General features: G+C 36.8%; 4 protein-coding genes, 4 long non-coding RNA genes and 2 pseudogenes across 26 annotated transcripts in view, besides 6 other annotated features; 2 read left to right on the forward strand and 8 right to left on the reverse strand.

The window, feature by feature from the left end:
• The window catches only part of KLRC1 (killer cell lectin like receptor C1), a 12,422-nt gene extending 1,500 nt beyond the window's left edge, over positions 1 to 10,922 (reverse strand). The window contains 8 exon segments of one of the 5 annotated variants that reach the window (NM_001304448.1): positions 2,805 to 2,899; positions 3,769 to 3,869; positions 5,474 to 5,625; positions 6,151 to 6,204; positions 6,721 to 6,816; positions 7,207 to 7,424; positions 9,435 to 9,506; positions 10,569 to 10,922. In NM_001304448.1, the coding sequence (NP_001291377.1) occupies positions 2,805 to 2,899; positions 3,769 to 3,869; positions 5,474 to 5,625; positions 6,151 to 6,204; positions 6,721 to 6,816; positions 7,207 to 7,393 (685 nt within the window). In that variant the 5' untranslated portion in view covers positions 7,394 to 7,424; positions 9,435 to 9,506; positions 10,569 to 10,922. 5 annotated transcript variants of the gene reach the window in all.
• Positions 10,923 to 52,214: 41,292 nt separating this feature from the next.
• LOC105369657 (uncharacterized) lies at positions 52,215 to 93,336 on the reverse strand. Of its 2 annotated transcripts, XR_931355.4 has the most exons (6): positions 93,306 to 93,336; positions 78,896 to 79,164; positions 76,879 to 77,020; positions 56,641 to 56,838; positions 56,361 to 56,465; positions 52,215 to 56,198 (listed from the first exon to the last, which is right to left on the reverse strand). It is a non-coding gene; the product is annotated as an uncharacterized LOC105369657 (long non-coding RNA). The 2 variants fall into 2 exon arrangements; XR_001749003.3 differs by having other exon boundaries at positions 56,361 to 56,838.
• Positions 62,127 to 79,372, forward strand: EIF2S3B (eukaryotic translation initiation factor 2 subunit gamma B). Of its 2 annotated transcripts, NM_001357731.1 has the most exons (2): positions 62,130 to 63,447; positions 78,840 to 79,372. In NM_001357731.1, the coding sequence occupies exons 1-2, from the start codon at positions 62,140 to 62,142 to the stop codon at positions 78,930 to 78,932; spliced, it is 1,401 nt and encodes a 466-aa protein (NP_001344660.1). In that variant the 5' UTR covers positions 62,130 to 62,139; the 3' UTR covers positions 78,933 to 79,372. The 2 variants fall into 2 exon arrangements, with proteins under 2 accessions (NP_001344663.1, NP_001344660.1); NM_001357734.3 differs by lacking the exon at positions 78,840 to 79,372 and having other exon boundaries at positions 62,127 to 64,762.
• A 52-nt stretch (positions 93,337 to 93,388) lies between the features above and the next one.
• LOC105369658 (uncharacterized) lies at positions 93,389 to 107,167 on the reverse strand. The gene is made up of 3 exons (XR_001749004.1): positions 107,017 to 107,167; positions 106,724 to 106,884; positions 93,389 to 93,427 (listed from the first exon to the last, which is right to left on the reverse strand). It is a non-coding gene; the product is annotated as an uncharacterized LOC105369658 (long non-coding RNA).
• SLC25A39P2 (SLC25A39 pseudogene 2) lies at positions 107,503 to 107,772 on the reverse strand (annotated as a pseudogene).
• On the forward strand, positions 109,616 to 131,925 carry LINC02446 (long intergenic non-protein coding RNA 2446). 2 transcript variants are annotated; one of them, NR_146456.1, is made up of 3 exons: positions 109,616 to 109,753; positions 128,475 to 128,551; positions 131,061 to 131,925. It is a non-coding gene; the product is annotated as a long intergenic non-protein coding RNA 2446 (long non-coding RNA). The 2 variants fall into 2 exon arrangements; NR_146455.1 differs by lacking the exons at positions 128,475 to 128,551; positions 131,061 to 131,925 and adding an exon at positions 113,573 to 115,031.
• On the reverse strand, positions 123,227 to 128,479 carry LOC105376675 (uncharacterized). The gene is made up of 2 exons (XR_931358.2): positions 125,871 to 128,479; positions 123,227 to 124,284 (listed from the first exon to the last, which is right to left on the reverse strand). It is a non-coding gene; the product is annotated as an uncharacterized LOC105376675 (long non-coding RNA).
• Positions 127,972 to 128,577: an enhancer, noted in NCBI's record as "OCT4-NANOG hESC enhancer chr12:10724334-10724939 (GRCh37/hg19 assembly coordinates)". NCBI's record gives its function as "activates a minimal SCP1, AML or CMV promoter by ChIP-STARR-seq in naive H9 embryonic stem cells {active_cell/tissue: H9 hESC(naive)}" and the evidence as "EXISTENCE:reporter gene assay evidence [ECO:0000049][PMID:30033119]".
• Positions 137,014 to 138,213: an enhancer, noted in NCBI's record as "BRD4-independent group 4 enhancer chr12:10733376-10734575 (GRCh37/hg19 assembly coordinates)". NCBI's record gives its function as "activates an origin of replication core promoter dependent on BRD2, P300/CBP, MED14 and CDK7 cofactors, and independent of BRD4, by STARR-seq in HCT116 cells {active_cell/tissue: HCT116}" and the evidence as "EXISTENCE:reporter gene assay evidence [ECO:0000049][PMID:35650434]".
• On the reverse strand, positions 144,715 to 156,072 carry KLRA1P (killer cell lectin like receptor A1, pseudogene; annotated as a pseudogene). Its single transcript, NR_028045.1, has 7 exons — positions 155,759 to 156,072; positions 154,280 to 154,446; positions 153,129 to 153,218; positions 151,928 to 152,164; positions 150,018 to 150,242; positions 148,517 to 148,623; positions 144,715 to 145,782 (listed from the first exon to the last, which is right to left on the reverse strand). The product of NR_028045.1 is annotated as a killer cell lectin like receptor A1, pseudogene (transcript).
• Positions 155,761 to 169,846, reverse strand: MAGOHB (mago homolog B, exon junction complex subunit). 6 transcript variants are annotated; one of them, NR_135121.2, is made up of 6 exons: positions 169,778 to 169,846; positions 166,859 to 166,917; positions 166,068 to 166,178; positions 165,335 to 165,620; positions 164,091 to 164,173; positions 160,430 to 162,611 (listed from the first exon to the last, which is right to left on the reverse strand). NR_135121.2 is itself a non-coding variant. In XM_047429058.1 (5 exons), exons 1-5 carry the CDS (start codon positions 169,767 to 169,769, stop codon positions 155,843 to 155,845), a joined length of 354 nt encoding a protein of 117 aa, XP_047285014.1. In that variant the 5' UTR covers positions 169,770 to 169,846; the 3' UTR covers positions 155,761 to 155,842. The 6 variants fall into 6 exon arrangements, 4 of the variants coding, with proteins under 4 accessions (XP_047285014.1, NP_001287668.1, NP_001306914.1 ...); NR_135120.2 differs by having other exon boundaries at positions 169,676 to 169,846; XM_047429058.1 differs by lacking the exons at positions 160,430 to 162,611; positions 165,335 to 165,620 and adding an exon at positions 155,761 to 155,849 and having other exon boundaries at positions 169,676 to 169,846.
• Positions 168,903 to 169,782: an enhancer, noted in NCBI's record as "NANOG-H3K27ac-H3K4me1 hESC enhancer chr12:10765265-10766144 (GRCh37/hg19 assembly coordinates)". NCBI's record gives its function as "activates a minimal SCP1, AML or CMV promoter by ChIP-STARR-seq in primed H9 embryonic stem cells {active_cell/tissue: H9 hESC(primed)}" and the evidence as "EXISTENCE:reporter gene assay evidence [ECO:0000049][PMID:30033119]".
• Positions 168,903 to 170,660: a biological region, named in NCBI's record as "NANOG-H3K27ac-H3K4me1 hESC enhancers GRCh37_chr12:10765265-10766144 and GRCh37_chr12:10766145-10767022".
• Positions 169,567 to 169,966: an enhancer, noted in NCBI's record as "active region_5962". NCBI's record gives its function as "activates an Ori minimal core promoter by ATAC-STARR-seq in GM12878 lymphoblastoid cells {active_cell/tissue: GM12878}" and the evidence as "EXISTENCE:reporter gene assay evidence [ECO:0000049][PMID:35858748]".
• Positions 169,783 to 170,660: an enhancer, noted in NCBI's record as "NANOG-H3K27ac-H3K4me1 hESC enhancer chr12:10766145-10767022 (GRCh37/hg19 assembly coordinates)". NCBI's record gives its function as "activates a minimal SCP1, AML or CMV promoter by ChIP-STARR-seq in naive H9 embryonic stem cells {active_cell/tissue: H9 hESC(naive)}" and the evidence as "EXISTENCE:reporter gene assay evidence [ECO:0000049][PMID:30033119]".
• On the reverse strand, positions 175,160 to 230,289 carry STYK1 (serine/threonine/tyrosine kinase 1). 6 transcript variants are annotated; one of them, XM_011520736.2, is made up of 12 exons: positions 230,203 to 230,289; positions 196,907 to 196,971; positions 193,308 to 193,433; positions 190,804 to 190,923; positions 190,227 to 190,361; positions 187,282 to 187,545; positions 185,730 to 185,911; positions 183,878 to 183,961; positions 180,888 to 181,096; positions 178,875 to 178,915; positions 178,113 to 178,209; positions 175,160 to 176,585 (listed from the first exon to the last, which is right to left on the reverse strand). In XM_011520736.2, the coding sequence occupies exons 4-12, from the start codon at positions 190,853 to 190,855 to the stop codon at positions 176,381 to 176,383; spliced, it is 1,269 nt and encodes a 422-aa protein (XP_011519038.1). In that variant the 5' UTR covers positions 190,856 to 190,923; positions 193,308 to 193,433; positions 196,907 to 196,971; positions 230,203 to 230,289; the 3' UTR covers positions 175,160 to 176,380. The 6 variants fall into 6 exon arrangements, with proteins under 6 accessions (XP_011519038.1, XP_047285055.1, NP_060893.2 ...); XM_047429099.1 differs by lacking the exon at positions 196,907 to 196,971 and having other exon boundaries at positions 185,892 to 185,911; NM_018423.3 differs by lacking the exon at positions 196,907 to 196,971.
• Between the last annotated feature and the right edge of the window lie 10,406 nt (positions 230,290 to 240,695).

Genomic DNA, 240,695 nt, shown 5'->3' on the forward strand with positions numbered 1-240,695 from the left:
GGACTATGATTTCAATGTAGTACCACTAGCCAAGCTTGGCCAGTGGATAGTTAAAAAATAGCTATTCTAATTCAACATTAATTAATACCAAATAAATAACATATAAAGCCAGTTTCTCAGCACACTAGCCACATCTTTGCATACAAAGATGAAGAATATTTCCAGCTTCATAGAAAATGTTCTAACTACAGTTTACCTACAATAGAAGTCAATAAAAAAATCTGACAACCTCAATGGTTTTAAATTCAGTAATATATATCCAAATAACATATGGGTGAAATAAATTATCAAAATGAATGGTCACAATTTTTATATGAATTATAAGGAAAATAGAATGAAAATCTCTCTTGTAAAAACTGATTGCCCTCAATGTACATATATTACAAAAGATGACCTAAAAATTAAATAACCATTGAATGCACTAAAATAAATTAAAAATAGAAAAGCTAAAACTAAATACAAGTGGTGTATAAGAAAATAATGAATAAACAGTAAAAAATCACGATAAAGAATAATGTTACAATAGAGAGAACAGCAAGGCCAAAGGTATTTTCATTGAAAATGCTTTTAAAACTTGATGAACGACTACTAAAAATATACACCTACTAACGTATCCACAAAAATAATAAATTTAACATTTTAAAAAATTGATAAGGGCCAGGCACAATGATGCCTCCCAAAGTGCTGGGATTATAGGCTTGAGCCACCACAACTGGCCTATTTCTAGATTAAACATGGCAATACCATTATGGTCTTTACAGTTATTTAGTGGCAATAAAACTGTATTTTCATTACATTTTAATGTCTATATGAAATAGAAAATTCATACATACTCATTACCAAACGCAGTGCATCAAATAGAAATCCGAGTATATCCTACATGTTTTAAAGAAATTCAGTTTAGACATAAACTTTCCTAGAAAAATAGTCTACAAACTCAGATGGCATAACTAGTGAATTATAACATTTAAAAATAAAGCAGTACGCTCAATAAATGCTTCTAGGTTATAGAAAAAGAGAAATTCTTCCCAAGATAGCCTTGATATCAAAACCTTTCAAGTATATAGCTATGAATAAAAACATGGTCAAATATCCTTGTGAACGTGGATGAAGAAACAAATCTTACCCTACATAAAATATATATGCACTAATTTTTTTTTTTTTTTTTTTTTTTTGAGACAGAGTCTCCCTCTGTCGCCAGGTTGGAGTGCAGTGGTGCACTCTCGGCTCACTGCAACCTCCGACCCCTGGTTTGAAGTGATTCTCCTGCCTCAGCCTCTCGAGTAGCTGGGACTATAGGTGCACACCACCACACCCAGCTAGTTTTTGTATTTTTAGTACAGATGGGGTTTCAGCACGTTGGCTAGGATGGTCTCAATCTCTTGACCTCCTGATCCACCGGCCTCAGTCTCCCAAAGTGCTGGGATTACAGACATCAGCCACCACACCCGGCCAGCACTGATATTTTATGAGGGAAATATACAATGATCACCATGGATTTATTTCAGAAACAAAGGCTGGTTTAACATTTGAAAAAATAAAAGTAGTTTATAAAATGTTATATAAATACAACATATATCATTCCAACTGCTACAAATTAATAAAAATGTTACAATTGATAAAATCTATTAGAAAATAGGAATATTATAAAACTGCTTCGATATGAGAAAGATAGGATGAAAACAACACCAAGCTTTGTAAATATGAATAATATGTTTAAGTATTTTTTGCCAAAATCAGAAAACGATACATATGATACACACAGAACTTTGATTGTACCTTCTATTCAACTATGGGTATAAAACCCTAGCCAGTGAAAATAAATGAAAATAAAACTACGTTATAGCATATAGATTAAAAAAATAAAAGTGTGATCATGTGCAGATAAAATTGCTCGTTATATAGAACACCCAGAAATAAATCAATAGTTGACATAATAGATTTACATATATAAAATCAGTGGAATAAGTAGATATAAAATCAAAATGCAGACATCAGTTGTATTTCTATTTATAACAACAAAAATTACTAAAGGGAATTTTAGAATCAGGATGCCATTTACAAAAGCATAAATGTAAAATACCTACATTTCTGTATGACTTCAATCCCCCAAAATACAAAATACAATAGAGAGAAATTAAAGATAACACAGTACATTGAAGGAAACACTTTATATTGATTAGAAAAGTCAATATTATAAAGAAGCTAATCTTTAAAAATTACTTTAGAGAATAAATGCAGTCACAAATAATCCCAGGAGAGGCTTTTTTTTTTTTTCTGGATAGCTTTATTGAAGTGTCGTGTACAAAGCATACATTTCATGCACTTAAAATGATTAAAAATCAATGATGTTTAGTATATTCGCAGAGTTACAACCATCACCACTACTGAAATTTAGAAAGTTTTCATCACGACACAAAGTAACGTTCTATCAGTTAGAGGTCATCTCCTATTTCAACCTCCCTCAGACATTGGCAACCACTATTCTACTTTCTGTCTCCATGGGTTTGACTGTTCTTGGTACTTCCTATAAGCTGACTCACATAACATGCAACTTTTAGAAAGGCTGAAAACCACAAATACCATGTTGAGCAAAATGAGCCCGACACAAATGCTAGGATGTCTGTACTTTAGTAATTGTGTGTATCCTGTTTCAATAATTGATTTAGAATTTTCTTATTAGAGCAAATAACATAATTCATTTTAAGATTTATGCAATCATAATATATTTCTATTTTAAGAAATATACAATTTATCTGATGCACTGCAAATGCAAACGCTTTACCTCTAAAGCTTATGCTTACAATGATATATTATTGAAGATCCACACTGGGCTGATTTAAGTCGATTTACTTGTAGCACTGCACAGTTAAGTTCAGCATTATCTGAGTCTTTTATCCTGTAATGGAGAAAAATCCATATTCTGTTACATTTTAAGCAAATGATTCATGAGACGAAAGCATTTTCCATGTACTGTAAGAAAATAATTTCATGGAAAAGGGTAATTAAATTTTTCATAATATTAGTAAGAGTCATTATTCTGAACACTCAACAGAGTAGTCCCCCTTCATCCACGAGGGATATGTTTCAAGATTCCAGTGGATGCCTGAAACGGCAGATAGTGCAGAACCTATAGAGAGATTATGTTTTCTCTACACATTCATAACTGTGATAAAATTTAATTTATAAATTAGGCACAATAAGAGATTGACAACAATAACTACTAATAACAAAATTATAGCAATATGCCAACAGCACTACTCTTGTGCTTTGAGGATATTCTTAAGAAAAAAAGTAAGTGTGGCTTTTTAATAAAAACAAGCACTGCAATTCCCTGATAGTCCAGCTCGAGCTTGTCCAACTCGCTGCCCACGGGCCGCATGTGACCCAGGACAGCTTCAAATGCGGCCCAATACATATACGTAAACTTTCTTAAAACATTCTGTGATTTTTTTTTTCTTTTTTTTGCTCGTCAGCTATCGTTAGTGTTAGTGTATTTTATGTGTGGCCCAAGACTCTTCTTCTTCCAATGTGGCCCACAGAAGCCAAAGATTGGACACCTGATAATCAAGAAGGTTACTAGCTGACCAATGAGCGGTTGAAATATATGGACTACTATGGTCTATTGTAAAATATTTATGTCAGCATTTCACTAACTTTCCACATCTTTCTTCATCTCTATGATTCCACATAGATTTATTCATATTATTCTTCTGAATTTATCCTTTATATATATATTGTTATATAGCGCCATACAAAACAACTTACTCATGTTTGAAAGCCAAACCATTCATTGTCACCCATGGATGATGACTGCTGTTACGAAACACACCAATCCATGAGGATGGTGAAATGATGGACAGAAATTTCTAAAAGAAAAGAAAGAATTTTCACTTAAATAATAATTATGAAAACATTACAAAAACAATATATTAAATTTGAAAACCACTATTTGCAGTGCCAAAAACTTTCATAAATGTTTATAATTTTGATATAAATGAACCCGTCAATGTTTATACTTAGTACTTTTATTCTTCTCATGTTAATAAAGAAGTTTTAATTCTTGCATTATAATAGTTACCCCAATTGACTGAATAAACACAGTAAGGATTTAAATAAGTCTCCTGATACTGTGCATTCATTCCTCCAGATACTGTGACTAAATCAAACTATTTTTGTGCTATATTTCTCAGAGTTGGAGATTTAGAAGAGAAATTAGAGGTTGTGATTCAGAAATAAATGACATGGAAGCTACATATTGGGTTTTCTGGGTACCACACCATTCTTTAACTAGATAAGCCCTCACTTTTTTATCTGATTTGGTTTTGGTGGAATAACAGTGATCCTGACCAGGTGGTGTAGACTCGTCTCTCTCTGCTACTCCCTACTAAAAACAACTATAAACTCTGGGATTAATGAAAGACAAAAGCAATGGAGAACTCTGAAAGGTGGAAAGAGAAAGATGAAATTGTCTGGGACCCTAGCATCAGGGATCAACCAAGTGTCCGAGCGAGCATGTTAAGTCCTCCACACGACAGAAGAAGGTGACCTAGGCCTGCTGTTTCCCTACACCCAACCTGGCAATAGGAGGAGGCCCAGCAAAGCTCACTCCTGTTCTGTATTGAAGGGGAGTCCCCTCCGCAACAACAGGCAAGGCTGGTACCACTGGCAAGGATGATCTACCAGGAGACTTGCTACCAATACAGCCAGAGGAAGTACTTCCTTCTCATACCAAGAGACACCAGAGTGGATGTGGGTGAGGAGGATCAGCAAAGGAACCCAATGACTACCAGTGCACCACCCAGGGTCCTCTTTGTCCCTGAGGGCATGAGACTCACTTCCCCATCCAGAGACACAGGATTGAATGGATTCTTAGTGTTCTTTGTACATACTACAGCAGTGAACAGTAATAAACGACAGATAACCGCAATAATATGGAGGAATTGCATAAATATCAGATAGGAGTGAAAAACACAGACATGAAATTCACAGTGTATGATTCCCTTTATATAAATTCAAAAGCAGGTAAACGTTATTTATAACATTAAAAGTCAAGACAGTGTTTTGGAGAGGAGTCAGGATAAGTGATGAGGGCATACACAGGGGTGGAACTACTAGAGCTGGAAACTTTTATTTCATGATCTGACTTGTATCACAGGAGTTCATTCACTTTGTGATCAATCTGCATGACCAGATCACATCATGCCCGATAAAATTAGATAGCAAAATGTATTGTGGATTGAAAGCATTTCTAGAAGCATGGTTTTCCATGAAAAGCAAAAACTGAAAATAATCAAAAGTACATTAGCAGTATATGAATTTTAAAACATTATTAAGTCAATCAATTAAATACTACATAAACTTGAAAACATATAAGCTAAATGTATATACCCACACATATGGATGATTTCTACAAATATATTATCGACCGAAAGAAGCTTTTCATAAAGTGTTTAAAACATTTACATCTTACCATTTCTTCTTCATTATCTATAGAAAGCAGACTGGAGTTCTTCGAAGTACAGGCCAGCAAACTCTCTTCCCAAGTTCTTCTTTCCTTACCAATGTAGTAACAACTGTTGGAATATGTAATCCACTCCTCAGGACAATGGCCACAATGACGTGCTAAATAAAGATATGAATTACTATCTAGACCAATATGAATTTTTAAAAATGAAAATTAGTTCACATATTTGCAAACATATAAACCTATACGTATGCAACATATCTATACATCTTCATGGGCTGGTAAATATATAGTGTCAAAATACCCAGTCACTTATACACACATGCGCAATAAAGGGTCAGCCTTTCATCTCCTAATTGTGTTCCCATATAAAGCAAACCAGCAAACAAAAATCCACTCTATACATGTCTTGAAAAATCAATGAACTAATCTGATTTTTAAGGAACAATAAATAACTTGTATCTTATCATATTATAGCAGTAAGAATTTGAACACAACAGATAAAAAGAAAGCATAGTGATTTTACTTATAGTTGATGACAAGTGAATGCCTTACTCTAATTTTATTTATGAACACTTATTGCCAAATTTTATAATTTTTCACCCAAAATTTTATTTTTGTACAGCCTAAGATCAAGAAAAAATAAACTGTACAATATTAAAACTTTAAAAATTATTATATACCTTTCTGAGTTCTTGTATTCAGGGAAGAATTGTTGTGCCTCTGTATTAATGTAGCTAGAAAAATTAAAGTAATCTTTGTAAAAAAATTAGCATCTAAATCAATCATAATAATTTTAAGTTTTTGTTTGAATTTTTTTGTATTATTTAGAGTTAGAATAATATGGAATAAAATTGATTTTAAGAAAAATTTGATAAAGTAATGGTGGTTTTTTGGAAAAGTATTTCATAGATCTAAAGAACCAAATTTCACCATCTCATATAGTTCTTATAATTCTTGATTTAACTACTTTCAAAAATTAATTTCTATTTCTCAGTAAGGTTTTTCAGACTCCTAGAACATATTTTTGAGTTATGAAATCCAAATATATACATACGATTGCATCAGAAGCGAATACTTTCAACAATTATTCTTTCATTTATTCTTTGACAAATTCAGAATAATCATTCCACATTTAGTCCAAATATATACATTACAATGAGAACTCTATTCCCTGAAAATATGAAATGTTTAGAGGCACATTCAATCATTAACGTGAAAATTCCCCTTGTAATCTTCGAAAATAGACTTACAGGGAATAACAACTATCGTTACCACAGAGGCCATTAAGATAAGACAGATAATTCCCAGGATCCCAACAATGAGCTTCTCTGGAGCTGATGGTAAATCTGCAGGGAGAGAAATGGGAACAGTGCGAAAGGAGAGGTGGATACAGTCGTTTAGAAGATTCACAGACAAGAGAACCTGAATGCACAGGAATCATACAGAGAAACTTGGACCCCAAACCCTCATCTCCCATTGTAATCTTTTTCTCAGAATAATATACCATTGAATTTTCAGGAAAAATAATGCTCCATGAATTATTTGACAAAGACTACAAACTTCAACAATGAGTTCAATCAGTCTTCATACTTTACATTGAAATAGCATATCTCAACTTGGAATTCTGATCTTTGCAAATAGAAGATATATGAGCACTCCCTTCTCTTTCCCCACATTCCTGTACCCCAAGCTGCACATCCTAGACTGTTATATTGAGGATCTTTTAAATGCTTTACCTTTGCAGTGATAGGTTTTGTCATTCCCTTGAAAATCCTGAGAAGCTTTTTGAAGGTTTAATTCCGCATAGGTTATTTCCTGTTCAGTTGCTAAAATGGAGTTTTTATTGCCTTTAGGTTTTCGTTGCTGCCTCTTTGGGTTTGGGGGCAGATTCAGGTCTGAGTAGATTACTCCTTGGTTATCCATCTCTGCAGTGTGTGATGTCAGGGACTGTACTCTATAATAACAGTAGTTAAGAAGTTAATAAATGGTTTATATACAGGATTCCCTAGTGCAATTAAAAGGGTGAGGTGGAGAACGAGTATTGGAGCTCATTTTGCATTAAATAATCTAAAGTTCTTTCTCTGATTTTCTTCAAGCCTAAACACGTTTCTTATGAATATTTGTTTTAAAAAAAGATTTTTAGGCCGGGCGCGGTGGCTCACGCCTGTAATCCCAGCACTTTGGGAGGCCGAGGCATGCCGATCACGAGGTCAGGAGATCGAGACCATCCTGGCTAACACGGTGAAACTCCGTCTCTACTAAAAATACAAAAAGTAGTCGGGCATGATGTCAGGCGCCTGTAGTCCTAGCTACTCGGGAGGCTGAGGCAGGAGAATCTCTTGAACATGGGCGGCAGAGGTTGCAGTGAGCGGAGATTGTGCCACTGCACTCCAGCCTGGGCGACAGAGTGAGACTCCGACTCAAAAAAAAAAGATAAATTTTCTGCATTTGACAAAATATTATTGCTGGGGCAATGAGAAGCAATAAATTACTAAGGAATAAAGAAGTTCAGGAATAAAAATATATTTCTTAAAGTCTGATGTTTTACCTGTGTTAAAAATTAAAATGTTGTATTAGAAAAACTTCTGCACTCATTTTTATGTTAATTTTGAAATCCAGTAATGGTTAAGACTATGTGGTCTGCACATGAGTAATAGTAAAGTTGACATATATATATATAAAAATTTCTTGCACTACATTACTTTTAATTAGTAATTTATACACATTAATGAAAATCAATAGAGGTAATTAAATGGTCTTTTCTTAATGGCTGAAATGTTCTAAGAAATTATTAAAAATTATTTATTAAAAATTATAAAAAATTAAATATTTGTATATGACAGAAAATGCTATGTGACACAGTTAACTTATGCATAACCTAAATAGTATTAGGAACACTACATAAATTGTTAATACTTACAGAAGTATTGGTAATTTAATTAGTAATTGGTAATTTATTTCCTGGCTAAATTATGAACCAAAAAATGATAAATAAAAGTATAGGTAATTCATGTTAAAGCACATTTCATTTAAACTTATAGAATGATTTTATGGTTGTCAAAGTGAGTAAAGGCCACTTTAGTTGTATAAGTACTTGTAAAATTTCAGATAATGTAATTAAATCATTTAGTCAATGGGCTCTGGAGTCAGTGAGATCTAGAATTAATTCTAGCTTTGACACTTATAATGTGCGACCTTTAAAAAGTTATTCTATTTTTAATAACCCAGTTTGTTAATCTAAAATGGGCATAAGAACATATAAAACGTTGCATGTAAAACATTTACCACTCAACCTGGCACTTAAAGTTCTCAATAAGCATTAGCTACTTTAATTATTATTTTAGTCACAATTGTTATGTTACTGTTTCTGATTCATGTCAGTTAAAGCATGGAAAATAAATCTTCAGATAAGTCTCCTATGTCCATGCGCTACATCTTTTTTTGCAATATTTTGATCAATTTTTAAAAAGTATTTTTATTGCTTTGTAATACCTTTAGCATTTTATGTAATCTACCTCATTCTGATTTTTATTAAAAATAAAAACTGCTTTTCTCTAATCTACGTGTCTGAGGAATTGTATTTGGCTTTCATCAATTGATTGATTTATTTTAATAATCTTTAATGGCTAAGCTAAATATAAATTATTATTCAAAGATACATGATGTACTGATTACAAAATACAAAATTAATTGTTCATTATTGTGATGTTAATAGCTTTCCCTTAAACGATATTGATCAACAAACCCACTAGATTTCCACAAACAATAATTTGAAAACTTTAAGAAATCCTTCAACATATTTCATATTTTAGGTTTTTACCCTGAGTTATTCAAATGAAGACAGCAATATTCTACTTTGATTTTATTGTATATTAATTATACCTCCTTTGTATCATATTGAGCACTTGAAATCACCCACTAAATGAGGTAGGCTAGTAGAGAGTTGGAGAGTAGCAATACATACCTTCTGTCCCCAGAAAGTCACACATCCTTTAGTGGAGAGGCCAGGTTAGTCTCATAAAAAGGCCTGCTATAGCTGTGTAATAAAAGGTGAAATTTAAAGGCATAAATCCAAGACAAGAACAAACAATGCCTGCAATCTTCGCAGACTGCCCTGTGAAGGCTCAGAGTGAGTCAAGAGTGGAAAAAGTAGATTTCTCATCAACGTGTTACTAAGGTTTGAACAGGAAATTCTACACATGGGCTATTGTGAAATCAGTTTTATCTCATCACACACCTCCAAAATATAGGATACTTGGTCTATTAAAAGTACAAGGTTGACTTTGAAAGTGTGTCATTTAGTTGGTTCATTTTTCAAGTGCCTATGAGAATTTTTTTTTTTTCTGTCTTGATCACGAACATTGTCAACCCTCACCTTGTTAAGAGTGCCTTTTAGACTAGGTTGCTAAATCTTAACATTGCATACTTCTTTTCTTTATATTATTTTATTATGTCACTTCCATTATAATAGAAAACATTCTAAAACTCATAGTAATATTATCAACTGATATCTACTGATTTTTTCCTTAATTATTCTGAAAAATTACTGCAGTAATTACTCAATTGATTGTAGCTGGCACAAAAAGCATCATTGCCAAAGTTATATTATTAACTTCTCTTAGTTCTTAAATTTTTGCACTTAATTTTTAAAAATAGATTATTTAATCTTCAGATTACCCTTGATAAAAATATCTTGGATAGGTAAAATATTAATCAATTTTGAAATATATTAGCATACCAGAAATTGAAATATTAAATAGCTATTCATTACATTCTTCATTTATTCATCCTCCGCCATAACAAATTATGTCGACTTTCATAGAAATATTTAGTTGTAAATGACAAAAACTGAAGTCAAACTATGTATGGGGAAAAAGTAATTTTAAAATCTTACTAGGAGGAAAGTCAGTAAATTGGCAGAATAGGTGGTCCCCCACACATATGCCCCCACAGCAACAATAATTTTTCAGCCATCCACAGACAAAAGTTCCTTTGAGGGAGTTTGGAATTCAAGTAGGAGTTTGTAAAATGCCAGTGGAACCCAAGACCTAGGAAGGTTGTTTTAGGGAATAGATTTGCATCCAAGTGGCAGACTTACCAACAGTGATTCCATCTCCAGACCTGAAAAGGGACCCATCCTCCTGTGCTTGCCTTCAGCCCCATTTAGGCCTTGGTCATGCTGCCAAAACCATTTGCCCAGGGGCCCAGGAGGAGACTCACACACTAGTGTCTCAGGAGGTAGGCATATCAACTGTAGTCTCAATGTAGACCCTGAAACAGCCCTCTAACTTGGCTTTAACTAGTGTCAGCCACAACTTGAGATCAGTCCTTCACCCACAGAGACTTCCTGGGAGACATATACATCTGTACCTCTGGGGCATGCTTGCTGACCTCTGTCCTACAGAAGATACTAAAATGGCCCTGAATCTCCACTCAAACTCCTCTCAACTGTGACCTGAGTTAATCACAGGAAATTGCTGTGAGACTCAATCATCTTTGTCAGCAGTACAGGCTTGCTGACTTCAGTTCCACGGTAGTTTCTGAAACAGCCTTGAATCTTGACCTTCACCCTTCTCAGCTGTGGACTGTGAGCAGTCTTGCCAGCTCAGGGATACAGAGGGAGGACATGTGCATCCATGTCCCAACTAGGAGACCATTGACCTAGGTTTCACAGCAGATCCTTTAATTGGACAGAAAAGGGGCTTCGACACTTCTCAGCTATGCTAGAGAGCAGTTTGCCCATACAGGGACCTGGAGAGAGACATCATTAGTGCCCCTGCAGGCACAGACCTTAGTTTTATTTCAGATCTTGAAACAATTCTGGATCCAGCTCCAGCCCAACTCAACTACAGTCTGAGGCAAATCTGCCTGCCCACAGACCTGCCAGAAAACACACTCAACCATGACCCCAGAGACAGACATGAAGACACTGGTTTCAGCTATAGACCCCGAGGAAACCTTGTGACTTAGCACTAACTCCTCTGTGCCACAGGTTGAGGAACCCACTCAGAGACCCATGAGCAGCCTTCCCAGCAAACTAGATAAACTCTTCCCCAACTACACACCTAATAATAGACCCACCATTTACAGACCTTGAAGTGGACCCTCATCCCCTCCCCAGCCCTATACAGTATGATTCTAGAGCCAGTTTGGCCCTCTGAGGCACTAAATAGGATACAAGCCTGCTAGAAGCCCTAGTAAAAGGATCATGAACCAAAGATCCCACTCTGGACCCGTAAGCAACCATGTGATCTGGCTGTAACCCCATTCAACCATGATACTGAAGGCAATCTCATCAGCCCAGGACACTAACAGGAGAAGCTTTTAACCTACCGAAACCAGTCTGTAAAGACTGAAAGAGAGTCTGCTCTTTCAAATGCACAGACATCAGTACAAGGATAAACAAATAACAAAGCATCAGACAAATATGACACCACCAAAGGAAACTAATAAAGCTTTAGCAACTGATCCAAATAAATGGAGATCTATAAGTTTCCTTTAAAGTAATTCAAAACAATCATCTTAAAAAATCTCAGTGAGATGCAAAAGAAAAGAGTAAACAAAAAATACAACTAAAACAAAAAATACATGAACAAAATAAAAATTTAATAAAGAAATATAAACTATTAAAAAGAACCAAACAAAAATTCTGGAGCTGAAGAACACAATGAAAGAAATAAATAAGTCAATAGAGAGTTTTAATGCCCGACTCAATCATGCAGAGGAATTAGTGAACTCAAAAAAAGAGTCTTTTAAAATTAACAAATTAGAGTAAAAAAAGAATAAAAAGTGGCAAAGAAAGCATGAGACCTTTGAGACACCACCAAGAATATGGTATAGAAAGTATAGAAACTTCAGAAGGAGAAGAGAGACATAAAAAGTCAAAAATATTTTTTCTTTAAAGACATACTGTCTGAAAACCTTCCTCACTTGGGAAGGATATGGAAATCCAGATTCATGAAGCTCAATGAATCATGAGCAAGATCAGCCCAGAAAAGACTATTATGAGGCATAATATAATCAAATTGTCAAAAGTCTAAGATAAGAGAATCTCGTGGGGGGGTTTTGTTTATTTTTTAGCTTAATGTGATCTCGTTTGTCCATTTTTGCTTTGGTTTCCTGTGATTGTGGGGTATTACTCAAAAAATCTTTGGCCAGTCAACTGTCCTTGAGAATTTTTCCAATTTTTTTTCTTTCAACTTTTATTTTTAGATACAGGGAGTACATGTGCTGGTTTGTTACATGGGTATATTATACCAGAATAGTGAGTATAATCCAAAGTAGGTAGTTTTCTGAACCATTCTTCCCTGCTCTCCTCTCCCCTCTAGTAGTCTGCAGTGTCTTTTGTTCCCATATTTACGTCTAAGGGTGCTCAGTGTTTAGCTCCCACTTATAAGTGAGAACCTTCAGTAGTTGGTTTTCTGTTCCTGCATTAATTTGCTTAGGATTATGGCCTCCAGCTCTGTCCATGTTGCTGTAGAGGACATGGTTTTATCTTTTTTATGGCTGAGTACTAGTCCATGGTGTATATATGCCACATTTTCTTTATCCAGTCCACCACTGATGAGCACATAAGTTGATTCCATATCTTTGCTGTTGTGAATAGTGCTGTGATAAAAATGTGAGTGCATGCGTCTTTTTGATATAATGATCTATTTTCATTTGGTTATATTCCCAGTAGTGCAATTGAGGGTCAAATGGTAGCTCTGTTTGAAGTATTATGAGAAATCTCCAAACTACTTTCCACAGCGGTTAGGCTAGTTTACATTCCCACCAATAGTGTATTAGCATTTTCTTTTTTCTGCAGCCTCATCAGCATCTGTTGTTTTTGGACTTTTAAATAGTGGTCATTCTGACTAGTGTAAGATGGTATCTTACTGTGGTTTTGATTTGCATTTCTCTGTTGATTAGTGATGATAAGTGTTTTTTAATATGCTTGCTGGATACTTGTATGTCTTCTTTTAAGGAGTGTCTGTTTATGTCCTGTGCCCATTTTTAAATGAGGTTATTGTTTTTCCTTGTTGTTCTGTTTAAATTCCTTATAGATTCTGGATATTAGACCTTTGTCAGATGCATAGTTTGCAAATAATTTTTCCCACTCTGTAGGTTGTCTGTATATTTCATTAATAGTTTATTTTGCTGTGCAGAAGCTTTTTAGTTTAGGTCTCATTTGTCAATTTTTGTTTTTATTGCCCTTGCTTTTAAGGACATAGCCAAAAAATTGTTTGCCAAGGCTGATGTTGAGAAAGGTATTTCCTAGGTGTTCTTCTAAAATTTTTACAGATTGAGGTATCACATTTAAAATTTTAATTATCTTGAGTTAATTCTTCTATATGGTGAAAGGTAAGGGTCCATTTTAACTCTTCTGCACATGGCTAGACAGTTACACTAGTGATACAGGAACGAGAAAGAAATTATTTAGGCAGATAGTGAGGGTAAAGGAATTCTCAGCAAGGCTTCCCTTTTAACAAAAAGCAGCCCCAAATAACTTCTTTTCTAACAAAGAGCAGCCTGAAAAATGAAGCAGCAGACATAGATAAGCAGGCTGGAGACTTGCATGTGTGCATGCTGGCAGCTGTGCCAATAGAAAAGGGGCTGACTGGAAGCCAGGCATTTTCAACCTGGAGGCTCCATCTTCCCTTTTCTTTGTCACTAATAAAGAACCAGGCAACATGGCACAGGCCAGGTAGACAACCATCTGCATAATAAAAGACTAGGGTTGAGTGGCCAGCTTCTTTAAGCGCTATGCAAATGGCATGCCTAGTCCGACCAATCTTTCGTGCCCTATGTAAATCAGACACTGCCCCCTCAAGCTCATCTATAAAACCTTCTACATTTCACTGCAGAAGCAGCAACCCATTTCTCCAGTACCCATCCCTGGGCAGAGATCTCTTCTCTTTCTTTTGCCCATTAAACTTCCTGTCTTAACCTCACTCTGGTGTGTTCACGTCCTAGTTTTCTGTGGTCATGGGACAACAAACCTCAGATATTACCCTAGACAACAAGGCGATTTCATAGCATCATTTATTGTATAAGCAGTCCATTTATATTCCTTTTTTTCTTGTCTGTCTTTTTGAAAATCAGATGGCTGTAAGTGTGCAGCTTTATTTCTGAGTTTTCTATTCTGTTCCATTAGGATAGATGTCTACTTTGTACCATACCATGCTGTTCTGATTACCGTAGTCTTATTGTAAAATTGGAAGTTGGACAGTGTAATGCCTCCAGCTTTCTTCTTTTTGCTTAAAATTGCTTTAGCTATTCAGGCTCTTTTTTGGTTCCATATGAATTTTAGAATAGTTTTTTTCTAATTCTGTGAAGAATGGCATTGGTAGTTTGATAGGAATTGCACTGAATCTGTAAATTGCCTTAAGCAGTAAGGCCATTTTAACAATATTGATCCTTCCAATACATGAGCTTGGAAAGTTTTTCCATTAATTTGTGTTATCTTTGATTTTTTTCAGTAGAATTTTGTAGTTCTCCTTGTAGAGATCTTTCACCTCCCTGGTAGGCTGTATTTATTCCTATGTATTTCATTTTCTTTGTGTGTATCATAAATGGGATTGTGTTTTATATTTTACTCTCAGCCTGGAGATTATTAGTGTATGGGAATGCTACTGCTTTTGATACATTGATTTGATATCCTGAGACCTTACTAAGATCATTTATCAGTTCTGGTAGCCTTTTGGCAGTCTTTTTCTCATCTTTTAGTTTTAGGTTTAGAATACATGTGAGGGTTTATTACATAGGTAAACTCATGTCGTGGGGGTTTATTTACAAATTATTTCATCACCCAAGTATGAAGCCCAGTACCCAATAGTTATCTTTTCTGCTCCTCTCCCTCCTCCCACCACTCTCCACTCTCAAGTAGGCCCCAGTGTCTGTTGTTTCTTTCCTTGTGTTCATATGTTCTCATCATTTAACTTGTACTTATAAGTGAGAACATGCAGTGTTTGGTTTTCTGCTCCTGTTAGTTTTCTGAGGATAATAGCCTTGATCTCCACCAACATTCCCACTAAATATATAATCTTGTTCTTTTTTATGGCTGCATATTATTCCATGATGTTTATGTACCACATTTTCTTTATCCAATCTGTCATTGATGGGCATTTAGGTTGATTCCTTGTCTTTGCTATCATAAATAGTGCTGCAGTGAACATTTGCATACATGTGTCATTAACGTAAAATCATTTATATTCCTCTGGGTATATACCCAGTAATGGGATGGCTGGGTTGAATGGTAGTTCCTCTTTTAGCTTTTTGAGGAATCACCATACTGCTTTCCACAAGGGTCGAACTAATTTGCACTCTCATAAATGGTGTATAAGTGTTCCCTTTTCTCCACAACCTTGCCAGCATCTTTTTTTTTTTTTTTTTTTTTTTTACTCTTATATAGTCATTTTTACTAGTGTAAAGTGGTATCTCATTGTGGCTTTGATTGCATTTCTGTAACGATTTGTGACATTGAGCTTTTCTTCATATGCGTATTGGCTGCATGTATGTCTTCTTTTGGAAAGCGTCTGTTCATGTTCTTTGCCCACTTTTTAATGGAGTTTGTTTTTCTCTCGTAAATTTATTTATGTTCCTTATAGATTCTGGATATCAAACCTTTGTCAGATGCATAGTTTGCAAATATTTTCTCCCATTCTGTAGGTTGACTGTTGACTCTGTTGATAGTTTCTTGTCCTGTGTAGAAACTCTTAAGTTTAATTAGATCCCACTTGTCAATTTTTGCTTTTGTTGCAATTGCTTTTAGTGTCTTTGTCGTGAAATCTTTGCTCATTCCTATGTCCAGGATGGTATTGCCTAGGTTGCCTTTCAGGGTTTTTATGGTTTTGGGTTTTAAATTTAAGTCTTTAATCCATTTTGAATTAACTTTTGTATATAGTGTAGGGAAAGGGTTCAGCTTCATTCTTCTGCATATAGCTAGACAGTTATCCCAGCACCATTTATTGAATAGGGAGTCTTTTCCCCATTTCTTGTTTTTGCCAGCTTTTTTGAAGATCAGATGATCATGAGTGTGCAGCCTTATTTCTGGGCTCTCTATTCTGTTTCATTGGTCTAGGTGCCTGTTTTTGTGCCAGTGCCATGTTGTTTTGGTTACTATAGCCCTCTATTATAGTTTGAAGTCAGGTAATGTGATGCTTCTAGCTTTGTTCCTTTTGCTTAGGATTGCCTTAGCCACTGAGACTCTTTTTGGTTCCAGATGAATTTTAAAATAGTTTTATTTATCTAGTTCTGTGAAGAATATCGTGGTAGTTTGATAGAAATAGCACTGAATTTGTAAATTGCTTTGGGCAGTATGGCCATTTTAACAATAATGATTCTTCCTATCCATGACCATGGGATGTTTTCCCATTTGTTTGTGTCTTCTCTGATTACTTTGAGCAGTGTTTTGTCATTCTCATTGTAGACATCTTTTACTTCCCTGGTTAGCTTTATTCCTAGGTATTTTATTCATTCTGTGGCAGTTGTGAACAGGACTGCCTTTCTGATTTGGCTCTCAGATTGACTGTTTTTGGTGTACAGGAATGTTAGTAATTTTTGTATGTCAATTTTGTATCCTGAAACTTTACTGAAGTTATCAGCTGAAGGAGATTTTGGGGTGAGACTATGGGGTTTTCTAGATGTAAAATTATGTTGCCTGCAAAAAGAGGGAGTTTGACTTCCTCTCTTCCTATTTGGATGTCCTTTATTTCCTTCCCTTGCCTGATTGCTCTGGCTAGGACTTCTAATACCATGTTGAATAGGAGGGGTGACAGAAGTCATTCTTGCCTTGTGCTGATTTTCAAGGGAAATGCTTTCAGCTTTTGCCCATTCAGTATGATGTTAACTGTGTATCTGTCATAGACAGCTCTCATTATTTTGAGGTATGTTCCTTCAATACCTAGTTTGTTAAGAGTTTTAAAATGAAGGGGTTTTGAATTTATCAAAAGCCTTTTCTGTATCTATTAAAATAATCATTTGGTTTTTGTCTTTAGTTCTGTTTATGTGATGAATCACATTTATTGATTTGCATATGTTGAACCAGCCTTGAATCCTGGGGATGAAGCCTGCTCAATCATGGTGAATTAGCTTTTTGATGTGCTGCTGAATTTTGTTTGCAAGTGTTTCATTGAAGATTTTTGCATTGATGTTCATCAAGGTTATTGGCCTGAAGTATTTTTTTTTTTTTTTAGACAGAGTCTTGCTCTGTCACCAGGCTGGAGTGCAGTGGCGCCATCTTGGCTCACTGCAACCTCTGCCTCCCAGGTTCAAGCAATTCCCCAGCCTCAGCCTCCCGAGTAACTGGGACTAGAGGCACGCATCAACATGCCCAGTTAATATTTTGTATTTTAATAGAGATGGGGTTTCACCATGTTGGCCAGGATCCTGACTTCGTGATCCACCTGCCTCAGCCTCCCAAAGTGCTGGGATTACAGGCATGAGCCACCACGGCTGGCCTGAAGTTTTCTTTTTTTGTTGTGTCTCTACCAGTTTTGGTATCAAGATGATGCTAGCCTCACAGAATAACTTAGGGAAGAGTCCCCCCTCTTCAATTTTTTGGAATAGCTTGTATAGGAATGGTACCAGCTCTTCTTTGTAGAACTTGTAGAATTTGGCTGTGACTCTATTGGGTCCTGGGCTTTTATTGGTTGGTAGGCTGTTTATTACAGATTCAATTTCAAAGCTTGCTCTTGGTCTCTTCCTGGTTCAGTCTTGGAAGGGTGTATCTGTCCGGGTGTTTATCCATCTCTTCTAGGTTTTCCACTTTGTGTGCATAGAGGTATTTGTGGTAGTTTTGGTGGTTGTTTTTATTTCTGGGGGGTCAATGGTAACAGTCTATTCATCATTCATAATTGTGTTTATTTGGGTCTATTATTCTAGCAAGTGGTCTATCTATTGTATTATTTTTTTCAAAAAACAACTCTTGGACACATTGGTCTTTTCAATGGCTTTTGGTGTCTTGATTTCCTTCAGTTCAACTCCAATTTTGGTCATTTCTTGTCTTCTGCTAGCTTTGGGGCTGGTTTGTTCTTGCTTCTCTAATTCTTTCAGTTGTGATGTTAGGTGGTTAATTTGAGATCTAACTTTTGATGTGTGTATTTAGTGTTATGAATTTCCTTCTTAATGCTGCCTTAGCTGTGTCCCAGAGATTCTGCTATGTTGTATCTTTTTTCTCATTATATTCAAAGAACATTTTTATTTCTGCCTTAATTTCATTATTTATCCAAAAGTCATTCAAGTGCATGTTGTTTAGTTTCCATGTAATTGCATAGTTTTGAGCGATTTTTATAGATTTGACTTCTATTTTTGATTGTGCTATTGTCTGAGAGTGTGCTTGGTATGATTTTCATTCTTTTGCATTTGCTGAGGATGGTTTTATGTTTAATTATGTGACTGACTTTAGAGTATGTGCCATGTGATGATGAGAAGAATGTATATTCTGTTGTTTTGGTGTGGAGAGTTCTGTTAAGGTCTATCAGATCCATTTCATCCATTGTTGAGTTCAGGTCCTGAATATCTTTGTTAATTTTCTGCCTCAATAATCTGTCTAATAGTGTCAGTGAAGTGTTGGAGTCTCCCACTATTATTATGTGAGAGTCTATCTCTTTTTGTAGGTCTCTAAGAACTTGCTTTATAAATCTGGATGCTCCTTTGTTGGGTGCATATATACTTAGGATAGTTAGGTCTTGTTGTCTAATTGAACCTTTATCATTATGTAATGTCCTTTGTCTTTTTTTGATCTTTGTTGGTTTAAAGTCTGTTTTCTCTGAAATTAGGATTGAAACCCCTGCTTTTTTCTGTTTTTCATTTGCTTGGTAGATTTTCCTCTATCCCTTTATTTTGAGCCTATGAGTGTCATTACATGTGAGATTGGACTTTTGAAGACAGCATGCCATTGAGTATTGCTTTTTTATCCATCTTGTCACTCCTCTGCCTTTTTAGTGGGGATATTTAGCCAATTTACATTCAAGGTTAGTATTGATATGTGTGTTAGCTGGTTATGTTTGCTTGTTTGTGTGGTTGCTTTATAGTGACACTGGTCTGAGTGTTTAAGTGTGTTTTTGTTTTAGCTGGTAGTGGTCTTTCCTTTCTATATTTAGTGCTCCTTTCAAAATTTCTTGTAAGGAAATCTGGTGACAAAAAACTCCCTCAAGATTTGTATCAGAAAAGAATCTTATTTCTCCTTCACTTAGGAAGCTTAGTTTGGTCAGATATGAAATTCTTGGCTGAAGATTTTTTTCTTTAAGAACGTTGAATACAGGCCCCCAGTCTCTTCTGGCTGTAGAGTTTCAGCTGAGAGACTGGCTGTTAGCCTGATGGGGTTTCCTTGAAGTTGACCTGCCTTTTCTCTTGAACTGACTTTAACATTCTTTCTTTCATTTCTACCCTGGAAAATCTGATGATTATATGTCTTGGGGATGATCTTTTTGTGCAGAATCTTGCAGGAGTTCCCTGTATTTCCTGAGTTTGACTGTTGGCCTCTCTAGCAAGGTTGGGGAAATTTTCATAGATGATATCCCGGAATATGTTTTCCACGTTGTATGCTTTCTCCCCCTCCCTTTCAGGGATGCTAATAATTCATAGATTTGGCCTCTTTATATGGAATCTTATACTCCTCAGAAGTTTTGTTCATTTCTTTTTATTTTTGTCTGACTGTCTTATTTCAGAGAACCAGTCTTCAACTTCTGAGATTCTTTACTCAGCTTGATTTACTCTGTTGTTAATTCTTGCGATTGCACTGCGAAATTCTTGTACTGCGTTATTCAGCTCTGTCAGAGCTGTTAAATTCTTTTTTACACTGGCTATTTCATTGTTCAGCTCCTATATCACTTTACTGTGATTCTTAGTTTCCTTGAATTGGGTTTTATTATCCTCTTGAAACTCAATGATCTTCATTCGTATCCATATTCTGAATTCCATTTCTGTCGTTTCAGCCAGCTTACCTGGTTAAGAGCTCTCGTTGGATAACTGGGGCGGTTGTCTGGAGACATTCTGGCCTTTTGAGTTACTGGAGTTCTTGCTTTGGTTCTTTCTCGTCTCTGAGTGTGGATGGTCCCACAATGAGATACCATCTCATTGAATTTTGATTTGCATTTCTCTAATGAGCAGTGATGATGAACTTTTTTTCATATGTTTGTTGGCCACATAAATGTCTTCTTTTGAGAAGTGTCTCTCCATATCCTTTCCCACTTTTTGATGGGGTTCTTTGTTTTTTTCTTAAGTTCCTTGTAGATTCTGGATATTAGACCTTTGTCAGATGGATGGATTGCAAAAATTTTCTCCCATTCTGTAGGTTGCCTGTTTACTCTGATGATAGTTTCTTTTGCTGTGCAGGAGATCTTCAGCTTAATGAGATCCCATTTGTCAATTTTGGCTTTTCCTGCAATTGTTTTTGGTGTTTTGGTCATGAAGTCTTTGCCCATGCCTATGTCCTGGATGGTATTGCTTAGGTTTTCTTCTAGGGTTTTTATGGTTTTAGGTCTTACTTTCAAGTGTCAGATCCATCTTGATTTAATTTTTGTATAAGGTGTATGGAAGGGGTCCAGATTCTACTTTCTGCATATGGCAAGCCAGTTTTCCCAGCACCATTTATTGAACAGGGAATCCTTTCCCCATTGCTTGTTTTTGTCAGGTTTGTCAAAGATCAGATGGTTGTAGATGTATGGTGTTATTTCTGAGGCTTCTGTTCTGTTCCATTGGTATATATAGCTGTTTACTTACCAGAACTATGCTATTTTCATTCCTGTAACCTTGTAGTATACTTTGAAGTCAGGTAGTGTGATGCCTCCAGCTTTGTTCTTTTTGCTTAAGATTCTCTTGGCTATACGGGCTCTTCTTTGGCTCCATGTGAAATTTAAAGTAGTTTTTTCTAATTCTGTGAAGAAAGTCAATGGTAACTTGATGGGAATACCATTGAATCTATAAATTACTTTGGGCAGTATGTCTGTCTTCACGACATTGAATCTTCCTATCTATGACCATGGAATGTTTTTCCATTTGTTTGTATCCTCTCTTAGTTCCTTCAGCAAGGGTTTGTAGTTCTTCTTGAAGAGGTCTCTCATCTCCTTTGTAAGTTGTATTCCTAGGTATTTTATTCTCTTTCTAGCAATTGTGAATGGGAGTTCACTCATGATTTGGCTCTCTGCTTGTCTATTGTTGGTGTATAGGAATGCTTGTGACTTTTGCACATTGATTTTGTATCCCGAGACTTTGCTGAGGTTGCTTATAAGCTTAAGGAGTTTTTGGGCTGAGACGATGGGGTTTTCTAAATATACAATCATGTCAATGGCAAACAGAGACAATTTGACGTCCTTTTTTCCTATTTGGATACTCTTTATTTCTTTCTCTTGCCTGATTTTCCTGCCAGAACTTCCAATACTATGTTGAATAGGAGTAGCGAGAGACGGCATCCTTGTCTTGTGCTGGTTTTCAAAGAGAATGCTTCCAGTTTTTGCCTATTCAGTATGATATTGGCTGTGGGCTTGTCATAAATAGCTCTTATTATTTTGAGATATGTTCCATCAATACCTAGTTTATTGAGAATTTTTAATATGAAGTGGTGTTGAATCTTATCAAAGGCCTTTTCTGCATCTATTGAGATAATCATGTGGTTTTTGTCACTGGTTCTGCTTATGTGATGGATTACGTGTATTGATTTGCCTACTTCTGTCAATTTGTCTATCTCATTCTCCATCCAGTTTTGTGCCCTTGCTGAAGAAGAACTGCGATCATTTGGAGGAGAAGAGGCATTCTGGTTTTTGGAATTCTCAGTGTTTTTGTGCTGTTTTTTCTTCATCTTCATGGATTTATCTACCTTTGATCTTTGAGGCTGATGACCTTCAGATGGGATTTTTGTGGAGGGGTCCTTTTTGCTGATCTTGATGCTATTGTTTTTTTTTTGGTTAGTTTTTCTTCTAACAGTCAGGCCTCTCTTCTGCAGATCTGCTGCAGTTTGCTAGAGGTCCACTCCAGACCCTCTTTGCCTGAGTATCACCAGTGGAGGCTGCAGAACAGCAAAGATTACTGCCTGCTCCTTCCTCTGGAAGCTTTGTCCCAGAGGGGCACCGAATTGATGCCAGCTGGAGCTCTCCTGTATGCAGTGTCTGTTGACCCCTGTTGGGAAGTCTCTCCCAGTCAGGAGGCATGGGGGCTCAGGGACCCACTTGAGGAGGCAGTCTGTCCCTTAGCAGAGCTGGTGTGCTGTGCTGGGAGAATCCCTCTTGTCAGGATTAGTTGGTCTCTTCAGAGCCAGCATGCAGGAGAGATTAAATCCGCTGAAGCTGCATCCACAGCCGCCCTTTCGCCCAGCTGCTCTGTCCCAGGGAGACGGGAGTTTATCTGTAAGCCCCATGGGGCTGTTACCTTTCCTTCAGAGATGCCCTGCCCATTGAGGAGGAATCTAGAGAAGCAGTCTGGCCACAGATGCTCTGCTGCACTGTGGTAAATTCTGCCCAGTCTAAATGTCCTAGCCTCCTTAGCACTATCAGGGGAAAACTACCTACTAAAGCCTCAGTAATGGCAGATGCCCCTCCCCCCACCAAGCTGGATCATCCCAGGTTGATTTCAGAATGCTCTGCTGGCAGTGAGAATATCAAGCCAGTGGTTCTTAGCTTGCTGAGCTCCATGGGAGTGGGACCCACTGAGCAATACCACTGGGCTCCCTGGCTTCAGCCCCCTTTCCAGGGAAGTGAACAGTTCTGTCTTGCTGAGGTTCCAGGTGCCACTGGGGTATGAAAAAAACTCCTGCAGCTAGCTCAGTGTCTGCCCAAACAGCCACCCAGCTTTGTTCTTAAAACTCAGGGCCCAGGTGGCGTAGGCACATGAGAGAATCTCCTGATCTGCAGATTGCAAAAACCATGGCAAAAGCATAGGAAAACATGTAGTATCTGCACCAGATAGCACAGTCCCTCATGGCTTCCTTTGACTGTGGGAGGGAGGTTCCCCCGGCTCCTTGCACTTCCCAGGTGAAGTGATGCCCCACCCTGCTTCTGCTCACCCTCCATGGGTTGTACCCAGTGCCTAACCAGTACCAATGAGATAAACTGGGTATCTCAGTTGGAAATGCAGAAATCACCTGCCTTCTGCATTGGTGTCAATAGGAATTGCAGACTGGAGCTGGCCTGAAATCCTGTATTGTCATTCTTTGTCCTTCATTTTTGTTGGTTTAAATCTTTTTTTCTGATGTGATAATATGACTCCCGTTCTTTGTTTTTTTTTTCTTTCCTGGTTGCATGGCAGTCCTTATTCTATCCCTTTATTTTAAGACTGTGGGTGTTGTTACTTGTGAGATGAGTCTCTTGAAGGCAGCAGATGGTTGGTTATTTTCTTTTTATCCAGCTTGCCACTCTGTCTTTTAAGTGGGTTGTTTAGCCTGTTTACATTCATGGTTAGTATTGATATGTGTGATTTTGAAACCGTCACCATGTGGTCAGCAGGTTGTTATGTAGATTTGATTGTGAATTTGCTTTATAGTACTTATGGGCCATAAGTTTAAGTGTGTTTTGTGGTAGCAGGTGTCAATCTTTTAGTTCCAAGTTTAGCTCTCCCTTAATAACCTCTTGTAAGGCCGATTTGTTTAAAAAAATTCCCTCAAAATTTGCTTGAGAAGGATTTTTTTCCACTTAAGAAGCTTAGTTCAGTGGAATATGAAATTCTTGGTTGGAATTTTTTCCTTCTGGGTGCTGAAAATATGCCCCCAATATCTTCTGGCTTCTAAGGTTTCTGCTGAGATGTCTGCTGGTAGCCTAATGGCATCCCCTCTGTCTGTGACTTCACCCTTCAATCTAGCTGCCTTTAAGATACTTTTCTTTTGTATTGACATTGTGAATTTGATGACTATGTGCCTTCAGTCTGGTCATTGTGTATAGTATCTCATTGGGATTCCCTATATTTATTAGATTGTGTGTCAACCTCTCTAGTGAGATTAGGGAAATTTTCTTGGACTATGTCCTCAAATATGTTTTCTAAGTTGTTTATTCTCTCTCCTCCTCTCGAAGATGCCAAGGAGTTGTAGATTTTGTCTCTTTACATAATCCCACATTTCTTGAAGGATTTGTTCAATTTTTAAAATTCTTTTTTCTGTATTTTTGTCTGACTGAGTTGATTTGATGATCTGGTCTTTGAGTTCAGAGATTATTTCCTCAGTTTGGTCCATTCTGCTGTTAGTACTTCTGATTGTATTATAAAATACTGTAGTGAAATTTTTAGCTCCAGAAGTTCAGTCCAGTTATTTCTCAAAATGACTATTTCATCTTTCAGCTCATTTATTGTCTTACTCTATTTGTTGGATTCCTTGGATTAGGTTTCAACTTTCTTGTGAATCTTGATGAGTTTTCTTGCCATCCAGATTCTGAATTCTATGTTTGTCCAGTCATTTCTGACTGGTGAAGAACTATTGCGGGGGAGCTAGTGGACTAGTTTGGAGGTAAGAGAGAACTCTGGCTGCTTGAATTGCCAGAGTTCTTGCACCAGTTTTTTCTCATCTGGGAGGACGGATGTTCTTTTAACTGTGGGGTAAGTTTAGTCACTTGGCTTCATTTCTGAAAACTTTCAATGGGACACACAGGGAAGACAGTTTGGCTGTCTCTCCACAGGGTGGCTGCGATGTATTGGAGGCATGAACAAAGAAGCAAAGCAATCAGGGTATTTGTTCCTTCTCCAGCCCAGGAACAGCAAGGGTGGGTACCACAGTAGGCAGTCATAGAGGGGCTCTCAGTTGCCTCTGGGAGAATCACAGATCCACTACCAATCAGAGTAATCATCCAGGGCTAGGGTGTCTGCACTGCAGGCCCAAGCCAGAGGGCTATGCCTGGCAAAACCAGAAGGGTCAGAGACTATCGGGGAAGATGAGCTGTCCTCTTTGTAGGATGGCCACTGGCACTTTAATTGCCTGAAATTAGTCAGACTCTTTGTATCCTCCATATCCTAGGGGGAGAAGGGACTGGAATCACTGTGGAGGCAATGGCAGAGAGCCTGATGGTTGCCTCTGGGAGTTCCACTTTAGAGCAATACAGGACGGCCATTGCCATTGAATAAAGTGATCAGGCAGGGGAAAGGCAGCTGCATTGGGCCCCAGGCCAGGAGATCCTGCCCAGTAAGATGTAGCAGGGTCGAGAAGCCATGTGGACAATGGCCTGGCCACTTTTCCATATGGCAGTGCAGCACGCTGGAGGCCAATGACAGTTCTTGGGCTATTCACTCCATCCCCAGCCTGACGGCAGCAGTGGCAGGGAGCATGACAGCAGCATTCACAGCAAGCCTGTCAGTTACATCTGGGAGCTCCATTACAGAGAAATAAAGAGCTACAACCAGCTGTAGTGCTCAGGCAGGAATGGAGTGGCTACATCATGGTAACAGGCCAATTGGCTTTGCTTGGAGAGATGCAGCAGAGGCAAGGCCTGAAGTCCATCTGCTCCTCAGCACTGTGGATGTGGCCAATAACATGAGGGTATTTAAGACTGCCTGACAACTCTTGTTGGGAGGCCTATGGGATCTGTTGCTGAGGTCCTCAACAACAGAGGACCTTGCATTCCTTGAGGAATGCAAGACCTATGGGACTACACATGGGCCTGAGAAGCCTCTCTACCCAGATAGCAGGCAGATCTTCATGTTGGTCTGAAGGCTAGGGGAGAGAAAGCAGTTAGAGGGGATCTCCCATGCCCAGGAATGAAAGTTCTGTTGCAGAAGTGTTGGTCCCCTGGGATTCTTGCTCACTCACCCTTTCTCCATGGTAGAAAGGTCCCCTTGGCTCTGTACCTATCCCAGGCCAGGAGAGAGAGAATATTGAAATCAGTAAGAAATGACATAATCGAATACAGGGGAAACTACATAATACTATCAGCAAACATTTTAACAAAAATTTTGCAAGACAAAAGACAGTGGGCTGATATATTCAAAGTGCTGAAAAAGAAAAAAATCTTCAAACCAAAATACTAAACCTGGAAAAACTGTTCTTCAGGAATGAAAGGAAAATAAAGACATTTCCAGATAAACAAAAGCTGAGGGAGTTCACCACCACTAGACTTGCCTTACAAGAAATGCTCAAGAGAATTTCCACAGTTGCAATGAAATAACGCTAATTAATAACATTAAAAACAAAAATAAAAAAACTCACTTGTAAAGGTAAATATGTAGTCAAATTCAGAATACTCTAATACTGTAATAGTCGTGTAAATCATTTATATTACTAGTATAAACTTAAAAGACAAAACTATCAAAAAGACTTATACCTACAATAATTTGTTAAAGGATACACAACATTTAAAAATGTAAATTGTGCATCAAAAACATTAAATGAGGGAAAAAGTGTAGAGTTGTGATATGCAATCAAACTGGAGTTGTTATTAGTTTAAAATAAATTGGCATAACTGCAAGATTTTCTATGTTAGCTTCATTTTAATCACAAATCAAAAACCTATAGCAGATACACAAAAGAAAAAGAGAAAGAAATCAAAACATACTGATATGGTTTGGCTCTGTGTCCCTACCCAAATCTCATCTCAAATTGTAATCCCCATAATCCCTACATGTGGAGGGCAGGACCTGGTGGGAGGTGATTGGATCATAAGGGCAGTTGCTCCCACGCTGTTCTCATGATAGTGAGTGAGTTTTCACTTGAGATCTGATGGTTTTATAAGGGGCTCCTCCCCCTTCACTTCCTTCACGTGTTCTCTCCCTTGTCACCATGTAAGACATGCCTGCTTACCCTTCTGCTGTAATTGTAAGTTTCCTGAGGCCTCCCCAGCCATGCAGAACTGTGAGTCAATGAAACCTCTTTATTTTATAAATTACCCAGTCTCAGGTAGTATTTTTATAGCAGTGTGAGAATGGATTAATATATATACCATTACAGAAAATAATAAAATCACAAAAGTATAAAAAAAGAGAAAAAGAAAGGAACAAAAGATCTCCAAAAAACCACAAACAATAAAATGGTAGTAGCAAATTTTTTTCTATCAATGATTACCTTGAATCAAGAAAGAATGAACTATTCAATCAAAAGACATAGATTGGCTGAATGGAAAAACAAGACACCCAGCTATATGGTGCCTACAAGAGACCCATTTCAGCTTAAGTACAAATGTAGACTGAAAGGGAAGGAATAAAGAAAGATAATTCATGCAAATAGAAACCAAGAGACAGCAGGAATAGCTATACTTCTATCAGACAAAATAAACTATAACTCAAAAACTGTAATATATACACTTAGCAAGAGATCACCTAAATATATAGGCCAAATATTAATAGGTCTGATGAGGAAGATAGATAGCAATACATTAATAGTAGAGGATTTCGATATGTCAATTCAATAACAGATTACTCAGACAGAAATTCAATAATACACAGGACTTGAAATGAACTTTAAACCAAATAAGTCTATCAGACATATACAGAACATTTCATCCCAAAGCAGAAGAATAAACATTCTTATGAAGCGCACATAAGTCATTCTCCAGGATAGATTACATGTCAGGCCACAAAAAAGTCTTCAAAAATTTTAAAAAGATTGAAATCATACTAAGCATTTTTTCTGACCACAAAGGTATGAGATGAAAAACCATTAACAGGGTGAGATTTTAAAAATCCCGAAATATGCAGAAAGTAAACAACATGCTCCTGAATAACCAATGGATCAGAGAAGAAATCAAGAAGGAAATAAAAAAGATCTTGAGACTGACAAATGAAAATGGAAATAGTAAAACTTATGGTATGCAGAAAAAACAGTTCTAGGAGAAAATTTATAGCAATAAACACCTACATAAAAAAGAAGAAAGATCTGAAATAAAGAATTCAATTTTACAACTCAAGGAACTAGATGAAGAACAACAAAGCATAAATTTTGTAGAAGAAAGAAAATAATAAAGAACAAATTAGAAATCAACGAAATAACCTATAAAACAATAGAAAAGTTAATGAGCTTAAGAGTTAGTTTTTTGAGAAGATAAATGAAATTGACAAACATTTAGTTAGACTAAGAATAAAGGGAGAATAATCAAGTAAATAAAATCAGACATGAAAGAGGCAGCATTATAACTTACATTGTATAAATGTACAGTGCCATAAAAGACTATTGTGAACAATTATACATCAAATAGTTGGATAACTTGGAAGAAACTGATATAGTCCTTGAAACATACAATCTATTAAGAATAAATCACTAAGAAATAGAAAATATCAACTGATCAATAATTAGTAAGGGCATTGAAAAAGTAATCAAGATTTCTCAAGGACTGCAGGGCTTGACAGCTTTATAACAAACATTTAAATAATAGCTGATACCATTGGCCTACATACCTACTTTTTTTTTTTTTTTAACTAGTACCATGTTGTTTGGGTAACTATAGCCTGGTAGTATAGTTTGAAGTAAGGTAATGTGATGCTCTAGATGTAGTTTTTATTTATTTATTTATTTATTTTTATTATACTTTAAGTTCTAGGGTACATGTGCACAACGTGCAGGTTTGTTACGTACATATACATGTGCCATGTTGGTGTGCTGCACCTGTTAACTCGTCATTAACAGGTATATAACATTAAGTATATATCGATATATCGATATAACATTAAGTATATCTCCTAATGCTATCCCTCCCCCATCCCCCCACCCCACAATAGGCCCCAATGTGTGATGTTCCTCATCCTGTTTCCAAGTATTCCCATTGTTCAATCCCCAGCTATGAGTGAGAACATGCGGTGTTTGGTTTCCTGTCCTTTCGATAGTTTGCTGAGAATAATGGTTTGCAGCTTCATCCATGTCCCTACAAAGGTCATGAACTCATCCTTTTTAATGGCTGCATAGTATTCCATGGTGTATATGTGCCACATTTTCTTAATTCAGTCTGTCATTGATGGATATTTGGGTTGGTTCCAAGTCTTTGCTATTGTGAATAGTGCCACAATAAACATACGTGTGTGTGTGTCTTTACAGCAGCATGATTTATAATCCTTTCGGTATATGCCCAGTAATGGGATGGCTGGGTCAAACGGTATTTCTAGTTCTAGATCCCTGAGGAATCACCACACTGTTTTCCACAATGATTGAACTAGTTTACACTCCCACCAACAGTGTAAAAGTGTTCCTATTTCTCCACATCCTCTCCGGCACCTGTTGTTTCCTGACTTTTTAATGATCATCATTCTAACTGGTGTGAGATGGTATCTCATTGTGGTTTTGATTTGCATTTCTCTGATGGCCAGTGATAGTGAGCATTTTTTCATCTGTCTGTTGGCTGCATAAATGTCTTCTTTTGAGAAGTGTCTGTTCATATCCTTTGCCCACTTTTTGATGGGGTTGTTTGATTTTTTCTTGTAAATTTGTTTGAGTTCTTTGTAGATTCTGGATATTAGCCCTTTGTCAGATGGGTAGATTGTAAAAAATTTCTCCCATTCTGTAGGTTGCCTGTTCACTCTGATGGTAGTTTCTTTTCCTGTGCAGAAGCTCTTTGGTTTAATTAGATCCCATTTGTCAATTTTGGCTTTTGTTGCCATTGCTTTTGGTGTTTTAGTCATGAAGTCCTTGCCCATGCCTATGGCCTGAATGGTATTGCCTAGGTTTTCTTCTAGGGTTTTTATGGTTTGAGGTCTAACATTTAAGTCTTTAATCCATCTTGAATTAATGTTTGTATAAGGTGTAAGGAAGGGATCCAGTTTCAGCTTTCTACATATGGCTAGCCACTTTTCCCAGCACCATTTATTAAATAGGGAATCCTTTCGCCATTTCTTCTTTTTGTCAGGTTTGTCAAAGATCAGATGGTTGTAGATGTGTGGTATTATTTCCGAGGGCTCTATTCTGTTCCATTGGTCTATATCTCTGTTTTGATACCAGTACCATGCTGTTTTGGTTACTGTAGCCTTGTAGTATAGTTTGAAGTCAGGTAGTGTGATGCCTCCAGCTTTGTTCTTTTGGCTTAGGATTGTCTCGGCAATGTGGACTCTTTTTTGGTTCCATATGAACTTTAAAGCAGTTTTTTTCCAATTATGTGAAGAAAGTCATTGGTAGCTTGATGGGAATGGCATTGAATCTGTAAATTACCTTGGGTAGTATGGCCATTTTCACAATATTGATTCTTCCTATCCATCAACATGGAATGTTCTTCTATTTCTTTGTGTCCTCTTTTATTTTGTTGAGCAGTGGTTTGTAGTTCTCCTTAAAGAGGTCCTTCAAATCCCTTGTAAGTAAGATTCCTAAGTATTTTATTCTCTTTGAAGCAATTGTGAATGGAGTTCACTCATGATTTGGCTCCTGTTTGTCTGTTATTGGTGAATAGGAATGTTTATGATTTTTGCACATTGATTTTGTATCCTGAGACTTTGTTGAAGTTGCTTATCAGCTTAAGGAGATTTTGGGCTGAGATGATGGGGTTTTGTAAATATACAATCATGTCATCTGCAAACAGGGACAATTTGACTTCCTCTTTTCCTAATTGATTACCCTTTATTTCCTTCTCCTGACTAATTGCCCTGGCCAGAACTTCCAACACTATGTTGCATAGGAGTGGTGAGAGAGGGCATCCTTGTCTTATGCCAGTTTTCAAAGGGAATGCTTCCAGCTTTTGCCCATTCGGTATGATATTGGCTGTGGGTTTGTCATAAATAGCTCTTATTATTTTGAGATATGCCCCATCAATACCTAGTTTATTGAGAGCTTTTAGCATGAAAGGTTGTTGAATTTTGTTGAAGGCCTTTTCTGCATCTATTGAGATAATCATGTGGTTTTTGTCTTTGGTTCTGTTTATATGATGGATTATGTTTATTGATTTCCATATGTTGAACCAGCCTTGCATCCCAGGGATGAAGCCAACTTGATCGTAGTGGATAAGCTTTTTGATGTACTGCTGGATTCAGTTTCCCAGTATTTTATTGAGGATTTTTGCATCGATGTTCATCAGCGATACTGATCTAAAATTCCTTTTATTGTGTCTGTGCCAGGCTTTGGTATCAGGATGATGTTGGCCTCATAAAATGAATTAGGGAGGATTTCCTCTTTTTCTATTGATTGGAATAGTTTCAGAAGGAATGGTACCAGCTCCTCCTTTTACCTCTGGTAGAATTTAGCTGTGAATCCGTCTGGTCCTGGACTTTTTTTGGTTGGTAGGCTATTAATTATTGCCTCAATTTCAGAACCTGTTATTGGCCTATTCAGGGATACAACTTCTTCCTGGTTTAGTCTTGGGAGGGTGTATGTGTCCAGGAATTTATCGATTTTTTCTAGATTTTTTAGTTTATTTGCGTAGAGGTGTTTACAGTGTTCTCTGATGGTAGTTTGTATTTCTGTGGGATCGGTGGTGAGATCCCCTTTATTTATTTATTCATTTATTTATTTTGCATCTATTTGATTCTTCTCTCTTTTCTTCTTTATTAGTCTTGCTAGCGATCTATCAATTTTGTTGATCTTTTCAAAAAACCAGCTCCTGGATTCATTGATTTTTTGAAGGGTTTTTTTTGGCTCTATCTCCTTCAGTTCTGCTCTGATCTTAGTTATTTCTTGCCTTCTGCTAGCTTTTGAATGTGTTTGCTCTTGTTTTTTAGTTCTTTTTTTTGAGATGGAGTCTTGCTCTGTTCCCCAGGCTGGAGTGCAGTGGCGTGATCTCGGCTCACTGCAACCTCCACCTCCTGGGTTCACGCCATTCTCCTGCCTCAGCCTCCCGAGTACCTGGGACTACAGGCACCCACCACGTCTGGCTAATTTTTTATGTTTTCAGTAGAGACAGGATTTCACTGTGTTAGCCAGGAAGGTCCTGATCTCCTGACCTCGTGATCCACCTGCCTTGGCCTCCCAAAGTGCTGGGATTACAGATGTGAGCCACCGTGCCCAGCGAATTTTCTAGTTCTTTTAGTGGTGATGTTAGGGTGTCAATTTTAGATCTTTCCTGCTTTCTCTCGTGGGCATTTAGTGCTACAAATTTCCCTCTACACACTGCTTTAAATGTCCCAGAGATTCTTGTACATTGTGTCTTTGTTCTCATTGGCTTCAAAGAACATCTTTATTTCTGCCTTCATTTCGTTATGTACTCAGTAGTCATTCAGGAGCAGGTTGTTCAGTTTCCATGTAGTTGAGCGGTTTTGAGTGAGTTTCTTAATCCTTCGTTCTAGTTTGATTGCACTGTGGTCTGAGAGACAGTTTGTTATAATTTCTGTTCTTTTACATTTGCTGAGGAGTGCTTCACTTCCAACTATGTGGTCAATTTTGGAATAAGTGTGATGTGGTGCTGAGAGGAATGTATATTCTGTTGATTTGAGGTGGAGAGTTCTGTAGATGTCTATTAGGTCCGCTTGGTGCAGAGCTGAGTTCAATTCCTGGATATCCTTGTTAACTTCCTGTCTCATTGATCTGTCTAATGTTGACAATGGGGTGTTAAAGTCTCCCTTATTATTGTGTGGGCGTCTAAGTCTCTTTGTAGGTCTCTAAGGACTTGCTTTATGAATCTGGGTGCTCCTGTATTGGGTGCATATATATTTAGGATAGTTAGCTCTTCTTCTTGAATTGATCCCTTTACCATTATGTAATGGCCTTCTTTGTCTCTTTTGATCTTTGTTGGTTTAAAGTCTGTTTTATCAGAGACTAGGATTGCAACCCCTGCATTTTTTTGTTTTCCATTTGCTTGGTAGATCTTCCTCCATCCCTTTATTTTAAGCCTATGTGTGTCTCCGCACGTGAGATGAGTCTCCTGAATACAGCACAGTGATGGGTCTTGACTCTTCATCCAATCTGCCAGTCTGTGTCTTTTAATTGGAGCATTTAGCCCATTTACATTTAAAGATAATATTGTTATGTGTGAATTTGATGCTGTCATTATGATGTTAGCTGGTTATTTTGCTCGTTAGTTGATGCAGTTTCTTCCTAGCATTGATGGTCTTTACAATTTGGCATGTTTTTGCAGTGGCTGGTACCAGTTGTTCCTTTCCATGTTTAGTGCTTCCTTCAGGAGCTCTTTTAGGGCAGGCCTGGTCGTGACAAAATGTCTCAGCATTTGTTTGTCTGTAAAGTATTTTATTTCTCCTTCACTTATGAAGCTTAGTTTGGCTGGATATGAAATTCTGGGTTGAAAATTCTTTTCTTTGAGAATGTTGAATATTGGCCCCCACTCTCTTCTGGCTTGTAGAGTTTCTGCCGAGAGATCTGCTGTTAGTCTGATGGGCTTCCCTTTGTGGGTAACCCGACCTTTCTCTCTGGCTGCCCTTAACATTTTTTCCTTCATTTCAACTTTGGTGAATCTGACAATTATATGTCTTGGGGTTGCTCTTCTCAAGGAGTATCTTTGTGGTATTCTGTGTATTTCCTGAATTTGAATGTTGGCCTGCCTCACTAGGTTGGGGAAGTTCTCCTAGATAATATCCTGAAGAGTGTTTTCCAACTTGGTTCCATTCTCCCCATCACTTTCAGGTACACCAATCAGATGTAGATTTAGTCTTTTCACATAGTCCCATATTTCTTGGAGGCTTTGTTTGTTTCTTTTTACTCTTTTTTCTCTAAACTTCTTTTCTCGCTTCATTTCATTCATTTGATCTTCAATCACTGATATCCTTTCTTCCACTTGATCAAATCGGCTACTGAAGCTTGTGCATGCATCACATAGTTCTCGTGCCATGGTTTTCAGCTCCATCAGGTCATTTAAGGACTTCTCTACACTGTTGATTCTAGTTAGCCATTCGTCTAATTTTTTTCAACGTTTTTAGCTTCTTTGTGATGGGTTCGAACATCCTCCTTTAGCTTAGAGAAGTTTGTTATTACTGATCTTCTGAAGGCTTCTTCTCTCAACTCGTCAAATTCATTCTCCATCCAGCTTTGTTCCATTGCTAGTGAGGAGCTGTGTTCCTTTGGAGGAGAAGAGGCACTCTGATTTTTAGAATTTTTGGCTTTTCTGCTCTGGTTTCTTCGCATCTTTGTGGTTTTTACCTACCTTTGGTCTTTGATGATGGTGATGTACAGATGGGGTTTTGGTGTGGATGTCCTTTTTGTTTGTTAGTTTTCCTTCTAACAGTCAGGACCCTCAGCTGCAGGTCTGTTGGAGTTTGCTGGAGGTCCACCCCAGACCCTGTTTGCCTGGGTATCACCAGCAGAGGCTGCAGAACAGCAAATATTGCAGAACGGCAGATGTTGCTGCCTGATACTTCCTCTGGAAGCTTCGTCTCAGAGGGGCACCTGGCTGTATGAGGTGTCAGTTGGCCCCTATTGGGACGTGTCTCCCAGTTAGGCTACTCGGGTTCAGGGACCCACTTGAGGAGGCAGTCTGTCCGTTCTCAGATCTCAAACTCCGTGCTGGGAGAACCACTACTCTCTTCAAAGCTGTCAGATAGGGATGTTTACATCTGCAGAAGTTTCTGCTGCCTTTTGTTCAGCTACACCCTGCCCCCAGAGGTGCAGTCTACAGAGGCAGGCAGGCCTCCTTGAGCTGTGGTGGGCTCCACCCAGTTTGAGCTTCCCAGCCACTTTGTTTACCTACTCAAGCCTCAGCAATAGTGGACGCCCCTCCCCCAGCCTCACTGCCACCTTGCAGTTTGATCTCAGACTGCTGTGTTAGCAGTGAGTGAGGCTCCATGGCATGGGACCCTCCGAGCCAGGCGCAGGATATAATCTCCTGGTGTGCCACTTGCTAAGGCCATTGGAAAGGCACAGTATTAGGGTGGGAGCGCCCCAATTTTCCAGGTACTGTCTGTCACAGCTTCCCTTTGCTAGGAAAGGGAATTCCAGACCCCTTGCGCTTCCCGTGTGAGGTGATGCCCCACCCTGCTCTGTGGGCTGCACCCATTGTCTGATAAGCCCCAGTGAGATGAACCCGGTACCTCAGTTGGAAATGCAGAAATCACCCGTCTTCTGCACTGCTCATGCTTGGAGCTACAGAATGGAGCTGTTCCTATTTGGCCATCTTGGAACCTCCTTTATTTTTATTTTTATTTTTTGCTTAGTCTTGCTTTGGCTATGTGGGCTCTGTTTTGGATTCAAGAATTTGGTGTCAATGTGGTGAAAAGGGAGCACTTTTACACTCCTAATGGGACTATAAACTTGTACAACCACTATGGAAAACAGTATGGAGATTCCTTAAAGAACTATAAGTAGAAGTGCCATTTGATCCAGCAATCCCACTACTGGGTATCTACCCAGAAGAAAAGAAGTCATTACATGAAAAAGACACTTCTACATGCATAGAACTAGCCTAAATGCCCATCAACCAAGGAGTTGATAAAGAAAATGTGGTATATATATATATTATACGCACACACACACACACACACACACACATACACACACACCCTGGAATACTACTCGCTCATAATAAGAAAAAAAATAATAGCATTCGCAGCAACTTGGATGGAGCTGGAGACCATTATTCTAAGTGAAGTAACTCAGAAATGGAAAATCACTTATGTTTTCACTTATAAGTGGGAGCTAAGCTATGAGGACACAAAGGCATATGAATGATATAATGGACTTTGCGGATTCAGGGGAAGGGTAGGAGGGGGGCAAGGAATAAAAGAATACATACTGTGTACAGTGTACACTGCTTGAGTGATGGGTGCACCAAAATCTCCGAAATCACCACTAAATAACTTATCCATATAACCAAAAACCACCTGTTCTCCCGAAACTATTGAAATATAATTAAATTTAATCTAATTTAAAAAGAAGAACTAATACTAATCCTTCACAAACTCTTCTAAAAATTCAAAGAGGAGGGAATACTTTCTAACTCATTTTATGAGTCCAGCATTACCCTGATACTAAAGCAAAACAAGCACACTACAAAAAGAAAATAACAGGAAATAACAGGACAATATCCCTAATGAACATAGATGCAAAAATCTTCAACATAATAGTACCAAATTGAATTTAACAGCATGTTAAAAGGATCATTTACCATTATTAAGTGGGATGTATTACTGGAATGCAAGTGTAGTTCAACCTATGCAAATCAATAAACATAATACACCATTTTAATGGAATAAATGACAAAAAACTATATGGTCATCTCAATAGATGCAGAAAGACATTTGACAAAATTTAACATCTTTTTAAAATAAAAACTATCAACAATTAAGTATATATAAAATACATCTTTACATAATTAAAGGGCATATATGACAAGCCCACAGCTAACATCATACTCCATTGTGAAAAATTAAAAGATATTTCTAATTTCAGGATCAAAACAAGGATATTCACTCTCACCATTTTTAGTCAACATAGTACTGAAAGTTCTAGCCATAGCAATTAGGCTAAAAAAAATTAAAGGTACCCAAATTGGAAAGAAAAAGGTTAAATTGGCTCTGCAGACAACTTGATTTTAGATACAGAAAACCATAAAGTCTTAACCAAAAAACTGTTACAAATAATCAATTAATTCAGTAAATTTACAGGATACCAAAACAACATACAAAAATTAATAATGTTTCAATGCACTAATAGTAAGCCATTTGAAAAAAAATTGAGAAAACAATCTCACTTTACAAAAGCATTAAAAAATGCTTAGGAATATAGTTGACCAAAAAAGTAAAAGATCTGTACACTGAAAACTATGTAACAATGATGAAAAAAATTGAAGAAGACAAAAATAAATAGAAAGATATCCTGTTTTCATGAACTGGAATAATCAATATTATTAAAATGTTCGTAACACCCAACACAACCTACTAATTCAATGTAATCTTCATCAGTATCCCAGTGGCATTTTTACTGAAATAGAGAAAAATAGTCTTAAAATTCATATAAAATCACAGAAGACCTCAAATAGCCGACATCTTCAGCAGAAAGGACAAAGCTGAAAATATCACTATTTTAGTTCAAATTTGCTACAAAGGTGAATAATCCAAACAGCTTGGTATTGGCACAATAGAGATATGTAGACCAACTGAACAGAATGGAGATCCTAGAAGTAAATCCACACATTTATGGTCAACTTGCTTTCAACAAGTGCCAAGAAAACACAATAGACAAAAGACAATCTTTTCAATAAATAGTGTAAAGGAAACTAGATATTCACAAGCATAAAAAAGAAATGGGACCCTTTTCTTATCCTTTATAAAAAATCAACACAAAATAAACAACTAAATGTAAGACATGAAGCTGTAAAACTACTAAAGGAAAACACAATGAAAAATCTTCTTGACATTGATCTGGGCAAAGACATTTTGACATTACCTCAAAACAAAAGCAAGAGGGTGGCTGGCAAGATGGCCAAATAGGAACAGCTCCTGTCTGCAGCTCCCAGCAAGATCAACACAGAAGGTGGGCGATTCCTGCATTTCCAACTGAGGTAGCCAGTTCATCTCATTGGGACTGGTTAGACAGTGAGTGAATCCCACAAAGAGCGAGCTGAAGCAGGGTGGGGTGATGCCTCACCTGGGAAGTGGAAGGGGTCGGAAAACTCACTCCCTTAGCCAAGGGAAGCTGTGAGGGACTGTGCCATGAGGAATGATGCACTCCAGCCCATATACTAGGCTTTTCCCATGGTCTTCACAACTTGCAGACCAGGAGATTCTCTCAGGTGCCTACACCACCAGAGCCCTGGGTTTCAAGCACAAAACTGGGTGGCCATTTGGGCGGGCACCGAGCTAGCCGCAGGAGTTTTTTTCACACCCCAGTGGTGCCTTGAACACCTGCAAGACAGAACCATTCACTCCCCTGGAAAGGCGGCTGAAGCCAGGGAGCCAAGTGGTCTAGCTCAGTGGATCCCACCCCCACGGAGCCCAGCAAGCTAAGATTCACTGGCTTGAAATTCTCACTGCCAGCACAGCAGTCTGAAGTTGACCTGTGATGCTTGAGTGGGGAGGGGCATCTGCCATTATTGAGGCTTGAGTAGGTGGTTTTCCCCTTACAGTGTAAACAAAGCCACCAGGAAGTTCGAACTGGGTGGAGCCCACCACAGCTCAGCAAAGCCCCTGTAGCCAGACTGCCTCTCTAGATTCCGCCTGTCTGGGCAGGGCATCTCTGAAAGAAAGGCAGCAGCCCCAGTCAGGGGCTTATAGATAAAACTCCCATCTCCCTGGGACAGAGCACCTGGGGGAAGGGTGGCTATGGGTGCAGCTTCAGCAGACTTAAATGTTCCTGCCTGGCAGCTCCAAAGAGAGCAGCAGATTTCCCAGCACAGCGCTCGAGCTCTGATAAGAGACAGACTGCCTCCTCAAGTGCGTCCCTGACCCCCATGCCGCCTGACTGGGAGACATCTCCCAGCAGGGGTGACAAACACTTCATACAGGAGAGCTCCTGCTGGCATCTAGCGGGTGCCCTTCTGGGGCGAAGCTTCCATAGGAAGGAACAGGTAGCAATCTTTGCTGTTCTGCAACCTCCACTGGTGATACCCAGGCAAACAGGGTCTAGAGTGGACCTTCAGCAAACTGCAGCAGACCTGCAGCAGAGGGGCCAGACTGTTAGAAGAAAAACTAACAAACAGGAATAGCATCAACATCAACAAAAAGGATGTCCACACCAAAACCCCAAAGGTCACCAAAAATCCAAAGGTCACCAACATCAACGACCAAATGTAGATAAATCCATGAAGATGAGGAAAAACTGGTGCAAAAAGGCTGAAAACTCTAAAAACCAGAATGCCTCTTCACCTCCAAAGGATCACAACTCCTCGCCAGCAAGGGAACAAAATAAGGGAGAATGAGTTTGACGAATTGACAGAATAGGCTTCAGAAGGTGGGTAATAACAAACTTCTCTGAGCTAAAGGAGCATGTTCTAACCCAATGCAAGAATGCTAAGAACCTTGAAAAAAGGTTAGAGGAATAGCTAACTAGAATAACTAGTTTAGAAAGGAACATAAATGACCTGATGGAGGTGAAAAACACCCCAAGAGAATTTCGTGAAGCATATACGAGTAGCAATAGCCAAATCGATCAAGTGGAAGAAAGGATATCAGAGATTGAAGATAAACTTAATGAACTAAATTGTGAAGACAAAATTAGAGAAAAAAGAATGAAAAGGAACAAACAAACCCTCCAAGAAATACGGGACTATGTGAAAAGACCAAACCTCCATTTCATTGGTGTACCTGAAAGTGATGGGGAGAATGGAACCAAGTTGGAAAACACTCTTCAGGATATTATCCAGGAGAACTTCCCGAATCTAGCAAGACAGGCCAACATTCAAATTCAGGACATACAGAGACTACCACAAAGATACTCCTCAAGAAGAGCAATCCCAAGACACATAATCATCAGATTCACCAAGGTTGAAATTAAGGAAAAAATGTTAAGCACAGCCAGAGAGAAAGGTCGGGTTACCCACAAAGGGAATCCCATCAGACCAACAGCAGATCTCTCTGCAGAGACCCTACAAGCCAGAAGAGAGTGGGGGCCAATACTAAACCTTCTTAAAGAAAAGAATTTTCAACCCAGAATTTCATATCCAGCCAAACTAGGTTTCATAAGTGAAGGAGAAAAATAATCCTTTACAGACAAGCAAATGCTGAGAGATTTTGTCACCACTAGGCCTGCCTCACAAGAGCTTCTGAAGGAAGCACTACGTATGGAAAGGAAAATCTAGTACCAACCATGCAAAAACACACAAAAATATAAAGACCAATGACACTATGAAGAAACTGCATCAGCTAATGTGCAAAATAATCAGGTAGCATCATAATGACAGGATTAAATTCACACATAACAATATTAACCTTAAATGTAAATGGGCTAAATGCCCCAATTAAAAGGCACAGATTGGCAAATGGATAAAGAGGCAAGACCCATTGGTGTGTTGTATTCAGGGGACCCATCTCACATGCAAAGACACACATAGGCTCAAAATAAAGGGGTGGAGGAAGATTTACCAAGCAAATGGAAAGAAAAAAAAAGGGAGGGTTTGCAATCCTAGTCTCTGGTAAAACTGACTTTAAACCAATAAAGATCAAAAGAGACAAAGGCCGTTACATAATGGTAAAGGGATCAATTCAACAAGAAGATCTAACTATCCTAAATATATATTCACCCAACACACGAGCACCCAGATTCATAAAGCAAGTTCTTAGAGACCTACAAAGAGACTTAGACTCCCACACAGTAATAGTGGGAGACTTTAACACCCCACTCTTAATATTGGACAGATCAACGACACAGAAAATTAATAAGGATATTCAGGACTTGAACTCAGCTTTGGACCAAGAAGACCAAATAGACATCTACAGAACTTTCCACCCCAAATCAACAGAATATACATTCTTCTCAGCACCACATCACACTTACTCTAAAATTGACTACATAATTGGAAGTAAAACACTCCTCAGCAAATTCAAAAGAACAGAAATAATACCAAACAGTCTCTCAGACCATAGTGCAATCAAATTAGAACTCAGGATTAAGAAACTCACTCAAAATTGCACAACTACATGGAAACTGAACAACCTTCTGAATGACTGCTGGGTAAATAACAATATTAAGGCAGAAATAAATAAGTTCTTTGAATCCAATGAGAAAAAAGACACAACATAACAAAATCTCTGGGACACAGCTAAAGCAGTGTTTAGAGGGAAATTTATGGCACTAAATACCTACAGGAGAAAGTGGGAAAGAGCTAAAATTGACACCCTAATATCACAATGAAAAGAACTAGAGAAACACAAGTACACAAATTAAAAAGCTAGCAGATGACATGAAATAACTAAGATCAGAGCAGAACCGAAGGAGATAAAGACAAAAAAAACCTTCAAAAAATAAATGAATCCAGGAGGTGGTTTTTTGAAAAGATGAACAAAAAACATAGACCACTAGCCAGACTAATAAAGAAGAAAAGAGAGAAGAGTCAAATAGACACAATAAAAAATGATAATGGGAATATCACCACTGATCCCACGGAAATATAAATTATCATCAGAGAATACTATAAACACCTCTGTGCAAATAAACTAGAAAATTTAGAAGAAATGGATAAATTCCTGGACACATACACCCTCCCAAGACTAAATCAGGAAGAAGTCAAATCCCTGAATAGACCAATAACCAGTTGTGAAATTGAGGCAGTAATTAATAGCATACCTACCAAAAAAAGCCTAGGACCAGACGGATTCACACCCAAATTCTACCAGAGGTACAAAGAGGAGATTGTAGCATTCCTTCTGAAACTATTCCAAACAATAGAAAAAGAGAAACTCCTCCCTAACTAATTTTATGAGGCCAGCATCATCCTGACACTCAAATTTGGCAAAGACAACAAAAAAAAAGAAAGTTTCAGGCCAATATCCCTGATGAACATCGATGTGAATGTCCTCAATAAAATGCTGGCAGACCAAATCCAGCAGCACATCAAAAAGTTTATCTACCACGATCAAGTCAGCTTCATCCCTGAGATGCCAGGCTAGTTCAACATATGCAAATCAATAAATGTAATCCATTACATAAACAGAACCAATGACAAAAACACATGAGTATCTCAATAGATGCAGAAAAGGCCTTCAATAAAATTCAACACACCTTAATGCTAAAAACTCACTAAACTGGGTATTGATGGAATGTATCTCAAAATAATAAGAAGTATTTATGACAAACCCACAGCCAATATCATACTAAATGGGCAAAAGCTGGAAGCATTCCCTTTGAAAACTGACACAAGACAAGGATGCCCTCTCTCACCACTCCTGTTCAACATAGTATTGGAAGTTCTGGCCAGGGAAATCAGGCAAGATAAAGAAATAAAGAGTATTCAAATAGGAAGAGAGAAAGTCAAACTGTCTCTGTTTGCAGAAGACATGATTGTATATTTAGAAAACCCCATTGTCTCAGCCCAAAATCTTAAGCTAATAAATAACTTCAGGAAAGTCTCAGCATACAAAAATCAATGTGCAAAAATCACAAGCAATCTTGTACACCAACAATAGACAGAGAGCCAAATTATGAGTAAGCTCCCATTCACAATTGCTACAAAAGAGTAAAATACCTAGGAATACAACTTACAAGGGATGCAAAGGGCCTCTTCAAGGAGAACTACAAATCACTGCTCAAGGAAACAAGAGAGGACACAAACAAATGGAAAAACATTCCATGCTCATGGACAGCAAGAATGAATATCGTGAAAATGGCCATACTGCCCAAAGTAATTTATAGATTCAATGCTATTCCCATCAAGTTACCATTGACTTTCTTCACAGAATTAGAAAAAATTACTTTAAATTTCATATGGAACCAAAAAAGAGCCTGTATAGCCAAGACAATCCTAAGCAAAAAGAACAAAGTTGGAGCCATCATGGTACCTGACTTCAAACTATACTAACAAGGCTACAGGAACCAAAACAACATGGAACTGGTACCAAAAGAGAAATATAGATCAGTGAAACAGAACAGAGGCCTCAGAGATAACGCCACACATCTACAACCATCTTATCTTTGACAAACCCGTCAAAAGCAAGCGATAGGGAAAGGATTCCCTATTTAATAAACGGTGTTGGGAAAACTGGCTAGCCATATGCAGAAAACTGAAACTGGACCCCTTCCTTACACCTTATACAAAAATTAACTCAAGATGGATTAAAGACTTAAATGTAAGACCTAAAACCCTAGAAGAAAACCTAGGCAATACCATTCAGGACATAGGCATGGGCAAATACTTCACGACTAAGACACCAAAAGCAGTGGTAACAAAAGCCAAAATTAGCAAATGGGATCTAATTAAACTAAAGACCTTCTGCACAGCAAAACAAACTATCATCAGAGTAAACAGGCAACCTACACAATGGGAGAAAATTTTTGCAATCTATCCATCTGACAAAGAGCTAATATTCAGAATCTACAAGGAACTTAAACAAATGTACAAGAAAAAAAAACAAGCAATCCCATCAAAAAGTGGGCAAAGGATATGAAGAGACACTTCTCAAAAGAAGACATTTATGTGGCCAACAAACATATGAAGAAAAGCTCATCATCACTGGTCATTAGAGAAATACAAATCAAAACCACAATGAGATACCGTCTCATGCCAGTTGGAATGGCGATCATTAAAAAGTCAGGAAACAGCAGATGCTGGAGAGGATGTGGAGAAATAGGAACGCTTTTATACTGTTGGTGGGAGTGTAAATTAGTTCAACCATTGTGGAAGAGAGTGTGGCGATTTCTCAAGGATGTAGAATCAGAAATATCATTTGACCCAGCAATCCCCTTACTGGGTATATACCCAAAGGATTATAAATCATTCTGCTATAAAGACACATGCACATGTATGTTTATGGCAGCACTGTTGACAATAGCAAAGAATTGGAACCAACCCAAATGCTCACCAATGATAGACTGGATAAAGAAAATGTGGCACATATACACCATACACCATGGAATACTATGCAGCCATAAAAAAGGATGAGCTCATGTCCTTTGTAGGGACATGGATGAAGCTGGAAACCATCATTCTCAGCAAAGTAACACAGGAACAGAAAACCAAACACTGCATGTTCTCACTCATTAAGTGGGAGTTCAACAATGAGAACACATGGACACAGGGAGGCAAACATCACACACTGAGAGCTGTCGGGGAGTGGAGGGCTAGGGGAAGGATAGCATTTGGAGAAATACCTAATGTAGATGACGGGTTGATGGGTGCAGCAAATCAGCAGGGCACATGTATACCTATGTAATAAATCTGCAAGTTCTGCACATGTATCCCCAGAACTTAAAGTGTAATAATAAAAAAAGCAAGAGACAAACAAAATTACATCAAACGTAAAAAGCTACTGCACTGAAAAAGAAAAAAAAAACAACAGAGTAAAGAGGCAATCTAAAAAATTAGGGAAAATATTTTCAAACCATATGTCTGACAAAAGGTTAATAATCAAAATATATAAGGAACTAAACAACTCAATAAAAAATATATTAAAAATGGACAAAGAACCTGAAAATGTATTTCTTAAAAGAAGATATACAAATGGCCAACAGATATATAAAAACATGCTCAACATCACTAATCATCAGGAAAATGCAAATTACAAACAGGATAACTAATCATTTGACATCTGTTAGGAAGGCTGTTATAAAAAAAACAAAAGATGTCACATGTTCATTAGGATATGAAAAAAAGGGAACCCATGCACATTCTTAGTGGAAATGTAAATTAGTACAGTAGTAATGAACAACAGTGTGGAGATTTCTCACAAAATTAAAAAATAAAGCTACCATATGATCCAACAATTCAACTACTGGTTATATTTCCAAAGGGAAGCATATTAATATATCAACAATCTATCTCCTTGTCCACGTATATTGCAGCATTATTTAAGATAGCCATGAAATGTAATCAAACTAAGCGTTTATCAGTGGATCCATAGATAAAGAAAATGTGGTATGTACAAACAAAGGAATATGACTCAGCCTTAAAAGAGAAGGAAACTGTCATTTGTGACAACATAAATGAATCTAGAGGACATCCAGCTAAGTGAAAAATGCCAGCCATATAAAGACATATATCATATGATCTAACATGGATGTATATTCCAAAAACAGTTGAACTCATAGAAATAGCGACAAGAATAGTATTAAGTCTATAGATTACTTTGGGCCATATGGCCATTTTAACATTATTGATTCTTCCTACCCATGAACATGGAATTTCTTTTTATTAGTTTGTGTCATCTATGACTTCTTTAGCAGTGTTTTCTATTTCTCTTCATAGATATTTTTCACCACCTTTGTTAGATGTATTCCTAGGTATGTTGTGTGTGTGTGTGTGGCTGTTATAAATGGGATTATGTTCTTGATTTGGCTCTCAGCTTGAATATTATCGGTATATAGAAATGCTACTGATTTTTGTATATTTACTTTGTTTCCTGAAAATTGATTAAAGCCACTTATCAGTGCAAGGGTTCTTTTGGAGCAGTCTTTAGGGATTTCTGGGTATCAAATCACATAATCTGCAAAGAGAGGTAGCTTGACTTCTTCTTTTCTTATTTGGATGTGTTTTATTTATTTCTCTTCCCTGATTGCTCTGGCTAGGAATTCCAGTCCTATGTTGAATAGGAGTGATGAGAGTGGGCATCCTTGTCTTTTTCTAGTTTTCAAGGGAAATGCTTCTAGTTATTGCCTATTCAGTATGATATTGCCTGTGGTTTGTCATAGATAGCTCTTCTCATTTTGAGATATGTTCCTTCAGTGCCTAGTTTGTTGTGAGTTTTTATCAAGAAGCCATGTTAGATTTCATCAAAAAATTTTTCTGCATCTGTTGAGATGATGATATTTTTTTTGTTTTTGATTGTTTATGTGGTAAATCACATGTATGGATTTGCATATGTTGAGTCAAACTTGCATTCCAAGAATAAAGCCCACATGATTGTGGTGAATTGTTTTTTTTGAGGTACTGCTGAATTCAGTTTGCTAGTATTTTCTTGAGGATTTCTGTATCTATGTTCATGAGGGATATTGGCCTGCAGATTTCTTTTTCTGATGTGTCTTTGTCTCGTTTGGTACCAGGGTAATATTGGCCTCATAGAATGAGTTGAAGCTTATTACTTCCTCCTCTATTTTTTCAGAATAGTGTGAGTAGGATTGGTATTAGTTCTTTAAATATTTGGTAAAATTTATCAGTGAAGCCATCAGGTCTCAGGCTATTCTTTGCTGGAAGACTTTTTATTGCAGCTTTGATTTCATTATTTGTTATTGGTCTATTCAGGTTTTGAATTTCTTTATGGTTCAATCTTGGGAGGTTATATGTGTTTATGAGTTTATCCAACTTTAAGTTTTCAAATTCATTGGCATATAGCTGCTCAGAGCAGTCTCTAATGATTCTTTAAATTTCTGCAGTGTCAGTTGTATTGTCTCCTTGTTCATCTCTGATTTTTTTATTTTGGTCTTCTTTCTTTTTTTCGTAGTCTGGCTAAAAGTTTGTCAATTTTGTTTATCTTTTTGAAAAACAAACTTTTTGATTAATCTTTTGTATTTTTTAAAATTTCAATTTCACTTATTGCAAGTCTGATTTTTATTATTTCTTTCCTTCTAATTTTGGGTTTGGTTTGCTTTCACTTTTCTACTTCAAGATCCATTGTTGGGTTGTTTATTTGAAGTTTTTCTACATTTTTCATGAAGTTGCTTATTACTCTAAACTTTCCTCTTAGCACTACTTTTGTTGTATCCCATAAGTTTTGTTATTGTATATTTCCATTTTCATTTGTTTCAAAATAATTTTGTATTCCCTTCTTAATTTCTTCATTGACTTACTGGTCATTCCGGAGCATATTGCTTAATTTTTATGTATTTGTATAGTTTCCAAAGTTCCTCTTGTTGTCAATTTCTAGTTTATTCCACTGTAGTCAGAAAACATACTTGCTATGAGTTCAATTTTTTTGAATTTTTTAAAGTCCTGTTTTGTGGTCTAACATTTGAAAGAAACAAATATAATCTATTCCTATTCTACTTTTTATATTTCATATAGAACTTCTAGAAATTAAAATGCAATACTGGATGGATGGGCGCAGTGGCTCACACCTGTAATCCCAGCACTGTGGAAGGCCAAAACGGGCAGATCACCTGAGGTCAGGAGTTCCAGATCAGCCTGACCAACATGGAGAAACCCTGTCTCTACTAAAAATACAAAATTAGCTGGGTGTGGTGGTGCATACCTGTAATCCCAGCTACTCAGGAGGCTGAGGCATGAGAATCGCTTAAAGCTGGGAGCCAGGGGTTGAGGTGAGCTGAGATTGCACCATTGCACTCCAGCCTGGGCAACAAGAGTGAAACTCAAAAAAAAAAAAAAAATACAATACTGGAAATAAAAACATCATAAACAAGATAAATACTAGATTAGATTACACAATGCAAAAGAATAAATCAGGGATAAGAACTATCCAGAATGAAAACAGAAGAAAGCTTCAAAAATATGTAAAAGGACCGAACAGTAAAGAATTAGTGGTTAGACAATACAAGAAAATACACCACATATATAATCGGTGTCACAAAAGAACATGAGAGACAATATGGAACATAAAAAATATATATGGAAAAATATTAAAAGTATTTCTCACTCAAAAAGAGTCAGAAAGGAACATTCAGCATACTATTATAAAGTTTTATACTACACAATAAGTGATATAATACTATTTAAAGATAGACTGTGTAGGGAAGTTTGGATAACTTTTAATATAGAACAACCAATAAAAACAAAAGAAAAGGTTATTGCTAATAAGCCAGTATTGAAAAAAAATGAAGTAATTTTAAAAACTCAATATAATTGAAGGTAGTAATTATGGGACAAAGCAGAAACAAAGAGAAAGATTATAGATGTAAATTCAACCATTTGAACAATTACATTAAATATAAATGGTCTGACTACAGTTAATAGACATATAATATCAGATTGGATAAAGAAACATTATTCAATGATATACTGTATTTGTAAAACCATTTACGTTTATATGAATAAATAATATACTAACAGTTAAAATATGGAAATTATGTACCATGTAAACATTAATCTAAAGAAACCAGGAGTGGTTATATTTACGCCAGACAAAATGTAATTCAGAAGAAGAAATATTACCATGAATAAAAAGCAGTATCACATAATGATAAATTAATCAAACATTCCAGAAGACATAAAAACACTAAATGTGTGTGCATCTATTAAGTGGGATTCAAAATGCTTAATGATTAAAAATAAAATGAAATTAGAAAAAATACAAAATTACATTTGGATATTTTAACTCTCTTTTCTTTTTAAAAACATTTTTTGATGTATATTTGTACATATTTGTGGGGTTCATGTGATATTTTGTGGCATGCATAGAATGTGTAATGATTAAATTAGGGTATTTACGATATCCATAACTCAAACATTTGTCATTTCTTGCGTTGGAAACATTGCAAGTTCTTTCTTCTAGCTATTTTGAAATATACAATACATTGTTTTTAACTGTAGTCACTACTGTGCTAGCTAACATTAGAAGTCGTTTATTTTATCTAACCATGTTTGTACCCAATCTCTCTTTATCCCCTCCCCTCCATATACGCTTTCCAGGCTTTGGTAACTATTATTCTCCTCTCTACTTCTATGAGATTGACTTTTCAAGCTCCCACCTTTAATTGATAAAACAAAAAGAGGGAAAATTAGTAAGGTTGCAGAATAATTTATTAACAATATCAACCAGCTTAACTTTGTTTGCATGTTTAGAGCAAACACTACCACTAACAGCAGCAGAATGAAGATTCTTCATAACTGCATACGAAACATTCACCAAGTTCGTTCATACACTGGACATAAAACCAGACTCAATAAGTCTTGGAGGATAGAAATTATGCACAGTATGTTCTCTCATACAATAAAAATAAATTAGAAATTGTTAGCAAGATGACACTAGAAAATCCACTAATATTTAGAAAATTAAAAGCATGCCTCTACATAAATCCATGAGACATAAAATTACAAAATATTTTAATAAATAAAAATTAAACACCTATCAAAATTTGGGAGATGTGTTAATAGTGAGTAGAAAGATAATTATTTCATTAAGTAAAAAATAAAGGGTCTCAAATAATTGACTTAAGCTTTACCCTAACGTACTACCAAGTGAAAAATAAGTTAACCCCAAATGAGCAAAAGGAAAGAAATAATAATACAGCAGAAAAGTATGAAATAAGAACTTAATAGATAAAATTGATTACTGTGAAAGCCAGTCTTTGAATAGATCAGTAAGTTTGAAATAACTAGAGTTAACAGAAAAAAAGAGACAAGACAAAAATTATCATTATCTGAATGAAAAGGTGTGGGGAACATTTGCAAAAATCTTACAGATATTAAATGGAGAATGAGTGACTTATGAACAAATGCCAATAAATGTATTGACTTAGATTAAAATCGATTCCTTGAAAAATACAACTAAAGATGCCTATACAGGAATTAGAAGCCCTACATTGAACTGCATCAATTAAAGTTAAATTTTTGTTAATTATTTTGCAACAAAGGAAACAGTAGGTTCAAATGATTTTACTGGTTAACTCTTCCAAATCTTTAAAGAACACAGTTCTCTTGATTTTTTGTTTGTTTGTTTGTTTGTTTGTTTTGAGGCGGAGTCTCGCTCTGTCGTCCAGGCTGGAGTGCAGTGGCGCGATCTCGGCTCACTGCAAGCTCCGCCTCCCGGGTTCACACCATTCTCCTGCCTCAGCCTCCCCAGTAGCTGGGACTACAGGCGCCCGCCACCACGCCCAGCTAATTTTTTGTATTTTTAGTAGAGACGGGGTTTCACCGTGTTAACCAGGATGGTCTCCATCTCCTGATCTCGTGATCCACCTGCCTCAGCCTCCCAAAGTGCTGGGATTACAAGCGTGAGCCACCGCGCCCGGCCTCTCTTGATGTTTTAAAACAAACTTTTCCAGAGAGCTTATTCAAAGAATAATATGAGAAAACTTCCTAAATCCACGTAATTGGACATTAAACTGTAGAAACACAAAGGACTCCAGCTAGGATGAACAATAAACATTGACACTGAGACTCATTATACCCTGTCAAAAGTCAAAGACAAAGAATCTTGAAAACAGCAAAGGAAAAGCAACTAATCATGTATAAGAAAGTTTCCATAAGATTATCGGCAGATTTATTAGCAGGAACATAGCACACCAGAATTAAGTGGGATAAGATATTCAAAGTGCTGGGAAAAAATGCTAACCAGGAATACTGTACCTACCTTTCCTCCTGGTAGTTCTGAGGAAACGAGGCAGTCCAGATGAGTGGGTTTCCTCTCAGCGAAGCACATCCCTCCACTAAGGGACTGTCAGAGTGCTTCGTTAAATGGGTCCTGTTCCCTGTGCCACGCAACTGGGTGAGACCCTCCAGCAGGGGTTGTCAGACACCCTATACAGGAGTGATCCTACTGGTGTCAGGTTGGTGTCTCTTGAGGTCAGAGATCCCACAGGAAGGAGCAGGCACTCATCTTTGCTGTTCTCCAGCCACCTTGAGTGACATCTCCAGGCGAGGGAGTGAACCAGTTGAACAGGCCTGAAGTGAACCCCCAGCAAAATGCAGCAACCCTACAGAAGAGGGAGCTGACCATTGAAAGAAAAGCAAACAAACAGAAAGCAACAACAATAGAATCAACAACAACAACAAAAATCCCCACAAAAACCCCATCCAAGGGTCAGCAGCTTCAAAGATCAAAACTGGATAAACTCGTGAAGATGAGAAAAAAATCAACAAAACAACGCTGAAAACCAAAAATGCCAGAGTGCCTCTTCTCCTCCAAATGATGGCAGTGCTTCTCTAGCAAGGGCACATAACCGGATAGAGGATGAAATGGACGAATTGACAGAAGTAGGTTTCAGAAGATGGGTAATAAAAAACTCTGCTGAGCTAAAGGAGCATGTTATAACTAAATGCAAAGAAGCCAAGAACCTTGATAAAAGGTTAGAGGAGCTGCTAACTAGAATAACCAGTTTAGAGAGGAACACGCATGACCTTACGGAACAGAAAAACACAGCACAAAAACTTCGTGAAGCATACACAAGTATCAACACCCAAATTGACCAAGCAGAAGAAAGGATATCAGAGTTTAAAGACCACCTTGCTGAAATAAGGCATGCAGACAAGATTAAAGAAATAAGAATGAAAAAAAACAAAGCCTCCAAGAAAAATGGGACTAGGTAAAAAGACTAAACCTACGATTGATTGGAGTACCAGAAGGAGACGGGGAGAATGGAAACAAGCTGGAGAACACACTTCAGGATATTATCCAGGAGAACTTCCCCAACCTAGCAGGACAGGACAGTCTTCAAATGCAGAAAATGCAGAGAACGCCACAAAGATATCCCACAAGAAGGTCCACCCCAAGACACATAATCATCAGATTCTCCAAGGTCAAAATGAAGGAAAAAAGGTTAAGGGCAGCCAGAGAGAAAGGTCAGGTCATCCACAAAGGCCGAGGATCCCTCTGCAGAAACCCTATAAGCCAGAAGAGAGTGGGGGGGTCAATATTCAACATTCTTAAAGAAAAGAATTTTCAACCCAGAATTGCCCTACAGCCTGGGTGACAGAGTGAGACCCTGTCCCCAGCACCCCCCAAAAAAAGGGAAACAGAGGAAAAAGGAAACAAAATGACTACAAGAAATACAAGAAGCGCTGAAGAAAATGGCAATAGTAAATCCTTTCATGTAATTAATTAAGTATAAGTGGATTAAATTATTCAATAAAAAGACCCAGTGTGGCTGAATGAGTAAAAAGCCAGATCTAACTGTATTCTGTCTATAACAGAAACACTTTTGATGTAAGGGCACGCACAGTCTGAAAATGAAAGGACTGAAAAAGAAATTCCATGCAAATGGGAACCAAAAGAAAAAGGGGTGGCCGTATTTACATCAGATAAAATAAATGTTAAGTTATAATGATAAAGGATCAGATAACCAGGAGGACATAACAATTATAAACATATATTAGAGCACCCAAATATATGAAGGGAATATTAAAATAACCCTTCAAAGACAAGACTGTCCACTGTCTACCGTATCCCATTCTGGATAATTCTCAACATCCAATATTCAATACTTAATTCTGGGTTGCTGACAGTAACATCTCACTGTTGAATTTTGATAGCAGAAGGAATAGAATAATAGCTTTCTTATTTTTAAACCTTCTAGAAAGGAAAAAGATTTGACAATATCAACTGCTTGAAAGATAGGTTTAGGACCTACGCTGCCATATATAAAACACATTAGTAGGCTGAGTCTGACAAAAACAGAATTAATTCTTTATGTCTCTGGGTAAACATTTGAAAATCGTATTGAATTTAGTCTGGGATCTATTCTCTTCAGAAGCTCTGCTTTTAAAGAAGACAGACTTGTTTCCTAAGTCTGTCTCAGAAAAAAAGAAATCTTCTGAGTTAGAATCTTTATTAAATACATCATTATAAATTAAATTAAATATGTATATCAACGTTCACATTATTTTCACAGATATAGCAATTTAAACCTGGCTAAGATTCCTGAAATATTTCCTGAAGGAAAATAGCAAACAGAAAATTCCCCAAAAGCTCTTTGGAATATCAGCATGCAGATTAATATAATTTGTATTATGTCTATACATTCTAAGTCCTATAATAAAATGTATTTCCATAAATAAAATTTTCCCCATTCAAATAAGCACCATCGAGTAAGTAAATATCCTAACAATGAGACTAAATCTAATTGAATTATCAACAGAGCTCAAATTGAATGGTGTTTTCTGAATGAAATTTTTCGCTTTACTGGGTTCTGACAATATAATTCAAAGCTAAGCAAAAATTTACCCTTTTTTCTAGGGGAGAATAGGATGCTTTGCAATTTTATTATGAATTTATAAAGACATACCCGTTCTTTTATTATGTTTTTACATCTTTGCAAAATTGACTGTGTCACTGACACAATCAAAGATTTAAAGTTATTACTATTCCTTTAAAATTCCAAAGGTTTTCTTCAAACTTCTCAAGTTTGTACACACCTCAGAATCAAAATGCCAATTTCTGCAATCCTGGCTCAGGATTTTCTAGAATTTTAAGCCACATATTTAAAAACACCTTACCAGCCATGGCTTTTCGAAATTTAACCTAGTATTTCTCCTTTTCTTTCTCAATGAGTGGATAGTTGATTTTGTGACTGACACACCAAAGACACTCACTTCTTTCGGGCTAGAGGAATTTCGACAAATCTACTTATCGAAAATGGAAAGCAAAGACATACAACTAAACATTAAACATGCTATTTCATACAATGTCTAGTAAATAGTATTTTTTATACATCAATTCCCCAGAAATCGCACCACTGTGCAGAGGAAATTTCAAGTCTGTAAAGCATAATTCTTTGGTTCTATAACTGAAATATTAAGATAAATTACTTTTTAAACAGATAACTTTCAAGGAGAAAAAAAGGAAAAACAAATTATTCTTTCAATTAAAAAATTTTTTAATATTATTTCCTAAACCAGTGTGGAAACATACAATTTTGTACACATGAAATTCCACAATGTGTGCATAATCAGACCTCATATGTTTAATGAAATGCTTTTTTAGGAAACATATTTCTTCAGTGTAACAAAATATTTAATATTTGTAATAGATTTGTAAAGTCATTTCCAGTCATTGACTCACAATTATAGATTTAAATTTTTTGCTAGCAAATTTATTTTACATCAACGAATTCTGTTTGTATTATTGTTCTTGTAAATGTAATCAATAGTAAGCTATGAACTTACTGTAATCAGTAGTAAGCTATGAACTTACGTGTGTTAATATCATTTCTAATAAAAAGCTGATTGAATTTTAGTGCAAGCTGTATCAACACAATTCCTAAACTTTCAGACTTCTCTTCACATAATGTATGAATGATCAAATTTTGTTTGCTGGCAAGTATGAGAACTTAATCTTCTCTTTTCCTCTTTTCTAATATATTTGTCAATATCTTTAGATCAGTCTCATTTTCTCTACCAGTGTTTTATTCACCTCACTGCCCAGAAAAGTTTCCCACTTTATCCTTTTCATACTATTTCTCTTGCCAAGAAATATATTTACAGATATTGCTTGATTTTAAAACTTTCCACTAAGCAGTTCACATAAAATTCAGGAGATTGTTCCAGCCAAATAGCCAGTAAATAGCACCCTGAACCATATCGACGTCATGGGCTGAACTACACACCTCCCCTAGAAGCCACAGAGGTTCCACCACAGCCTTGGCAGCACTGGGGTTTGCTGTATCTCTACAGGGGTGAGCAGAAACATCCATTGCACACACTCAACCACTCATACACAGTCATTTTTCTACTTACTATTGTTATTCTAAGTTTTTATATACCTTCAACTTTATTGCTCATAGTTAACTTGTAAGTGCTTTCTGAGCATAGAAGTTACACCACCTCCTTTTGAAATTCATCATAGCCCCTGGGAGCCAAGAAATATCTGTTGTTGTAGCTTTCTGGAGCATAAAAAAAATGTTGACCAGAAAATAGTATATCTTTGAATGTGCTGTCTTGTACAAAATATTCTTTTCATTTTTTTATTTGACTCAATATTAAATATCCCAGAAAACGACTTTCAAATGTGCAAACACTGGGCAGCCTAACATTTTGGATAAGGTCCATCTTACATACTCCTATCACAGTCCAGGCTTACACCTAGCTTTGTGCTGGAACTCTGACTTCTGTGACTTGCTCCCCTATGTATTGTAAGTACCTTAATGGACCATGCTTACTTAACCTTTATAACCCTGGGGCTATCACAGCAACTGGCCACATATGTTAACCCAATAAATGTGAGTTCAGTGAATAAATAAATGATATAGAATTGATGTCATTTCCCAGAGCATCTATTCATTCTGCACCACAGGTAGAAAAGCACAAAATGATATTTAAGATACAATATAGGTATTTCTTTTTTTTAACTTTTCTTACAGCCATAACTTTTAAGCAGCATGAAGAAAAATAGAAGTCTTTGTGAAAGGCATGTAATATATAAAAATTAAAATCTAATATGTTTGATTTTGTTAATTCGTTTTTTTCAACTTTTATTTTGGATTCAGAGGGCACATGACAGTGTGTGACATGGGTATATGTGTAATACTAAGGTTTGGGATAAAGATGATCCCATCACCCAAGTAGTAACCATAGTACCCAACAGGTAGTTTTGGGTACCACGCCAGCCTCTCTCCCATCCCCTAACAGTCGCTAATGTCTGTTTTTCCAGGTTTATATATTTGTGTACCAAATGTCTAACTCCCACTTATAAGTGAGAATATGCAGTGTTTGAGATTCTGTTTCTGCATTAATTCACTTAAGATTTTGGCATCCAGCTGCATACATACCGCCACAAAAAACATGATTTTATTTATCTTTATGTATGCATAGTATTCCATGGTGTACGCATACCACATTTTCTTTATTCAATCCACCATTAATGGGCACCTACATTGATTCTGTCTTTGTTGTTATGAATAGCACCATGAGGGACATAAACATACATACGTCTTTTTGGTGGAACAACTGATTTTCCTTTGGTTATATACCCTGTAATGGGATTGCTGGTCAAATGATAGATCTGCTTCAGGTTCTTTGAAAAATCTCTAAACTGCTTTCCACAGTGCCTGAATTAATTTTCATTTCTACCAATAGTGTATAAGTGTTCACTTTTCTCTGAAACCTCAAGAGCATCTTTTATTTTTTGACATTTTAATAACTGCCATTCTGACTGATGAGAGATATAGTTATGTTCTTAGCAAAAGGGTTGACTGAATTTTGTTAGCATAGTTTGTGCCTCACACTTTCCATGACTTCTTTCTTTTTCAAAATCCCTCTCTTAATTTCTGTTTCTTCTTTCAAACCAAAATGAAACCAAACTGACACCTCAAACTAATAAACCTAACCCCAAACTCTGTAGGTATTAAGGAGTAAACTCAGACAAAAATCTAAAAACTTGGAAATTTTTCCATTATGGTTTAACTAATGTTTCCAATATCAGTTTTTCTTTGGTATTTAATTGATTTAACAACTTTTTTTTTTTTTTTTTTTACAAAAGCATGCATCAGTTGTAAGCTATTCCATTTATACTTTTAAGAAGTCCTTTCAAACAATTTTAGTTGTCACATGTTTGGATTATGGTTTTATATCAAAATATTCTACTAAATAACCACTCCAACAGAATATATAGCATTATGTTCTAAAAATAGCATAAACCAGCTAGTCAAAGAAAGATTATTTTAGTTACAGATATTAACATGAATAGAATAAGATAAGGAAATAAGATAAAGTGTCTACATTCCAAATCCCTCCTCAGTCTATTTTAATGAGATGGAAATCCAGATTTCCGTAAAATTTTCTTCTCTTTTGTTACTTCTGAAATTCTGAAGAAAAATAATAATAGATATGTTTATGTAGAGATCAGGGTTTTTTAGGATATGCACAAAGATACATTTTTAAAAATCAGTCATTTTCTTTATATTAATTTTTCCTATCTTTTATAATCAATATTATAGGAAAATAAAACAAAAATAAATTAAAATTACCTTTTGCATTTCTAAAACTGGTTATGTATAGAAAATTCTCCTAAGAAGTGATTTTCTTGTGACAGAAACCACAGATCTATACACATGTCATCTCTTTCGAATAAGCTGTGATTAAATTGAGAGAATTAATTTTTTAAAGCAAAGTCAGAGAATTACAGTCATCTAAAAAAATGAAAATGCCACGATTAATTATCAAAGCAATAGGAACAGAACGCATATTAGCTGAAACTTTATTCTTTCAGGACTTAAACACTAGGAATTTAGTTCCTCAAACACTCACGGCCACAGTCTTAGTTCCTGCTTTTATTTTCCAAGTCATAGATTATTTTGACCATCTCATTTGGGACATTTTCTGTTTCATTGATCCATTTTTTTCTGAGTCTTGTCTTATAATTGTCAGATAAATAGTGCTTAAAACACTTTATAAAAGGTTATTCTAGCGTAAATTACACAACAGGTTATCCAGATTCCAGGGTTTCTGTGAAAATGTATATAAAGAAAATAAATTAGAAAGGATTTAGTGGTTACAGGACTCAGATACATCATTTCATATGACAGAAATAATTAAAATCCGGGAAGTAAAAATTTACTGAGGCAGGAAATAATTTATCATTGTACGATTCCAGAGAAAAATTAGCTTGATAAGTGAATTTGATAAAGATTTATATAAGGAAAATCGATACTGAAAGTTTCTAAAATATAGGATCTTCCTAGGAAGAAGCTTTTAGTTATAAAGTCTGTAATTTAGATGAAAAAAAGTCCCGATAACAATAGGTGAGTGAAAATGGGAAAATAAAAGAACTGTTGCATTTCTTCCTGCTTTATACAGTTTGGTTTTTAACTTGTGAATTTTTGGTATACTAGTTCAATTTTTATTTGTTTTTAGGATATTTAAATCAGTTTGAAGTGCTGCATCGTATTTTTCTGTGTTTCATGATTGTTCTTCATGGGGCATTTAAAAAATCAGTTTGAATGTTTTAATTCTCATTTTCTGTGTTCTTTCCATAGTATCTTCATATATTAATAGACTAAAAATGCTTTTTGTGGACTGGAATGATAGTTGGAGCACTGTATTGGATTCCTATGTCAAGAGTGTCCTCTTCTGTCAAAATATTGCAATGTATTCTCTTAAATGAATGATTTGGGGGAGAGAAGTTTCTTTTGTTTTGTCTTTTGAATGTCATTTTGTCTATCCTAACACCTCTCTTCAACACATACACGCACTTGCTTTTTTCCCTCATTTACTGAGCAGATTTTAAATGTGCTTTTTCCTTTCTTATGTTTTACCCTCTTCTCAGAAGTTTCGTTTTCCAAGACTAACTCTTCAAGTCCAAAACACACTTTCCTTCTGCCCACCAATCTGATCCTTTTGGAATTCCTTTTTAAATTTTCACAATTAGTGTGGTCTTGCTCTTTCTGAGGTAGTTGCCAGTTTATCTGAAACCCCTAGGGCACCATGAGAGGATAGAGATGGGATCTAGGAATAACACTGTAAGTTTTTTTTTTTTTAATTTACAATAATTTGAAGTTTTAGTATTTTCTGACCCCTAGTCATGCTAAAGACATACATTTGTCTGCTTTCATTTTTATTTTTGCATGTAATATATATATATATTTTAAGGCTATTGTAGGAGAATTTAAATTTAAGCAACTACCATTAGCTCTTTCTGTATAGTTTTATTTCAGTGGGTACCTAGGTTTCAGCAGAATTCTCTGCTGTCTACTTGTTTCTGAAATTATAAAGGGAATAACTATCCCCGCCTTGATTTTTCTTATTCTTGGCCTAGTTTTCATGAATAAACCACAAGAAAAAAGACATAATATTATCAATATTTTGTATTTCTACAGCCTAGTGAACCAGTACATTTTTATACATCTGGTAGATTTTGGTTGTAAATTCGTGTGGTTGAGAGTATGATTCCACACTAGAAAATTCTAAAGATTCTTTCAAAAGACTCCTAGATCCAGTAAATGACTTCGGTAAAGTTTTGAGATACAAAAATCAGTGGCATTTCTATGCACCAATAATGTTCAAGCTGACAAAAAAATCGAGAATGCAATCTCACTTACAATAACCACAGAAATAATAAAATAACTTGAGATTCATCTAACCAGACAGGAAAGCTCTCTTCAAGAAGAACTATAAAACATTGCCAAAAGAAACAATAGATGACACAAACAAAAGTAAAAATATTCTATGCTCAAGGATTGGAAAAATTAAATACTGTTAAAATGTCCATACTATTCAGAACAATCTACAGACTCAGTGCAATTCCTATCAAATTACCAATGTCTTTCTTCACAGAACTGAAAAAAAACTATTATAAAATTCATGTGGAACCAAAAAAGAGCCCAAATGTCAAACAAACAAACAAAAAAGCTGGAGGCTTCACATTACCTAGCTTAAAACTATAGTACATGGTTACAATAACCAAAACAGCATGGTACTGATTAAAAGAAAACCAGACATATAGACCAATGGAACAGAATAGAAAACACCAAAATAAACCCACATGGTAAACTAATTTTTATATTAATATAAGGATGCCATGAAATGACAGTCTCTTTGGCAAATCATGTTGGGAAAACTGAATATCCATATGTAGATGTTGGATTCATCATACACCAGGCACAAAATCAAATCAAAATCAACTGAAGATTTAAATGTAAGAACTAAAACTTTTAAACTCCTAGAAGAAAACATAGAGGAACAGTTTACATATAAGAAATATTATATAGAAACAATTTAAATCTAGGAATGTCCTAATAGACTGTACTAAATACACTTTATCTCTTTTTATCTCAATCTTTTATTTTTATTTTAGAATCAAGAGGTACATGTGCAGATTTTTTACATAAATATATTGCGTGATGCCAAGGTTTAGTTTTCATTTGACCCCATCACCACATAGTGAGCATAGTACCCAATAGGTGGGTTTCAACCCCTACACTCCTCCTTTCATCCCCCCTTTTGGAGTTGCAAGTGTCTATTGTTCTCATCTTTATGTCCATGTGTACTCAATGTCCAGCTCCCACTCATAAGTGAGAACATGTAAGTATTTGGTGTTCTGTTCCTGTGTTAATTTGATTAGGATAATGGCCTCCAGCTGCATCCATGTTGCTGTGAAGGACATCATTTTATTCTTTATTATGGCTTCATAGTATTCCATGAGTGTATGTGTACCACATTTTCTTTATCCAATCCACTTTTGATGGGCACCTAGGTTGATTCCATATCTTTACTATTGTGAATAATGCTGTGATAAACATACAAATTCCAGTGTATTTTAGTAGAATGATTTATTTTCCTTTGGGTATATACCCAGTAATGGGATAACTGGGCTGAATGGTAGTTGTGTTTTTAAGTTCGTTGAGAAATCTCCAAACTGGTTTCCACAGTGTCTTAACTAATTTACATTTCCACCAACAGTGTATCAGTGTCCCTTTTCTTGGCAACCTCACCAGCATCTCTTATTCTTTCACATTTTAATCAAAATGCCAAATTTGAATCACCATAGTGACTGGTGAGAGACAGTATCTCATTGTGGTTTTGATTTGCATTTCTCAAAGATCCCTTGATCTGTATGTCTGTTATTATGCCAGTACTACTGTAGCTTTGTAATAGTTTTGAATTCAGGGTGTATGATGCCTTTAACCTTGTTTAACCTTGTTCTTCTTCCTGGAGATTGCTTTGGCTATTCAGTGTCTTTTGTGGTTCTACATGAGTTTAATGAATATTTTTCTATTTTTGTAAAAAAAAGTGCAATTGTGATTTTGAACAGAATTGCCTTGAATCTATAGATGTATTTGATTACATTAAATTTTCATAAAAGCATAAGTAACCAAAGCAAAATTATATAAAGTGGGACTACATCAAACTAAAAATGTTCTGCACAGCAAAGGAAACAGCAGAGTGAAAGGCAACCTATAGATTTGAGAAAACATTGCAAATAACATATCTGTTAAGGTATTAATGTCCAGAATATATAAGGAACCTCTACAACTTAATACCAAAAACAAAAAATAGCCCAATTTTAAAAAATGGATGAAGGACTTGAATAGACATTTCTCCACAAAAGACATGCATGTGGCCAGTGGGTATATAAAAAAATGCTCAACATCACTAATCATTAGGGAAATATTCTAAGATGCTACCTAACACCTGTTAGGATGACTATTTTACATATATATATATATATATATATATATGGATACATTCACATATCCATATATTCATTCATATATACCCAGAAGAAGGAGATGAGCCATCCTCTCACTTTCATTTATTACCCTCTTCCTTAAAACGAATATATCCATATACATATATATGAAGATATATATATATATATATATATATATATATATATATATATATATATGTTGGTAAGAATGTGAAGAAATTGGAACCCTAGCACATTGTTGATAAGAATGCACTATGAAAAAGGTGTATAGAGCTTCCTCAAAAATTAAGAGTAAAACTACCCATATAACCCAATAATATCACTTCTGGGTATACAGTATATCCAAAAGAATTAAAATTAGTATCTTGAAGAGATATCTGCACTCCCACATCAATGGTAGGATTATCAAGAATAAATAATATTTAAACAACCTAAATGTACACTGACAGATGAACAGATAAAGAAAATGTAGTATGTACATATGATGGAATATTCTTCAGCCTTAAAGAAAGAATATTCTGCCATTCATGACAACATGAATGACCCTTGAGGACATTAAGCTAAATAAAATAAGCCAGTCACAGAAGAACAAATGCTTTATGATTATACTATATGAGTTATCTAAAGTAGTCAAATTCATAGGAACAGAGAATGGTGGTTACCAGGGACTCACTTTCAATTGGTTAAGTTTCAGTTACGAAAGACGAATAAGTTCTAGAGATATACTGTACCACATAGTACGTATAGTTAGCAACAATACGTTGATCACTTTAAAATCTGCTAGGAGGGTAGATCTCATGTCAAGTGTCTTACTTGCCCTCTGCTCCCAAAATAAAGGTACTCAAGAAAAACTTTGTAGATGATAAACATGCCTACTATCTTCATTGGGTGATGGTATTACGAATGTATGCATATGTCCAAACTCATCAAATTGTATACGTTAAAAATGCACAGTTTTTTTGTATATAAACTATACCTCAATAAAGCTATTGTAATAAATCTCCAATATAGCATCTATTAATGGTCATCACTCCAACATAATTTGAAGAAATGAAAATTATAATATAAACCACGACATAGCTATTTGTTTCGAACAAAAAATAAATATATTAATAATTAATCTTCTTAAAGAAGAAAAATATTTAGTGTAGAATTATTCAGTGTGTTGCTGGTTTTGTGTCTTCTTAGAAATGTAATAGCAGGCTGTATATACAAGATCCATTTTCATATAAATAGATTACAATGGTCCATTAATTTTTTAAGTATTTATCTGTGGTCAACTGAAAATATATTTTCGACCCGCCTCGCATGGGCCCAGGGGGCGGGGGTTTGGGTGGCTGCCCTCAGTATTGCCTGCACAAATATCTACCAAGTCTGCGACGAATAGCTCCAGCAACTTTGCACCGTGTTTTCCAGTAAGCCTACCGACAGGCACTGTGCAGATTCAAGCAGAGAGAAGTCCAAGCACTGAGGCCGCTGCTGCACCGGCCATCCTGAGACCCTAGTCGACCTTCCGGCCTCCGCATCCCCGCCCCGCACTAGGACCCCTGCAGACGATCAGGCGGCAGCCGGGGTGACTTTCTTCCTCTTTTGGCAACATGGCGGGCGGAGAAGCTGGGGTGACTCTGGGGCAGCCGCACCTTTCGCGTCAGGATCTCACCACCTTGGATGTTACCAAGTTGACGCCACTTTCACACGAAGTTATCAGCAGACAAGCCACAATTAATATAGGTACAATTGGTCATGTAGCTCATGGGAAATCCACAGTCGTCAAAGCTATTTCTGGAGTTCACACCGTCAGGTTCAAAAATGAACTAGAAAGAAATATTACAATCAAGCTTGGATATGCTAATGCTAAGATTTATCAACTTGATGACCCAAGTTGCCCTCGGCCAGAATGTTATCGATCTTGTGGGAGCAGTATGCCTGATGAGTTTCCTACAGACATTCCAGGAACCAAAGGGAACTTCAGATTAGTCAGACATGTTTCCTTTGTTGACTGTCCTGGCCACGATATTTTGATGGCTACTATGCTGAACGGTGCAGCAGTGATGGATGCAGCTCTTCTGTTGATAGCTGGTAATGAATCTTGCCCTCAGCCTCAGACATCTGAACACCTGGCTGCTATAGAGATCATGAAACTGAAGCATATTTTGATTCTACAAAATAAAATTGATTTGGTAAAAGAAAGGCAGGCTAAAGAACAATACGAGCAGATCCTTGCGTTTGTCCAAGGTACAGTAGCAGAGGGAGCTCCCATTATTCCAATTTCGGCTCAGCTGAAATACAATATTGAAGTTGTTTGTGAGTACATAGTAAAGAAAATTCCAGTACCCCCAAGAGACTTTACTTCAGAGCCCCGGCTTATTGTTATTAGATCTTTTGATGTCAACAAACCTGGCTGTGAAGTTGATGACCTTAAGGGAGGTGTAGCTGGTGGTAGTATCCTAAAAGGAGTATTAAAGGTGGGCCAGGAGACAGAAGTAAGACCTGGTATTGTTTCCAAAGATAGTGAAGGAAAACTCATGTGTAAATCAATCTTTTCCAAAATTGTTTCACTTTTTGCGGAGCATAATGATCTGCAATATGCTGCTCCAGGCGGTCTTATTGGAGTTGGAACAAAAATTGACCCCACTTTGTGCCGGGCTGACAGAATGGTGGGGCAAATACTTGGTGCAGTCGGAGCTTTACCTGAGATATTCACAGAATTGGAAATTTCCTATTTCCTGCTTAGACGGCTTCTAGGTGTACGCACTGAAGGAGACAAGAAAGCAGCAAAGGTTCAAAAGCTGTCTAAGAATGAAGTGCTCATGGTGAACATAGGATCCCTGTCGACAGGAGGGAGAGTTAGTGCTGTCAAGGCCGATTTGGGCAAAATTGTTTTGACCAATCCAGTGTGCACAGAGGTAGGAGAAAAAATTGCCCTTAGCCGAAGAGTTGAAAAACACTGGCGTTTAATTGGTTGGGGTCAGATAAGAAGAGGAGTGACAATCAAGCCAACAGTAGATGATGACTGAAGAATACCGGTTAAATAATACATTCGGATGGAGCTGGAAGTTGCAATTTCTCTTTAACAACCAAGGGGTTTATTTTCAAAGCGATATTGGGGAATTGATTTCACAGTTTGTTACCTTAGTAGGTAACGGTAAGGTTATTCTCTCTTTTTTTTTTTGGTTATGAAAACTTAGGGACTACAATTAGTATAAAAATTGGCATAATGTTGGATTGAATCTACATTTTGGCAGAAGTTAAGCATTCCCACATAATGTCAAAATTATACATTATGCAGTTTTTTTGTTTGTTTTATTTTGTTTTGTTTTTGAGTCTGGCTTTGTCACCTAGGCTGGCATGTAGTGGCATGATCTGCAATCTCTGCCTCCCAGGTTCAAGCGATTCTCCTGCCTCAGCCCCCCAAGTAGCTGAGATTACAGGTGTGTGCCACCACACGGGGCTAATTTTTGTATTAGTAGAGACGGGGTTTCGGCATGTTGGCCAGGCCAGTCTCTCCTGACCTCAGGGTGATCAGCCCACCTCGGCCTCACAAAGTGCCGGGATTACAGGCGTGAGCCACCTTGCCTAGCCCACATCATGCAGTTTGAAATGAAACTTTGCCACAACCAGCCTTTGCTGTAGCACACACATATATCACTGAAACTGTTCGAAATAAAGTTTTTTTTTGTTTTTCATGATTCGTCTTTGAGTACCTCCAGGCTGAAGGACTGTTGTACCAGTAAAAACTTAAAGGCACAAATTATCCTTGAAGACCTTCTCCCTTTTCTTTGGCCCCATATTTTATGTTGCTTTATCTTTGAAATTTTGCATGAAAAGGATGCAATGAATGGGTTCGAATTGCATGAAAAGGATGCACGAATGGGTTCGAATGAAATTGTCCTTTAGAGCATGATTACTTGTTCCCATGGGCAAATAATTTTCTCCCCTTGCTCTTCCTGGCCTGAAATACGGGAAACTAGAGTCAGAAGTTATCTCCCTCTCCCTGTGATGCCTTGAGATGTTTTTCTGCATTGTTTTATGCCTGAAATCCAATAGTCTTCCTCCATTGGAAAATACTGTTATACCAAATAATTCTAGATGAGTAACAAAGATCCTTCTAGGCCTTCATTTTATGTTTTTTCTTAACTGTTATATGATTGTGACACAGATTATAATATTACTAATTTTTGGATGTTTCAAAAGGTCAATAAGTAAAAGATGTTAGAAAGCAAAAAAAAAAAAAAAAAAAAAAAAGAAAATATATTTTCTATCATGTTCTTCTGATAAAGTAATTCAAACTTTAACCAGCCCTGAAGACGGCATTGTGATTATACATCCCTGGGTTCTCCTGCTGACCTAAAGTAATATTAATCTCCATATATAACATTAAAATATATTCCCTTATTAGCTTAAGGGAATAAATGTGAATAATCAAATTTTTTCTTTTGTTAGTGTAGGGCAAATTAAAATTTTTCTGCTTTTTAAAGTTATGAAACCATAGACTCATAGAAAAAAAATTCTTCATATACAGGATTTAAGTATAAAAACTTGCGTGTACATATGTGTATATAAATTCTTAGAAAAGTTGTTAAAATCTCTTATATGTTAAAGCACATGAGAACCGTCAGATAAAATCTGACCTCCTTCAAAAAATCTAATATTTATGTGAGGGTAATATTAATACAATACTTATCTTCTTTGTTTCTCCATTTTATGTTGAGTGTTGAGGAGCAAATTAATTGTCTTTTAGAAAGTGGCATTCTTGCAGTGGGCAGCCTGTCTGCTACTTAGTGCTCTATTATTTCTCTATATCTATTGTTATTTTGTCCTGTTAAATGTTTAAAGAAAGATTAACTATTGCATTACTGTGAGATTTTTATCAAGATTCTTATCATTGTTAGAATATTATTCTTTAATTCTGCCTATTCCTCCACAGTATTTTTCTAGCATTCTATCTATATGCCACCTTGAGGTCTTCATTTTTTTAACTGAAGTAATATATAGACACACTTAAATATTAAGAGTATTATCTTACTGTCAGATGGCTTGCAAATATATTTCCAACAATCTTACCTTTCTTCTGAAAAATCATCAATTTTTACCAGAGTTAGAGTTTTAATTTTAAACCATCACAAATTTTTAAAATATTTACCATAATTTTAGCTTTAAAAACACTTTCAGATCATGACTTCAATTATATTTTATTCAAAAATTTTTATAGTTTCTAATTCTCATCCAATTTTTATGCTTTCTAGTATATTTGGTATATAGTATAAAAGGAATGTATACTATGCCTCTATAACTATCCAAATTGCACAACCAATTTTCATGAAATAAATTGTCCTTTCCCACATTACTTGAAATATCACTTGAATAAGAACCACCATATTCGTAGTTATATAGATTTATGGTTCATTTTGATAGCAATAAAAAATCTTAATCAGATAAATATCACTCATCACCATTAATTTCCAAAAACTTTTGATCATGCATGCATACATCCATGAGAAGTATATTAATTTATTAGTAAATTAATTATAAATAAATTTATATTTAAAGCATGAAAGTCACACATAGATTTTATGGGCACATAAAGAACAATGTGTATTTTTCATTGTTATTTGCATTCTTCATTGTTTTCATCCTATTTTTTTCCATGGACATGACAGTAAGAGATCATCTTCCCTTAGAAATTTGATCTTTCTCAAATATTGATGGTGAAAGAAGTGAGCTTAATACAGTAAGTCATCTCTTTTCGACTACTCATATCATCCAAGGCAGTTTATCTTTTGTCCTACATTAGCACTGATAGGCTAAATATTGAATAGTCTGATGTATACTAAAATATGAAGATGTAACACATACAATGAGAGGACATCAGGGCTATTATTCTTGTTTAAAATTAACAGTGCTTCCAGGTCTCTTTAATACCTACTCCCCTTCCTCTGCAGGTAAAAGGTAAATGTGCACCAGTACTAAAGGTACCTCCACCAAATGGGTCAAATAAGATGAGAGGAAAGCCCAAACAATTATCCTAACTCAGGACACACACATGTCTCATAAAGCACTTACTCGGGGTTAATAAAATAAACATACCTGCTCCTCTTTGTCATCAATCTTAATGAGACTAGAACCCAGATCTTGGCATGACTTCTTACTCTCATTCCAAGTTTTCTCTTCTTTTGAAAAATAGTAACACTTTTCTCCATAGCAGGACAATTTTCCTTGACAGGAGGCACAGCCTTTTTCTTGAAAACAAAAACAACCACCCACACTCCATCCCCAAGACCATTTAGAGACATGTACACTTTACGTACTTCACTGCTTACTTCAGAATGAATTACCAGAAAATAGCATTCCCCTGTGTGCCGAAAGTCTGTATGTTGGACATAGCTCTTCTACCAAATTCTTCAGGGAAAAATACTGTTGAGCCAGACAGCCTCTGACAGACCCAAGGCCACTGTTAGGATTACATTCGGAAATCTTGACTTCTCAAGTATAAACAAACTGCACCAATATGGAGAAGTTCTTCCTGCAGGAAGAAATCTACCAAAGTGAATATATGGCAATTATATTAATCCTAAGAGTTCTATATTGGGCAAACTTATTCACAAGCAAGTAAAATTTACTTACACAAGGAAGTAAAATTACTCAAATCAATATGACAATAGGGTCTTCTTTAGTGAAATCAAGTGTTCAATTAAATATAATATAGAAAATAGATTTGATGAGAAAAAGCAAAATTAAAAGCCCTGCCAAAGATCAATGTAAAGTTTTATTGAAATGGTGCAGAAGGGTTTAATTCTATGGAAAAAAAATCTGTTTGCTATTAGCTTAAGTACTCAGTACATATTTGTACTAGATGGTAAAATGGAGTGATCTTTAACTCTAGAAAGAAGGTTTTTTTTTTCTTTTTTCTCTTCTATATCTTGTGTTTTACATTTAAAGGAGCTCTGCAAAACTTTATATTATAAAGTTAATATCATGAATGGGTTTAATGGAAAATCATTTCATTATCATCATTTACTGAATTATTTTTATTGAATAGATGAGGTTTCACCATGTTGCCCAGGCTGGTCTCAAACTCCTGGGCTCAAGTGATCTACCTGCATTAACCTCTTCAAGTGCTGGGATTACAGGCATGAGCTACCGCACCTGGCATTTACTGAAATTCTAAAGAACAAAGTGAATGATGTTGATGAAGTGGAAGTACAGTCTGGGAAAAACATAAAATATTTTGAAGTGTCAGAACATAAAATGAATTTTTAAATAAAACCATTTATAAATTATATTTTTCAGTATATAAAACTAATTATTTATAAAACAAAAGATATAAACTGGAAATTTAAAGAATTCAGCTGGCTTTTACTCCATCTTCAAACAATTATTTCAAAGTTGTGATTAATATTTGCATTTAAAGGGATTTGTCTCTATGTTGAAGTTTATAATGGATTCATTGAAAGCACATGAGGAAAGAGCTTATACAGCTACTTCTAATGTGCAAAAGGAAAGTTAAGATTCCTTGAAAGAAATAGCAATTTCTTCCAAAAAGTCAAGAATAAAAAATGTAAAAGCACAGTCTATGGCTCTGTTAAAAAAAATTCATCAGAGATTTCCTACACAAAGAGTTTTTATTTACAATTCTGCCTCTATTCACCATTGTTCATTCAACTTCGATTCTACTTGTAAAAATAAACCAACATCAATTGCATAATCTCTTAACGTTCCCAATTATAACAAATGGAGCTATTGTTCCATTCAGCAATCCACTCCAATATCTATATTCTAGACCTGAAATTAAAAGACAAATGAAAGACATCTGGTTTCTAAAAACTGCTATTTCCTTATAACTAATCAATTATCTTCTCCTTTCCTTATCGCCCGCTCAAGTCCACATAGTGCAGCACTTTATAATTTTGGCAGGACATCTAACAATCTTGCACCGTAGTCTTTATGCAATGAATATTTGTCATCTAAAAACAGTCAGCTCTGGAACATTCTATCACTCACCATCTCATCTTCACAAGAGCATCTGAAGGCCAGCTGGCAAAAAAATCACAAAACTGTACAGATGCAGATTAATGCAGCTCCAAATTGATGGTTTTTATAATCATTTAGCCCCTCAACAGTATACAACCTACTTATTGTATCACTCCTTTTTCTCAATTCAACAGATATTTCTATTATTTAATATTTTTCTAAATTATCTACTAGACCTCCTTGACTGTCCTTTTCAGAAAATGCCCTCATCTGCTACTTGACATAGAAATAGTGACCATCAGGCATAAATTCCCTCATCTTCTTGCTTGTCCTCCAACAAATACACTGGTACCCATCCATCTATCTCAGAAAAAAAATTTATCTTCCCACTGAAAAACTCCAAAATTTCCATCCCTAGTGTGGATATCACCCCCTGTTATGTCCTAAAGAATCATCATCTCTAGCTATTCCACTTCTATTATCATTTTTCCTCTAACATTTTCCCTCCAATGTTTCTCTTCTCTTGTATATAATAATCTCAAGCCACTCTTGCTTCCCAGATTTCTATTATTTCTTTTTCCTGCTCTTTAAAACAGAGTTGTCTCTTTTTAATTTTTAGACCTTGAGGTGCCCGATAGGATTATTCACAATATTTCATTCATAAGACGCTTTTATCATTGCTCCAAGAACTTCTGTTTATTTATTTAGTTACTCACTTTGTTAGTTGTAACCCAAAACTATAGCTAGGACCATAACCATTACATTTATCTACTTGTATATTTCACTCCTTCCCGTCCTCCTACCTCATTCAAAAATGTAACTATCATACCGAATCCTATGTGATGAATTCCCTTGATTTATTTTATACATACTTTATTGCTTTGTTATTCCTTAAAATTATTTTTTGTTTTTAATGTTTTAACTTTATAAAATTGTATGACATTGTACAGAAAATTTGGTTTTTATTTTCACCTCATATTGTCATGCTCCTCTGGGAGAATCAAGGAGGTGAAGTAGATAATTTACGTAAATATTATCCTACCCCTCCTCTGCTACTTCACATAAAACTAGTGGCTATCAGGCATAAATCCCCTCACCTTCTTGCTTATTTATACTAGGGCTGAAATCAACACTGGGGTGGGAGTTTCAGACTTGTTCAGTGGGAAGAGAAATTTTTTTCTGAGACAGATGGATGGGTCCCTGTGTATTTGTTGGAGGATTTGCAATCATTATCCCATTAATGGTTATTTGGATAGTTTCGAGATGTTTCAAATTGTTAACAGCACTGCTGTAAATATTCCTGTAAATTTGCATTGTTGTACTTATGCAAATATTTCTCTTGGATATGTAGTTAGAATTCCTGAGCCATGTTCAGCTTTAGAAGATAAAATCAAACTGTTTCCCAAAGTGGTTGTATCAATTTATATTTCCTTTAATAACATATAAGAATCATATAAGGCCGGGCACAGTGGCTCACGCCTGTAATCCCAGCAATTTGGGAGGCTGAGGCGGGTGGATCATTTGAGGTCAGGAGTTCAAGACCAGCCTGACCAACATGGTGAAACCCCATCTCTACTAAAAATACAAAAATTAGCTGGGCATGGTGGCGTATGCCTGTAGTCCCAACTACTTGGGAGGCTGAGACAGGAGAATCACTTGAACCTGGGAGGTGGAGGTTGCAGTAAGCTGAGATAGTCCCATGGCACTCCAGCCTGGGTGACAGAGCGAGACTCCATCTCAAAAAAGATAAATAAATAAAAGAAGAAGAAGAATCATGTAGCTCTCCATACTTTCAATGCTTGGTAAATTTTTTTTCTTAGCCATAATTTAAAAAATAATTTTTTTGAACTCAGTGTCTCTGTTTCCTAATTGGCCAATAGGTTTTAGCCATTGCAATCTACTTTCACCATAGCTTACTCTCCCAGATACTCTACTATATTGGGTTCCCTCCTACTTGTCTCATCAAAATATCATTTTTTTTTGCTATTTACTCATATTTTATTTCTAAATGTTGACTTATCCTAAAGATCATCATTCTGACCCCTTCTCTTCTAACATAATATAATACTCCCTGATGTTACAAAGCTTTTTTTGTCATCTGGCTCTCCTTTCCTTACAATGTTTTCAAATACTTATTATATTAATTGATAATTCCACAATTTATATATCCAGTCTAGGTATCTCTCTTGATCTCAGACATTTAATCCTTCCATATACATGCCAATGGTCTATGTCTGCTACTAAAAGCTCACTCTGGAGACACAGACCAATTCTTTCTGGTTGTCTCCAGTGATATACCACAAAGCACCTAAATCATCACCATTATCACAACAAACATAGTTTAATGTTCTTCTTGTGTTTTCTATAACATTTAATAGAATTATATCCATCAAGGTGTGAAGGCTGATATGATATGAAATTATGGATTTCCTCCTCTCCCTCAACCACTGAATCCAATGCAGATTCCTGCAATTCTACGTTGTAAATATTTCTCATATAGGTTTCCTACCCATCATTGCTTTTTTTCATGATGCCAGTTTAGACAGTCATTGTCACTAACCTTGACTCCTAAAACAATTTCCTTTACATCCCCCCACCCACTTTCTAGGCTACTCAGATTGACCTCTCTAAAATCCATATCTGCTCATGTAACATGAGTCATATTGGTCCTTCACTTAAAATCATCTAATCGTTTTCTTTGCCTTTAGGGGAAATCTAAAAATTTTTAACATAGTGCAAAAGACCCTCATGAAGCTTCATACCTGTCCAAATCAATTTCTAGCCACATTTTTTATTACCCAAGAACTATTTGCAATTATAATACCTAAATCTGCCCTTTATTCATATTCTTCACTCCATCTACATTAGTCTTGTTTACCTTCAGCCCCCCAATTCCTGCTTGTCCTCTACTTCACATCAATTATGATCTACAGGGAAGCTTTTATGACCTCAAGATGTTATATGACATTCATCTGATCCTTTCATGATACGATTACAGCACTAGCAGTATTTTATATTTCAATCTGCTTCACTTAAAAAAAACTTCTCCTTTCAACTGAGCTCATTGAAAGCTGATAATTTAAAAAAAAATTCTGTATCATCGGTGCCATATATAGTTCCTGACCTATAGAAGATACCCAAAGTTGTTTGTTGAATGAATGAACCAAATAATTAATAATAATCAGAATAAAGATATTGAAAGAAAGTGTAGAGGACAGTTTTGTAAAAACTGATGTGAAATATATCAAAACTGGTATATTTCAGTTTATTACCCAGGAATTGTTGGCAATTATAATACCCAAATCTGTCCTTTATTCATGTTCTTCACTCTATAACTCTAGTAACATTTTATTTGTATAGAAAGGACATCAAATTTATTCTCTTTGTGATTTAAGCAGTATTTCAGTAAGATAAAAATGTAATAATCAAAGATTCTCCCAACTCACTGGTCATATGCAAACCCCATTTTACACACAAAAAAACTTAGTGTTATTTTATATATAATATACGTATACACACACACATACTAACTTATACTAGTATACTACATGTATATATATGTGTGTGTATACATGGGTACACTATGTCTGTGTGTATATTATATACATACTACATACATACTAATTTATACTAGTATATATATATTAGCTTATTTTTAGTATAAAATAAGTGTTAGTATACATATGTAAAATAGGTGTTAGTATATATATACACTAACATATTTTTAAATTTTATTAAAATAAATTATTTTAAAATTTTATTTTTAAAATTTCACTGGTAAGTAAAGTGTAGTGTATCTGAAATTTTTGTGTAATCACAGCTATATGCTCTTTTGTGTGGCTAAATGATAAACAAAAACTAAATGATAACAACATAATAAAATCATTTTCATCAATATCATCAGTACCATTATGATTGCTAACATGTCTCTAGAACCTTATAGTTTACAAAGTTTCGTAGAGGTTCCACAGTTATAGTGTCTCATTTTTCATCCTGTCTTATTGCTATCATATGAAATATGTGTAGCTGATACTCATGCATATATCGTAAGCCTGCAAATGCCAGCCAGCAACTCCCAGGGTTACTGCAACAGTATGCCATAAAAAGTCTATACAAAATCAAAAGGCAGAATATATAGTGAGCATGACAAAGCCCTCAGAATTAGAGCAAAATGAATATTTATTGTAGAGTTTAAGATTAAAATCACTATGCTGATCACAAATCTCATAAAATATTACACATAAATACACCTCTCAATATGTAAAGAAGGAGATATGCAAACAGGGACAATTTGACTTCCTCTTTTCCTAATTGAATACCCTTTATTTCCTTCTCCTGCCTAATTGCCCTGGCCAGAACTTCCAACACTATGTTGAATAGGAGTGGTGAGAGAGGGCATCCCTGTCTTGTGCCAGTTTTCAAAGGGAATGCTTCCAGTTTTTGCCCATTTAGTATGATATTGGCTGTGGGTTTGTCATAGATAGCTCTTATTATTTTGAGATACGTCCCATCAATACCTAATTTATTGAGATTTTTTAGCATGAAGAGTTGCTGAATTTTGTCAAAGGCCTTTTCTGCATCTATTGAGATAATCATGTGGTTTTTGTCTTTGGTTCTGTTTATATGCTGGATTACATTTATTGATTTGCGTATATTGAACCAGCCTTGCATCCCAGGGATGAAGCCCACTTGATCATGGTGGATAAGCTTTTTGATGTGCTGCTGGATTCGGTTTGCCAGTATTTTATTGAGGATTTTTGCATCAATGTTCATCAAGGATATTGGTCTAAAATTCTCTTTTTTGGTTGTGTCTCTGCCCGGCTTTGGTATCAGGGTGATGCTGGCCTCATAAAATGAGTTAGGGAGGATTCCCTCTTTTTCTATTGATTGGAATAGTTTCAGAAGGAATGGTACCAGTTCCTCCTTGTATCTCTGGTAGAATTCAGCTGTGAATCCATCTGGTCCTGGACTATTTTTGGTTGGTAAGCTATTGATTATTGCCACAATTTCAGAGCCTGTTATTGGTCTATTCAGAGATTCAACTTCTTCCTGGTTTAGTCTTGGGAGGGTGTATGTGTCGAGGAATTTATCCATTTCTTCTAGATTTTCTAGTTTATTTGCGTAGAGGTGTTTGTAGTATTCTCTGATGGTAGTTTGTATTTCTGTGGGAATGGTGGTGATATCCCCTTTATCATTTTTTATTGTGTCTATTTGATTTTCTCTCTTTTCTTCTTTATTAGTCTTGCTAGCAATCTATCAATTTTGTTGACCCTTTCAAAAAACCAGCTCCTGGATCCATTAATTTTTTGAAGGGTTTTTTGTGCCTCTATTTCCTTCAGTTCTGCTCTGATTTTAGTTATTTCTTGCCTTCTGCTAGCTTTTGAATGTGTTTGCTCTTGCTTTTCTAGTTCTTTTAATTGTGATGTTAGGTTGTCAATTTTGGATCTTTCCTGCTTTCTCTTGTGGGCATTTAGTGCTATAAATTTCCCTGTACACACTGCTTTGAATGTGTTCCAGAGATTCTGGTATGTTGTGTCTTTGTTCTTGTTGGTTTCAAAGAACATCTTTATTTCTGCCTTCATTTCGTTATGTACCCAGTAGTCATTCAGGAGCAGGTTGTTCAGTTTCCATGTAGTTGAGTGGTTTTGAGTGAGTTTCTTAATCCTGAGTTCTAGTTTGATTGCACTGTGGTCTGAGAGACAGTTTGTTATAATTTCTGTTCTTTTACATTTGCTGAGGAGAGCTTTACTTCCAACTATGTGGTCAATTTTGGAATAGGTGTGGTGTGGTGCTGAAAAAAATGTATATTCTGTTGATTTGGGGTGGAGAGTTCTGTAGATGTCTATTAGGTCCACTTGGTGCAGAGCTGAGTTCAATTCCTGGGTATACTTGTTAACTTTCTGTCTCATTGATCTGTCTAATGTTGACAGTGGGGTGTTAAGGTCTCCCATTATTGTGTGGGAGTCTAAGTCTCTTTGTAGGTCACTCAGGACTTGCTTTATGAATCTGGGTGCTCCTGTATTGGGTGCATATATATTTAGGATAGTTAGCTCTTCTTGATCCCTTTACCATTAGGTAATGGCCTTCTTTGTGTCTTTTGATCTTTGTTGGTTTAAAGTCTGTTTTATCAGAGACTAGGATTGCAACCCCTGCCTTTTTTTGTTTTCCATTTGCTTGGTAGATCTTCCTCCATTCTTTTATTTTGAGCCTATGTGTGTCTCTGCACGTGAGATGGGTTTCCTGAATACAGCACACTGATGGGTCTTGACTCTTTATCCAATTTGCCAGTCTGTGTCTTTTAATTGGAGCATTTAGCCCATTTACATTTAAAGTTAATATTTCTCAGCCCAAAATCTCCTTAAGCTGATAAGCAACTTCAGCAAAGTCTCAAGATACAAAATCAATGTACAAAAATCACAAGCATTCTTATACACCAACAACAGACAAACAGAGAGCCAAATCATGAGTGAACTCCCATTCACAATTGCTTCAAAGAGAATAAAATACCTAGGAATCCAACTTACAAGGGATGTGAAGGACCTCTTCAAGGAGAACTACAAACCACTGCTCAAGGAAATAAAAGAGGACACAAAGAAATGGAAGAACATTCCATGCTCATGGGTAGGAAGAATCATATCGTAAAAATGGCCATACTGCCCAAGGTAATTTATAGATTCAATGCCATCCCCATCAAGCTACCAATGACTTTCTTCACAGAATTGGAAAAAACTACTTTAAAGTTCATATGGAACCAAAAAAGAGCCCACATCGCCAAGTCAATCCTAAGCCAAAAGAACAAAGCTGGAGGCATCACGCTACCTGACTTCAAACTATACTACAAGGCTACAGTAACCAAAACAGCATGGTACTGGTACCAAAACAGCGATATAGATCAATGTAACAGAACAGAGCCCTCAGAAATAACGCCGCTTATCTACAACTATCTGATCTTTGACAAACCTGAGAAAATCAAGCAATGGGGAAAGGATTCCCTATTTAATAAATGGTGCTGGGAAAACTGGCTAGCCATATGTAGCAAGCTGAAACTGGATCCCTTCCTTACACCTTATACAAAAATTAATTCAAGATGGATTAAAGACTTAAACGTTAGACCTAAAACCATAAAAACCCTAGAAGAAAACCTAGGCATTACCATTCAGGACATAGGCATGGGCAAGGACTTCATGTCTAACACACCAAAAGCAATGGCAACAAAAGCCAAAATTGACAAATGGGATCTAATTAAACTAAAGAGCTTCTGTACAGCAAAAGAAACTACCATCAGAGTGAACAGGCAACCTACAAAATGGGAGAAAATTTTTGCAATCTACTCATCTGACAAAGGGCTAATATCCAGAATCTACAATGAACTCAAACAAATTTACAGGAAAAAAACGAACAACCCCATCAAAAAGTGGGCAAAGGACATGAACAGACACTTCTCAAAAGAAGACATTTATGCAGCCAAAAAACACATGAAAAAATGCTCACCATCACTGGCCATCAGAGAAATGCAAATCAAAACCACAATGAGATACCATTTCACACCAGTTAGAATGGCAATCATTAAAAAGTCAGGAAACAACAGGTGCTGGAGAGGATGTGGAGAAATAGGAACACTTTTACACTGTTGGTGGGACTGTAAACTAGTTCAACCATTGTGGAAGTCAGTGTGGCAATGCCTCAGGGATCTAGAACTAGAAATACCATTTGACCCAGCCATCCCATTACTGGGTATATACCCAAAGGACTATAAATCATGCTGCTATAAAGACACATGCACACGTATGTTTATTGTGGCACTATTCACAATAGCAAAGACTTGGAACCAACCCAAATGTCCAACAATGATAGACTGGATTAAGAAAATGTGGCACATATACACCATGGAATACTATGCAGCCATAAAAAATGAAGAGTTCATGTCCTTTGTAGGGACATGGATGAAATTGGAAATCATCATTCTCAGTAAACTATCACAAGGACAAAAAACCAAACACCGCATGTTCTCACTCATAGGTGGGAATTGAACAATGAGAACACATGGACACAGGAAGGGGAACATCACACTCTGGGGACTGTTGTGGGGTGGGGGGAGGGTGGAGGGATAGCATTAGGAGATATACCTAATGCTAAATGACGAGTTAATGGGTGCAGCACACCAGCATGGCACATGTATACATATGTAACTAACCTGCACATTGTGCACATGTACCCTAAAACTTAAAGTATAATAATAATAAAATAAAATTTAAGAAAAGGAGATATGCAATATCAAATATATATGAACATAATTATGATTTCATTTTTTTCTTACTTGACAATATATTTTCAGAAAACAAGAAAATAAACAAAAAACAGTTTACCTTTACTTTTGTGAGCTGAACGTCTTCCGTTCTTTCATTTTGAAAAGGGGAATTTTGTCTCTGTGCATGTCACTCTCTCCTCACTCATATCTGAGGGCTGCAGTCAAAGAACACAGCAAGAATCCTTTCGAACAGCATAATTCTTCAGTTGAAATGGGAACATTCATCATGAAGGAATGGAGAGACCTCAATAAGTAATAAGCATGATAGTCAAGAAAAAGTGAAATAAAGTAACCATTTGTCAGGGAATATCAGAAAATATGATTTTGTAGACTTCTCTTTGTGATGTTTTAGAACAGAGATCCTACATAGCTAAATAATAGTTTGTGACAGTGTACAGACATGTTATATTAGACTTTTAGGCTGTCTTTTAGGTAATTTAATTGCTTGCCAAAAGTTAGAAATTAATGTTTTACACACAAATATCCAGATGTATATCTTCTCTTGAAAATTGCATGTGAACATTTAGTGCCTGTATTAGTCCCAAGTGATAACCATATTATGATACTGAATTGAGTCACCTTTAGCAAGGATACACGTTCTAATTCAACACAGTCTGCAATCTGCCAGATTATCTTATACCACACCCCATCACTTCCTGATCTTATCCATTTAACTGGATCTCATGAATCTTAGAGAATGGGAAAAATGAACAAATCCTGGGATTTAAGGAAAGGAAGTTTAAAGAAATAACATTAACAAAGCTGGGAATCACTTGTATTTCTAACTACTCTGCAGAGTGATGTTTTTTTTTCAATTTATAGATGAGGCAAACTGAGCCTCAAAGCATATAATATTTGATAGTCCCCAAGGTCAAATAGCTAGTGATAGTCTTTAGTTCAAATCCATATATGTGTATATATGTACATATCTATATCCAAATATATCCTTCTTCACCTCCACTTAATACCTACATTTATATAAATAACACTTCTGCAAAACCATAAAATAATCTCTCTCCCTCAGAAACCATAAATAAATAAGAAAAAGAATCTGAATCAATGAAAATATTTCCTTTTCTAAGTTAACTAAGGGTGTAAGGAAAGAGATGAATATGTTCTCAATAGCAAGCCAAGAATGAGTATTTAAAGACTGTGATGACAAAGTCCACGCAGAAACCTGAAGTGTATAGTAAAAGCTAGCTATTTTAGGAAAGTGTGAGCAACCTGAAAGTCATAATCTTTTGATATTCAACCTTCCACAAAACAAAGTGAGCTCAAGATTTTCTGAAAGAACCTTAAACTTGAATCTAGGAAGCAGTTCTAATCCTTGGTATGCCACAAATTAATCGTATGGCCTTAAGAAAATAACTTCTCCAGTTTCCTCATGTAAGTAATGAGACATTAAACTAAACCATCTCAAGAATAACTTTTGAGTCTACAATTTTATGTTAATATTATACTAAAACAAAACCCAGAGGAGTAAAGTTGACTTTCAGTCTGTAAAACATATCATACTGCCAAAGGTGTTTGTATTTTTATTTTCAGATCCAACTTTCTCATCCTTTTAAGTATGCTGTATAATTAGTATATGTTCCATAACACATAGCCTGGTGTAGTGGTGTGAGCTTGTAGCACTGGCCGCTCAGGAGGCTGAGGCAGGAGAGTCACTCGAGCCTAGGCGTTTTAGGCTGCAGTGAGCCATGATTGTGCCAGTGCACTCCAGCATTAGTGACAGAGTGAGATCCTGTCTCTAAAAAATATTTAAATAAATAAAAAATAAACATAATACATACTATGTCTATAACTATATTCTGTGATTAGTTAAATAATATATGCAGTTTTAAAAAGAGTATAAATTTGTCATCAAATCAGGACTTAGAACAAAGCATCATTCAATTAATGGAGCTGGGAGAATTAATTATCTAGAAAAAATTAGTCTTTCCTTATACCTAAATAGATTTGAGTTATTGCAGTTTCCATATTTACTGATTCTTCAACATCCATTGCATTCTCTTCCAGATTCATCTAATTCACCTTGATTTGATTAAGGAATTAGAATGGGGCCCAGTTCTTACCAATGAGACACAGAGGAAGTCTGCAGCAAACTTCTAGGAAATCATTTCTTTCTTTAAAGAAAAAAGACAAAAGAAAACATGATCCCCTTTCTGCTCTGGAGATTCTTTGCAGGCTGTGATGCCCGGAATTGTGACAACCATATCACAATTATGGGAAGAACTTAGGTTCCTGAAAATCTTATTGCAACATGTTTACAGCCAGCCCTACACCTGGACTTCATGTTTATTATTTATATCAGTCCAAGTTCTTGAAATGATGCTGCTTTCATCTGAAATACACAAACAAATAAAATTATATTTATATACACATAAACATGTATATACATACATGTATATATTTTTATAGAGTATTAGAATGCTACTCTTTCTCAAAATATGTTAAATATAAACTAAACTTGACTGTTAATTATGATGTGTCCTAATTTAATTATATGAAAAATTCTGATGTTTAAAAAATAAAAAATGAAGTTATATTGATATTATATTTCATATTTTTTAAATCCTACCTAGTTTTCAATCTATCTCAGGCACATTACCAGAAAATATTTTACCTTTACCACACCAATAAAGATAAAGACAAAGGCCTTCTTTAGAAATTGTCTATCATTCTCCAGTCAGCAATTTCTAGATATTTGAATAAGTTACACTGTCACACCCAATGACTGCTGTTGATATTGATGAGGGAGAGAAAAGAATTAAGATGCTTAAACCTAAAATCTAAAGTGGAATAATATTATGATTCTTTCAAAATCTTCCTGAGATTTTTAACCTTTTCCCTGAGAACAGAAGGAGGAGGAGAAGAAAAATGGTTCTTTCGTTACTAAGAGTGCCATCACAGGCGGCAGTGAAATTTGAAAATATGGTCATGGTTTTCTCTCCAGATGAGTGGGATCATCTGAGCCCTTAACAGAGAAACTCCAAAAGGATTTGATGCTGGATAAATGTGATATTTGTGTCTTTGGGAAACTGGACTTATAAGCCACAAGTGATGTCCCCTTTAAAGCAAGGGAATGAGCCCTGGATGATGGTGAGAGATGATAGGTGCTCCCTGCCCGGGTACATGAAAAGCAAGAATCAGGTGGAAGACCTCAGTTCATGCCCCAACTCACCAGAGTAACCTGCACCCCTATGGTGGCAGGAGAGGAACTTTTCCATGGGTTTCTGTCCATGAGTTTCCAAAGCAATCTAATTTTTACCCCACTTTTATCACTCTCCTTGTACCCTTTTTGTTATACTTCCAGTCTTAAGACAGTAAACGGTGTTCTGGTAAAACTTTTGAGTTTAAATTACCACATGAGGAATATTCAATAGCTAAATTGATCAAATCATTTGTCAAATAATTTGTCAGCGATTAGATTTAATAGGTTAGCTCAGAAAGGTGTCATGAAAAGTCTTCTCAAGACAGAGTTTTGGAGAGAGATTTCTTGCCTCTTTAGATTTTTAGATTAAAGAATAACAAATTAGAAAGACAAATTTAACATTTAGTTGAAAAGAGATGACATGTCCATCTTTAACAGAAGTTAGAAATTGCCAGAAAGTAATATTATCCAGGGATTTCAGAGAAACTTTTTTCCCCAGTTTACATGCTGATAATAGGGAAGGCAGCTCATAAAACAGACTCTGGAAAGTCAAGGGACAAAAAGTTGGGATGCATGATGATGAATTTTTGTTTGGAATACTGTTAGATCTGAAGAGTAGCATTAAATACCAATGCATTTAGGCTGTAGGCATTTCATAAAGTGGGCCTGGAATCCAATAGAAATTCAAAGGTTTTATAAGAATTGTTCACAAGAATTCCAAATAACCTTGGGCCTTTTTATTCCTTAAATACTTAATAACTTGGCCCTAACTCCTCTCCCACAGCCAAGCCAGTTCTTCTTTCCCCCTTGTCCTTTCATTCTTCATTCACCTCTGTACATTTTTTTAATCAAGTTGTAGTCACTTTTATGTTTACTGCAAGATTTTTTCCTACACTTTTCACTGCTGCCTTGTGGTTTTAGAACACAAATCTGTTTGCATTCTCTTTTGTTTTGTGAAATGTATTGTGTGTGTGTATATATATACACACACAAAATAAAAACATGTATATATATATTTGAATAAAACAACTCATACTGTTAAAATAAAAAAATAAAATAAAATGTTAATGGATAGCAAACATTACAGAAGATACAAAGATATCAAACCTTTCCAATAGAAGGAAATTTTAAAGTCAGTAATGGATAGTATCATGTTAAACGGCAACCAAAAAAAGATATTTAACAAAAACAATCAGCAATTATTTATAGAATACCATTGAATTTTTCCAATTTTACAATTATGATATGCATATCTGAAATTTTAAAAAAATATTGTAGATCCCTCGTAATTCTATAACACAAGAATAATGACTTTTAATATTTCAAAACATTTCTTCCTATGTTTATTATTATACTACTTAGTGGGTATCTTGTTTTACACACATGCATTATATCGCATTTTAATTAGTGTTATAAATATGTACTCAAACTGTTTGATGTTCTTTGAAAATAAAAATGAAAAAGGAAATATATCACAGGAGAAAATTAGGTGAAATGAATGAACAGAAAACTTACAGAAGAAGAAATAAAGAAGACAAATTACAATCACGCACAAAATTGTACCTTCTCACTAATAGAAAGAACCATAAATTATTCAAATTACAAAATATTTCCTAATTATCACATTTCACAAATTTTATAATAATTAATAACAGTAATAATTGACATTATGTACATATTTCACTTTAATTTTACAACATTGGTGGTAGTGTAATTTGTACCAATGATTCTGGAAAGCAATACAGTAATATGTGTCAACAGACTTAAGGATGTTAATATTCTTTCAACTATAACTCCTTTGAAAGTTTTTTTGGTTTTTCATATATATATATATACACACATACATATATATACACACGTATATATACACACGTATATACACACATGTATATATACACACACGTACATACACACATATATACACGTATATACACACGCATACACACACGTATATACACACACGTATACACACACGTATATACACACACATATACACACACGTATGCACACACATATATACACACATATATACACACACGTATATACACACACGTATATACACACACGTATATACACACACATATATACACACATATATACACACGTATATATACACACATGTATATACACACATATATACACACATGTATACACATATATACACATATATACATACACACATATAGACACATATATACACATACATATATACACACATATAGACACATAAACACATATATACACATATATACACACATATATACACATATATATACACACATATATATACACACACATCTATACACATCTATACACATATACACACATATATACACATATATACATATATACACACACATACACACACACACACACATATATACACACACACACACACACACACACATATATATATATATATATATATATATATATATATATATATATATATATAAAAGAGAGACAGGATCTTGGTCTATTGCCCAGGCTGTAGTGCAGTGGTGCAATCACAGCTCATTGCAATCTGGACCTCCTAGGCTCAAGCAATTCTCCCAGCCTTCTAAGTAGCTAGGACTACAGGCATGTACCTCCAAGCCCAGCTAATTTTTTTAAATTTTTTGTACAGATGTGGGTCTCACTTTGTTGCCCAGGCTGGTTTTGAATTCCCGGCCTCAAGCAATCCTCCGTCCTTGGCCTTCCAAAGCACCAAGAGATTACAACAAGCATGAACCACTGTGCCTGGCATAAAAGGTGTTTTGTTGTTGTTGTTGTTTGAGACAGAGTCTGACTCTGTTGCCAGGCTGGAGTATAGTGGCGCAATCTCGGCTCACTGCAACCTCTCCTTCCTGGGTTCGAGCGATTATCCTGCCTCAGCCTCCTGAGTGGCTGGGACTACAGGCGCACCCAACTAATTTTTGTATTTTTAGTAGAGACAGGGTTTCACCATGTTGGCCAGGATGGTCTCGATCTCTTGACCTCATGATCCGCCCTCCTCAACCTTCCAAAGTGTTGGGATTACAGGCATAAGCCACTGTGCCTGACCAAAAGTTTTTTATACTAAAGCAATAAGCAGAGTTGAAACAAAATTCATATGCTAAAAAGATTATGGCTTTATTTTCTAAATATCCTAATTTCAGCAATAAGAAATATTTTCATAAATTAAGTTTTTTCCATAGAATAAAATACCATGCTTCTTATAAGATTCATATTTAAAATCTTATTTATAATGGGAAAGTACTCTTGTTTAAAGTGAAATACCTAGAATATAAAACTATGTGATACCAGTTTGGTAAGGCATGGATACCATCTCTTTTAAATAGAAAATAAATTCACAGGAGAAAATAAAAAGAAGCATAAAAATTAGTTAGCATAAAGTTGGTCATTTAAGAATCATATAATTATGGGAGAATTTTGTATTTCTTCTTATATCTTATTTCTACAGCTTTTGCTTAAATAGATACATAGATAATTTGTTTTATCTTATTTAACATGGGTCTTCTCAAATAGATTCATTCATATAGGGCTTATTTGCCCTTCAGTTCTCCTCCATCACTTAGCATACTACAGGGCTCACTGTCAGTGTTCAGTAAAGCTTGTGGATTGAATGATAGTCCTCTTCTAAATGTTATCCTGTGGATGTATGTCAACTTCTAATCTATGAAAAAAATATATTTAAGTAAATGAATAAAATTTATTTCATAACTGAATCACATACAAAAAATAGATACTTTAAAAATATTTAGGAGCATTCTTGGATGACTACTGAAAAATAAATTACTAAGAAAATCTGAGATACTTAGTTATTTAAGAGGAGAAAATATTTTTCCCCAAAAAATATTTTCAATAACTCTACAGACAGAACCAAAATACCATTGTTTACGGGTAGATTTGGTTGTTGGACCCTTAAAATATCATAATATTTCCACCATTAATTACTTTGTAATTTGAGGGAACCTGATTTGATCATCAATTAATAAATATATAAATGTACTACAATTTATTTTTCAATAAATATTCTCTCTTTCACTATGCCAAGTTATAAGGTAAGTCCTATTTTAAGGTCATATATTTTGCCAGCTAGCTAGTTTTTGTTTAGTTTTTTTCTATTTAATATCTGTGTACATATATAACAGGAAAACATATTCGTAAATATAAAACTGGATTTTTTTGATTAAAAATATTATTTTAAAAAACATTCAAATTTTTCCTATTACACCTAAATTCAGGATAGGGAATTTGAGATTTGAATAATTCATCGCCAACCAGGTAAGTAGCATCCTTCGTGGTAAGAAAAAAGAAGTCCAGAGTCATAATGTCTAAAAGAAAATAAATATTCCCCAAACATTTGAGAATTTTTAAAAATCATATTCTACATGGTTAATATATTTGACACGTTCTTATTCTGATCCATTTCTGCCTTTACCTTTAGTGTAACATTAACATTAGATATTAACATAGATCCTAAAGTTAATTATTTCCTGCAACAATTCAAATGTCTCCCAACTTTCTACATAGCTTTTCTATACAAAATTCTACTTTATTCCTCTTTCCTCAACAGCATGACACATAGAGACATGGATTGCACACCCACACTGGCTGATAATACCTGTGTCTATGCCTTGAGATTTCACCAGCTGGAAGACAAACTTGGTCAGGAATACAGTAAGGATGTGCTGACCTGCTGGTTTTCTCTCTCCTTTGAGACCAGGAGGTACTTACTGATATGTATTACTGACCCTCAAAGACACTGTGTCAGAGGAAAGCCGAGGAGGATCATATGACATTCAGTATTTCCCCACAGAAAGTTTCCAGTGGTGTCAGTATCACCTTTCCTACTCACACTCTGTGACAGACAAGTCATAAATAAAATAATAAATTTTATGAACATTTAATGGATTAACTCAAACCTGAGCTTCAGCAGTTGCCATAAAGCTTCTTCTCTCTCTCTCTCTCTCTCTCTCGATTCATTAAATGTTCATAAAATTTATGGCAACTGCTAAACTGGTTACAGCAACTGCCATAAACTTTATGGCAACTGGTTAACCATTTTCTAATCCATATATATATATTTACAAATATGCTTTCCTGTTTTATATCTATATGGCCATCTCAGCAACTCATGAGACTAGAAAATGGTTAACAAAAAGATTTTAAATCTATAAAAATAGAAAAATAAATATCCATATTCTGCCTTGTGTGATTTATACACTTTTTATAAAATGGAGGAAAATCCACAATTGTTATACATATAATAAAAATAGATAGCTGTTAAAATGTGCATAAATTTTGGTCTGTATTTTTAATGAACATCCTAAATATATTGCGATGTCTTGATGAATTATAATAAATGTAACTATATACAGTATGGGTTGACTGATCTGAAATAGTGTTTTTCCACTTCTTGTCTTCTCCTTAAATTATCTGAAGAAAGAGACTGTTTCTCTAAATAATAAAAATTAAGACAGAAGCAGAAATAGAAAGCCTTAAACTGTTGAATAGATTTGAATGAAGCCCTTTTAAAGCATCAAAGTCAAAATAATCTCTTCCAGTAGTTGTAGCCACAGCTGTCAAAGCATTTTTAAAAATTATTTAATTCAATGAGCAGCCCTATGTCCTATTTAACTCTAGAAGTAGGTAGTAGTAACAAAAGCAGGCTTTGGTGTTGTTTTTTTTTTCATATCAACCTCATTAATGTGCACACCTAAAGGGTCAACCACATTAATCTGCACACCCAATGCTCTAGTGCTTAAAAATCCTTCTTAGAAATGTGCAGTAATAACAACTGAAATTCATCTCTATTTCAGCTACACCATTTGAATTCTTTACAAAGGCACTTCTTCATGGTTTGAGAATGCATCTCTCATTACCCTAAAGCAAAACTATCTTATCCCCTTCTAAATAGTGGTAACAAAACTAGATTCTCTAGTTGCTTCTCTTGTAGGTTTGCCTTCGGCTTATTCTGTTTCTCTACTAGGAATCAACTGATTGCTTTCAGGGAGTAGGTTTCTAACTAAATAAAGTTATGACAGACAATGCATCCTGGAAATTCTCCAGACAATTGAACTTTCTTTTAAAGGTAAACAGTTTTTAAGCACGCCCATGAACTATGATATTCCAGGTTCGCAGCCATTAGTTACTCTGCTTGGCTGCTGTACATCTCTATGTATGTTTTTACCTCAAATTCCCCAGTTCCAAATGTATCATTTAACCAGAATGCATTTAATAGCATTTGTATATGTTATGAACCATAACAAGTGTCAAATGGATTCTAAAAATTAGTCCATAACATATTTATAGGAATGTGTTGCTTCCACTCTTTTTAAGAGTTGTATAGGCTTACATTTATCATCATTTAATATTAATAGAGCAACTGATATACACCTGTCCCTAAAAGTATGGGGCAAACCACCAAAGACAGGTAATTATTAACAATTTTAGTTTTTGGCATTTTAATACTAAACTTCAAGGTTTATTAAATAAAATAAATATAAGAGGTTCTTGAAAATCTAGCAAACTATATAGGCTTAGATATTTTATCAACAATATCTATAAAATATTATTGTCAGAGTATAGGTATATCATATCTATTTTCTTTTAAGGATTTTAACTTTGTAACTATTTTGAATAAAGGATGAGGTTATTATTAATTGGTTGATTATAAAGACCATTTTCCCAAAGCTTTCCTCTCTCCTTAAAACACCCACACACTTTTGTACCCAAAAATATCAATGTATTTTTAATGTTTCTTCAATTGTTTCCTATACTTCTTTTCTACCTCAACTTGTGTTTATCTTTTAATGTCCACTGAAATTATATTTATGTTCACCAAGTCTAGCCAGTATTAAATTTTTTAAAAACTGAAATGACATTTAATAAAAGAATAAAGTTAATAGAAATCAAGATACAACCCCAAGATGAAATAAGTGAATAAGCACATAAAATAAGAGAGAGAGATAGAGGCTCATGATAACATGAATAGAACACAGCAGAATGATATCAGGATATAGCTGAATTAATGTGAACTTTATAATATAGCAGGCAGCATGCATAAAATTTTGAAATGATTTTTCAAAAACAAAAACAAAAATCCAAGAGGTAATAGGTTTTTATTTTTTATTTTTAATATTGTGTATTTCCTATATACTGTTATTTTCACCTATCTTTAAAATTTTTAAATTGGTAAAAGTTAGGTGACTGTAGCTTAGCTTCTAAGGCAAAGGGAGAATCTTTAGTTCAGTAAACCTGTCACCAAAAACAAAACATTATATAATAAAAATAGGGATTGTTTTTCTCATATTTTGCATTTTTACATATCTTTAATTGTATTTCCTGTTTTAAACTGACAGTTATGAAATAATGGTCAGTTATGGTTTATATGAAATAATGGATGAGTTTGAATATATGAAATAATGGTTGAGTTATGTTTTATACAGAAAATACCAAAATGACTCTCTTATGTTTTCTAGTGACCAATTTTTAATGTCATTTTGATGGAAGCAATAATGCAAAAAAAACTTTAAAAAATTTTTGGTTTTCCAGAAGTATAGATACTGAGTCTATCATTACTTGAGGTGTTTAATAAAAAATAAGATGGTCATAATTTGGAGATGAAGGAGATGTAATGACCAAATACAATGTGGAGGCCTGGATATGATTCTAGAACAGAAGACAGACATTCATGGGAAAAATGGGTGAAAGCTGAATGACGTTTTCAGCACAGTTAACAGTAACATACCAGTATAGGATGCCTAGTTTTGACAAATGTAAGATGTATCATCTTATGGTAATGTAAGACAATAACATTAGGGGAAAGTGAAACTCACTCAAGGATCTATGGGAACCTTCTACACTATCTCTGCAAGTTTTTTAGAAACCTAAAGTTATCCCTGCAGGATTTAAAAAATACCATGAAAAGGGTAAATCTAAGAGTTATTGGCCTTACAGAGGAAGTAGAGAAACAGAAAGGAGTAGAATGTTTATTCAGAGGGATAATAACAGAACTTCCCAAACCTAGAGAAAGATATCAATATCCAAGTCCACAAAAGTTATAGAAGACCAAGCAGATTTAACCTAAGGAAGACTACGTCAAGCCATCTAATAATCAAACTCTCAAATTTCAAGGATAAAGAAAGGATCTTAAAAGCAGCAAGAGAAAAGAAACAACATACAATGGAGCTCCAATACATCTTCCAGCAGACTTTTCAGTGGAAACATTGCAGACCAGGAGACAGTGGCATGGCATATTTGAAGTGTTGAAGGGGAAAAAAAATAGGCATAAACAGTATAGCTGGTGAAAATATTCTTCAAACATGAAGGAGGAATAAAGACTTTCCAAGACAAAGAAAAGCTGAGTGATTTCATCAATACCAGACATGTCCTATAAGAAATGCTAAAGGGAGTACTTCAATCAGAAAGAAAAGGATGTTAATAAGCAATAAAGCATCTTCTGAAGGTACAAAACTCACTGGTAATAGTAAGTACACAGAACAACACACATATTATAACACTGTTACTGTGGTTTGTAAATTACTCATCTTAAGTAGAAAGAATAAAAGATGAACCAATCAAAATAATAATTACAACAACTTTTCAAGATGTAGTACAATAACACATAAAGAGAAACAACAAAGGTTAAAAAGCATGGAAATGAAGTTAAAACAGAGTTTTTATGAGTTTCCTTTTTCTTGTTAATTCATTTGTATTTGCAAGCAGTATTAAGTTGTAATCAGGTTAAAATAATGTGTTATAAGATAGTATTTGCAATTTTCATGGTAACCTCAACTCAAAAACATGCAACAGATACACACACACACACACACACAAAGCAGGCCAGGTGTTGTGGCTCACACCTGTAATCCCAGCACTTTGGGAGGTCAAGGTGGGCAGATCACCTGAGGTCAGGAGTTTGAGACCAGCCTGGCCAACATGACAAACCCCATCTCTACTGAAAATACAAAAATTAGCCAAGCATGGTGGTGCATACCTGAAATTCCAGCTACTTGGGAGGCTGAGACAGAAGAATTGCTTGAACCTGGTAGGCAGAGGTTGCAGTGAGCTGAGTTCATGCCACTCCACTCCAGCCTGGGTGACAGAGTGAGACTCCAGCTCAAAAAATAAAATAAAATAAATAAAATAAAAAGGAAATTAAATCATAACATTTGAGAAAATCACCTTCGCTAAAAGGAAGACAGGAAGGAAAGAAGGGAGAGAGACTACAAAACAATCAGAAAACAAACAACAAAATGGCAGGGGTAAGTACTTACTTATCAATAATAACATTGAATGTAAATGAACTCTCTAATCAAAAGACACGGAATGGCTAAATGGATTTAAAAAGCAAGACCCAATGATCTGTTGCCTACAAGAAAGACATTTCACCTACAAAGACACACAAAGACTGAAAATAAAGGGATGGAAACAGATATTCTATGACAATGGAAACCAGAAAAGAGCAAGAGTAGCTATACTTACATCAGACAAAATAGATTTCAAGACAAAAACTATAAAAAGAAACAAACGAGATCATTATACAATGATAAAAGGATCGATCCAGCAAGAGGATATAACACCTGTAAACATATATGCATACAATACTGGAGCACCCAGAAATACAAAGCAAATACTATTAGAACTAAAAAAAGAAGTAGAGACCATGGCAAGAATAGCTGGAGACTTCCACACTCCACTTTCAGCATGGAAAGATTATCCAGACACAAAATTAACAAAGAAACATCAGACATAATCTGCACTACAGACCAAATAGACCTAAAAGATATTTACTAACATTTCATCCAATGGCTGCAGAATACACATTCTTTTCCTCAGCGCATGGATCATTCTCAAAGGTAGACCACATGTTAGGTCAAAAAACAAGTCTCAAAACATTTAAAAAAAAACGGAAATAATAGCAAGCATCTTCTCTAACCACAACAGAATAAAATAAGAAATCAATAATGAGGCATTTTGGAAACTAAACAAACACATGGAAATGAAACAATATACTCCTGAATGACCAGTGGGTCAATGAAGAAATTAAAAAGGAAATTGAAAAAATTCTTGAAATAAATGATAATAAAAACATGATATACCAAAACCTATGGGATACAATGAAAGCAGTACAAAGAGAAAAGTTTAGAGCCATAAGTGCCTACATCAAAAAGGAGGGAAAACTTCAAATAAACAACCTAACAATGCATTTTAAAGAACTAGAAAGGTAAGAGCAATCTAAACTCAAAATTAGTGGAAGAAAAGAAATAATAAAGATCAGAGCCAAGATAAATTGAAATGAATAAAACAATACAAAATATCAATAAAACAAAAAGTTGTTTTTTAGAAGATAAAACTGACAAATTTAAGCCAGATTAACCAAGAAAATAAAAGAGAAGACCAAAATCAGAGATGAAAAAGGAGACATTGCAAGTGATACTGCAGAAATTCAAAGACTCATCAGTGGCTATTATGAGCAATTATATGCTAATAAACTAGAAAGTCTAGAAGAAATGCATAAATTCCTAAACATTTACAACCTACCAAGATTGAACCATGAAGAAATTCAAAACCTAAACAGACCAATAACAAGCAATGAGATCAAAGCCATAATAAAAATTCTACCAGCACAAAAGCTCAAGATCCTATGACTTCAGTGCTGAATTTTACCAGACATTTAAAGAAAAATTAATATCAATTCTACTAAAACTATTCTGAAAGATAGAGGAGGGGAACATACTGCCAAACTCATTTTACAAGGCCAGTATTACCCTGATACCAAAACCAAAGACATACATTAAAAAAAAACTACAGATCAATATCACCTATGAATATTGATGCAAAAATCCTCAACAAAATGTGAGCAAATTGAATTCAACAACACATTAAAAAGATTAGCCATCATGACCAAGTGGGATTTATCCCAGGGATTCAAGGATTGTACAACATATGCAAATCAATCAATGTGATAAATCATATCAACAGAATGAAGAAGAAAAACCATGTTCATTTCGATTGATGGTGAAAAATCACCTGATAAAGTTTAACTTCCTTCATGATAAAAACTGTAAAAAACTAGGTATAGCAGGAACATACCTCAACATAGTAAATCCCATGTATAATAGTCTCATAGCTAGTATCTTTATTTTTTATTTTTATTTTTATTTATTTATTTTTTTTTTGAGACAGAGTCTCGTTCTGTCGCCCAGGCTGGAGTGCAGTGGCGTGATCTCAGCTACAGCAATGAGACAAGAGAAAGAAATAGAGGGCATCCAAATTGGAAAGGAAGAAGTAAAATTATCCTTGTCTGCAGATGATATAATCTCATATTTGGAAAAAACAAAGGACTCCAAGCAAAAAAAAACTCTTAGAAGTGATAAACAAATGTAAAGTTACAGGATACAAAATGAGCAAACAAAAATCAGTAGCATTTCTACATGCCAACAGTGAACAATTTGAAATGAAAATCAAGAAAGTAATCCCATTTACAAAAGCTACAAATAAAATAAAGTACCCAGGAATTAAAGAAGTAATAGATCTCTACAATAAAAACTGTTAAAACTATAAAACATAGATGTAAGAAATTGAAGAGGATACCAAAAAATGGAAAGATATTTCATGTGCATGGGATTGGAATATTCAATGTTGTTATAATGTCTATACTCCCCAAAGCAATCTACAGATTCAATGCAATCCCTGTTAAAATATCAATGACATTCTTCACAGAAATAGAAAAAAAATTCTAAAATTTATATCGAGCTACAAAGACCCAAAATAGCCAAAACTATTCTAAGCAAACAAAAACAAAACTGGAAGAATCACATTACCTGACTTCACGTTATACTACAGAGTAACCAAAATGACATAGTACTGACATAAAAAAAAAAGACACATAGGCCAACGGAACAGAATAGAGAACCCAGAAATAAATCCACACACTTACAGTGAACTCATTTTCAACAAAGGTGCCAAGAACATACACTGGAGAAAAGACAGTCTCTTCAATAAGTGGTGCTGGGGAAACTGGATATCCATATACAGAAGAATGAAGTTAGACCCCTATCTCTTGCCATATACAAAAATAAAATCAAAATGAATTAAACACTTAAATCTAAGACCTCAAACTATGAAACTGCTCCAAAAAATTGGGGAAACTCTCCATGACATTAGACTGGGGAAAGATTTATTGAGTAATACCCCAAAAGAACAGGCACCCAAAACTAATAGGATCACATCACATTAAAAAACTTCTGCACAGCAAAGGAAACAATCACCGAAGTGAAAAGGCAACCCACAGAATGGGAGAAAACATTTACAAACTATTCACAATTAATAACCAAAACAACAAAAAGTTAGAAAGATCTGAAATTAACAGTCTAACTTTCAACCTAAAGAAACCAGAGGAAAAAAGAGAACAAACCAATTCCAAAGCAAGCAAAAGAAAAAAGAAAACAAATAACCTAAATTAGTGAAGAACTTTATGAAATTGAGATGCAAAAATCTACACAATGAATCAATGAAACCAAGTTGGGTATTTTTTGAAAAAATAAACAAGATTGATAGATTGCTAGCTAGATTAGCAAAGGAAAAAAAAAGGGAAGATCCACATAAGCGCAATCAGAAATGACAAAGATGACATTATAACTGGTTCCACAGAAATACAGAAGATCCTCAGAGAATACTATAAACAACTTTATGCACACAGATTAGAAAATCTAGAGGAAATGCATAAATTCCTGGAAATATACAATCTCCCAAGATTGAATCAGAAAGAGATTGGAAATCCTAAATAGAGTAGTGTTGAGCTCTGAAATTGAATGCATAATAAAAAAAATACCAACCAATAAAAGCCCTGGAAATAGATGGATTCAGAGTCAAATTCTACCAGATGTACAAAAACAACTGGTATCAATTGTCCTGAAATTACTACAAAAAATCAAGGAGGAGGGGCGTATTATTCCATTTTCACATTGCTGATAAGGACACACCTGAGACAGGGTAATTTATAAAGAAAAGGAGGTTTAATGGACTCAGTTCCATGTGACTGGGGAGGCCTCACAATCATGGCAAAAGGCGAAAGGCATATCTTACATGGTGACATACAAGAGAGAATTTGTGCAGGGAAACTCCCCCTTAATAAAACCATCAGATCTTGTGAGATTCATTCACTATCACGAGAACAGCACAGGAAAGACCCGCCCCCATGATTCAAATACTTCCCACCACCAGGCCCCTCCCACAACTCATGACAATTGTGGGAGCTACAATTCTAGATGAAATTTGGGTAGTGACACAGCCAAAGCATATCATTCCACCCCGGCCCCTCCCAAATCTCATGTACTCACATTTCAAAACCAATCATGCCTTCCCAACAGTCCACCAAAGTCTTAACTCATTTCAGCATTAATGCAAAAGTCCACAGTCCAAAGTCTCATCCAAGAGATGCAAGTTCCTTCCACCTATGAGCCTGTAAAATCAAAAGCAAGTTAGTTACTTTATAGATGCAATGGGGGTACAGGCATTGGGTAAATACAGCTGTTCCAAATAGGGGAAATTAGGCAAAAGAAAGGGGCTACAGTCCCCATACAAGTCTGAAATCCAGTGAGTCAGTCAAATCTTAAAGCTCCAAAATGATCTCCTTTGACTCCGTGTCTCACATCCAGGTCACACTGATGCAAGAGGTGGGTTTCCATGGTCTTGGGTAGCTCCACCCCTGTGGCTTTGCAGGGTATAGCCTCCCTCCTGCTTTCACAGGCTGGCACTGAGTGTCTGCAGCTTTTCCAGGCACACCATGCAAGCCATTGGTGGATCTACCATTCTGAGGTTTGGAGGACGGTGGCCCTTTTCTCACAGCTCCACTAGGTAGTGCCCCAGTGGAGACTCTGTGTGGGGGCTTCAATCCCACATTTCCCTTCCACACTGCCCTAGCAGAGGTTCTCCAGGAAGGTCCCTCCCCTGCAGCAAACTTCTGCTTGGACATCCAGGTGTCTCCATAGAGCCTCTGAAATCCAGGTGGAGATTCCCAAACCTTTATTCTTGACTTCTGTACACCCACAGACTCAACAGCATGTGGAAAGCTGCCAAGGCTTGGAGCTTGCACCATCTAAAGCCACGGCCTGAGCTGTACCTTGGCCCCTTTCAGCCACGGGTGGAGCAGCTGGGACACAGGCACCAAGTCTCTAGGCTGCACACAGCAGGGGGACCCTGGGCCCAGTCCATGAAACCACTTTTTCCTCCTGGGCATCCGGGCCTATGATGGGAGGGGCTGCTGCAAAGGTCTCTGACATGCCCTGGAGACATTTTCCCCTTTGTCTGGGTGATCAACATTTGGCTTCTTGTTACTTGTGTAAATTTCTGCAGCAGGCTTGAATTTCTCCTCAAAAAATGGGTTTTTCTTTTCTATTGTATTGTCAGGTTGCAAATATTCTGAACTTTTATGATCTGTTTCCCTTCTAAAACTGAATGTTTTTAACGGCACCCAAGTCACTTCTTGAATGCTTTGCTGCTTAGAAATTTCTTCTATCTGATACCCTAAATCATCTCCCTCAAGTTTAAAGTTCCACAAATCTCTAGGGCAGAGGCAACATGACACCAGTCTCTTTGTTAAAACATAGCAAGAGTCACCTTTATCTAGTTCCCAACAAGTTCCTCATCTCTATCTGAGACCACCTAAGCCTGGATGTCATTGTCCATATCATTATCAGCATTTTGGTCAAAGCCATTCAACAAGTCTCTAGAAAGTTCTAAACTTTCCTACATTTTCCTGTTTTCTTCTGAGTCCTCCAAACTTAAAAACCTCTGCCTGTTACACAGTTCCAAAGTTGCTTCCACATTTTTGGGTATCTTTACAGCAGCACCTCACTCTACTGGTACCAATTTACTATATTAGTCCATTTTCAGGCTGCTGATAAAGACATGCAGAGATTGGGTAATTTATAAAGAAAAAGAGGTTTAATGAACTCACAGTTCCATGTGGCTGGGGAGGCCTCAAAATCATGGCGAAAGGCAAAAGGCATGTTTTACGTGGCAGCAGACAAGAGATAATTTGTGCAGGGAAACTCTCCCTTATAAAACTATCAGATCTCATGAGACTTATTCACTATCACAAGAACAGCACAGGAAAGATTTGCCCCTATGATTCAATTACCTCCCACGAGGTCCATCCAGTGACACATGGGAATTGTGGGAGCTACAATTCAAGATGAGATTTGGGTGGGAACACAGCCAAACCATATCAAGGGACTTCTCCCTAACTCATTTTATAAAGCCAGAATCACCCTAATACCAAGATCTGGCAGAGACACAATGAAAAAAGAAAGCTTCAGGCCAATATCCCCGAAGGACATAAATGCAAGATCCTCAACAAAATACGAGCAAACCAAATCCAGCAGCATATCAAAAAGTTAATTCGGCACGATCAAGTGGGCTTTATTCCTGGGATGCAAAGTTGGCTCACCATAGGCAAATCAATAAATGTGATTCACCACATAAAAAGAATTAAAAGCAAAAATCACATGATCATCTTAATAGACACAGAAAACTTCAACAACATCCAGCATCCCTTCATGATAAAAACTTTCAGCAGACTAGGCACACAGGAATACATATCAAAACAATATAAGCCATCTATGACAAACCCATAGCCAACTTAATACTGAATGGACAAAACCTAGAAGCTTTTACTTTGAGAAATGGTACAAGACAAGGATGCCCACTCTTACCACTCCTATTAAACATAGTACTGAGAGTCCTAGTCTAGCAATCAGACAAGAGAAACAAATAAAAGGCATCCAAATAGGAAATAAGTCAAACTATCTCCTTTCATTGATAATATGATTCTACATTTTGAAAACCGTAAAGACTCTGCTGAAAGCTACTATAACTGATAAATGATTTTTAGCAAGGCTTCAGGACACAAAATTAATGTACAGAAATCAGCAGACTTCTATACACCAATAACATGTAAGCTAAGAGTCAAATCAAGAATACAATCCCATTTATAATAGCCACAGAGAAAATAAAATACCTAGGAATACAGCTAATTAAGGACATGAAAGATCTTTACAAGGAGAACTACAAAGAACTGCTAAAAAAAAATCAGTCATGACACAAATAGAAAAGCATCCCATGCTCATGGATTGGAAGAATCAATATCATTAAAATGGTCATACTGCCTAAAGTAATTTATAGATTCAACATTATGCCTATGAAACTACAAACATTATTTTCCACAGAATTAGAAAACGCAATTCTATAATTTATGTGAAGCCAAAAAATAGCCTGAATAATTTATAGCCCAAAGTAATTTAAAGTTCCAACATTATGCCTGTCAAACTACCAACATCATTGTCCACCGAATTAGAAAAAACAATTCTATAATTTATGTAGAGCAAAAAAAAAGCCTGAATAGCCAAAGCAATTCTAAGCAAAAAGAACAAATCCACAGACACTATCCAACTACAAACTATACTATAAGGCTACAATAATTAAAGCAGCATGGTACTAGTACAAAAACAAACATATAGACCAATGACAGAATTGAAAATTCAGAAATAAAGCCACACATCTACTACCATCTGATCTTTGATGAGGCTGACAGAACCAAACAATGGGAAAGGACTCCTTATTCAATAAATGGTGCTGGGATAACTGGCTAGCTATATGAAGAAGAATGAAACTAGACTTTATCTTTCACCATATAGAAAAATTAAGTCAAGATGGATTAAAGATTTAAATGTAAGACCTCAAGCTATAAAAATCCTAGAAGAAACCCTAGGAAATACCTTCTCAATATTGGCCTTGGCAAAGAATTTATGGTGAAGTCCCCAAAAGCAGTTCCAAAAAAGCAAAAATTGACAAGTGGGACCTAACTAAACTAATGATCACAGCAAAATAAACCATCAATAGGGTAAACAGATGATCTACAGAGTGGGAGAAAATATTTACAAACTATGCATCCAACATGGATCTAATATCCAGAATCTATAAGGAACTTAAACAAAACAATAAGCAAAAACCATATAACCCCATTAAATAGTGGGCCAAAGACATGAACAGACACTTCTCAAAAGAAGATATATATGTAACCAATGAACATATGAAAACACACTCACATCACTCATCTTCAGAGAGATGCAAATCAAAACCACAGATACCATGTCACATAATTCAGAAAGGCTGTTATTAAAAAGTCAAAAAACAACAGATGCTGCCTAGGCTATGAAGAAAAGGAAGTGCTTACACATTGTTGGTGGGAATGTAAATTAGTTCAGCCTCTGTGGAAAGCAGTTTGGAGATTTCTCAAAGAACTTAAAACAGAACTACCATTTGACTCATCTATCCTATTACTGGGTATACACCCAAAGGAATATGAATCATTGTAACAAAAAGACACACACTCATACATTCATTGCCATATTATTCACAACAGCAAACACATGAAATGAACGTGGGTGCCCATCAACGGTGAAATGAAAAAAAAAAGTGTGGTAAATATACACCATGTAATACTATGCAGCCATAAAAAAAAATTGAAATCATGTCCTTTGCAGTAACATGGTTGGAGCTGGAGGCCATAATCCTAAGCAAGTTAACACAGAAAGAGAAAACCAAATACCGCATGTTCTCACTTACAGGTGGGAGCTAAACATTGAGCACATATAGACGTAAACATAAGAATAATAAACACTGTGGACTACTAGAGGGGGAGTCAGGAAGGGGGGTGGGGGTTAAAAAACATCCTATTAGCTATTATGCAGTCTACCTGGGTTCAATATACTCATGTAATAACCCTATGTATGTACCACATTTATTAAAATAAAAGCTGAATTTTTAAAAAATAATATAAGACAAATTATTTCCTATAATCACAAAAAGGAGAAAAGCAAACAAGTAGAAAAATCATGAATATAGAAAACAGCCAATCACAGAAGAGCGTATGACCAATAAATAACAGAAAAGATACTCTGTCTACCAGTAATACTGAAAGTATTAATTAAAACAATAATAAAAGGACATCTGTACCCATTAAAATCGATAGTATCAAATATTAGGTAGGGTTTGAGGAAACAGGTGTGACTAATAATTGGCAGCATTTATAGAAGGTAAATATTTATTTATATCATCCAGTGTTTTAGAAGTGCATTTTTTGGCATAGGAATTTCTCTTCCAGATTTCTACCTTATAGAAACATTCAAACACATTCACCAAGATAAAAACATAAAAAAGGTTAATGTAGCATTATTTGTAGCAAATGCTGGGGAAAATAATATGGAAAGATACAAACAAAACTATCAACAGTTTACATTGGAGAGAGGAGGGAAATTAGATGGGGTTGTAGAGTCACTTTTTATTCAATATGCATCTATATTATTTTATTTTTCAACTATTAACATTTGTCTTATTTGTGAAAATGTTTAAACTCTGCAAGTGATCAAATAGGAATAACAGAAATTAGGCTCATTCCATCTGCAGGCACTTAATTCACTTCTCAAAGAAAAGCATGTGGAAGTAGTTATGTCATGGGCCATCTTGGTTTCAGAATGCACATCACCTGAATATCACTTTTAAAAACTTAAATGTATTGGCCTTTTCTTCACAAGGTATATAGGAGATGTGATGTGTTGCAAAGAAATCCAGCTACAGTAGAGGAAGAAGGAACACCATTAATAATTCCTGAATTATAACATTTATTTTTCCATCAAAATCAAATTTGTTTGAAACTTGAGTAAAAAATCAAAGAAGCGGCCAGGCACCATGGCTCATGCCTGTAATCCCAGCACTTTGGGAGGCTGAAGCAGGTGGATTGTTTGTGCTCAGGAGTTCATGACCAGCCTGGGCAACATGGTGAAATCCTGTCTCCACAAAAAATACAAAGATTATACAGGTGTGGTGGCACATGCCCGTAGCCCCAGCTACTCAAGAGGCTGAGGTGGGAAGATCTCTTGCACCTGGAGGTCGAGGCTGCAGTGAGCCCAAATCACATCACTCTACTCCAGCCTGGGTGACAGAGTGAGATGCTTTCTAAAAATTAAAAATAAATTAAAATCAAAGTTTTTCATCAATCTCCTTCTCATGCAGTTGAAACCCTAAGACACTAAAAATGTCTACATCAAATTATAAGCTCTCTTACACATGCAATTAGTCTCACAAATGGAGCAAAGCCAAGAAATATTTACCGGCACTAGGCACACCAAGCTGTTCATTATTTCATTTAATGAAATAATGAGATCGGAATTAGTATAATTCCTCTCACAAATAAAGAAAAATTTCTTGGTGCAGAGAGTGGCAGCCACTTTGGTTATTGTGGTATATACACAGTTGCTGTTTTTTATATTTGAGCCCTGTAGCGCCCTGTTAAGAAAGGAGAAAAAACTGAGTCCAATAGGAAAATATAAAAAATAATTTCAATATGTAAACTACTATAGTCAAGAAGAGAGTTACATATTTAGCTATTTCTCTATTTCTTTATTCATTCAACAAACATTTCTAGAGCACCACCGTAACTCCAGGACCTGGGATAGACACACACAAAAAAAGTCTATTCCTGTCCTCAAGGGCTTCACTCTGAAGAAATGCCACATCATGGAGCAAAAAAGAGTGGTTTCTAATTCAGACAAACGAGGAAAGAATTTGCTGGGTTTGATGGTTAATTGTACATGGCAATTTTAGTGGAGTAAGAGATGCCCAGGTAGGTGGTAAAACATTATTTCTGGATGTGTTTGTGAGGGTGTTTCCAGAGGAGATAAGCATTTGGATTAGAACTTGAATATATTAGGCGGAGTACGGAAGATCTGGCCTCACCAATGTGGGTGGCATCATACAAGCCATTGAGGGTCCAGATAGAATGAAACGCAAACTCACGGTAGATTCTCTCTTCTTGAGCTGGGACACATTTCTATTTTCTCTTGCCCTTGAATATCGAAGCTCCTGGTCTCAGGCCTTCAGAATTTGGGACTCATACCAGTAGTCCCCACGCCCACACACCTCCCTGCAGATTCTCAGGCATTCAGACTCTGACTGAGAGTTATACTATCAGTTCACCTGGTTCTCAGGCCTTCAGACTGGTATTGAATTACACCACCCGCTTTCCTGGGTCTCCAGCTTGCAGATGGCACATTGTGGGACTTTTCAGCTTCCATAGTCAAGTAAGCCAATTCCCATAATAAAGAAATAAATATGTAATTATATATATATTTATTTTTATGTGTGTATGTATATACATATATACACACATGTATATATGTATAAACATGTTTGTATATATTTACATGTGTGTACACGTGTGTGTCTTCTATATATGCATAAGTGTGTGTGTAAATTTACTGGTCTATATATACAAATATATATAGAGAGAGATGGGTAGAATTTATATATTTTACATATATAATTATTTGATGTGTATAAAATATATACATTTACACACACGTATACATACATGTAAATAAATGTAAATGTTTTATATATGTTTATATATGTGTGTGTATATATATTTATATAGACACACACACGTGTGTATTTGTGTATTCTCCAGGTCTGTTTCTCTAGAGAACCCTAACACACCAGGGAAAGCTATTTGGACGTGATAACATTTAAGCTGAATTGTAAAGAAGATACACATACTTTGTGAGAAGAAACCACATCCACCTTTTCGTTCATTATGTATCCAGTCACTACACAGAACCTGACACATGGTTTATGAAAGATTAAATCAATGAATGCATGAATAAATGAATGCTGTATCTAAAAATTAATGAGTAGGGTTTAACCAGATGAAGAGTAAAGGGTAATCCAGACAAAAGATATAGCATATGCAAATATAGAGGCATGAAACAGCATATCTCATGTGAGTTAACTGCAAACTTGAAGCATACAGTGCATATCAGAGAGCAAACATTTAATACAGCACAGAAAAAAGCATTCCAAATAGCAGCATAGTATAAAGAGGACCAAATTAGAAATAGAAAACCTAATTCTGAGTTTATCTCTACCATCAACAGGTGCATGAGTTTCTTAATTTATTTAGCATCTGTAAAACAAAATACTTGAACCATCTGATCTGCAACATTCTTTATAGTTCTAAAAACCTATAATTTCACGGATCAGATGCTTTAAAAATGGAAAAAAAAATACTTTACACTGAGTCCAATCCAAATCTTTTTCAAATTATCTCCTTGTAGTGTGTACTTACGTGTGTGTGATTTAGAATGCCCATTGCTGGATAGCAAGGACCTAAAGATAAATAGAATATAGCATGTATTTGATTTAGATCATGGGGCTAGCCATTGAAACTGCAAATGTCTAGGTACCCTCTCTATATTTCCAAGTCTAGAAAATGTCATTAATATCTACATTGATAACTTTTTAAAAATGTATTAAGCAACAGCCAATCATTATGTGCTAGATTGAACAAAAGATGAGAGACACTATACCCTGATTAGTCATGAAATGGTAGAAGGGGAAAAAAGTGATTTAGGAATGTGCAGGAGGAACTAATTCCAGTAGTCAAAGAAAAAATTATATTTTTAGCCAATAAAAAATAAAACGGCAATCTCAAGTATGTTAACATCAAAATGAAGAAACAGCTAAACATTACTTCTATTTAATTGAAGGAGTAAATGTGTCTGACTCTCAAAGAAAATGGAATGTTAGATAGAAATAAAACACAGTTCTCCTTGACTGTTTACTAAAGACTTTCTGCTTTGAATTTGTGGATATTTTTCCCAAATCCAGAGAAAGGCTTGGAAATGAGAATATTTCTCTGATGTCAGACTGTGATCATCTCATTAGATTTTCCCTTCACCCTTGCCTTGGGAAAGAAAAAACAAAACATTTAGAAAACATTAAACATGAGGAATAATGTTTCTGTAGAATACTTACACTTAGTTGCAAATAATCCTGATATTTACAAAAGAATGAAATACATATTTCCTGATATTACTGCAACAATACATCCAGAAGATACTGTTTGCAACTCTGTCCAAAAGCATATATGAATTACAGAGAAAGTGTTAACAATCCTTCAATCAAAGAGCTGTTATCTGAGCTAAGAGTTTTTGACTAAAAAAAAAAAATACACATACAGATTAAATAAAATTACTGAATGAATTAGTACTGTCATTAAATAGATATTATGACCCACTCAGCCCTCATGGGTATTTTGTTTATAGAAAACCTACCAGCTGTTAGAAGTGTTTGCCTCTAATTTTGAAATTATTGGTGCTGCTGCTGTAAAGATTACTTCATGGTGTAGTAAAGTAGTGGGGGCAGGGTGGAATATTCTCATTTATTTTCAAAATAACCATTACTTCTTAACATCAACAATTTTGTCTTTTCCAAAATTGCTTACAATATGCATGGGATTTCCCTTGTTTGGAACTACTAAATTGTATGATTTTTACTGTAGAAAAGAGAGCTACCAATAATAAAAGCTATTGAGTTTAAAAGTAAGAGAGGTGACTATTAGGATCCCTTCCCAGGCCATTATTCAAAGAAAGGATGTAGGAACAGAGAATATCTCTAGGAAAATAAGCAAACAGCTGGAAAATACTATATAGTACAGTCAATTGGGACCTAACCAAGATTCAACTCAAATGCTAAGGGAGAAATACCAGACTATAGCAAAAGGATATCTTTATGAAATACAGAAAGGAAGAAATTGAAAACACATTTCAGGTCCTAGAAAAATCCTCTGAAGAAAACAATCCAGTAGCAATGTGAAGGCACTCCTGATCTTCTGTCTTGACTTCATCATGCTACCCAAGTCACAGCCATAAAAGTCTACTGACTGGTCTTCCTTTAGTACAATGCCTCAAAGTATACATTCAGTAAATATGTTTAATTAACTGGATGACTCCCTCAGGAAAAAACTGAGAAACTGACCAGGCTGCAGTTGTCATGTTGATAAGATCTGCTGCTCCAAACCTCAACAAGAAAAATGTGTACTTTGAAAAAAAAAGTGTTATTTAGAAAATACTTTGTATCTATGGGGACAATTAATAGTAAGCACCCCCCCCCCCCAAATTGAATGCCTACCATATGGTAATGGCCTTACTTATACAATATGATTTAGTCCCAACAATTGAGATTTTTATCTTACTGATAATTAAGGTACTGGTCTAGTATCGCATAGCTAATTATTGCTTGAAAATAACAAAATCCAGTTCCATCTGGCTCCAAAACATACCGTGCTACACTACCTCCAATTTCTAGGGATGACAACTTGAAGTGAAGCACTGTTTCTAAGGGAAACAGGTGCTTTCTAAGAGAAGTAGGATGCCCATATGTTGGATCCGTTAAATTCTGCAAAATCCCTAACTTTTTGCAAGTAGCAAGCCAGTCTCTCTTCCGTGCTGCTCTTAATACCTTAGCACTGAAATAGCTAAGGTAATTCCTTCTTTACTGGGGATTAGAAAAATCTTATTAAGGAGCTTTTGTTTTTCTCTTAAACGACACATTGGGATGCAGTTTCAATTATACTTCTGAAGTTCTCATAGGTTTCTTAAAAGACAATGACAAAATTTCAACATTCTTACATTCAGGACATTAGTTCTCTCAGGACAAGGTGGAAATTCAGAAATATACATATACCCTCATTCCTACTATGTTCAGTAATTCTTTGTATTTGTTGACTTGCTTGGGTCTGAGGCTGAGAATAAGAATGAAAACCTTCATTTCTGTGAGGCTTTCCCACCTGTTCTTTGATGGTTCACAGAAGATAAATGTTCCCAGCACTAATTAACATCTTGAGATAACTACAGGAATGGTCATTACCCCAGAGAGGAAAGTACAGGGGCAAAGGCAAGATATGTATGTATGAGGAAAAATATACAATTTTCCAGATAATTGGGGGCACAAGTAGTACCCCACATCCCTGCCAACCCTCAGGCTTGCTGACCCAGACCTCAGACCCTGGAAACACCTCTATTTGAGGTAAACTTCAACAAGGACTTTAGAGCATGGATTCCAGAACCAAACTGCCTAGGTTTGACCCTTGACTTTGCCACTAAGCTGTGTGACTTAGCTTAGGCAAATAAGTTACTTAAATTCTTTATATCTGTGTTTCTCATTTGTGAAATAATGGCAAAATCTAACTCATAGATTAGTTTCATGAACTAAATAAGCTAATATTTATAAGGTGCTTAGGACCTTGCATATAACAAGAACTTTGTAATTTCGTGTTAAATAATGTTCAGAGGACATTCATTCTACAGATGCATTCACACTGCAGATAACCACAATGATAATTCCAAGACGATTGGAACTATGTTTTGCCCAGAAAATTGCTGAGGCCTAAGCAGAGAGGAGTATCATATACTACTGCAAACAATAGAATCCATAGCTCCAAGCCTTATACTACAGGAAATAGAATCCATAGCTCCAAGCCTTATACTACTGCAAACAATAGAATCCATAGCTCCAAGCCTTATACTACTGCAAACAATAGAATCCATAGCTCCAAGCCTAGGTAGATATGTGACCCTACATTTTTCTAAAATACAATTATTATTATTATTTTTTTTACTATTCTCATGTCTCATTTTCCAAAAACCAGAGCATTTCTCCTATTGACTACTTCAAGAAGACCAAAAGTTATAATTTGTAATTAGTTACTTGAGTTCTTTAAAATTGTTCAAGTGGAAGAATGCTCCAATGCCCACGGTTCTTTTAAAATAACTTGAAATATTGATATATTTAGTTATATCATTTAGGAATACTTTATAATGGTTATATTATGTATATAAACCACTAGTCTCCACACATAGAGTGTAGAGACTCTACATTAATTCAAAAGTAATAATACATAAATTTGTGCAAACAAATCACATTTTAAGTTTAAAAAAGCCAGTCACCAGACTGTACACAGGGTTATTTTTAATATGTTTTAAAATATATAGTTCATTAGAGGAAGGTAAATTCTGTAAGAAATAACTTAGGAATACAGAGTGTGAAGGACTATAATTTAAAATAAAGTATAATTCATTTGAAAACTTAAATTCCAAGAAGTATTTAATTTACCAAAACTTACTCCAGAAGAAACTTTTTAAAATGTTTTATAGATAGCCAGGACACAACCAATGTTTACAGACTGGCATATTTTCAGGTTGGTTGAGCCGGTGCCATACTGGCCATTAATATTTTAAAATCCTGGCCTTGCCTATAACCATCAACAAAAATGAGTCTAAAATATGCTCACAAAGTAAACAACTGCTCTGTACTGTGTTAAAAGCGAGTCATATCAACAGTTGAAAGGACAGAATAGCTTAATATTATCCCAATTCTCATAGAAGGCAAAACACAAAAGCAAGAGAGGGTTAGGTGGGAGACAGTCCATTTCATGAAACTAGAAAAACGTGTATCTGAGTGAAGAGAGAAAGTAATGTTCCTCCCTTACATTCCATCACAACACTCATAGATTTCTCATGTTTTACATTAATTTCCTAATTGGTTTTAGTTGCTATTGTTGTTATTGTTGTTGTTTAATCTTCAAATAATTTTTATCCAGAATCTGTCTTTGGCCCTTTCTCTCTTACTAATTTGTACAATCTCAATGAATGATCTCATCTATTGCCATGGCTTCATAGCATAACGGACACCCAAATTTATATATCCAAACATGATCGCTTTCCTAATCTGCATACTCATCATGTATCTGATGTTTCGAAAAAAAAACTCACAAGAATTCTCCACATGCATTGAAAACTCACTGTTCAAAGCTGAACTCCTTACTTTACTATCCATCTGCTATCAGACCCTCCGCCTTCATTTCGCATCTTGCTGAGCGGGACCATGATTCAAGTTTTCCAATGCAAAAGCCCACAAATCATCATTGATATCTGGCTCTGTATTCCCATCACCCCACAACTGACCAAATCTTTTTTTTCCCCCCTTAGAGACTGGGTCTCACTCTGCCACGCAGGCTGGAGTGCAGTGGCGTGAACTCAGCTCACTGAAGCTCAACCTCTTAGACTCAAGTGAGCCTCCCACCTCAGCCTCCAGAGTAGCTGGGACTACAGGTGCATGTCACCATGCCTGGCTGATTTTTGTATTTTTTGTAGAGATGGGGGTCCCACTATGTTGCCCAGGCTGGTCTTGAACTCCTGGACTCAAGTGATCCTCCCGCCTCAGCCTCCCAAAGTGGTTGGATGACAGGCATGAGCCACCACATCTAGCCCAATTGACCAAATCTTGATGATTCTACCTCCTTAGTGCCTCTCTACTAAAATTCTTTCCTTCCTATACCCATGATCACAATTATATTTTGCATATTTGATTTGTCTCCTGTATTACTTATGAAAGCTTAGATTCTGTAATCATTCACAACCCTGCCGGCCACTGCTGGCCACTCCCCCATGTAGGTGCAATCTCTTCACCTGGAACATTCCTTTATCTTCATCCCCATCAGAGTTATCCTAATCAAAAACAATTTTCTAATTAATCCACTTTCATTTCTGAACCAAGTGTTGAAAGAATACCCTTCTTTGACCTTCCACAACTCCACTTTTATTCCATATAGCATTTATCCAAATCTGTATACTTTCTGTCTTTCTAACTGGACTATGAGACCCTTAAGGGCACTATTTCTCTCTTTTAGCTATGCAACACTAGTATCTATTGTAATGCTTAACATATGGTCTCCTTCAAGAAACATTCATTGAATGAATGAATGAATGATTCATTCAAAAACACTGAGCATCAGTGGCATGACAGACACTATTCTAAGTGATAATGATATTTTAGTGAAGCAAATAGAAAAAAAATGTACCTCATGGAGCTTATTTGGCAATCAGTGTGTGAATAGGTAATAAGGCTGACTGGAAAACAAACTAGTCAGACGAGGAGAGGATTTCAAATGGAGATCAAGTCACATAACACTATTGCTTTCACTCTTACTTTCCTCTTCTCATAATCTTCCAAAAGTAAACTCTGGAGAAAAACATCAGAGGATTTTTCAAATCAAACAAGGAGTCGAATAATACATTATTTTGACAAGAGTTATGTGAATAGAAACCCCAAAATAAAGATCTTACAAAGCCTAAAACATATCCAAATTTATACCTTCTTTAGATCATTCGGGTCTACTGCGTCTCAGTGAATTAGGAGTGATAAGTGCATATTCCACAGGAGATACCTTCTTGTCATTCTCTTCTGAGAAATAAAGTGAAACAAAGATTGAGCCTCGGCCGGGCGCGGTGGCTCACGCCTGTAATCCCAGCACTTTGGGAGGCCGAGGCGGGTGGATCATGAGGTCAGGAGATCGAGACCATCCTGGCTAACAAGGTGAAACCCCGTCTCTACTAAAAATACAAAAAATTAGCCGGGCGCGGTGGCGGGCGCCTGTAGTCCCAGCTACTCGGGAGGCTGAGGCAGGAGAATGGCGTGAACCCGGGAGGCGGAGCTTGCAGTGAGCCGAGATCGCGCCACTGCAGTCCGCAGTCCGGCCTGGGCGACAGAGCGAGACTCCGTCTCAAAAAAAAAAAAAAAAAAAAAAAAAAAAGATTGAGCCTCATCACAATAGTGCGTAGAGATCAGAGGTCAGGGCTCTGTCACACAGGACGGCCTGGAGTTTGTCGTAAGCCAGTGAAGTAGACGGTGGTGGCTGGCAGGTTCATCACCCAGTTATCCTAGCGCCTCACAATCTTCACAAAGGCACCCATGCTGCCAGTGAAGCGCGTCCTGGCGGCACAGCGGATACCATTTGGAGACAGGTGCAGGGGCTCCAGGACACCACTGCGGCACAGGAGGCCCTGCCCCGTGGCTCGGAGGGAGGAGGGCGATTCGGCTTAGGAGAGGTCCAGAGTCTGGAGTGAGGCTTCAGTCCCAGCAGGGCGCTGAGAGCGCAGGCGGACCTTCACCACGTCCAGGGGTGTCCTGGAGATGGAGGTGACGGCTGCCCGAGGCCACCACTTGTTGGAGGAGGCTAACGCCCTCAGGTCCTGCTCAACCGCCTCCTGGCTTCAATCCTGCCTCTAGGCCTGGCTGGCGCGGCGGCGCGCTCGGGCTCACTGCAGGGTCTGCGCATGCTCGCCTCCTGACAAAGCCCACTCTGAGAGCATTGCTGAATTTGATTTGCTGATATTTTGTTTAAAAAGATTATTTCTATTCAGGGAGGATATTCGTCTGCAGTTTTCTTTCCTCAACATGCCTAATTTTTATATTAGAGTAATTCTGGTCTCATCAAATGAGTTGGGAAATGCTCCTTCCTCATCTAATTTCTGGAAGGGTTTAAGTGGGATAGGTGTTACATTGTCCTTATATGTTTGGTAGAATTTACCACGAAAGTGTGGGTTTTCTTTGTGGAAAGGTTTTTTAACTGCAAATTGAATTAGTTTAATAGATATAGAGCTAGTTAGGTTAACTATTCCCTCTTAAGTGGACTGTGGAATTGTGTCTTTCAAGAAATTTGTACACTTTACATGTTATTGAATTAATGAGCAGAAAAATACTTAATATTCACTTATCCTTTAAATATCTGTAGCATCTGTATTACTTTTCCTACTTTTATTCCTGATATTGGTAATTGGTGTCTTCTTACAGTTTTGGGGAATAATCCATTTTGTTGACATGTTAAAAGAATCAGCTTTTGGTTTATTTTTCTCTATTGCCTTTCTATTTTCTATTTCATGGATTTCTGCCCTTATCTTTATTATTTCCTTTCTTCTGTTGGATTTGGAATTAATTTTCCTTATTTTTTAAATTCCAAAGTTGGAATCTTGGATAACTGATTTTAGACCTCTCTTTTCTAAATAGCATTTTATAACTTCCCTCCAAGCAGTACTCCAATAGTAGCAGAAATTTTGCTATGTTGCACGTTTATTTTCATTCAGTTCAAAATATTTGCTAATTTCGACTACAATTCTTCTTTCACCTATGTGTTATTTATAAGTGCATTTTAAAATTTTACCATATTTGGGAATGTTCCAAATATCTTTCTGCTATTGAATTTTTAGATTTATTTGTGGTCAGAGAACATGCTATGTATAATTCATTTTAAACATATGGGCTCTTTTGGCCCAAAATATGGTGTATCCTGGTGACAGTTCTGTGTGCAGTTGAGTATTTTTTTCTATTGTTGAGTGGGGTATTCTATATATGCCAGTTATTTCAATTTGGTTGATGGTGCTCTTCCAGACTTTTTATGTCCTTACTGATTTTTTTCTAAATATTCCAGTAACCACTGAGAGAGGTGTGTTGACATGTTTGACTATAACTGAGGATTTGCCTATTTCTTCTTTCAGTCTTGGCAGTTTTGATGCAGGAGAACATGGTCAGGAGACAGGGAACCTAAGATTGATTCACGCTGACTTCCTAGAACTGAATCAAAAGGAAAACCCCACCTCTCTATACCCAAGTAACAAAAAGATCAGGGGCTACTCCCTTTGCAACATCCCCCACCCCTTTTCTGCATTGAAGACGAAAAATGAAAGTATCTTTCATTGGTTCCCTCCTGAAACCAATCAGACTGATCACAGGCCAAGTCTTCATGTGTAACCTTGTAACTTTACTTCAGCCTCCTATTGGTCACCTTCTGCAACCAATTAGACTGATCACAGGCCACTACTTCATTTACATAAGGTGTAAACCAAGTAACCAATTGGAAACCTCTAGACGGTATTTAAACTCCAGAAAATTCTATAACCAGCCTCTTGAGCTGCTTGCTTGGCCCACTCTCACTCTGTGGAGTGTACATTTGTTTCCATAAATCTGTGCTTTTTTTTTCATTGTTTTGTTTGTGCATTTCATCCAATTGTTTGTTCAAAATGCCAAGAATCTGGACACCCTCCACCAGTAACAGGTAACAGTTTTGGTTCTATGTATCTTCAGATCTGTTATTAGGTATATATACATTTAGAGTTGTATGTCAGCTTATTGCTTTTGATCTCATCAACATTATGTAATATTCTTTATCTCTGTTGTAGTGATTGACAGAATTTTCTTTCAGTATAACAAAAATGCCACTTTATCATCTGATCTGCAAAGTTTCAGATGTGAAATTATAATTCGTATTGTCTCTAAACTCTTGGATGACCTGTTATGTTATTTTTTTACTCTTTTCTTATTTTTGGTAGTTTAGTTGGGATAATTTCTGTTCATCTATCTTCAAGTTCACTTGATTTTTCTTTCCCTATCCTGTGTTCAGTTTTCTAAGAAGTGCATGGAAGGAATTCTTTATTTCTGATATCATAGTTTTATCCTTGGCATTTCCACTTGACTCTTTTTAAAAATATAGTTTTCATCTCTGAAAAATTTCATCATATATCAATGCATGTTTTTAAAATTTCCACTGTTTCTTTGACATATTAAAAAATTATTTTAAGTTTCTCACCAATAATTTCAACATCTTGAACACACATATCTTGAGTTTTATCAGCTAGTATTTTTTTTTGGCAATGGGTCCTTTTCTCACTTTTTGTGTGTTTGTCGCTTATAATTCTATTGAATGGCAAACACTGTATGTCAGGCCAGCATGGCGATACCTCTTCTGTAAATCTGTAAAGTTGAAGTGTTGAGCTAGTTTATGTTTCATTGTTCCTGTGGTCACCTTTAGTACACCACAGACTTCAAATGCTCCCAGTGATGTACTGCCACTACCTTACACTTCGTGCAGGGTCTGGGGAGCGGGAGGTTTTTCTTAGTGTTCTGTTCTGATTTCAGCACGCCCTGCACACCTGCAGTGTGAAGAGGTTCTCTCTCTAAACTGTTGCCCCTCCTCTCTTGTGGCTTGTTACGTGAAAATAACGACAGTGTTGGGAGAAATAGAAATTCTAGTTTATCTTGGCCTATTCTCAGTCTTGGGCAAGGCCCTATGTACCTTGGCCTCAGGAGTGTGGTTTCCTCAGCATTCCTCATCGTCCTCCTCAGCAACCAAGCTCTTCTTGTATCTATGGGGAGTCTTGGGCAGGAAAGAATTTCTCCTCTGCTGGCATAGCAGATCTCTGCCTTGTGTCACTGTGGGATCCTTGACCCCAGAGGGTTTCCTGCTCCTCTCTGTTTGAACATCTTTTTTCTTCTCCCCTTCCTTCAACAGCAGAATGTTTTTGACTAGGATCAGTAATGGGGGAGTTTTCTGCCCCTCTTCAAGCAGTAGACTGTTGTTGTGTGTTGCTTGGTGCAAGGCTTGTGGTGGGAGGTATGGTGGTTTCCTTCTCTTTTCTCTGCTACAAAGAAATTTTGCTTTTAGCTTTCTTTTTGCATCACGTTACGTTCTGTAAGACCAGGAGAAAGAGAGAGGTTTATCCTACCCCTCCCCCAAGGGCAGAGAACTTTTGCTTATACTGCTTCTCTAAAAGCACTCAAACTTTGCCTGATTCCTGGGAGCAGGAGGGTTTGTTGGCCCTCCCTAAGTATCTTAAAGGTTTTGCTTCAAGTGAGAAAAGGCACTGGGAAATGCTGAGGTTTCATGCCTAGACGTCGCCATGGCTAAGGGGCTTTCTCTGGCTCTGCCCTGCCCCAGGCCTTCTAATGAGCTCCCACTTGAGGCCTGTGGAAAAGACCTGGAGACTCCCCTTGCAGCTAGGACTCTCAGTGACACATGAAAGCCCAACTGAGCTTAAGACTTTGTTCAAAATTTAGTGTTTTTATTTTACTTTTATGGCTGCCATCTTTTCCTCTTATGCTCTGCCAAAAATGAAACCGTCTATGAGTCCCATCTCTCCTTAGCGGTGCATGTCCCGCTTGGAGTTCAATTTAAGTGGTTGCCTTGTGACCTCAGCACTCTGATGTCCTCAGATAAAGTTATACTTTTATACATTATCTGAATTTTTCTTGTTGTCAGGTGAGAGCGATTATCTCTGTGGCTTTTTGTTTTCTAAGCACAAGTCCGTACAAGATGTTTTTTTTTTTAACTCAACTGGTTCAGTTTCTGTTAATACATTATTTTTGAGTTAGCATTATAATATTGCTTTGCTGGAATAAAGTCCTTTGTAAAAATATATTTCTGGATGATTTTCAATGAGGGCACTCTACTAAGTGAATTGTAGGCTATACTTTATATAATTTTATTTCATATGCTTATAAAATAAGAAGAATCCATGACACCTTTTAACTTAAAAATTGAATCAAAATAAAATCAGGCATAGAAAATTAATAGTGATGATCTTAAATTGATTTAAATACAATTGATACTATTAATCTGAAAATGACTAATTTTATATGAATATCCACATAAAGACAATAAAAATAATGATAAAATTAATAAATTTGGACATTGAGGAAAGAGACATGAAAATATCGAAGTCTTCACATTTTCATACCAGAGAAACAATCTTTACTACAAGTAAAACATATTTTTAAAAGAATAAAAGTCTAGTGACTTCAAAATCTTTATAAAAATAGTATTTCTCTTAATCTTAAAAGGGAAAACTTAGGAAATAGTGTCTTATGTTAAAGAAACATTAATTCTAAATATTAATTCATTTAGTTTAATTTTCTGCCTTATTTTCTACTAGATCCTGCTAATGTAAAATTTAATAGTTTTTTTACAATTAAAGCACAATATGTATAGTATAATCCTATTTTACTAAATGCTTTTCTGTCCTAATATTCTACTTATTCATCTGTATATATATCCAACTATAATACATTAATAGATTGTATAATCACAATGACTATTTCTTGGTTACATATAACATTTTGGATTAAAAAAAAACTTTTTCCTGTATAATTACCTGCAATTTTTCGTATAGAATCTATAATGTATTTTAAGAAGCAATTGTTTGTTTAATTAAACAAACTTTTTTAAATTTAAAAATGACTGGAAGGGTATTTAAAAGTATTTTAAGTACTCTTTAAAAGAATTTTTAAGTAATTACAAATGGTGTAATTTGTCTTCTTTGTGCTTTTATGTAACAATTTCTAAAAATATTTCATTTTGGCTTCCAGATATTTAATCTGCATGTTGTCATGCCTTTGAGAATATTGGACAAACACATTTGTAAAATTTCATGTGTCATATGTATTATCAGGTAGACACATAAAGAAGAGCACACAATAACTGGAGAACATTGTAGAGAAACTCCAGAAATGTGTTCAATAAAATATAGCACCTTAAAGCAAAAAAAAAAAAAAGATATTTTAACTCTTGGTGATTCTGAGATAAAAACAAACAAAAACACCTGTATATTTGTATCATAGATCAATTCTACATCATCTTTGATTGGAGATTACAAGTAAAATCTAAAACACATACACGCTAAACACACTCCTTACATATAAATTGTACTAGTGCACATTTAAATATATGTTTAATATGCATATATATGTTTAATATATAATGTATACCATTTGAACTTAATTAGAAAATAGTATATGTAGAGGGAAATCGATCTCTTAAAAAGTGGTGGTTAGTGTTAGCAAAAGGCATGCAGGGCTCAATAAATATTTGTGGAAAGAATGAAGGTATGAATGAACAAATGTATGTATGAATTAATATCCAAATCTAGAGAGACAGAGTTAGAGGGATAACAGCCCAGTGGTTTTCTTATTCTCAGGGTTTTTCCCTCCCTCTCTTTCATGCCCTAGCCAGGCACTCTTTTTCGATAATTTGCAAAGAAAATACTATGAAGAGTCTGAAGTAAAAGTTCACTTGTTGAACCCGATGTTTTCTTTCCCCCAGGCATTGGGAAGGGGAAGGCAGAAAAGCGGAGTGCAAAATGAAGTGGTAGTGGGTGCTAACTAACAAGAGAACCTTTGAACACGATGGGACAGAAATAAGGTCATGCATTTTCTACTATCTGTCACCTGTGGACAACTTGCCACTTCAACAGTTCTGGACACTTTTAAGCTCCCCCGAGGAGAAGATAGGAAACTTGGACACCCTGTGTGGGATTGAGAATCACAAAGGGGCAGTCTCGCACCTGGTCAAGATAAAGCTGAACTGAACTCTTCATTCACAAGTGGGATTCTCGTAAGAGGCAGGAAAGCAGGGACCGTCTGTCACTACAGACAGCAAGAAGAGGTGAACCTTAATGAGGGAAGAAAACAGATTCTATTAGGGGAAAAAAACATTTAATCAGAAAATAAGGCTCTGGAAAGAAAAGGCCAATTGGGGCTTTGTCTGAAGAAATAACAGAGTATTTTTCTGCCAGAGAAAGCAAGTCCAAGGGAGGAATTTTCAGATTGACCAAAGAGTATTGGTCTACATCATTAGTACTTTCAGTGAGAAATAACTGAAAATAAACTAGAGCAAAAGTTCCCCAGGTGTGGTTCCAGGACCAGCAACTGAAACATCACCTGGGAACTGTTAAAAATGCAAATTCTTGGGCTCTCCGCCAGAATCACTGAATCAGAAACTCTGAAATGGGACCCAATAATCAGCAGCTTAACAAGCTCTCCAGGTGATTCTTATGCCAAATAAAGTTTGAAATTCCCTGGTGCTGGCGCTGGAAGCAAATGAGTCACAGCTGTGAAGAATCCCTACCATTAATACCCTGGGTGGGATAAATAAAAATGGGAAACTAAAAAGTTAAATGATCAGAGGTTGGCTGTAGTTCAAAAGTAAGGATATACCTGAATATAAAATTCTTTCTTAACCTAAATGCAAAATGGGAATATGTTTAATCATTTATATAGCATCTCACTGGTTTTTTCCAGCTTGAGACATGATTCACAAAAATTGTATATATTTAAAATGTACATGATGTTTTGATATACATATACATTGTGAAACAATTACCACAATGAAGTTAACATAACCATGACCTCACCTAGCCACCATTTTGTGTGTGTGGGGTTAAAAACCCTTAAGACCTGCTCTTAGCAAATGTCAAGTATACAGTACCTTATTATTAACTATAGTCACCATGCTGTACGTTAGGTCTCCAGAACTTACTCATCTTCTAACTAAAAGTTTGACTAACTTCTCCCCCAGCCCCCAACCCCTGGTAACTACCACTCTACCCTTTGTTACTGTGTCTTCAACTTTTTTAGATTCCACATACAAGTGAGATCACGCAATATTTGTGTTTTGGCGTCTGGCTTATTTCACTTAGAATAGTGTCCTCTAAGTTTATCCATGTTGTCACAAATAGCAGGATTTCCTTATATATTTATAGAATAAAAACTAGACCGAATTATGCATTATGTTTCTTTCCTCTTCCCAATTTTTGATACCTGAAAATGATAATCTCCAGGTCAAGCCTAACAGAGCATTGCCTGTTGCCCGATGGTAATAACACCAAGAGCAGGCGCAATGCCTATATGGGGTCAATTTATAGCCTAGACACATAGCTCTAAACACATTCTCAGTGATTCATTCCAATTACTCCTCCACCTGGTGGATTTACACTGGCATTTTTCATGCCCATCTAGGTTCTTCCTAGTACCTCACCTTTTCGGCCAACTTTCACTGGTCATCCATTGGTTAAAACTCAGTCAATGTCATATCATCTTGTCAAAGCATGTTCAAACCAACAGTAAATAATATATAAATAATATCTAATAGTAAATAATAATGGAAATAATTATAGTAAATAATAAATAGTATATAAAATATATAACTAAATGACACATAAGTGAGTTCTAGATCACTATGCCAACTCAATCCTCCAACCTCATAAGAACTGAAAATCCATTATCAAAGACACTATGAAAATACAGCATAAAATAGACCCAGATACTTCCTGAGAGGTTAACAACATGTAGCCCACCAGAGGAAGAGCTGCAGCTGGAGCTAGCTGGGCTCTGTGAGCTAAAACCACACAGGAAGCCTCAAGCACAGGGGCTCACTGTGTACCAGGAGGCCCAGGGGGACCCTGACAAGACCTCCTCTCTTCTCCCGCTTTCATCCAAGGTCTAGGAACAAGGCAAAAAGCTAATTCTTAAAATAACAGGGATTTAAGATGTACCTTTAAATCCTTGGCTTGCTTTAAATTTGGCTGCTTGAGTATGGATTCTCCCCATAGGTTTACCGTAAGAAACATTCACATGATAATGTGATATTGTACTAAAGAGTCTGATGATTGAAAATAGAATGTTTGGACCCAGATTGGTAGTTTTTTTTTTTTTTTTTTTTTTTTTTTTGTCTTTTTGGGAGTTTTCCTTCATTTTTTTTTTTACGATTTCTAATAGTCATACTTTACCTTAGATTCCATGTTTTTGAAAAGTATTTTGTTGGATTTATTGAAAGTGAGAAAATTAATAATTCCTTTTATTATTATTGACTCTCTTCAAAAATAAGCATTGGCTAATTCTTTGTGCTGTCACTCACATTCCATAGTTTACTAGCTGAATCAAACCAATATATAGAAAAGACATGTGTCAAATACAGTTTTTGGGGGGTTAGGATTTTTTTGTTGTTGTTATTGTTGCTGTTTGACATATATCATCTAATTCTCCAAAATGATATCCGTGTTTTAGAGATGAAAAATTAGGGGCATTAGATGACTCACGAAAGGACATTCAATTGACAAATGTACATCTATATTTTATGTAGTCTACTTTAATCCTCGCTTATACTTACATAGGTAGGAAGGAGAGGATAAATTATGTGATCATTCTCACCCTACTTTTCTGTAATTAATTATAGAAAATGTTTGTCAAATTTTTTTTTAAAAAGCCTTTTCCATACAAATCACTTTGTTTTTTACATTCAAGGGATATGACACACAAATGTTGGTTTTTTTTTTTTTTCTTTTTTTTTGAGATGAAGTCTCACTCTGTCGCCCAGGCTGGAGTCAGTGGTGCCATCTCGGCTCACTGCAATCTCCACCTCCCTGGTTCAAGTGATTCTCCTGCCTCAGCCTCCCGCGTAGCTGGGCCTAAAGGCATACGCCACCACGCGTGGCTAATTTTTGTATTTTAGTACAGATGGTGTTGAGGAAAACCATCTTTAAAAGGCTGCTTTCCAAAGATAACTCCTCCTCTCCAAAAAGAGTTGCCTATACATGTTCTCCCTCTTCACATATGAATTCTGCTGTGTTAAAATGCTGAGTTCTAGAGAAGAGGGGGAATCTTGTGGAAACCCATATTATTAAAAATCATCTCAGCCTCACAGTTCAAATGTTGGAAAAATCAAACCACCAAGATATTTTATTAACAGTATTTCCTACCATAATCTACCTTAATAACAGCACCAATAATCCTTTTCTCACAGGTAGAGAATATCTTTTCCAACAGAGAAATACCCGTAACCAATGCAAATATTTTTTACTCATGTGCCATATTTGCTGTTGGAAATCATTATACAATGAAAAATATGTACAAAGTTCAGTATGTCACATAAACCAAATATTGTAGAATAATTCAAATTGGAAGAGTTGCAACTATTAAATGGGATGAAGAAAGTTTATTGTACCATCATTAGTCTTTAGCATTGTACTTGTTATTTTACAAAATATCTGTTTATATAGCTTTCAATCCAAGTTGATCATACATTCAGGGAAGGCAGAAATTGTGTTACTCACTTTTGAACCATCAACATACAGTGCAATTTATAAAAACCACTAATAAATAATTGCTGAATGAATGCTTTTTCTTTGATTTTTGTTTTTTGTTTGGGACAGGGTTTCACTCTGTTGCCCAGGGCGCAGTGTAGTGGCCTGATCATAGATCACTGCAGCCTCTACTTTGAATTGTCTCTCGGGCTCAGGCAATCCTCCCATCTCGGCTCCCTGAGTAGCAAGAACTATGGGCATGTGCCACCATGCCCAGCTAATTTTTAAAATTTTTCCCTTTTTGTAGAGACAGGGTCTTGCTTTGTTGCCCAGGCTGGACTCAAACTCCTAGCCTCAAACAATCTTCCCACATTGGCCTCTCAAAGTGCTGAGATTATAGGCATGAACCACCATGCCTGGCTGAATGAATGCATATTTTTATGGTTTAACATAGTAGAAGACAAACAATTTTAAATTATAAGTACTAAAAAGCTTTTAATTTATTTGACACAGAGTCTTGCTCTGTGGCCCAGGCTGGAGTGCAATGGTGCCTTCTTAGCTCACTGCAATCTCAGCCTCCCAAATTGAAGGGATTCTGCTGCCTCAGCCTCCTGAGTAAGCTGGGACTACAGGTGTGAGCCACCACACACAGCTAACTTTAGTATTTTTTGGTAGAGATGGGGTTTCATCATGTTGGCCAGGCTAGTCTCAAACTCCTGATATCAGGTGATCCACCTGCCTCAGCCTCCCAAAGGGCTGGGATTACAGGAGTGAGCCACCATGCCCAGCCCTAAAAAACTAATGTTATGTTATTGTTAACTTGATTTTTTCTTATTAACATATGATGTTCCAAGGAGTCATTGTTAAAAATTGGAGTAACAAGGAGAAATATGAAGAGAGAAAAACACTTCCTTATAAAATTACATTAATATGTTTCCTTTCTATAATTTCTATGCAACATACTGGGAATCACACATTAGTTTACAACCCAATTCATAAATTAGCATTATGCCAGAAGCATTTCTCATGTCATTGAATACTTCATAAGTCATTTGAAAGTGTGTATGTTTTTTAATTGTATGATTGTATCATATATACTAACCCTTTCATTATTGTTGGACCCAAGATTTTACCTGGTATTTGACAATTCCAATAATGCTAAGGTAAAATCTTGAGTGTGTACCATTTTGTCCACATTATTTTCTGAAGATAGATTTCTAGTAGACTCATTGGCTCAAAAAGTACTACCATTTTTTAAGGTTATCAATATATTTTGCTAAATTTGTGTGCAGTAGTTATCTACTAACATTTGCTACAGCAGTTTATGAGAATATAGTTATTACTTCATTCTGACCAGCAAGACTAATTTTCAAATAAGCCTTGATTTTAGAGCTTGGTTTATGTGGTGATGCCATCTGGTGGCCTAGTACAAAATTACAGAATCAGAAGTGAAAAACCTTTTGAAAACTGTAATGAGCAAAATTAAATTTATAAGGTGATGGCAAATAGCACAAGTCTTATACGTTGTCAGAAAGCATTCTTGCTGTTTGGATTTCTAAAAATTATCAGGAGCCATGTAAAATGAAGATTACAAACTCAAACAATGCTCATTCATTCATCTCTTCAACCTGAGTTTTTGGAGTACCTACCACATGGTAGTACTATTCCCTGCTGATGAAAAAGATGAAGTCTCCATGCATGATTTCCAGGAATGTGTAGTTTAATGGGGATACATAATGCAAATTTACCACTATAAATTTTACCAAAGGCTTTCACAAGTGGTGACTAATATTTACTAATATTTGTCATTTGAATCATTTTTATCAAATGTATGATATGTAATTGTGGTTGACTTTCTCTAAAATAACTCCAGTCATCATTCCACTTCTTGGTATTCATGCCATTGTATAATCTTCTTCCCAGAGTGTGTGCTCAAGTTGGCATCTCTGTTTCTCTTTCTCTCCCTCTTTCTCTCCCACTCCCCTCTCCCACATACACGTCCCCAGCAGAAAACAGAATAACAAACTGCCATGAAGTGAGTAGCTCTATGGAGAGGTCTATGAGGCAAGGCATTGACATTTCTCCTGTTAACAGTGAGTGAGGACCTCACACCAGCCAACAGCATGTGCATGAGGCTGCATATGAGTCTGCCCCAACTGAGCCTTCAGATGACTGTAGCCCTCACCCACACCCCAAAGGCATCCTTGTGAGAAACTCTAAGTCAGAGTCACCCATGGCTGGATTCCTGACCCAAAAAAAGCATAAGTTGTGGGATAATTTAGTAATTTGTTACACACAAATAGTTAACTAATTAACTAATAAAAAGAATTTGAGCCTGGCCTGGTGGCTCATGCCTGTAATCCCAGCATTTTGGGAGGCTGAGGTGGACGGATCACTTGAGGACAGGAGTTCAAAGATCAGCCTAGCCAACATGGTGAAACCCCATCTCTACTAAAAATACAGAAATTAGCCAGGCATGGTGGCCCATGCCTGTAATCCCAGCTACTCAGGAGACTGAGGCAGGAGAATCACTTGAAGTCGGGAGGTGGAGGCTGCAGTGAACCAAGATCGCCCATTGCACTCCAGCCTGGGTGACAGAGCAAGAAACCCTGTCTTAAAAAAATAAAAAAAAGAAAGAAAGCTATTCAAACATTTGAATAGTGATTTCAACATAATTACTCAAGTCCTATACAAAATTACTTAAGTCCTATACAAATTTAAACTACAATTACAGATTTAGTTAAGCTAAGTCTTTTGAGCACCTCAAACACCTTAAGTAGCAAATATACCCAAAGAAAATTATTACAAAACCTATTGCTTACTCTTAAACCTATCCTAAAATATAACAATAGTTTTTAAACTTCATTTCTTTTGTTATTCCTATAATTTTTATTCTTCTCTAAGGCTATAATTCCACTTGATAACTTCCATTAGTTGTATTAATGCATCCTTTTACATCTTTCTGGGCTTGTAGTGATCTCCCTAGACCAATAAGCAAAATATTTCAGTAAATGGCTGGTCAAGCAACTGATTTTTAGTCAGTTTGGGACCCGTTTGTTTTTGCCACGATAATTAACTCCAGCTGCAGGCCATGAAGTCATCTCCTATTTTAGAGTTAAACTTCTTTTGTTATAAAAATAAGACATTTCAAATTCTCATCTTTCACATGTTTTTGGATTTTTATAACCTAATATCTCCATCATAAATGATACGTTTCAAGTCTCAACCAACATTTCATTATGTATTATCCTATCTCTATTATATACTGATATTTTATGTTAGGATTATTACAAATTATGTATGCTTTATTGTATTATTTAAGGGCCACTTAGAAATTCTATATCCTAGGAAAAGAGAAATGAAAGTTTTGTAGTAAGCTTCCTTTTCATTATTATTATTATTTTTGAATTATACTTTAAGTTCTGGGATACATGTGCAGAACGTGCAGGTTTGTTACATAGGTATACACGTGCCATGGTGGTTTGCTGCACCCATCGACCCGTCATCTACATTAGGTATTTCTCCTAATGCTATCCCTCCCCTAGCCCCCCACCCTCTGACAGGCCCTGGTGTGTGATGTTTGCCTCCCTGTGTCCATGTATTCTCATTGTTCAACTCCCACTTATGAGTGAGAACATGTGGTGGTTGACTTTCTGTTCCTGTGTTGCTTTGCTGAGAATGATGGTTTCCAGCTTCATCCATGTCCCTGCAAAGGACGGGAACTCATCCTTTTTTATGGCTGCTTAGTATTTTATGGTGTATATGTGCCACATTTTCTTTATCCAGTCTATTATTGATGGACATTTGGGTTGGTTCCAAGTTTTTGCTATTGTGAACAGTGCTGCCATAAACATACATGTACATGTGTCTTTATAGTAGAATGATTTATAATCCTTTGGGTATATACCCAGTAATGGGATTGCTAAGTCCAATGGTATTTCTGGTTCTAGATCCTTGAGGAATCGCCACACTGTCTTCCACAATGGTTGAACTAATTTACACTCCCACCAACAGTGTAAAAGCGTTTCTATTTCTCCACAGTCTCTCCAGCATCTGTTATTTCCTGACTGTTTAATGATTGCCATTCTAAGTGGCATGAGATGGTATCTCATTGTGGTTTTGATTTGCATTTTTCTAATGACCAGTGATGATGAGCTTTTTCTCCTATGTCTGTTGGCAGCATAAATGTGTTCTTTGGGGGAGTATCTGTTCATATCCTTCACCCACTTTTTGATGGGGTTGTTTTTTTTTTCTTGTAAATTTAAGTTCCTCGTAGATTCTGGATATAGCCCTTTGTCAGATGGATAGATTGCAAAAATTTTCTCCCATTTTGTAGGTTGCCTGTTCACTCTGATAATAGTTTTTTGTTTTTTTTTTCTGTGCAGAAGCTCTTTTGTTTGGTTAGATCCCATTTGTCAATTTTGGCTTTTATTGCCAGTTTTTGGTGTTTTAGTCATGAAGTCCTTGCCCATGCCTATGTCCTGAATGGTATTGCCTAAGTTTTCTTCTAGGGTTTTTATGGTTTTAGGTCTTATGCTTAAGTCTTTAATCGATCTTGAGTTAACTTTTCTATAAGGTATAAGGAAGGTGTCCAGTTTCAGTCTTCTGCATTTGGCTGGACAGTTTTCCCAACAGCATTTGTTAAATAGGGAATCCTTTCTCCATTGCTTGTTTTTGTCAGGTTTGTCAAAGATCAGATGGTTGCAGATGTGTAGCACTGCTTATGAGGCCTCTGTTCTGTTTCATTGGTCTATATATCTGTTTTGGTACCAGTACTGTGCTGTTTTGGTTACTGCAGCCTTGTAGTATAGTTTGAAGTGAGGTAGCGTGATGCCTGTAGCTTTTTTCTTTTTGCTTAGGATTGTATTGGCTATATAGGCTCTTTTTCGGTTCCATATGAAATTCAAAGTGTTTTTTTTTTTTTTTTCTAATTCTGTAAAGAAAATCAGTGGTAGACTGATGGGGATAGCATTGAATCTATAAATTACTTTGGGCAGTATGGCCATTTTCACGATATTGATTCTTCCTATCCATGAGCATGGAATGTTTTTCCATTTGTTTGTGTCCTCTCTTATTTCCTTGAGCAGTGGTTTGTAGTTCTCCTTGAAGAGGTCCTTCAAATCCCTTGTAAGTTGTATTCCTAGGTATTTAATTTTCTTTGTAGCAACTGTGAATGGGAGTTCACTCAGGATTTGGCTGTTTGCCTATTATTGGTGTATAGGAATGCTTGTGATTTTTGCACATTGATTTTGTATCCTGAGACTTTGCTGAAGTTGCTTATCAGCTTAAGGAGATTTTGGGCTGAGATGATGGGGTTTTCTAAATATACAATCATGTCATCTGCAAAGAGAGACAATTTGACTTCCTGTCTTCCTATTTGAATACCCTTTCTTTCTTTCTCTTGCCTGATTGCTCTGGCCAGAACTTCCAATATTATGTTGAATAGGAGTGGTGAGAGAGGGCATCCTTGTCTTGTGCCAGTTTTCAAAGGGAATGCTTCCAGCTTTTGCCCATTCAGTATGATATTGGCTGTGGGTTTGTCATAAATAGCTCTTATTATTTTGAGATACGTTCCATCAATACCTAGATGCAGAAAAGGCCTTTGATAAAATTCAACACCTCTTCATGCTAAAAACTCTCAATAAAGTAAGCTCCCTTTTTAAGACATTTGGCTAAGTCATCATTTTATAACACAATATTCAACTCCCCTTTCTCTCTCCTTTCTTACTGTACATGAGCATCCTGTGTCTAGTTCTGCTTTTTCTAAACTGTTTGACTCACAATTCCCAATATTTTTATCCTTTACTTATACAGTTTTAAAAAATACTGCTGTATAAACACACATATATTTAAAAAGAGGAAATAGAATGATTTAGATATATTAAAATACAACTTACTAAAATTTTTATCAGTTTATTGAAATACATTTTTTAAATCTAATCTATTATATTCCTCCTCTTAGATTACAGCTACCAATAGTAAAACACAGCATCTTAGTATCACTGGCAGCTAGCACAGCCCTTGGACGGGTGACCTACAAGTAAACAATTCATGATTATATTGCGACACAAACATATTGGCGTGATAAATCAGATGAAAGAAATTAGCATATAAATTAAAAGTGTAATTGCAACAGTGTTTGAAACAAAACAATATTAATAACTACCAATAGTTGTAATCTAGAGAACTTTTGTCTTTTAAGTATCATTAGAAACTCATTGCCTTATAAAATATTAGTGTATTTCAATTAATTTATTATTATTAATGCTCAACTTGTCACAACTTGATCAAAATAAGCTGCTTCCTCCTGACTCCTGTGTTCTTTGTCTTATATGTTTCCTTATTTGCTGAAACAGTAGTGTCCAACAGTAGTGGCACTAGGGTTTATAAGGTAGGAGTGGGCAAAAGTACTGTCACTGCTATTTGTCCTTTTTGTAAAAATTTGAAGTGAGAGTCACAGGTGATGGAACGATTTTACAGTCACAGATTTATTTGTGTTTGATTTAAATTTATTTAAACACTCCTTACTTTTCCTATACTATGAGACTCATAAACTGCAAAGACTTTTCACAACAAGGAAATTTTAGATTGTATCCACTCATCTTCAGCTAATAAATCCTCCACACTGCAGGCAGCCTATTCTCCTAAAATGCAATCTTTACCCTTTCTCTCCTCCATTGAAAATGACTTCCCTTCGAATGTAAGATAAGCATCAAAAATTAACTCATTCTCTGGCCTCTACTTCTTCATCTTCTGTGACTCTCCCTACTCCCAGTCTCCTCCTACATTGGCTTTCTTTTAGATTTCAAATGCACCAACATAGGTATTTGGAAATAAGTGTCATTCTTGAGGATTTTTAAATCTAGTGCAAGAAAGCATTGCAGTAAACCACAACAAAACACAGTGTCTTCTTAGTATCACTGGCAGCTCGCACAGCACTTGGAACACGGGTGTCCTGCAAGTAAACGATTCATGATTATATTGCAGCAAGAACATATTGGCATGATAAATCAGATGAAAGAAATTAACATATAAATCAAAAGTATTATTGCAACAGTGTTTGAAACAAAACAAATATTAATTATCTAGATCAAAACAAAATTACAGAAGCATAAAATTATTGAGGATGGCAACAGCATAATGTGGAACAGTGCCCAATAAAAGCCAGCAAAAAAGATGAATGTAAGAAAATCTTTTTTTTTTTTTTTAAACGGAGTCTCGCTCTGTCGCCCAGGCTGGACTGCAGTGGCACGATCAAGGCTCACTGCAAGCTCCGCCTCCCAGGTTCACGCCATTCTCCTGCCTCAGCCTTCTGAGTACAGTAGCTGGGACTACAGGCGCCCGCCACTGCGCCTGGCTAATTTTTTGTCCTTTTTTTAGTAGAGACGGGGTTTCACCGTGGTCTCGAGCTCCTGACCTCGTGATCCGCCCGCCTCGGCCTCCCAAAGTGTTGGGATTACAGGCGTGAGCCACCGCGCCCGGCATCAAAACATGCTATGCACGTGCTGCAGTCTCTGCCTCAAGTTGCTTAATGGGTGTGTCTGTGTGCATGCAAACACACACACATTTACACATACAAATAATGACTTTCTACATTGAGAATAAAAGGTTAATGTTCAGAATTTTAACATTTAATAAATCACTAGAGTGGATTGATAGGACTCACATTTGTCCTAAACCCACCTTCCTAAGGTCACTCACAACAAATTATAGCATGTGTTTTTATTTTCTTTGATTTTTTTTTTACAACTGCTATAACTACAAGAGCAAGGATAATTATAAATCAGACTTTTATATGCCAGGCATGTCCTGAAAGCCTTTCCAAGCCATAAAAGACAAGATAGTTTCCTTCAGTTCTTCCGCTGGCATGGCTATCTGTTGATGGAGGAAGCAAGGCTCAGCATTAAATATTCACTTGGATTACTGAGAAGGATAGTCAAAAAAGAACTAAAAGAGAATTAGAAGAATGGTGAGAAGGGCCTAAACATTACCGTGTAATGCATTATACACAATTGCCTGACATTCATGTTATTTCCTTAAATAACAAGAGAGTCTTACATTGCAAACATACATTGACTCTATTAGAAATAAAACAAAACAATCTCTCCTGCATTTTCTGCACTGTAATTAATTCACAGATCCAGGAAGAGATGACGAAGTATTGCTCTGAGCTCTTGGGCTCAGCCTCAGAAGTCATTAGGGATGTTATTTCAAAGAGATTACGTCTTCTTTGCTATTAAAAGGCTTATAAATAAGTCTTTTATTATTTATATACAAGTTTATAAATAAAAGGCTTGTAAACTTGTGTATATCAAATGCAGAAAGAAATATTTTGATTTACAATAAAGAAAAATAGTCTAGGAGTAGGTAAAGTCCATGACTGCTACCTTGGGAAGAAATGAGTTACATTTCCTTGGAGGTATTCAACCAGAAAGTCAAGCACTTGGCAGGGAAGTTGTAAAAAGAAATTCACAAACTCATTGAATTGTTGGATATAAGATCCTACTCAAAATTTAAGATTATGTGAGAATAGGTGTTTACCATAAGTATATTGACTGCCAGTAGTTCTGGATCGTATTTTTTCTTTTGTCATGAGATTTCACCTCTGTGTAAATATTCTCCTCAGTCATTTCTGGAGAGTAGAGAAACATAACGAGATAAAATATGGGGAAAGAAGAACTTTCTCCATAATCATTCAAGATGTAAACCAAAAATAAAATTCTAAGTCCCCCAACCATCTGAATAGACTCCGCCTCTCAGCCAAGAGCATTTCAAAGTCAACCTGAAAAACTAGTTGAGGCCATGATGGGAAGGAGGAGACAGACATGCCTAATTATACCCTCCTACCTTTTGGAATTACTGATGGAACAGACCCTTTCAGTCCCCTAAGAAACATTTACAGCCTATTCTCTCTGAGGCCTGCTACCTGGAGACTTCATCTGCATAATGAAACGTTGGTCTCTACAACCTCTTATCATAACCCAAGCATTTCTTTTTATTCACTCCAGGTCTTTAGAAAATAACTCTTTCAACCAATTGCCAATGAGAAAATCTCTGAATCAGCCTATGACCTGCAAGCCCCTGCTTCCAGTTGTCCCACCTTTCTGGACCAAACTAATGTACATCTTTCATGTATTGATTGATGTCTTATGTCTCCCTGAAATGTATAAAACCAAGTTGTAGCCCAACGACCTTGGGCACATGTTCTCAGGTTCTCCTGAGGGCTGTGTCGTGGACCATCAGTCACTCAAATTTTGCTCAAAATAAATATCTTCAAATATTTTACAGAGTTTGACTCTTTGTCAACAAAGAAAACAATCATTATAATTCATACATCTCATACATATTGGAAGTAGTTGCTAATAAAAATTATAATTGAGTAGGTTTTCTTCATTTACAAGAATTTCTTTACAGGCCTTCCTGAGTGAAGTGTATACTGGAGTTCCATCTGTGGTCTTCCATAGGGTTGAGGATGCTGTTGCATCAGTGATGGGTGGAAAAAGAGTTGATTGGAAAGAGACAAAACTGTAAGATGTTATCATTTCAAAGAGGCTCTCCTCCTACTATGATCAGAAGAAAATTAAAATAACAGGTCAGAATACATAAAAGCAGAGCTGTCAGCAAAAGGGCAAGCTGAGAAGCTGCAGTTTTGGCTTCCTGAGAGATTTAAGACCCTGTTAATTTTTAAACCACAAATCATAAGGGTTTCTTGTTTTGTTTGGTCTTGTTTTGTTTGTGTTTCATCTTAAACCACCTTGTTTTGTAGTATGGAACCATTTGTATACTGTAATGCCAAATTGTAAGAACATAATTTATAGCTACAGCAATAATAAATACAGAATTATTCTGATTTATTCATTCTGGTTATCCTACAAGTCCATTTCTACTTGTCAGATAATCTGCATCTGCATGGACTTCTAATTCAGTGTGAGAGCTCTTTTTTGTGTGTGATAAGGAGCCCATTGAAATCTATAAGTCACGGGTAGGTAGATCTTATAAATTTGGACATGTGTAATAAAAAGTCTAGAGGTCAAGAGACTGAGGGCTGTCGGCAGCTCAACAGCATCATCAATGCCATTCGCTGTCTAAATCCTTCTAATCTTCTGCGTTTGGACATGTGGACAACCTTGTGGCCACACATAGCTGCCATAGCCCCAGATCAGTATTCATGGCAATGAAGGGGTGGCCTGCCCCTCCACACCTGTGGGCATTTCTCGTCGGGTGGGACAAGAGACTTGAGAAAAGAAGAGACACAGAGACAAAGTATAGATAAAGAAAAGTGGGCCCAGGGGACTGGCGCTCAGCATAGGGAGGACCAGCGCCGGCACCGGTCTCTGAGTTCCCTCAGTATTTATTGGTCATTATCTCTACCATCTCGGAGAGAGGGATGTGGCAGGACAATCGGGTAATAGTGGGGAGAGGGTAAGCAGGAAAACCTGTGAACAAATGTCTCTGTATCATAAACAAGGTTAAGAAAAAGGTGCTGTGCTTTGATGTGCACATACATAAACATCTCAGTGCATTAAAGAGCAGTATTGCTGCCAGCATGTCTCAACTCCAGCCTTAAGGTAGTTTTCTCCTATCTCAGTAGATGGAATATACAATCAGGTTTTACACCGAGACATTCCATTGCCCAGGGACAAGCAGGAGACAGATGCCTTCCTCCTATCTCAACTGCAAAGAGGCCTTCCTCTTTTTCTAATCCTCCTCAGCACAGACCATTTATGGGTGTCGGGCTGGGGGATGGTCAGGTCTTTCCCTTCCCACGAGGCCATATTTCAGACTATCACATGGGGAGAAACTTTGGACAATACCTGGCTTTCCTAGGCAGAGGTCCCTGCGGCCTTCCACAGTGTTTTGTGTCCCTGGGTACTTGAGATTAGGGAGTGGTGATGACTTTTAACAAGCATGCTGCCTTCAAGCATCTGTTTAACAAAGCACATCCTGCATAGCCCTAAATCCATTAAACCTTGAGTCGACACAGCACATATTTCTGCGAGCACAGAGTTGGGGGTAGGGTTACAGATTAACAGCATCTCAAGGCAGAAGAATTTTTCTTAGTACAGAACAAAATGGAGTCTCTTATGTCTACTTCTTTCTACATAGACACAGTAACAGTCTGATCTCTCTTTCTTTTCCCCACAGGCAAGAAGAGAATAGAGGCAAAGCAAGCCACTCCAGAAGTCCTCTAGCCAGCTTTGTCTTTAGTTTGATGGCCAGAGGTGGGCCATATGGACACTCTGTAGCTGCAAGGGTGCTGGGAAAGCGAGTAACTTCTGAGAATGGCAGGAGATTTGGAATGATTCATGGATTGGCCAACAGTCTCTGCTACTTGAGGCTAATGGTTACACAAGATTTAACCTTTAACCAGACATCAACAAATTTTTGAGGGCCTATTATTCATACTCCAAAATAAATACGAAAGTCAGGGATCCAAGAAGGCTCTTTCAATTCCCAGAAAGGGGATAATATATATGCTATATTCCATAGTACATAGTGGATAAAGAAAAACAATATACTATATTTTTTGTGGTATTTTGATCCTCTGCTCGTTTACCTGCAGCAATTATCAGTAAAAAAAAAATAAAAATAAAAATATAAAAATACTTTTAAGAAAAGGAACTTGAGCAAATGCCTTTGAGGAAATAAAAACAGTAGAGTTAGAAAAAGTTCACCTGAGGTGTGTGTCAGGGTTAATGGTGATTCCAAAGAGTACCATAGGCAGTAACGACTTTAAATGAAAAAGGAAAGAGGGGTGAGTTTCTGGAATCTACACCAAAGAAGAAAAGAAGAATAGTTTGGCCCTGAGCAGAAATATTTGGATATTTTCAAATTGTTATACAGTATTCATTCTTACATCTATTATTGAAACTTTTTTTTTTTTTTTTTTTTTTTTTTGCCTACTCCAGCTAAACACTGTGCTGGTTATCCCCATCCATAACTCCTCCCAAAGGGCCCAATAGCCTGCCTTCCAGCAGAGCTAATAATCCATGGTTTAAGTTATGCATTCGGACTGTAAGAAATCTGAATAAAACGTCATTCTCCCTTTTATCCAACTGGCAAAATGCATACTCTTCCTCTAAACTCAATTGAATGGAGTTCTTTGAGAAGACTTCCTGATAACATGCTGTGAGTTCTTTGAACACCTTAATTATGGTCCAATGACTTATGTCTTGACATTGCATTTCAATTATCTGTCTGTATTTCTGTTCTCTGAAGTTTGAGCTTCCTGAGGGAAAGATCTGTAATTTATTTATCTTTATAATTTCAGTTCTAAGTATAATACCTTACACATAGAAAGAGTTGAATAAACAACTGTTGGACAAATGAGTAAAGGAACAAATAAATGTTCTGTTAAGGGAAACAATTATAAACAAAGGAGTCTAAAAAAAGGAGCAATTAATTCTGTATCAAGGCATCTAAAAAGACCAATTTGATTTACTTGAATGGCTTTGTTTCTAAACTAAAATACAAAGTTTATGTTTTGAAAGTTTTCAACTTATAAAGAAAAAAGTCATATAATAGTTTGTCTGTATAACTCCAGATAATAAAAAATCCCTGTCTAGATTACTATAGTTTATAAGCTAAGAATAAAGGCTAACTAAAATGGGTCATACAAAATGTTCAACAAAAAATATTACTATTTCTAAAGAAAGGGAAACATAAACTTACATCTTCTCTACTTTCTTAATCTGTGTAATTCACTTTATTCAGTTCCAAAAGAAAGAAGTCTTGGAAGACCCAGAATTATTCCATTATCAGAACAGAAATTCTTTCACTCAATTACCTGCTTTTTTTTTTTTGAGACAGAGTCTTGCTCTGTTGCTCAGGCTGGAGTGCAGTGGCATGATCTTGGCTCACTGCAACCTCTGCCTTCCAAGTTCAAGCGATTCTCCTGCCTCAGCTTCCTGAGTAGCTAGGATTACAGGCTTATGCCACCATGCCTGGCTAATTTTTGTATTTTTAGTAGAGATAGGGTTCACCACGTGTTGTCCAGGCTGGTCTCGAACTTCTGACCGGGTGATCCAGCTGCCTGGGCCTCCCAAAGTCCTGGGATTACAGGTGTGAGCCATCAATTAACTGCTTTTAACTCACTTCAACTTGGCAATAATCTAATCTAGGGAATTCACTCCCCTTTCCTAATGTTTTCATGTTCTGAATTCACTCTCTCTGAATTTCAAATATCAATCACCATCAGATAGAATTAAAGGTATCAACAAAATCTTTAGAAACAATAGCTGATGACACCTTTGTCCTTTACCTGAAAGCTCCACAAACAATTTGGTCAGAAATAGAATTGAGAGTCGCTCACTTTCCGTGATAAATGCTGAACAGGAAGAAAATATCCAATGTCCAGAACAACTGCAAATGTTGTCAGCAGCACAATAGGAGATCCTGACATTTCAGTGGCATTCTGACAGTTTCTATTCTGGTCAGAATTCTCATAGATGTTTACAGTGACACTTTTCACTTAGGGAAGAGAGCTAAAAACAAGTACATATGAAATAAATATATTTAACTGGTAAATGGAGAGAAAAAAATAATGCCACAGATAACTAGACAAGGAAGGATGGAAAAAACAGAGAAGAAAAAAGGGAAAATAGGAAAAAGGGAGTGAAATGAGAAATAATCCAGTCAAAACTGTAAATGAATTAGATAAGAATCTCTGTAATCACTTTATATGTGGTTTCCATATTGAGATCTTGTCTTTCCTTGATGTTTGTATGACAGAGGAAATCCAAGCCAAAAGCTCCTTTTGGAGACAAGAATATTCTGACAGCACCTCCTACGATGTGACAGAGTCAAAGAAGAAAATATACAAGAGAACTCTGCTATAGAAAATTACAAATTCAAACCATGGGAAAATGGGGAATAGAAAAATTATCTCTTTAGACAGAGAAAAGATTATAAATACTGAAAATTGTCATTTCTATAAATGTCATTGCTCTTCTGTTTTACATTGTGTAAATATTTGGAAGAAAATGGCACAATTTTCTTTCAAAAAAAGGGAAACATTCAAAATATTTAAATTATATATATTATATATGTAACATGATCAGCAAGTCTGGAAACATAACGAAGTTTTATAGTATTGATTTATTCCTATCACTCTGAGATATGGTGACATTACATGATATGTTCAACGTGTTGTTCCTCATTAGCAATGTGTTATGCATAATGGGGACCAACATGGGACATTAATACAACATTTCTATCAGTGCCTGCACATGCTTCTGTGATACGTTGCCTCCAATGATTTTTGTCTCTAATTTTCAGAATATAAACCTGCTCCATTAGCATTTTCTGGAAGAAGCAATCAAATGGGTTAATCTGTGAAAGTAAATGTTATCTATATTTCCCAACATTATGGCCATCCTGTATTAACGTATATTATGTATATTCTGAACTGCTCCATAATTGGAATAGTCATTCCTTATCAATAATTTACTTGATATCATGGATATGTGTCTTTTAGTTAATGATCCCTTTGCCAACTAGCCTAGTTTATAGGCAGTGACTATATCATACTCATTTTGAATTCCCAATACTTACCACAGCTTCCTATACATGGTAGTTGTTTAATAAATAATTCTTGAATAAAAATAAACTTTAAATATTTCCTTATTATTTAGCTTTCGAGTACATCTTGGATATTTGACACTTAAGCACATACCACCCAGATCCTTATTTCCTCTGATGGTTTTATCATAATAATTGCTCTGAGAGATTTTTCCAGTGAAGTCTTAGAGTTACCACATCTCTGCTTATGCTTTCCACCACTGAAAGATAGCTTTCTCCAGATTCTTCTTCTTTTTTTAAATGCTCACTTCTCTTCTAAGATATCTGGACCGAATGGGTTTCATTTTGTATTGCTTTCACGACAAAAGCCAAACTACTAAGTGAGGAAATAAACTGTTCAAAGTTTATACAAATTGTGAACGAGTGTATGAAAAAAATATTTTTCAGTGGAATTCAAATGACAAACATTTACTTAATGTAATCCAAAGTGACATAATAAAAGACAAAGAGTTTCATACAGCAGGAGAATGGGCAGTTAATTCTGGCTGGGATGAAACGTGAGAAACTAATTGTACAAGCATATGCCACTTCAGCTGATTCTTGATAGAAAAATTTTAGCTGTAGAAATGGGCGGGATAAAGCATATCAGGTCAAATGAAACACAGCTGGAACACATAATAGGTGAAACAAGCAGCATCTAGCATAGAGAATTCGAAGCACACAACAATCACTTCTAAAACAGAATTATCTTAGGGAATTTCGGTAAAAAAACTGGATTCTACTTTGAGATTTTGACAAAGATAGGCAGATAAAATCAAAGAAAAAAAAAAACGGAAAACAACCCTATTGCACATTATTGATTCCCAATATTCTTCTCTTTGCATCATGAGTCAGAATCTACCATTAAGGATAAACTCAGTTTCAGGCTCAACCTTTTTTCTTTTATTCAGTTTAATTTGTATCTGCATTTGGTCTTATGACTGCTGTAACAAACTGAAAGACCTCTTTTATGTAACTGCCATAATAACTTGCATGAACGCATGGCACCTGCCATTTTCAAATGCCTATGATAACATACATATCTGCCTTTGTACCTAGGAAAATATCCATTATTCTCTGTCTAGAAAGATAATGGAAGATATCATAAAAAAGTCTCAGATGGATTTGAATATTCCCAACATCATGGCAGAAAAATATGATGTGAAATTTAATATGATTTTAATGTCCAAATAAGGAAAATCCCAATTTGTATACATTAGGTAAATTATAAGAAATTTTATTTTCCAAGTAGAAGAAAGATTATGGCAAAAATTCTAAACAAATTAACAGAATGTAAAAGACAGGCCACAGATTGGGAGACAATATTTGCAAAACAAACCATATTTTTAATCGGCAAAAGATTACCTATTGAGGAATATTTTGGTTTTCTCTGGATTTTTTTCTCTTATAAAGCTAGTATAAACAGGTATAGAGAGACACCTCACAGATAGCAAATAAGCATATGAAAAGACATTAAACATCATATACCATTGCAAATTAAAAGAATGAGATACCACTACAAACCCATTAGCATGGTAAAAACTTAAAATACTGACAACCCAAATGCTGGAAAGGATGTAGAGCAACAGCTCCATTCTCATTCGTGACTGGTGGGAATGCAAAATAGTACAACCTCTGAAAGATAGTTTGGCAGGTGCTAAAAGAAAAATAAACATACAATATGAGCCAGCAATCATACTCTTCGGTATTTATTTAAATGAGGTGATAGTTTAAATCCACAAAAAACCTGCACATGAATGTTTATAGAAGCTTTATTCATAATTGCCAAAACTTGGAAGCAACCAACAGTCCTTCTCCAGGTGTGATCACCTGTCGTGGTACTTCCTGACAATGAAATATTATTCAGTAAAAAAACAAATGAGGTATCAAGTTATAGAGTCATGGAGGAAACTTAAATGCATGCTGCTAAGTAAAATAAGCCAATCTGAAAATTCTGTATAAGATATGATTCCAACTATATGACATTCTGTAAAAGGCAAAACTATGGAGATGGTTAAAAAAAAAAATCAGTGTTTGCCAGGGCCTCAGAGAGAGGAAGGAGGAGAGGAATAGATGAAGCATAGGAGATTTTTAGGGCAATGAACCTATTCTTTACAGCACTGTAATGGTAGATATATGTCATGCATTTGTCAAAACCCATAGAATGTAAAATACAAAGAGTGAAACTAATATAAACCATGAACTTTACTTAGTAATAACATATCAATATTAGCTCATCAATTATAACAAATACACCACACTAATGCTAGATATTAATAGGAGAAACTGGGAGGAGGGTGAGTGAGTATATGGAAACTCTCTGTACTTTCCACTCAATTTTTCTGTAAAACTAAAACTGCTCAAAATTGTAATCTATTTAAAAAAAAATTCTAATGACATCACTATATACATATCAGGAGGGATAAAATTTAAAAATAACGACAACACCAAATGATGGCCAGTATGCAAAGAAAATGAATCACTCATGGGTATACAAAATGTTACAGCCTCTTTGGAAAACAGTTTGGAAGTGTTTTATAAATCTAAACACGAACTACCATAGGACTCAGTAATTGCATTCTTGGGCATTTATCTCAGATAAATTAAACATGTTATGTTCACACAAAAATGTCTATTCCTGTTCATAGCAGCTTTATTTGCAATAGCAAAAAAACAAAACAAAACAAAAAACCCTGAAAACAACAAAATATTCCTCAATAGGTAAATGTAATCAAACTGTGATACATCCATACCTACTTGGCAATAAAAGGAACAAATTATTGATACCTACAAAAACTTGTATAGATTTTCAGGAAATTACGTTGAGGTCACAGACCGTATGATTTCATTTACTTAACAGTCTTGAAATGATAAAATTATAGAAACAGAGAAGGAGTCAGGAACAAGGAATGGAGAAAAGGAAGCAGGTGTGGCTCTAAAAGGGCAATAATAGGGAGCCTTGTGATAGAATCTCTCTGCATTTGTATCAATGTCAATAACTAAGTTGTGATATTATACCATGATTTTACAAGATGTTACCATTAGAGGTGCTTTGGTTTGAATGCTCCTTCCAAAACTCAGTGTTGGAATTTAATAGCCACTGTGACATTATTGGGAGGTAAGACCTTGAAGAGTTGATTAAAGTCATGAGGACCTCAATCTTAAGAATAGATTAATTCCCTCATGAGAGTGAGATCGTTATCTCAGGAGTGGTTCTGTTGTAAAAAAAGCTCTCTCTCTCTCTCTCTCTCTCTCTCTCTCTCGCTGTCTCTCCATGTAATGCCTTCACCATGGGATGACCCTTGCCAGATGCCAGTGCCATGCTCTTGGACTTCCTTGGTTTATAGATGCATAACTACAATATTTTCCTCTGTCTTCACCCGGCATTCCCCTCTGTGTCTCTGTGTCTTTTCCTATCTCTTAAAAGAACATCCATCATTAGATTAAGGACCCCTTAAGGCCCACCATAATCTAGCATGATCTCATGATCTTTACCTTAATTACATATGCAAATACCCTTTTCCCAAATAAGGTCATAAATAAGGTCATGTTCACATTCTTCAGGGTGAGAACTGGAGCCTACCTTTTGGGGGACACAGTTTAACATGCTATACTACTGAATTAGAAACTCTGGAAGTGAGACTCATCAGGCTGTGTTTTCCAGGTGAATCCGATCTTGATTCATGATAAATGTTTGAGGATATGGATAAGCTAATTACCCTGATTCCTGATTTGATCATTACACAGTGTATACATGTATTGAAACATCACACTGTACCCCATAAATATGTACAATTATTATGTGTCAATAAAAAATAAAATAAAACAAAAAAAAACCTATACAATAGTGTGAAATGCTGTTGGGATGCTGGCCTGTGGCCAAAGCTGGTTCTGGTAGTGTAACCAGGCAAGCCAGTGAAGAGTTCAAGGGTATGTACTGGTCAATATCAGTGGATCTTACTACTAGTTTCCAGTTTCTCAAAATTAGAAACTCTGGAAGTGAGACTCATCAGGCTGTGTTTTCCAGGTGAATCTGATGCTTGGAATAATAGAATGCTAATGCATGGTGGGCTTAATACCTAGGTCATGGGTAGATAGGTGCAGTAAACCACCATGGCACATGTTTACCTATGTAACAAACCTGCACATCCTGCACATGAATCCCAGAACTTAGAAAATAAAAATAATAGAATGTCAGGACTAAATCCTCATCTATCAATAATAACCCTGAATGTAAATGTATTAAGTTCTCCAATTAAAAGATATAGAGTGCTAAATTGATTTTTTAAAGAATGACCTAACTTTATGCTTCCTGCAAGAGAAGTACTTCACCTGTAAGAGAAGCACTTCACCTGTAAGGACACAATAGACTGGAAGTAAAAGGATGAAAATGATATCCCAAGTGGAGACCAAATGAAGACAGGAGCAGCTGTATTTGTATCAGTTAACTAGGCTATAATTGAAAAACTATAAAAAGAGACAAAAATGGTCATTATGTAATTATAAAGAGGTCAATTCAGCAAGAGGATATAACAATTATATAAATACAGCTGGCCCTCTGCATTCACGAGTTCTACATCCACAGACTCAACCAACTACAGAACGAAAATATTTTTAAAAAAATATCCAATCTGTACTGAATATATATAGTTTTTATTATTGTCATTATTCCCTAAACAATAAAGTATACCAAATATTTTACATTGTATTATGTTTATAAGTAATCTAGAGATGATTTAATGCATACAGAAGGATGTACATAAGTTTATACAAATTCTATGCCATTTTATATCAGGTACTTGAGCATCAATGAATTTTGGTAGATGCAAGTAAGAGGTGAAGCCAGCTGGACTTCCTGGGTGGAGTGGGGACTTGGAGAACTTTTCTGTCTGCCTAAAGGTTTGTAAATGCACCAATCAGTGCTCTGTGTCTAGCTAAAGGTTTGTAAACGCACCAATCAGCACTCTGTAAAAACACACCAATCAGTGCTCTGTGTCTACCTAAATAGTTGTAAACACACCAATCAGCACTCTGTAAAAACGCATCAATCAGTGCTCTGTCTGGCTAAAGGTTTGTAAACGCACCAATCGGCACTCTGTAAAAATGCACCAATCAGCTCTCTGTGTCTAGCTAAAGGTTTGTAAATGCACCAATCAGTACTCTGTAAAAATGCACCAATCAGCACTCTGTGTCTAGCTAAAGGTTTGGAAACGCACCAATCAGTACTGTGTAAAAATGCACCAATCAGCTCTCTGTGTCTAGCTAAAGGTTTGTAAATGCACCAATCAGCACTCTGTAAAAATGCACCAATCAGCTCTCTGTGTCTAGCTAAAGGTTTGTAAATGCACCAATCAGCACTCTGTAAAAATGCACCAATCAGCACTCTGTGTCTAGCTAAAGGTTTGTAAACACACCAATCAGCACTCTGTAAAAACGGACCAATCAGCACTCTGTAAAATGGAGCAATCAGTGCTCTGTAAAATGGACCAATTAGCAGGACATGGGCAGGGCCAAATAGGGAATAAAAGCTTGCCATCATAGCCAGCAGCAGCAACCAGCTCAGGTACCCTTCCATGCTGTGGAAGATTTGTTCTTTCGCTCTTCACAATAAATCTTGCTGCTGCTCACTCTTTGGCTCCACATTACCTTTATGAGCTGCGAAGGTCTACGGCTTGACTCCTGAAGTCAGCAAGACCACGAACCCACCGGGAGCAACAAACACTGGATGGGCCACCTTTAAGAGCTATAACACTAACTGCGAAGTTCTGTGGTTTCAATCCTGAAGTCAAGCGAGACCACGAACCCACCGGAAGGAAGAAACTCCAGACACATCTGAACATCTGAAGGAACAAACTCCGGACAGACCATCTTTAAGAACTGTTACACTCACCACGAGGGTCCATGGCTTCATTCTTGAAGTCAGCGAGACCAAGAACCCACTGGAAGGTACCAATTCTGGACACACAAGGATTTCTGGAAACAATTCCCCAGTGATACTGAGAAACAACTATATATATGCACTAAACAGTGGAACACCTAAATATATAAAGCAAATATTATTAGATCCAAAGGGAGAGATAGACTGTAATACAATAATAGTAGCAGACTTCAACATCCCACTTCCTAAAATGGACAGATCATCCACGCAGAAAATCAACCAAAATAAACCCATCAGGTTTAAACTGTACTCTAGATCAAATGGACCTAACAGATATTTACAAAACAGTCCAACCAACAGCTGCAGAATACACATTCTTCTCATTAGCACTTGGAACTTTCTCCAGGATGTATTATATGTTAGAACACAAAACAGGTCTCAACAATTTCTTTTAAATATCAAAATCATATCAAGTGTCTTTTCTGACCATAATATAATAAAAGTAGAAATTAGTAACAGGAGGAACTTGAAGAACAAATGGGTCAATAAATATATTTAAAAGGAAATTAAAAATATAGTGGGACAAACAAAAATGGAAACACAATATATCAAAACCTATGGGATACAATAAAAGGAGTTCTAAGAAGGAAATTTATAGCCTACATCAAAAAATTAGATCTCAAATAAACCAAACATTGCACCTCAAGGAATCAGAATAAACAAGAACTAAATCCAAAATTAAAAGGAACGACATATAAAGATAAAAAAAATGTGGCACATACACACCATGGAATACTATGCAGCCATAAAAAAGAATAGTTCGTGTCCTTTGCAGGGGCATGGATGAAGCTGGAAACCATCATTCTCAGCAAACTAACACAGGAACAGAAAACCAAATATTCCATGTTCTCACTCATAAGTGGGAGCTGAACAATGAGAATACATGGACCTAGGGAGGGGAACATCACACACTGGGGCCTGTTGCGGGGTAGAGGGCAAGGGGAGGGAGAGCTTTAGGACAAATACCTAATGCACACAGGGCTTAAAACCTAGATGATGGGCTGATGGGTGCAGGAAAGCACCATGGCACATGTATACCTATGTAACAAACCTGCATGTTCTGCACATGTATCCCAGAACTTAATACTTTTTTTAAAAAAAGAAACATAAACATTAAAGCAGAAATGAAAAAATAGAGACTAAAAAATACAGAAGATCAACAAAACAAAGTGTTAGTTTTCTGAAAAGATAAAATGAACAAACCTTTTGCTAGACTAAGAAAACAGAGAAGATCGAAATGAATAAAATCAAAGATGAAAATGAAACATTACCACTGCGTATTTTTTAATCCATTTTTGACGCTTCAACCTTTCCTGTTTCATGCTGAGATGAGATCATCACCACATCCTACTCTAGTCAAATAAGAAAATCTAATCTTGAGTTACAAATTTATTAAAATTCTTTAATGATAGAATTTCTTTTCTATGGACACTGAAAAACTCTTCTCTACTGCTATATACCAAATATTTATGTCCCCCAAAAATTCATTTGTTGAAACCTTATCCCCAGTGTGATGCTATTTGGAGATAGAGACTTTGGGAGGTGATTAGGTCATGGGGCTCGTGCCCTCATGAATGGGATTAGTGTCCTTATAAAAGAGATTCTAGAGAGCTCCCTTGCCTCTTCCTCCACTAGAGAACACAGCAAAGATGGGCATATGTGAAGCACAAAGCAGGCCCTCACCAGGTACTGAATTTGTTAGCACTTTGATCTTGGACTTCCCAGCCTCCAGAATTGTAAGAAATAAATTTCTGTTGTTCATAAGCTACCCAGTTTATGGTATTTTGTTATAGCATCCCAAACAGACTAAAACAACTATGTACCAAGAAACTGATATTTTAGTTCCCAGGACTATGCCATGGGTATAATTCATTCATTCATCAAATATTTATTTAGTGACTACTGAGGAAAAGACCCTTTAATGCACTGTGGATACAACATATAAAAAACAAAGATCAATTTTAAGGTCTAGTAGAACACATAGATTAGTGGATGAGACAGAACAAAACTTTAAAATACGTGAAGCAAAAAAAAAAAAAAAATAACAGATAAGTAGACAAGTAAAAATAATATTTAAACATTTAAAAACCATTCTTTCAATAATTGATAATTAGACCAAAAAATCATTAGGACAATAGAAGATCTGAACAAAGCTACAATCACCTTCACCCAATTGACATTTATAGAACACTCCATTCCAATAGAGCAAAACGCACATTGTTTTCAAGTATATATGGAACATTTATCATGATGGGACCATATACTAGGACATATAACAAGTATTACATATTTTAAAGTACTAAAATAATATAGTATATTTTCTGGACACACAGAAATTAAATTAGAAATCAGTAACAAAATTGTATCTGGAAAATCCTGAAATATTTGGAAATTAAGCAACTTTTTTTTTTTTTTTTTTTTGAGACAGAGTCTTGCTCTGTTGTCCAGCTATTTTTTTGTATTTTAGTAGAGACGGGGTTTCACCATGTTGGCCAGGCTGGTCTCCAACTCCTGGCCTCAAGTGTTCCACCAACCCTGGCCTCCCAAAGTGCTGGGATTACAGGTGTGAGCCACTGCACCCCGCCTAAACAACATACTTTTAAGACATGAGCCAAAAACAATTACCTAACAAAATTTGTGGTATGCAGGAAAATAGCACTTGAAGGGAAATTTATAGCTTCAAATAGTTATATGTGAAAAGAGGCTTTCACTTATGAAGTCAAGATAATAAAAGCAGTTAAACTCAAAATAAGTAGAAAAGGTTAATAAAATGGATATAAATCTCTAGCTAGACTGATCAAGGAAGACAAATAAATACAACAATATCAGAAAAGAAAGAATATAACTACAGGTCTTGCAGACAGTAAATACATAGATAATAAAGGAGTATTATTGTTATGGGTTGAACTATGTCCTCCAAAAATGTATGTTTAAATCATAACCCCCATACTTGTGAACGTGACCTTATTTGGTAACAGGGTTGTTTTGCAGATGTAATCATGTTAACATGAGATCATTAGGGTGGGCCCTAATCCAATATGACTAGTGTCCTTATTAAAAGAGAAAACCACATGTGAAGGCAGAGATATGCAGGGAGAAATTCATGTGATGACAGAGTCAGAAATTGAGGAAGAAGCTGAAAGTGCAGTAACACCAGGTACTGACAGCCACCACTGGATGCTAGGAAGAGGCAAGGAAAACTCCATCCAGAGCCTCAGAAAGAGAGTGGTCCTGTTAACACCTTAATTTTGGACTCCTGGCCTCCAGAACAGTGAGAGAATAAATCTCTGTTGTTTTAAGCCACCAAATTTCTGGTACCTTGTTACAGTAGCCCTAGGAAACTAATATGACTATGAAGAACAATATGCCAATAAATTTGACAATGTAGACAAATGAAACAAGTTTCTTAAAAGACAAAGATTAACAAAATTGACAGAAGAGACAGAACGTCTAAATGGCCCTGTCTGTTAAAGAAATAGTATTCCTAATTAAATACATTCTCCCAGAGAAAAGCTCAGGCCTAGATTATTTCACTGGTAAATTAGATCAAACATATAAGGAAAGAAAAATACAAATTCTGAAAAAAAAAACTTTCAAAAATAGAAGCATATTAAAAAATATCCCAAATGAATATATAAGACCAGTGTCTTCCCTATACTGTAAACATTAAAAATTTTTAAAAAATAGACCAATATCTGGGGCCGGGCGCAGTGGCTCACGCCTGTAATCCCAGCATTTTGGGAGGCCGAGGCGGGCAGATCACCTGAGGTCGGGAGTTCGAGACCAGCCTGACCAACATGGAGAAACCTTGTCTCTACGAAAAATACAAAAAACTTAGCTGGGCATGGTGGCACATGCCTGTAATCCCAGCTACTCGGGAGGCTGGGCAGGAGAATTGCTTGAACCCAGGAGGTGGAGGTTGTGGTGAGCCAAGATTGCGCCATTGCACTCCAGCCTGGGCAACAAGAGTGAAACTAGGTCTCAAAAAAAAAAAAAAAATTGACCAATATCTTTTATGAATATAAACACAAAAGTCCTTTAAAAATTACCCAATTAAGTTCAGCAACATATAAGGAATATAATATACTGCAACCACATGAGATTTATCTAAGAAGTGCAAGTTTTGTTTAACATGCAGAAATCAATCAATGCAATTCACCATATTAAGTGACAAAATGAGAAAGGCTATGTAATTATCTCGATATAGAAAAAATGTATAAAAAATCAACTCCCATTCATGATAAAACTGTTAATATATTAAGAATAGAAGAAAACTGCCTCAAAATGATCTAGAGAATCTGTGAAAAACCAACAGCTGACCTCACACATCACAGTGAAAAACTAAATGCTTTTCTCTGTAAGACTGGGAACAAGGAACGAATGCCTACTAGAATCAGTTCTCTTTAACATGGTCCTGGAGGTCCTAGCCAGTACAATGAAACAAGAGAAAGAAAAGAACGAAAGGAAAAGTAAAACTTTCCATATTCTTATAGGACATGATTGTGAACATAGAAAGAAAACTCTTAAGGAATCTACAAAAAAAAATTGCTAGAAATAAGAAGTACACTTAGCAAAGTGATAAGATATGAGGTTAATTTACAAACTCAATTTTATTTCTATAAACTAACAACAAATACTTTGAAAAATATTTTAAATTCCATTTAAAATATGATCAAAAAATAAATTTTACAAAATATGTGTAATATATTCTAGCCAGGTGCGGTGGCTAACACCTGTAATCCCAGCACTTTGGGAGGCCAAGGCAAGTGGATCACAGGAGGTCAGGAGTTCGAGACCACCCTGGCCAACATGGTGAAACTCCATCTCTACTAAAAATACAAAAAAAAATTTAGCTGGGCATGGTGGTGTGTGCCTGTAGTCCCAACTACTCGGGAGGCTGAGGCAGGAGAATCACTTGAACCTGAGAGGTGGAGGTTGCAGTGAGACGAGATGGTGCCACTCTACTCCAGCCTGGGTGACAAAGTAAGACTCCATCTCAAAAAGACAAAAAATAACTGGGTAATATATTCCAAAAAAGTACCACAATGCTCAGAGAAATTAAAGAAATGAGAACTAAATGAGAGATAAATCATGTTCATTAATTCTAGCACTCAATATTATTAAGACGTCAATTCTCTCAGATTAATCTATAGAGTCAACGCAATCCCGGCCAAAATCCCATTAGGCATTTTTGAAGAAATTTTGAGAAAATGGAAGAACCTGGAATAGCCAGTATACTTTTAAAAGAGAATGGATTTGGAGAATTGGAACATTTGATTTCAAGGGCTACTATGAAGCTATAGTCATTGAGACATTATGGTACTATTACAAGAATAGGCATACAGAATGCTGAGACTGAATAGAGAATCCAGAAATTGACCCACACAGGTAGGTCAATTAATTTTCTACAAAGGCACCAAAGTAGTTCAATGAAGAAAAGGAAAGTCTTTTTAACAGCTTGTGCAAAAACACCTGGATATCCATATGGAATAATAATGAACCTCAACTTTTTCTCACTTATATAGGAAAATTAACTTGAAATGGATAGAAGCTAAAGATAAAACTATCAAGCTTCTAGAAGCAATTATAGGCAAAGATTTCTTAGCTCTGTGCTCTTAATAAAGGCAAAGATTTCTTAGCTAGAAATTAAGAAGCATGAATAAGGAAAAAATGATGTTAGGCTTCATTAAATTTTTATGTATTTATTTTTCCATAGGTTATTGGGGAACAGGTGGTGTTTGGTTACATGAGTAAGTTCTTTAGTGATGATTTGTGAGGTTTTGGTGCAACCATCTCCTGAGCTAAAATTTTAACACTTCTGCTTCTTGAAAGACACCATTAAGAAAATGAAAAGGCAAGACATAGCCTGGGAGAAAATATTCACATTATCTACATCTAACAAAGGATTTGTATCCAAATTATATAAGGAACTCTTACAACTGTATTATCAGAAGACAGATGAACCCAAATTTTTTAAGTGGGCATATGAATGTTTTACAAATATACATATGGCCAATAAACCCATAAAAAGATGCTCAGTATCATTAGTCTTCAAGGAAATGCAAATTAAAAATGACAATGAGATACCACTAGACAGCTACTACAATGGCTACAATTAAGAAGACACAATATCAAGTGTTGAAAATGATGAGGAGCAAATGTAATCTTCATATGTTGCAACTGAGAGAGTAAAATGATGCAACCACATTGGAAAATAGTTTCGAAGTTTAGAAGTTTTTTTATAAAAGTAGGCCAGGTAAGGTGTCTTATGCCTGTAATGACAACACTTTGGGAGGCCAAGGTTAGAGTATTGCTTGAGGCCAGGAGTTTGAGACCAGCCTGGGCAACATAGAGAAACCCCATTTATAAATAAATAAATAAATAAAAGTAAACATACACTTACCAGAGGGCCCAGCAATCAGACTCCCAGGTATTTACTAAAAAGAAATTAAAACCTGTCCACACAGATACTTGCACACAAATGTTCATGGCACCTTTATTCACAATAGCCAAAAACTGGAAACACATCAAATGTCCACAGGTGAATGAAGAAATAAATTGTGGTATATCTGTACAATAGAATACTACCTAGTAGGAAAAAGAACGAAATGCTGATACACAAAACCATAGATATAATTCAAAAACATGCTGCGTAAAAATAAGCCAGATACAGAAGAGTACATGATGCATTAAATTCTAGAGTAGGGTAAACTAATTTGCAGATAGAAAGCACATCCCTGGTTGCCTGGGGCAAAGTGGGTGGCGAAGGGCAGAAAGGAACTTTTAGAGATGATGAAAATATTCTATATCTTGATTTCATACTGTGTAAGATATATATGTGTGGGTGTGTGTGTATATATATATGTTAAAACCCATATTCCTCATGACTTAAAGTGAGTGCATTTTATTGCATGAAAAGTATAACTCAATAAAGTTAATTTTTAAAATGTCAAGGTCAAGAAAAAGCCTAAAGAACTGTTTCAGATTAAAGAAGACTAAAGAGACATTACAATCAAATGCATTGAATTATCCTGAACATGGATTTTTAAGAAATACACATAAATGGCATTATTGGGACAATTGACAAAATTTGAACATGGATTACAGATTAGATCATAGTACTGTACTAATGCTAAATTTCCTGAGTTTGATAATTGCACTGTGATTATATAAAACAAAGCCCTTGATCTTGGAAAATATTTAGACAAAGGGACATGAAGTCCTCAATTTATTATTAAGTGGAAGATAGAAAGAGAGAAATATAAAGCAGAGCAAAATATAAACAACTAGTAAGTATGAGTAAAGGTTATATAGAAGTTCCTTGTACTATGCTTGCAACTTTCAGTAAGTTTGAAGTTATATTTTGTAGCAAAACAAATGTTTTAAAAGATGAGGTAACTTCTAGATGGGAAGAAAAAAATAACTACATTCTAGTTCACAACTGCTTTCAAAACCAGAAGATGCTGGAATGATTTATCCTATTGATAAGAAAAAAGACCCAGGATATAATATCAGAGTTCTCTAACTGGTTGTATAGGTAGTTCTGAGAATTAGAAAGAATGAATAATTCCTCAGGGACATTAAAGGAAGGAACAACCACTCTCAAAAGAGAAAATCTCCTCTTCTCCAGGAAGAAAGATGGCATCTGATCTTTAAAGTCATAGTCCAAAATAATTTTCTTTTTCTTCCTGTTCATCTTTATCTTTTGAAGAATTAACTAAGTCCCACAGTTAAAAGCAATGATTTATAATCAGAAATTATTATGGGAAACAAAAAAAGAAAACATTCCATTTTCACCTTTTCTTCTTGGCGCACACCGAATCAGAGAAAATAGAGTCTATTCTCTTCCCACAGATACAATTGTACGTTTGAATGCAATCAATAGTTGCCATTCTTGTTGAGGTCAAAAATGCACATTCTCCTCTCCCAGAAGAAAAACGCATTATTGTAGAATTACTGTAGAACAGAAAACATATGTAGTCAACTGTTTAATTCCAAAGCTTACAACTGCATAAACCATGATTTTAAAAAATTCTGCTGCCTAAATGTCTAGAATATGGAAATGCTTATCATAACTTCATCACTAAAATATTTTCTTTTGCTCTTAGTCCATTAAATAGAATCATGACCTCTTAATCACACCCACAATCTCCCATTTTATTCCACACCGACAATTTTTGGTCAGAAGGCAAAAGTACCTTGCAATATTGCAATGAAATTATGATATATTGCTTTCTTGTGCTAATTTTTTTTCAATAAAAGTGAGAGATTAAAAAAGAAAGATGGTGGCCAGGTACAGTGGCTCACACCTGTAGCCCCAGTACTTTGGAAGGCTGAAGAGGGCTGATCACTGGAGCCCAGGAGTTCAAGACTAGCCTGGGCAACATAGTGAGATCCTATCTCTACCAAAAAATACAAAAATTACCAGATTATCAGGGTGTGGTGGCACACGCCTGTAGTCCCAGCTACTCAGGAGACTGAGGCAGGAGGATCACTTGAGCCCGGGAGGTTGGGGCTACAGTGAGCTGAGATCATGCCACTGCACTCCAACCTGGTGACAAAGTGAAATCCTGCCTCTAAAACAATTTAAAAAAGAGAGAGAGAGAGGAATTGAATATCTGTAACATAGATAACCAGGGCTCATGTATATATATTGTAAGAAGAAAAGGGAAGAATTGGAATATAGTCAGAGATGAGATTGTTCGATCGTGTTTTCTCTCCGGGAAGAATTGGAATATAGTCAGAGATGAGATTGTTCGATCGTGTTTTCTCTCCTTTCCTCCCCCACCCTATAGCTAAGAGTTATTAGCTAATGACAATTCTTTGAAAAATATCTAAAGCATGACTTCTATTTTAGCAAAATGGTTAAGTGCCAGAACTACCTTCCTATTAAAAACAATTTAAAATACTGAATAAAAAATATGTTAAGCCTTCTTGACTAACTTCATAAACTGTTAAGAAGCAGATTCATACTCAGGCTGAATATTAAGTAAAGGTGGGACTGCAGAAGGGCAAGTGAAGCACTGAAGATCGTTTTTCCCTTAATGGATGTAGTAGGCTGAAATGAATTCCACTCAAGATGGAGATTCTAAGTAGAAGATAAGCTACGTAGGACTGAGAACCCAAAGGGATATACATTCAGTATAAACCACCTAGAATTGTCTTGAACCTTGGATCTAAGCAGAAAAGCCCCCACTTAAGAACTCAAAATCAAAAAGCATCCGTATATGTTTGCATTTGCTGTATTACTTAAGAAAGTTCAAATCTGCTACAGGAAAATAAAGAAACAGGTAAGGAAGATAAATGAAACCAAGTAGTTTGTGAGGCATAGGTAGAACTCACAAGATGTGTTAGGTGTGAACAGGTAAAATTAGTAACATATGAGATGTTAGATATAGATACGTAAGTAAAGTATGTGAGCACCGAACATAGACAAAAAAAGAAGGGACCAAATAGACACTAAACATACACAAAATAAACATGAGGCTCATACAAACTCAACATTCTTGAGGTCTTAAATTCACCACCCATTGGTGATACCCATTCTGGCCTCTGCCCAAGAAACACAAATTAAATCCACAGCTGCTCATCAGGGTAACTGGAAACTTACAGCTGTGGCCAGGCTTACACATTCCTGTAAGAGAGAATCTTCCCTGTAGACAAACATGTGTGTGCTGGCCACAAAAACTTTGTGTCTGTTGGGACCCCTTACTCACACGACAAGATGTCCCCATATCATCATCAGGAGAGGATTATGCAGCAGAGAGAGTCAGGTCGTATGAAGACTGCATAACCCAAGATTCACGGTTATGCACAACCCAAGATTCAGGGTGATCCCTTCACCCTGCACCTTATCCCAAGTGCATCAACTTATCCCATCTCTTTCCCTTTGAACTGTGCTATGGGTTTTACATTGGTTTAGCCAACTGTGATTTGATCATCTTAATTTGGCCTGTGAGCCTTTCTGTTCTCTGACCTCTGGAATAGTTTGCCTGGGAGTGTGCTTGAAGGATATGATTACATCAAGGTAATTCCCTCTGTGTGACATCTTTTGCAGGTTTGCAGCCCAGAACTACAATACTTGCAGAACCCACACTTAAAATTATAATAATTAGGATTTTTTAAAAGTCAATGAATAGTTTAACCATAACTAAATGTAAACCCAAGAGTTTACTAATAATGTACTTCAAAATAGAAGGTCTATAGTGAAGGTGTGTGTGTGTGTGTGTGTGTGTGTGTGTATGTATATATAAAATACATATGTTTTATGTGCTATGTATGTATAAACTAATTACATAAAGTAACTCAAAATAAATTTTTTGCATACTCAGAATACTCATTTGTGGTTGTGGGAGGGATCATTATGGCTGACTTAGGATGGTCCAATCACTTCATACCACCCACCTTCCTTTATGATTTTATTTCATTTTATGTACCTCATAATACATATTTCTGAGCACGTATTTAGCGTGATACTTTTAAAATTATTATTAACTCTTTGTGGCTCATCTCTTCCTTTTCTACCTATACTTCCTAAAACACTCTTACCCATTGTTCTAATTGTTACTAAAGACTCCTGCTTAAAAATGAGTTAAACTGTGTGAAATGAGAAAAGATTCTCTTTAGACACAATCATTTCACCCCCGCCCCCCCACCAATGTTACAGTTTGAATGCTTTCCAGACACTTACATTCCAGGAGATGTGCCATTATCAATCCATTTCCACTTACTTTCCCTTTCATCATATGATAATCCAATCCAGTAATTATTTTCATAAATCTGAGATTGAATGAAGGCCTATAATAGAAACAAAACATATCAGGTGACTAAATTCCCATCTGTTCGATGAGTGAGAACAAGGACAGGTCAAGGGGCCGACTGTTTCTATGGCCAGTACTCTGCTACTCTCCACATCATCCTTCACCCCTTTTCCCTAGAAAAACCTCTCTTCCCTAGATCCCTGCCTTTCCATTTCCCAAAGTAATTTTCCCCTCATATTAATATAGTATTCATTTATGTTAAAAAATGGCTGTCAGTATCACTGACTATTTAAAACATGGAAAAGTTTAATATCCAAATATCTACCAATAGGAAAGTTGTTAAATATTTTATAATGCTTTATGAAACTATCCAAAATCATGCTCCAGAAGAATATTTAGGATGTAGAAAATTGATCAACACTTAATCTTAAGTGAAAAAAGGAATCCTCAAAACAAATCTATTAAAATAAAAAGGTGTGTGTATGATAGGGGCGCAGTAAAATCTTAAGCCCCATAAGAGGAAGCCTTGCTATAGTTCCATAGTTGGAATGGGTGAAGTATTTGGAAGTATTTACTATGTCTAAAATGTAATATATCAAAGTGACATATTACATAATGTCTGATTAAGTGACTAAATATATTTTAAAATACAGGTTTAAATGTAACTTTTACTGTATCATATGAAATTATTTCATAACTTGATATCATGAATTCTTTTATGCTATGATTTTTTAAACATTCATTAGATTTGCATATACATTTTGTGTTGTTTTCCTAAACAATAAATAAAAGTTTCAGGCTAATCTTTGCAAACATACCTCTATAAAAACATATTTTGAGTATTTGGATAACTTTCATTAGTAACAGTTTTTAAAAATTTTAAACATAATTGTTTTAAAATTCAATATTGTTATATTCAATATTGTTATCACTATTATTCCGTATTGTTACACTATATCACTATATTTTCTCTTTTTACAATTCTGTTTTAAAGATACACATCTTGAGATAATATATAAGAATGTTAAAAAAAAGAAAAAGATCTCAAAAAAAAAAGAATGTTAAGTGGATGTTACCTATGAATGCAATGAAAATCACTATTGAGGCTAATTTGTAAAGCTGTTATCACTTTTACGTTCCTCATTATTATCTCCATTTTGAAGATAGGCTCGGAGAGGTTAAATAAATACTAGAGGTCATCCATCTCCCTTTCTAAGGAGTCTGCAGTATAACCACTGACAGGGAGATGATTTGCAAAGACCCAAACAGCATCCTTAATAATAATGGTCATCATAATAGATAACGTATTGAATATTTAGTAAGTAGTAGAATTATATGACCATTAGCAGGCATTGTTTCCTGGGAGCCTCTTAACTACATCATTTTTGCTCACACGACAGACACACACAAAGAATAGTTGAAGTCTCTCACTCTGGGCTCCAGCCTGTCTTCAATATCTTAGGTCCAACATTGAGAAACAGAGTCCAAGAGAATAAAAGTGAATGTAAAATACGAGTTCATCTTTGTCATCTATCTTCAAAAGGGATGATCTACAATGTTGACAAGTCTGTTTACATCCCTTCCAGTCTTTCTTCTGCATGGTAAAATAATAACAGTTTACTCCACAACAGGACCCGTGGTCTTCAGAGAATTTGCCTACAATATATAAGGTGAATCATCAAACTTCTTGTCATCTGGTATTCTGTTAACCAGAGGAATATGTTTATCAGCCCATCATAACTAAATAAAATCCCAATAGCAATCAATAATTATAATACAAGGTTCATCAAGATTCTGGAATACAAGAGATACCTTCACTCCAGTGTCCAATGCAGCATTATTCACAATAGCCAAGCTATGGAAACAACCTAAATGTCCACTGATGGACGAATGGCTAAAGAAAATGTGTTATATACACAGAACGGAATATTATTCAGCTTCCAAAAGAAGTAAATCCTGCTATATATGACAACATGGATGAACCTTGAGGACATAATGCTCAGTGAAATAAGCCAGTCACAGAAGAACAAATACTTTATTATTCCAATTATAGGAGGGATCTAAAATAGTTAAACTCACAGAAGCATAGAATGGTGGTTGCCCAGGATTGGAGGGAAGTTCAATGGTATAAAGTTTCAGTCATGCAAGATAACTAGGTTCTAGAGATCTGCTGTACAGCGTAGTGCCAATAGTTAATGATACTGTATTGTACACTTAAAAACCTATTAAGAGGGTAGATCTCGTGTTGTTACCGCAAATACATAAATAAATGAAAGGACATGAGGAAACTTTTGGAGATGATGGATATATCTATTACTCTGATCGTGGTGATGGTTTCATTTCTGTCCAAATTCGTCAAATTGAAAACATTAAAAATATGCATTTTTGTATATCAATAATACCTCAATAAAATTGTCTAAAAACAATAAAATTGAATTAAGTTTTTAAAAAAGATTCTAGAATGTTTTCTAAATAAAAGAAAAATTTTAAAACTTTTTCTTTTCCTCCTATATTTTATACTATATTAAACTTTTAAAATACTACTCAGCCTTTACAAATAGAGATGGTAAATTTCTACTAATTATCATACCTAAATGAGATTAAATATACAAAAATTCTTTGTAAACTCTAAATCCTAAACAAGTATTTAGTAGTTGTTGATTAACCGGGTCAATTAATTCCATCATTATGCAAGATAATAGAGTTTACTGTATGAGATTTAATATTTTTATATCTTAAGTGCTTTCAACGGTATCATCGCACAGAGTCGCACAAACATTAACACTGTGGCAAATCTTGCAGATGTGCTACAGGGAGTACATACTGGTCACAAATAGACCAAATATGTGAAACCAAGGCAGAATGGAAACACACACGTGTGCACGACACACACAATTATCTTTATAACAGCATCCAAATAAAAGCCCTTGTGCCCATTTTAGCACAAATATATTTTTACTGAAAACCTCCATATTCTATGTCAGCAAAAAGTGCAAGTCTTTAATTTGCTCACAGGACCAAAATGATCAGAATTTTCAGGGGAGTTTACATACGAATTCATCTTTTGGGAGCATTAATAATGTAAGATGTGCCAATGAATTTTGGGAACTGTAGGCTTTTACTAATCTAAACATGGATCCTGGGGTCCCAATCCCACATTTGAAACAAGCAAAACCTCCAAGATACCCACACTACATCTAAGAGGCACAGATTAAAAGTTGCCCAGTAGACCTCAGAGGTCGCTAATACTATCATAAGCCTGTTTATTAGGCTTCAAGGATTATGGAGGGGAAGAAATAATGCAAAATCATGCAATCTTTCATTCAAGATTTCCTTTGTACCTGTATTTTGCAAAACTTTAAAAACGATCTCATTTTCTCTATGACATCTGTTCTTTTGTATAAGGCGTGAATCCAGTTCCTTTTTCTGCTGAAAGCTATTTTTGAGAACGTCAAATTTTAAAGTCTTATTTGTCAAAATCTGCTCTTTTAAGTAGTTGTCATTTTGCATGATGTACTTTTCACTACAGTTTCTTAGAATTTCCTGCCGTTGATGTTTTTCTTGAATACACTGAAAGACTAAAATTAATGGCATAGATATAATACAAATAAGTACTCATAATAATTAAATATTGAAATTTAAGACAAAAGAAAAAATTTCACTCTGACAACCATTAATCATTACTTTAATTAGTCATTACTTTGATTAGTAATTTGACATTTAGAAAGTAACACCTCAACGAACTGGCCATAAAAAGGGAAACATAAATTTCTCACCATTAGCAACTTAAGTGTAGGATAAATAACATATCTGAATAAAATTATGAAGGTGACACCTTACTTCTCAGTTTAGTTTATTTTTAATAACTCATCATTTACAAATAAGCACTAAAGTAAAAGTCAGTTTGCCAACATTTAACCACATATCTTCTGCATATGAAAATCTGAACTAAGAAAGAAACATGAAGTGATAGCACAATTATTATTGGGGCAGATAGACTATCCGCAGCAGAAAAGAGAGTAAGATCCAGATACGTAATTTTATCTGAATATAAAATATCAGTGATTTTTTTCAAAAGATATGAAGGAATTCAAACAAAAGGTAAAGCTTGAATTTAATATTATATAACTGCATGTGTAGATTCTTTCTTTTACTAAACCATTTCGTCATTACATACTTTGAGAAATGTCAAGAGAAAGCCATAATTTCTTTTGAACAGTTGTCTCTCAAAGAATGTTTATCTCAGATTCACAATAATCAAACCCAAATGGCAGAATACATGTATTACTAAATCCTCTATGAGAAGGAATATTACCATGTATTATACACAGTGAGACAGCTCATCACAGATTCAGAGTCAAGGTTAAGTAAATTAAAAATGACACTGTCATATGCCCAGAAAAAAATTACCAACAAAGGCCAGAGCCACCTGGGACATTCTCTGATTACAGACGGGGAACAATGGACGGAGCATGGTTAATATCTGCACAATCAGTGGTTACTGCTGCTACTCGGACGAGAAAGCTGTATTTTATTACTCACTATTTGTCACCAACACTGTGACTATCATCAGAAGAAGTAAACAGAGGATCCCAAGAGTCACTGCAATGAGGTGCCAGGGCACTGAAAATTCTTTAAATACAAAAATAAGGAAAATAATCACCAGGGGAAGAGCTTGGCTCACTACTAATCTTGACCTGAGAAACCATTTGAAACAAAGAGACAATATCCTCTAAAACTCTGACAAAAATATATCACACAAGTATATTTAAATTTGTAATCTGGAAATTACATGCATGCATTGTAGAAATCCCGCACACAGGAATAGTTCTATAGGATTTAAAAAGTCCATCCCACATAAAAGCACCAATAGCAGTAGACACAAAACATGTAGCAAAATCTAAGCTAACGTGTGTGTTCCTTCCTGTGATCACAACTAATCATGAAGAGAAAGGAAAAAGCACTCAATAATGCTAAGAAATTAGTAGTCAATAGTGGATATTCTGAAGCTGCAAATGTGGATGGGTCCATCTTTGAGGGAGTTTCTAGAAATCAACTTTTCTTTCTTTTTCATCAATTCTATTTTTCTCTAAACAATGCTATATTTATCCTTTAGCTTTTGAGATCCTCAGTGTCTGAAAGTTGTATCTCTGATTATCTCTATATTAAAGCAGCAAAAGTTATTCTCAATGCATAGTTTAACAATGACCACATTTGAAGGGAGAGAGAGAGAGCATAGAAAAATTAGAATGCCCCTTTTGATTCAAACATTGTTACTGCATCATTGCCATTAAGATTTGGTAAATACTTAAGGCACATAAAATATCTGCTATCTGCATAAAAATGTTGTTTTTAACATTGATTTTTCATTTCTTACACTTCCTCTCATACTTTTATTTCTCTAGGAAATGTCATGTTTTCTTCAGATCTAGTCTGTCCTTTGTTATCAAGGCCTCACAAATTCTTCTTGACCACATTTAAATAAAAACATTCTACTAGTTTCTCAAATTTAAAAGAATTCACTCATTTCTCCATTCTCACAACTTAAAACAAAAATACTTCTACTACTCTGCCCCATTATAGTTTCTTATCACCAGCCAAGAACAAGAAGTACAGATAGGAATCTTTTTTCAAATGTCAAAAGTTTGACAATCCATAAGAAACAGGTGAATGTAAATGCTTAAAACGCATACCTTTGTCATCAGTTTTCCCAGGCCTTTGAGTATCATCAGGCCTTAATCTATTCTGTGACTCTGAAGGAGACTGCAAAAATCTCAGGGTTGAATAAATCTCTCCCTGATCATTCATCTTTAGAGTAAGAAGGTAAGTTTTGCATTCAAATCCTGAAATAGGATGGTTTCTGTTGAAAGAAAAATTAAAATGTCAGCCAATAAGAACACACCAGGATTTGATGCTGAGAGATGTATGTGTGCCTGTCTGTGTGTCTATTGGCGTGTGTTTATTAACTAAGTGCCTAAAGCATTTAGAGTGAGCCTCATTTATAGAAGAAATGAAAAATCTTTCAATACTTTTGTTAAAGTCATTTATACTTCTAGTGATCACAGCCATGATAATGAGAAAATACAGAAATGATGAGAAAAAAATCTACCAATAGATTATTGTTCTATTCACCCAGCCAATTTTGCTCAAAATATTCAACATACATATACAAATGTTAGGTAAAATTGATACCACTGCAAATCACTGAAACACTTTATGAGTTCAACAAACAAAAAATCTAATAAATTCTGGAAAAATAAAAATATCTTGGCTTTTAAAAACTTACATGTATTCTAATATACATGTAAATATAACAAAGTTCTTGCATTCTTTCCAACTATACTTGACTCTATCAGAGTGCTTTCCAAAATGTATCGCATATACCTTCTACAAAAGAATTATTTGAGGGTTAATATTGCAAATTGGTTAACATGCCAGACTCAGTGCCTTTTGCAAGATGTACTAAATAAAAATCACTTCGGTTGGAGCCCAGATAAATGTATTTTAAATCTCAAATGATTCCATGTACGTTAAAATTTTAGAAATAATCTTCCGGTATATTGCCAGAGAAGCCTATGTGAAAATAACAGTTGTCAACAGGCAGTCATTAATGTCCATAAAAGATTCTATTGATTAATGAATGTCAATATAGAAAAGAATAATTAAATAGTAAATACCTAAAATTTACTTCTTATGTTAGTCAGTATAAAAAGATGATATCCAAGAAATGAGAAATATGAAAAAACAAATTGCACATGTAACCATATTCTTTTCTAATTTTTTTAATTTACAAAATTTTCTAACCTAGTCACATTTTCCCTAATTTCCTAAGAAAAAGAAGTATTTTCTATTATAGAGTCATTCAAGATGGATAAAATATGTAAATCATTAGACTTAAGTAAAAAGTAATTAACCCCTCAAATCTCTATTCTTTATTTTGATAACACAAAGCAAAAATCACAGCATATTGAGAAAGAGAAAATAACTTTTTGTTAATACTGGACTACAATTTCCTTCAAAGTAGTGCAGCATTAATACAATCAGTAGCGAATGCTTTCCTATCATTTCTGTTATAATGCTAAGTCATTTGTAGTTAAATGCCGTATTTCTAGAATTAGTAAGACTAAGGATAATCTGGTAGAAAGATCTGAGAAAATAAAAGTGGATATTACCTGTATCTGTGCTATGCAGTGGTGCAGGTGGAGAAAACTGATTTCAAAATGAGGGAGAAGCTGGCCTTTCGGGTCCTGGATCCCTTAGGGGCTATAACATGAAAGGCAGAAATAAATTCTCTTCGAATGATACTGTAACTCAAAATTTTCTGCCCCACCTCTTGACCAAAGTGATAAGAGGAAATTGTATCATGAAAGCTGGTACTGACGGGAAAGGAAAGATAGTCAAAAGCTGCATATTCCTCTATCTCAACTAACCAACCACTTAGTACTCTTTGCAAAATAATGTTCAAAATCAATATTTGAGGGCTGAAAAGATAAAATTTTGTACACATCTTTGGAGAAAATAAAACTAATATCATTAACAAAAAACTAACGTACTTTAGAGAAACTGCTGGTAAAAGACATTACTGAAATGTCTATGTATAAAAATATAGACATATAAAAGAAGTGTAATGATTGAACTACTTAGCTCTTAGTTTAAATAACAGTCTCTCTGTTGGAAATGTTCTCCTATATGTCATTATTTTTTAAAAGTTCCTTTTTCTATCTGTTTATTTCAAGTAAATGTATTTTTTAAATTACTTTAAAAGATCCGTAATTCCTCTATAAAATTGTGGCATATATTCTTCCAGTTTTTTTTCTCTGTATGTTGTGCTTACTATCAAGGTTGGTATCATTCCTTACACAGTATTTTTTATTTATTATTTTCTAATAAATAATATGTATTCCATTATTTCAAAGAAATTCATCTGAAATGTTATTTTAAAAATATTACTCACAGGGATAAACCATCATTTATTTAGGCAATCCCCTACTATTGGATACTTAAATTGTTTTCAATTTTTTCTATTGTAAAATATATTTGGTCTGTACTTTTTTTTTTTAGGGAAACTTTTTAAGCATAAAATTGTATGTCAAAGGGTATATGTATTTAAAGAACTCTAATATATATCACCAAATGCCCTCCAGAAGAGATGTTCCCTTTGATGTTCCATCAGTTGTGTGTGAAAATGTGCACATTTGATTTTTTAAGAAAAAGATACTGGCAAATTATTTCTCTACTTGAGTTTTCCCACGAAATCTCACTTCATAAAATCTATCCCTAAAACCTTCCAGCAAGGCCTCACATTTTCACCTATATCGAAGACTTGAAAAAATTCATTTTTGTCACTCCACCATGAGGCAGACCCTGCCAGAATGTACTCAGATCTCTCATTGACTTCCACTTTTATTGGATTCAGTCTTTTTCAATCTTCTGATTACAGTTCTAGGAAACCAACTTAAATTGTTCAAATCAGGTGATAGTGGTTAATAAGGAGTGTGGGATAGAGAGGCACAGAACAGCAGGCGAAATTGCTGATACAGGGACATGTAGTCCCTGAAGTCGGCCACATCATCATGTGCAGGCCATCAGATGAAACATCTCCCAGAGGCTAATTTTACTCAATAATGTAGGCAAAGTTTCATGCATGGAGTTTGGACGCTTCAGGAATACTTGCTGCTGGGCATTTTCTTCTTTCCCTCCATCCTGGATTGGCTTCGTCAATCCCAAATCAGAGTAAAGACGGTCCATATCCCTTTATCTCAATGCCAAAATAATAAATAAAGGAAGTTAGTTCTGTGAGAGATGATAGGAAGTGGGTGACAGGGTCAGGGGCTGGGGTGTAGTAATAGCGGATGTTGAAAAGGTGACAGAGATACTGTCACGTATTGGAGTACCTCTTGTGCATATAACCATATTAAAACCTCCCAACATTGACAAGTATTTTCGTCCCCATTTTACAAATGAGGAAACTAAAGTGAAGAAGTTCATTGACTTGCATAAGGAAACATTATTGCTAATTCTTCATTCCTGTTTAAAATCTGGCCTGACTGAAGACAGAGCACAATGGACCGTGAATTCAGAAGGACCCGGGCTTCCAACAAGGCTCTTGCCACAAAGCATGAATCCTGGAACCAGGCAAATCTGGCTTGAAATGCTAGCCCCTAGCTCCCATGTGTGACTTCAGGCAAGTTACTTCATTTCTCTAAGTCTTGTATTCACCATAGTAAAATAGTGATATTTTTTGCCATCCAAGGTTGCTATGAGGGTTAAATGAGGTAAGATCCATCTCAAAGTGTCTAACTACAACCTGGCATATATATGGTGGGCTCTCATAAAATGTTAAAAATTGTTACTTGAAGTCCAAGATTCAAATTGTTCTTATCTATAAAAATTTGAACAAGTCAACCAAATCCTCAAGCCTCACTTTTCTCATAGGTTCAATAAAAGTATCACACGCTTCATAGGCTAGGACTAATTAAATTTAGCACTACAGACAGGATTTCTTACACTTCAAAATAAGTAACTGTTTTCTTGTTTGTTTTTCTTCCCCTAAGGTTCTAATAGGGGAAACACCAGGACTGCAGTGCAGAAATCCTGACATGTTATACTGAGCCAGGTTCTCTATCCTGCCATGAGGCTTGGCGTGCTAGTGCCACCATCACTCTAGAGAAACCATTCCGTGGCTGCATATCTTACTGCCCCATTCAGATAGATACTGGTTATGTTGAGGCATGTTTCTGTTTTGATTTACATCCACATAGCTGGGGAGAAGGTGAATAGTTCTCAGGATGGAGACTAGACAAGTGCAGAGCACAATTTTTTATACTTTTTACATATTGTCTCCTCTATCATAATATAAAGTCCACAAGTCTGTCTTATTCATTATTGAAACTGCAGCACATGTAAGAGGCATGATGCCTACAAGTGCACCTCATGAACCAAGTGGATCAAGTTAAAAGGAACTGACTATAAAATCTAGATTTCTTCATAGTTTTGAAAAGAGGCAGAATGAAACTGACGACGGGAAAGCCAAATTTTCTAGCTGCTCCCCTGTTTTCTCTTTATTACCAAGCTCTGAATTGCTGGAAAAGGCAAATTTCTCCTTTAAAGGAAAACACAATCAGCACCAGAAGATAACAGTAACTTCAAATGAGATTGAAACTCCCTACCTGGCCTTTTGATTAAAGAGGCACAAAGTTGGAAGTATTAAACTTTATCACATCCAGTTAATAAAACAGAAGAGAAATATACAGAGTTTTGAATGTTCTGGTACTTTGCCTTCCAAATTCACTTTTGTGCAAAACATGCACATAACACACAAATATGAATATATGAAGTATTAATTTGCTCATCTTCTGGCTCCTTTCCTGCAAAAGCCCTTTTTATTTAGGAAACCACATATTTTACTCATTCCTTTCTGACCATACCGTTAGCTAGAAGCTTAGAACAGCTTCTAGTCACACCTTCAAACCTTCGGGTCACACTGTCAAACCTCAGTGGTTTATCATTTCACAGCAGCACACTGCTCTTCCTGCCCCAGACTAAAATGAAGGATGTCTGGAAAAACCCCTAGCATGCAGGGAAGATGGTCTGAATCACTTCACTGGGAGGACTAACCTCACCCAGACAAGTTGCCATCTCCTTTTTTATTTGTTCTAATGCCTAACTTTTATCCCACTGCATGACACTGAACTTCCTGGCTCTTATAGTAAAGAAAAAGATAAAACGAGGCCGAAGCAGGCACAAGGTCAGGAGATAGAGACCATTCTGGCTAACACGGTGAAACTCCATCTCTACTAAAAAAAATACAAAAAATTAGCCAGGCGTGGTGGCGGGCGCCTGTAGTCCCAGCTACTCCGGAGGCTGAGGCAGGGAAATGGCATGAACCCCGGAGGCGGAGCTTGCAGTGAGCCGAGATCGCGCCGCTGCACTCCAGCCTGGGTGACAGAGGGAGACTCCGTCTCAAAAAAAAAAAAAAAAAAAAAAATCTCTAGCTTGAGATTTTCTGTTTCCCTAATCACCCTGTTTGTCTTTCTTGTCTTTACAGTAAAATACATTCAAATGCTCTAAGTTTAACATACATTGTCCCAACTGAACCTCTAGTAATTGATCAAACAGCAACCATCCTTCCTCTTATTTCTGAGAAACCAAACAAGAGGGCCACCTCAGGAACTAAGTTAACTATGATGACATAATGGCAAAAAAAAAAAAGGATTCCCGATGGCAATTTAAGAGAAAATAGTTAAGCTGATCTGTAATTAAGACTTCTGATTCTTAAATTAGTATTCTCTCCACCACATCACACAGTTCAAATTAGGACAAGGTAGATGCCAGAGATTTTGAGTGGTAGTTATCCAACTTTACTGATCATCATACGGAAGTCAGCCAAGGCAGATTCTGAACTCACCCTCAAATCCTTCATTTACCTTTGTTGTTTATTAAATTTTTAAAATTTTCTATTCGACTTCATTATCCATTCATGCTAGGAATCCAGTTATTAATTAAAGGGGTCAGTGGTTAAACTTACAGCACAGTCCATGCTCATAGGTTCACACATTTCAAATCAAAACGAAGTAGTCTAACAATAGAATATATAAATCATCTCAGTTACATTAATATTTACATTAAAAATATCCATACAAATAGACTCAGCCTGATACCAATGAAATACCAAAGATAAATAATCTAAAGGCAAATAATCTAAGGACAGAGCAAGACAGCAACCAATTCAACAAACTTAAAAAACACCTACTATATGGAAAAGACTGTGCTAGGGTTCTGCACTATCTCATGAATGGGGAAGAGGTGGGATGAGGTGCAGACAGTACTTGGAAAAAGTCTGATTATTTCAAGTGGTCTCTTTATTAAGGAAGGAGGTAAAAGGAACATAACCTGAGCGCAATAAAAATCTAGTTTCATATAAAACTAGTATTATACAAAATTCAGTTTCTAATGATCACTGTCCATCAGCAACTTACAATCAAATAAAAGACAGATCAAAGTATAAGAAAATTGTAGACGGTAATATTTTCCTAATGACCTAGTCTCCCATCTTGGTTTAAATATGAGAAATTCTAGTAGATAGTGGGGATAGAGCTAAATAAACGAAAACGTAAGGAAGTTAGAGAACGGGGACAAAGACTTAAAGATTTTTCAACGTAAGCACTATTTCTCCTCAACCTTGTTCAGTTTTTAATGGATCATCTTATTCAACAGGAGCCACAACCTGTTTTGAGGAACAACCAACAACTGTGGGCCTACTGGAAGTTCAAAAGACGATTGTTCCTGTTTCTGAGGTTGACATCTAAATGCAAGAAAATTACAATACGATTTCATACTGCACAATCATCAAGGTCTACAACTGGAACAGAAACATTTTACATACAAAAGACCTGAAGATGATAGCGTACTTGCATAATGAAGTGGAAATCATTTGACTTTCCATGGCAAACCTGAAGACAATGGGCATGCATTTTGAGGAGTGAAAAGGACCATCTAGTGCTCCATGGCAAACAGGTTACCAAGCCATGCTCTAGAGCTATACTGTCCAAACGGTAGCCGCTAGACACGTGGCTACCTAAATTTAATCAAAATTAAATAGCACTACAAAAAAAGTAGTTTATTGGCACCAATTACACCAGTTAAGTGAAAAACCAAGATTTATTATAATAGAGATATTACAGTAAAAAAGATGTTAAGTATAGAATCTAGGTAGGGGTAGGCATATAGGTGTTCACTTTATAGTTCTCAAGAGTTTTTAATGTTTTATCCTTTTCACGTTAGAAAAAAATTGTTTAAATAGCACCATAAATTCAGTTATACAAGGCACACCTCAAGTAATCAGTAGGCCTCATTTGGCCAGTTGCTACCCTATTGGACTGCACATAGAACGTTTCCATTATTGCAAAAAAGTTATTGGACTGCCCGACTCTAGAGCCTACCTGCTCAGGAGTCCTGGCAAGCCTTCAGAAACTAATTATTCCACCCAAAATTCAGTGCTAACTTGTTCCTAGGGCAAGTGGATTATAACTACTGGAACAGTGCAACTTTTTAAGAGTGGGGCTTCAGATGGAAGAATAAAAGGAAACAAGGAACATGGTTACTAAAAGTAATGAAAGAGGAAATCTATCAGAAAGAGGTTGAAAGGAACTGGGAAACTGAAGTGAGACTCGTGGTCAATAGGAGTTAAAAATATTTATGTACATTCATACATACATATATGTTTGTCTAAATGTTTAACAATTTATAAAGCTGAAAACTCATTTAGTTCTCCCCCCTCCCCTACACACCAAATACATTGTGAAATAAGGAATAAAGACATAATCAAAGATATGCCTAACATGGGGTAGACTGTACTCTTGTAACACTTTAGGACCTCACTGCTTATAACTGAAAATATTTAAATGTGAATAATCCCTGAGGGGTTTGTCATAACTGTAAAAAAAAACTAGACCTTGTATAAGCCCCCCAAAATTAAATCCAATCATGTATGAAGGAAATAAGGGACAATCTACACTTGCCTTTCATGGATGGGAATCTGGCTACATAGTTCCACCTAAAGTATCTTCTGTCACAGGATATATCTACCAGAACAATTTCTTATTATCTCTAAAGTGAATTAGAGACATAGCCTCCTGGAAAAAACAAAAAACTACTCTGCAACCAGGATTTGGTATGTTTTATTAGAGCAAATTTTTAACAAAAGGTGGCTTTCATTTACAGAATTTAATGTGTGTGGGGACTGTCCAACCCATATGGACTCAAGTAAGGATAACCATTAAGCTTGCTAATGTATTTTCTTATTTTCAGTTTACATACAAATTTTTTTTGTTTGCTTCACATTCATAAAAACCCCAATACTGTAAATGACAAATAACCCCTCCCATCCCTTAATTAAATATACAAACAGCCTGAAAACATACAATTTAAATTGGTTTAATCTTGAAGTGTAATCCAATAAGACTGAAAACTAAACATTTCAAGTCTTGTACCAAATAGTAAAATACTCGAAGGCCTTCAGGATCCCTAAAATTTAAAAAGGTAAAAGTTACTTTTTCTTCCTAGGATAAAACAATTCTTTAAATGCCTAAAACAAAACAAATCAAAATCTCATAACAATTAAGTTAACAAAATTTAGGAGAAAGGAAGGATTTTGCTGACAACTAAAATGAACATACAATTAATATCTTTTCTATACGAAAAAATAGTTTCTTCATCAGTATTCATTTTAGTATTTAAAGAGTTCATATCCTTATGATTGTAATAACCACATCATAAAAATGTCTAATAAAGCAGAAAAAAATAATACTGTAATGCTACCATTTCATAGAATAACTATAAACATTTTGATGTTTCTCTATTTTTTAATAACTAAAATTATTCCTTGTGCCCTTTTTTACATTACTTTCCCCACAGCATTAAAAAAAAAAAATTCCCTAGTAATTTTTAATTAATTTAATAATTCTCTCCTTGTTAGACACTGGGGTTAATTTCCTATTATAAATAATACTTCAATGAGCATCTTCATGCATAATAAAGCTTTTCCAATATTTAGGAATAGTTCCATAGAAGAGATGCTCAGAAATGAAATTACTAGGCCAAAGGTGAATGAAAAATGTCAACAGTTTTTGATGCATATTACCAAACTGCTTTCCAAAAACCATTACCAATTTATAATCCCAGTAGGGTATCAATGCCACACCCTTACCAAATGTAGGAAAAGAAATTTGATAGTTTAAAAGCATTTGGATGGTCTTTGTGAACACAGATTTTGCGTCCAATAGTTATCATGCATTCATTCCTTTCTCCTTTCCACTAACAAATATTTATTGAAAGCATCTATTATGTGCAGGGCACTATGCTAACTCTGTGGATACAGCAAGGTTCTCAAGGAGCTTACATTCAAACCAGTAAAGCAGACAAATAGGTTATTACAATTCAGGGTGACAGAAAAAAGTAAGAGCACTATGGGGACACTTTGAGGGGAATGGGCACAAATAAAAATAAGTGGCTAGGATCAGACCAAGAAAATGGGATGTGCTACAAAACCCTGGGGCAGAGGAGAGACAGATCTTGGGAAGACATCGATAGCTAAAGCATACTTAGGCCATAATGGATTTTTTCCATCTTTTTCCCAAGTATTGAGCCCAAGAAGGACAGTGAGATGATATAGGCCTAATGAGGCTGACATAATCCAATAAGGATTTCTTTCCTTTGGATTTGCTGATACTGTATCCACATTTTTATACAAAGTAGCTAATACAACTTGGGCATTATTATATACAGCTGTTGGATTAAAAGTTTTTGGACAATCAATGAAATACTCTGCTAACTTCTACTGAGAGACAAGATAATAAGCCTTTAATGACATAAAAATCAGGATTACATCTGCATAATAAACTGATAGGATGCCACTGAAATTATCTTGGCTAGCAAACTGACTATAGTTCTAAAATGAGCCTCTGTAATAATGAAAACTTCGCCAAAATGCTTTAACATACTTACTTTGACTGATTTACATCAATAAGAGAACCTATTTTTGATGTGGTAAAAGATATGTGCTCATCTCCAATTACAATTTCAAGCTCCTAAAAAATATAGCAGAAAAATGTAGTTAATATAAAAATCTATCCCAGAGGTATCTGTATTCTTGCTACAAGCAGATCCCAATTTTAGTTGCAAGTTTTCTAGCAGCCAACAGAGGGAGTGGGGGGCGAGGGGGAAAGAAACATGGTTTCTTAGATATAAACTATATCCTTAAAATAAAGACTGCTCACGCGCACTACCCCCAAGTTTAGGACCAACAAAGAATTGCTTTCCAGAGACATAAAGAAGACACTATGAAACAAAATGACAAAGAAATATTTCTTACAATGTCAGTAAAAACTAAAGACATCACTTTGAAGCACATGTTGTAAAAATGATTGGAGTATAAGACCATTTTTAATATGATAAATACACATTTTTTCTTTCTGGAAGATTCTACAAATAAAATGTGTAATATTAATAACCACCACCACTTTAGCACCTACTGTATGTCAGGCCCTAGTGGTAGGGACTTTGTACTCTCTGTAATCTTGAAAATAACCTTACTAACCTATTTTACAAATGTGTAATCCAAAACTCATAGAGCAGAAGAAAATACTTGTTGATATTTATAACCACTAATAATGATGGTACTTATATTTGATCCCAAGATGGTAAGACTTCAAAACTAATACTCCACAAAATAACTAAAATTAAGAACTAGTAAAAAAAAAAAAAAAAAACCAACCTAATGTAGATGTTCCTAGTGTGCTGTAATTACTGTATAGATTTTTCCCTATATTGTTTATCTGCAGGCCTAAAACCAATAATTAAAAAGCTATATCTGTAATGAATCTTCAAGTTAACAGACACTATTGAAGACAATCCTAGCTATTTATTTAATCAGAGGCCTAATTATGCAGTTTATGACACACACAGAATGGAGAATTAGCTAAGATGCTCTAACAGCCATAAAACCTTTGACTTGATACAAAAGGCAATTTCTGAAGCATGCCTACTCCTCCCCACTAACCAAAACCCATGAACACATCCTTAAGTGAATAGATAAAATACTAGGCTCTCCCTGAGTCTAAATGATATAAAAGGTTAGCTGCTGTGGTTTGCTTTTTAGTACATATGTGTATCTGCATAAAACAAACTGAGGCCTAAATTTACTTTTTAAAAGTGATACGATGCTTAAAATAAATACTGTTAACTATTACCTTTGCTTTTCTAAATAATGCTTCTTTAAGCAGAAGACTTAAGTTACTCCTACAGAGTGTCAGCATGTGTTAGATTTCTCCACATTTTCTTCTATTCAAAGAAGGTGATACAAAGTACAATCCTCAGGGATATACAAAAGTGAAATTAAATGTTTCTTCCTTCCAGGGGTTGTTGAAGGAATTTCTCCAAGAGTTGAAAAGACCCAATTCAGAAACCAAACTTTCTTTTTACAGAGTGAAATTAGGCCTTCAGAGTTCTTCAGAAGCCTGAGAAACATCATTTATTCTGAAGGAATATGAGAGGGAAATGCAATCATCAGTTTTAACAAAGAAACCACCAATCAAGTTTCTCTCTGGGGTATAGGGATGCAAGTAAGAATTTTAGAAGTTATGATTTGGCAAAAATAAATTTTACATAGTCATATTCTTAATAAAAGTGATTAACACACAACAGAAATTATTCATAACACTGCATTGTGAAAACATCCTAACGTTGGCTGGGGTGACTACAGAGAAAGATGTCTAAATTTAGAGCTATGCACTGACTCCTTCACTACTAGGAGGTAGCACAGAAAAACAGAACTAAGAGATAAAATTAAAGAGAATTTACCAGGTGCCTATTAAATAGAAAGCCAAAGAATCAACTTAGACTCATTCCAAATAAATAACGGGAAACAAAATAGTATTATCAATTTTTAATATTTATACACTTAAAGAATCACTAAATACAAACCTGTCGGCCAACCCTATCAGGGGGAGGCCACAAAGCATCATCTTCTTTTGTAATTTCACTGTCATCAATAATTCTCTTCAGTTCTTCCATTACACTCTTGTGCACATAAGCCTAAAAATTAATCATAATAAAATGAGATAATGCCCACCTATGTCACCCCTCAACTCAGAAAGAAATGAGTTACAAACCCTGAATATCCAAATAGAGGAATATAGAAAAATTTAATTGATTCCAAAAGTAGAGGAGACAGAATCACTTATCCTTGTTACACTGCTTTTCTTCATCTCTTGCCCTTTCCTTTCACATACATTTTTTCCCTCTTCTCATCATTACCTGTCTTTCAAACACTGTATTCTGCCTTTGCAACACTGAGATCCAAATACCCACAAGTGGTTAACTTGTGTCATCACAAGATCTATAAGGTGAACTGTAATAAATGCAAGTATACTGAGGCAGGAGAATCGCTTGAGCCTGGGAGGCAGAGGTTGCAGTGAGCTGAGATCAAGCCACTGCACTCCAGCTTGGGTAACAGAGCGAGACTCTGTCCCTAAATCAATAAATCAATAAATGCAAGTGTAGTTCACGTCAAGGTTAGTTCTCTGAACTTTCTCATTCCTATGGATGCAAACACTGTATCTAATTTAAATGGAAACTCTTTCAATCTATAAATTGCCTTCTTCTTTACAATATAGCCTTAGATGTACTTTTTTAAATTCAACACAGACTTGAAGAAAATGGGCTAAATGCAAAAAAAAAAAAAAAAAAAAAAAAGACATTCACATAGAACTTACCTCTTTTCTGATCATGACATCATTTTTGTAATTGCTGTTGTTGGCATATCTAAGCTTTCCTGTGGGAAGTGGAAAAAAATCAATTTATAATAGCAAAAACTGCTAAAAAAATTAACATCATATACAATTTTGAAGGTAAAGACCATTTTATACTACTATTTTTATTAATATTTCCTCCCTCCTTGTGTAAGATCATTGCTAGACATGTAGACAATAAATGTTTGCTGGTTAAGTTTGCTGAAGTTGAAGCTAGCCAAATATTTAAACAGCCCATGCCTACAATATATATTGGGTCATTTTTAAGGCCTATTTTCTTAAGCTACATCATGAACTAGAAAGAGAATCTGCAAAAGGCACTAAGATTCCTTTAAAGTTTGTTATATGTCTGTATCGGTGCTAAGTGCCTCACCCAGAGCATTTAATCTAATCTGTAAAACAATCCCAAAAATCGGGTTTTATTCTCTCACCTATTCATAGGAGAGAAAACAAAGTTAAGTAACTTAACCAGGGTCACACAAGATTCAGATCTAGATCTACTTTCTTTCAATACTCAGGCTTTCCCCACTACACCAAAATGTTCTCTTTTAAAAATTTTTTTCCTTCAAATGTATGCATGCAATTATAATGCAGACATTTTAGAATTATGACTAGGAAGCATACAAACGATGCTTCTGGATCAAAGTTGATGAGTTTGTTAGCTAGTTTATATTTAATTTTAATCCATCATGATTGCTGTATTATCTGATGTATGCTTCCCCTTATGGCTAGTCAGTTGCCCAGACACAGCTATAATGTGCAACAGGTACTCTAAAATGATAGAAATGACAGTCTTTGATGGCTTGGCACCAGGCACAGTGGCTCATGCCTGTAATCCCAGCAATTTGGGAGGCTGAGATGGGTGGATCACCTGAGGTCAGCAGTTAGAGACCAGCCTGGCCAACATGGAGAAACCCCGTCTCTACTAAAAATACGAAAAAATAGCCAGGCATGGTGGCCCATGCCTGCAATCCCAGCTACTCGGGAGGATGAGGCAGGAGAATCGCTTCAATCCACGAGGCGGAGGTTGCAGTGAGCCGAGATCGCACCACTGCACTGCAGCCTGGACGACAGAGCAAGACTCTGTCTCAAAAAAAAAAAAAAAAAAAAAAAAAAAAGAAAAGAAACGCGTCTTCGGGAGGCTCAATATCACCAATGGAAGTATGTGTAACAGTGTAGTGGCAGATACATTGATTAGAACCACTGTTCTAGCATAAAACTTCCCTGATAATATTCAGGTACTTAATTCATGTGACCTGCTAAAAGTGATAGGGACAAGCTTGATGGTGTTCGCAGGCAGAGGAACTGAAAATAATACTACATAAAGAATAGATGAATTCAGGTAAATTTAGCTGAATTTATGGGGACGGTAAGGTTAAATACAGTGATTAAGGTTTCTAAATAATTGCAGGGCTGGCCCGGTGGCTCATGCTTGTAATCCCAGGACTGTGGGTGGCTGACGCTGGTGGATCCCTTGACCTCAGGGGTTTGAAGCCAGCCTGGGCAACATGGGGAAACCCATCTCTACAAAAAATAACATAACATAACATAACATAACATAACATAACATAACATAACATAACATAACATAATTAGCTGGGTGAGGTGGCGTGGGCCTGTATTCCCAGCACCTCGGCAGGCTGAGGTGAGGGATCACTTGCACTAGGGAGGGGGAGGTTGCAGTGAGCTGAGATCGTGCCACTGCACTCAGATCTGGGTGACAGAGTGAGACCTTGTTTCAAAATAATAATAATAATAATAATTGCAGGACTGTAGTTAACGTGAGTTCTGCCTGAAATGCTTGATACTCTTCTCCTTTCCTAATATACGTTCCTTCTCTAATTTTTTATTCTTGCTCTCACAGAACATTGTCCAAAGCCTGCTTATAGGACTTAATATGCATACTGCTTTATAGTTAAATGTCTGTGCCTCCCACCAAGACAAATCTGCTTTAGTTAAATTTGTCTTACTCATTACTGTACCTTAAAATTTTGTATTTGCTTGTTGTCCAGCACAAAACGTGCATTCAAAAAAACCCAAAAAATATATATCCAAATGAACTTTCTTGTTGCAGGTAGGCAAGATCAATGTAACATTCTCTAAGGATAGCGCTGTCAGAAAACACACTGTTGCACACTACTTGGGTAGCAGTTTCACCTCATCCTCTGCTCATACTGCTCTGGAAGTCTGTTTTTTTCTCTCAAAGGCCAAGTCTCTCATTTCGAGACTCATCTCAAGAGTGCCGTCCTCTAAGAAGATCTTCCTGACTCCCTCCTGTGGAACTTTACCTCTCCCCTCTTGCTTGGTACTCTTCATGCGTCCTATGGTGAACAATTACACGTAAACACCTAAAACATATTATTATTCTCATTTGTTAACACGTTGGGCTCCTCCCCTTCAAAGAAAACACACAGCCTAAATGAAAAAAAGGTACTGGTCACCACAAGATTTTATTCATCCACTGGACCACCCGCTGGTGGGGGTGTTTTCAAAAAAGTGCTAGCATTTTCAATCAGGGCGACGATCTAGAGTCCCTTCTGGTGCACTGTTACAGAATTCTGATTACTGTAGGTTCAACTTTTCAGTTTGTGACAGGATTAGCTTTAATTTATTGCAATTAATTCTCTTTCATTTATAAAACCAACTTATGCCTCCTCTATTCTTAAGCTCCTATTTCCTTCGAGGGAAGCAGTGGCCTCCGCCGCCTGTACCCTCCACACCACCCGGCCTCTCGGTCTCGCTCCCCTTTCCCAGCACCGCGTGCCGTGGGCCTCTTCTCACCGTCCGGCCGAAATTCGAACTCCAGAAACTCGTGCCCAAACTTGCCCTTGTGCCCTACGTAGTAGCGCAGGTAGAAATCGCTAGCCACAGCCATTTTTGTACCCGGGAAGCCCGCCGAAAACGCAGCCAACGTGTCCCCCGGCGCCTTGCAGTGACGTCATCGCGCGGAATAAGTGCGTCACCACAGGCGCTTCTCTTCCTCCTGCAGTGCAGCCCTAGACTAAAGCGTGAAAGCCGAGTATCGCGTGAGAGTCCGGAGGCGCTGAAGGGAGGGTCGCAGCGCCGTGACTTTCGCTTTACTAGGAATGGAGGCACATTGTTTTCAAAATAAAGATTACATTATACTAGCAAAGATTAGAAATGTGAGCATATGATAGTCTTTTTTATGGACTTAGAGCTAAAGGTTTGCAAGTCACTTTTACTTTTCTGGTCTCCCAATCCTTGCGGCGTTTGTGAGGTGGGTGTGGCTCTATGCCCCCTTTAACTGTGAGCTAAATAAAGATAAAGCTTAGAATCGAAATGGCAGACCGGGAATATAAACTATTTTTCTTACTTAATTTCTAACAGGGTGCTTTCCCTTTGGATAGCGATTGGTAGTTACCCGGGACCTCTAAGCCTATAATAATAGAGACAAAGTCAAAGGAATCCAACTCTTAAAACCCTCACACCCCCCACACCTGAAAAACCCTGACAGTCACCGTGCTTTTTTTAACAGCAGAACTTCTAAGGTTCTTAATTCATTCAATAAGGGTTAACTTTTAGTAGCCTGTGAAGTTTTGGCAATTTGACTTACGATACAATAATGGTTTAGCCCATTATTGTTTCTCGCCAGATAGAATTAAATTGGGGGAATGAAAGAATGCTCCAGTGTGGCGTAGTTTTTAAGGTAAGGGAAAGACTTTTACACAAAGTTTCCTTTTCAGATATTATTGATCACCCTTTTGTTATCAACACACAGAGTAATCCTATCTGTCGGTTGACAACCTTCAGTGATTTTTAGTAGAAAGTGGTGGAGAGAAGACCTGGGATTCAATCCCAACACTTAACAGCTAACTAACCTCGGGCAAGTGACTATCTCTAAGCCTGTTTGTTCATCAGCCTAATGCATATACAGCAATCTACATTGCCAAGCTCACAGAATTCTTGAGAGATCTAATGAGATAATATGTAAAATAAGCTTTAAATTTTATAAAACATTAGTTTTAACAAACATTTCCTATGTGACAGTTTGAAACTAGAAATAAGCCATTTGATCTGGTAGTCTAGAAAAGAAAGCAAACACGTAAGGCGAATACCAGCACAAGGGAGCAATTGCTATAATTAAGAATATATGTGCCATCCTGGCCAGCATGGTGAAACCCCGTCTCTATTAAAAATACAAAAAAATTAGCTGGGCGTGGTGGCGCGTGCCTGTAATACCAGATACGCGGGAGGCTGAGGCAGGAGAATTGCTTGAACCCTGGAGGCAGAGGTTTCAGTGAGCTGAGATCGTGCCACTGCATTCCAGCCTGGGCAACAAGAGCGAAACTCTGTCTCAAAAAAAAAAAAAAAAAAAAAAGAAAAAGAAAAGAAAGCCTATATGTGGCCGGGCGCAGTGGCTCATGCCTGTAATCCCAGCACTTTGGGAGGCCAAAGGGGGCAAATCACCCGAGGTCAGGAGTTCAAGACCAGCCTGGCCAACATGGCAAAACCTTGTCTTTACTAAAAATACAAAAATTAGCCAGGTTTGGTGGCACGTGCCTGTAATCCTAGCTACTCAGGAGGCTGAGGCAGGAGAATCGCTTGAACCCGAGAGGCGGAGATCGCGCAGTTGCACTCCAGCCTGGGTGACAAGAGCGAAACTTCGTCTAAAAAAAAAAAAGTGTGTAAAACATGCCGGTAGTACAGCAGAGGAAGCAAGAGCATTCTATTGCAGAGTAGGGAAATTTGAAAAAAGAGTATTGGAAAAGGCTTGTCAACGGAAGTGTTTGAATTGGACCTTGAGAAGTAAGTTCTGTGTATGTTCAGTGGGATGAAAAAGCATTCCAGGCAGAAAATGACCCGAGCAAAGACAGTGGTGTGAAAATTCATGTTTGGGGAACACTAAGAAATTCGGTATAGCTAGAGCATAAGGTTCAAGTAGAATGACTAAAAAGGCAAATTGGGCCACGTTTCCTTGAGTCCATATTAGTAGTTATATAACTATTAATATAGAAAAATGAATCAGTCCCTACAATGGGCCACCATTTTGGAAAGTACGTAAGAAACAGGAAGCACCATGTTTTACCACTAGGGTGACTAGCCGTTCCAGTTTGACCAGGACTGTGGAGTTTCCTGGGAAATGGGACTTTCCATACCTGGAAACACCCAGGCAAACTGAGATGGGTTGGTCACCACACTTACCACAAGAATAATTCACAGAAATTTGAACACTCTATTCCGTAGTATCTCTGGAAATATCAGCTGTAATCCATTTTGTTGAATTATATGGAAAGCCTCATTCAATATCTTAGATTCCCTAATGTCTCTCCTTCAGGTTTTTGGCACATGTGCCAATGTTCATCTTCATGTTTACCTAAATAGAACTATGGATACCAGAATGTGTAACTATATAAATAGAGGTTACAGAATGCACAAAGTATTAACATCTTTGTTAAGTGGGCCAGTTACTGTCTTGATCTCCAAAAATGACATAGGGGTTCAAGACTATAATCCTACCTGTTTGTAAGATAAAATATGAAACTATATTTACTTAACTCTCTATATTTTAAGCCAAAATTTGAACCTTTTGTATTGAAGCAAGAATTACAAAGTGATAAAGCATTTGCGTTGTGTTGTATTCTTGGATGGTACACAACAGTGATGTGGAAATGTTCTTCTGTATGGCTGCTGAGCCCTTGAAATGTGACTACTGTGACTTCGAACTGAATTCTTAATTGTGATTAATTTAGATTAACATTTAAATAAACACATGTGGCTAGAAGCTACTGTGTTGGTCAGCACAGTTAGAATCTTTTCATACACTTTTAGTTGGGCTAGAAATAGCAAAAAAAAAATTGTGAACATTTTCAAATTGCTTGTTGTAGGCTCCAAATTAGGACGTACTTACTGATATCAACACAGTTTACTTATGAAAATAAATATTTGAGCTGCTTAAGTGAAGCCAAAATACTGTTTCCACCTTTGCTAACACAGCGGTAAATTTCAAAGCACAAAGTGAAGTAGGTAAGAAATAAACGTTTTATTTCCATCTGAAATTAGGGCTTAATGATCAAATCATTCTGACTTCCAATTTTCAGAAACATGTTCCATGTTTATTGTGATAAGCACTAGGTATTATAGTCTCATGTTTTTAATTTATGAATAACGTCTGATTCATTTGATTTTGTATTTACAGAAGAAAAGATGTCAGGGCTATCTCATTCAGTTATTAATAAATGGATCAGAGTAGTAAGTCAAGAATAAGTGCATAATGTGGTTTAAATTTTAAAAAATACTCAGAATGAGGTAGTATTTTAATTTTTAATTCATCCACCCACCTTGCTCTTCTCTTTTCCATAATAGACTTCCCTGTGGACGTTAGCCTTATCTGTCTTTTTACCACTTAGTGGTATTAACTTTTTAAGTAAGAGAATCATGATCATGCAGAAACACCAAACTTTCCACACCATTCGTTATCACATATGTTCATATATGGCGAGAACTTGGAGCTACTTCTAGATTACCATGACATGATATATTTAATTCGATTGTTCAATCTAAAATTTTTTTCCAGCAAATGACAATATTATATGCTTCAAACACATAGCATAATCTCTAACTCTTTTCCCCAAAACGGGTAAACACAGTATGCTAAATTAAGGGTAATAGGATATCTTCCAGTCTTCCACTGTATTTGCTACTTATTTATTTCAGTAAGAGTGTTAAAGCAAAATTTAAAAAAATTATTGCAACAGAGTTAAGATTAAGAAATCTTAATTAACTGACTTTTTTTGTTTTAAAATGCTAAAAAAAAACCCACTACTATTATTTGATTTTAATAACAGAATACCTAAATCTGGCATAAAAAAACATAGTGTGCTCCATAAGCATAATTTAAGAACTACTGGTTCAGACTATTCTATTTTAAACGACGTTACCAAGTTTCCCTTAGACACTGTATCTAGGTGGGTGTTTGCGTTGTTCCTAAGTGTTGGAATTTTTTTTTAACAATAAAGCATAGATTGGAAAAACAAGACTGGAAGAGAAGGCAATCAAAACAATACAACAAAATCTATCTAGAGTCAACCCGATTAAATGATAAATATTTTGATTCTTTTTTTCATTCATTAGCTTGGAAACACCTAGTTTGGCTGAAAGGTCAATGATGCCAGAAATATCATCCTCCTTCTGGAAGAAGCCTGGCCAAGTGAGAGAAAGACCCAGTTTTCTTAGAGTAAAAATTACTGTATCCAGTTTTCCGGGCCGGAAAAACAAATAAAATTGGGGGTAAAAAACTTAAATATCAATTGTCTGCTTCTTTCCCTCCTACTAAAAGAAATATGACAGTACAACAAAGCAACCTTCCATTTCACTGTGTTCCACTTTCCCTTAGCTCACCGTGCTGCAACCCATATGCTTTCTTGCAGTTCCTTGCCTCAGAATTTTCACGCACACATGTCCTCCTCCTGGGAGACTCTTCTTATTCGGCCTGGGTTACTTACCCATCCCTAAGGTCTCAGTTTATAGCCCATTTCTGTTCAGGGAAGTGTTCCTTTTAAACTCCCTTCTACTACCCTATGCTTTTTCTTTATAGCACTTAACACTTCGCACTTAACAGATACCCACACAAATAAATGTATAATGTGTCTCACCTTCTAGACTGTAATCAAAAGCTCCCTATTTCTTTTATCCTACACCTAGCCAAGTGTCTGGCACAGCAAGCCTTAACACTCAATATTTTTCAGTGATCAGATAAATAAGTAAATATTTGTAATTTTGACTTAACTGAACAGCTGAGAGGCAACAATGGGATTCCATAGGACTTTGTAATTTTGTGTGAAGCCACTCTTCTGCCCTTCTCCCTACTGCAACTTGCTACCCATTTAAATCCTGACTAGTCATTGTGGTATTCTTACAGCGGCAAGAATCATTATTCCTTTAGCTGACTCATTATGATTCCATCAGGATTCCAACTTCTACAACATTTTTAGCTGCCAGTCATTTTTCTTATGGCAGCCTTAGATGTCCCTTCCAGGGTACCCAAAGTGTTTTTTAAAATTGCAGACTACCATGTTCAACAGAATTGCCCTCATGATGATGTTTTCAATATTTTGTAATAGTAGGAGTCCACTATCATCATCCAAAAGCGTACAAAAATGATGACTTCATCATTGCACATGTATAATATCACTACTTGTGCCATATCATCATCTTTAGGCATGTCCTGCCTTGCAGTGTTAGCGACTGAGTTTCTCTTCTTGGTCACAGTAGATTTTAAATGAAAAATATATGAAAGGTCCTGGGTTAGGAAGGGCAAAAGAAAAGGAGAAACACGTTTATTGAGCGCATATGTGCCAGATAGTGTACAAATACATACTCAAAACGTATCAATCCTCAGAACAACCTTGTGAAATAGGTATTATCCCCATTTACACATAAAGAATCCCTTTTCTGACATTGTACATTATCTCTTGAATTTTTCTATTGGCATTAACTTTCACTTATTTACTTTTATCCTCCCTATGATATTTTTAGTAGTTATAAACCAGAAAAGCATATTTCCATTTAATAAATATTAATTTAATAAAATAAGTTTCACAGTATATCAACAGATGATTGAAAATTAGAAGCTGCTATCCTTCCATATCAGATTACATTCTTTTCTAGCCCTTGTTAAAGACTGAGCTACTAAGCCTTCTTGCTTGGTTTCTACATTTCCTATTTATTGTGCACACACACACACACACACACAGAATTCTTTTCACTGTTCTAACATTGACTCTCTAGGCTTAGTCTCCTTAGTCTAATCGGAACTAGGAAGCTAGCTTAATGAACAATACATGTTGAATGTTCTTAATCATGAAATGACTCCTCCACCTTCTAATTAAACGTAGTAACAAACAGAATTTACCTGTCTCAGAATCAGATAAAAGGGGACCATCTTTCTTTTATCTATACCTAAGGTGAAACTCAGAGGTTTTTCCGTTATAGTTCTCCTCCAACCCCACATGTAGGGCTCAGGACTGAAGAACTTTGTGTCCTACCACCTTTTCTTGAAGGAGGTGTTGGTCCATATCTGTAATCCTGAGCAAGAAGAACCTTAAATTTTCTTTCCCTTCAACTCTTTTATTGGATTTCTATTCCTTCATTTCATTCCAAATTTTCATCTAGATAAAAATGTGGTTCCAGAGGAAACTAGCCTCGGACGGGAGGGATGAGCTTATTTGTGCCATGCCCCAACAAATACTGCAGAGTTCTAAAACCTCCTTTGCACAGGTCCACCACTTCTACCCAGGATTTCTAGGACTGGGACAGCAGAAGTGAGACTGACAGTATGTCTTAGCTCAGGATGTGTAGAGTCCCATCCAGCATCATTTCAGATTTCCCGAGAAATGTGTAAAGGAAGATCAAGAATCCATGTCCCATTTCTCCCTTTGTGTCCCTGGGAAAGACCATTCTCTGTTCTTAGAGGAATTGATTCCAAGAACATATACTCATGCATGAATGTTTCTTGCCCGAGACTCTTCAAAGCATGCTATAGTTGTAGAAGAGGCTCTCCACTCTGATGCCGGCCACAGCTGCATACAGTTCAGGTACCACCAACTCTGGTACTTGTAACACAGCCTCGTCATCTGCAGTTTTAATGGCAGCTTCTAGGCGCAAGCGCAGCTCTCTAGGTGAGGGGCGGTCAGCCTCACGCCAGCGCCAGCAGGACTTCATGATACTGTACCTGAGAGGGAAACAAGAGAAACTGACTTCCTTGACAAGGCAAATGTATGGGGAGCATGTCTCCTCTCCTCACAAACTTTAACAAACAACTCTGCAATTCTTTAATTGTCTTCTGTTTGCCCTGTTACTCATATTCTTCCCAGAGAGTGATATTCCTTCTCAATCTTTTTATATCAAGTCTCTTAATAGCACTTTCTCAACAAGTGCTCTTGTATAATAGGAATGACTTAACATTTTCCAAACTAGGGTATGACAGGACAGTTTTATCACTACATATTGTTTGCTGTAACGTTGTAAGCATTGTGCAGTAAAGTAACAGGGCTGGGTAGAAATGAACACATGTCATTTTTACTCTGATATGAGACGGAGCTTTTAATCATGTATACTGCTGCATACTTTAGGTTGATTTTCATGTTTCAGATATCTCCTCATCAAAATGTTATGTTCTTTAATACTTGTGCCTAGAAGCTGCTGCTAGAATTGCAGATGACAAGGCTGTGTTACAAGTACCAGAGGTTGTGGTACCAGGTCAGGTATTTTGTCAGTTAGGTGTCTTTCCCAGTATTAAGACCAGCCTTTAACACATAGAAATGTTTGTCATCAATTTTTTTCTATTGTACCTAGCTCCATCACTATATTCTGTGCGTGTGTGTGTATGTGTATACTCATATATAATTAAGATACTTAAATTTAATCTGCTTGATGCAGTAATTATTTATCATAAGGAAAACCAAGTGCTGTAAATTTACCCATTCAATGATAAAAAACTTACAAAATAGCAACAATTCTAATAAAAACATTAATATATTCTCTGCTGCCTCCGTATACACAATTTAACCTTTTCTTACATTCTACAGCAGTTCCTTTTTGAACTTCATTGGTAATAACAGTCTATGTAATTTTTTATTTTTCCATTTCCTGCCTCTAGGTTGGTTCACTAACTGTCCCAATCTGCTGACAATATTGGATCCTCCTTCTGCCTTTCTAATTTCTTCTTATCTCCCCTTCCTCTGGTTGGCTTCTATCACACTGAGAGTTGGAAAAACAGGGAGACAGTCATTTAAAAGTTAAATACTAAATAAGAACTGGTATACTCTGAATGAGTAACTCTAGTGCAATGGCTTTTATGACAGCTGTCTGAACTGTGGCTGGCAGAAGACTGACATTTAGACTAAACACAACTATACTTGCATTGGGTTTAGTTTACTTGTTACCTATTTTAGAAGCTTCCCATGGAACTAAACTATAATAAAATTAGATTCCTGATATAGTTCTCAGCGTGTGGTGGGGGTATGTGTGTGTATGTGTGTGAGTATGTGTGAGTGTGTGTATGTATATGTATATATAATATATATGCATATATAATATATGAGATAGGTATATTTTACTGCATGGGTTTGGTTAAAAGCTGTACATGGGTACATATACACAGGTGAGGATCATCTGAGCCCTTTGAAAAGGGCACGATTGATAGAGGGCTAAACAACATTTGGAATGAAAGAGGAGCAGGCCTTTAAAAACCACTTACATGGTATGTGTGCAGCTACTGGGTCTCTTCATGATTTTCCTTCTTTGGAGATGCTCTAGGATGCTGGTAGGAGGGACTTCAGGATACGGTGGTGCTCCTGTCATTACGAAAATAATGAGAACTTTAAGGTCCTCTAAAATATGAACTGTAACTAACACTATTCTTCATCCACTTGGGTTGGTTGCTTGCAAAAGATATAGCCATAGGAAAAATACTACATACAATTCAGTTGCTCCCTGGTGATCAAATATGGATATAATTTAGTGAATTGGGGGGAAAGGTGTTTTGGAGAAAAAAACCTGATAAGTTAGGAGAATCTTGAATCTCTAAGAAAGTGATCAAATAAGACAAAGTAAGACATAAGACCTGTCCTCCACTCTCCATACATGGGAAAGTGTGCAGTTTCTCAGTCAAATGAATTAATAAGTCTGGAGTAAACATTTTTATGTTTATGCAAGACCACTCTGGGAATTATCCTTGGGATTTGAAAACATCCCTTGGATTTGGTAATATTTTGGGGAAAATAAAGAGGAAGAGAGCAAAAGAAAGGTAAAAAAGGACAGGGAAGAAGGGACTGGGGCAAGGAGAAAATAATCACTTTATATGACTATCACGGGAATCAGGCTTAGATAACATGTCAGTCCATTTCAAGCTTCAGCACTGTACTGAAACCCTTTCAGAAAGCATACATCATCCACCCCTTAAATAAACACGCTTGCATATTTGCATACAGGTACACACTATTTTGGGGCTCATCCTTACCTAGAGTCACCATCTCATAGAGCAGGATCCCAAAAGACCAGCTGTAAAAGAAACAAAGCCATCTATTTAATTTCTATTTCTGTTTTTCTAAAGAGAGCTCATTTAAGTGTCAGAAGCCTTTAATAAGAGCCCCATGAAAAAGGCAATGAAGGAGAATCAAGGATGAGTGTCTGAAAAACAAAATAACAGCCATTAGAAAGCATTTCTGCTCAATTTCCATAGGTTCGAATCTCTTTTAAGATTGAAATTATATCTCTATTTACTCTCCTGTGTTTTAAATTAATAGATGTTTGTTATTATTTGCAAATGTGTGTGCATGTAACCACACAAACACATTTACCTCAATCACAAAAGCACATTTACCTAAAAATATTCCCTCTGTGTCTCTTTCTTCCTTTCCATCCCTCTCTGCTGAAATTCTTGCCTTTATTCTTAGCACAAATTCAACCAAGTTTTATCATTTAGTCACTATTTTCTCAGTAGATTTAATTGCCCAAACCTAGGAAAAATATTAACAGGGCAAGCTTTATATATAGTTGAAATAGGTATTTGCCTAAGCAATATGACTTGAGAGGTGTATAGTTCACTATTCTGTAATATCATTATTGAATGATTAATATTTTACAGTTAAGTTTATTACCCCCAGATGTCTATTGAAAAGCAGATGTCAGTGAAGCAACAATGGAAATCTCATAACTGACTCATCATATTAACTGATATTCTAAATTTCCTCTGCTGCTCATGGCATTCATGGCTAGCAGGATATTCTACATTACATCAATGCACTTCTCCAAGCAATTGAGTTATATGGCTACCAAAAGTCAATTGTGATTCTTTATGATCCTGTTAATGCCAATTTTACATGTAATTGCAATTATATGTAGTTATATAATCAATTAGGTATTTTATATATGGATTAAATGCAAAAAAGTGTTATCTTCCTTCAAACAAAGTTTGAAGGAAGTTGAATGTTTTGAAAACTAAGTTGAATGTTTTGAAAATGATTTATAAAAATAAACTGCTGAAAAAGAAAGTCTTGTCAAATTGTGTGAGGGAGACAACTTAGAAAATTGGGAAAAGTAACATCAAAAGTCTGCAGTCAAACAATTTCACAATTATTTTCAGGTTTCTCATGCTACCTAAAATCATTCTGAACTGGAACTCAAAAATAAATCATTTTTATTTACACTAAAAGATACTATTTACACTAAAAGAACAACGTGTAACTTCATTTGGGAAACTCATCCTTATAAAAAGAAGCCTTGCCCCTCCTTGAAAAAAACAGATAATGTACATTTATAAGTTTTATGTTAAAATAAGTTATTGAAGGTATGTATATTTCTTTTTATTTTAACAATGTATGGGTTAACTGGCCTTTTGGTTATTCCTTCAGATAAAACAGACTTTACTAGATTAAGTCCTCAGATATTGATGTGAATAATCTTTTCACTTTTTTTTTTTCTAATTAAGGCTGCTAATCTAATACAGAAGAAATACTTGAGGCTGGGCATGGTTGCTCATGCCTGTAATCCCAGCACTTTGGGAGGCGAAGGTGAGAGGATCACTTGAGCCCAGAACTTCTAGACCAGCCTAGGCAACATGGTGAACCTTGTCTCTAAAAAAAAAAGAAAAAAAAAATAGCCAAGCAGGGTGGTGCATGCCTGTAGTCCTAGCTTCTAGGGAGGCTGAGGTGGGAGGATCGCTTGAGCCTGGGTGGTGGAGGCTGCAGTGAGCTGTGATCATGCCACTTCACTTCAGCCTGGGCAACACAGTGAGATCCTGTCTTAGAAAAGAAAAGAAGAAAAGAAAAGAAAAAGTTGAAAAAGTACCAAAAAGGATTGCAGACAGATGACAAACATGAACTCTGTCACATAACATTTCTGCTTGAGAGTATGTCTGATTTCTAAGTAGAGATTATATTCGTATACAGAATTGGCAACAGATCAAATCATATTCAGGGACAACACCCAAGTCATGAAGAAAGTAAACTCAGAGTCCAGGAATAAACCGTACACATCTGCTCTGATGCTAGCAGGTCTCAGGAGAAGCCGTTCTGGGGCAAGCCACTTGAGAGGTATGGTTTGAGTAGAGGAGATGGCCCCTCGGGTGTAAACTTCATAAGCCAGGCCTAATCCACAGAGCTTAGCAGTGAGATCACTTTGCATCAGAATATTCCTGGCTGCCACATCCCCATGGAACAAATGCTTCTCCTGCAGGAATTCCTGTCAAGATAAAATCAAATATGATCAGCTGTCTGAGATCACAGCTTGGGTCACAGACAAGGAGAGGCAGTCCTAGGAATCTTCAAAAACACAAGGACATTTTCTACTCTGAACAAGTCTCACTAATAATGATATGTCACTTCCAAAGCATGCTAATGAACTGCACATTTCTGCATTGTGTTTAGGATTACCAAATTGAGCAAATAATTCAAATGACATTAATACTGGATTTTGAAAATATAATCACCTCTGTTTCAAACACTGACCCCTGCCTGATTTTCGTTTCCCGTGAGAAAGGACCCAGCTAGACACTGGAAAAGGGAGTAGATTCCAAGTTTCTTTCTTTTTTTGTTTGTTTGTTTGTTTGTTTGTTTGTTTGAGACAGTCTCGCTCTGTCACCCAGGCTGGAGTGCAGTGGCGGGATCTCAGCTCACTGCAAGCTCCGCCTCCTGGGTTCATGCCATTCTTCTGCCTCAGCCTCCCAAGTAGCTGGGACTACAGGCACCCGCCACCACGCCTGGCTAATTTTTTGTATTTTTAGTAGAGACGGGGTTTCACCATGTTAGCCAGGATGGTCTCGATTTCCTGACCTTGTGATCTGCCCTCCTCGGCCTCCCAAAGTGCTGGGATTACAGGCATGAGCCACTGCACCCGGCCTGATTCCAAGTTTCTAGCAGTAGTCCTCAAAACAATGTAATACGTACCAAAATTGAGTATCATAATGAAAAATGTATATACATATCTCACTTTTTCCCCTAAAATAACTGCATGGGTTGAATTCAGAAATTTTCTTTTAGATAAATCTAAATGATTACAAAAGGCCACAGAGTTATTAAGCAGTAGTGACCAGAACCAGGTATTATAATTCATAGGATGTACTATATAAACTCTACTAAAAATTTTCAAGTCAGTCTGCATATTGGAATTGCCTGAGAGCTTTTTAAACATAAGATTTTCACCCCAGATTTAATAAACCAAAATGTAGGAAGAAAGACCTGGTAACCGACATTTTTAAGATGTATCAAATTCTAGTACAGCCAACAGAGCATCGGAGAGCCATGGCACCCTATGATAATTGATTTTTGGAGTAATTTCCAATGGCATCAACCTATTCAAGGCATAAGAAGAAAGTTGCAAAACTATACATGACTGAAGATCTAGATATTGAGGGCTGTGATTACTAAAAAAGGATGGTATAGAAAATTAGAAGGTAAAGGTGATAATTTCCAATCACTGATGACAAAGAAAACTAGCAGTTTTCTGTGCCTGGTGAAGCTTTAAAATAAGAAATTATAGTGCCATGATAAGAATTAAAGAATGTAACTGACTTTGAGCTTGTTAAAAGTAAGAAAAAAATAGCATGATATTGCCTTGTAACAGGTAGCATAGGGTCCTGATGAATGCACCAATTTGACCAATTCATCCCTGGACGGCGCCTCTGCAATTGCGGTTCTGAATACAGGGTAGGCTGTATCCTGACACTCTTTATCAAGGGAACATATCAACGAGGCCATTCAAACACCATAGACAATATTCACGTATATGATGTGTACTCTCCCTTGTCCCATGGGAGCTTCAACCATAACTATTACTCTTTACCCACCTTAATCCTTTTTTTCTAACCTTTTCCTGATTCCACTTACATCCCTATATTTCACACCTCAAAGTAGCAAGATATATCAAATACTTAAAACAGTAGCTTCACAGAACCCCGATTTTCCATAGCAAATGTTAATTTTAAACACAACCATTTAAATAATTTCATAGAAATAGACATATAAACTTCCTGGGTAATTCTGGTAAAGGTAAATTTTTTATCTTAAACCCTGAGTTCTTTCTCTTATCTCGTTATTTAAGTTGTTTTAGGCCGGGCACGGTGGCTCATGCCTGTAATCCCAGCACTTTGGGAGGCCGAGGCGCGCGGATCACGAGGTCGGGAGATCGAGACCATCCTGGCTAACACAGTGAAACCCCGTCTCTACTAAAAATACAAAAAAATTAGCCGGGCGTGGTGGTGGGCGCCTGTGGTCCCAGCTACTCGGGAGGCTAAGGCAGGAGAATGGCGTGAACCTGGGAGGCGGAGCTTCCAGTGAGCCGAGATCGTGCCACTGCACTCCAGCCTGGGCAACTGAGCAAGACTCCATCTCAAAAAATAAATAAATAAATAAACAAATATTTAAGTTGTTTTAAAATAAAGGAATTATCCAACTGTGCTCTTCTCATTCATCCTTTTCCACTTGTTCCTTAATCTTTTATAATTATATGTACTCCCTGTCACATTCAGTATCAAAGCAAGTCTCCAACCAAACATGTTCTGAACTAGTTTTCTTGTTTCTCAGGTATAAAATTGCATACTTCCTTCTGGTTCTGTCGCCTTTCACCCATTCAGTTTCTCTTTCCATATCTTCTCCCTACTTGCTTCCCTATCTGTCTCTTTTAATTCTATTATTAGTACAAATGGGGATGTAAAATTATCAAGTAAATGGGTGTATACCTCTTGGCCCTGAAAAATCTGAAAAATCCTTCCTGTTCCTTGTATAAACCCTAAGTTGACTACTTTCTCCCTGAAATTACCAATAGTGTGGTAAATTATCTAGATAAATCCCTAAGGAAGGGACTAAAAACAATTTATCCATGCTTGAGTTTCTGCCCCCTAACTTCTATCTAATTTTCTTTAAAACATACACACCACTTGAGAATATTAATATGAGAAATATGGCATCAAAAACAAGGCTAACAAGGAAACGTCACACCATCAGTTGTCATGTTGCCTCATCTTACCAGCGCCAAAAGGACCTGCTTTCCGATGTGATATACTTGTTTTTCTGTGAGATCATAGAGAAGACCATCCATAGTCATCACATCCTAAAGAGACAGGGAAAAAAAGCCATTATATCAAAATAGCACTCACAGATTTGGAAAAGAAATAAAGTTGGGCAGAGATACTCTGAAATGCAGTTATCAAAGCTTTGAAAAATATAAGGACTAGTGTTCAAAGTGAGGCTGTGGGAGATTTTCAGATAGGCAGAGACATAAAATGATCCATTGGACTGGAAAAACAATGACAGACATAGATGAATAGCAGGTAAGACAAGTATAAATAAGACTATCCACTGAATAAAGCAGCAATTTTTCTAGGGCTCTGTGTGTGTGCTTGTGTGTGTATGCACATGTGAGCACACATGTGTTCATGATTAATTTAGCACATAAACTGAATGCATCTTTATTGAATGCCTGAAATGTCCCTTATTCCATGTTAGGAACTTGGAATACAAGCATGAGTAAAATAGCATGGCTGCTGCCTTCTGGAGCTTATTGGGTGACAGGCACATGTGAATCAGAATCAAATAATCATACATAAATCAATGGTTACATATCTGTAAGTGCCATAAAGGAAATGTACAAAGTGCTAAGAGAGCATATGATGGTGGGCAGAAGAGAGTTGATTGAGTTGCAGGGACAGGGAAATTGATGAGATCTGAAGGATGAGTGGACATTAACTATGAAAAGAAGAGAAGAGAGAAGTTTGGTGGAACAAGAAAAACATATAAAGATAATCTGAAATAGAGATGCGTGGTATTTTTTAAAAATGGAAAGAAGCTAGTGCAGTTAGAGGACAAAACAAGTTTTAGATGAGTGACCTCTTTAAAAAGTTTAAAATGCCTAAATACTTGCAATCGTCCTATTGACAATACAGGATGGAAGACAATAACAGGGTCCCTTTCTCATACACATTCAGTTGTACAATAATCAGCATATGAAGGAGGCTCAAAGAATATTGAACTTGCTCACTAGCAAGTGAGAAACTAGGGAAACAGGTAGCACTTCTGAAAGAGGAATATAGAACAAGGGAAATTTTAAGGAAAAGGACATCCATTTGAGGCTAAAAATTTCTGAATGCTTTAATTTTAAAAAACGTGAGTTTGAGCTACAAAAGCTTTACAAGCTAAATTTCTCCCTGAGTTTGCCCACCATATTATAGTGATGTTACAGAATGGAAAACACACTTAATAACTGCAACAAAATTATAATCATTACCAAAAATACTCATATAAAGATAATTGTTATATATAAACAATATAAAGATAATTGTTATATAATTATCTTTATAACAGCTACCATTTTGAGTGCTTACTCTGTACCAACCATGGCCATGTTTTCACATACATAATTTCTTGTATTTTTTGTAATAATTATTACTCCCATTTTACAGATTCAGAAAACTCAGGATCAGAAAGGTGACTTGCTCACAGTCACATAACTAGTAGGAGGTGAAGCCTAAAGTCCATGCTCTAAACTTGTACTGTCCACTCTCTGCTCATTAGCCACCTGTGGCTATTTAAACTTATATTACTTAAAATTAAATAAAATTTAAAATTTAGTTTCTCCATCACATCAGCCACACTTCAAGTGTCTAGAAGCCATCTGTGATTAGTGGCTTATCATACTGGATGGAGCAGTTATAGAATATTTCTATAATTACAAAAAGTTCTATTATATGGTCATACTCCCTTATTCTGTCATGCTATTATAGTGTCTCTGCATTTTGTCATTTGTCACACTAACTGACATGTAAAAAGCTAGTCAACAAGGTCAAGCCTTAACCTCCTAATACCTCTGCCCTACTGCTCACCCGCCGACAGGTCCAGAGAAAGCTGAGCAGGTCCCCCTGGGCCACATCCTCCAACACCATATAGAGTGGCAGCTTTTCAGTGCAGCAGCCTTCCAGCTGCACCAGGTTTTTGTGTTTCCCCAGGTATTGATGGAATTGGATTCGCCCTAAGAAATCTTGTACCTCATGGAGCCCAGCTGGTTCTGTAGAGGACGAAAGATCCAGGCAGTGAGCAGTCAGAGCATCCTCGATGAGTGGGAGGCAGGGAGCAGGAGGCAACTTAAGATGTTAATTCTCAAGGCCCCACATGGGAGTGAATGAAGGCAAAAATAAACACAAAGGGGACTAATTAGATGAAGATGATGCTTAATGTCACTGATCTTTTATCAAAGGTAACACAGAATCATAATTATTAGAACTGGATAGGCTTTCATCTGCCTAAATAGAGAGATAGTCTGTTTGCATTAAAAAGTTATCACTGTCTAGTCCTTTGGATTAATATCCTTGCTTGTCTTATCCTTGTTCTATGTATCCACCATTACTGGCCCATATCATGAAGAGGAGAGAGAGAGAGAGAGAGAGAGAGAGAGAGAGAGAGAGAGAGAGAGAGAGAGAGAGAGAAATATAATGTAAGCTGGGCATGATGGCTCACACCTGTAATCCCAGCACTTTGGGAGGTTGAGGCTGGTGGATCACCTGAGGTCAGGAGTTCGAGACTGGCCTGGCCAATATGGTGAAACCCCATTTCTACTAATAATACAAAAATTAGCTGGCCATAGTGGCACACGGCTGTAATCCCAGCTACTTGGGAGGCTGAGGCAGGAGAATCACTTAAACCTGGGAGGCGGAGGTTGCAGGGAGCCCAGATGGCACCATTGCACTCTAGCCTGGTGACAAGAGCAACACTCTGTCTCAAAAAAAAAAAAAAAGAAAAAAGAAATATAATATCAGGAAGGGGTATCAAAGAATAAAGTAAAATGAGGAAACAACCTCAGAATCCTAGTACAAGTAACATCCATTGTGAAAAAATCTGTTTTAACAGCCTCAATAGGCAAAGATGAGCTAGGGAACCTAGGATGCAAAGAAGAGCTAGGGAATCTAGGATGCAAAGATGTTTTAACATATGCAAATCAATTCTGTGACATACCGCATTAACAGAATAAAGGATAAACATCATATGATCATTTCAATCAATGCAGAAAAGGCATTTGATAAAATCCAATATCCTTTCATGATAAAAACACTACACAAAGTACAGAAGGAATGTACCTCAACACAATAAAGACTGTGTAAAAACCCACAGCTAACATCTTACTCATCATAACATTATGCTTATTTGTAGTAGTCATTTTAGTTATTATTTGGAGATTGGGTAAGGATTCACAAATAAACAATTTGTGTAATTAAAAAAAAAGACACCAAGAAAAACATTTCTGCCTCAAGTTTCCACTCTATTACCTTCTTCTGTACACAGTTATGATCACAACTATCTGTTAGTTAACATCTCAATGTTCGCAAAGCCTGTTAATATTTACTGTTAGGGGAAGGGGGAGTCAAACACTTCTTGTTTTACCTTTTAAAGCCTTGAGAATAACACTCTTGGGCTTAGAAGGGTCCCCAGTGTTCATATTGGCTCGAAAGATGGGCCCACAGCTACCACTGCAAATCTGCTCCAGAACTTCAGAGAGTTGCTCCCGCGGCACCTGCAGCTTAGCCAGGGCAGGTGTGGTAGCTCCCAGAAAGTTTTCCACGGATGTCTCCTTAAGTGGCAAAGCCACATTTCCTCCATGTCCTGCTTCCCAGCTTAGGTCCCTAGGTGGAGGAACAGGGGCAATGCCTAGAACAGAGAGATGATGTCAACCAGTTTTTCCCCGCCCTGGGGATCCCGGAAAGCAGACCCTGAAACAAATTGGCAAGGAGGTTCCTTCAGCAGTTTTCTCTTTGGCCAATGGGGAGTTGTCTTCTGATGCTTCTCTATAAACCAGCATCAATGTCAAGTTTGTAGAACCTTTATAATAATCCCCATTAGTTCTTAGGACAACTCAAGAAGGACCCCAGGAAATCGGTCATGACACTTCCTTTCTGCCTTCCTTCCTCTGGGTTACAATTGAGTACTTCCCATGAGTGTGGTATGGAGACAATTAGGGAAGTTACTGAATAGGTATCCAAACCACAGATGCCTAAAGGTGGAGGTAACTGCCAGTGAGAACTGTCATTTAAATCAGACAAATGGCTTTCAACGTTGGAGGAAAGGTATGGATAATTAATCAGCTTTAAGCTATGGTTATTCTTCCTCCTTTGAGTTACCCCAAAAGTCAAGTTATTTCATATTTCCTTGAGTCTTGGTCAAAAAAGTCTTCTGGTACTCTCTCCTTCCCTTGGCCAGCAAAAAAGAGAGGTTCATCCTTCTTATTAAATCTACATTTATTCATTTATTCAACAAATATCACCTATTACATGCCAGGTACTGTTCTAAGTGCTGGGAACAGGAAAAGTCCAGATTCACCTGAAGATTACTTTCTACTGGTAGGGGAGAGGAAGCAGGTAATAATATATCAAGCAATTAATGTTGTGGAGGAAAATAAAAGATGGAGAAAAAGCTGAGTGTGATGCCATGAGCCTATAATCCCAGCTATTGGGGAGGCCAAAGCAGGAGGATCTCCTGAGCCCAGGAGATCCTGGGCTGAATTAACATTCAGCCTAAGCAACATAGCGAGACTCCATCTCTTTAAAAAAAAAACAAAAAAAGGTGGTGGGGAGAAGAAGCATCAGTGAATCAGTCACCTGTGTTATATATGAAGGTCAAGAAAGGCCTTTCTGATGAGATAACATTTGAGAAAGGCCTGGAAGCAACTAGGGAGCAAACCATGCTGGTGTCAGGGAGAGTATTGTAGGCAAAGAAAGCAAAAATTGCAAAAGCATTAAGCAGGGAGCATAGCTGCAATAGTTGAGAAATAGCCAGGAAGCCAGTGTAGCTGGAGCCAAGTGGGATCATTGGAGAGTAGTAGGAGACAAGGCCAGGGAGGCCCAGATCACATAAGGCCATGGAAAAAATTTTGTCATTTTTCATTCTGAGCAAGGTGGGAGGCTACTGCATGTGTGTGTGTGGAAGAGAGATTTCAAGCAGATAACTAACAGGACTGACTGTATTAAAAGACTCATTCTGGCATTTCTATAAAGGAGTAGGGGCAGAAGCAGGGAATGTTAAGAGTGTGTTGCAGTGATCAGTGAGATGTGAGAGTAACTTGGGTTTATTTTGAAAATAGGGTAACAGTGTTTGCTTATGGATTAGATACAGACTGTGAGAGAAAGAAAGGAGTTATCTTCAAGGTTTGAGACTGAAAACACAGTCTCAAACTGTGTTTCAAGGTTTGAGACTGATATCTTCAAGGTTTGAGACTGAAAACACAGAAGACAGGACTTGCCATTTACTAAGATAGGCAAGACTATTTGCGGAGGACATTTATGAGAGAATTTCAGGACCTTTGTTTTGGTCATATTACATATGAGATTTGTATTCCATTGAAACTGTGCAGTAGGTGGTTTAATATGAGAATTGAGTTCAAGGGACTATCATTGGAATAGAAAATGTATTTGAATCCATAAGACTAAAAATTATAGCATTTAGGAAGTGGCTTTAGTTTTTTCAGTATTTCAAGAAAGAGAAAGTTTAAAATTGTTTCAAATGCTTTTGACAGATCAAGTAAGACGAAGACTAAGAATTGATCATTGGACTTTTCAATGCAGCTGTCATTGATGACCTTGGAAAGACTTGTTTTGGCGAAGTGGTAGAGATGAAAACCTTATTTTAGTGTGTTCAAAAGAGAATGTGATGAGTAGAAGTAGTAGGAGTGAGTTTAGACAACTTGTTTGAGAAGTTTTCTATAAAAGTGAAGTATAAGACTATTGGGATAAAATTTAAAGAAAAACTAAGGATTAGCCACTATAGAGTTTCATATCATTATGAGAGTTTTCTTTTTCCTTCTTTTTACCCTGAGTTTCATCTGTGAATTGATTCCCTTTTATTATATGCTCAGTGGAACTCCAGAACAGACTGTTATCATCTACTTAGCACTTCAAAGACTGTTATAATATAAAGGCCCCTCCTTTCCATCATATATCCTGGAGGCAAAGATTAGGAATGGAACGTATCATAGGGTGATATGTCATCCTCCTAGGATGTTCATAAAGCCTTGGACTTTACCCCCTTAGGTCTTTCTCCTAGGTCCTTAGGCACTCATATAGTCAAAGTTTTGATAGTCCAACAGGAATAGAAACAGGTTATATGAGGTTTTTCTTGCACACTCTTTTTTCAGTCAGTAAGCACGTGTTGAATTCCAACTCGGGAATTCCTAGAAAAGAGATCATCCCCCTCTCAACTCCATGGGAGGGAACCCATGCCTCTCTCATTGCAGGTACCTAGACTTCTAGACATGGGCTCATTGAAACTTAGACCATACTTTTTCCTAATCTCCATCTTCTTTAAGCCCCTGCCCAGCCCCAAAGTTTGAGCTTTACCTTGAGGTCCAGAACGCTGCTGTTGAGTTCTTTGTTCTCTGATAAAAAGCCACAGGATGACCCCAAGAAGGATGAGGAAGATAGTAACCAACAAAGTTGGGACGATAATCACTTCATACTGCTTCTCCTGGATGACTGGGTAGGCGATCACACAGGAAGAGAAGAGAATGAAGAAGCCTAACCTGGTGTTCATGCAATTTCCCCTACCCGCCAGCTCTCAGCTCATCATACATGAAAAGGTCATCTCTTCTACCATCTCCTCTACTTCCATTCAACAGAAACACTGCTGGGAGCAACTCTCTAACCAGAAACCCCAGTGACTCTGTTTCTTAGCCCATCAAATGTGCATGACGTTGCTTCTGGCAGTTTCTTACCAAGATTGAAGATGCAGCATCTGGATCACTGATTAGCACTTACCCTCTCCCCAAAAAGACAATGGCCTCTAGTCCCCATCCTTTTATCACCACTGTCTTCATTTCTACTGGAAATCAAATCATCCTCCTTCTAGAATCTACCGAGACCTTAGCCTTCATAATTCTAAAATCAGAGGATAGACATCTGTGGAATCCGTACTTACCACACAACTTGTCACTGAGACTGCATTCCAGGAGCATCCGTGTCATGCCCATTGCCACAGGGCTGTCCCCTTCCCTGCTAGGCCCACAGAGAATGCACACAGCACAGCTGTGAGTAATTCCTAAGGATTGAGTGGTTTTTGAAAAAAATAAAATGAATGAAAAAAAATAAATGAAGTACACACAGAATTTTAAACCGCCTCTACAGATCACTAGTTAAGTAAATGGCTACCTCTCTGAGTCATCCGTTTATCTCTATCTACCTAGCTGATATTCAGGTTGGAAGAACCCTCCCAACCTTCTCTTCCTCTCAGCGTTTCTCTTTTCTCTATTATACAGCAAAGAGCTCTGATCTGCTCTTGTCCTTTCATTCAACTGTTACTGAAATTATTTTAAAGTCTCCCCTCCCACCCGAGACTTCTGCTCCCATGATCAAGTACAGATTCAAAACATCCATCTGAACTGTGATCCATGGGTTATGTGGGCATGATCTACCTCCCCTACAGTATTAAGCATGTCTAATATATTTTTTTTAGCTGTGCATCATATTTTTTAAGCAAAACATTTTTTGAAGTTGGGATCTTGCTCTGTAGCCAGGCTTGAGTGCAGTGGTGTGATCATGCATGGCTCATTTAAATCTCAAACTCTTGGGCTCAATTAATCCTCCTGCCTCAATCCCCTGAGTCTCTGGAATTACAGGCATGAGCTACCATTTCTAGCTCTAAAGAAAACATTTAATTTCATTTTTACACACAGTTAATTCAGATAACAAATAAAAAATTGACAGATGTCGAAGGATATGAGTTACACATTTGCTTTGTTTCTCTGAAATATCCACACCCTCACAAGCAGTGAACAGACAGCATTTATCAATAAAAACTATTTAATTCCTCATCCCTCAGAGCTTCAAGGTGCTTCCTCTGCTCATATCAGATATAGACACGGACACTCATTGCTACAAGGATATAAAGGAAGTATCAGTACCAAGCCACCTTCTCTTTCTCTTTTAAATAAAAAGAAAATACATTCATATGATTCAAAAAATAGTAGTGTAAAATTGTATAGCATAAAAATATTTCTCCCCCCCATTCTTCTCCATTTATCCAGTTCTTAACTCTCCTCCAGTCTCCTCCAAGTAGACTCTAGTTATTAGTTTCTTGTTTGTCTGGCAAGGGATTCTTTATGTGTATCACTGTTAAGTCTATATAATATAATCAGTACATATTTCAAATAACAGCCCTAGAAACTTGGTTCTTTCTTTCCAAAGAGAACTCATGTTTACCACTGTCCCATACCTCTCCTAAATTTATATTTTGCCTTTGCTTGACAAGACACTCCCATGGTTCTATAGTCAACAAAGCCTACTTCTTTAATTCTGATTAACTTGAAAGAAAATATGATTTTCTGCTAAATAAGTCTAAATATGTGATCCAGTTTTGTAGTGACTTGATAAAAACATAAAACAAAAATCAGAAGTATAGCTTATATAATATGCTACTATGTTGTACAGGTGTTACATTAGCCATATTATGCTGTCCTCTATCATTACATTATGCATTGTTTTTAATACTGATACTAATAACCACAGTGTTACTTACTGAGGCAGAATCTCTCAGTGCCTGAAAGACCTATGTAAAGAAGCCTCCCAGATTCTGCCTTACTTGTGTTCCACTCTTCCTGGAGCACCATGAACTTGTATATGGGTTTAATAGTTAAACAATTCCCTTACGACTCAAGAGAAACAAAACTGTGCAGTTGGTTGACAGAAGCTCAGGTAAACAGCCAAGTAGCCAGCGGGCGGAAAATTGGCACAGAAGAGGGAACTTCTTATCCTTATTCTTATTCTTAGAATGGGATCTAAGAAGTTGATGAATAGTTAGATAGCAAAGTCCACTGTATCCAGTGTGTAAACCAAAATGGCAAGGAGAAATGTGGCTGAGAAAGCTTCCACAATTCATGAGGCCACATGGAAGGACTAGCACTAGTGATGAAACTTTCAAAAAACAGACCTTAAGAGAGTGGCACAAAGGAGAAGTTCTGAAAAATAAAACGTTGGATCAGCACGGTGAATTCAGGAAGGCTATTAGAAAAGTGATCACTGCTATTATCATTCTTATTTTCCTTTCCTTTGCCTCCTTTTTAGTGGATTATCAGAAGTAATTGTTTTCATTCAGGGAGCAGCCAGTTTAACCAGTTTGGCTTTCTGAGGAGGAGGTTCTCAGCACACTCTCTCTTACCACAGCACAGGTGGAAAAAAGGGTCAGTCAGCAGCTAGCTCAGACTCATGAGCTCGGCCCAGAAAACAAACTACACACCCACTAATACATACTGAAGGGAGTCGTTTAAAGCCATGTGTACGTGTACCCCCACATGGGCACAGTGAACTGCTCACGGAGGGCCATCCATACTCAACTATAGGCACCTGGCCAAACACACAAATCCCTGATAACTCAAACTCATGCTTATATCCTTACACTAACTATCACACCTATTACAGAGCACTCACCTTTGGATGCAATATGGCCTGCTACTGCATTTCCTGAGCCAGGTTCTCACCATCACTTTTATTTGTACATAAGTAGTTTAAAGAGGCAAGGCTTATTGATATCTTGCAGCCCAGTGAAATTGGATGCTAGAGCAAGGAGATAAATGTATAGAATGATGAGGTCCACCCAATGAAATTGCTTTCCATATGTGTATACAATAAACCCTTTCTAATGGTTACAGTTTATTTAGGTAGAGGCATATGGAGTGTACCAGATGAGTCTAGGATTTTTTTTTTTTTTTTTTTGAGACGGGGTCTCACTCTGTCGCCCAGGCTGGAGTGCAGTGGCGTGATCTCTGCTCACTGCAAGCTCCACCTCCCAGGTTCATGCCATTCTCCTGCCTCAGCCTCCCAAGTAGCTGGGACTACAGGCACCCACCACCACGCACGCCCGGCTAATTTTCTGTATTTTTAGTAGAGAGGGGGTTTCACTGTGTTAGCCAGGATGGTCTCGATCTCCTGACCTCGTGATCCACCTGCCTTGGCCTCCCAAAGTGCTGGGATTACAGGCATGAGCCACTGCGCCTGGCCGAGTCTAGGATTTTTAAGGCATACACACTGGGCATACCCACATATCCATGAAAGCTAATGTGGGAAACCTCACCACACAGAGGCCACCAAAGCTCATACATCAGAGGATGCTTATATTTACTTGTAACAGCAATATTCCTCTCTAGATCACTTTTTAGCTTGAAATTCATACTCAGAAACCACATGGCTTTGCCTGTCCACTCTGTCAAGCTGAGAAAAGGCATGCCTTAATGCCAAAAACCTCTAGGATGACTCTTCGATGGGTTCAACTCTGGCCCACCTGACTACTAGAAGGACACTTCTGGCCAAGATTCCTGTTCAATCTGACCAATACTCCACTCCCTTTCATTATCTCTAAATACTTTTCCCACTATGTCAAAAAATATATGTAGGCTACTGCTTCTTCTCTTAGCTGAACTGTAAAGCATTATCCACAGTTCTCTATTTAATGTTATGAATAATGAAATCCATGGCATTGGAATCAAGGGTCTAGTGAAATTGTAATATATTTCATTCTGATAAATATGTTTGATAGTTGTAAAATATGTTTGTATATACTTTGCCTCTAGTTTACATAATCCTATATCTACAGAGCCAAATCTCTTCAGGCAGGGTTCTAGTTAGAACCATAATATTGCCTCACTTGTAGTTATCATTCCTTAATTTCTCTTATCAGTTGCTTCAGACTTTCTCTTAGCATGTTAAAGGTTTAACTCCCCTCTTTCATTGAGAATCCTGAGAAGAAACAGTGCAATGAAGGAGATACAAAAGGGAGGAGAATGAAAGTGAAATGAGGAGTAAAGTCCATGCTAAATCTTTACAAGACTATAGTCTGAAGACCATAAAAGCTCATGAATATAACTATAACGAAATTGAACTAAATAGTAATATTAATTCTAAACTTTTACACATACAATACAAGCATAGTGTCACACTGCATTTAGGCATCTATTTTAATTCACACTATATTCTATTTGCAACCATAACACAACTCTTAATAAGTGGCATTTCTTTTCAGTTAGCACAATACAGTCTCCCGGACACAATCTGCAATTTACCCATGACTTTCCAGAGTAAACTTTTCTTACCAAAATATACCTAGATATAAGACTTCTAAAATCAGATTTCCTGCACTCTGCCTGCTTATGTGTGATGAAAAATTCCATGATTGAACTCAGTATAACATCTGGCCCTGTTCCAGTAAGGTACAGTTAAATCTGTTGTGCCAGCCTCACCTTCAACCTTACTGCTTGCTTATCAACACATGTGGATCTTCCAGCCATGTTCTTTTTAGATAGACAAGTGATCCACCCTCCCAGGTGGCTGCCACATGGATCAAGGAAGTTATTAATGGCTTTGGGCTATGGGGCAGAGGACTCAAAGACTAAAAGTGAGGAGGGTAAAATATATGGAGGTAGCAGCCCCTAGCCTGAAACAGTCTGCCTTCTTGTATAGTTAGCGTTTCATTCTTACCCTTGAGCTATCTGGAAAAAAAACAAAAACAAAAAACAAAACCAAAACAAACAAAAAACATGTTTAATGGGCTGAATATATTAATTTGGAAGTGAGATAGAGAACAATGCTCAGATCTAGAGAATCTGAGAATTACTTGTTACCAACATCCTATGAAACAAGCTTCCGGTTTTCAGATCTAATAAACCTGTGTTTAGCAACTACAGTGTGCCAGGTATTGTGCTAGGCACTTTCATACAAAGAAGGCAAGGCAGAAACTGAGGGATTAAGTTATGAATTAGTGATTAAGTTATAAATTGGCCACTTTTTTTTTTTTTCTGATGGAGTCTCGCTGTTGTGGGCCCAGGCTGGAGTGCAATGGCGTGATCTCAGCTCACTGCAACCTCCGTCTCCCAGGTTCCAGCAATTCTCCTGCCTCAGCCTCCCAAATAGCTGGGATTACAGGTGCATGCCACCACACCCAGCTAATTTTTGTATTTTTAGTAGAGATGGGTTTTATCATGTTGGCCAGGCTGGTCTCGAACTCCTGACCTCAGGTTATCCACCTGACTTGGCCTCCCAAAGTACTGGGATTACAGGCGTGAGCCACTGTACCCCACCAAATTAGCCACTTTTTAAAAAAAAATGGCAGAGCAAGGTTGCACACCCAGGTCTTTTACTTACAAACCCAATGTTCTTTATACTACTTTGTTGTGCATATATACTTGTCTTTCAAATGAGAAAGACCAACAAGGTCAAGAAGGAATTACATTGGAATCCAAAAGAATCATGGAAACCACAAGGCTGAAACCAAATTTTACTAACATACACTCAATTTGGAAAGAATGGATGAATTGAATCTGCCTGTAAGGGTGTCCATATAGGAACCTCATAGGGACATAGATGACATCTGCATGTCTGTCTTTAAAGTATATTCTGAAAATAGAAGTAGAATCAGAATTTTTTTCCTAGTATTCACCAGATTATGTCATCTTGGGTTGTTTCCTTTGTTCATTTTCCTGGGTCTGATCCCCAATCCTATTTCTATCTTCTGCTTTTTGAGTAAAAAGTCCCGGTTCTTAGGACTAGCCATCTTTCACTGTGAGCATGAGGGTCAGAAAGAGGCCAGAAATTGCAGGGGACAGGGCACTGGCTTAGGAATTAGGGTCTTCATGCTGTCTCTCTCAGTGCCCCAGGCTCTACCGTTCTAGGGAAACAAACCAGTGAGAGGACACAGAGTGCATGGAAGGGCACACTGGAGAGGTGATTCTTTTTAAATCCAGAGAAGCGTATTTGTGTAGATAACTTGCCTTATGCCCTGTGATATCTCCTAGTGTGGGTGAGGCAGGGAGGAGGTTATCTAAGAGAGGTTATCTCGTCCTCTCACTCTTCTCAGATATTGAGAAATTGTGCTTATTTCTGATCTTTGCCCTCCCCCATTTCCTAGAGACCCAGGGATCGAAATGAACACTAGAGAAAGTGTTTCAAATGGGTTCTCAAAGGGGAACCCCTTTCCACCATGGTGCCTAGGAGTCCTGCGCCTGTTTCAACAGATCTTTTGACTCACTGGTACTCACCAAATTATGAAATCTGAGGGCTATCAGTTTTTCTTGCTTCTATTTTTACCTGTCTCCAGAGATTCCTGAAACATATGTGATATACAGTTGAGATGAGGAAGCTTAGTCTATATCCTGGTACCTCACAAAAGTTTACTTTGTAGAGGAGAAAAGTGATTGCAAGACAGGCCCCATAACATCTAGGTAAGAAATGCAGTGCTCACAGATGCTTACAAACAGCATCAGATTTTAAATATGGTTTCGCAGATAAACACATTTTATTTCCTTTGAGGTATTATACAAATTCAAAACAGTTTATTTTTATTATAATTATCTTGCTATTTTGTATGTACCCAATTCCATAATCCTTCATCTACCAGTTTCAAAGAAAAGCCCAGAAATAGCATATCTTAAATTAAATATTCTCCTGCTGATTACGTTCTCTTCCTGAGATTCCTAATCAATAACAATTTTCCCAGCTCCTCAGTTTCCCCAGCTCAGAATAAGGGCTATCAGTGAGAGGGAAAAGCTGAGAACTCACAACGCCACCCCCACTCAGCACAGGATTATCTCTAATCCATCCGTGTCTCCTTTTCCTACCTGATTAATGCACCAGAAGATGGGTTGGGGCTGCTTTCAAATACCTTGTTCCTACTGTTGTCAGTGACCTTGCATTTCCAAGGATCAGTCCTCTTCTTTGGTATTCAGCCTGCTGGGTTTTTCCTTCTAAGAAAGATTTTGGGTTCTCTAAAACTCTCTTGGAAGTCTCCCCCCATAAGTGAGGAGATCTGTTTTGTTTTCTGGCCACTCTTCCAGCCTGTCTAACACACTGCCCTCTGGCAGAGAGGAGGGCCCAAGCTGAGGAGGACTGAAGGAAGACAGGCTACAACAGGCTGTAGGGGCACATATATACATACACACACTTTCTCATTCTCTGATAAATGAGTCCCAGGCCCAGGCAGAGAGATGTGGACATGAGGTTTCACCATCAGAAAGCTAACTCAGCTCCTGTTTACCTCAGTGCTGTGCCATACAGTGTGTCACTATAAAATTTCTATATGTAGAATGTAATTCCAGGTAAACAATAACAAACTCCTGGCGAGAGGAAAAAGACACTTCTGGGAACACATAACCTCCTGCCTCATTCTGTACAGCCAGGATCCAAGGGCAGTTTCCCCTCCCTAGGGAGTGGGTCAGCATGGTTCAGAGCTGAGCAGTCCAGGAATTAAGGGAAGTGGAGTCAGCCCTGACTTAGTGCTGTAATAACAGAGTGAGAGATTGGAAGTTCTAGTTCTGGTTTGGTGGGTGATTCATTCAGCATCCGGAAGCATGTCACCTGACCTTGCCATTCCTTGCCTTCCTAGTTTAGTGAGCAGGAAACGTGCATGTCTCCTAAGGGTAATAAAGAACTGCAGAGAGCAGTAGGAAGTTTATCAACTGGAAAACGGGCATGCCAATCAATAAGTACCCTCAGCCAGTTATGCTACCTCTCCTTGTCCCTGCAAGAGCTCCCAAATTTTGGAGGCTTCCTTTCATCCACATCTTCCTACCCATATCATGGCAGCCCTGGAATCTGATGGATATCTATTCCTACACTTACCCTGCATAGAATTTCCTGTGCTATAATGGTAAGACTTTGGAGTTTGGCTTCCATTTGAATCTCATTCCTATCATTCATGATGACTTTGTATAACGTATTTTAACTTTGTGAAGGTGTTTTCCCATATGTAAAGTGCTGCTGATGATAACTACCTACCAGGGTTGTTGAGAGCTATGCAGCATAATTTCTGTAAAATGCCTAGAACATTACCAGAGCCATTGCGATCATCAATATGTGTTAGTCTCCCTCTTCCTCCCTTCCTTCTTCATCTGCCTTTCCAGTTGGGAAATAGTCACATAGCTGTATCAATCAGGTAAACATGTATAACCAAAAATAACAAAATGAAACAAAAAATCTTTTATCTAAATATTTATAATATTTGTGCATGTAAGTATACTCTATGCACAGAGAGGGAGTTAAAGTAATCAAAAAGTTAATGCAGGATTTAAAACTTTTTATACTTCAACTAGGTGTCATTTGATAGCAGAAATAGTACAGCTGCCAGTAGATATCTGAATTTAACAATCATGTTGAGAAAGAGAGATTTAAACCAGATAAATCAAATAGCATAATGCTGTAAAGTAAGGTACAGAAATGGAAAGAATGCTAGATAGTGGTATGGTATTCATCAGGGAAAATATATCAGCACCTGCCTGATTTCTTCTGTCTCTAAATTTTTCAGCTCCTTGTACTGGTTCCGCTGATATCACTTATATGCTGGCTAATTTCCACCCAGATCCTGAACCAATTCTGACGGGGGCATTACGGAGATCAGCAGTCTCAGTCCTCTTCATCCTATTTATCTTACATACTCTCCAATTTGGGGAAGATGTAGCCTTTATCCACTTCCCCAAATCTGCCCACTTACTCATGCCTATTAACAAAACCCTCTCAAATCTGGAGCCCTCACCTGAATGCCACACAAGTCGATGGGGCCGTGTTGTCCTCTCTTTGCCTAAATCAATCCTAAGTGAGATTGAAATTTTACTTTATACTCTGATTACTGAGCTCTTGCTACTAATATAAAAGCCTCCCAGATAAATGCAACCACAATGGTTGAATGCCTCTTTACTGACCATCATCCTGCTCCACTCTACTTCATTCCTATTTCATTCACACCCCTGAACCCATTACCTTTATGTTCTGCTGGCCACACTGAAAACCTGAGTTGCTAATTCTTGCCTGAATTTTGCTCTGTAACTGAACTGTCCATTCAAGACAGCTCTACTTCTTCCACTTCTACAATCTAGTTAGTTTATCTCACATCATTCCTTGGGGGGCCAGCCTTATACCAAGTCATTCACTCAGATGTTAAATAATTAATCATAAAAATTATTAAATATGTTTTGCTATGAAGGAGAAGTTTAGGGTGCTATAAAAACGGGGCAATAGGAAGGAAGTCAAAAAAAGTTTCTTTAAGTAAACAGTATTTAAGCAAATGATAAGTAGGAGCTGACTAGATAAAGGTGGGCACAGCCACAAGGCAAGAGAGGAGGAATATCCAGGCCTTGGATGGGAACAGAGCTTGATACATTCTCATAACTGGAAGGTCAGTGGGCCTGGACAGTAACAAGAGAGGAGAAAACACGAAGAGATGGCACTGTGCAGGTAGGCGAGAGGCAGATCATAATGAGCCTTTAGGCCATGCTAAACATTGCTTGTTTTATTCTAAGTATCACTGAAGTGCTTTAAATAGAGTGACATGGTCCATTTTGTATTTTAGAAAAAAAAAATTATTTGGAATACTACTTAGCAATAAGAAGGAACAAATTATTCCTACATGCAACACTTAGATGGAACTTAAGGACTTTATGCTGAGTGGAAAAAGCCAGTCTCAAAAGGTTACATGCTGTATGGTTCCATCCGTATAATATTTCCAAAATGGCAAAATTAGAGAGACAGAAAATAGATCAGTGTTTACCAGTAGGAACAGGGAGAAGGTGTGACTTTGAAGGGGTAGCATGAGGGAGTTTCTTTATGGTGACAGACAATTCTGTATCTTGACTGTGGTGAAAATTACATGAGTCTATACATGTGATAAAATATCAAAGAACTATGCACAGAGAGGAAAAAGATAATGTGTGAATGCAAAAACTGAAATCCCAGGAAACTCTACATTCTAGTTCATTATACTGTGCCATTGTCAGTTTCATAATTTGGATAATTTACTACAGTTATTTAGATGTTCCCATTGGGAAAATTGGTAATTGTTACATTGGATTCTATACTATTTTTGCAACTACTTGTGAACCTTTAATCATTTCAAATTGAAAAGTAAAAATGAGTATTAGTTTTGCAGCAATTGAGTAATAAATTGCAGGTGATAATAAATACATACGAGAATATCAATTGTGAAACTAATAATTTCATAATCATTTTTTGGATTACAGTAGTGACAGTAAAAAAAAGAAAAATAATGGATTGGAAACCTTGAGGAGATTGAACCAACAGGACACAGTGGTTGTAGAAGGTAAGAAGGAGAAGGAGAAATCAAAGAAGAGGAGATGATGAGTTGTTCTGGACATTTTGATTTAAGATGCCAGTGTGACTTTTAAGTAGAATATTAGAAAAAAGCATTTGGTTGTACAGTTCTTAGGATTCATAAGGGAAGTCTGGACCAGAGATAAATATTTGGGAGTCATTAGATAATATTGAAAGCTTGAAAGTGAATAAGAGAGAAAGAGGAAAAAATGAACAAAAAGGAAAAAGAGAAGAGAGGAAAAGAGGGCCTAGGAAAGAATCCATGGAGTTCCAACGGATAAGGGCTACATGAAGGAAGAGGAATTGGGGTCCAGGGGGAAACTCAAAGAGGGCCTAAGAAGGAAAAACTAGAGAAGTAAAAGGGGAACCAAGAGTTTGTGCTGTTGTGGAAGCAAAGGAGAGGGGCATGGACAACAGCTGGGCTAAAATCTGATGACAGGTCAGGAAAACAATAAGTAGCAGATACAGGCAACATGGAGGTCACCCATCATAGAAAGAATAGCTATAGTGCAGTGGCCAGAGAGCAGGGTGGTTCTGGGAATGAATAGGTGGTGAGGATGTGGAGAAAATGTGTTTAGGGGGCTCTTCTATGATCTTTGCGACCTATATGAATGAGAGGACTGAAAAGAGGAGTTCAGAGAGAGATTTCACAGTTGATTTCTTTGGAAACTTAGGGCTCCAGCAAGATAAGAAAGGGAACTGGTAATACCCCAACATGCAGTAATCTCTCATTCTAAAAAAAACAAAGCAAAGTTTGGTATGGAGAGGCCTGTATCAGGCATAAATGTTTTACAAAGCCTAAACACACACACCCACACACACTGAAAAACAGAGAGATAGATTAATAGAACACATAAGTATCCCAGAAAAAGAGACACATATTTAGGACTTTAATATAAAGAAGTCAGCAAGAATCAAAATAAGCAGATGAGTGGTTCTCAAACCAGAGAGCACATTAGAATCTCCTAGGAGGCATTTTTAAAAAATATCAATCCTGATGTTCATTTCCCACTTGATATGGTTTGGCTGTGTCTCTACCCAAATCTCATCTTGAATTCCCATATGTTGTGGGAGGGACTCAGTGGGAGGTAATTGAATCATAGGGCCAGGTCTTTCCCATGCTGTTCTCATGATAATGAATAAGTCTCACAAGATCTGATGGCTTTATAAGGGGGAGTTTCCTTGCACAAGTTCTCTCTCTTTGCCTGCCACCATCCACGTAAGATGTGACTTGTTGCTCCTTGCCTTCCACCATGATTGGGAGGCCTCCCTAGTCACTTGGAACCGTAAGTCCATTAAACCTCTTTCTTTTGTAAATTGCCCAGTTTCATGTATGTCTTTATCAGCAGCGTGAAAATGGATTAATACAGTAAATTGGTACCAGGAGTAGGGTGCTACTGAAAAGACAGCCAAAAATGTGGAAGTGATTTTGGAACTGGGTAACAGGGAGAAGTTGGAACAGTTTGGAGGGCTCAGAAGAAGACAGGAAACTGTGGGAAAGTTTGAAATTCCCTAGAGACTTGTTGAATGACTTTGACCAAAAGGCCGATAATGATATGAACAATGAAATCCAGGCTGAAGTGGTCTCAGATGGAGATGAGAAACTTGTTGGGAACCAGAGCAAAAGTGACTCTTGTTATGTTTTAGCAAACAGACTGGTGGCATTTGCCCCTGCCCTAGAGATCTGTAGAACTTTGAACTTGAGGGAGATGATTTAGGGTATCTGACAAAGAAATTTCTCAGAAGCAAAGCATTCAAGAGGTGACTTGGGTGCTGTTAAAGGCATTCAGTTTTATAAGGGAAACAGAGCACAAAAGTTTGGAAAATTTGCAGCCTGACAATGTGATAGAATAGAAAATCCCATTTTCTGAGGAGAAATTCAAGCCAGCTGCAGAAATTTGCATAAGTAACAAGGAGCCAAATGTTAATCACCAAGACAATGAGGAAAATGTCTCCAGGGCATGTCAGAGACCTTTGAGGCAGCCCCTCTGATCACAGGCCCAGAGGTTTAGGAGGATAAAATGGTTTCATGGGCTGGGCCCAGGGTCCCTCTGCTATGTGCAATCTAGGGACTTGGTGCCCTGTGTCCCAGCTGCTCCAGCTGTGACTAAAAGGGCCAAGGTACAGCTTGGGCTGTTGCTTCAGAGAGTGAAAGCCCCAAGCCTTGGCAGCTTCCATGTGGTGTTGAGCCTGTGGGTACACAGAAGTCAAGAATTAAGGCTTGGGAACCTCTGCCTAGATTTCAGAGGCTGTATGGAAATGCCCAGATGCCTATGCAAAAGTTTCCTGCAGGGGCGGGGCCCTCATGGAGAACCTTTGCTAGGGCAGTGCAGAAGGGAAATGTGGGGTCGAGCCCCCACACAATGTCCCTATTGGGGCACCACCTAGTGGAGCTACGAGAAGAGGGTTACCATCCTCCAAAACCCAGAATGGTAGATCCACCAACAGCTTGCACCATGTGCCTGGGAAAGCTGCAGACACTCAACACCAGCCCATGAAAGCAGCCAGGAGTGGGGCTATACCCTGTCAAGCCTCAGCAGCAGAGCTGCCCAAGACCATGGGAACCCCCCTCTGGAATCACCATGACCTGGATGTGAGACATAGAGTCAAAGATCATTTTGGAGCTTTAAGATTTGACTGGTCTGCTGGATTTCAGACTTGTATGGGGCCTGTATCCCCTTTGTTTTGGCCAATTTCTCCCTGTGGAACAGCTGTATTTACACAATGTCTATATCCCCATTGTATCTAAGAAATAACTAACTTGCTTTTGATTTTACAGGCTTACAGGTGGAAGTGACTTGCTTTGTCTCAGATGAGATGTTGAACTGTGGACTTTTGAGTTAATGCTGAAATGAGTTAAGATTTTGGGGGACGGTTGGGAAGGCAATATTGGTTTTGAAATGTGAAGACATGAGATTCGGGAAGGGCCAGGAGTAAAATGATATGTTTTGGCTGTGTCCCCACCCAAATCTTATCTTGAATTCCCATGTGTTGTGGGAGGGACAAAGTGGGAGGTAATTGAAACATGGGGGCAGGTCTTTCCTGTGCTTGTGAGAGTGAATAAGTCTCACGAGATCTGATGGTTTTATAAAGGGGAGTTTCCCTGCACAAGACAGTTCTCTCTCTTTGCCTGCCATCATTCACATAAGATGTGACTTGCTCTGCCTTGTCTTCTGCCATGATTGTAAGGCCTCCCCAGCCACTCAGAACTGTAAGTCCATTAAACCTCTTTCTTTTGTAAATTGCCCAGTCTCAGGTATGTCTTTATCAGCAGCATAAAAACGGACTAATACACCACTCCTCTTAGAGATTATGATGATTATAAACCCCATAGATTATGACTTCAGATATCAGCTTCAATCAAGGAAATGCTTCCCAGGAGATACTAACATACAGCTGGGGTTGAGAAGTACTAAGATAGATTATTCATCAAATGGAATTTAGGCAATGGACTACTTGTTTGATAACAAAAATTATATTTTTGATTCACCTGTACACAAAATAAATTTTGGGAAAAAAGCTAGATGCTTTAAGAGACATAAAAAACTTAACATTATAAATTATATTGGGTTTGTGATAACTTCCTAAGCTTAAACAAAAAACTTTCTTCCAACAGAAAAAAAAATCACAATGGAAACATCAATCAATAAACAAATAAAAACATAGTACTTTTATAGTAATGAGAAAACCACTAATATGCCAATAAATAAATAGTCAAAAACGTGAAAAACAAAAGTAAATGAGTTCACTGAAACAAAATGTTTAACAAATATGGAAGCATGTTGAACTAAGATGAAAGATTTTTATCTTAACTAGTAATTTTAAAAATACTTTAAAATAAAACAAGATACATTTTTTGCCAATCCATTTAAGACAAAATATTATTTATTTATTTATTTATTTATTTTTAAATTTTTTGAGCTGGGGTCTCACTCTGTTGTCCAGGCTAGAGTGCAGTGATGTGATCTTGGCTCACTGCAGACTTGATCTCCCGGGTGGCTAATTTTTAATTTTTTTGTAAAGATGGGGCCTTGCCATGTTGCCCAGGCTGATGTAAAATTCCTGGCTTTGAGTGATCCTCCCACCCTCAGCCTCCCAAAGTGCTGAGGTTATAAGTGTGAGCCACCACACCCAGCAGAAAAGAAGATTTGAAAACTAATGTTTATTCCCTAAATAGTTTTATTTAAAAATGACTCTTGTAAGACTGACAAGGAATCTGAATGTCTACATTTATGAAAAATAACTTGGCACTATGAAAATTGAGAGCCTGAATGGCATTCATAATTTTGACTCTGTAATTTCTCTCCCAAATGTCAATTATATGTATGTTTTTTAAAAATGGAAGATGTTTCTGAACACACAAGAAAATCTGTGACCCTTATTTAATTTTTTTGAAAATATAAATAGGGATTTGCTTCAAAATATAATTCATGGACTTGAAGGAGGAGAAATAGGTGGAGATGTAAATAAAAAAAAATCAACCATGTGTTCAAAATTGCCAAATTCAGGGGATATACATGGGAAGTCATTGTACTATTTTTGCTGCTTTTGTACATATTTGAAATTTTCTGGAAAAAAATTAAAAATAGAAAAAATAACTAATTTTCATCAAAAGGAGGGATGTTTCAAATTATTTTTATACAGTTGGACCATGGAATACTACACATTTATTAAATTTACGTTCACAAAAATGTTTAATAAACAGCAATTTGTAATGTTAGTGGGTTAAGTAAAAAGGCACATTTTAATGAGGTATATATGGCAAGAGTACAATGAAATTGACTGGGAAAAACACCTGTGTAGGGGAAGCCCAAAGAAAAATATATTAGAATGTTACAGCAACAGTGATGATGGTTACTATTAATAATTTTTTCCTCTATTTTCTATTTTCCAAATGGAATGAATTAAGCCTTAGTTATTTTATAATAAGAACATGCAAAGGAAGAAAGGCTACAAGGCAGAAAAGTTTGATAGCAGAAATACAAAAGAAAATTGGCTGATGGTAACAAAAAAAGACCAAGAGGGAAAACAATCTTCCTAAAGAACTAGTGTTTAGAATTAAAGACAAAGTACAACCGTTAAATCAAGATTAATGGCTTCAGGCCGGGAGCAGTGGTTCACGCCGGTAATCCCAGCACTTTGGGAGGTTGAGGCGGGCGGATCGCGAGGTCAGGAGATCGAGACCATCCTGGCTAACATGGTGAAACCCCGTCTCTACTAAAAAATACAAAAAAATTAGCCAGGCGTGGTGGCGGGCCCCTGTAGTCCCAGCTACTCGGGAGGCGGAGGCAGGAGAATGGCATCAACCCAAGGCGGAGCTTGCAGTGAGCCGAGATCGCACCACTGCACTCCAGCCTGGGCAACTGAGGGAGAGAGAGAGACTCTGTCTCAAAAAAAAAAAAAAAAAAAAAAAAAAAAATCTTGAGTTTAACAAGCTTCATTGTTGCTTGCTAAAGGCATTATCTTGCCGACCTGGGAGAAAGCCAAGTTGGGACTCCCAGGAACAAAGTTAATGTATCATCTCCATCCAACTGTAGTAAAGGAGAAAGAATAAAAGAACCAGTGTCAGAGTTAGGGGTGGATTTATCTTAATCTATTGAAGCCTTGGTTTACTAACCTATACAGCTGAGATAATTCTGCCTGCTTACATCAGAGGATTCTAGTGAGAATTAATAAGAAAGTAAAATTGTTCTTCAGTGATAGTAGCTAAAAGTGCCTCTTCTAGCAAGAATTTATTTGTATAACATAATTACTTTTCAAATCAGTGGTTCCAACTTTGTGCTCCTGATCAAGCTTCCCTTTTTGATTACTACTGCCCCACCCCAGTGGTCTGAAGAGAGTGTGGCTTTCCTTCAACGCATTAGCATAAATGTAGCTAAAATTTCTTTCTTCTTAGCACAGACACAATAAAATGAGAGTTGCCCAAAGACTTGCTAAATGTTAAGTAAATTTGGGAAACCAATTCAGTGAACTGAAAGTGCAGGAGCAGGGCCGGGCGCAGTGGCTCACCCCTGTAATTCCAGTACTTTGGGAGGCGGAGGCAGGCGGATGACCTGAGGTTAGGAGTTCGAGACCAGCCTGGCCAACATGGCAGAACCCCGTCTCTACTAAAAAAAAATACAAGAATTAGCCGGGCGTGGTGGCACACACCTGTAGTCTCAGCTACTCAGGAGGCTGAGGCAGGAGAATCACTTGAACCCGGGAGGCGGAGGTTGCAGTGAGCCAAGATCGTGCCACTGCACTCCAGCCTGGGTGACAGAGCGAGACTCCTTCTCAAAAAAAAAAAAAAAAAAGTGTGGGAGCAGTGTGTGTGCAAGTGTGGTTTTGGGTGTGTGAGGTGTGTATGCAGGGGTGTGTATTTTCCTAAGTTGAAGTTTGCAATTCTACTGCAGCTAGCTTGTTATCTTAAGAGGACCACGCTGGAGCCCAACAGCCTCCTGCCTTGGTCCTGCACTTTTCCTGCTCTAAACTTGTATGCATGAGCGAAATGCTGGGCTCACTCACTTCTTTCCTTATGGTCTTTTATATCTGCCATGATAAAGGCATATTTATTATTCAGACTCCTAGGTTTCAGCTCAGTTTCCAGTTTTCTTACAAGTCTCAGAAGCATAGCCCAGCCCGTTTCTGAAATCCAGTATACCCACCTCTCCTACTGTTATAATTAGTTTTGTACTCTTAAGCAAATTACTTAATCTCTCCTAATGCTCAGTTTTCTCATCTGTAAATTGGGTTTGCAATATTATCTAACACAAAGAGCCATTGTAATAATTAAACAATTTTACATGATAATGCACTTAGAACAACACCTAGTACATAGTAAGCAGTAGCTGTTACTAATTATTCCTATGATAGCTATAATAATAAGAATATTCCTATAATAATTACTATATCATTATTATAATTCCTCAAATTATGACATTGTTGAACGACCTCACCTTGTGGGTAAGAACTTCATTCTATGTAACATCAATATGATAACATAATACCACTCGCATTTCTGTATATTCCACAGGAATAAGATAATTATTTCCTGACACCTGACTTTACAGAAAATCTTACTTATGCTTCAGTACAGTTTTCTTACCATCCTTCTGCAATGTATCTACTTTTTTAAGTCTTAAATTGTCAATTGTTCTATTCTTTTTTTTTGTAAATTGCTTCATAGTTTTCAAATTTAAAAGGTCATAGGCATATTAAAGTGGATGCAGCAGATTTTGTACTATTCTTTTCCTAGGCTCTAACAACGAAGACTTAAGCCAGTGGTTCTACTTGAGGAGCTTTTTAAAAATCCCATTGTCTGAGATGTATCTCAAACCAATTAAATCAGAATCAGACTCTGGGAATAGGAACCAGGTATTGAGATTTATGTAAAACTCCTAAGATAATTCCAATATGCAGCCAAGTTTGGGAACCCCGCCTTAAACTCTTGTTATCTCCTTTTCTTAATTAATCCGGAGAAAATTCACCAGACTCTAATTTATTAGATAAGATTCTACATTGGCAGCCACTATTCTAGTTCTCTCTCTCTCTCACACACATTCTTTCTCTCCCCCTCCTCCCTTCATTCATTTCTCCCTCATTTGTATGTAATCTTCAGCAAGTTAGATCACTTCCCTGGGTTTTAATTCCTAATCTGTAAAATAACGGGTCATAGAATTGCGCAATGTAATCAGAGATGTTTTGACAGCACAAATGAGATAAAACATATGAAAGTACTTTAAAGTTTTAGAATACAAGTATTTCAGAAATCCAAGGAAGAATTATCATATTCCCCACATCCTTCCCTCTCCTGTCATGTAGACAGGCGCAAGGCCATCTCTTCTGAAGTACCCTTGCTTCCTGAAGTAAAGCTTTTCTATGCTGAATAACTTGAGGATCTGTTAAATCCTTCAGGCTTTGGTATTTCTTTCACAGACTTTCAAGCCAACTTTACTCAAGGCCGTATCATTTGTTGACCACACTTTTTATCTTGTCTTAGATCACTACTTATAGTTCTTAGAAAGAAAAAGGTTAACGAGTCTAAGGAGAGGTAATATGAGATGCACTCTGGAAAAAATCTAAGATAAATGAACTTTAGAATAATGCTATATTTGCACCAATATAGTCTCCAGTACGATGAGGTCCTGACAGTAATCTTCACTTTGGCTTCAACTTCCCTCCGCTCTGAAATTCATCTTGTTTTCCTCACCTAAATTATTTCTCAATGGAAAGTTCTAGGAGAAATGCTTGGTGAAAAGGAAGAAACTTCTCCTGAAATAGGGAAAGGAGTCAGGAGATCTCAATTATGACACTGGGTCAATGACTTCCTGTGTGACCTTTGGCAAGTCAATTAACATATCTTTTCTTTCTTTTTTTTTTTGTGAGACGGAGTCTCACTCTGTTGCCCAGGCTGGAGTGCAGTGGCGTGATATCGGCTTACTGCAAGCTCCGCCTCCTGGGTTCACGCAATTCTCCTGCCTCAGCCTCCCGAGTAGCTGGGACTACAGGTGCCCACCACCATGCCCAGCTAATTTTTTTTTGTATTTTTTAGTAGGGACGGGGTTTCACCATGTTAGCCAGGATGGTCTCGACCTTGGCCTCCCAAAGTGCTGGGATTACAGGCATGATCCACCATGCCTGGCCCAATTAACATACCTTTTCTAGAGAGTTGCATGTAAAGTATTTGAGATGTATAACAATCAGTACAAATACAAGATCTTATGATTATTTATTGATACCTCATGAGGAGTACCCAAGAAAGTAGAACTATAATGAAACTAAGATATATAAAATATATTTACATATGAGAATTCAGAAGTGTAAAACCTGAGAAAAGGTGGATAAGAGTTTTTCTCTATCATTTTAAGCAAGAAATTTAATACCTTATATCATTTCCTCAAAATCCAGTCCTTCCAGTCCCTTTAGTACAATCTGTACATCCTGTATGTTGACAGAAAGAGTCAGAGCTACAGGAACATCAAGAAGTGTAGATGTGCTCCGACTGATACAGAAAGCAGTTTAAAGCAAAGGTATATGAATATTGCTAGCAATACCTGCTACCCTCATGGATTCTTGACTTGTCCTGGGAACAAAAACGTGGCACTGCATTAATGTTTAAAGACTGGCCTTGTTGGAGGCATTTGAACCAGAGCAGCTCCATCTTGAACAGGGGCTTGGTAAAACAAGGTTGAGATCTACTAGGTTGCATTCCCAGGAGGTTAGGCATTCTTAGTTATAGGATGAAACAGGAGGTCAACACAAGATACAGGTCACAATGGCCTTGTTGATAAAACAGAATGAAGTAAAGAAGCCAGCCAAAACCCACCTAAACCAAGATGGCCATGAAAGTGACCTCTGGTCATCCTCACTGCTCATTATACACTAATTATAATGCATTAGCATGCTAAGAGACACTCCCACCAGTGTCCTGACAGTTTACAAATGCCACAGAAACATCTGTAAGTTACCCTATGTGGTCTAAAAAAGGGTGGAACCTTCACTTCCCAACCCTTTCCCAGAAAACTCATGAATAATCTACCCCTTGTTTAGCATATAATCAAGAAATAACTAAGTATACTCAGTCAAGTAGCCCACACTGCTGCTCTGCCTGTGGAGTAGCCATTCCTTTTTTCCTTTACTTTCTTAGTAAATGTGCTTTCACTTTACTCTATGGAGTCACCCTGAATTATTTCTTTAGCAATATCCAAGAACCCTCTCTTGGGGTCTGGATTGGGACCCCTTTCCAATAACATCTTCCTGGAAACCATGAAGGGACTATACTGAGGAGAATCCTATGGACCCAAAGGAAATAGACCACAGCACTGCCAATTGGCAGACTTTAGGTAAGGGGCGGGGTATGTTTTGCCCAGGTAAAGGATCAGATTGGGTTAGAGGTCCAACTTAGGAGAGTCTCTCCTAAGACAGAGAGGGTTAAGGCCCCTCCTAATAAAAGGCAAGGATGCTTAATGAAACTTGAGTTTGAGGCCCAATTTAGAAAGGTTAGAGTCCTTCCTAAGATTTAGGGATTAGAGGCCCCTCTCAGTAAAGTCCTTCTTGGTTAAAAGTGGATTTGACACTATGGGATGTTAACTGCTATTCTCTTTGGATTAATCTGCCTTGCACTCTTTGCTGACAGATATGGATGACAGGAATAGGCATGTACAGGATCACCAGACACGGGGAGCTTTTTTCTCCCCAAAGTGGGAAACTTGAGAGCTGACTGGACTGCTAGAAAAGATCCTTCACTACCTAGTCTCTCTGAGCTCCTTGCCTTCCCCACCCCACTGTAGGCAACACTTTTATCCCTTCCCTTTCCTCCCTCTCTGTACAAACCAGTTGTAGGAATGGTAGAAATCACTCTCTTGCAACGTTTTAATTAATGAATAAAAGGATTCATGAGGCTAGTCTTAATGCTGTAGTGAATCTGGTGTATTTTGTGCTTTGAATTTGTCTTTCTGTGTTATTCTGTCATAAAGGGGAGGTACCTTGGGATAGAACACAGGCTTGGGACTCCATAAGCTAGATAGGGTTTCTCTCTCATCTTGTTTTATATCCTTGGGAGCTTGACCTTGTAACCATGTGGCAGTACTTTCTCTTAGTTTCTGCCATCCAGAGGACAGCAATTTTGGAGTTTATGACAAAGTTAGCTCTAAAAATTGTTTTGAGCAGTTAAAAGCCTTCATTGGCTCAAAATTGTCTGCTCCAGGCTCTTTCTGAGAAGGCAATGGAAACTTCCCAATGCTGTAGCTTAGTAGCTAAGGCTTTGCCTTTTCACAATGGCATCCCTGGTTCAGCGTTCAATTTCTGGTTTAGGGAATGAGTACTTTCAGGTTGATATTGGTGTGATCTTTGCCATTTGTTGATTTTATCCCCTCCCCCCATGAACAACTTCTATCTTCCCTTCTTGAATCTTCCTTTCTCTGAGGCACCTTGTAGACTCTAAATCTTGTAAAAACTGCTAATCATCTCTTTTAAAATACTGGTACACTTGTGATTAAGTCATAACCTTAGTGAAAGCTTACTGGTTTCATCTGGGAGGTTACCTTTGGTAAAGCTTAAAAGCCAGAAAAATGGATTGTGTGGCCTGGCTGAAGTCAGGTAATAAGAGATTTAAAAGCATTTTTGAAGTGCTATGGTTAAAAGTCAGCTTTAATTAAAAGAAGATATATGAGCTATACGTATATTTAAAAGGTTTTTATGTTTTTTCTCTTCTTGGATCTTATTTCTCTGAGGAAAAAGTTTTTTTCTTCTCAGTTGACTAAATTGTTGATAGGGTTTGGCTATGTCCCCACCCAAATCTCATCTTGTAGCTCCCATAATTCCCATGTGTTGTGGAAGGGACACAGTGGGAAATAACTGAATTATGGGGGCAGATCTTCACCATGCTGTTCTTGTGATACTGAATAAGTCTCGTGAGACCTGATAGTTTTAAAAGTGGGAGTTTCCCTGCACAAGCTCTCTCTCTTTGCCTGTCGCCCACAGGCAAAAGACATGGCTTTCTCCTCCTTTTTGCCTCCCACAATGATTGTGAGGCCTCCCCAGCCACGTGGAATTGTAAGTCCATTAAAGCTTTTCTTTTGTAAATTGTCCAGTCTCAGGTATGTCTTTATCAGCAGCATGAAAATGGATGAATACAGGGCTGAGTGCGGTGGCTCACACCTGTAATCCCAGCACTTTGGGAGGCTGAGGCAGGTGGATCACGAGGTCAGGAGATAGAGACCATCCTGGCTAATATGGTGAAACCCTGTCTCCACTAAAATACAAAAAATTAGCTGGGCATGGTGGTGGGCACCTGTAGTCCCAGCTACTTGGGAGGCTGAGGCAGGAGAATGGCATGAACCTGGGAGGCGGAGCTTGCAGTGAGCCGAGATCACGTCACTGCACTCCAGCCTGGGCGATAGAGTGAGACTCCATCTCAAAAAAAACAAAAAACAAAAAACAAAAAAACAAGGGATTAATACAATTGTTTTTCTCCGTTTTATCTTCTTGCCACTCTTGATACACATGAGGGGATCTAAGATAATTTCTAACAGCTTGAGACTCCTTGGGAAAAACAGAGGAGTTGCCACAGATCCTGTTTTGGAAAAAAGCCTCTGTTTTCCTTATGAAACCACTAGAATTGAAAGGGGATAAATAAATCCCTCTCAAAATCTAATGCTTTGTTTCATTTTGTATTGTGTTATCTGACAGTTTTGACTTTTGTGGGTATCAGAAATTACTTCTTATTATGAGAGAGCTTTGGTTTGTAATAACTAGGTAGGAAACATACTTTTAGGGATGGCTAATGGAAGTTATGGGGGATACTTAACTCTTTGCATGTTTGGATCAGAGAAGCATACTCTTGACCACCTGGAAGATACTGGAAGTGTCCCCATTGCCACACTGAGAGATAAGAGTTCCATAGGAGGTGGGCTGATTTCCTCTTTTTTGGGATCCAAGATCTGGTATAAAAATGGGACCCTTAAATTTTTGAAATCTGTTTTGCCTTCCAGCTGTGCCTGCCTATTAGGCTCTAGAAATTGCATGCTTTCCTGGCCCTGTTCCTCAAAGGGCTCCTCCCTGAAGCCAGTAATTCAATTAAGAAACTTAAAAATTGGCAAATGAAAAATCTTACAACTACTGGATCTTCTGTCTGTTGTGTAGTCATATGTGTTGTATGTGTAACATTTATATATGAAAGAGCTCTGATTAATTGGTTTAAAAATAATAAGCACTTAAATATTTTGTCAGAAAAATAAAAACTGTAATGCTTTTTAGTTCATGTGACTTTAGGAAGCTTTGGGAAATAAAGACAGTTTTAAAGATTATTGGTAAAATAAAAATGTCTTCCAAATTTAGACATTTGGTCTAAATTAGGCAGATCAGATAATTAGATTTGCTAAATACTTTAAGGTCATAAACTGCTTATTTGACTTTTGAAAATTGTTTGGTATACCTGCTTTAGAGCCATTAGATTCTAGATAAGTCCTGGGGATATGTAGAATTAGACATGCCCCCTGGCAATGCTGGAAAGAATCAGACCTTATCTTGTACTTCTCTCTGGTGTCCTAGGCTTCACACCTAGTACCTAATTAAAATCACTTACTTACCAGGTTTTGCACCAAAAATAAAAGTTGCTAAGAGTTAACATTGTAACATATAATTGAGACTACTGGAAAAACAGTTTTAACATGCAAGGTGTGTAAGGAAAGTGAAATGTGTTTTTGGTAAAAGATTATAAGAAGGCATGGGAATGTGAATTTTTTTTAGCCTAGTTTAGAAGGCTAAGGGGTTCTAAGTTAAGTTATCCTCACTTAAAAGTTAGGATGAAGCTGAAAATTTGAGCAAATTGTGGAAGATTTGTGAAAAATTAATCTTGTGAAGGAAATTCTGTGTGAACATATCGGCTAAAGTTAAAGGGGTCTTATTCAGTTTTTCTGTAAATTGAACATTGGAATAAAAGCACAACAGGGTGTTCTTAGAGCAGTGATCTGCTCCTTAACAAAAATTTGTAAAGAGTTTAAAAAGGTTTATGGGAATCTTACCTCTTGGTCTAACTGCTTACGATTGAATAGATTTGTCTATAATGTTTTATTAAGAATTGGGATTGACATTAACAGTACACTGTAAAATCTGGCTTTCTCTCTTGAATAAGATTTTTGTGTAATATTTTTAAAAACGAAATTTTGTTTGCCTTTTGAATAAACTATAAGAAAAAGAAAGGAAGGAAAAGAGACATTGTGTGGAAAGCTGTCTTCCCTCTATTAATGAGTAAAGTTTTTTGTCTTTTTAAAATTTTTGAGTTATCGTTTTGGCTAAATGAATGACTTACGGTGACCTGAGATTCTATGTTTCTAATAATCAAGTGGTTAAACCTTCAATATTTGACAAACTTTCCAAAATCAAATGGTAAATTATGTCTTTTTCTGACCTAATTAATCTTTTCGTATTAGGTCCCCTAAAGTCCAGAAGAGACATATTTGGCTTAATGTGGTATAAAAATCTGTAGAAATCATACAGGAAGCATTATAAAATATAAAATTGTGTTTGGCTTTCTTTGGGCTGTATTTGAATAAATATGTTCTTGGTTATGTGTCCCAAAATTATGGGAAACTCCTATAATTCTAATATGACTTAGTATGTTATTAGTAATTATAATTGTTACATAATATTATTGTGTGCCACAGAGGTAACCATATTTCCTTGTTAATCATGTCTGACTGTGGCTGCCCTAAGACTTTCTGTCATTCACAGACAACTGTTGTCTTGTTTTGATCCTCTTTTAAAGGTGCCTTATAGTCAGTAACAGGATTTGACAGGTGCTCTTGAATGCAGGTTTCTGATAACTTTGGAGATTGTGACATTAGGATAGAGGCGAAAACTTTCATGATTCTCACGGAGAGCTGAAATGTTCATGAATATCAAACAGAACAGGAGTTAACTGCATGGACTGAACTAATGAAAGACTGAAATAATCCTTTTATGACTTTTTGCTTAAAACATTGCTAATTCTTTGCTTTGTTTTTCAGAGTCAAGAACATTTTTGAGTTATCTGTAGCTTGTGGCAATACTCCTGTAAACAAAATTTTAGAGCATATTTCTCTCTATCTGATTTCTCCAGAATTTGGAAACTATTTGTGAGTATGCTTAACTTACGGAATATAGTTATTTGCATAATTGCAAAAAGAATGCTTTCTTTTGCAACAGGACACAACTGGATAAACTGTTTTTATTACCAAGTCTTTGACTGAAATAGAGTGCTTTCCTTTGAGGAATCAAACTTGACTTACAGAGTCAATAAAAGCTCCTTAGGAAAACTGGCCTCATACCTTGTCTATGTAGTCCCTGTACAGGGTTCCTGTAAGTGAAGAATGTCATTTTCTGATGGGCCCAGGAGGCAAGTTATCTTGTGACCTCAAGAGGAGGAGAATTTATCCAACTCCTAGGTATTTTATGGTACAAAACCATGGCTGAGCTCAAGGAGTTTTTTAAAAGTCTTATCTGAAATTACTTATGGAATAAAGTTTCATCAGAGCTAATTTAAAAAGAACCTATGTGAAAAATAATTATTCTTGCTGAACTTCATATAAATAATCAGGCCAAGTATAATAGTAAAGCTTATTTTTGCAAACAAATCAGTTCTATTATGATTTGTCTTTAGTAAAAATGAGGAGATAGAAAAATTGTGTTTCAAGAACTATGGTACACCTGTTGTTAGATTCTAGTCCCATCAGTTTTTAGTTTTTTTCTGCAATTTAGACTGACCCTGCTTATTCCTGTAAATCAACCAGTGATCTCTGACTGCAGCTCAGAAGAAACAAGATGGATGGGTAATATAAAGATCTGGATCAGTATTCTAATTCTGGGCAAGTACTGGAATCAGTTAGTGACCACATATCATCTTGGTTCTAACAGTTGCCCACTTCACAAAAAGCCTTGTTAGTTTACTTAGGATAGTTTTGCTTATTTTGCTCTACTCTTGCAGAATATATTGCTTTGTACCCTTTGTGTAGGAATGCAGTATAAGCTTACTGAATGTTTTCTTAAATTGAACACTTATTAATCTTCCAGATATTACCTTTTGTGGGAAATCAAGAGTTATGAATGGCCCTCTCCATACTGATACTTTCTGACCAAGCTTCTCTCTACCCTGAATACAAAAAACACTAATAGTTAGGTATCAATATCATTGCCACTATTCAGCTAGAAGAAGTTACAGAAGATGGATCGTCATCCCTCTACAACCCTTAGGATTAAGGGTCCCCTTGTAAAGGGGAGGAGGGAAATATGTTAGAGGCATTTGAACCAAGGCAGCTCCATCTTGAATAGCAACTGGGTAAAATGAGGCTGAGACCTACTGGGCTGCATTCCCAGGAGGTTAGGCATTCTTAGTTACAGAGTGAGATGGGAGGTCAGCCCAAGATACAGGTCACAGTGACATTTCTGATAAAACAGAATGTGGCAAAGAAGCAAGCCAAAACCCACCTAAACCAAGATGGCCACAAAAGTGACCTCTGGTCATCCTCATTGCTCATTATACACTAATTATAATGTATTAGCGTGCTAAGAGACACTGCCACCAGTGTCATGACAGTTTACAAATGCCATGGCAACATCAGGAAGTTACCCTATATGGTCTAAAAAGAGGAGAAACCCTCCGTTCTGGGATTTGCCCATCCCTTTCCCTGAAAACTCATGAACAGTCCACTGCTTGTTTAGCATATAATCAATAAATAACTATAAATATACTCAGTCAAGTAACCCACACCGCTGCTCTGCCTATTCCTTTCTTAGTAAGCTTACTTTCACTCTACTCTATGGACTAGCCCTGAATTCTTTCTTGAGTGAAGTCCAAGAACCTTCTGCTGGGGGTCTGAATTGGGACCCCTTTCTGGTAACAGTCTGACCTTTACTTTTTGAAATGAAATAATAAAAACGTCTCAAGAAAAAAGTAATCTTCAAATCAGAACAGGAGGAGAAACATCATGAGTTTACGATCAAAATTCCAGAGGAAAATCCTGAAAAGTTTTTGCCTAATTTTTATTTACATTAAACAACAAATATATATTAAGTGCTGTTAACCATTCCTTGCTACTCCTCCATATGTCCCCTCTAACATAATTTTGGGCCTTTTCCCAGGACCCAAGTAAGATGGCAAAATTTAGATGTTATATTCTTGATCCGTGTCATCTCTTCCTCCTCTTGCACAAAACCCAGACTCTTCACACATCTGCATGGAGCACAGTCCAGCCAATAAACCAAGTGAAGCAATCTGCTTTGGAATCCACCCTGCTCTGCTATTCCTTAACTGATATTTGTCTTTAACACAAACTTCCTTGATACTGGTTTTGATTCCCACTATTACCTAGTACAGTTTATGGCACCGGTTATAACAGCAAACATTTATATAGTGGTAGTCATGTGTTAGGCACTCTTCCAAGCACTTCACAAATATTTAGTCATTTAATTCTACCAGATGACGAAACTGGGGCACAGAGAGAGGTTAAGTAAGTTGCTCCAGATCACACAGCTAGTAAGCAGTGAAGATGGATTCCAACCCAGATCATTTGGCTTAAAAATCTGTCCTATACTGTTTGTCCAGTAAATTCTCAAAAACTAGTATTTTTTTGCAAAATTAGAATTACCTTTAATATTACTTGTGTTTTATAAATTGAGATATAATTCATATACCATAAAATTTACCTTTTTAAAGTGTGCAATTTAGTGGTTTTATTATAGTCACAAAAGTATGCAACCATCACCACTACCTTATTTTAGAATATTTCCGTTACCCCAGAAAGAAACCCCTACCCAATAGCAATCATTCCCTACTCTGCTCCCTTCCCTAGCCCCTGGCAATCATGAATTATTTTCTGTCTTTATGGATTCACCTATTCAGGACATTTCATATAAATTGACTCATACAGTATGTGGACTTTTGTATCTGGCTGGCTTCTTTTACTTGCAAATGTTTTCAAGGATTATCCATGTTGTAGCATGAATGAGAACTTCGTTCCTTTTTGAGGCTAAATAATATTGCATTGTATGGATATACACAGATTCTGTTTTAGCCATTTATCAGTGGGTGGGCATTTGGATAGTTTTCACTTTTTCACATTTATAAAAAATGCTGCTGTGGATACTCACATACAAGTTTCTGTGTGGACATGTTTACTTTTTCCTTGGTATATATGTAGGAGTGAAATTGCTGATATGGTAACTCTATGTTTAAATTTTGAGGAACTGACAACTGTGTTTTAAAGTGAGTGCATCACTTTATACTCCCACCAGTAATTTATAAGGAATCCAGTGTCTCCACATCCTTGACAAACACTTCTTGCTTTTTGTCTTTTTTACTGTAGCCCAACTAGTTGGTATGAAATGATATCTCACTGTGGTTTTGATTTGCATTTCCCTGATGATAAATAATGCTGAACATCTTTTCATGTGCTCATTGGCCACTTGTATATCTTCTTTGAAGAAATGTACATTCAAATCCTTTACCATTTTTTTTTGATTGGGCAATTTGTCTTTTTATTGTGTAAGTACCCAGTATATAGTCCAGAAACTAAACCCTTATTAGATATATCATATGCAATATTTTCTTCCATTCTGTATGTTGTCTTTTCACTTTTGATAATGTCCTTTGAAGCATAATAGTTTCTAATTTTGACAGTTTTGTGTTTGATTGCTAGTGCTTTTGACGTGTGTCTAAGAAACCATTGCCCAACCAATATCACAAAGATTTACACTTAGGTTTTTCCTAAGAATTTCATAGTTTTAGTTCTTATATTCAGGACTTTGGTTCATTTTGAATTAGAGGTAAATGTCCAACTTCATTCTTTTGCACGTGAATATCCAATTGTCCCAGCATAATTTGTTAAAGACAATCTTTTTCTGCTCTTTATTATGATTAAAGATAGTCTTTTCAGCCTTATTATTACTAGAGATAATGTCTCACTTTGTGACCCAGGCTGGAGTGCAATGGTGTGATCAGAGCTCATTGCAGCCTCAAGCTCTGGACTCAAGGGATCCCCCTGCCTCAGCCTCCCAAGTAGCTGGGATTATAGACACGTGCCACAGCACCCAGCCCACACAATCTTGACTACTGTAGATTTGTAGTAAGTTTTAAAATCATTAAAACTTACAGGCGCGGTGGCTCACGCCTGTTATCCCAGCACTTTGGGAGGCTGAGGCGGGAGGATCATGAGGTCGGGAGATCGAGACCACAGTGAAACCCGTCTCTACTAAAAATACAAAAAATTAGCCAGGCGCGGTGACAGGCGCCTGTAGTCCCAGCTACTCGGGAGGCTGAGGAAGGAGAATGGCGTGAACCTGGGAGGCGGAGCTTGCAGTGAGCCGAGATGGCGCCACTGCACTCCAGCCTGGGCGACAGAACGAGACTCTGTCTCAAAAAAAAAAAAAAAAAAAAAAAAAAAAAAAAAAAAAAATCATTAAGTGTGATTCCTCCAACTTTGTTCTTTTTCAAGACTGTTTTGGCTATTCTGACTCCCTTGCGTTCTCATAAATTTTAGAATCACTTTGACCATTTCGGAAAAAAAAAAAGGCTGGAATTTTGATAGGGATTATGTTAAGGATGTAGATCAATTTGGGGCGTACCACTATCTTAACAATATTAAGTCATCCCAGTTAAGAAAACTATATGTCTTTCCATTCATTTAGGTCTTCTTTAGCTTCTTTCAAGGATACTTGGGATGTTTTGTAGTTTTTGGTGTACAAGTAACATTTGTTGATAATAAACTTTATAGTTCCATGGCCTTTAAAGGTTAAACCAGAATTTGTGTGTGATTTGGTGAGACCACAGAATGTTCTGTCTCCGAAAGAATCTGTCCTAGAACAGGTCGGGCAACAAATGCCTCCCAGTCCCAGAGACTAGCCAGAAATGCATTCTATGTGAAGCAGCATGGTGTAATATAAGGCCACTGTTGATCCTTCTCATACCTGGATAAGTAGACAGAATATAGGGCACTACGTTCTGTAGTTGTCTTGGTGTCAGAACCCAGCTCATTTTCCCCTGACAGACCACAAGGGATGATCTAAATTTCTCAGGTTGTCATGAATTGCAGGGACAAGAGAGTGTGTCCAAAGAATTCACATCCCTAACTTCCTATTAATATAAATACTTCTATTTATCCATCCTCCTACAGAGACCACTGCTCCCTAGGCACCCAAAATATGTCTGACTGAGATTCTAGTAAAAGTCCACAAAGATGCAGCCCCCAATATCACCTCTAAACCCTAAACTCAGGTGTAAAGATGCTAGTACATCTAGCACAGAACAGAGAGTTCTATGCCAAGGATCAATGAACTTCTTTTTGTGAGCAATCGATCTCACACACTATCTGAATATTTATAAACCCACAACCTGTCACTAGTTATGTCTTGCTGATACTGCCAAATCTTTATTGTCCGTCTGTTTGTAGATATCCTAAGGTCATACTTTTATGACCTTAGTTCAAGTGAGCCTGTCTCTATTTCCTAGTAAATGTTAACTCAGCAAATTAAGAATAATTTGTTTTAATGTTAGCCCCCAAAAAAGCAGACTTAGAAAAATGATTTTGGTGTGGGAGGGGAGATTATAATTGTAGTTATAAATCACATTAGGTTTACCTACACTCCTTTTTTTCTAATGCTGCAAAACTGGAATATTTTTCCAAATTATCCCCATTTTTGTAATAGGAAATCATTTCATAATAATTCATGGCTATTTTACCAACTTCATATTGCATGTGGAAACCAAGTTTAAGTGAAAAGGTGACATGCATAAGTCAGAAAATGAATCAGAGATCTAATCAGATGTGGGACCTTCCAATCATGAATCCATTAATTAGACTGTCCCTAAGTATGAAATATGGGTGAGGAAAAGAGACAGAGAGTGAAATCAAGGTCACTTGGGGTTATGGGAGCTGCTTGGGCTTCAAGAAAGAACGCAAACACAGCAGGTTCAACTCTCAGTGTCAGAAAGCCATGCCGTTCACACGCTGTAAATGAGGTAACCATCCCATGCCTTCTGTACCACTATGATCACACCTCCCTGTTACAGAAACAAAAAATGTAAGAACAGCAACCCTGCTGTCTATTTCTTGATCTCTTTGACAAATACACTATGAAATGCAGAGCATGCTTCACAAATGCCGTAGAATGCCCTATGTGTACAAGGGTGCTTTGAAAGCAACAACAAAAACCTAACTTCCAAATTTACTGGTGGGGGAATTAAGGCACAGAGTTCAGACACCTCCCAGCAGTTAATTAGCAGCTAAGCATTGTGTGTTGAATCTCCATCTGATGCTCTTCCCACTACACTTTCCCACCCTTCATAAGGCTGACTGGATATTCCATCTATTTTTTTCAGTTGAGTTTTGTAGGGATGAGAACCAGGAAGAAGATCCTGGCCCTTGCAATTCACAATGTGCATACACTGTCACAGTTTCTTCTGGAACTTTGGGATGCACATGTGTCCAGACTAGCCTCTGCCAATCTCTACCAGATACATGAAGGCTACAATATTTATATCCCAGCTGTGTTTTCATTGATGGAGCTTTAAGAATATTCTAATTAATACTCTGCTTCTTTTTTCTTCCTCAGCCAGAACTCACTCTGACTTATACTAAGATATCAGCCCCAAGGTAAGTTAAAGGAGCCAGGCCTTGAGCCCTGTGAGGAAAGACCACAGAAGTAGGAGTCAGGGAAGCCATGTGGTTTCACATCAGATGGGCTGGATTTGTGGAATCTGCGAATAAGTCTTATAGAATAAATCTCACCACAGGGAAGTCAGGATCAATTTTCAGCATTCCGTTTGCCTCTCTCCTCCTTCCTTAAGCCAAACCTGTTAATTCTACCACTAAACAAGTCCTTTCTTGCTGTTATAGCTTCTTACTGGCCAGAAGTGGTACTAAATTTGGGCCCAGGCTGAAGAGGTGTCAAAGAGCATGTAGGTGAGGGTCAACCAGGAGCTTTTCCTGTCTAAGTGAAGCCAGCCTGATCTGACTTAACAGAGACTTTGGAGAAGTTGATTTTAAGCCTTTTTTCACTGACACAAACTAGGGGTGACTTGACATACAATTGGTCCTGATAGCTGACTATTGTCAGAAAAAATAAGCACTTGAGATCAACTTCTCTAAACACCAAATTAGCACCTTTGGCAAATATTTTTCACCACTTATTTGGTAGCATAATATGAATATAACATAATACTGTCTCCTAAAGTTGTCCAACACAAACCCTGCATTCATCTCCCACAACACAGTACATCTGGTTAAATCATTCAATGTCTGAGTGTACAACTAAAACCAATCATTTCAAGGCTTTTTCCAGAAAGGCACCTGACTTCATATGTGGATATTACATGTTGATATGATTTGGCTCTGTGTTCCCACCCAGATCTCATCTCAAATTGTAATCCCCGTAATCCCCCCATGTCGAGGGAGGGACCGGGTGGGAGGTGATTGGATCATGGGGGCGGTTTCCACCATGCTGTTCTCGTGATAGGAATAAGTTCTCACGAGATCTGATGGTTTTATAAGGGGCTCTTCCCCCTTTGCTTCCTTCACATGCTTTCTCTCACCTCCACCATGTAAGACGTGCCTGCTTCCTCTTCTGCCATGGTTATAAGTTTCTTGAGGAAACTTATAAGGCAGAGGAACTATAAGTCAATTAAACCTCTTTTCCTTATAAATTACCCAGTCTTGGGCAGTTCTTTATAGCAGTGTGAGAAAGGACTAGTACACATGTGTATTACTGAGATTTTTCTATAACCACAATGCATAGTTTGAAACATGTTTTTTCCCTTAAACCTTTGGCATTTACTACTGTGTCTTACTAGAATTCTAACTTAGCCTAGAATTATATACATAATTTTAATTTAGATCAATATTCTAAAAATACCATATTCCTATATACTGTTATCTAACAATTTTTAAAAATACCCTTAAATGTATAAAGATGGAGCTAGTTATTGAGGTTATAAAGGTTAACAGCTACAGAGGAAAAAACTAAAACAGGTTTCCTTTTCATTTTTTATTTTAGCCAGTAATTTAAAGCATAAAAATATAAATTTGGGGTCATAAAAGTTAAAACACTACCTTCGATTTGCTCTGACCATGTCAATTGTTAAGAATTAGCTGTCAGCTGACCTCCGTGGCTGACTTCTGTAATCCCAGCACTTTGGAAGATGAAGGCATGAGGATCACTTGAGGCCAGGAGTTCCAGGCCAGCCTGGTTAGCCAGGGTCTTCAGCAAGACCCTGTCTCTTAAAAAAAAAAAAAATACAAAAATTAGCTGGACGTGGTGGTGCATGCCTCTAGTCCCAGCTACTGGGGAGGTTGAGATGGGAGGATCACTTGAGCCTGAGAGGTCAAGGCTGCAGCAAGCTGTGATCATCCCACTGTACTCCAGCCTGAGCAACAGAGTAAGACTCCATCTCAAAAAACAAAACAAAACAAATTAACTGTTGATATTCCTTGTTGTCACTATGCCAAGAAGGGTTATTATGAATGAGAAATATGAGAAAACTGATTGAGATGGCTTTCAGGGAAGCACATAATGCTCAGAAGCTTGGATACGACTTAGACTGCTGGGGGCTAAGGAAAGAGTGAGCATCAGGAAATGTTTATGTTTCCTGAAGACTCACCCTTAGGAGGTAGTATTCACAATATGATAGGGCTGAACTCTAACTGCCCAATTCAGCAGAAGGTATAGGGAAGAAAAGCTAGTGAAGAAGGACACCTGGGCTGAGGAGGTGAGAACAACTGCAGGAAATGAGGCTTTAAGCCAACGGATGGATAGAAACCCCTTACTCCATCCCCATTATCCTTTCTGTATCCAGAGGTGACTGTCTCTTCTAAACTCTAAACTATCTTATTATTATTCTGGTTAGAAATCTCAAAGAAATTCTGAGAAGTTCAACAATAAAATACTTTTTTTTTTAACCTGGAAGAATCTCCAGCAATTTCCCAGTCAAACTCTACCCTCCATTTTTCAAAAGGAATAAAAATAATAATAAAACAACTAAGGACCCCTGAGGTAGGTGCCTTGCTGTTTGCTCACAAAGAGAGAACCAGAGCTTAAAACGGATTTCAGGTCCCCCGGACTGAGAGAGGACTCTGTCCACTCTACACTGTCTGTCTGTGTAATTTGCTGCTGCTGCTGCTGCTGTTTTTTCTTCTACTTCTTCTTCTTTTTTTTTTTAGACAGAGTTTCACTCTTGTTGCCTAGGCTGGAGTGCAGTGGTACGATCTTGGCTCACTGCAACCTCCGCCTCCCAGGTTCAAGCTAATCTCCTGCCTCAGCCTCCCGAGTAGCTGGGATTATAGGCACCTGTCACCACACCTGGCTTTTTTTTTTTTTTTTTTTTTTTTTTTGTATATTTACTAGAGATGGGGTTTCACCATGTTGGCAAAGCTGCTCTCGAACTCCTGACCTCAGGTGATCCGCCCGCCTCAGCCTCCCAAAGTGTTGGGATTACAGGTGTGAGCCACTGCACCCAGCCGTAATTAGCTTCTTTACCTTTGTGCACATTCGTTCCCTTCTACTTTCACTTTCTCCAGTTAGACACTATGCCAAGACATGATATCTAATACCCAACCTACTTATTCAGTACTTAACCAGTTTGCCTATTATTATCTGTTTCTTCCCAACAAGACTTTAATTTCCTGGAGAGCACAGTCAGCTTCTTTAGGTCCCTCATTAGCCCAGCCCAGAAGTAGGCACAGAACAGTAGCCACATCTAAATTCAGAAAGCATGTTGGAGAACTAGAGACTGGCTGAGCCTGGGCTGGTGGGGAGGACAAAAATGAACTGGCAAAGGAAGAAGAAAAAGCATGAAACCTTCATGGGAATAAAAGTTTAGGGACCAGCTATTTTGTTCATTGCTGTATCCCTAGCACCAAGAGCAGTGTCTGGCATATATCAGAATTCATATGATTGTTGAATAAATAAGTAGCTAATTCATCTATGAAAATAGCATTGGATCTGCAAGAAATTTTTATAGAAAAATAACCTATAGAAACTAATGGGGCATAAAGGATTAAGCTATAATACTAAAAGTACAAGGGGGAATGGGGAGTAGTTTTTAACAGTATATATAGCAAGTACATGGTACCCAGGTTTCTGTTCGATAGGGACACATTTTTTGTTCCATCATTAAGCAGGTTGTTTTTCTTCAGAAAAAAGATTTAAAGTTCTTTGCTTTCTATACACAGCAGGCAAAACATTGAGCCTTCAGAATAAAAATAGATAATATACTCAATAAAGAACACCATGTACAAAAATCAACTCAAAATGGATTAAAGACTTAAATGTAAGATCTGACACTGTGAAAGTACTAGAAGAGAACACAGAGAAAAGGTCCATCATATTAGGCTAGGCAATGTTTTTTTGGACATAAACCCAAAAGCACAGGCAACAAAAGCAAAAATAGACAAATGGGGTTACATCAAACTAAAAAATTTCTGCACAACCAAGGAAAAAATCAACAGAGTGAAGAGATAACCCATGGAATGGTAGAAATATCTGAGAAGTGATTAATATCCGGTAAGTGATTAATATCCAAAATACATAGGGAACTAAAACAATAGGGGGAAAACAAATAACTGTACTAAAAATGAACAAAGGACCTGAATAGACATTTCTCAAAAGAAGACACACAAATGACCAACACATATGTGAAAAAATATTCAACATCACTGATCATCAGGGAAAATGCAAGTTAAAACCAAAATGAGCTATTACCTCATACCTGTTAGAATAGCTATTATCGAAAAGATGAAAAATAAGTGTTGGAGAGGATATAGAGAAAGGGGAATGCTTGCACACTGTTGGTGGGAATGTAAATTAGTACAACCGTTAGGGAAACAGTATGAAAGTTCCTCAAAAAATTAAAAGTAAACTACTATATGATCCAGCAATCCCACTATTCGGTATACATCCAATAGTGATCTGACTTTTGTATATAATGTTCTTTATTCAGTATATTATCTTACTTTTATTCTGAAGGCTCAATGTTTTGCCTTCTGTGTATAGATAGCAAGAAAATGAAATCAGTGTGTCTGATTTCACATACTGCTGTCTGCACGCCATGTTTATTGCAGCATTGTTCACAATATCCAAGAGATGGAATCAATGTAAATGTCCATCAATGGATAAATGAATAAAGTATAAATACATACAGTATAAACACAATGAACTATTATTCAGCCTTTTGAAAAATGGAAATTGACAACATGGATGAACCCAGGAGATATTATGTTAAGTGAAATAAGCTAGGCACGAAAAGAAAAATATCATAGGAACTCACTTATATGTAGAATCTGAAAAAGTTGAACTCATAAAAGTAGAGAATAGAAAGATGGTTACCAGAGGTTGGGGGAATTCGAGGGGTTAGAAAGACGTCAAAGGATATGAAAGGGTATGACCTTATTCCTCCTTGTTAGGAGGAATAAGGTCAAGAGATCTATTGTACAACATGGTGGCTACAGTTAATAACTATGTATTGTATTCTTGAAAATTGCTAAGACAGTAGATGTTAAGTGTTCTCATCACAAAAATATGTGAAATAATACTATGTTAATTAGCTTAATTTAACTATTCCACAATATATACATATTTCAAAACAACATGTATATGATAAATATATATATAATTTTTAATTTTTTTAATTAAACATAAATTTTAAATATACATATAATAAAAATAAAGAATACCCAGTTGGGAAAGCTCAGGTACAGTAGGCAGAATAATGGCTTCCCAAAGATGTCCATGTCCTAATCTCCAGAACCTATGAATATATTGATTTTTTTTTTTTTTTTTTTTTTGACAGTCTGGCTCTGTCGCCCAGGCTGGAGTGCAGTGGCGCGACCTCAGCTCACTGCAAGCTCCGCCTCCTGGATTCACGCCATTCTCCTGCCTCAGCCTCTGATTAGCTGGGACTACAGGCGCCCGCCACCACGCCCAGCTAATTTTTTGTATTTTTAGTAGAGATGGGGTTTCACTTTGTTAGCCAGGATGGTCTCGATCTCCTGACCTCGTGATCCGCCCACCTCAGCCTCCCAAAGTGCTGGGATTAACAGGCGTGAGCCACCACGCCTGGCCATGTTGATTTTTAATAGCGTTGAAATAGCGAAGGGGAATTAAGGTTACAGATGGAATGAATCAACTGACCTTAAAATAGAAAGATTACCCTGGAATACTCAGTGAGTCCAGTGCAATTACAAGAATCCTTAAGTGTGAGAAAGGCAAAAGTGAGCGTCAGCATAAGACATGAGAAACACTTTACCGGCCATTCCTGGCTTTGAAGATGGAGGAAGGGTCCATGAGCCAAGGACTGTAGCAGCCTCTAGAGACTGAAGGAGGCAAGGAAATTGATTCTCCCTTAGAGCCTCCAAAAAGAACCATCCATTTGGAAACCTGCCCATCCATTTTTACTTCTGACCCCCAGAACTGTAAGATAAAACTTTATGTTGTTTAAAGCCACCACCATTGTGGTAATTTGTTACAGTGGCAACAGGAAATGTACACACTCAGGTTAAAAGAAAACAGAGCTGCAGAATCACATAACTCCTGGCAGATCTTCGGAGCACATGTTGGTTGGGACTGGTTGTGAGGGTTTGGGACAGGTGGGAAATAGTTTCTGCCAGAGAAAACTGAAATACATGCAATGCTCAACTAACTTGTGCATAATTAAAGACATTAGTTGTTAAAGGGTTGAACTGTACACCCTCTCAAAATTAATATGCTGACATTCTAACCCCCAGTAACTCATAATGTAACTTTATTGGGAGATGATAGTGCAGAGATAATCAATTAAAATGAGGTAATTAGGATGGACCCTAATCCAATAAGACTAGTGTCCTTATAAAAAGGGGAAATTCAGAGACATATATACAGGGAGAACACCATATAAACATCAAGACAGCCATCTACAAGCCAAAGAAAGAGGCCTGGAATAGATGCAGGCTTCATAACATGTTAGTTTTGGATAGCCAGCCTACTGAACTGTGAGAAAATCATTTCGTTGTTTAAGCCAGAGGTCACCAACACCCGGGGCGCCGACAGGTACGGGGTGCACAGCAGGAAATCAGAGGCAGGTGAGCCAGCAAAGCTTCATCTGCATTTACAGCCACTCCCCATCGCTGTCATTGCCTCCTGAGCTCCTCCTCCTGTCAGATAAGCCACGACATTAGATTTTCTTTCTTTTTCTTCCTCTTGTATTTTTGGTAGAGATGGGTTTCGCCAAGTTGCCCAGGCTGGTCTCAAACTCCTGAACTCAGGGCGATCCACCCACCAACTCCTCCTAAAGTGGTGTGATTACAGGTGTGAGCCACCGTGCCCACTAGCATTAGATTGTCATAGGAGCGTGAACCCTATTGTGAACTGCTCATGTGAGGGATATAGGTTGCGAACTCCTTATGAGACTCTAATGCCTGATGACGTAAGGTGGAACAGTTTCATTCTGAAACCATCTCCCGCCAACCTCATCGGCATCTGTGAAAAAAATTGTCTTCCACAAAATCAGTCCCTGGTGCCTGGTGCCAAAAGCCATGCAGTTTGTGGTACCTTGTTACAGCAGCCCTAGCAAACTCACACAGTAATGGAGGCACTGAACGAAAAAGTATATGATTTTCATTGAAGCAAATACTTCATGATGTCTCATTGAAAGACCTAGCTGCCCCCTAGCTAGCTGTCAGTGGAGATTCCGGTGCATTGAGGGGGAAAAACCAGGTAGACAGCACAGAGTTCTGTTTCCAGGTGTATTTCAGTTGAGCTGTGCTGCACATTACAGTAACTCGACTCCTTTATTGCCACTACTTCCCACCGAGTGGGAAGGAAGTGTGGTCTCATAGGTATAAGAAACTCCAATGTGGAGAGGACCCATTACAGAAGGAAGCAACAATCGCATAAATGAAAGAAAGAAAGGGGGGATGAAGGGTTGATAGAGAAAAATGAAAGAGGAAAAAAGACATTGAAAAGAAAACAGAGGCTAAAATGGTGAAACCCCGTCTCTACTAAAAATACAAAAAAATAAATAGCCGGCCGTGGTGGTGGGAGCCTGTAATCCCAGCTACTTGGGAGGCTGAGGCAGGAGAATCGCTTGAACCTGGGAGGCGGAGGTTGCAGTGAACCGAGATCGCGCCATTGCACTCCAGCCTGAGTGACAGAGCAAGACTCCCTCCCCCACTCCCCACCCCAAATAAAAAGAAGGAAAGAAAACAGAGATTCAGTCAACAAGGGATAGCACATCAGGCTGTACACTTTTAAAGCATGGTTATTGATATCTCATTTAAATATCGCAACAACCCTGGAAAGTAATTACCGTATTTATGCTTTGCAGATGAGGAAGCCGAAGCTGAAAGCAACGATTCCATGGTCTGAAAGGCTATGCAGTCCTCTGACAAGTAATTCCTGTAACCTCATTCTTTCCCTTCCCCCTCTCCTGATGGCCCCCTCTCCAGGAATAAACAGAGGTCCCCCATTCCTGGGTTTTCTCATGTTTCTCTCTGCACCAAATCTGCTGAGTCAGGTTTACTCCCTTATCATATAGAAACACAGAAGCCAAACCCCACAAGATGCTGGTTCCGAAGAAACACAGGTTAATTCACTTGGTGATTTCTGTTTGTTCACATAAACACCCGTTCCGCTCCCAGCCTCTTCCCTTTTTCTCCCTCCCCAACTGCAAAGTCCTCCCCCAGCTGCCTCGCTGCCATTCCCTTCCCACCTTCTTTACCCTCCCCGCCGCGCCCGCCCCCCATACCCCGTTCACTACCGTGTCCCTCCTCTGGTCACTCCGGTTTCCGATGGCACCGGCCCAGTCGGAGGGGAAATAATGACAGGGTTGGGTAGGGCAAGGTGTGCCAGCCTCAAGGAAATGCTTTTCAGTCCCTCCTTCCCACTGCGGGGCGTGGCTGCCGGCAAAGGATGGAGTTCGGGCGGGCTCCCGCGAAGGGAAGTCTGCGGGCTCCGAGGTTTCCGGGACTCGCCACACTCGAGCCACAGGAAACCTCTGCTGCAACTGTAAAGGCTGGACTTGTTGCTGATCTATACTCATTTCCTACTCTAGTGATTGCTAGATGTCAGGTATCACGGTGACTCCAGTCCAGGTGAAAACGGAGTCACGATACAGGGCAACAGCGCCACCTCACGGCCGGCCCCGTAGCAGCGGCCTCCATTGGCGCCTAAAAATGGTCAGGATTCACATTCAGGTGGATTATTCCGCGCCAGGAACATTCTCCACCTGAAGGCTTTGCCGGGGTGTTACAAGATAATACTGAAGGGACGGGAGTGGTGGCTTACGCCTGTAATCCCAGAACTTTGAGAGGCCAAGGCGGGTGGATCACCTGAGGTCAGCAGTTCGAGACCAGCCTGGCCAACGTGGCGAAACCCCGTCTCTACTAAAAATACAAAAATTAGGCGTGATGGCGGGCGCCTATAATCCCAGCTACTCAGGAGGCTGAAGCAGGAGAATCTCTTGAACCCAGGAGGCAGAGATCGCATAGAGCCGAGATTGTGCCACTGCATTGCAGCTTGGGCGACAGAGCAAGACTCCGTCTCAGAAAAAAAAAAAAAAAAAAGAAAAAAAAAAGTACTGACCACTGCGGAGACGTGGGGGAACCTATAAGGAATTAATGAGAATTAAAACCCCAAGATTACGTAATAGATCATTCATTTAGAGCCCGCGCGCGCGCGCGCGCGCACACACACACACACACACACACACACACATATATCCCATTATGTCCTGGGTTCTCCTCTGGGGAAACAGTGAACAAGGTAGTTATGTTACCCGTCCACATGGAAACTAAAATAATAGAAAATACTTAAGACAATAGATAGCTGAAGGAATTCTGTTAGATATTAACACCTAATACAAATTCAATTAAAGAAATAAGAGTCATAGGTAACTTGAATATGTGACCAATTTATTCAGCATTGAACGCATACCAAACACAAACTGACAGTCATTAGAGCAAAAAGAACTTGAGTCAATGTAATGTGGCATATTTAGAGATTGAGGTATGTCAGTTCTCTAGAGCTTTCTCTATTGGCATTTTCACTTCCTTCAGGGCTTTTTAAAAACAGGATGAATTGTACTTAATGCCACTGAACTGTTCATTTTTAAATGGCTAATGGTTGATTTTATGTTATGTGAATTTTACCTCAAAAGGGGAAAGGAAGACATCTCATCAGTTAGTTGTTCTTTAGATTCTTTATGTCATAAGTGATACATCAAATCCAAATGAACTGATTGGAACTTCATATTATGTAATTTTCTACTCTACCTCCCCAAGCATGCTCCTCCATGACAGATAAAGTGGTTTACTCATTTTTAAAATTTCTGCAATGTATTGCTAGATACTCATTCTGATGCACAGAATTTTGTCTAAAATCTAGTTACTATTATAGAAATAGAAGTTAAAAAAGAAACCAAAATACAATCCAGAAAGGGGAGGCAAAATTTTTCTCTCCAATTTTTTTGAGCAAATCACATAAATTATACATTAAAAACATTTTGAGTTAGAGAAAACACTGGAAATGATAATGCCCACACACAGAAACAACTAAGTACCAAATAGTCTGAGTTACACAGCAGACATTCACCAGGAGTTATATATGTATAGCTAGTCCCACACATTATACTCATTAATAAGATGGTTAGAATATCCATTATTTCTCTTTTTTCTTCAAGTTTTCATTCCCTTGTAATTTCAATTATTACCTCCATCTCAAATTTATAAGCCTCCAACTCATTGTCAACAATGCTTTGGCCCCAGTGTTTCTACCAGATCGTTATTTCTGCCTCATTATTAATTCCATAGGAATTTGTTGAATGCCCATTATCTCTCTGTCCAGATTAAGTACTGAACGGTAGTGGGAAGTCACACTGAAATATACACTGGAGATCTCTTCCTTCTCCAGTTTAGCCTACATGAATCCTAACTGCCAGATCCTGCGCTCCTCTAAACTGTTAAAGCCATCCATCCATGTGTTACTTAGTATATTCCCTCTTGTATGATTCTGCAGTTGTGAGGAAGGAATCTACTGGTTTAGTGGGGTGGAATCTATTTACGGAAGGCATGGAGGAATTCCTGGAAAGTCACTCATTATAAGAAAAAAGAAAATCAAAGCACAAAGGTATTTTCCACTAACAAGAATAGCTTGGGGTTCAGCGCTGGGTCTGCATCTCAATGTCCTTTGGCCAAGCCCGTATGCAATAACAGAGTCCTAGTGAGAGGGGACTCTCAAGTACAACTGGTAGAGTTATTTCACAGAAAAATACAACAGCAACAACAAAACCGTATGAGACCTTGTGTACACAAGGTAGCTTTGCTTTGGAACTGTTTTCAAGGGAATATAACACAAAAGCGGGGCAGGTGAATTCTTCCAACTTTATCTGGAAATGCAGTTCAACTTTCACAAAAGGGCAAGCAGTGGCTACCAGTAGGAGATAGCTCCACATGGGCCTGAGGCTTACCTGAAAGGCTTGCACTGGCACAGAGGATCAGAGTCACTCTGATGAAAATTATAAACAAAGTCAGCAGTAGAGTCACTGCTGCAGCAATGCCTGGCATGTAAATGGAGTTCCCAGGCATTTAGAGAACAATAGACATCACCAGAAGAAATCTAAGACAAGGAAAAGAGTGGATTCTATGTAGCCGCTAGGGTTTGGGATTGTGAAAATTTATGAGGTCCTCTACTATCTTGAGGATCTTCAGGGACAGTTGGGGAAAAGATCTTTTAAGAAACAACAGAGGTTCTGCAACCAACTAAAGGCGGCGACAGAGTATGGGAAATTACTATTCATATGACCTCATGTTTAACCCTGGTTGGTATACCCTAGAGAATATTGATCATTGGTAAGCTTCCATGTATATGTTGTTTCTTTTTACCTTATATATTAGTTTTCCATTGCTAACATAACACATTACCACACACTTAGTGGTCTAAACAACATAAATGTTTTATTTTACAGTTCTGTAAGTCAGAAGTCAACAAAATTCTATGTGGATTAAAATCAAGGTATTAGCAGGCCTGTATTCTTTTCTAGAGGTTCCTGGGAAGAATTTGTTTTCTTGCCTTTCCCAGCTTATAAAGGTCTCCCATATTCTTTGGTTGATAGCCTTTTTGATCCCCCCGTCTTCAGAGCCAACAGTGGCTGGTTGAGTCCTCTCACATCAGGTGTGTGTTTCTGTGACCCTTCTGTCATTGCTGTGTGTCCTGCTCTCTCTGACCACAGATCGGAAAGTTTCTCCACCTTTAAGGACTCACATGATGAGTAGATTGGGCCCACAGGATAATCTTCTTCTGTGAAGCTCCATTCACGTCTACAATGTCACTGTCGCCATTAAAGGTAGCATAATTGTTACCGGTGGAGGGTGTCCAGGTTCTTGGCGTTTTGAACCAAGAATTGGATGGACAAAAGGCACAAACAAGCAATGAAAGAAAATCACAGATTTATTAAAATAAAAGTACACTCCACAGACTGAGCAGGTTCGAGCAAGTGGCTCAAGAGCCTGGTTACAGAATTTTCTGGGGTTCAAATACTCTCTAGAGGTTTCCTGTTTGTTACTTGGTTTAAACCCTATGTAAATAAAGTAGTGGCCAGCAACCAGTCTGACTGGTGGTGCAAAATGACCAATTGGAGGCTGAAGTGAAGTTACAAATTTACACATGAAGACTTGGCCTGCAACCAGTCTGATTGGTTGCAGGAGGAGACCAATTGGAGGTCCTTTCATTTTTCATCTGCAACGGCAGAAAAGGGTGGAGGGGGGAGTTGCAAAGGAAGTAGCCTCTGATCGTTTTGTTACTTGGATGTGGAGAGGTGGGGTTTTCCTTTTGATTCAGTTCTAGGAAGTCAGAGCCAATCGGTCTTAGGTTTCCTGCCTTCAGACCCTGTTCTCCTGCCTCATAATCACAGGTTCTGAGGATTAGGGTGTGGACATATTTGGGGGCCATTATTCTGCCTACCACATATTGCTTGGAAGAGCTTGCGGTGTAAGGTCCATGTCTTACACCTCTTTGTAGTCTCTGTTTCCTGTAAATACTAAAAGATCAATAAATAAATAAAATAAAATAAAATAAAATAAAATAAAAAATAAATTTTAAAAAATGTTGTTGACCATAAAAACATATACCACTTGCCAACTACTTTTATTCTCCTCAAGAACATTCGTTCTCCCTATGGATTAAAAAAATGTGATAATTAAGGATATTATGTCAACCATTTGGGGCCACTCATTTTTTTCTTCTCGTTTTCCTTCTTTCCTCAGGATTCTCAAAGAATCATTCAGTTTAGCATGACTGTTAGCGATCACTGACCTACAGCTAGATTCCAGAGCTTGCATCAGCTTGAGCAAGTTGACCTTTCTGGGCCTCAGTTTTCTCGCTTGTAAAATGAAAAGGTTAGACTACATTAGCCTCAGGTTCTTGTCAGGGTTCATACTCTATGATCCTCTCATCATTGAATGCAAAATCTCATCTCCCCCTAACTCCCTCCTGCTAGAGCTATTGCACACTGTGGAACATCTCTAGCAGGTAGACATCCAGCTTTGTCTACAGTTCTTCAGTGCTGAGGACCGGCCAACAAGCAGCTTATTCCATTCATAACGCCTGGTTATCAGAAAGTTTGTTCTCACACTTAACCTCTCTAACCCTCAATTTGTTTACGTGTAAAATGAAACAAAAAAGGCCCAACTCAGAGAGTTGTTGAAAGTTCAAATAAAAAAAAATACTTGAAAAATATTTCTTGAAAATCAAAAGCAGTACATAAGTGTTAATTGCCATATTATTACCTAATATTGCTAATAATAAATTAGGTTTCTATTAATCTATACTTATGCAACCTATAGTGGATTGTACATCTATCTTTTAAACACTTTATCTTGTTCATCTCAGTCCCCTTCAGGTAAAACATTAAAAATAATTCTGAATCAAAATTCTGACATTATCCCTTTCTAGCTATATTACTGAGATATCTTCAACTATATACTTGATTTTTTTAAAAAAGCACCCTTTTTATATTATTTCTACCTACTTCATTGATAAAGGTAAAAAGAACAGAGTTTTTACAATACCACTAAATAATTATCTAAAGGTTGGTACTAATTATTCAATAAGCAGTCTTTAAATATGATTTTCCAAATAGCTACTGCCCTCCCTAATGGACTATAAGCTTCAAGTTAAGAATACTGTATCCACTGGGCTGCTCAAATCAGGAAGCTGGGAAATGCCACATGGATGCTCTTCAATCTTTTTGCCTCCATTTCACATAATCAAATATCAATAACAGTCATACCTTCTAAATCTCTCTTTATCTTGTCTCTTTTCTCTCTTCTGTTATCTGAATTCACCCCTCTTCTTTTCCTGCCTGAATTTCTGTAAGATTCTTCCAACTGGCCTTCACTCCTCAGTATCACCTTCTAATTTTTCGTTTTATTGCCAGCATATTTTTTCCAATGAGTATGTCTTACCATGCAATACCTATCCCCATTTAAAATCTTTACAAAATAAAATTTCTTAATGAAGATTTCTTACACCACTACAAAATAAAATTTCTTGATGGTGAATCTCCCTTAACCCTCACCTTATCTATACTTCCTAATATCCACCAATCATACTACATATTCATTTTTCCCACAAAAACCAAAGAAACAAGTACTAAATCCTCTCAACTGACAAGCATTTGCACAGTCTGTTCCCTATGCTTGTAATGCCCTTCCCCTCCTAACTTACCTAATAATTCCTCCTAGTTCTTTAGGATGCAGCTCACCTCTGAGAAGTAAATGGTCCCTCAACTTTACTCTGAATCCTCTCCTATGCAGACTATCCTTCTTTCTTCTCGGTACCAGAGCGTTTCTCATTTGTAGTTTCCTTGTCTGTTTCTTCTAATAGGCTATATTCTCCCTAAGGACAGAGACCCCAATTTGTCAGTATTTATAGACCCTTGCAAAGTGCCAGGGCGTGTTTGTCAAACATGGGAAGATCAGAAAAAGTGATGGTCTTACAATGAAGTCTCAAACTACTTTCAGATTTATCATTTTGTTAGAGCTCTATAAAACCTTAGTGAGGCAGAGAGGACAGCTATTGTAAAAAAACATGTAATTTTTATTGAGATTCAGTGATTGTGTCTCATCTGTAGTCACACAGAAAGTCAGCTGCAAAGTCAATATTTGCCAAATTAAATGCTTTATTAAATACATATTTGTACCCAAATACATAAAAATTGCTAGTAAAATCAACTTAAAAAATATAACCATATGCTAAAGCCTCTAAGAGGTAATTAAGAAATGTATTGAGATCAGGAAGCCCAAATCTCATCAAGGATTCGTTTTCTTCATAATAATGCCGTGGTCTGAATAGAGTCCAGAAAAAAAAAAAAAAAACCCAGAGCGAAATTTGTTACATATTCAACATTACCAAGCAGAAATATGCTTTTATCACATGATGTGAACACTTTGTGTAGCATAAGGTTGCTATTACTACATAAGGCAAGATCCCCAGTATTTCCTTCCCTAGGTCTCCCCAAGGACACTGTGTCTCCTTGGCTTCCCAATATCTTTCAAAAACTCTAAACATATTCCCGGAGCAATGCACTTGTGATTTATTGTTCCTAGAACACTCTGGATTTCTCCTCAGCTACCCACCACCATCACTTCCTTCAGGTATCTGATCAAATGTAATCTTATCAGTAAGGCCTTTCCTGACCACCCAACCCCACTCCATCTTGGCACATATAGTCATCCTTGCCATTATTTTCCCTTCAGTGCTTACCATCGCCAAACATACTATACAATTACTTCTTTATTTATCGTCTTTCTTCCTTAACTTTGTAAAGACAGGGTCTTGTTTGGTCCACAGAAGTATCTCCAAAACCTAAAACAGTATCTGGTACATGATAGCCCCTTAATAAATGTTTATTAAATGGATGAGTGAATGAGTCAATGATCCATGGGATATATTTCCTTTTGGGTTAAGTAAGAGGTGTAGTTGCACGTTTTGGAAGCAAATTATTTGACTCTTTTTGTAGATGCATTTCACCTTATAGCTACTTGTATTTCTTAGAAGTAAATTTGTTACAAAATATCAGAACCAAATTTATGACCCACTCTATTATGTATAGGATTCATGGCTAACATATTGTGCTCTACCTCAGTTTTAACTTCAACCTATTTGCGCTTTACTTCATTATCTTACCAATTTACTTATTTTATCTTTTGGTGTCATATATATGTATATATATTATATATATAATAAAAACTTCAGATGCTTTACTATATGTAGTATATAGTAAATATTGTATATATTAAATATAAATATAGCATACAGTAAATATATAGTATATAGTATAGTAAATATAGTCTATAGTATATACTATATATAGTATACTATATTATAAATGCTATAGTAAATTTAATTATATATACTATGTAAATACAGTAAATATATTTACCATATATACTGTAATAAATTTCAGTATACTATGTATAAAGTATATATAGTATATCGTATACTATATAGAGTAAAGCATCTTAAGTTGTTCTAGAATAGGAAGGAGAAAAATTCAATAAACCCAAGAAGTTTTTTAAAGTTATTAAAATGTCATTTCTTATAAATGATTTTTGCAAACATAGTATTAAACAATCCTTGGGGAACTAAAAATTAGTAAAGTTTATGAACGGGCAAAGCTAAAGACAGATCTCATTTTCATCAAGCTGTGCCCCTACGAAGTGCAGCATGAAGAGGCAGTTAGTCTTTTCGTGGGTTCTTCCTTTTGCCTTGCACTGACAATGTAGCATGAAGAGAAAAGCATGGATATTGTAATCAGAAAGACCATGGTTGAAACCTAAATCCACCTCCAAACAGTTCATGCTTTGGAACTGTGGCAGAGACTGTGGTAGGTTCTGCCCACCTCACCTATTTCTTCCCTCTAGGTGCACCTTCCCAGCACCCTTTCATCTGGATAGGACCATGTAACTAGCTCTTGTCCAAAGACCATAAGCATTAGTGATGTGTCACTTCCAGTCTGAAGCCCAGGGACTCCCTCATTTCCCTACCTACTGGCTGGATGACCGCAGAACAGGCTGAAACCACATGTTAAAGGTGATAGAGCCACAGTGTAAAGGAGACTTTATTCTTAAGTAGCTACTGGAAGGAGAAATGCCCGGAGAGAGCCACCAAACCAAACAAACAAGAAAAAAATATATTAAGCCCCTGGAATTGAAGATTGTTGATTACAGCAGCTAGCATTAATTATCTTGAGGAATGCAAACGTATTAGGATGCAAGAGCCACTGTTTTCCACATCAGTAAAAGGGAAATAGTATGTCTTTCAGTAAAGGTAAAAGATAGTATATTTACAATGCTTGATATTGTGGTTACTTTCGTGGGTAATATGTAAACCAGAGGAAAAAATAAATATTTGCTTGTATTTTTGTCTTGAAATATATGAAAATAAGCTTTTACTAAAATTTACTAATATTTTATATCATGAAATGACAGTGGCACCCTCACTGGGTCTGTATGTCAGAGGGTTGTGTATCATGTATGGAAGATGAGATATTCATCTAGTATCCTGGTGAGTAGGACAGCAATACGTGAATGAAGGGGTTGCTAATGTGCAAGATGCATTTCTTCGTACCTGTTTAACATAATGTAGCCTATGATGATATCAGTGTGGTTTAGTTTATAAAATAAAAACCAATAAATAGTATGATCTTAGCAATACCAAAAAATGACAGGAGAAATAATTATAATTACTTGTTTTTACTGCTGTCATCTGTCAAAATACTCAAGAGTTATCACATTCAAAATACTATTCATTTTTCCCTTTACACAAAGTCAAGTTTCCCACTTTGCTGTTTATTCTTTGATAAACAGCAAACAATTTTGCAAACAATTTTGTAAAAATAAACACCTTCAAGGTAAACATGATGTTTTCACAATGGGTAAAAAGAAACTTTTTTGGAAAGAACACCTGTTATGGGGTTTTAAGATGGGTTTTTGAACATATTACCATTTATTTATTTATTTATTTATTTATTTATTTATTTATGTATGTATGTATGTATTTTGAGACGGAGTCTTGCTCTGTTGCCAGGCTGGAGTGCAGTGGTGCAAACTTGGCTCACTGCAACCTCTGCCTCCCGGGTTCAAGCAATTCTCCTGCCTCAGCCTCCCGAGTAGCTGGGACTACAGGTGCGCGCCACCACACCCAGCTAATTTTGCTTTTGCTGAGGCGGATGGATCACGATGTCAGCCACCGTGCCCGGCCATTACCATTAATTTTAAATGTTTTGGTTGCTGAAATAAATTAGTCATTTATGAATTCTCTCATATTTACATACTTATAAAATTTAAAAGAAATTTCTAACCTCTTTAAATATTATACTTAAAATGACTACTTCCCATTTATTCTGAAAGCAATTTTTATGTAAAAATTTCTAGTTTACAGAAACTGATTTATACCAGGGTAGATGGAAATGTTCTATGGACATTTTAACAAAAACATTTAAATAATTGGGCAATGGGATGTGCGTATATGTGTATGTGTATTTATATATGTGTATATATATATAATAATAAATGATTTTTGCATATGTGTATACAAAAAATACGTGTAAGTGTACATAATAGTATGTACACACATACACATATATACACACATATATATACACGTATGTATGTATATATGGATATTACACACATATATGTAACTAGCTCTTATATGTGTGTATATATTACATGTGTGTATATATACACATATATACATGTAATATGTATATACACACATACGTGTATATATGTATGTGTGTGTATCTGTGTGTGTATGTATATATTTTATACATGTATAAGTGCTTTTTTTTCTATTTGGACCAGAATTTTTTTTTCAGCTGTTACAGTCATTGAAATCAAATACCATATCAAACTGAGCAAAGAAACAGATTTTCAAAACACATATCACAAAGTATTAAGACAATACCTTTTTATAAATAATGAAACATTTTAAATCACATTATTATTAAAATATCTGAGTATGAAGAAGTTTGTTACATTAACAAACATCTTCTGAAAATATTTGATCTTTATTTTTTGTGTGCTTTATAACATGTGCTATGAGTGTAGTCATACATATATGGAGATTATATATTAAAATGTCTATTGGGGTGTGTTTCCTTTTTTAAATTTTTTAAAAAATTGGAACAAATAATTAAAAGATCTATCTATCAATCGATCTATCCGTGGAGAGAGAAAGAAGTGGGGGTAT

This window comes from Homo sapiens, chromosome 12, assembly GCF_000001405.40.
Source record: "Homo sapiens chromosome 12, GRCh38.p14 Primary Assembly".
Lineage (NCBI taxonomy): Eukaryota > Metazoa > Chordata > Mammalia > Primates > Hominidae > Homo > Homo sapiens.

Coding starts and splice junctions, on each gene's coding strand:
- EIF2S3B (NM_001357734.3), top strand. CDS start 62,140: ATGGCGGGCGGAGAAGCTGGGGTGACTCTGGGGCAGCCGCACCTTTCG.
- MAGOHB (NM_018048.5), bottom strand. CDS start 169,769: ATGGCTGTGGCTAGCGATTTCTACCTGCGCTACTACGTAGGGCACAAG. Junction 166,918..169,675: donor GTTCGAATTTCGGCCGGACG/GTGAGAAGAGGC, acceptor CACTTCCCACAG/GAAAGCTTAGATATGCCAAC. Junction 166,179..166,858: donor ATGTCATGATCAGAAAAGAG/GTAAGTTCTATG, acceptor ATTAATTTTTAG/GCTTATGTGCACAAGAGTGT.
- STYK1 (XM_005253417.3), bottom strand. CDS start 190,855: ATGGGCATGACACGGATGCTCCTGGAATGCAGTCTCAGTGACAAGTTG. Junction 190,362..190,803: donor TCTCAGTGACAAGTTGTGTG/GTAAGTACGGAT, acceptor TCGCCTACCCAG/TCATCCAGGAGAAGCAGTAT. Junction 185,912..187,281: donor TATTCTCAAGGCTTTAAAAG/GTAAAACAAGAA, acceptor CGTCCTCTACAG/AACCAGCTGGGCTCCATGAG.